The sequence below is a fragment of the Ambystoma mexicanum genome, chromosome 3q, assembly GCF_040938575.1.
Source record: "Ambystoma mexicanum isolate Mex_15411 chromosome 3q, UKY_AmexF1_1, whole genome shotgun sequence".
Lineage (NCBI taxonomy): Eukaryota > Metazoa > Chordata > Amphibia > Caudata > Ambystomatidae > Ambystoma > Ambystoma mexicanum.
In genome coordinates this window covers 1,171,621,410-1,171,909,767 of record NC_090926.1, presented here as the reverse complement: position 1 = coordinate 1,171,909,767, position 288,358 = coordinate 1,171,621,410, and the positions used below count along the sequence as shown (strand labels likewise).

General features: G+C 45.9%; 2 protein-coding genes across 3 annotated transcripts; one reads left to right on the top strand and one right to left on the bottom strand.

The window, feature by feature from the left end:
- Nucleotides 1-58,436: 58,436 nt before the first annotated feature.
- MVB12A (multivesicular body subunit 12A) lies at nt 58,437-280,549 on the bottom strand. The gene is made up of 10 exons (XM_069604019.1): nt 280,404-280,549; nt 249,817-249,905; nt 243,369-243,467; nt 242,740-242,824; nt 198,200-198,332; nt 174,824-174,955; nt 173,646-173,752; nt 160,250-160,311; nt 91,081-91,140; nt 58,437-61,851 (listed from the first exon to the last, which is right to left on the bottom strand). Exons 2-10 carry the CDS (start codon nt 249,892-249,894, stop codon nt 61,789-61,791), a joined length of 819 nt encoding a protein of 272 aa, XP_069460120.1. The 5' UTR covers nt 249,895-249,905; nt 280,404-280,549; the 3' UTR covers nt 58,437-61,788.
- A 469-nt stretch (nt 280,550-281,018) lies between these two features.
- Nucleotides 281,019-283,310, top strand: GTDC1 (glycosyltransferase like domain containing 1). Of its 2 annotated transcripts, XM_069604018.1 has the most exons (2): nt 281,019-282,190; nt 282,336-283,310. In XM_069604018.1, the coding sequence occupies exons 1-2, from the start codon at nt 281,230-281,232 to the stop codon at nt 282,476-282,478; spliced, it is 1,104 nt and encodes a 367-aa protein (XP_069460119.1). In that variant the 5' UTR covers nt 281,019-281,229; the 3' UTR covers nt 282,479-283,310. The 2 variants fall into 2 exon arrangements, with proteins under 2 accessions (XP_069460119.1, XP_069460118.1); XM_069604017.1 differs by having other exon boundaries at nt 281,019-283,310.
- Nucleotides 283,311-288,358: the final 5,048 nt, after the last annotated feature.

Genomic DNA, 288,358 nt, shown 5'->3' with positions numbered 1-288,358 from the left:
TCTCCTGATTAGAAGTAGTTCTGGCCTTAATAATATTTTGTCTCGCCTTTTCCGTTTTTGCTTGGAATGCGTTAAGCACCATATTACAGTCCTCCTCAGATGGCGTAAACGGGGGAGTTAGAGATGTAGGTTTTTCTATACTCTTCAAAATATTGAAGAGTTTGCTTGTATTGTTATCGGCATGCTCAATTTCCTTGTTGAAGAAATTGGCCTTGGCTGACTTAATTTTCTCTTTATATACCCTATCCTTCCTTTTCCAACTCTCTTTACTATCCGCCGATTTATCTATGATCCATTTTCTTTCCAGATTCCGTTTTTCCTTCTTCAATAGAAGAAGCTCTGATGTGAACCATTTTTGGTTGTTACTAATCCTTCTAGTTAGTTTGGTGGTGAGCGGCGCCACGGTTTCAACTAACTCGTGTAAGTGTCTGTTGTATTTGTCAAGCAATTCGGCACATGAATCCTGATCCTGAAAGGAGCACAGAATTTTTTCCAAGCAAGGCTTTAGATGGAGTTCATTTAGATTTTTAAAATTTCTAATTTCTGTCTTAATGTGAGGGTTTTGTTTGTGTGCATAGCATGGCAACTTTAGGTTGGCCGATATCAGATGATGATCACTCCAAATACAGGGAGTGGTACTACAGTTTTGTAAACAAATGTTGTGACCACACAGCCAGTCCAACTGGTTGCCCTGGGGGGTAGTGGGATCATTGTTAAGAACTTCAAAATCAAGATTATTTAGAGCTTTTTCCAAAGCTATGGCCCCTTTGTCCCTCTTATTACCTCGCCAGAGGTTCCAATCTCCCATAGCGACCGTAGACGCATTGATGGATCTCAAAGTGCTTAAGTGAGAGCAGAGTTCCAATGAGAAATCTGAGACCAATGATGGTGGTCTATAGATAGCTATCAAATTGAGACAATTATTGGGGGAGAAAATCAGTTTAAGATGTAGTGCTTCGCACCCACTCAATCTTACGGATACCTTGAAAAGTTTGAGGCTGTTCTTAGCAATAATTGCTACACCACCTCCCCTGCCCTGTACTCTATTGTCATAGTAGATCGTGTAGTCTGCTGGAATGGCCTGCTCACATGTGGGCCCTACTGGATCTTTGAGCCAGGTTTCTGTTATGCAGAGAATGTCAAAATTGTTGGAGGATATCATGTCTTTAATGTTAATAGCATGTTTGGTTAGGGAACGTGTATTGAGAAGACCAATGTTCAGGCACATCCACCTCAATACAGTGTGATTACCGCAAGGCCTAGATTGTGGACTAAATGATACCTATTTTAAAGGGTACCCAACAATGTATTTGTACTCTTAAATGCAATCCAAATCAGTTGAGTGACAGCTATATACTTTTATTTTATGATAGGTATCTATCGGACTCTGATCTGAGATCCGTGAGAGTAATTGACCAGCACAGACACCAGAACCACTCGCCAACATATTGAATTCAGTAGAGTCAACAAAGTGATTGAATAGGGAATCCTCTATTAAGAGTATGTCCCTATGCAATTATTGTTAAAAAGCTATCAAAGTAAACAATGAGTTACATTTGTCAATTTCCCACTTATTTTCTAGAGATTGAATTTATAACACAGAAATAGATTTCTCAAGAATAATTTGCTTCTGAGACAGTGCCCAGCCTGAAACGCGTCGAGATCACAATTTGATTCTTACTTTACTTGATTTCTATTTGATTAAATAATTTCTCATTGAATGGAACTTTTAGTGTCTTTATTATAACTGTTTGCTGATGTAATGGAACCAGTGAAAACTATATATTACTTGACTGATTTCAGTTATTAAGATGTGCTCGGGACAGGAGTGTCCATAATTATAAGACACTCGTTTTGTGTAAACATAGAACTGGTGCCATGCTATGAACAAGGCATGGGCCCTTATTTTCTGCCTCCAAATAAACATGTGGGCCTATGTCCCACCTGGATCTGAGGTTTTTGAATCTGTATCTGCGCAAGGACACGTTCATTATGGTCACCCTGGCCCAGATTCTCTAGTCCTAGAGCTGTAGAATTGGTTAGTTTCCCTGGATCTTCAAGATGCCTACTTCCAATTGCCAATCTATTACAATAATTACCTTGGTTTTGTAATTTGGTTTACCCACTACCAGTTCAGGGTCCTACCGTTCAGCCTTTCTTCAGCATCAAGGGTGTTCACCAACCTGCTGGCAGCGCACCTCAGGATGGAAAGCATGCAAGTCTACCTCTATCTGGATCTGAACTCGCTCTATATACCAGGTTTCATCATATCTGTATGGCCATGCAGCTCGTTACAGTTTGGGCTTCTTCCTGAACGTCAATAAATCCTATGTTTTGCCATCTCAGTCCTGCTCATCCATCAGTGCAGTGCTGGAAACTTGTATGTGCAGGGTCTTCCCTTCGTATGGAGTGGAGAACATCTTCTGAATGGTTAATGGTTTTCAGTCCCAGAAGCTGGTTCTTTCCTGTGTTACTGTCATGGCCGCCTGCATTTCGGGGGAAGGACGAAAGCCTAGTTCCACAGGTCAGTGGTCTGAGTTCCACAGGCAACATGTCTTACCTTTTAAAGGTCTCGGACAGTGTGCCTTGAGATGTTGTATGGCGGTCCATTCCCCAAATGATGATGATCAGAGGGCGCATCCCTGAAGGGCTGGGTCACTCCCCTGTTGGATCATAAGGTGAGCAGGTACTGGCCTCCAACAGAAGTCACTAAATGCATCATTTTGTTGGAGCTGCGGACTATCTGGTAGGCCTGTTTTGCCTTCCTTGCTTCTGTGACAGGCAAAATCAGTTACATGTCTTAAAATCGTGAAGAAAATGGCTCTAAATACAAAATATTGCGGCACAAATGCTGTGGTTTTGCTGCCACAATCGCGTAAAGGATGCGGGGGACACCCCCACAACCCTCGGACTCATTATACCATTTAAGGTGAGCGGGGGACACCCCTGTACCCCTTAAATGGTATAATGGGGTACACCTTTACCGGGTCAAACCACAGCATTTGTGCTGCAATTCTTTTTGCCGGTGACATTTTTGCTGCAATTTTATTACCTGATACTGCAAAATCTTACTGGCCTTGACGGACAATACATTAGCCATGCACTACCTCAACAAACTGGGTGGGGTGGAGTTGTTTGCTCTATGCAAAAAAGCAATGAGATTGGTTCTGGGCACTGGGGAACATGTCTGATGGTGGCCCATCTGGATGGAGTTGAGAACGTCATGGTGGATGCACTGATTAGACAGACTGTGGCAATCTGCCAGGAAGAACTTGAGAAGATGGACTCTTTTGGTGGGACTTCTCAAGTACACTGGTTAGCTTCCAGTGTGAACAATATGTGCGGGTTATGCTCGAGAGCGTCCTCAACAAGATGATCTGGGGTGCACATTGTTGGCCAGTCTCCTATAAGCGGGCCCTCACATTTCACTAGTTCTCAAAAGACTGCAACTGGTCAAGTCCACATTGATTTTGATCACTTTGGAGTGAGCCCAGAGAACGCCATACCCCGAGATTCTGAGCATGTTCATCTGCCCTCTTTGGTGCCTCCTTCTTAGAGTAGACCTGATCTACCAGTCGAGGTGGCAGATCTGCCATTCGTCCTCAGCAGTCTGAACCCTTATGCTTGGCTTCCTAGGTTGCGATATAAAAAGTGGGATTTGTCTGATGATATCCTGATTGTACTATTTTCTGCTCAGTGGTCAGCCAACCAGTGGCTGGGATGGATGTGCCTGTGGTACTTGGATTCATTCAACCTGAGGCCGCGCTACCACGTCTGCCCTAAGCAGTATGCTCGTGGGGTCTGATCCTGGCACATGCTGACTTGGCCGATCAGCAACGCTTGCCCTCTCTTTTTCCATCTGGATGGGGCCAGTCGTGCACAGCTTTCAGTTTTTACATCCAACTGATTTCTAATCATTCCTGCTTATCACTGTGACGAACCAGGAATGAGATGGGCACAGGGGACTTATAGTTCTGGCTATAAACCTTTATTCAAATAATAAAGGGGTTTGGGAAATGCCTGTTACTAATCTAGGAGGCATTTCCCTACCTCAACCAAAAACGAAGGACCTTCTCAATTGTGAATACGTCCAAACAAACTGCTCTGTGTCCATAATCCTAGGCCTCTCATTCTAAAAGTAGCCATAAGGTGCTAGGGGTAATGTCTTTGGCTTGAATAGTGCACAAATGTTCAAGGTCAACAAAAAAGGTACACATGTTTATGTTTGCCATTTATATAGCGCGCCAGGTACCCGAAGGCTTAAGGGCGCTTGAAACGTAAAACTCAGACAAGACAAAAACTCATACAAGCAGAAGAAGCAAGGATCTAGCTTAAAAGAACAGTCCTAAGGAAGGCAGGGTCAAATATGAAGTATGGAGTCGCTCTATGAAAAAAGAGCAGTTTTCAGCCCTTTCTTTAAAATTTCAGTGGATGAGGTGATCCTCAATATGGGTGGAAGGGAGTTCCACTTCTGATAAGCTGCAGATATAAAAGCGGCATTCCTTGATTTTTTTGGTTTTCAAGCGCAGAATGATTGGGGTGTTAGTTTCGTCCGACCATCCACCAAAGGTTTCAAAAGGATAGTCTTCACAGTTCGAGGGAATAGCTCCCATCCCCAGATTTCTCTCCACAAAAACAAAAGTTCCAAAATATTAATCAAATTCCTCGTAGCCCAAGAGGATAGTAATCCCTCATTGTTATTGCAATTCACTCCCGGCGAAATTACTCCATTCCCTGCGACAAGCTTTGGCATGGGTCCTTGTGAAAGATGCTCCAATTCTAGCAAGACATCTACCAGGCATGCCTACTGGATCACATGCATTGCTTCATTAAAAAGAGACGAATGTTGCGTCAGGGAGGTGTCTTCCAGGATCCTGTAGATGGTAGCAATAGTCAGAGAGGCGAAGGGAGAGATGACCAACTTGCAGACCAGGCTCTCAAAGGAATAGTAGAGCTGGGTGGGTATGATGGAAGGAGGAACCCACTTGGGGAAGATTAAGGCACCCCCACCACCAGCACATTGAGGTTGTGGCTTGAAAATTATCTTGAAGCCATTAGGAAGAAGTGAGTCAAAAGCAGTGACTGAGCTGGCATTGAACCGCATCCTGGTAAAAGCAAGAATGTCGAGATCAGTGTCTTCAAGAGGGAGGCAGATGTCGGCACAGTGTTTGTTGGCATAGCGGGCGTTAAAAGTAGCCAGGAGAAGGAGGTCTTCGCCTTTTGAAGGTTTTCTGAGCAGAAGTAAAGGGGTGTGGTATACCAGTCAGAGGGGGAGGGACAGGTGAAGGAAGGCAGTTTGAGGGATGGCAGGCACTGGTGAAGGAGGAGGAGTTTGGGTTGAGGACCCTTAACCAAGATGGTGCATGTGTTGTAAACATTAATGATGCAGGGTGATGAGACGCCAGCCAAGAGGACTTTCCACTTAGTGCCACAATTAATGGGAGAGGATGTGAAAGGGAGGGGAGTGGAGATGAGGCATCCATAGACCTGGAGAAGGGACAGAGAAAAGGATGTCGGTGAAGACCTCTCTGGTAGTTGGACTGACATAGGTGTCTGCGATGGGAATGATCAGGGTTGGCTCTTAGTATGTCTTTTTGGTGCTTTTATTTTCTTCCAGGCTTTGTAATAGAACTGTTGTGCCTATTATTGAACACTATATCTATTGTAAAACATGCTACTGAGGTTGCAGCCTATATTAAGTCCTCTGACACGGATGTTGTCGCCATTACGGAAACATGGTGCATAGCGCTGCAGGTCCTATGCTTAACATAGCCATACCGGAGGGGTATACCATGCTCAGAGCAGATAGACAGGAGGGCTAAGGGCGTGGTGTGGCCCTCGTCTTTAAATCCACATGATCAGTATGGGAAAAACCAGGAAACGTCATGGACGGCAATGAATCTTTACAGGTAAAGATCGGCCTGAATGCGGAATCTACCCTCAATCTACTGGTGATTTAGAGGCCCCCCTCCCTCGTAGAAGATTTTACTGCAGCCCTATCTAACCATCTCATATCCTGCCTTAAGCCCAATTCCTGCTTCTGTTTAACGGGCGATTTTAATTTCTGGCTAGGCCATGAGGATGACTTGAGGGGACTTGATCTAGAAACAGTCTTGGCAAACCTGGGCTTAACTCCAAGAAATCGACTACCTACTCACAACCTGGGGCGTAGCCTGGACTGGGTCGCAGCCACTAATGTGGTCACTACTGACCCTCTAGTATCACCCTGCCCATGGTCTGACCATTTCTTTGTACACGTTTCCATCTCGGCAGATTTCCCGTTCAAAATTAGAGGACAAACCACACCGGGATTGATGGGTAGAAATCCCAGGTTCTTCACGCTTACCCCATTGTCGAGCACTGATATACATTTTTCTTCCTCTTATTCCCTAACAGGGATGGCCAAAACCCTGATGTCCAATTTGGAAAATATCACTAATATCCCAGCTCGAGGGAATGTCAGGCTGACTATAAAAAATAAACCATGGTTTTCCCCCAATTTACAAAAGACAAAATCAAACATGATTAAATTGTTTCCTGCATGGAAAAGCAATCCAGGGCGGGGCCCCCTTGAGACTTAGAAAGTTTCCGCTAGAAGTTACAAAGTTGCTACCCAGGCTGTAAAAAAGAGCTTCTTTAATGCTAGGATCTCAAATTCTAAATCTGAGACCAAAGAACTCTTTAAAATCCTCAAAGACTAGGAGTCCACATGCTCTCCTGATATATGCCCAGAAGTTAAAGATACGGCATGGTGTCAGAGTATAAAGGAAGCCATGTCTAAGAAACACTGACATAAAGGCCAATATAACAATTGAATACAATCCAGCAGAGCGTTGAAAGCTTCAAAAGATGCGCCTCCATTCCCCAATTCAATTTCTCTCCCATCTCTCTGGAGGAACTCTCAGATTGTGGCTCATTTTTAAAATGACCAGCTGCAAAGGTGACCCATGTTCTGCTGTCATCAAGTCCTGCCCAACGACCCTTCTGGCAGCAATTGGCAAATTTGTCAATACCTCACTTATGCAGAGTTTTGTGCCTGAAGGCCTCAAACAGTCTTGCGTGACTCCGCTACTGAAGAAACTAGGTCTCCCTCATGGATACCCTTTAAATTACAGGCCCATTACCAATACAGCTTTTCTATTAAAGATTTTGGATCGTGTAGCTTAAACGCAAGTAGCCTGTCACCTTAACAATTATCCGGTTTTAAGTTGGAAGTCAGGAGATTTTTTGTTTAGGTTTAACCCTGGGGCAATAAGAAATGTTACTGTTGAAAAAGATGATTGACAGAGGGTATGGACGGTCCTGGAACAAGAAGTAGAACAAGCAAGGGATAATGGAGGGGAAGATCAAGGTGGTAGAAATAATGAAGAGGCAGGGCAAGAAGGAGATCAAGGAGAGTAGGTGGCGAGAAACCCGTTCCGGCCACAAGAGGCAGTGAGGAGGGACAGAGCAAGAAATAGACCAGATTTAATCATGGTAGTTCAAGATCAGAAGAATACTAAAGGGGTAGAAAACAAAATAGATATGCAGATGCCTCTAATACTTAAAGGAGTAGGGATAACGCAGTATATGCCATGGCCTCAAATGGACAAAAATAATTTGACTAAAGCTCTCCCCCAGCTTATAGACGGAGCTAGTAAATGGATCTATGAATTTGAAAAACTAACAGCAGGGGTAGCCTTAGCACTAGGACATTTTAAGAGTCTACTGGTCACCATAGTCGGGGACCAGGCTGGGGACATATGGGCAAGGGCTGGGGTAAGTCTTGCAGATAATGAACATGATGGAGCAGCCTTTGATGAGGTAAGGGTATGGGCTGCCCTAAGAAGGATGTATCCAGATACTCCTAACTTACATTCTGTAATGCAGTGCACAATGGGTGATGATGTAGACCCAGTTAGGTGTATTCTTAAGTTACAGGAAATGCGGAGAGCTGAGACAGTACCATTTTTCTATTTTATTGTAAAGAGGGGACTACCAAAAAGAGGTCCAGAAGGTACTTGATACAATTGTGGGAATTGAAGCCAAAGGGTGGGCAGAGATACAAAGTATAATAGTCCACAATTGTAAGAGAATCAATCAAGGAGCGGGACACGGAGACAGCCCAGAAGCGGCAAATTGACGAGACAAAACTAGTGGAAAAGAAACGAAATAAGCTTGTCGTTCAAGCACCAGTGAAGGCACCGGCTCAGGGGGGGAAGGACAGGAGATGCTCAACAAATTGGGAATGCCACAACTGTGGCACCATGGGATGAAGGACGACAGGGACAATGGGGTGGGTGGAACAGTACCCCAACCCACAGTGGCAGTATGAAGGAGCACCAAGTGGAAAAGGAGGATTTTGAGGAGCCAAGAGGCTTTGGGATGATAGGGCCTAGGGGAGGAGGATTGGGAACATCACAGTGCTGGTGTTGCGGGAAATGGGGGAATTTTGCAAGGGAATGCAGGAACAGGTTTGGGATGAGATTAAATTATGGGCCATCACTTTCAGGGCAGGGGTTCCAAGGGCCTCAAGGAAGGAGACCACAGCAATTTGGCAAGAGGGTCAAAATCAGTTCGCTTATGGGGCTGATAGGCAAGGGCAACATGGGCAACAACGACAGCAGGGTGAGGGAATACAGTTTAACAGAATGGCGGGGGGAACAGGCGCCCCATTCCAAGGAATTACAATGACCGGGGGTTGACCTTTTTAATTCCCCAGGACAAATGCATATTCTGATTAGGATAGCCCATTGAAAGCACTTGCATGTCCAATCCTATTGATAACCGCACACCCTGAAGAGGATCCCTTGGTGGAAGAGGAAATAGGAAACCGGCAATTCATATTTATGGTAGATTCAGGTACAACCAAATCATGCATCATGCATCATGGAGGGGATCTTTCCATTATCAGGTAAAAACTCTTTACATGCAGGGATTCTCCGGGGCCATTTCTACAGTTCCATAGACTGAGCCAAATTTACCCGATACACCCCTAACAGGGCTCTAAGATCCCAAACACAAGGCAAGTTACAGATACCCCAGGCATTCCGAACGACTGGTGCTGGGAAATCCTTTCCGATCCGTGCTGCTCAGCAGTGGAACAACCTCCCAGTCTCGCTGAGAGTAGAGCCAAATTTGCTCGCTTTCAGAAAAAACCTTGAGACCCATCGCTTTAAATAATGTTCCCTACTATCTTCTGTTCTGCGAATTACAGCTTAACATGACTCTGTCTCTCTGCGCCCTGATGCCTGCGGGCTTTCGACGCATTACAAACATATAAAATAAAATAAATAGGCTGAGGAGCTGGATATAAAAGTGGGAGGGGAGGTAGTACGAGCCCTTGTTATGGTCCGAGAGTTCCCTGGTGAACTTGTTGGGTAGGGATCTGCTCAGTAAACTAAATAGAAATGTATCAGTCACAGATCAAGGGGTAGTGTGTTCCACTCCAGGGAGGTGTGTAGCTCAAGCAATGGTAATAATCAATGCACTGGCAAGGGGGAGTCAGTAGTCCACGGGGCTCCTGTGGCCCCAGATATATTTTTTGTTATGGTATCAAGGTATTAGTAAATGCAGTGCCTCAAATTGTGACAAAGTGTTGGCAAGTACCTACAGATTTTATTTTCCGAGCCATGGTGCCACCCATGATGGTGACAGGGACAATATTGTCAGATGTATAAGGACTAGTAGTATCAGACAAAAGAGTAGTCGTGATTGGAACAGATCAGGACGGGTGCGAGTGGCGCACAATATAATTTATAGACTCGACAGTACAATTGAAGAAAATTACTGGTGAGGAGTTGTTTGAGGACTGATCCAAATGGGGAGATTATTTTGGAAATCTGCATCCCATGTGATATCATTGTGCAGTATAGGGAGGTACAGTGCCCCCTGAGGGCAGTGGTAACTCGGATGTTTTTATTTTTTGAGGAGGACATGCGATACCCCTGATGAAAGTTCTGTATTAATTGACATCGAACAGAAACATGTCGAGACTACACAATGGTTACATTTTTTTTACCATAGTAATAATAATAATAATAATAATAATTAGGCTTTTATATAGCGCTACAAACCCTCAGGTATCTGAGCGCTGCTTATTATTACCCACGGTGTGTGGTGCTCATTTATCGACCTCGGAAGGATGAAAGGCTGAGATTGGCCCCGCCGGGATTCGAACCTGCACGGATGTCAAAGCGAGCGCTCTACTCGCTGTGCCACTTGACCGGCTACGAGAAATGTCGAGACAAAGACAATACTAGAGAACTGTTAGATACTCTGCATTACTATTGATCAGATTAACATTGATGTCAATCTTACCTATGAAGGTACGATATTGTCACTGTTTTAGAGTGTTTTATCAAGTGATTTACAACGAACTTGTATAAATCCTTTTATGTCTTTATTAAAATATTAAATGTGTCGTAAATAGCAGTTGATGTTTAATTTAACTGTTGTGTTATCCAAAGCTATCTATCTCTTGTTTAATGAATCACACTTTAGTTGAGGGCAGAAATGTGTCCCTTGCATTTATATGGGCACTGATGAGGTAGGGCAGGTCCGATTAAGATTGCTTAGTAGCAAATTGTTCAACGGACACCCAAAAGGCCCTACCAGCATTGGCCTGCCACATCCACGTGTGAGATATGGGCTGCCATACCATAATTTTGAAGGATAGGAACACACACAACCCCGTTAATTGTGTTGAAATGCATGGCCTGCTTACTGACTCGTGGCCTGCGACCAGACCCAACAAACTTTAGAATGTTCCTGTGCAAAGCCGGCAGGGCATGGAATATGAACCAGGAGGGCTAGTGTACAATACACATTCCCATGGAGAACATTTATGTTTATGGCGGTTATACAGCCCAACCAAGAAATCTCCTGGTTCTCTTACCGCAAGTCATCACTCAAAGATTTGACGAGGGATGGGAAGTTTGACTGATATAAGTCAGCAAACAATGGAGTTAGTTTAACACTGAGATATTCGAGTGTGCCGTTGCCCCAGAGAAATGGAAATTCCAGCTGAATTCTAACCATGCTGTCTGAAGGCTCTGAGATATTTAGTCCCATAGATTGTTCAGAGTTTATAAGGTAGCCAGAGACCCGCTCAAACAGTTTGAGTTCAGTCACAAGGGCCGGGAGAGGTGACTGGGTGTGGGACATCATCATCAGCAGAAGGTTGTCAGTGTAGAAATCCGCTTTGTGTCGCTTCCCTCCCACAGGGATACCTCTAATTCCAGGGTTGGATGATTCGGCTGCAGGGCAAAAATTAGAGGTGGCAGCCCTCCTGTGTGCTCCTGGTGATGGGTATGTGGTGTGAACAATGTCCATTCATACAAATCTTAGTCTTAAGAGAATTGTAACAATCCATGATACGTGCTGTAAACTTGGGTCCGAAAACAAATGCCTGAAGGGTTAATCGGACAAAGGACCAGTCCACACGATCAAAAGCTTTGTTGGCATTAGCACCAATAGGGTCATCCGGATCCTGCCTCTGTTACCAATCTCAGACACATTGAAGGCCCTCCAGATGTTATCATGTGCGCTCCAACCCACTATAACCCTGGGTGGATTAAGGAAGGGAGGTACTCCATCAATTTAGCAGTTTTAGAATAAATCTTAGGGTCCGTATTTAAGGAGGAGATTGGATGGTAGGAGCAACAATGTGCGTCACCTTTGCCTGACTGAAGTATCTTTGACAATAATGACTCTTCAAAAGAGTCAGAGACCTTGCTTGATTCAGGAAAGGAGTTTAGCGTGGCAGTTAACAGGCTCAAGAGTTGGGCCTGAGATGTTTTATAAAAAATGAGGGTGAACCCGTCCGGAAGCAAAACAATTGCCTGGTCTGTTTCCTTCCTTGTGATAGGAAGTTCGAATTGGTCTCGGAGTTCTGCAGAAAGCTTAGGGGGAATGGACATGTCCAAGTAGGAGTTTCAAGGCCAGGTCTCTTATTGGCTAGTAGATCCCCTGTACTAATCTGAGAAGACCTAGAGTTTCTACTGTGCCCTAAAATGTAAGGTCCCATTTGCATTTCGTATCCCTGCGATCTAGTTTCTCGACTTTTGTACCTTAAGTTTATGGACTAATAACTATTTGCTTTATTACTGCGAGTGTAATAACATTTTGTTGTTTGCAGTAAAGAATTAGCTGTTTCCTAAGCCATTAATGCATCTAGGCCGTATCTGGATAATTGCAATTCCCTGAGGGCGGCCCGAAAAAGCACCTGAGCCATTTCGCAAGCTTGCTGCTGAGATTCAAGGTGTGCCCTGGCTTGATTCCTTGATTTGAAATAGGTAGCAGGTCTGCTTATAACTACTTCCCAAATGACCACTTTCATGGCGTCCCACAAGATCCCAGGAGAAAGCCCCCCTGTCATTAGCCGAGAAGTGTCACTGGATGACCGCTATGTGCCCACGAAAGGTGGCATCCTGAAGCAATGGATCATAAAGCCCCCACATACGTCTGCTGGGCGGCTGTAGTCTGCGAACAGTCAGCTGCATCGAGAACACAGAATGGTTCGCGTACACTCCGAAACCTATCTCGGAGACCGACACATAGGGAAACCAGCTAGATGAAAGCAAGAGGAAGGCAATCTGGGAGAAGCTTTTATGCACATGGAAATAGGAGGAGTACTCTCTGTCAGTTCCGCTGAGACATCCACCAGTCCACAAACGCACAGGACATTCAGCAAGGCCAAATTGTTCCTATAGTCTGTGGTGGATGGGGGAAGCGTCTTGTCCAGGGTGGGATCCGGAATCGGATTGAAATCAAAATTATCAGTTCACCCTCCATGAATGCCATGAGGATGGAGAGTAGAGACTTTAGGAACACGCGTTGATTGTCATTTGGGAGGTACAAGGAACCAGAGTCACAGAGTGACCATGCAAAGTGCTTTTTCGGAGGAGGTACCATCTATCATGGTCCTTCAGAACTTCCTTTTTTAACAAAGAGGTGTGTGTTTTCCTATCAAGAGGGCCATGCCTTTTCTTTACTGAAGCTGAGGCAAAGTATTGTTTTGGAAATCACCCGATTTTGTCCTGTCGAATCGGGTGGGTTTCTCGGATTATGATCACATTAACCCAGGATATCTGGAGTCTGTCCGGCAAAGACCTCCTCTTAACAGAGAAATTCAGGCCATGCATGTTGGGAGTTGCTATGTTAATTGTTTCACCTTTGTCATGTGGACCGAGTATTCTGAGAGTGGCAATAAAGAAGATCCATAGCTAGCTATGTAAACCTTCCTCCACATCCTATCTATACCAGCAAGAGTGAGAACTACTGCACAGAATCCCAAGGCATACAAATAAATCCCCAAAACAAACCCAAATACCCCAACCCATTTCCCAGACCCACTCCAAAAGGCCCAGAATCCACTTAACGACAACCGGCCACGGAGGCAGTGTGGGTAAGGCCTGCCCTGAACCAGGTCGGCTCCAGGGAAAGAAAAGCAGTCAGTCATCAAGACAAAACAAAGCAACTTGGGGATCAGGTAAGCAATGTCCAAAGGGGCGTGGGGGGAGAGTGAGGGAGAAAGGGTGACCCCCCCCCCTCCTGGAAAGTCACAGGTCCCTGTGGGTGGACACTCCTTACTGCCAGACACTGCCCCACAGATGTCTAATGGGCCGTCTCCCATCTCGCATCACGTACAAACAGGAACATGATTGGAAACTGAGCACACATGAACTGAAACAGATTTTTTGTAAATGGGGTATACCCAATATAGACTTATTTACAACAAGTATAACCCCAAAATGCCAGAGCTTGGCTTCCAGGTTCCAGAGTCCCTAGGCAATGGGTGTGGAGAGCATAGTCTGGATTGTGTTTTGCTTGCGCTTTTCCGTGGACACCTCTACTACACATGACAGTACAGAATCTGCTTCAGGAGAGCCTGACGGCTCCAGCATGGGAAATACCAGTGTGTTACTACTGTCAGCAACAGCAGACAACATAGCCAAATACTCAAACCATGTTACAAAGGGCAGAGTCACCGAAGGCTGTGAGGAGAAAAGGGGTGAACACTGAGCAGTGCAAAGCATAGAAGCATCGATAGCATAGAAGCAATGATAAGGTGTATAGTACAAACATATAATGTGTGGCCTAGGGAAAGGATTGTACAGCAATATGAGAAAGGAAAGGAGACCTCTGTACCATTCCACATGCAGTTTAGATTTTTCACTTTCACTGCAGCTCAACACTGAGATAAAACCTGTTATGCTCGCTGCCCTCCATAATCTCCCCGTTTCTATTCACAGTGGGAATGTAGTGTGTGAACGTGTACATGCGAATGGCTGGGCTGTGGAAATGGGCAGTGCCTCCACGTTTGCCCACAGAGATCTCCATCCGGGTGAAGTACCAATTCTGCTCTAGGTCTGTGTAAATCGTAATCCTGCATTTAACCTCAGCCATCAGGATAAACGAGGCATGGCTTGCGTGCGAAGCATGACGCTCTTGAAGCCCGTTTTAACTCTGGGTCTTAAGGACTGTTTGCTTGTAGCTTCACTGCAACCTACTGCATTATGCTAAACGTTTAATAATTTACTCTAGTTGGTTGCTTGTGCTTAATTAAATAAAACTTTGCATGAAAGCTCTGTTTATTTGAAAGACATAATACATTCGTCCGTTTGCCTTTACCACTCATGCCACTACAGCTGCCCTGCAAGCAGGAGTCAACTATGGCAGATTTTCGGTGTTCAAATGCAAAAAGAAGCACGAGCCTAAATGCAACTTTGAATTCCATGCTCACCCGCCAGGCTTCAGACACACGTAAGGAAAAGGGACTTTGAGAGCTGTTCAGGGATTATCAGTGGGTGGACTGGGAACCAAAAGAGGCCCCAGAAATAATGTTCAAAGTGGCCCCATATTACATATTTTCAGCGAGCCAACTCTTTCCCTATGGGAAGATTTGGAACTACCACACAAAAGAGGTCCAGGGTGCAGAGGCCTACCAGGCAATCTCCAGACCCCTGGGGATTATTCTGCATTTTCAGGCACCTGCTAGGCCTAGCAACATGTTTGGTGTGCCACCACCAATCCTTTCAGATCGTGTTCCTTTTTACCTGGGGAAGGTTATGGAACTGAATTGGGGTTCTTAAAACCTCAGCTCTATTTGTTTGATTTATAAAGCTTTAAAAAAAAAACACACTGGTGTATCCTGTGCTAAAACATAGCCCGGAAGTGAGAGATAACAGGAAGGATTTAAAAAGGAATGCTGGGTAATTTCCTAAAGGACAAATAGCCTTTCAGTTCAAATCTACTGAGAGAGGATGCCACAAAACCACAGAGTGTGAAAAGAGAGCGCCCATAGTAGCTGCTCCTCACAAGGGTGTAACTGCCGCTTATGCTGGTCCCCTTTAATTCTGTGAATCGGATAATCTGGAGAGGGCCCACATAAAACTTAGTGAACCAGTGATAGCACTTTGAACGCTAGTCTATCTTTTACCAGCAGCTAGTGCAGTCTTCTAATGACTGGCATGAATTGGGCGTGCTTGGGAGTCCGAGTGGTGATCCATGCAGCAGTGCACTAAAGGGAGGAACATTGCCAAACATGCCCTCATTTGTTTCCAGCAATAGTAGACTGCCTTAATCTAGTTTTGCTCAGATCATGGTCCGGGCAATGGTAGCACAGTTTTCCCCATACACGAAAGTGCCTTAACATTGTGATGATGGTTAGAGGAACTGTTACGATGGATCTCTAGAATCTGGCCTTTTGGACAGGTTTAGGAGGCCACCACCCTAGTTAGAGTGAACAGAGGATCTCTGAGAGGTTAGCCAAAACCCAAGGATGCCACCACCCTAGTCAGAGTGAACAGAGGAACTCTGAGAGGTTAGCCAAAACCCAAGGAGGCCGCCACCTTAGTCAGAGTGAACAAGGGAACTCTGAGAGGTTAGCCAAAACCCAATCGAGGTACACATGGAGAGCAGTCAATGGCATTCTCAGGTGAGTGTGAATGGGGTTAGGCGTTCTGTAAGTGATTTCAATCCGGCACACACCTAAGTCAACGCCTAGCATGTAGTGCACAACTGAAATCTTTATTTTTGTCTAAAAGTTCTTTATTCTGAACGATATTGTCAGGAATAAGGGCCTGTGGTGCAGGAGGAAGCAGGTACGGCATATCTAAAAACTACAATTCCCAGCAGGCATGGGGAAATGTGTAGTTCCTTGGGCCTGTCGGTGCTCAGCTGCCGGCACTTTGCAATTAGGGATTGGGCTCTTAACGGCCGCCCGCCGGTGCTCATGTGCTGTTGATTTATGTTGGAGAGCATGGGCGGCGACGGCGGCAGGAGCGAAGCAGGAACGCTGAAGGTGTAAGCGAGTGGCGGGAAGGAGTCACGCCGGCTATGTCGCAAGGCATCTTTATATCCCGGGGTGCGGCGGCACACGCTCCTTAATCTGCTCCAGAGCTACAGGTCCGGGTCAGCCGCAGTAGGCTCCCGGACCATCAGTTAAGTGTTTCTATGTTTGTTTGCTTGGCTGGTTTACGGCATTAACATGGAGTAAGTCAGAAGCTTCAAGTATTTATGTCCGGACGTCTGAGGAAAACGTCCAGACCAAAAGTTAAGTGAAGGCACATAAATCCTTGGTTTTGGGCAATATAAACGCCAGTCTGGTAGCCGGCACATTGTTTTCCTCACGTTCTAAGCACCAGGGAAAATTCAACTCTTCTAATCCGCATTTCCAGTTATTAAGTTTTTTCTATGTGCAGGGTATTATGTTTATCCATGTTTTGTGAGGCATGTGAACGTCTCAATGTTCTCTGTTCATTATCAGTGTATTATGGTGTTAAGTCATTTCCAGTTATTCGCTTTTCCAAATGGAGAAAAGCGACTTTCTATATGCATTATGTTGTGCTAATCCATGTTTGCTCACGATTTGTGTAGGAAGGCGTGTTATTTGTTAACTAATTACTGAAGATAAAGTCAGGTCAGGTTGCAGGAGTATTAAGCTATTTAGTCAGGAATTGTAGGGGTCTTTTGTCGTTTTATGTCTTGTTGTCTTCCCTTCCTTCCCTTTATTTGTCCATCCCCTTTCCCTAACTCCTTCTTCCCCCCATTGGCTGCCATGTGGCTACCTGTAATTCAAACATCCAGGCGCCCGTGCCAACCACAGTGGGAGGGGTCGATCCATTCGGCTTCTGTGGTTCGGGAGAGGGGATTGAAATCCTCCTCCCTTAATTTCAGTTGTGACAGAATCAACAGCCCCCGATTTCGGGATTACTGAACCACCCAGGCCAAATGGATAACCCTCCCTCGTTAGCGGAAGTGCTAAAGGCACTTCAGGAGATTCAGGTGGAATTGATACATGTCAGACAGGAATCTAGTACTCTGAAAAATCAAGTACAAGGATTGGTAGCACAAGGGACTCCTTTGGAGGAAGCAGGGTCTTCTACCAGTAGAGCAGGAACAAGAACGCCCACTGTGGTGGTTCAAGCTCCCAGTAGTGTGCCATTGGCTGCGCCTGAAAGATTTTCTGGGGATCCAAAAAAATACATGACGTTCTTGACCCAGTGTAGGTTACATTTCCTGTGTAAACCATCGGCCTTTGAGACTATTCAAGCAAGAACTGCCTTTGTAATTTCATATCTAACAGGAGATTCGGCCGCTTGGGCAATGCCATTGGTACAGAAAGATGATCCATTATTGTATAATTGGGATAATTTTCTGGCAGAATTTGGTCGATTATTTGACCGAAGGGAAGTGTCATTGGCACAAGACAAGGAGTTATTGGCACTAAAACAGGGTACCAGAGATTTGGTTTCTTTTTTTTTTTTTTTTAATATTTGTTTATTACATTTAGTTAAACATACAAACAGTAGGGCCTTGAATTGGCCGCATACAACACCTTTTGAACTCCCCGCCCCTACCCTGCACCTCCCTCCCAACTCGCAAGACCATTTCGCTCTGCACCGCAAGGTCCTTTCCGCTTTATTCCACAGTGATCGTACTGTCGCTCGCTGAGTCCACCATCTTGGGGCTGAACAGCGTCACCGTGAGCTCCACCCATTGGAGTAGGTCGGCCGAGGTGTCCAGCCTTTGCTGGCTTCGGGCGTTTTCCCAGGCCCCCGTTTCAGCCTGTGTCCATCTCCGGAGGTCTTCCCACCATGTCACTAAACACGGGGCCTGGGGGCGTTTCCAGCACATGGCGATGCGTCGCTTCGCAAGAATGTACATTAGGTCTTTTAGCTTATTCAGTGGCTTGTTCTTCCGGTTCCTGGGGTATCTTCCCAGGATGCATGCTGTGGGCGTATGCACCTCCAGGGTGACGTCAGCCTCAGCCACTTTGGTTTTGATTAGTGTCCAGAAGGTTTGTATTGCGGGGCACCCCCAGAACATGTGTGTCATATCTGCGTGGGGTTCGTTACACTTGGGGCATCCCCTGCTGTTGACTTCGTTGAATCTGGAAATGATTGCCGGGGTGAGATATGCTCTGTTTGTTATGTAGAACTGTATGAGCTGAAATCTGGCGTTTCTGGATACCTTTTTGTGGTATCTTGTAATGGATTCCCATTCAGCATCTTCAAATTGCTGTCCAAGTTCCATTTCCCACTTTGCCTTGCACTTGAGGCTGTGCTGGGTAGTACTGTCTAGCAACGTTTCGTAAACCCTGGAGGTCTCATGGCCCCCTTCCGCCGCCGCCAGCAGGCTCTCGATCCCTTCATGTCCTGTGTCCAAGTTTTCTACAGATGGCCAGCGGGCAGCCATCCTCTTCGCTACAGCATTGTGCAGCAGGAATTGACCCGTGTGTAGGCCAGAGATTTCCTGCAGTTCAGCAAATGTCAGGATGCCCTGGTCATCCACTAGGTCCCCCAGGGTGGCAACGCCGCACAGCTCCCATGTGTCTCTTATTATTTTCCGACTCCCCGGTCTGTTTGCCATGAGTGCAGCTATCGGGATCTGTGGGGAGTAGGGGTCCTTGAGGCTCATGGATTTGCTGGCTCTTTTCCAAATATGAGTTCCGAGTTGGACTAAGTATGGGTATCGTTGTTTTTGGCATGGCTCAACCCACAGCAGGTCTCTCAGTAGCGATGGGGCGATGCTTGGCCGCAGCAGGCGGGTGTCTGTGGAAGCGCCATCCGCCATCCACTGGATCACATGTTTTAGCTGACCGGCTAAATAGTACAGTTCGAGGTTGGGGACCCTCAGGCCTCCCTTGTCATAGGGTCTTTGCATCGTGTCTAGGGCCACTCTGTGCCTTCCTTCTTGCCACAGGAATTTCCTGCAGAGCTTATGTAGGTCGTTAAAGAATTGATGTGGGATGTTGTATGGCACGTTGGTAAAGTGGTAAAGAAGCCTGGGTAATGCTACCATCTTGAGCAGCCCCACCCTGCCAGCCACCGAAAGCGGCAGCCTGCTCCAAAAGTTCATTGATTTCACTAGGCCTTCCTTTGCCCTGACTGTGTTAAGGATGTGTTCCGTCTTAGGGTCTCTGTGGATCACGATGCCCAGGTATTTAAAGGAGGTGGGTTCCCATTTCAATTCTAGTGTAGGGAGCTTGTCGGCTGCAAGCTCGCTCAAGGCCACCAGGGGGAACAAGCAGGATTTGCTATGGTTGATGTGAATGCCAGTGACTCTGTGAAACCCCTCCAGGGTCTTTAGGATGTAGGGCAGTGTGTGTTCTGGGTTCCTCAGATAGAGGAGCATATCATCTGCGTACAAAGAGAGCAGGTGGGATACACCATCTATCTCAATGCCAACGTCCTCATATTCCTGTCTGAGGTATGCTGCCACGGGTTCGATGGCGAGGATGTATAGCATGGGGGACAGGGGGCAGCCCTGTCTAGTACCTCGGGATAACCTCCATTTGTCCGAATAAGTTTTATTGGTGCGCACTCTGGCCTCTGGGTTAGTGTAAATGAGTGTAACCCATTTAATAAAGCTGGGCCCCATCCCCATTTTGGACAAGGTAGCTAGGAGCCACCTCCAGCGAACCGAGTCAAACGCTTTTGAGGCGTCTAGGGACGCTACTGCGTATTTCTCTCGTCTACCCTCGGTACTGTAAATGACATGGTGCAGTTTGCGCAGGTTTTCCGTGATGGTTCTACCCGGCACGTACCCTGTCTGGTCTTGGTGGATCAGGATCGGGATGGCTCTGCGCAACCTCATGGCCAATATTGCCGTCAGAATCTTGCTGTCCACATTTAATAGGGACAAGGGCCTGTATGACCCACAGTCTGTGGCATCCCTGTTGGGCTTTAGCAGTGGGATGATGGTTGCTTCTCTCATGGTGTCCGGGAGGTAGCCTAACTCATACGCCTCATTGAACACCTGGGACAATAACGGGGCCAGTGTATCTTCGTAGGTCTTATAGAACTCTCCTGGGAGACCGTCTGGTCCAGGTGCTTTCCCGGAGGGCAGCGATCTGATGGCGGTCGCTACCTCCTCAGGGGTGACAGGTCCTTCCAGGGACTCTGCCATTTGTTCCTCTAGGTGTGGTAGCCTAATGATGTCTAACACATCCTCTATTGCCATGTCAGTGGGGGGTGAGGGGTCAGTGTATAGTTTCTGGTAGTATTCTGCAAAAGTGCGGTTGATATCTATTTGTGAGTATGTTTCTAGCCCTGCTGCATCCTGGATTTGGCAGATGGGTTGTCTAGGGGCCTCTCGTTTATATAGCCACGCTAGCAACTTCCCAGGTTTGTCGCCTAGGGCATGGCTTCTTTCTATGTGTTTGGCATAGCTGAGCCTCCCGAGCGCCTCCCAGTGCAGCAGGCAGGCCTGCTTTAGTTCGACTGCTCTGCATATTTGGGCAGGGTCCGATGAGGCTGCAGCCTCTAGGTGTTGTAGCTCGTCCTCTGCACGCGTTAGCTGGGAGGTGATGGATTTTTGGGCGCCCCCTGCGGCGGCTATCATGTCCCCCCTTATCACTACTTTGTATGCCTCCCAGGCAGTGTTGATATGCTGGACACTGTCTCTATTTATTTGCCAGTAGGTGGATGTGCATTGCCCTATCTGTTCACAGAATGCCTTGTCTAGTAACGCTTCACTCCGGAGCCTCCATGTGGGTATAGGGGGTCTGGGCGCAGTTAGGGACCATGTGGTCATCAGAGGGGAGTGGTCCGACAGCACTCTGGCCAGGTATTGGGTGTCTTCAAACGCGTCTAAGTGTTCGTCGCTAACCAGTATGCTATCTATTCTAGTGTGCACTGCATGCGGTGGTGAATAAAAGGAGTAGGCTCTACCCTCGGGGTGCTGTGCTCTCCAGAGGTCGCATAGGGCATATTGTTGTGTAAGGGCCTTTAATATTTTTGCAGGCGGGGAGGGCTGTGAGTGTTTACTGTCTGATCTATCCATGCGCGGCTCTAGAGTACAGTTGTGATCCCCCCCCCATATGACCGTGCCATTCCGGCTTGGGCTCAATCGGTTATACAATGATCTAAAGAAGACCGTGGCGTCATGGTTGGGGGCATAAGTGTTGACAAAGCATAGTTCCTTGCCTTCTATAGTGCAACGTATCTGGACCATTCTACCTTCGTCATCTATGTTAGTGTGCATCACCTTGATAGGCATGTTAGGGGCTATCCATATTAGCACCCCTCTGGCGTAGCTGGAGTACTTGGTGCCTATTAGGGTCCCCCTCCACACCCCGGCCAGCGCTGCTAATTTCCGTGCGTTCAGGTGGGTCTCTTGTAATAAGGCAATGCCTATCTTATGGCGTTTGAGGAAGGTGTTTAATGTAACTGTTCAATCCTCTAACGTTCCATGTCATTACTCTGATCGCATTAGCCATGAATGTGGTGTGGGTGAGAGTACCTGGGTGGGCCGTCCAGCAGCGTCTGGCTCTTAGTTCGGCGGCCTATCATATGGCGAGTGAATCTGATCAGTTCCATTGGCATCTTTGGGTGTATGATTGGTTTGCGGTGTGTTCGTTGGTCTTGATCTTCTTTGTCCCCATAAACATTAACTGTTAACTGAACTTGTAACATAACTCGTCTAGCGGGGTATCCCCCGTTCTGACATTCCCGTTTCTGCTCCATGGACCTAAGTCCCTAGGTGCCCTACGGGCGGGTAATTACCCGAAAAAACAGAGATAGTTCTGGGGCGGGTGTGGCTTCACCTCCTGATTGTAACAAGTGTGAAGTACTTCCGTGGTGAGTGTGGCTCCGGTCGCATCTGGGTTGCCGCTCTTCATCTGGTAGTTCTGAGTATGTGGCAGGTGTTGCTTGGGAATGGTATGAGCGATCTCATGGGATGGGCGGTTTAGGCTTGTGCTGTTTCGGTTCCCAGTCTGGGACCTGTGCTCTGTCCATCCAATCAGTCGCTTCAGCGGGAGTGTCGAATAAATGGGCCTTGTTGTTGTGAAGGACCTTCAATCTGGCCGGGTATAGGAGCATGTATCGCAATCCAGCATTTTTTAGTCTGGCTTTGGTGTGGTTGAACATAGCCCTGCTTCTCTGGACCTGTAGGGTGTAGTCGGGGTAAATGGTGACCTTGGCGGAGTCTCGCTGTATGGAACCGCCCAGCCTGGAGAATGCCAGGATTGCCTCCCTGTCTTTATAATTCAGTACTTTGGCTATTATAGGCCTGGGCGGATTTCCAGGTGGCGGCCGTCTGGCTAGGGATCGGTGGGCTCTCTCAATAGTAAAGCCTTGGGACAGCTTCCCCGCGCCAATCTCGTGTATAAGTAGGTTTTCGACGTAGTTCGTGGGGTCATTGCCTTCGATTCCCTCGGGTAGGCCGATGATCCTGATGTTACTCCTGCGGGCCCTTCCCTCTGCCTCCTCGGCTCTATCTTCGAGGTTCTTTACCTTCTGTACAAGGACGTCCACTTCCTTTGAGAGCTTAGCTTTGGACTCATAGTGTTCCTTTATTTGGGTTTCTAGGGTGTCTGTTCTATCGGCAATGGATCGCACATCCTGACGTAACAGATTCACGTCTATGGCCACAGCGTCTATCTTGTTTTCCATGGTTTTCTGGAGTGTCATGATGGCCTCCAGAAGTTGCGAATTCGATGGTTCAGGCGCTTCTGCGTCTGGTGCCTTATTGCTGGCGTGGGTGGCGTGGGTGGTGTCCGAGCCGGGTGCCCCGGAGGCGGCAAAGGATTCCATAGTGGTCTGTCTATGTTTGCCTCTGGCGTTTTTAACCGACATGGTTTAAGTGATGTGGCGGCCCGCCGAGTGCTCTGCTGGCCCCAGGTGGTGGTCGGGGTGGTCCGTCTCGTGGGAGCGCAGCGCTGCGCTATATGACCGAGTGCATTGCCCTCTATCCCTAAGGGGGTAGGGGTGATCCGAGGCAAAGTCAGGGCGTTAGGGCGCTTGTGGCGCGGAGGCCTCTGCAGGCTGGTTTAAGCAGACGTTCAGGGGTTGAGCTTGGGTATAAGTCCGGGGAAAAGGCCCTCTGCTACAGCCAGGGCGCCCCGGGGGTTCTCGTTTGTTTCCGTTCCCTTGACTCTCCGTTCCACTCCAGTCACTAGGGGAGCCCACACACTGTGTAGGCCGCTCTTCACTCTGGGCCCTGTTGGCGTCCCACACCAGCGCACCACTCCCCCCCCCGGCGCCGGGCCCTCGGCTTTGGGAGCTGGGGGGATAGAGATCTCCGCTCCCCCCACCGACTCCTTACCGCCCTTCTTCGATCGTTCCGCTGTCTCCTCCGGGGACCTTGTTGTGGGGGCCGCGGCGCCCAACAGGACGTCCAGTGGCGGGGCGCCCCAGCCGGCGTAAGCAGCACCTCTCGCCCCCGGGCCCCTTGGCCGCTCCGTAATGCCTCCCAGAGCCTCGTCCCGGGGTGCCGGGGGATCAGGGGAGCGCCGGCCGGCCCCACGCTCCTTCCTCCGCTCCGCCGACCGGGTGCACCGGAGCGCCGGCCCCCCACCTCAGCACGCCAGTGCCGATCGCTCGACACCCGCTCCCCCCCGGCAACGGCCGGGCTCCTCGGATCTGGTGGTGGCTCGATTCGGGCCGCTGATTTTCACAGCGCGGCGGACATCTATGCGGCCGCCATTTTCCGGCGTCGGCGTCTCTCCCCTCTCATGCGTCGCAGTGTCGGAATAAGGGAACGGATCTGCTCCAAGCCGCAGCTGCCATTTCCCCAGTCATTCACGGTCCGATGAGGCTATTCTCAAGTATTTTTGCAATTTTTATCTTCAGTTGGCGGCGGATCGTTGAGCGTATTACTCGGAGCTCTTCCAAGGTACGGCTTCCTCACATGGCGGTTGGCCACGCCCCCTTAAAGAGATTTGGTTTCTTATGTGACACACTTCAATAGACTGGTAATTGAAACAGATTGGCCAGAAAATAAACAGACAGTTTTATTCTATCAGGGATTGAAAGAAGACTTAAAAGACGCTATGGCACAGGTGGAGCCTCAGCCCAACACATGTACAGCTATGATTGATTTGGCATTAAGGTTGGACCATAGGATGAATGAACGAAAAGGAGATAGGAAAAAACCAGAGGTGGTACCTTTTGTACGATTGGATAGAGGAAGGGTGAACAGAAACGGTGAAGGGGAACCTATGCAGATTGGAGGGGTGAGGGGACCTTTATCGGCTACCGAAAAGGAGCAGAGGAAGGTTAATAATTTGTGTTTGTACTGTGGTCAACCTGGACATTATATTCGTACTTGTCCAAATACCCCCAAGAAGATAGGTGGTGGAGATAAGAGCAAAGGCGAGTCGGGAAAAGGATTGGGCCGGCCTTAGGGGGAACACAGGTGTCAGGCTCAGTGGTTGAAAAGTTCCCCACTTGGGTAGCAAATACTTCACGAAAAGGTAATTCTCATTTGTATATCTTGGTAACTTTATTTTTTGCTTGTACAAAACAGATGGTGTCAGCCATGATAGATTCAGGGGCGACTGGAAACTTTATTGACATCGATTTGGCCAAAAGACTGGGGTTGCCATTGCGAGAAAAGACTCAGGTGGAAGGGGTGCAGTCGGTGGATGGGTCGCCTTTAATTTCAGGACCCATTTGTCAACAAACTCAACCCATAGAAATGAGGTGTCAGTCTGGACATGTGGAGGACATTGTACTAGATCTAATTGCAGCTCCCCAATTTGGTCTTATTTTAGGAATTCCTTGGTTGACTCAGCATAATCCAAGAATTGATTGGGTAGCTAGAGAGATTTTCTTTGAGAATCCAGAATGCATTGGTCACATTGAGGAGGAGGTGAGTCCTGCATGGTTTTTGGCAGATCAGCCACGGTCAGTGCAAGTGGTGGGGGCTGTGGGGTTACAGGTTCCGGCTCAATATCAAGAGTTTGCAAATGTGTTTGACAAAGGAGGAGCGGAACAATTGCCTCCCCATAGACCATATGACTGTGTTATAGAGTTAGAACCCGGGGCTAAACTGCCATGTAGCAGAATCTATGCATTAATAGAAACCGAAAACCAACATCGGAGAGAGTATTTGGATGATATGTTAAAGAAAGGATTCATTCGACATTTCACATCACCAGTCTCATCTCCATTGTTTTTTGTGCCTAAAAAAGAAGGTACGTTGAGGACATGTATTGATTATCGTGCCTTGAACAAAGAGACAGTAAAAAACAGATATCCACTCCCTTTAATTTCTGGACTGCTGGATCAAGTGAAAACAGCAGTGGTATACACAAAACTTGATTTACGTGGAGCTTATCATTTGATTCGTGTCAAAGAAGGTGATGAGTGAAAAACTGCATTTAGAACTAAGTTTGGACTATTTGAATATTTGGTTATGCCTTTTGGTTTATGTAATGCTCCTGCGGTATTTCAATTTTTTATGCAGGAGGTTTTGAGTGAGTTTTTGGACATTTTTGTTATTGTATATATTGATGACATTCTAATTTATTCTAATTCACAAGAACAGCATGTGATTCATGTACAGGCAGTGTTAAAGAAATTGCAAGAACATCAGTTATATGTGAAATTGGAAAAATGTGCCTTTCATGTGAAAAGAGTGGAGTTTTTGGGTTTCATTTTGACCCCGGAAGGGATAATTATGGACAAAAGCAAGGTGCAAGCAGTCCTGGACTGGCCCAAACCCCAGTGTGTCAAAGATATTCAATCTTTTTTGGGGTTCGCCAATTTCTATAGACGGTTCATTACTAATTTTTCTCAGATTGTGGCACCGATAACAAGGTTATTAAGAAAAGCAACAAGTTTTTGTTGGGATGTGGGGGCGGAAAAGCCTTTTCAAGAATTAAAAATGGCATTTACCACAGCTCCAGTATTACGACATCCAGATTTGGATAGGATGTTTCAAGTAGAAACTGATGCGTCCAATGTGGCCATAGGAGCAGTATTATCTCAGAAGGATCCAGAAGGGAGTTGGCATCCAGTAGCCTATTATTCCCGAAAGCTCACTCAATGTGAACAAAATTATTCCATCACTGATCAAGAATTGTTAGCTATCAGGGCAGCTTTCTTGGAATGGAGACATTATTTACTGGGGGCTAAACATCAGGTGTTGGTAGTGAAAGACCATAAAAACCTACAGTACTTTAAGACGGCTCACACATTGAGTCCTAGACAACTACGGTGGTCTCAATTTTTCAACGAATTTGATTTTGTGGTGACCTTCCGCTCAGGAAAAAGAAATGGAAAAGCAGATGCCTTATCACGCCAACAAAACATGGACAACATGGTATCTGAAACTAAATCTATAATTCCGCAGAGAAGGTGGTAGGGGCCGTAGTCTCTAAGTTGATGAAGCAGGTGAAACAGGCAATGAGGAATCAAAAGAATCAGAGTTGGGGAGTGAATAACCCTTTGGAAACATTTAAAGAGAATCTCTCTTATTATGATGGCAGATTATATTTGCCTACTTTGGAACTCCAAACGAAGGCTATGCATTGGTGCCATAATTCCCCACTGGCTGGACATTCAGGGAGTAAAAAGACACAGACTTTAGTGGAAAGATACTTTTGGTGGCCCAATTTGAAACAAGAGGTAATCAAGTACGTGCAGGAATGTGAAACATGCGTACGAAGTAAAGCTGATCACACCAAGAAGTCAGGGTTACTTAAACCCTTGCCCACTCCCACCAAAATATGGACACACATATCAATGGACTTTATCACAGACTTACCACCGGATGATCAGTATGATACGATTTGGGTGGTAGTAGATTACTTATCTAAACAGGCTCACTTTGTGCCTTGTAGAGGCATTCCAGGAGCAGGGGAATTGGCAGAATTGTTTTTGCAGCATGTGGTTCGCCTGCACGGACTACCACGTACTATTGTGTCTGATAGGGGACCGCAGTTTACATCAAGGTTTTGGCGCGCTTTCTGTCAGATGTTAGGAATCAATTGTGCCCTGTCTACTAGTTACCATCCCCAGACGATGGACAAACTGAAAGAGTTAACCAGACGCTGGAGCAATATTTGCTCTGTTATTTACATGAAGGAATGGAGTCGTGGGTTCAAGCCTTATGGTTAGCGGAATTCACTTATAATAACGCGGAACATGCTTCCCTGGGAATGGCTCCCAATGAGTGCTTGTATGGGCAGGTACAGGAAATGTTACCAGAACAGCTACACAATGTTGAGAATTTTCCAACACTCCAAAACAGAAAACAATTGCTTCTAACCATCAGACAGAAGGCGCGAGATAATTTGGAATATGCAAAAACTCCACATAAGTTGTACGCAGACAGAAAGAGAAGGGAGGCTCCGCAGTACAAGGTGGGGGATAAGGTATGGCTATCCACACGCAATATGCCTCTAATTGGATCTCGAAAATTTGCTCCCAAATTTATTGGACCCTATGAAATAGTAAAAATTGTGTCAGAAGTTGCTGTGAAATTGTGTTTGCCTAAATCTCTGAGAATCCACCCGGTATTCCATGTGTGTCTGCTTAAACCCGCAGCGCCTGGAACACGCGTGCAGAGACCTCCAGCTATCCACAAAGAGGGTCATGTGGAATATGAAGTAAAGCAGATCTTGGACTCAAAAAGGGGGAGACAAGTGTTATGGTATTTGATCCGGTGGGCTGGTTATGGACTGGAAGATTGCTCCTGGGAACCTGCTAGTGCAGTGCATGCACCTCGTCTGGTAAGAATGTTTCATGCAAAGTATCCGGAAAAGGCAGGTCCTGGGAAGAGCCCTGGAAGGGGAGGTAATGTCAGGAATAAGGGCCTGTGGTGCACGAGGAAGCAGGTACGGCATATCTAAAAACTACAATTCCCAGCAGGCATGGGGAAATGTGTAGTTCCTTGGGCCTGTCGGTACTCAGCTGCCGGCACTTTGCAATTAGGGATTGGGCTCTTAACGGCCGCCCGCCCGTGCTCATGTGCTGTTGATTAATGTTGGAGAGCATGGGCGGCGGCGGCGACAGGAGCGAAGCAGGAACGCTGAAGGTGTAAGCGAGTGGCGGGAAGGAGTCACGCCGGCTATGTCGCAAGGCATCTTTATATCCCGGGGTGCGGCGGCACACGCTCCTTAATCTGCTCCAGAGCTACAGGTCCGGGTCAGCCGCAGTAGGCTCCCGGACCATCAGTCAAGTGTTTCTATGTTTGTTTGCTTGGCCGGTTTACGGCATTAACATGGAGTAATTCAGAAGCTTCAAGTATTTATGTCTGGACGTCTGAGGAAAACGTCTGGACCAAAAGTTAAATGAAGGCACATAAATCCTTGGTTTTGGGCAATATAAACGCCAGTCTGGTAGCCGGCACATTGTTTTCCTCACGTTCTAAGCACCAGGGAAAATTCAACTCTTCTAATCCGCATTTCCAGTTAAGTTTTTTCTATGTGCAGGGTATTATGTTTATCCATGTTTTGTGAGGCATGTGAACGTCTCAATGTACTCTGTTCATTATCAGTGTATTATGGTGTTAAGTCATTTCCAGTTATTCGCTTTTCCAAATGGAGAAAAGCGCCTTTCTATATGCATTATGTTGTGCTAATCCATGTTTGCTCACGATTTGTGTAGGAAGGCGTGTTATGTGTTAACTAATTACTGAAGATAAAGTCAGGTCAGGTTGCAGGAGTATTAAGCTATTTAGTCAGGAATTGTAGGGGTCTTTTGTCGTTTTATGTCTTGTCTTCCCTTCCTTCCCTTTATTTGTCCATCCCCTTTCCCTAACTCCTTCTTCCCCCCATTGGCTGCCACGTGGCTACCTGTAATTCGAACATCCAGGCGCCCGGTGGGAGGGGCCGATCCATTCGGCTTCTGTGGTTCGGGAGAGGGGATTGAAATCCTCCTCCCTTAATTTCAGTTGTGACAGATAACCACTCATATCACGGCCTTCTCCTGGACCCCCCCAGTCACACTGAACCAGGAATCAGGCTGGTTTGCAAAGGTAAATATATATTTATGTATGTAAAATTGTATCACAATATGTTTTAATAGGTACACAACAATCACCAATGGGGTGATGCAACACTGAATAATATCTTTAATACACAAGGAGTAAATAGTGAGCAAAAACAATTCAGCACAGAAAATAATATTTTTTTGTGTGGTTCAGTTCTGATAGCACTGTGGTTAGAGGTTCCCCCTGCACACCCCTCAACCCCCCAATAGGTAATGTAAAGAGATAGGAGGAGAGAGCAGGTATTCAGGAATGGCAGAATTCAAACATAATATCAATCCCACTTTCCCCCTTTCAAACACAAGAGAAAACAGAATTGACTGTCAAGCTGTCAGAATGTCTTTTAAAGTTATCTATAGGATGGACTGGGCAAAAACATCAAATATGGTCAACATTGCTGAAATTGTTATAAATTCTTATGGAAGCCCCTTTGGATAGTTGCACACAAAAACAAGCAATCGTTTAATCCTAAGAAAACATTTGAAAACTTAAAATTCAAGTCGGAAGCAATTAAAAGCTGTTTTACACGTTTACAATTTTCCCAAAACAAAAATTTGCGGCAAACTTCGCGTTAATGGGAAAATCGCGTTGATTTGGAATGTTTTAGGTGTGATTCATAGATATGGATGTTGGCTACAAGCAAGAGTTGACATTTTGTTTCTATAACAAAAACTGAGGGAGTTATAGACGTTTTAGTGGAGGTCATTTTTGAGATAGGCGCGAGAATGGAAAACAGGAATGCGCTTTTAAAATAACAAATGGGTTTTTAAGCTAGAGGATGACTATGAACAAAACGAATACCACACAGGAACACAGTCACTTGATCAGGGTAACTGCCTGCTAAGGAAACTCCCCTTCTTCAGATGAGAAAAGATCAGCACAGAGATAGTTTTAACAATACTGGTTATGGAGGAAAGATAGGATGGTTTGGAAAAGAGGGTTCAAACAATGCAGAAATACTCCTAACAATATTGGTTCTGAATACAAGATAAAATTGGTCTAAGATAGGGATACGATTATGCAAAGTACATATGCTAGTGACACAATTCTTCCTATTGATACTCACTGGATACAATTTTTAAATGGAACCGTCAGTTCTGGTCAGGGAATTGGATCTTGGTTTAAGACAGACGGCTGGGCACATCAGACTGGGGAGTGTCAGCAATGCGCTCTGGTCACGGCACAGGACTGGACTGGATCTGCAATGCACTCTGGTCACAGCACGGCACAGGACTGGACTGGATCTGCCCTTCTTGGTTCTGAGGATATTTATTTTCAGCAGGCAAGCAGTAACAGAACAGCCCGGCTGTATTATGATGCTTCCCCTTTTGCTTGTGGGGTTCTGTTCTGGAATTTGAGGCCTAGCTGAGAATGGTTCAGCTATGAAATAGGCCTTTTTGCTTTGCCAAGTTTCTGGAGTCTGGAGCAAGGAAGATGTAGAGTTCAGCAGCTCCGCCAGCATCAGGATAGTGAGTGAATCTGTCTGTCTTTATGTGTGGGGAGCTGTCTCTATTTATGCTATGAACTGACATCATAAAGGGGGTGTGTGGGCCGGTTTAGCCTAAGCTCGCCCCTTTGAAAGGTGATTGGATCAGAGTCTGCTCTCTGCCTTGATAGGAGGAGAGAAACAGAGAGTCATCTTTATGGTGTGGTTTTATGAGGCTGAGAATCCACCCCTAGCCCCTGGAATACAAAATATACCTTTGGCAAAATACATATTTCCACATGTGCAACCTCTCTAAAAATCCCATATACAGATTACATATTTTACCTAGCATCTATTCCTCAAAACCCAGTAGCTATGGGATCTTGTCTCTGCTTTTCACAGAATTTTGCCCTTTTCACTAGGAACACAATGTCCAATTTTTAAGCAAATTTCTGCAAGTGAGCGCGTTTAACATGGGAAGAAGTGTCTGAAGTTTCACACTTCTAGCGGAAATACATTTTGCGTAAAATCACATTTCTTGGCATATCGGTCCAGAACATGTCACGCAGTTCTGGCACCTCTTCACCCGTGCAGCCAGAACTTACATTAACCATTCTGTTATTTTTATATTTTTCACAATTTTCAATAGTAAGTTATCAGTCTTTTAAAAAATGTGTTCTTTGTCCTTCTTAAGCAGCAAATGGTTGTTTGGCTCCACCCCTTGGTCTCTCCCTGGAAGCCCAGGAGCCATTCCCCATGTTTGTTACTTGCAGAGGCCATTTACGACTGTCTTCACACTTCGGATTCCCTGCTCTGCAGCTTGTCATTGTTCCTTTTTCCTCTGTAGACCAGGTTCTTTCCTACCCTGTAATTAACACTTCTCCGTGATTCCCTACTGGGGGGAAAGACCTTCCTTCTGTGACAAACCTGTCATTCAAGTGCTGCAGTTTCAGCCAGGTTTAAATTAATTGTTAAATTCTGTAGCCTTTTTCCTTAGCACAAAACAAACTTGGTGGATCAAATAGCAGCTAGAATTCTCATTCAAGATTTTAAACCATGGGACCAAAACAATTACAATATGGGTTACTATCAGTAACAGGGCTCTTAGATTGCAAACATTTGATTTCAGTTAGTACATGTTAAAGTTTAATCAGGCAGGCCCCTGACAGCTGTCACCACAGCAGCGCTCTGCTGCGCAGAGATTTTTGACAGATCCACAGACAGGCCAAGTTTGCTGTGGAAATCTCCTTATGCTTTCAGCCTTTCAGGACCTTGTAAATTCATAATGATTTATTAAACTAAGTGAATTGTAGCACCCAGCAAGAATTTTGAATATTTGAAGGTGTTCTGTACTGGCATTCTGGAGTTTCAGCAGCACAGAAAAAGTGATTTAAAGCCATATTTGGAGTTTCATGTAGCAGAGCACTGCTTTTTCCTTCTGTACTCCATTTTCAATTGTTGTGGAGCCCAGTGACACCTTTCAGTAGTGAGAGCTCTGTCCCACCACTGACAACATGCGTGGCAAATTGGGCAGCCATATTTTTGTGCGTTGAGAAGTGCACATTTTCAGGGGTTTTGGCGTGCACAAGGGTTTTGCGGCCATTTTACTGTTTCTGGCACCATCATAACCGAGTGATGCAGCATAGCAGAGCAAAAGGGGGTCAATACATCCCACAGAGCATAATGAACTCCACACAAGGCAGCACACAATAATTCAATGTAAACAGGAATGTATAACAATACAAATATTTATTCCAACTTTGGTATTGGTCCGCAATGGCACCTTTCTCCAACAGGGAGAGAATCTCCTATAAGAGTGGATCTGGTTCCTGAAAAGATTGCTTACTTGAAGGACAATCCGGAGGCCTTTGCAGAAATGGGACACAGTAGGCTTGGGCTACCATATGAAGTGCCCATGCATCCAAAGTAATGCAACGCCATTCTTCAAGATTCTGAGTCAACCTGCCTCCCAATGGGGCTCTCTCAGCAAAAGTGCTCAGAGAGGTTTTGGGGCTGTGGCAAAGTGTAGTGAGGAGGTGACTGCGTGTGCAGTCATTCCTTCCCGGCTTCTCTGGGCCCATGGGAATCTTTTTCCTCTTTGGGTAGCCTGGCCTCTACCGTTCTGTCCAAAAGAAGAGTAAAAGCGAAAAGAATGCCCTCTCCAACTCTGTGTAGATCGATGTTGCTGCTGTTGTGGCTGACGGATGGCTGGCTCCAAAGGTTTCACAGGTGCCTTAGAAACCTGTAGCTTCAGGTATGTTCTCTGCTGCATGAAAAATAACATTCGAAAGAGTATGTGTATTTAGCCATCGTATAAGATGCATTAATGGCCTTGAGGGCCATGCTCCCAGCAAGGACACCATAGTAGTCCAGTGGGATACCTTTTTTCATCAAACGTTTAAAGTGACAGGTGGCCCTTGCCCTGAACCCTCTATAAATGTGATTGAAAAACTATAAATGTAATGACCCCTAAAGAAATATTGTATATTTTATATAAACATGATACATACCACACTGTAGTGTATATAACATATGAGATTTGTGCAAACCCCTACCAAAAAGTATATACCTTTTATATAAATTTGAGAAGACCCCCAAAAATGTTGATATAAATTCGATATACATTTCATAAGATCACCTATACATTTAATCGAATCCCAATACATATATTGACCCAATACATTTTATATAAATGTAATAACCCCAATGAATTTGATCATCCTCACATTTTTTATATAAATGATATAAATGTGTTTTACCCCGATACATTTGATTAACCCCACATTTTTTATATAGATTTGATATAATTTTAATTGTACCCCAATGCATTTGATGACCCCACACTTTTTATATAAATTTGATTAAACCCCAATAAATGTGATTACCCCAAACCCTTTATATTAATTTGATATACATTCGAGAAGAATCCAAATAAATGTGATGCCTCCTAAAAAATGTTTATATACATTTGAGAAGGACCCTAATAAATGTGATGCCCCAATACATTTTATATAATTCTGATAACACCACCAATAAATTTGATTTGAAAATACAACTTTGAGAGCAACCCTATCAGTTTGATTTTTAAACAATAGAACTGAAGGAGGCAGGGGCAATACAGGTCTGGTTTTGACCTGGGGTGTCAATTACAAGCCTGGACTAAGCCAGGGCTTTATCAGACCAGTAATGCCTTCCCCCACTGGGGTTTTATTGCTATTAGTATCCTGGAAAGTTGAAATCGAGGAAAAAAAATGGCTGCCATAGATCGGGAAGAAGGGACTACATGAAGTCCCCTTCTCCCTTTCCATATCAGCTATTCATGGAGCAGAGATGTGCTGAGAACAGTACTGTTGTACGTGCACAGACAAGACTTATGAGCTGACCATGTTACTGGACATAACTGTAAGACTCAAGCACTACAGTTCAACTAGGCAATCCTATTATAAACACGGTAAGAGGATGTTCCTTAAAATAGCCAGATGTCATGCCTTACATTATTAGTCTATAGTTACTATAAACTTTTAAAGACAGCTGTTTTATAGACATGTTCAGAGCGTGTTTTGAATCCAAACTCTCTTTAAAGTTACAACAGATTCCGTTTGTGGGGCTGCACGGCCATCAGTGGGGGATCCACGGGCAGGGACCAACAACATGAAACGGAGCCTACCCATCAACAGCAATCCTAGATCCAGTCAAAGAGTACCTCTGATGACTCTTGGTTATAGCTAAAGTGCGGAGAATGCTACACCCGATCACCATTTCTTCTTCATACACCAGGGGTCCATGGAGCTGTGGCCCCTTCAACAGATCCTATTGACTTTTCCATGGGGGTTGATCTGCAATATGGAGGTGCTGCAGGTCACAATCGTATTTCACTAAGGCTCTTGCAACATATCCGAGCACCTTTTGTATGAGGGGGACGGGGGTAATCTACATCATGGGGGTGCTGCAGGTTGCAGCCTTCTCTCATCAATCAGCCCTGGAACTGGGTCCCCTACAATGCCACAGGATGTCTTTATGTTGACCACTGATCAGTGTCCTTAGATGAAAATAGCCAATAGATGTAGATCAACAGTTCCTTTATGTGTGCAACTACTGGATGTGCAGGAATGGGGTTGGGACAGATTGCACGTCCTGTGCCATCATGCAGGATAGCAGATCATTTGGGTTTAAAACGACCCTTCAAGGGCTTTCAACAACCTCAGGTGAGAATGGAATTCAAGAAAGAGCTGGGGTGTGTAGATGCAAAAGCAGTTTTAACTGCCCACTTTCACATAAGCCTCAAGCCCTGGTACAGATGATGCTACAAATAAACATGTATGCTCAAAATGTGGAACATAGCATACTAGTGTTGGCGGCGCCCGGTCGGTTTGAAAACCATAACATATCTTCTGCGCCACCGATACCCACTGAAAATGATGGTATAGAGATACCTAGCGCTAGTACAATTGCTAATCCCCCAATAACCACTCAAGGGGCATCACAATCATGAGATGTAACAGGGTTAAATGACAGCAAATTCTTGTGGCTCGTAAATAGCTCACAACTGAAAACAAAATGGCCCATTACAAAACAAGTGCATCTTTTAAACAGCCAGCAAACCACTAGAGCACACTCACATTTACCCAGCCACCGATACATTATGGGTGATCCTTGCATGTGCAGTTGAAAACAGAAGCACTGTTACAGTTGATACACCTCTACAGAGTGTTAGGTGGATATCCAGTACAGAGGGACCATAAAGCCACTGAACAATCCTTAAAATGGTGTAGATCTAGAGCTCAGTGGCGTTGGTTATTTAAAATCTCCAAAAATAGGCCACATTGGTTATATCCACGAGTGATCGTCCTAATAACAACCCCCACAGCCTGATGCTCCTGTGTACTTAGAAAGGGTGTGGACATACCAACGGGCGTATAAAACATTCGCAGCCGTTGAGTATTACGAGGAATTCCAATTTGTACATTTTGATCAGTTACCAGTCCTTGGGACACGACCTAGCTGTGATAGTAGAAACACTGGTCAGGCATATATTAGAAACTGTTGGACACAGCCATTTCATACAGCTATGCATGGATGCTGATGGTTTATCCAGGCCCTTATTTTCAATGTAATCCACGCGCAATGTCGTCTACGTTTTACAATTTCTGGAAAATCTTTGAAATTGTGTTTTGCACCATTAAGAATCTGCAGTAGTTATCAGGTCCGGCTCCAGAGGTATTTACAACCTTTGAACAAACTCATTCAAAGTCCTATTATAAAATCTAAAAGTAGATGGCTATTAAATATCAATCATGGGCCATTAAATCCGTCTATGGTGTCTAGTTTCATCGAACTGTGGAGCTGTAAAGATGCAGAAATGCGTGACAAAGCATTGAAAGCCCAAAGAGAGTTTGGTATTCCGACTGAGACACCTGTACGTTTTGGACAGTTGGCTCTCTTTGAGCGGTATTTCGCTTGAGCCAATACTGCACTTCAACAGAGGTGAATGGCAATACTTCCCACTAACAGATAAAGCAGCAAAAAACATGTATGTTTTAAATCATGACAACCATTTCTACGGTATAACAAATCTACAAAAAATCCTAGTGGCTAAAAACCTCTATGCATTGTTGCCATATTTTCAACAATAAAAATAAACACAGTGTCTGTATCATTGTCACCAGTGTTTAAGAGACGAGTGAAAAGATCTTAAGGAGACACCTTCAGAATGTCCGCAATATCACACCTTTGCTAGGTCGTGTGTTTGTCTAAACATTCACATTGAGAAAGCGGCCACTCGGGCTGTCCTGTGAGAGTCATGTTTTGACTGTCCCACAGGAAATGTACCCCCAAGAGTCAAATGTAATGCGTTAATTTGTCAGGTATGCAAAGTGCCTGTTGACATGGCTGAACACCTGTTCTATATGACACCTGGTAGACCACAAAAAGAAAAGCGAGGGTTATATTGTGTAGGGCATGGAAGCAAGGCAGGAGAATATAACGCACCAGCCAAACTACATTTATGCCAGCATCTAACAGGTGACAGTTGTTGAGAGTTCGAGGTTGATTGGTGTGTGATTTAGTTTGCACCTTTGTAAAAAATGAAATTCACAGGCTACACGTTTTAGCTCCTAATGCCAAAGGGTAGGATGGCTACTTCATTCTCAAACAATTGATTGGTGATGGAGCGAAATAGATTGAAACTTATCACACAGGGTGCTAAACTCAGGTCAATGCTTGTGGCAATGTTGCAATTATGTATCGACTGTTTGAACTTCCTACCAATGAAATCCATTAAACTCCCAAAAGCTTTTAGTTTTCCCCTTTAAAGGGCATCTTTCCACATTCTTTCAACACGGCAGCTAATCAAATCTATGTAGGCACGATCAATATGGAGTTCAGCACATGATTCCTAGCGGGAAAAAAAAGCAATTCATGACATTGCATAAGGCAGCGTATTTGACTTTCCCCAGGAATTAAGGGCTTACTGTAAAGATGTCAACATTTTAAGAAATTTGTTCAGGGTCGGGATCATTCAAACGGCCCATCAGGAAACACCTATAGAGGGTGGCTTACATGACATACGTCGATCCTTTTAAAAGTGTCACGCTGGCTAGTAGTTGTATGCGGATCTATAGACAATTGTACCTAAAGCCTGAAACGATTGTGCTGTTGCTCCAGGCTTCATACCACTGGTGCCAAAAATGTTATTCCACATTGGCTATTGAATAGCACTGATATATAGCAAAGATCGAAAACATTGCAATGCAACATGCCCTAAATGGTACTGGTGAGAAACACTATGGCAAAAACTGGCTGGACGGATATACTTTGGTTCAGGGAGTGGAAGCAGCCTATGAATTAAACAGTTGTTTTTATCACAGGTGTCCTGAATGTTACCCTGCAGGTTGTTTCAATATTCTGACAGGTACTATTTACGAGCAGTTGTATAGATGCACCCTGTTGAAACAGACGTTTCTATCCAGTCAGGGAGTTTGCGGTGTTATTCAGGAACATGAGTGACACGCAATGGTACAAAGCAACCCAAAAGTGGGTAGTTTTCTTGATGAGAAGAGACTGCCTGACCCCATCCAACCCTGAGATGCATTGTACGGAGGTCGTACGAGTGCTTTAAAGTTACACCATTGCATCTCGCAGGGTGAGAAAATGCACTATTTAGATTTCACCAGTCTATACTCGGCTGTGAACAATGAAATATCATATCATCTAGGACACCCCGAGACCAAGTGTGACAATTTTGGAGGTATAGACCTGTATTTTGGTTTGATAGGTGCAATGTCTGTCCACCCAAGGCCTTTACTTACCTGTATTGCCCTAAAGATTTGGTGGCAAATGAATGTTCCAACTTTGTCGTGCATGAGTTGAGACAAAACAGGCCAGGTGTTAACACATGAAAAAGCAATGGGGAATTAGCGCAAGTACTCTACAGAAGACTCTCAGTGTCTTGTTTGATAAAAGAACGTTGGCAGCAGGAGGCTTGACACATCCCTACGGCTTTTGACTACCAGGTGTTTTAGGTACCAGACTCAACATCCATTTGCGTGTGTACTGGCTGGACCTTCCAACTGCTGCAAGTTATTTTGTCAGAAAACCTTTAGAAAATGCACACATAGTGAAGTCACACGTGCCAACAAACATTGTCTGGCTTTACAGCTGTTGGCAGCTTCTCCATATAACACCAGTTTAAACACCTCCAATTTGTAGAAGGTATGCCGGACAGTCTCAACAATAATCCCTTATGGTGAATATGGTCATCGTGGATGTTTTGATGACAGAGGATGGTCAGAGGTCAGAACTAGGAAAAGCATTTACCCAGTATTCACATCACCACAATTTAAGCATTTGCTAGATTGTGCAGAACCTGTTCAAAGAAGGGTAGGAGTAGCAGATCTATAACACTAAATGTTAGCTATATAGTGTTATTTAAAAACCCCAGAGATAACCAACAATTAGCTGTGATTGCATGACAGGTGTACCCGTCTAAAAAGCATTTCTTCATGGAGGCTTTTGAAGACGCTACCAGTAAACCCTACGTAAATCTGTTGGATGATTTTAAAACAACCACTCTAGCAGATAAAAAAATAAAATGTATTAAGCATTTAGTTAACTTACAAACGCTTGCTTTTCCTTTTGTTCTCTTCATTTGCCAAGAGATAAAATATACATTCAGACTTCGCAGTCTACTCCCTCTTCCCATTAAAATTAAACATCTGTCTCGATTAAACCTTTGCAGCTAGGTCCAAATTTCATATAGCGCTGTCACATCTCTTGGCTTGACACAATCTCTATCAGTCCGTATCCGCATAAGCTATTCCAGTGGTATGGCTTTCGATTTCTTACCAAATATCACCTCCAGGAAACCTCCCAAAGCCCTTGTTGCCCTTGTACTGGATCCCCCATACAAGCATTCCCACCATAGGTCAGCATTCAGGCCACATTCAATTTATTTTATATATCGTAGAGGAGCCTGGTTCTTTCTGCTGTTAAACCTTGGCGGAATAGAGTCAGATGCTTCAAGGACTCTTCTTGTAGGCCACAGAACCAACATTTGGTGTCTCTTGTTAATAAATATTTAAAGAGAATTTTCTTCGTTGTCAAGATATTCAACCTGAATCTCAGGTTCAGGTCTCTTTGTTTTGGATTTGCTGATTTTTTTCAGGTAATTTGTGGTGATGTTAGGAGCACCTGTCAGAAGGTCAGAGAGGGTATAGCTCTTGTACACCGCTCTACTTGTTTCCTTTTCTGACCAATCTGCGCACATAACTGCCGTCTTTGGGTTTGAACAAAAGGATTCAACACTGATGTTAAGATTCGAAAGAATATCTAGACATTTGGCTCTACAATGTCATTCCTTCCCCTTCAATTTTGATGATCCTATATTGCGGGTAGCAATTGATTTCCAACAATTTACTGGAAGTTGTCAGAGATTTCCAGATGATTCCCGAGTGCAGTGTGTATAGGGCCAGTTCATGACTAAAAACAGACATAGGGACAGCTTTCGGTAGTCTCAGCACTCGTTTCCATAATAATCCTTTGAGTTTTCCCCATATTTCCCAGGGTATTCCCAATCCTGCTTCGCCAGCAGAATTCATAGTAGGCACCACCTTTTGATTGTAAAAGTTCATGATTGGTTGGAGCAAGAATATTTCAAATTGTCTCCCTATAATCAGTACGTGCGCAGTCAGTTGGTTCCTTTCTGTCCGCAGGTTATCAATCCAGGGTTGTTCACTACTGTCTGAGCTGATTTTTATGCCCAGATACTTTGTAGATTTTGTTATTTTCATTTTCATGTTACCCAGGCTCCATCCAAAGGATTTTCCTACTTTTGTACGCAGATTTTTGATTACCAGAATCTCAGATTTGCTGTTAACCTTTTGTTTGCTCTGTACCCCGTATGACTGGAGAGCGTCCAATTTTCCTTGCAAACCCAATGGCGTTCTGTCCAGCAACACAATGTCATCTGCATATAGTAGGTGGCCTATTGAGTGAATATTAAATCTTGGGGAGCAAGATCTGCTAGGTTCAAGCATTCCTTTCATGTCCATGATATAGAAGTTGTACAGGATCGATGCCAAGGTGCAGTCTTGTTTTAGAGCCCTTCTGGTAGATATTTCTTTTGTTAGGTTACCTGCTCGGTCTAACCTGATCTGCAGCGATCTTCCTGTGTGTAATGCTTTAATGGTAGCCAAGAGATCTTTGTCACAGCCCTTTTTATTCCATTTTTGACCAGAGAATGTTTCTATTGACTTTGTCAAAAGCAGCCTCCTTATCTATGCAGGCTATGAAGAGTTTTTCATTTACCTTTAAGGTCTTCATTTTTATGAGGCTTATTATGAGAAGATTCATTCCACAATCTACTTTTTTGACAAACCCAGTTTGTCTGGGATCGAAGTTACCGGAGATTATTATCCACTCTTTCAAGCGTTTAAGTAGTATTCCTGCATGGATTTTCCCCAAGCACGTCAAGTAATGAAATTGGGCGGTAGTTTCCTGGTTTTGGTCTATCCCTTTTTTTAAATTGGAACTACTACCACCTTTTTCTGGGATTTTCTCTTAATTGGTTGATTCTGCTAAACAAAATGTAACCCGATGCCCTTGACGCGCAGGCTTTCGAGATGATGTGGTGTATTCTTCTCTGTTGAAATCTATAAACCATGGGTTAGACTCTGTTCTTACTTCAATTGTCATTTCTGATGAGATGTTTTGTACATAAATCAATTCAAAGTGCTCCATCCAACCATCTTCTTGGATTGGGTTTAGTTGTAGCGCTCCGGAATCATTTTCTTTGCCATTAAGCAGGCACCAGAACTATTTGGCGTTTTTGTTGTTTAAAGCCATCAGCATATGTTCCGAATCCCTTTGGTACAGTAAGGCTCTAAGAGATTTCACCCAGTTTCTATATTGCTCTTTACGGGCTCTCTTGTTCCTGCAGCTGGTGTCAACTAGGGCAAATAGTGATTTGAGGTCCTTTGCCGGTGGTTTATTTTTCTTCACAATCGCTTCATCATAGACATGCTTTCTCTTGAACGAGACCGTGCCCCCTTTCCATGATGTTTCTCTAAATAAAAGAAGGCACGATTCGTAACCCACACCTTGTTCCGGAGCTAATTGCCGTTTGCACAAGTTTGTTTCCTATTTAGGTAATGATTCGGAGTAAATCCTTAACCTATTGCACCCATTGTTTAGGTTTACCTTACATGGCCAGCATGTTCCAGGACTGTTAGTATACTCCTTGCCCGTTGACCTATGGTAATTTAGAATTAGAGGATTATGATCACTGTCCGGGCCTGGTAAAGCCTTCAAGGAGAGCACCCTAAGGAAGGTTGGGCCATTCAAAGAAGTAATCAATTGTGACACTTGCTCTCGTAGAGGCCCAGGAATTCACCCCCATCAGGTCACCCTTGACCTACCCATTGACCATTCTTATGTCTCTATTCTTGGTTTCTCCCAACCACTTTCTCGTGCGGGTGTTCTCCTCGGTGTTATAACAATATTTTTCATCCCTCTTTGCAACCCCCAGGCAATCAACATTTAGATCCCTGCAGATGATAATCCTCGGGTCTTCCAATTCAGTTCTTAGGTCATCTATCCATTTCATTATTGTCTGGATGAAAGATTTTCCCTCTCAATAGGTTGTACTCCATCTCTAAGATCAGGGTTTCCTTTTCTTTAATTAGAAACATTTGTATTAGGGATGAGGGGTTAATTACTCTCAGCACGGTCCTGCAGTTTTGTTATTAATGAATGTAAGCATGCCCGATGATGGTCTCCCTCTTGTTCCTTTCCCTGCCTTATTCAAGTATCCCGTTAAGCCATCTAATATTGGGGTCTCTCTGAGCCAGGATTCTTGGAGGCATAATATATCCAGACATGTTAACTTTGGATCCAAATGCTGGAATAAATGAGTGAAGCCTCTGGTGTTCCACGAGGCAATCTTATACCCTCTGGTGCGGCTCGTCCGTTGCATTATCTGTTTTTGACTTATCCTGCGGCTTGCCTTTGATAACAAACCGTAAAGCTTTAGGCCCATGTAATCTTATCGGAGAGTGTTTTTCCGTTTTTTCATTCACTTCCTCATCATACGAGTTAAGTTGTTTATGTTCTCTTCTCATAGGCATTAAGAGGTTCTTTTTTATCACACCTCGGAGCTCTGAGACTTGCATGCACAGCTTTAAATCATAGCCCAAAGCTCTTAGATCATCAGTTGCCGTTATCATTAGAGATGTTACTGCTTGGGTCTTGATATGAAGACAGACCCTGTAATTTTCCTTTTCGCTGGGGTAATCTATGATTTTAATGTCATAAGGTTCGATCACTCTGAGTTGACACACACTATGCAAGAGTGTCATTATGTTCGTACGGTTCATAATTAAGCTATCATTTGCTTTTAGTAGTTGCTCAATTAAGATTTTATATGTACTACGTTCCAGTTCCTGCGGCTTTGTCGGAGATCTTGAGTGCCGTTGTGACACAGGCTGGTCTGCCTGCCCACTCATTTTAGACTTTTCTTTGGACCTTATTTGGGCATGTATCGCTTGTCTTGATTGGTCCATCAAGGTCTCCATTATAGCTTGCTGTGGCACTTTCACGGTCAATTTATTTGTCAGTTTAGATCTTCTCGTTTCCAGGGTTTCAAGATGGTAATTTTTTTTCTATAGTTTCTATTTGACATTCCTCCTTGTCCGAGTCAGCTATGGTGATATTACATAGCACATCATCTTCTGTGAGAACAGAGTCGTTATCCTCATAGGTGGACACATTTAGAAGGGGGTTAAAAGCTCCTTCCGGGGTTAAGCTTCCAGCTTCGGTTTGAGCTAACATCGCCCCACTTTCTCTGTCAGTTGTCTCCTGGGACTGTGCCAACTTCTTAGGGGAATCCCTGTTCTCACTGATGGATGTGATTTTATTTTGACAGAATTCCTCTGTCGTTCGCAGTTTTCTCATGAAATTTCTCGCATCTTCCCCTTCCCCTGGTTTACATCTCGACTGCTTTTTTGTTTGTGGAGCAGTTGTTTTCGACCTTGCACCTGCCCCTACTGTCTTGAGCTCATGGGAGGCATCTGACTCAAAGATAGAAAATATTTCCTGGGTTCCATTTTTTGATATCTTTATAGGTAGTTGCCCTTCATTTACTTTCCCTATGTTTGGCATTGTGTGATTATTTCTTGGTTCTCCAGTAATCATCTGTGGACGAGTGCTAACCTTCTTTGGCAAAGCCAAGCACTGTACATTTATATCTTTCTCTTCATTGTGGCGTAAGATGCTGCTCTCCCTTGAATTCTGCACTTCCGGTTCCTGTTGTGACATCTGGTCATCCTCAAATGCCTCCATGTTGGTTTGAACTGAGCGGGTTGTCCTCCTGTTTCTAGTATCTTGTGTTCTTAGTAACTTGAGAGTGTCTCTGAAGCAAGCTAAGAAGGATTTCTTTTGTCTTCTCTTGCCTCCTCTATTAGGTCAATTAAGGTTTTAATGATGGCACTTTCAGACTCTTTCTCTCTTGCTGTTTTCTCCCTTGCTGCCTAAATGTGCGCTCAAAGATCAGCTTGGACTGCATCAATGCAATTAAGGTTGTCTGGTCCTTATAGTTTTCATGAAGGGATTAATATAGTTTAAGGAACAGTGACAAGGCTATCGAAACCATTGAACCCAGTGCTGCTTGCTATTTTGCGCACAGGTCCTCCAGGCTGAGCCGATTAGACGTGGAATTTATTTCTGAGTCTCGAGAATCACATTGCAGGCGCCTTCCACTCTTGTCCCGATTATTCCTTTGTTGAGGTTCCCCTCTATCCGAGTCTTCGGTATCAGTGTCCTCTGAATCATTCGTAGATGTATTTCAGGAGTATCTTCTCCTTCTTTGGGACACCCATTGCTTCTTGGGGATGGACTTGTCCTGGGCAGATGGTCCCACTGTTATAGTACTCAGGCTGTTTATTGTTCCGGCTCCTCCTTCTTTTACAAGTTTCACCCTTTTTTCAGGGGCCACAGTTGTTATAGATCCATCAAAATCCACTTCTCTAATTGGCCTTTTGTTGTCTGTGTGTTTTCCTGGTTGTGATGAAATGCAGAAATCTTCCTGTCACTAGACGGCTGATCCTAGGTCCTGATAACAAGTTCTTCCTCTTGTCCACCCTCCGTCACCTGCTTGTTTTCTCTAGAAGTTGTGTTGCCTGTGTAGCACATCATGGTCAGTCTATTTTCCGGTATGGGAAGAGTCATGGAGGGTGGATCAGTGGACTTTGTTTGATGGACACACTCTGTGGGCTCCAGGATTTGGTCCAGTACAGTACATCCCCTATCTAGTGAAAATTGGTTATACTTCAGTGTTTCACTGAGTGGTGGGTGATGTATTTCTTCTCTTGGCCCGTTACTTGGACTCAAGCCCACTAACAAATCAGCATCCGATATATCTTTCCAGGATTCTTCCTGGTTTTCTGGGTTGTCGTTTTGCCTTTTGCTTGTTTTAAGGTGGGTTGGCCACCCAATGAAGGGGAAGTTTCCTTTGGTCTAAAATGCTATCTCAGGGTCTTAGTATCCAAGAGGGACTTGCACCTCTGTTTAGGAGGCACACATCCCGGTTTCCTTGGTATGGGGCAACCTAGTTCCTTATTTAGCAAGGAGGATCACCTATTCGCAGGCTTGAGCTGGACGGGAGTATCAGCTCTTTTCACTTGTTTGAGTGCGGAAGAAGTTATTGAGGAGTAGAACAATGGATCCATGTTAGGTTCCGTATGAGACTCGCAGCAAAACCCAACACTTTCCCCACTCAAGTTTTCAAACCCTGGGAGCTGGAACCTTTACAGATTATTAGGGGTCGGTAAGTGTCTGGCGCTAGACTCACGATTGGAGCACATGAAGAGGTCCTGAGATGGGGCCCAATGAGTTTTCTAGCTATCGGGCTGGACGGAGGACCTGGCCACCATTCTAGCACCCTCCTCTTTCCTGTTCCCCCATGCTGCTACTTCTAGAGGTGGAGACGTGTTAATCACTTGCATAGCCTCCAGGTTTACTGGCTCTGTGTCCATCACTCGGGAGGGATGCAAGAACACGCTTGAAGAGTCAAGAAGGAACTGACAGGGGCGCGCAACAGTGTCTTCCATTATCGGAGGTAAGGAAAAAGTCGCTGTTAGGGGCTCAGGAGGGGAGGAAGCAAAACAGTACATTCACCCTTCGACAGGATGGCAGACATCACCTGTGATAGAGCAGCATGCTCCTCCTGATTCGCCCTGCAAGCCCTCATGATACGCTATCTTCATCTGGCTCTGTGTTTGCAGGGGCAGACTATAGTCTGGTAGGGTGAACTGCTCCATAGCCCCCACGGCACACTTGGCAAACGCTCTGCATTGAGAGTGTGGTATTAAGCAGAATAGCCCCGCCTCCAGGCAAAGGCAACAAAGAAAGACTGCACAGGCAATGCAGTCAGAAGTCCAAACAGGAACAAATTGCAGTGCTTTCCCTTTTGCAACTGCCACACTCCGCCAGAGGATTATAGATTGGGCACCAATATATGCCCACCTGGTCTACCTGCTGTCTACACCCCCTAAAAAGGCATCTAAACATCTATGAAAAACCCTTAGCTAGAGCGAGTATCTCATCAGTAGTTGTTAGCACTTTCAAAATGTTTGCACGCATAAAGAGAACCATTGCGCTGCTCAAAATGCTTGTATACACCACCATCCAGCGATGTCGGGCCATTCTAGCTAAGGCCTCCGACAATCGGGCAGCCGATATTTCTGAGAATGTCCCCGTAAAGCAATACCAAGTAAGTGTTTTAAAAAAAAGGGCGTCATCAAGAAACTGGTTAATAAGTGGATATTCACAAGGGCTAAAAGAAAACAAGTCTCTCAGGCCGGTGGATTCATAGGATCTTTCAGAGGCATAGACCTACCGCTAATCACCAGATAGCTCAGGGGTCAGTGATGGAATATGCTCACAAAGTGTATTTGGCGGACAAACGCCAGTTAGAAATCCTGGCACTAGCACCCCTACAGGACTGGGATATAAGAATACTACAACCATGTGGCTCGATTCATGATAAAGCAGCTTTCTGTACAAATATTCTGCATAAATACTTAAATCATACTAGGCACTGCAATACAGACAAGAAAAAAACTAACAGTATACGTGCCACCCAGTGAATCTAACAGTTTGAAGGTTCCACAGACAGTAGATACGGTTGTGGCGGACGTGGTGAACACACTTAGCCGGCGCTATAGACCTAATGCGCAACTACCGCTTTATAAAATGGAGATTGAAAAGGATGTGGTGTGGGCCCATGGGGGAGAATTTATCTACAGAGGTACAGTTGTAAGGGGCTGGAACCTGCACAATCTAGTAAAGGGTATTACAAGTCAACTGCCAACTTCTATACAAAATTCCCCTAGTGGCTGGAATGAGTTCACGCAGGCGGGCTACTGATTTAAATATCCCAACATCCATTGTAGCTAATGTTACCCAAGGTTAGAAGCTGTTGACCCTGACAGTCCTGTCAATAAATCCTGGCCAAACACCCCTATAAACAGATTCTGATTGCTCAGTGCTGAAGCAAGATAGCATAACTTGAGCTTTAAAGACTCCCTACCTACCAACTCACAACACTATGAGAACCGTGCCATCTATAGTGCCTAGACCTTGCAGAAGACATATGTCTGAGTTGGTTGTCTGATTAATGCGAACCACTTGTTTAGTTGTATTAGAAAATGACAGTGTCAAGTAGAACTGATGCCTTTTCTCCTTTCTGTATTAAATTACTTTTACAAATACACATTTTTACCAGTAATAAAATGGACTAGTTGTTTATTATGTTGCCACATCTATTACTTGATTTTTTTTTTAAAGGTATTTTATTCATACAAGATAAGACTAATTAGAGCACGCACATCTGCAATTCTGATATAGGGTAAAAAGTCTGTGAGATCTATCTATGCTGTCTAATGTCTTATTATTAATGAATGGCGACACCAATTGGTCATTTTGCTTTCGTGTTGCTTGAGTACATTTTCAAAACAGCCGATAGCGATCGCGATTCTGAAATTTGATTGATAAAGAAAATACAGTGTTGCCCGCATGAAGTAGCTTTAGAGTCTGGGACCGGCATAGTGGTGTAACGTAAATACTTGGCAATGCTTTTCACATAATCCATAAAATACTGGCATACATGGGGTGTTGCAGAAAGTGTGCCAACCTGTCAAACACAGCGTATACTCTCCAGCCACAGAGCTATCCAATGCATTCCATCCTGTGCATACGGACCAGTGTTCAACACCACGCTAACATGGCAACTGTAGGGTAATGACGTAGAGCATGTATCGCTGGCATACACACCGTAAAATGTTTTCCTAGCATGTCTATTGTTACTCAGGAATCCTTTTATCCATAGACTATGCATTATTTATTTATTACAATTTTTGAAAATGCGCCAGCTCTCCCGGAGGCCTCAGGGCGCACACAAGACAGACAGGACAGTAAACAAGGTGTTCAGCGACAGGTGCAAAGGAATCTAAGTACAGTATATATCAAAGATTATTTTTCACTGTGCACTGATTTCAAGAATATTATTGAAACGCTCCACACTAGAAGCAAGTGCATAGCTGCTAGATTTCCTTCCAACTTTATATCAGCTCGTAATTTCCCACTCCTCAATAGGTTGGAAAATCCTCATGATGCGGGTCTTAGGTCGAAGGCCAGTAGTGTGTACCTGTGCACATAGTGCTACATCACGCATGTGCTTCCTCGTAATAGACACCAGCCCTATGTACTCCCTGAATATGTTTGGAAGTCCAAAGTTAGGTAGGTATGCTTCATCTGGGAGCATGACACCATCCTTATGCAGTGCTGCATAATTCATTTGACAGTGTTTGAAGTCTAAGGTGTTTTGAGCGTATGTGCCTGTGAGCGATGCGGTTTCAACAATCCCCATGATTATTATTTTTGGTATTTTCCCCAAGAACAGGTTGTCTTGACTGGTACCCCGGCTACCAGTAGGAATGCTGAAGATGTGATGTGGACGTCCTTGTCTTAACACTCCCACAAGTTCCATAAATAAAGCCTGATCCGTCCTGCCCCTCCTTTTTCGGTTTGGCGAGACTACTGGCAATTGCTGTTGTCACACAGCCCCATGATGTTTTTTGCAATACTGGTAGCATCCGTTTTAACGTGTGGTTTAGATAAGACAAAGCCATGGTTTAGGAAGGGCATTGCATGTCTAAAGAGCTTTCTAAAGATACTGCTGAGCCCCGCTTCATACATTACAGGGCTCCCACTAAAGTATGGCTAATAGCCGTAGCCAGCTTGGGTCCTGTAATATTCCATATAAGCCCTGGGTTCTCCATAGTTCTTCACCAGGGCCTTGTAACACTGTTTTATTAATCTTTGAGACGCAGCGGTCGGAAGTACAACCATAACCATATTTTTCCATATTTAAATGATACAAACTGCCCTTGATTGTCTCATATCTGAATGATGTCAAATTGGTTTTTACCCATGCGGATGTAATCAGGTTTGCTGTATTGAATATTCACAATATCATTGTTACCTATGATCTCCACGGTTCTAAGTAATGGTTCATAGCTATCCCCCTACCCTTTGAAACTCCAAAATACTGCTGTAAATCAGTAAACTGTAAAAGCCCCTGTTGATATCAGCTTGGGTATTGTCCCATGGTTCTCTACGTCGAACATGTTGCACAGTTCCCAGAATGTTACGCAGTCTACCAGTTATGGAAAACCTAGCAGACACATTGGGCGCCTGGAGAAAAACATTCCTTTGGTGCGGGTCTAGATGTAACGGGGTGTACCCATACTCTTATGTGGTTGATATGCTTTTTTGATGGTTCTGACAAGATAACTTGTGCTCAAATGAATTAATGTACAACTTGTTAATGCATAACCCACTTGTACCTTCCATTTAACTAAGTTCGCCTCCAGTAACAGCGCCACAATGCCCAATGGCTGTTTGTGCGCTAAATAAATGTAAAAATAAATAAATGCTGTATATTTGGGTAGTACCCCTCGGTGAGGCATCCCGGTGAAAGCCTTTGAGGGTTTGTTCATTTTATGATAAACGTAGCATCCCCGCTGCCTAAAGTATCCCACGAAAGAACGTATTGAACTTCTGTGAGCACCACAGTCGACTGTCCTTCCACATGTATGGGTTTGGCCAGTTTCAAAGAGAAGTTAGATATTTAGTTCTTTGGTAATGTATCTGGGTAGGTGTTGCTGGGGAGCACAATGTAAAATTCTTTAGGCTCCATCACTTTCCTACTATACACTTGTGGCCCCTAGAGAGCTGCCGTCCACCCAACTGGTAATTTCACAGGCCAACCAGCAATTTCACTAGATATTGTTTCCAAGTGCCTCGTCCTTTACTATTTAGGACTTTTTCTATTCACTAAATTCTGTGTTGGTCTTTGCTGACTTTCTGGATCTCCTCCCTATAATAAACACATTGACCAGCTTCCACGAAGTAATCAATTAGTCTGTTTATATATAACGATCTTCCCGGAGAGCCACTCCATCTATGATAAATATCTCATTGCTGTAGTTCTGCTCATACCCCTTTGTAAAGACGTCCTTGAGTTTCGAGATCTGTGCATGATCACCATTTTTTCAGGGAGTTCTTGCCTCCTTTTCAAAAGGTCTTTTGGCACACAGGTTTTTCCAGACCTCCAAGGAATTCTGGGGTGTTACAACTACGGGGTAGTTTTAATAGATCTATGACGTGTGTTATACACATGTATTAATGCGGGTAACACGTCCTCATATCCATGGGTGTTTTTAGCAGTGAAGAAATGCCAGATGTGTTTTTAAAGTTTGTATAAAAAATTACACAATAGAGGTTTCAACTTCAGAGTGGGTTATGAAATAGTGCACCCTGCAATGTTTGGTTTATTTTGAAACTCTTTACTGGTGTGTGTCTGTAGTTTAGTTGGTACTCTCCCGCTATTAAATGTGTGTTTAAAAGCCACCACTACACCGGGTCCTATCTTGTCTTTTAAAAGCTTTGTAAAAGCAAAATCTGGTAACTGTACTGCAAATAAGATAAGACCAACAGACACGAAGAGAAGTATAACAGAGTTTATTCACTTTAAGTGGACCCAGGTTCAAAACAACAATAGCTGTGGATAAGAACAAGTTACTTACCCATGGTAACGTTCTTTTGACTGGATGTTCCTCATCTTATATTTCCATATCAAGCTGCTTCAGAATTTCTTTCCAGCAGAGGGCGCTGCGCATCAATGTCTGCCAATTCAATGTCCCTTGGAGGCCTCTGGCATAAAGTGCGCACGACGACTGTTGGCTTCAGTTCCATTTTTAAAGCATGTATAAGATATCCTACATCCAACAGTTACTCCTCCTGAAAGATCAAGGACTGCAATTACATGGAAAATTCTACTGCGGGGCAGGCTAGGAGAAGTGATGAGGAGGAACATTCAGTCGAAAGAACGGTATCATGGGTACGTAACTTGTTCTTCGAATGGATTGTGTCCTCTCACGTATTCCCAAAGCAGTGAATGTATTCCTGGAGGAGGGAGTCATAATAATTTAGTTCCTTCATAGGTCTGTGTGCACAGAATGCATCACTGCCTTTCCAAATAAAGCTTCCCGGCTTGAGGAAGAGCCCAGATTATAATGTTTGGTAAAAGGGTGTACGGACGACCATGTGGCTGCTGCACAAATATCTTTAATTGGGACACCCCTCTTTAATGCAGAGGAGGTAGCCATGCTCCTGGTCGAATGAGCTCTAAGACCCTCCGGGGGATCCTTTCCTGATAATCTGTAGCATTCAGAAATTCATAAAATTGATAGTTTGTTTTGTGATGGCCATACCCAACTTATGGCCCGTGTAACCAACGAAAAGTTGAGCTTCATGTCATAACTTAAACATCCTGGATAAGTATAAGCTTTGAGTTAAATGAAACTCAGACAAAATGTTTGGTAAGAAAGTAGGAAAAGATGGATTTGCAGCTGCGATATATTAGACAAAGGATCCTCTACAGAGTATATTGGACACCGTCCAAGATGGCTAGGTTGGGACTTTCGGACTTGTGTTGTGGATGTAGCGGGGGGACTTTGATGCATATGTTATGGATGTGCTCGAGAGTATCTGATTTTTGGTCCAGTGTATTGGACAGGTTGATCTTATGATGGAAGAGAAACTTCCTTGCACTTTTGTTTCGACCATAATATTGTCCAACAGGGGAAGAGGCGTCAGGGATAGGGATAGTGCAGATGGATTAATAGAGATTTGGTTTTGGCAATGACACAGATCTTGCGAGTTCGGAAATCTAGAATGAAACCTGGTGTGGAGGAGTGGCTTTTGGACATGCAAGTCTTGTCAAAATATGATAAAGTTATGCTATTTGGACAATGGAGGGAGGGGCGTTATTCTCGGCTTTGGGGACCTTTTCATGACCTATATGGTTAAATATACAGATTCCAATACTTGATGGCCTATCTCTTGAGTGGAGGGTAGTGGGAGACTGTTTAGTTGTGTGTATTTCTGTTGTTTTGTCTTTTTGGTTGTGTGTCGTGGATCTTTTTTAGTGTTGAAAAATGCTAATTTGTGTATGTTATAGATGTCCATTTTGTTATGAATTAATTTATCTTGGATCTACTGTTCTTATGAGTTTTGCAATTTGGACACATTATTGTTGTGATAGGAAGATTGTTGTATTCAAATTTGTTGTTCAAAATGTTAAATAAAGTTTATAAAAAAAAAAAGAAAGTAGGTTTAACCAAGACCGTGCAAGGAGGCTTGCAGGACAAGGCTTGGAGTTCACTCACCCTACGGGCTGATGTAAGAGCAGCCAAAAGGACGGTCTTCAGAGTTAGTAATCTTAGACAGCAGGAATGAAAAGCTCGAATGGAGCACACATGAGAAATTTCAAAACCAAATTGAGATCCCAAACTGGGACTTCAAATGGGATTGTAGGGAATACATTTGTCAATCTCTTCAGAAATTGAATCACTAATGGTATTTTGAAGAAAGATACCTCTTCAGAGGAATAGATAGCTCTGCCAAATACCCTTAAGTTGTGCCAACCTGGAGCCCCAGATTAGCCAGGTGTAACAAGAACGATAACACCATAGGTGCGCTGCATGTAAAAGGGCCCACATTCTTATCCCTGCACCAGCTGCAGAACTTGTTCCAACGACAGTCGTATGAGGATTTTGTTGCTGGCCTTCTGACCGAAAGCAAAATTTCCATTACATTGTCAGGGAGGTCCCAATCCTTATATCTCAGCCTCTCAGAAGCTGTTCATGACGGTTGAGTGTCTTGACCTCTGGGTGGAGAAACCGACCCTTCTCTCGCGAGTGCAGGTCCTCTCTTTATGGCAGACGTATTGGAGGGCAGTTGGACATGTCCAGAAGGTCTGGGTACCACAACCTCCTGGGCCAATCTGGAGCAATTAGGATCATGGATTTCTCAAACTTACTTAACCTCCTGATCACTTGAGGAATGACGGGGACTGGAGGAAATGCGTACAGAAGTGAACATTCCCAGTCCACCATGAACGCTTCTCCTAGAGCTCCTCTTGAGGGAAATTCCTGGGAGCAGTACAGCTCGCACTTCCGGTTGACACCGGTCATGAACAGATCCACTTGAGGGGTTCCCCAAAGGGCAAAGATCTCTTGAAGGACTTCCTGAGCTAGTTCCCACTCATTGGAGACTGTGCTCTGCCTACTCAGAGTATCCGCCACCGTGTTTTCCTTTCTGGCTGGGTGAACTTCTGATGGGGAGATTCCTTCTTGACTTTCCCAGAACCAGAGCTGAATTGCCTACACCTCCTCTCTTGTTGAAGTAGTACATAGCCCCTGTTTTGTCCATCATTATCAGGAAGTTATTTCGCCGTACAGAGGGCAGAAAGTCCTTCAGCGCTAGTCTGATTGCCGTCTGCTTCAAAATTTGTATGTGTAGTTGGGCTCTGATGGAGACCAACGCCCGCTGATTGTCAGATCGTTGGCAAGTGCTCCCCACCCCGTGAGTGAGGGCGTCCGTAACTACCGTTATCTCCGGCCATGGTTGCCAAGAGGGTTCTCCCTTCAGAATATTTTCCTCACAGGCCCACCACAGAAGGTCCTGTGCGCAACTCTGCTTGGAACCTGAAGAAGGTCTGACATCCTGCCTGAGAATTGGGACCATTGAGTCCTGAGAGCCCATTGGAGAGATCTCATTCTCAGGAAATCCTTTGGCACGTGGAAAATGCTGGATGCCATGAGTCCAAGAACCTCAAAAAACCAAAGGCCGGAAGACTCTGGGCACTCTGGAATTTGGTGACCATCTGCAGAATGTCTTAACCCCTCACCTCGGGTGGCTAGGCTTTTTCAAAGGATGCATCCAGGACTGGCCATATGAATTGGAGCTTTTGAGATGGTATCATGTGGAACTTTGAAGTTGAGGGAGAAGCCCAGTCTGTGGAGGGAGTGACAGACGGAGCTAAGATGTTCCAAGACTTGTTCGGGAGAACGTGCCCTTATCAGTCAATCATCCAGGTAGGGGTAGACATGAATTCCCCTCTCCTGAGACTCGCTGCCACCACCGCCATCAACTTGGTGAAAACCCTCCGGGCGGAGGTCAGCCCAAATGGCAAAACTCGAAACTGATATTAGGAACCGCTAACGGCGAACCTCAGGTACCTTCTGTGCTTGTGATGGATAGGCACATGAAAGTAAGTAGCCTGAAGGTCCAATGATGCCATCCAGTCCTGAAGTTGGAAGGCCTGTAGGATCTGAGAAAGGGAAACCATCTTTAACCTGTCCTTCCTGAGGAACTTGTTCAAGTCTCTTAAATCCCCTCTGTCCTTCTTGGGTATTAGAAAGTAAGGGAGTACCAACCCTTGTTCCTCGCCACTAGAGGTACTGATTCTATATAGTTGTATTTAATTATGGCTTTGTAGGCCCAGTCTGTCAAGGCGACAAATGTAGATTACAGACACAGGTATCTTGAAACCAAGTGAAGTGTGTGTCGCGTCTTATCTGAGTTGTAGTTAAAAAAAGCCAATTAAACCACTGATAAAAGTTAAATCGGCCAAAGAGCTCAGATAGAAGACAGCGCCAAATCCAGTTCTGCAAAGAAAATAATGTTTTTTTATTTAGTTCAATTAAGATTGCCCTTGTATGATGACACGTGTTTCAGCTATATCAACTAGCCTTTCTCAAATCATGGCCTTATACTGTATGTTCGCAAATGTTTAAATTTACTCAAGTTCATGGATAGATGGGTTCGATCCCCGCAGCATTTACTCGGAGCGCTCTCGCGCGTCGGTCTATTCAATGAGGCCTCAATAAAAAAAAACATTCTTTTCTTTGCAAAACTGGATTTGGCGCTGTCTTCTATCTGAGCTCTCTGATTCTATATAGCACCTTTCTCAAGCAGGGTCAACATTTCCTGAACAAGAAGCAGATCTGGAACTTTGAAAGAGTTGTTCCCTGGTGGATGATCCCGAGGCCTTTTTAGAAAGGGACTGCAGTAACCCTGGGCTATTGTTTCCAATGCCCATGCATCTGATGTAATACCCCGCCAATCTTGCAGATGCTGTGAGAGTCTTCCTCCCACTAGGGATTTGTGTATTAAGGCCTCAAAGAGGTTTTGAGGCGGCTGAAAAGGCGGCTGAGGGTAAAGTAGCCGTTGCCTGAGCAGTCTTAGCACCTCTCCCCAGTCCACCACTAGGGAATCTTCCGTGACCTCTTTGATTCGACAGTCCTCTCCCTCTTCCAAAAGAGGAGTAATAGCGAAAGAACCTGCCACTAAAACATGTTCCAGCGGGGCGAGTTTGTGGCTGATTGCAGCACCAAGGGATTTGGCTGCTGTTTTGGAGATCTGCAACTTCTCCAGGCTCTCGTCAGCCTTGCTGCCAAATAAATGTGTGCCGTCAAAGGGCACGTTAAGGAGTCTGGATTGCACATCCGGAGCAAAACCAGACTTTGTCAACCTGCGCATTACAGTGCTAGCTGCCATAGCTCTGCTGATACTGTCAGCAGAGTTGAGACCAGTCTGAAGGGATTCACGCATTGCATCCTTAACATTATTTAGGAAACCGTCTCTTTCTTCCCCTTTAGGGATATGATCAGCCGCCATTGATAAAGATTCCCATTTGGTGAAAGTGAATTTAGCCAGTGCACATGTGGCATTTGCCAACTTAAGGGCCATACTTCCTGCAGAGACCTTTTTTGTCATAGCATCATGGCGCTTGTCATCTTTGTTGGGGGGGGGAATACTTGGGTATGCATTCTGTTTAGATGTGGCGGCCTGATCCACCAAACTTTCTGCAGTTGGATGTTTAGTTAGGTAACAGGGGTCACTGCTTGAAGCTCTGTATTTGCTTGTTCATGTTTTATTAACTGCTAAAATCAATTCTGGTGTCTCACAGTTGGCATTGACTCGCCTTTGTAAGGCTACATGAAAGAGAAGAATAGGGTCTTCCTGGGGTCCCTTATCAAAAATATCTGTCGGGTCATCCTGCTAAAAAAGTGGCGCAGTTCTACTCCATCCAAGATATTCTATGACTCTAGACATTAGTTGCCTGCACGACCCATCAGCATGGATTGAGGGATCTGGCCTACCAAATTCAATTTCGGGGATGTTTCTATCCCACTTGCAGTTTGCAGAGTCTCATGTAGATTCTTTATCCTTGAGTCCTCTGATATTAGAGCCTCAGGAACACATTGTGTCCAATATTGTAATCTGAAAGGACGCGATTCATCAGATGATGGCTCGTTTTCCTCATAAATTGAAGAAAGTGACTTAAAGTCTTTCCTTGGCAGTGGGGTAAAATAGTCTTTAGTTTTCTCAAATTCCGAGGAATTTGTCATGTTTGTCGACAATGGCATCGAAGTCTTCGACACTGTGGGCTTCGAGAACTGGGATGTGGAAGATTTTTTGGGACAATGATGTTGAATCTTTTGGCGTCAATCACATCAAATATGTCCCTTTTAATGGCTTTGATCTCTACTCGATGGAACCTCCGAAGGCTCCCAAGGAGTTTTCTCCTGGACACCTGGGCCCGAGGGGGCACAGGTTTTGTCTTTTGACTTTTCTCTGTCGGGTTTGTCGACATGGCTCTTGCTTTTCTTCGAGGGGGTCGAGGATGCATTCGCAAATACTTAAAGCATTTTGAGTCTGAATCTCTCCCCATTCAGCCATTGAGGCCGAATATGGTCGGGCAGGCGACCTGTTCAGGGGAGGAACTCGACGACAAAGACGGCGAACTATGATGGCTTTTCTTCGAATGCTGTGAGGACGATGACAAGTGGTGGGACCCACTCCTGGACAGACATCTTTTAGCTTTCTTCCGACAAGGAGACTCGCCTCTCGACTTGTCGGAGGATCGCTTTTTCGACAGAGTCGTCGAATGGGATTTATGTGACCTACCTGCAGCTAACTTCCCTCTATGCTCTTTCACGGCTTTCGCTGTGATCGATAGGCAGGAGCCGCACTCCGATGTTATAGGAGTGGATTTCAAGCACCACAGATGCACCCAATGGCGGTCCGTAAGGGACATTTTCGCACTGCAGTCGTGGCATTTGTTAAACCCCGATGTTGGAGTTGATGCCGATGACCATGACATATTTTCACAAAATTCAATAGGTTTCTTGAAGGAACCGAAGCGTGCCGATCTTCCGAAGCTTTGGCTCTCGCAGAAAAACAGAAATGAAGCCAACGGTCGCTGTGCGCGCTATTTACCAGTGATGATGTCGACATCGAGACGGAGGTTCTCGAGGGACATCGGGTCAACAGGCATCGACGCGCAACACCCCGGGGTGGAAACGCTTTACCAAAGTAGCTAAAGCTGGATATAGAGATATCATAAAATGAGGAATACGTGGGAGGACACAATCCATTCAAAGTAATGCTTTGAAACGGGACAATTGTATATTGGTTATTTCTCAAAAGTTTAATACTTTGCTGTGTCTTCCTTGATCCCACTTGTGCAAAGATATTTTGTGTTTACAATTATAACAATACAATTTATGGGGAACTAGGATTACAAGGAAGTTACTTTCCCATCCCCAGCATCTCCACTCCATACACAAACCAGAGATACACCAACATCTAGGTCGCTCCAACCCTCACACCAACACTCATGCTGGACTCTGTTGCATTTATCTCACCTGGCCCACAGAGGGGGTTGCGAGGAAACCAATGCCAGAGTCAGGGTCGCACTGTACTAGTTATTGCACACTCAGCTCAAAGCCTACGTCATTGCAACCAAACTTCAGCAGCCAGTATGTAGCGCCAGTGCGGAGCATCCCTATGGCCATGCTATACACCTGTTTGTTACAATGTACGGGCAATGAGCATCCAAACACCTGTTCTGTTGGCACATTGTATATTCACACAAGGGTACAGTGCTGCAAAGACCCACAGTAACAGCTAGGCACAATACAAAAACACCTTTTGACTATGACATTTGATGCATAGATTATGGTGTCCCCTTTAATGCCACCCTCTTGGGATTGGCCCAGGGGTGACCACACTCCAGGCAACAGGAAGTCGCCAATGTGGTGCATGCTCATTATGTATTTTGCTCCACCCCACCATAGTATGCATTTCAGAAGGGTAGGGATAAGCCTCCTGAATAAATGGTATTTGGCTGTTTTGATCGCTTTGTTACTTCCTGGTACCAGCATTCTGCAGAGCAAGAGGACTCATTACTATCAGGTTGGCTCACAGTGTCTCATTCGTGTGTTTTGCAGGAACACAGATGATCAGATTGAGGTTCGACCCCAAACTCTTCCGACAAGCGACTAAAGAGTAATAGTGGGATCGCTTCCAGTGCCCCTCCTTTTCCTATGGGTGGGAGAGCTACCATCCAACTTTAGGTGGTCCCAGGGAATAGCAAGGTACATGCTCCCTTTTTGCCTCAATCTCTCGCCTTCAAAGGCCTTGTTTGTACCTCTGTTCACCAAAGTACATCACTCCACTACTAGTCCTGGTCCCCGCACAGGGTAGTCAGCTAGGCCATTTCCCATACTCCCAAAGTGGTTTCTCGGGTGAGAATATATTGGAAAGTTCAATATCCTCATAATTAGGATGAGCGATGGAGAGAGGATAGCAAAAGAGTAAGGACAGAGTGCTGCTCTCTATCACTTAGCCTATTCAGGATCAGGAGGCCATTGAACTTTGCAGTATGATTATATTGATGACATCTTCACCATAAACATACTCTCATGGATTTATGCTTTACTGATCCCTACTTTTTTCTATTAAAAAAGCATTTACTTAAGATACATCACACAAACCTCCAAATGCACACCGAGTATAGTCCCTTACACATTAGCAACACATTTTAACACACATGTTGCATGTGCAATAGTTATGTCATGGTTTTTATTACTGTAAGAGCATTTCATCTTTCTAAATTGCAGCTTCAAAAACATCTGTGCAAATTGTATTCAAAAGAGTTTGCCAAGTGTCTTTGTCCAGCTTTTGACACAAACATGACCAGAGTGTCACATTCATAATCTATAAATAACAATACTAAAGATCAATGTCTGACGCTCACTGGAGATTAAACTTAATGTGCTACCTTTTCTTATCAAGGAAATTCCACAATGAGTACACAACGGCCATTTTTCATGAAAGACTTAGTCTGAAAGAGAATTGATACAATGTAAAACAGGTAACAAGCAATGATGCTACAATTCCATGTTACAAAGATTTTAACTCTTTGAGAAGGGGGTTTCTCCCATTACCTGTGCTTACAAAATAACCTGTACCCATAACATACACTTATCAAACATCCAAAACAATCATCTTTAAAGGTGGTCTTTAGAAATTCAAGTGTACATTACAAATTGTTTAACTCATCGCAACTTTTTTCATGAACTCGAACAAGGTTTACATGCTTTGGCAAAGATAAAATATGCTAGCTAATTCCTTTTAAACCCATAAAACAGAGCCATCATCACCTCGATCGAATCGAGGAACGCAGAGAATTCTTTCCCTAACTGTACAGTATTAGACAATAGCTAAATGCTTAAAATGACTGGAGCATGCTTTCCATGGATTGATACGAAAATACATTTTCTTTAAAGAAAATAGGTTGATAAATACCAATTATAACTATTTTTCCATCTTATTCTTCAGAATATTAACCATTTGCATGAATTACAACAAAAAATTAACAGCATCCTGTTGCTTAAATGCAGCGAAGACAGTTGTGTAGCGTCATGACCTCTGCTCAGCAGTGCAGTATCAACCTTTTTGAGATGCTGTACATGGCTCTAATCGAAACACAACCACTTTGTAAGCTACTTTGTGGTAGCTTCCAGTGTGGCTTTTTTTCTCCCACCCCTCTAGAACCGCTACCCCGCATCATATAGCGATGGCAGCTATGTACTAGCCAAAAACCAATTACCATAGCATTAGATGAATCGTTACTAAACGGAAGGTAATCTGAATGTTATGCTGCAAGGGATTTACACGCTATTTCTTTCCTTAGGAGTATTTGTCTATGTTTAGGGAGTAAAAGTTACTGATAGGCTGCTATACGTAAGGTTAGTACATACAGTCCAATAATCAAGTTTTGTTCTTTGGTAATATCCTTTCCAGCAGCTCCAAAAACACACCTTTACATTTTGAAGCACCTAACGCGTTAAGCCCAGAGTTTCCTTCAGCAACTACTGAAGGAAAAATGAACATAATTTGCTTTAACAGTGCGATCTGCATATGTCCGATTGTTAGTAGGTGAAAAGTAATAATTGTGGAAAAGTAACATGGAAGCAAGCAAAGACACATGCAGATCTAGTGTACTTGCTTTTATAAGGTGGTTTCGAGCGACGATGCAGGCGAACTATCCATTTTGGGATGCTGGATCGATCTGCAGCATTTGATACCGTGGATCACAGCATCCTACTAACAGCCTCGGTAAAGGCCATTAATTGGTTTAATTCATTCTATCAAATCGTGTCAAAAAGTTAGATTTGGAGGGTTGCTATCTAATACTCTCCCAGAATTCTAGCATTCTGCAAGGTTGGCCACTTTTGTTCAATATTTGTATATCACTTATGGTGATTCTGAGAAAATATGATGTTGGTTTTCAATCATATGCTGACAATACACAAATGTACCTGAAATTGAATCTCTTCACAGTGTCTGGATGAAGTGGGACACTGGATGACTCTGAATCGGTTACAACTTAATCCAAGCAAGACAGAAGTGTCCCTCCACCCCACTCTTTATGGGGTCAAATCTGAACTATGCTTCCAAGATCAAGAATCTGGTCTGCACCTGGCAATCCAACCTGGGGTGTTATAAGTCGGAGCTAAATTAAGTCTGTATTTTACTCATTGCGACGGCATCTTCTGTGCATTTCACAGAAAGATCACGCTAATATTAGTGGGGATTATAATTCTTGACTAGATTACGTAAATAGCATGTTAGCAGGCATCTCAAGGCGACAGTTGGACAAACTCCAATGAGCCCAGAATTCAGGAGTCAGATCAATTTTTAGAGTACAGATAGAAACCCCTATTTCCCCTTGCGTCACTCTTTACACCGACTCACGGTTAAAGATAGAATTGATTTTAAGGTTCTGTGTATGGTTTTTAAGTGCCTACATGATCTTGCCCCTGTGTACTTTGCGTAGAAGCTGACTTGGTGCACACCTAACCGACCTTTGCATTCACCTGATAAGTTGTTACTGGTCATCCCTCCATCTTTTTGTACCTCCAGAGAAGATAGAGGTTTCAAAGTATATGGACAAAGATTGTGGAATACTCTTTCCTGGAATATCAGGCACTTAAAAGAGCTTACCCAGTTCTCTAAAGCACTAAAGACATGCCTGTTAAAATAATCTAGAGTTATTGTCTCTGCAGCACTATTTAGGTCTCTTGTTGGAATTGCTGAAGCTTCAATTACCATCTGCGCCTAGATGCAGTTAGGTCTGTCCATTCTTGCACAGTGTAAGTAACTCAATTCAATTTAATTGGGCATAAATAGGAGGCATTTTAGCACAATGAGGAACTGATGAGTGTTGACACATTATGAAAAAGGGTGACTGAGCACATCAAATTTCAAGATTCATAACCAACGGAATATGGAACAACAATATTCACACATCCTGCTTGTAAGGAACCAAAGTGTGCTGTGGATGAATTCAGACACACAACACATTTTGTAGGCTCTTTAACGGAGATCATGAAACACATACAACCAGCGGAATCACCATTTCCTGAGTAAAGTCCTCTCTTGGACACAAATAAGCAGCCAACTTGGTCTTACTCGACGTATATACAATGAGATAAATCAGCCATTTAACTAAAAAAGAAAGGCCTAATCCTAAAACTAAGTGTTACAAACAGGACAAGAGGAAGGATCTTTGCAAAGTGAGAGCATGAGGGCAATGTTGACTGCTCACAGGGGCAATCTGACATCTGCAGTTTGTGGCTTGTCACCTTTCCCATGGCAGAGTCCAAATCACAAAGCATTTAGTGGGCAAAAGATCTGCAATACATACAATCTTTTCCGAGAAAGAGTTAATCGACAGAGCATCAGTGACACATGTATCCTCTGTTTGCACATTGATAGGCCACTCTGAAAAGAAGAGCTGCTCTGTGCCCTGACAAATAGCAAGGCATAGTGTAGTGCTGCTATGAGGTTTCATTGATGGCATACAAAACTGTGCGAGGCAGTGACATCCTTAGACCAGTCTAGCTGACGTTGGGTGGCAGTCTGGCCGCTGCAGTTCGCTCAACAACAAATCCATAATTGTACTGAAATTAAAAAAACAGATTTTTATTAATACTGAATAACTCCACTGACTTCACCATTAAATTAAAATACATTTAACAAAAAGAAACGCCCAGAATACCAGTTTACTTTGCTCATAGGCAAACCAACTGATCTGGACAAACACAGCCTCACCCGTTACAAACCCGAATTACACCTTTGACTGTTCTTCATTAGGTTTTCACATATTAGCTGCCCTTAGCTCTGCAACTCCTTAACCCATTGTATCTAAACAATGTATTCAGGAAGCTACTCAGGATTGCACAGCTGACCGATTGCTTATGTACGTGTTTCTTACCAACTTCAATAAACAAATCCATATAGAGGAGAAACTCAGTCGGATATTTTAGGATTTTCCGGTCGCTGTCTACATTTCAGCAGTTGTTGGCAAAGGTTTGTTTTGGTGGCAATGAGGATCCACACATCTCCATCAATGCAGCAAACACACACGGTGTGCATGTACCCAGGACCTTTAGTACAATAACCAACAGTTTCTGCGACCACTGTTGTACCAGGCTTCCCACTTCCACAGGGGTTCCCGGTTACAGCAATTCTCTAGCTACTGTTTGTTTGAAACAAAATCATACTGCTGACCCTAAAAGCCCCTTCTCGCCATACCTGCCTCCTCACGTACATTTTGGTCCTGCTCAACATCAAAGAAAAGCCAAATCACTATTTAGTGGACCCAGATTTAAGAGGGGTTGTGAGTCAAGGAACAATCGAAACAAAAATAAAAACATTCAGGGCCAAAGCTTTTCAGCAATAATTTTCAGGACAACATCCTCTTTAGACCTCCAGCCCAGTTGAAACTGGGAGATGATCCGCTCATACTCCTGTTCCACTTCTTCCAAGACAAACTTCATGTCTAATTCTCTACACTTTTATCTTGTTAATCCCCTAAACGGTCCTGTTTCTCATCATCTGACATCTGCCTAGTTAGTCCTTCCCACTCACAGGGTCGAATCCCAGCAAGGCCAACTCAGCCTTTCATCCTTCCGAGGTCGAGAAATGAGTACCAATTTCGGTTGGGTGATATTGTATGTAAATATGTGCACTGTAAAGCGCTTTGGATTAAGGCGGTATTTAAATAACACATTATCATTATTATCCTAACCCCAGACTCCACCTTTATTAATGAAACTGTGTGGCGGGGCAATTAGAAATCAGGGAGAGAAAGCCCTTTCCAGTGAGAAAGATAACTGCCAAATGTAATTTGTGATCTTGGGAGGATAGGTCAGGGGCAACGTGCTCGCCTTAGAAGCAAGACGAGACGGAGCACCACAGGTTAGTTCCTCAGGTCCGCACTTAGAAACCTCTAGGTATTAAGCGCATAATAAATAACCTATCATATCATATCTTTCAATGGCTACCTTGAAGTAAAATCAGATGGCCTGGGCGTGTACCTCTGGTGAGAGGCCCCTGTACTTTTTGTTTATCATTCTAAACAGCTTACTGACTTTTTCCCGATGTGTCCTTATCAGAAGCCTCATCATGGCCATGTCTACAGTGCAGGTTCATAACTTCTGTGTAGCAAAGCCTGCTATGCCTCAGTGATAGGGTGGGCCTGCACACATTTGAAAGAATGCTCCCTTCTCTTTCGGAAGCACAGTGTTATCTCTACTTTCAAGTTACCCACTTAACCGGAGAGTCTGAATACTTACTTGGTATGAGGTTGAGCTTGGGGTGGAGTAGGAACTAGAAGAGGACTGGGCATACGAGCTTTGCGTGCCTGCATCTTACCGAGGCTGATCGGACTTCTGCTCTCTGCTCCTTGGCCTCTCTGGTCCAGACTGCATCCCCAGCTCGCTCATTTGTTTTGTAGTTGTGAAAATAGTCAAGTGGAGTCAGATGTGAGTGACAATTAGCAAATGCCTGACTCTGCCCGACTATCAGTGGGACAGTTTGAGTTCTTTCTATAGCCGGTTTTCCGTACACTACCCATGTTGTTCCTATGGGAAATATTCACTATTCCCAGTTTCCTCTTCCTCATCCCAGTATTGGTTGGAAATGGGGAGTGGGGGGCAGATACCCGATGAAAGCTGTTCTCCTCCCAATCCCCTGTGACCCGCCACTCAGGTTATCCTCTCGCTTGTCCACCCACAAAAGCAATGGCCCTTCCCAAGCCACCTGAACAGAGGATCCCAGGGATATAGGTGGGATAACACAGTCACAGTTGCTTTACTTCATCACTTTTACTGCATTTTAGTGGAAAGTGTAGGTACTCTCAGTTTGAGATTACCAAACGTGTGTATATATGACACTTTCCATAATCGCATTTCTGATGCTTGCATCTGCTTAGATTGCCATGCTACGCAAAGGCCGGCATCTAGTGGTAGGTGCAGAGTATTGCATCTTGTTTTCGATGTTCGAAAAGGGACGTCGACTGGGCATGTTAGTAATACTATTCCTAGAGTTATAGGCACTGTACCCATGATCCTTCAGGTGTTGAGGTCCCTCCAATTGTTTTGTTTCTGACATGAGGGAGCATGGATTGTATGCATGAGTACAGGAAGTAAAGAAAGGTGAAGATGTCTATGTACCTTCAACTCCAAGAGGGGAGGAAGGGCGGGCGCATGTAAATCTAAGCGGATACAAGCAGTAGAAATAAGATTACAGTAAACAATTTATGCCTTCTGAGGCTTGTGGACCTGCTTAGAATCACATGCTATACATAGACTAGTGAACAGTCCTAGGAGAAGGTGGTGGGTTATTTGAAGGTACAGCAGCAAAAAGAACTGCCTGACCCACCTATGGATCACCATTAGAATGTGTATCTAAACAATAACGTTGTGTAAAGGGGTGAATGGAACTCCAAGCAACTGCCTTGCAAATGGCATCTAAAAGGTACATTTGCGATGAAAGCAATGGGCCTCGAGTAGAGTGAGCTCTGGGCATGCAAGGTAAAGTTCTCTTTGAGAATAACACATTTGGATGCATTTTACAATCAATTTTGAAATAGCCGACTGTGAGATAGGAGCCCCTTCTCTTCTAGTGGTTATGGAAACAAAGAATTGGTCTGTTGTTGTAATGGATTTGTTTAATTGAGGTAACATCACAGCTCTCATCACATCTAATGGATGGCTCTTCTCTGGTGCATTTGTAGGATTTTGGAAGAAAGCTTGAAGTTCTATAGACTGATTGACATGGAACTTTAAGATAAATTTGGGACAGAAAGGTGGATGTGTTGTGTGGGAGTGTGTGGGGTCATTTAGGCCCCCACTCATACATTCAGCACGATGTGGATCACTTGCTCGACCAATGGTGGGGGAACGCCTCCATTGCCCCCATGCTAACGTCAGCCCTTATGCTGGCATTGGCATAGGTGGGGCTGTTGCTAGAGACACTTGGCATCCATTTTGTGCACCCTCGACTCCATCTTTGGACTAGGCCTTACTGCGATAATACGAAAAGGCTTCTCTCCCCTCTGCAGTGCCGCGCGCACCACGCTCATGGCCCCCACCTTGTCTCACTGTGTCTGAAAGCCTTGCAGCTCCATTCTCACGGATGAGCCGGAGATAATGATATCACTGTCCTTTGTGTGAACTGGCCTGAAACATGGCTTATAGCTCATCCATCTCCACAAAACTGCCCATGCCCTCTTACCCCCGTTGTTAGAAAATCACCGCCACTTCAACCCTGCGTCCCTGCAAGGTATTCTCTTGATGTTAGAGACGTGTGACCCTGCTGTGAAGCCCACCCCAGTGTGCCCCCAACTAACACCCAACCTCTGTCACAGTATATTGCACCCTAGAACTAAAAAATGTCAGAATGTCTTATAGCCTCTTTTGAGGCACCCATACCCACCGCACAGCCAATGTTATCTCACTGACCACGACCCTAAGCCCGGTGCTCCATATGAGTCCCAATGAATAATGCTGTAATTATATGTGTTCGATTTATAGATGCATGATGATATACTCAAAGGAACTGTAGTGACCATTATTTAGTACATGTCTAATGGTGGTATCTCACGTTAGCTTAGTTAGGGCCCGACCTACCTCACCCAGACCTGACACTCACCCCGCCTGGACACAGACAGATGGACCTCGTGACGCTCACCCTCCCGCCAATGCACCTATACAACGCAAGCTTGTGTTCAATCATAATGAACTTTGCAACATTCATGTCTGACATCATTAATGACGATTTCTGCCCTTATAATCAATTGTAAGTGTATTGTTTGCCAGATCGCTCTCGGGCAGCAGAGTTCTCTGGATGTCAATTTTACATAAAAGAAAACTAACGCTCGCAGCCTGTTCTTAGTCTCATTCCCCATTGGGGTGTCATATTTCCTTGTATTGCACGTATAAGATGGGGAGTGGGCCTTTACAGTGTGTAAGCAACCACTTTGTCCTTATCAATGATTCATATGGGTCTTGAACTGAGAGAGCCTCCTGATCAATGTAATTGCCACGAGAAAAGCAGTCTTGTAAGCGAGACCCTTAAGACTGGTTTTATGCATTGGCTCAAAAGTAGGGCCCATAGGTTTATTAACGACAACATTTAAGTTGCATTTGGGACTAGGAATAGAAGTTGGGATGTGTAATCTCTTGACCACTTCCATGAAGGCTTTAATGACCGGAACTTTCAATTATGAAACTTTACTTTGTGAGGTGGTGCATGCAGAAAGAGCAGCTAGATGGACTCAATGAAATAAAGGCTAGTCCCGAGTCTATGTAGGTATAGGACAATGTGAGAATGTGTGCAATCAACTGGGTTACGCTTCGTGAATTACACCAAATGATAATTTGTTGAAATAGCTGTGCCTGGTATGACATGCATCACTCACCGCAATAGCATTTCTGATGATTGTATCTGCTTAGATTCACATGCTGTGCATATAGTCCGACATACAGTGATAACCATGGAGTATTTCATCTCGTCTTTCGAGGATCAAAAGGGGACGTCGGCATAGGCGTGTCTGTAACACTATCCCTAAGGTGACGTGTAGTGTACCCAACATCCCTCACGCGCCGAGGTCCCTCAGATTGTTGTGGCAGGTTTAGAGATCCAAACTCTATGAACACAGGAGCCAAGCTGCTAAATTCAGTGTTTAAGGACATGGTTGTATTGTTGACCCGGATCTCGGGACAGCATGTTGTAAATGTTCTGGGCTAGCTTGGACAGCCCTGGTGAGCGTGTCCTGCCCCGTTTGTTTATATAGATCATGGCTGTTGTGCTGTCTGTCAGGACTAGGAGTGTCTTCCCTTGTAGTTGTTGTTTGAAGGCTTTTAGGGCTTTGAACACTGCTAGTAGTTCCAAAAGGTTGATGCGTTTGTCTGCTAGTGACTGAGTCCACAGGCCATGTGCCGTATGGTGTAGACAATGCACCCTCCACCATTAGAGAGCTTCGCCTGTGGTTAGAGAGGCTGCCACTGTCGGGGTGGTGAAAGATTTTCCATTCAAAAGGTTTTCCCTTGTCCATCACTGCAGAGATTGTACGAGGGACTGCAAGACAACCACTAGATCGTTCCACTGACTGCTTGATACCATTGTCTTGCAAACCACTCTTGCATTGGACCTCTGCGCAGGCCAGCGTGCATGTGGCACTAGATAAAGTCAGGAGGTCATCATTCCAAGTAGGCACATGGCCTTTCGTATGGTTATCTGATGACCGGCTACATATTTGGGGAATTTGGAAAAGCATGTTTTGGACTCTCGTCGGAGGGAAAGTCCAGACGTCCTTTGTCTGAATTAGTGCGCCAAGAAGAACAAATTACTTACCCCCTGGTAATGTTCTTTCGATTGGATGTTCCTCCCATGTATTCCTTATCTTTAATATACTTTGATATCCTACTTGCAGCTCGGAAACTTTTTTCCCTCGAGGGTGCCATAGAAAGTCTTCTCTGCAGGGACTATGGTGCTTAAGGCAGGCAATACAACCTGTGCATTGGCAAAGTTTACCTTCACTCTGTGGGAGGTAACTGCCATGGTTACATGTGATTTTAAATAATGCATTTTTAACAAACCTAAAATAACGAAAAAGTATCGAAACATTTTTAAAAAAATTTAATGGGGCAGCCCCCGTTTTCCTATGTTTAAAACCCCACCCAAACATCTCCTCACCCATTTGAACCACTTACCCCAACCCCACATGTGGTTTAATTTTAAATTCAATATTTATTTCGTTGTTCTAGGTTCGTTAGAAATTGCTAATTATTTTGTATATGTTTAAATCAATGCATACCAATTGGCCATGACATCTGAACACTACCCAGATGGTGACGAAAGGGATGGTTTCATGAGACTGGTTCAAGACGGGAAGGATGCTATGTGTCAATCTTTGAAATCAAGTTTTATTCTCCTGTTGTAAAAGCAAGGCTGTTAGATGTGCCTTTTGAAGGATCATATTGTTTGGTTCTAAGGCAGATGAACACCTTGAGAAATTGCAAACATAAGGCTGCAGCGAAATCTCTGAGTCTGGCAATTAAACAGACTAAGCAAGGTCGGATAGCACCGTCTTCTAACCAGGGATGGAAGGAACAAGTTACTTACCTGTAACTTGTTCTCCAGCATGGGTCTGGCATGGATTCACATGCTCATGAATATTCCCCGTCGTCAGGCTGGGAATCCTCGGTAAAGAAAAAAATCAGTTTCGTTTCTGATCTGACTTTCGTAGTAGTAACCAATCACTGATTTCTGCGTCATACTGACCACAGCCAATGACTGCCCTCTCCCCAAGCCCCGCCTCTGGCAGCCATCCTCAGATTTGGTAGCACGTGAAGTGGCAGTATGACCAAGTGAAGAGCCGCAGAGGGATAGGAGGGAGGGTTCGCATGTGAATCCATGCTGGAGAACAACAGTTACAGGTAAGTAACTTGTTCCTTCTCCAGCATGGGGTCTAGCAAGGATTCACATGCTCATGAATAAAAGAATACATAGCAGTACACACATGCACAACCACGGGAGGTGGCAACAGGCTCAACATTAAGCAACACTACAACTCAACATTAAGCGTCTCTTACCTCCTCACCAGGCTCACCTTAGGCGAACAGGTTGCGCAGCACTGCTTGGCCGACGCTGGACTCCTCCCTGGAGTCCCGGTCGACGCAGTAGAATTTCGTGAAGGTGTGCGTCGACCTCCACATAGCAGCCCTGCAGATGTCCAGCAGGGGCACACCAGATAGGAACGCCGTAGTAGCTGCGATCGCTCTGGTGGAATAGGCTCTCGGACGGCCGGGCAGCGGTCGGTTCGCCAACCGATGAATGTACATGATACAGCCGGAGAGCCATCTGGAAATGGAAGCCTTTGAGAGAGCCTTCCCCTGATTGACAGGTCCAAAAGTTCACAAAAAGTTGTGACGTCTTCCGAAAGCTCTTTGTGCGGTCCACGTAGAACTTCAGCGCTCTAGCCACATCCAGCAAGTGCAAAGTCCTTTCAGCCGGCGACGAAGGCGACGGGAAGAAAACAGGCAACACCAAGGGTTCGTTGAGGTGGAAGTCCGACGGCACCTTGGGCATGAAAGAGGGGTGCGTCCTGAGCACTACCTTCGTGTCGTGAAAAGACAAGTACGGGGGCTTGCAGGAAAGGGCCTGGATCTCTCCCACTCGTCGTGCGGAGGTGATGGCCACAAGGAACGCTGTTTTCCACGACAAGAACTTCAAAGAAGCTGAGTGCAGAGGCTCGAACGGAGGTCCCATGAGCTTGGTCAGCACCACGTTGAGCTCCCACGCCGGGGCTGGCGCCTTCACCGGCGGGAACGATCTGAACAGTCCCTTCATGAACTCCTTCACCAGACGATGAGACCACAAGGACGTCCGTCCCGTGGTTCTGGTGTATCGGGAGATCGCAGCAAGATGAATCTTGATGGAAGCGTGCGCTAGTCCAGCCTTGGCCAGCGTCAGTAGGTACGGCAGTACTTGCGGAGCCGTAATCCGTAGAGGGTTAATCTTCTGTGCGTTGCACCAGACAGAGAACCTCTTCCATTTGTGTCCGTAGCATTTAAGAGTTGAGGACGCCCTGGCCTTTGCAAGAACCTCTCTGCAGTCGGCCGGTATGTCGTAACCTCCAAACTCTAGCGCTGCAGGAGCCAGGCCTGCAAGTTCAGCAACTTCGGGTCGTGATGGAGGATGGCGCCTCCTTCCCTGGAGAGAAGATCTGCGTCCACTGGCAGCTTGATTGACGGGGACGCTGACAAGTCCAGAAGGTCCGGGAACCATATCTGCCTCGGTCACGCGGGTGCGACGAGTATCATCCTGCACCGTGACCTCTTGAGCTGGTTGATGAGCCGGATCAGCAACGGTAAAAGAGGGATCGCGTACAGAAATAGGCCCTCCCAGGGGAACAAGAAAGCATCGCCCATGCTCCTCGGCTGGAGAAACCTGCTGGCGAACCTCCGGCACTTGGAGTTCGTCGCCGTCGCGAACAGATCGATCTGGGGTGTGCCCCAGCGTCGGAAGAGGTGGTCCACTAGATCCTGTCGTAGTTCCCACTCGTGGCACGAGCGCAGCTCTCTGCTGAGCGAGTCGGCGATGGTGTTTTTTTATTCCTGCCAGATCAAACGGCACCAGGAACATCCCTTGGGCGACGGCCCAATGCCACAGATCCTGCGCCTCCTTGGAAAGGGCTGGGGATCTGGTACCGCCCTGCTTCCTGATGTAGAACATGGTGGTGGTGTTGTCCCTTGAGGGACGGAAGGAAGGACCTGAGGGCCCAAAACACTGCACGGAGCTTCAGGACGTTGATATGGAGGGATTTCTCCGTCGGAAGCCAAAGGCCTCTCGCCTGCAGATTTTCGGTGTGCGCTCCCCACCCTTCCAGGGAGGCATCCGTGGTCACCGTCTTCTGGTGGCCCGGGGTCTGGAAGTCCATGCCCGCCGTCAGATGCGCGCGGGTGCCCCACCACCGGATCGCTCGTCGGAAACTCTTGTCGAGTGTGATCCTGTCCTCGAAGCTGCCAGTCGTCTGGACCCAGCGAGCGTCCAGGAACTCCTGCAACGGGTGCATCCGAAGCCTGCACAGGCGGATGAGAAATGCAAGAAGACATCATTCCGAGGAGGGATTTGATGGACCACACCTTGGCCGCGTCCGCTGCACCTTGCCCAAGATGGCCCCCGTTCTTTCCTCCGACGGCGAGGCCAGAAGCGACACTGTCGAGTTTCGCTCCCAGAAACAGTGCGTCTTGCGCGGGCACCAGGTGGGACTTGGCGTAGTTTATGGAGAATCCCAGGTCCGTGAGTAGTTGGACGGTCCTCGCCGTGTGTTCCGCGACGAGCTCCCTTGTCTTTGCTCGGATGAGCCAGTCGTCCAGGTAGAGGTAGACGTGGATCCCCTCCAGGCGCAGCCGCGCCGCCACCGGTGTGAGGCACTTGGTGAACACCCTGGGTGCCGACCTCAATCCGAAGGGAAGGGCTCTGAACTGGTAGTGCCGCCCTTGGACCACGAATCTGAGAAACTTTTGGTGTCCCTTTAGGATGGGGATATGGAAGTAGGCATCCTCCAAATCCAACGACGACAGGAAATCGCCCTCCTCCAGCTGACCCAGGACGTGCTGGAGGGTGACCATCCGGAACTTCTGTGCCTTGATGAATTTGTTCAGTCGTCGTAGGTCCAGGATGGGACGCCATCCTCCTGTCTTCTTCTTCACGAGGAAGTATCTTGAGTAAACTCCGGAGCCCCGAAGCCTCTTTGGGACCAGCTCGATGGAGCCTTTCTTGAGCATCGCCTTTACCTCCAAGAGAAGTTGAGGGACGTGATGTTCCTTCCTGGCCACGGGGGAGACGCGTAGGCACTTCTTTAGAAACTCTAGCGCGTGACCCTGGGCCAGGGCGTCCAGCACCCAACGGTCGGTGGAGATGGACTCCCACACGCCGACGAAGTTCGCCAGCCAGCCTCCCACCGGGGTGCTTCGGTGGGGGCCCGACCCCACGGCCGTTTCAGTCCTGCTTCGACGAGGCCGCTTGTCGCTAGGTGGAATATCCGCCGCCGGAACCTTTGGAGGCACCCTGCTTGCCCGGGCCGTCTATGTGTCCGCCTTAATGGCTTGCAGGGAATCGTCCACTGTTTTCCCAAACAGGTTGTTCCCTTCGAACGGCATGTCCAAAACTCTGGTCTGCACGTCCTGCCGGAAGTCTGTTGCCTTGAGCCATCCACGCCGTCTAAGGCACACGCCTTTGCCCAACTGGCGAAAACCAGTATCAGCGGTGTCCGTCGCTACCGTAATGGCGTGGTCCGACGCCACTTCCCCTTCCTGCAAGATCTCCAGGGCCTCAGCCCTCTTGTCGTCCGGTAGGAAGTCCAGCAGGGGGGCGATCTTGTACCACAACTCCCTGTCGTAGCGTGCTACGATAGCCAAGGCGTTGGCAGCCTTAATCGTCGTCGCTGCCGATGAGATGACTCTGCGTCCCATCGTGTCCAATTTCTTTCCCTCGCCGTCCGGGGGGGGGGGAATTGGACGTGGAGGCCGATGCCCCTCCCCCCCGCTTTCTTCCTGGCTGCCACAGAGACGACCGAGTCTGGGGTCGGCTGTGCCCGAAGGCACAAGGTGGCCCCGTCCGGGACCCGGTACTACTTCTCGCACCGATCCCTTCTCGCAGGAGTTGTGGATGGGTTCTTGAGGAGGGAGAGACCCTCATCCCAGATATGGTCCAGTAGGGGTACAGCGAGGACAGTCTTCCTCTTGGTCTCGCGCCGTTGATAAAAGGAAGCCTTCCTTCTTCTCTTCCGGGCAGAGCTGGAAAAGCTCGGATGCCCTGGCGATCATGGCATGAAACGATCCAATCGCGTCGGGCGGGGAAGCCCGGGGAGGAGGTGACGACGGAGGATCCTCGCAGTAAACTTCGTCGTCTGTACCCGTCGCGGCCGTGTCCGTCCCCGTGTCATCCCCCCGGGTCGTGGATGGGGAGGAGGGCTGAGACGGGCGTTATGGTTGAAAAGGAGGTGGAGGATGAATCCTCCTTCTCTTAGGAGGGCGGCTCCCAGAAGGGCCCGGCTCCGGGTCCCCTGTCGGGAGCGGTTCCTCCGTCGGTGGTAACGGGCGGAGAGGAACCTCATCGTTCTCGTCGTCCCCCTCGTCGGGGTCCCTCCCGACGGGCTGGTCTTCCTCCACGCCAATGCCGTGGCTTAAGACTTCGATCAGCTCCTCTTCAGAGGTTGAGGCCGAATCCACGATGGCCTCCTGCCCCCCCTTTTTCTTCTCCGTCGGCGGTTTCACGGGGGTCCTGTCGATGGGCTTGAAAGAGGACTTCCTCCGCGGTGGCAGGGAGACACTGGGCCCCGAGGTCGCCTCCACTGGTGTAGCCTCCTCAGGCTGAGCCAGGGCCGCCGCGACTGTCTCGATAGAGGCCTTGGCCGGGTGGATCAAGACTTTCGTCACCTTAGGTGCGCTCACCGCCTTCTCCTTAGGGGGTTGGGGGTTACCGCCTCGCTCCCCCTCCGAATTGGTCTTTGAGCTCGACCGGGGCCTCTCCAGAAACTTCGCCGGGTGCTCTGACTTCCTCTTACCCGAGCCAGAGCGTTGGCTCGTGGTTGATGGCGCCGGGGAGGCTGAAGAGCCCGACCGTTCGGCGCTCCCGGTGCCCACGGACTCGTGGTGCTTGGCCTTCTGTTGGGCCCCCGTCGCCGGGCCGCCCTCAAAGGTCTTAGAAGACCGCTCAGACTTCTTCTTTTTCTCGCCTGACGGGCTCTTCCCTTCCAGCCAGTTGCCGAGACGCAGATGGCGGTCCTTTACGGTCCGCTCCGACATGTTCCCGCAAAACGCACAGTCCTTCTCCACGTGCGTCTTGTCCTCATGCAGGCAGTAGAGGCAAAGGGAGCGTTCGTCCTCCTTGAAGACATTCTGAAGCTGGCATGCAGGGCAGACCCTGAACAGCTTCCCAGGCGTCGAGCTTCCCTTCTCCTGGGCCATGTCCGAGATGGGCCTGAGAAAGTTCTGGAGTCCTCCAAAAGCATGGCTCGACAAAATATTCACCCTTGAGGGGCGTAGAAGAATCCGACACGGGTCCCCGTTGATCGGATATAGAAACGGTGGAGTTTGAGGCTCTTTGTCCAAAAAGAGAAAATGTTCCTATGAAAAAAGCGCGAAAACGCACTAAAGCTCGAGAGCAATAGCACGAGGATCCCAACACTTGAACGTGCAGTAAAAATCTGAGGATGGCTGCTAGAGGCGGGGCTTAGGAAGAGGGCAGTCATTGGCTGTGGTCAGTATGACGCAGAAATCAGTGATTGGTTACTACTACGAAAGTCAGATCAGAAACGAAACTGATTTTTTTCTTTACCGAGGATTCCCGGCCTGACAACAGGGAATATTCATGAGCATGTGAATCCATGCCAGACCCCATGCTGGAGAAAAAAACGTTCCTTTCGCTACTATTCCTCTGTGGGAAGAACAAGAGGGTCGTTTTCACAGCGTGGCCAGAGAAGGCAGGGGCAGTCAAGGACGTAACGGAAGAGGTGCTGCCACTGCAGCAGCTTCCTTGCCTTCCGCTCTTACTGGTGCCTCACAACAGATTTAAAGACCTAAAGCATCCGACTACAGTAGGAGGCAGATTAGCCCTGCATCTGAAGGAATGGCAAAGTATTACGACAGATGCTTGGGCTTTCCAAACTATCGCCCATGGTTATTGCCTTCTTTTTCTAAAGAAACCTCCACGTGAAGCCAGTCCTTGAAATGATCAGATCCATTCCTTCTACAGGAAGTTCAGACACTGTTGGAGAAAGGTGCAATCGAACAGGTACCTGTAGCAGAAAGGAATCAAGGCTGGTACTCTCCTTATTTTCTGATTCCAAAAAAGGACGGAGGGGTGCGACCCATCTTGGACCGACAAATGGGGGCGATTTACATCTACCCCTGTCTGGATGATTGACTGAACAGAGTTTGTTCACCCGAACAAGCACCTGTCACACTCTCAATAGACTGGGTTTTGCGATCAATTTCAATAGACTGGGTTTTGCGATCAATTTCAAGAAGTCCGAAATGACACCTTACCAGAAGATGCAATTCATTGGAGCAATCCTGGACTCTTCAGGAAAGCTTTGCCACCTGAAGTAAGGGTGATCCACATTTCGCAGATGGTAAACAAATTTCAAAGTGTCCCAAGTCTTCCATCCTTTGATTTTCTGTGGTTGCTTGGCCTGATAGCATCCTGTGTTTTTCTGGTGCCCGAGGCTCCACTGAGAATGAGGTCTCTTCAGTGGGCTCTCAGGACTCAGTGGTCACAGTTCTCCAACAGAATGACGGATCTGTTACAGATCCCAAACAGGGTAGCGCATTCGCTCCTGTGGTGGGCCTTCAAGGAGAATGTTTTGAAGGGGGAACCCTTTTGGCAGAGATTAAAGACGGCTCCCCCACAGGTTAGGGAGGTCACACAAACTATTTGACAATCAGCGGACACTGGTCTCTATCAGAGTCCAAACTACATATCAACCTTTTGGCGCTGAGGGCAATCACACTTGCGCTGACAGAGTTTCTGCCTTCTGTATGGGGAAAAAAATATCCTGATAATGACAGACAAAACAGTGGCCATGCATTACCTCAACAAGAGAGGAGGTGTAGAGTCGCTGCCGCTGTGCAGAGAGCCAATGCAGCTTTGGGTACGGGCACTGCAGGAAGGAATCTCTCTATCGGCAGTTCATCTGGCTGGAGAGGAAAACACAGCCGTAGACACTCTGAGCAGGCAGAGCACAGTCTCCCACGAGTGGGAACTAGCTCAGGAAGTCCTTCAATATATCTTAGCCCTTTTGGGGAATCTCCCAAGTGGTTCCGTTTGTGTCCAGTGTCAACAGGAAGTGCGACTGGTTACGCTCAAGGGAATTTCCTCATAGATGAGCTCTAGGGGACGTGCTCGTAGAGGACTGGAATTTTCCACTTCTGGATGATTGGCTGAACAGAGTTGGGCCGGAAATCGACATTTGGAAAAGCATAAATTAAAATTAAAACTTTTTGCCCACCTCCTACAAAGCACTGGTATGGGAGAATATCAAAGATGAGGAATACGCGGGAGGACACAATCCATTCAAAGAACAAATTGCTTACCCCCAGTAATGTTCTTTCAATTGGATGTTCCTCCCATGTAGTCCTCTTCGCCCTTCCCATCCATCCCCTCTGCCAAGAAGGAGTTTTCTTGATTTAAACTTTCCTCTCCATTAACGCTCAATTACCTCTCCATCTTTGAGCCTGCTGTGCTGGTGAGAGGAAAAACACAGGCAACGGGCGGGGTGCGTGCCTTTTATACCAGCAAACAACGTCACACTTGAGGAGGAGGGAGGCCATCGAAGGGCATATGGTCGATATCAACGACGCACAGTGCCTTCTGCTGGGAAAAAAGATTCCGATCTGCAAGCAGGATATGAGGAATATGTGGGAGGACACAACCCATTTGAAACTGTTTTACTTGGCTGGGAAACAGGCTTGATTTGTTCTCGTTGATTGAGAACCCTAGTTGGAACAGTAGGTTGGCTGCATCTTGTGTGTTTTTTTTAGATATGCTTGCAATGCGTCTCCTGTAATTAGCCAGATGGATTGCCTGTGCAGGTGGGCTGCCACAACTTTGGTGAACACTCTTGGTGCTGAGGTTATGCCGAAGGGAAGAACCTTGAATTGATAGCGAGTGTCTCCTACTTTGAAGCTTGGGAATTTTCTGTGCACTAGCAACGTTGAAATATGAAAGTGTGCATCTTTCATATCTAAAGTTGCCATATAATCCCCCTGCTTTAGAAGAGGGATTACCTCATGTAGAGTTGTCATCCTGAATCTTTGAGGCTTCACATACATGTTTGCAGGATGCAGATCTAATACAGGGAACATGGCTAAATCCTGTTTGGGTACAAAGAAGTACATTGAATAGACACTGTCGTTTTACCTCTAGAACAGGGACGAGTTATATCGCTCCTTTCTGTAGTAGGGTTTCGACCTCCACCTTTAGGATAGGTTGGCGTTCTTGTGACATTCTGCTGGCTCTTGGCGGAGAGTTCCGGGGTCTTTGAAGGAGCTCGACAGAATCTCTGTTGGCTGCAGGCGTCAAAACCCACTGATCTGTAGTTCTCCTCCCATGCGTGGGAGAATGATGTAATTCGTCCTCCTACTGGAGATTCATGGGAGGGGACCCTGACAGGTAAGTCATTTATTGGTGTGGCTAGGGGAGCCTCTAGTGGTTGCACTCCTTCCTCTTCCCCTGCCTTGCCTGAAACTTCATTGTTGGGAGGTTTTGAAATTAGAGGATGTACCCTGTGACAAGTCCCAGGGAGAAGAACCTGAGGAAGAACCAGGATTGTGTGCGTCTTGAGAAGGATTTGGAGCGAAAGGAACGGCGGGTGTTGAATACACTGCGTTGAACATATGGCTTACTGGAGATTTGACGTAAAATCTTTAATGTGCCATACTACTTTTTTGCTGCCTCTAGCGCCCCGTCAACAGCTTTCCGAAAGACTGATTCTTCAATAGGTTTATTAGTAAGAGCAGTTTGAGTTTCTGGTTTCAACACAGAATTGCGAAGCCACAAGTGTCTTTTTAATAAAGTACCTTCTGCAAGGATCCTGCCTGCTGTTTCCGCAGAGTCAAGGGTATTCTTTAAAATGTTATCAGTAACCTGCCTTCCCTCTCTGACAATTGTTTGTAATTGAGACTTTAAAGGCTCCAGGACATTATCTAAATTGGCTTTAATTAAGCCCCATTGAACATCATTGTAACTTGCCAAAAGAATGCTGTTAGCAATGCGTCTTGAGTTGGCGACAGAAGTAGTCTCTCCCTTTCCAAAAGCCCAAACAGTTTTGCATTCCTTATCTGGAGGTGCCTCTGCATTGAACAAGGGAACCCCAGCACGTTTTCTAGTAGTTGTAACTATTAGAGAGTCGGGAGATACATGGCCCGAATGGTAAGGGGGTCGGAAGGTGCAGGCTCAAACATCTTCGCTACCTGTGGGTTAACCGCCCGAGTAAAGGATGGTGTAAGTAGGGAAGGTGCAATTCACTTCTTGACCGAATTTAATAAGGGAATAGATTGGCTAACAGCATTCTTTTCTTTCAAGATGTTTTCCACAAAATCAGTGTCTTTGACTGAATCTTGGGTCTGAATTTAGAAGTGTTCAGCAGCTCTTATAGGAGATGAGTCGCCATGCTGATCTGTGGGGTCAGGGTCTGCAAATATTATGTCTGGCTCATCTGCCTCATCAAGAGTGAGAAGTTGACCATGTAGCCTGATTGGTATTCCCCTGCCATGTACCCTGATCCTCCTCACACCCTGCTGTTGGTGACAAAGATCATTGTGATCATCCTGAAATATATTCATGTTTGTTCAGTAACATCAATTAATGATAGTGTCGGAGAGAATTCAAGCCAAGGGGATTTAGAAAGTGATACCCCCTCGTCTAAAAGAAGTGCCTTTTGTTTAATGGGATATCTTTCCATGAAAGTGGCAATCTCTGACACTTTGTCCATGGTCATTACAAACTTACCTTTTATCCATGTACCTATTCCAGGTGTATCTGTGAAGGGAAACACAATATTCTCTGGGTCTATATATTTGCACTTACTTTGGAGGGACTGGGACAATGTCTCAGTTGCCTTCATGTAATTTGAGGCAGTTACTGGTGTCTGTATGTTTTCCCCTGTTTTTGGAGTGGGAATGGTGATTCGGCAGCCACGGCTGAGATTTTAGGTGCAGCAACAGGAGATTCTTTAGTTTTGGAGCTTGCGCTGGACACAAGTGTAGAAGCGCAGTGGGCTTCAAACGCAATGGTTTGACAGATTTTGACAAATGTTTTGATGAAACTTATGTTGCCGTATGTGCCTTCTTCGACGATCCCGTCGAGGGTTGGCTTGGGGTTATGAGATTATGTGTATGCACTTGTGTGTCCCTGTCGCCAGAGGACCTCCATGTAGCAGAGATTTCGGCTTGCCTAGTGAGGCTGGGGAAGGACACACAGGAGTCCATCGGCTCCCCCTGGATGCCTTCAGCTATTTATTTTTAAATTTGTTTATTGGCATTTTCAGTAATATCACTTACAAGTTTTGCAAATGCGTCTTGTGCATACTCTTTTACAATGCTTTTCGATTTAGCCTTAATATTGTAACAAACAACAAATAACGAATAACAATAACTGTCTCCTTGCCATGTCCATATGTTTCAGCGTCTCTTGTTTCGGAGGGGCGGGGGTGCAGGGAAGTTGGTGTAGCATGCTCAGGGAGGGTGCAGAGGGGATACCTTCCCAGGGCCAGCGTTGTCTCCAGACATTTATCTGGGGTTGCCCTTTCCCGTCTTGCGGGTCATGGGCTCATGGGGGCTTGTCGTCCGAAGGGAGAAACATGTGTCTAGTAAGTTCTTTCCATGCCTCAAGAGCTCTGCTGGACTCATCCGTAGATCTAGTGACACTTTTCCCAGGCCTTGGTCTCAGCCGACACCCATCGCTCTGTTTCACTGTGCCATGCTTGTGTTGTGGTCCTGCGGGTCATTTCCAGGACATGGCTATGGTTCTTTTGGCCAGTATGCACGTTATGTCCATAAGCCTATGTGTTTCAGTTTGGCTAACCTAGGATAGGTTCCGAATAGGCATTCCTCAGGTGTCCATTTGTAGTTGGTCATTTATTTTAAAATTTGTTTATTGGCGTTTTCAATAACATCGGTTACATATTTCCATGTTGTGCCTTATTCGTGTTCAAGTAAAATACATTTTAATTTTAACAAACAGTAACAACTGTCTCCTTACTATCTTCACGTAGTTCAGCTTCTCTCATCCCCGGGGGGTAGGGGTGTTCGGAAGAGGGCAATCGGGTTGCTCGCAGGGTGTGGGGGGATGCTTCCCAGAGGCCCGTAGCGTCTCTCATTAGCTCTCATTGGGTCTCCCTGTCTGGCTTGCGGGTATGTTCGTTCCAGGCCGTTGGCTCAGGGGGGCTTGTCGTCGGAGGGGAGAAACATATGTCTAGTGGGTTCTTTCCATGCTTCCAGGGCTCTGCTGGACTCATCGGTTGATCTGGCCACGCTTTCTTCCCACGCCTTGGTCTCAGCCAGGTGCCATCGTTCAGTTTCTCCATGCCATGCTTTATATTGTGGTCCGGCTGTTTTTTTCCAGGACATGGCTATGGTTCTTTTGGTTAATATGCACGTTATGTCCATAAATCTGACTGTGTGCTTTATCTGGGATAATCTGGGGTAGGTTCCTAGCAAGCACTCCTCCGGTGTCCATTTGTATTTGGTCATACCTGCCTTCTCACATATCCGTTTCACCTTTTCCCAAAGTGTCTTCGTTTTGGGGCATTCCCACATCATGTGGATTAGGTCTGCTTCCTCCTTCTTGCACCAGGTGCAGTTTGACTGCATTTGCTTGCTAAATTTGGCTATCCGTTTCGGGGTTAGGTAGGTTCGATGCAGTACATTCATCTGTATTTGCCGGAACCAGTGGTTTCTCGACACCTCCTTGGGGAATGTAAGCGCTCTGTTCCACTCCCCTGCTGTCATTTCCCTGCCTATATCTATTTGCCATTTTCTTTTCATGTCCATGCTTCTGGGGTTAGGTGCATCGCTCAGTTGCCTATATATTTGGGATATTGGTCTGCATCCCTCTCCCATGTTGTATAGCAGCGTTAATAGTGGTTCAGTGTCCGGTTCCTCGGGCCATGTTTCCCATTTGCTTCGTGCCATGGCGCGGACCTTCTGGTGCCAGAGGAATTGCCCCAGGTGTAAGCCTTCTCTGTCCTGCAGCGTGGCAAATTCCCTGAAGGTACCTTCCTCGTAGAAATCTCCCCAAGTGTAGACCCCTTCCCTTTCCCATGATCTGATTTGTTTCAGGTCAGTGGCCGCTGTGTATAGGTCTGCAATCAGTGGGACCTCTGGTGAGTAGGCCCTCTGCGTATGAGTGAGTGTCCTCGCTCTGCGCCAGACGTCCCTCCCCAGGGTGACTACGTGAGGTGTTTCTCCCAGCAACTTCGATGGTACCCAGACCAGTTCTTTCAGGTGGTGAGGGAGGCTCATAGTCTGTAGTAGGGGGTTTTCATCGGTAGGTTTGCCTGAAAGCCATTTAGTTATAAAGCTGAGTTGGGCTGCTAGGTAATATTTTTCTAGATTAAGAAGCTGAATGCCGCCCCTAGCGTATGGCAGGGTTAGTGTCGACAGTGCTATTTTGTGCCTATTTTCTACCCATATGAACTCTTTTATTAGCGACTCCATTAGTCGAAAAAAGGGTTTTTTGATATAATAGTGTACGTTTTGGAACCCATACAAGAATTGCAGTAAAACAATCATCTTAACTATTGAGGCCCTTCCCATCATCGACAGGGGGAGTCGCGACCAGAAGTTCATGGACCTGCGTAGAGTCGGAAGTGCTGCCTTTGTGTTGTGTTCATGCATCAGTGTGGCGGTGTGCATTATCTGGATTCCTAGGTATCTGAATTTGGTGGTTTGCCATTTTATCCCTACCTTCGGAAGTGCCTCAGTTTCTACGTGTTTCAGGGCCGCCAGGGGGAACATGCAGGATTTCGACTTATTGAATTGGATCCCAGATACTCTGGAGTAGTTGTCCAGGACTTCCAGCATGATGGGTACGTTGAGGTGTGGGTCTCTAACATATATAAGGACATCATCCGCGAAAAGCGAAATGATGTGGTCTACCCCTCCTAGTCTTATGCCAGCATCAAAAAACTGCTTCCTAAAATAGATTGCTATGGGTTCCAGCCCCAGTATGTACAGCACAGCCCTGTCTGGTCCCTCTTTGTATGTCCCAGGCTTCTGATACGTGTTTCCCGGACTTCACTCTAGCTCTTGGTCCGGTGTACAATATCTGAACCCATCTAATGAACCCGGGTCCGAAGCCGAATTCTTTGAGTACTGCCACCAGCCACTCCCAATAGATAGAGTCGAACGTCTTTATGGCATCTAGGGACATTAATGCATATGAGCTCCTGTCTTCATTAGTTTGGGCTATGATGTGTTGTAGCCTGCGCAGATTTATTGATGTGTTTCGGCCCGGTATAAAGCCGCACTGGTCGCTGTGTATTATGTCCCCTATTATTCTGGACAGTCGCTTGGCTAGTATTGTTGTTAAAATTTTTGCATCATAATTTAGCATTGCCAGCGGGCGGTAGGAATTGCACAGATCTGCCGGTTTGCCTGGTTTAAGGATCGGGACCACCAATGTTTCCCTCATGCTTTCAGGCAGCACTCCCCTCTCATATGCCTCTTGGTACACCTCATGTAGCAGAAGTGTGAGGAGGGTTCATATGCTTTGTAGAACTCCGAGGGCAGGCCGTCCGTGCCAGGCGCCTTGCACGTGGCCAGGGACCGGATGGCTTCTGTTATATCGTCAAGCGTGATTTCAGCGTCTAGTATCAAAGCTTGTTCGGGTGGTATTTTATGGAGTCCTATCTCATCAAGGGTGTCTGTAATCTGTTCTGGAGGGACCCGTTCCCCATGTGAGTAGAGTTGTGTGTAGAAGCGTTTAAAAGTGTCGTTTATGTTCTGCTGCGTGTGATGTGTGTTCCCTTCTTCATCTTCTTCTTCTGCATAGCCAGGCCAACAGCCTGCCCGGTCTGTCCGCCTCTGTGTGTGCCCTGTTCGTTTTGGCCGTGTGGTCGAGCTTTTCTAGCCTATTCCACGCTGTATCATTTTCTCCCCCGAGTTTCCGAAGTTCCGTTTCCCTGTTCTGGTCACCTATGGGAGCTGCCTCTAACCTTTCTATCTTCTTTTCCAGCTGGTCTAATTCTTTCCTGAGCTGTCTCCTGATTCTCCCGGCCTTTGCAATGATTTCCCCCCTTATTACCGTTTTCAGGGCGTCCCAGGCCGTGCTGCTGTGTTCCACACTTCCCACATTGTTTTCTATGTAGCTATCTATGGAGTCTTGCAACTCCTCTCTAAAGTCTGGGTCTTTGAGTGCTTCCGCTGGCATTTTCCACATGGGGATCGGGGGTCTGGGGCCATTGTGGTTCCATGTTACTAAGAGTGGGGAGTGGTCAGATATGGTTCTTCCCAAATACTGCGCTCCTTCCACTTGGGGTAAGTGTTCTCTGCCTATGAGGATGTGGTCCAATCTCGTGTATAGTTTGTGCGGGGATGAGTAGTATGAGTATCCTCTTTGTGCTGGGTGTGTTTCACGCCACACATCTGCCAGGTCCAGCCTGTCTATCATTGCAGTCAGGGCCATTGACCCTGCTGATGGACCCTTCGTGTGGGGGATGGATCTGTCTAGTGCCGGATCACATACACAGTTAAGGTCACCCCCCCAGAGGAGCAGGCTATCTCTGTATTGCACGATTTTGGGGTATAGTGAGTCCAGGTGGGCCGGTATATTGCTGTTGGGAAAGTAGGAGTTCATTATGCCTATTTCTGTCTGCTCTATGTGCCCCCATAGTATCACAAATCTGCCCTCCGGGCCAACCTCTGATTTGCTCAGGCGGAAAGGGAGCTGTGGGTGTATCCAGGTATACACTCCTCTGGCATATTTGGAGTATGCAGTGCCGAATCCCTGCCCCCCCCCCCCCGTGTGTTTGGAGTTTGACCAGTGAGTCAGTCGTGCAGTGGGTCTCCTGTAGTAACGCTATCATCACCCCTTTTGTATGCAGGTAGGTCTTAATTCTGTTTCTGCGGATGTATGTCCCCAAATGTCAATATTTTAATTGCTGTTGTGGTCATGGTCGTTCAAAGTGGGCATAGTGTCCATTCTGTTGCTCTCCTTTTGGTGTCCGTGTGCATGGTACTGGCGTTAATAGCCCCTTCCCTGTGTGGGACCAGATGCAAGTTTCCTCCTCCCTCAGTTCAGTCCCTCTCCCCCTTCTTTTCATTTTTGGAGACTTACCAACAGTAGTAACTTCCATTCTTTTGAATGGGAACATCAAACCGTGTAACTTTGAACTGCCCCCAGCAGTTGCTTCCAACTTGCAATGCTCGGGGGTCCCGAGCCTTCCAGGCCACTCCTGGCCTTCCGGATCAGGATGTCTGCAGGTAGATTGCCTGCACAGTTTCCTTGGGGGTGGGTCATTTTTTTTCCGTGCTCGTGTAATCCTTTCAGCTCCCGTCCGATCCGGAAATCAACATAGTAGTATTCCGCTGAGATCTCAGTGTCTGCTTTGGTGGCCTTGCATGGGGCGGTCTCACCATTCTTCTTATAACGGTGGGTGGGTTGTCATCCCATGTCCGATCTTGGTGGGTCATCCTTGCCGTCGGCCAGGTTGTTATGTTCCAGCCATAGATTTGCTGCAGCTGGAGTCTCTAGGAATGTCGCTCTTCCTTTGTAGAGGACCTTGAGGCGTGACGGGTAGAGCAACTTATACTTTAGGTTGTGTTTCCGTAATTGTGCTTTTATTGGGATGAAGGAGTTCCTTGCTCGTTGCACAGTGGGTGTATAGTCCGGATATATGACTATCGTTGAGTCTTTCCTTTTGATTTCTCCTCTTCTCTTTAATATCGTAGTATGGTTTCACGGTCGCGGAAATTCAGAATTTTAGCTATAATTGGTTGTGGGTGTGAGCCTGGCAGTGGGCGTTTTTGGAGGGATCTGTGGGCTCTTTCTCATCTCCTGTAGCAGCAGTGTCTCGACGAAGTCGGTCGGGTCTGGGCCCTCTATGTCCTCGGGAACCCCTAGTATGCAAATATTATTTCGGCGGGCTCGGCCCTCGGAGCGCGCCTCCAACCTTGCCACCTTCTGCTCAAGCTCCTGGACTTTAGTTTTCAATTCTTGGGTGTCCTCTGCAGTGTCTTGTAATGTATTTTCCGCCGCCGTGACCCTCTCAGTGAGGTTGCGGGCGTCCTGACGCATGAGCTGCATGTCCGATTTCACCTCGTCTATCTTCCCCTCCACCGATGTGCGGAGGGCAGATATTGCCTGTAGGACCTGTGCATGTTTGAGGTCTTCTTCCTTCTGGGGAGTTCCCCCAAGGTTTCCTGGTCCTGTTGTGGTTGTCTCTGGGGTTTAGCCGTCGTGAAAGAGTCCATTGTGACCAGTTGCAGTTTGCTTTTGGGGGGTGACATCTCCCTCCCAAGGTCCCTCCTATGTCCTGTTCCAGGTCTTGATCCGCAAGTTGTGTGGCCCTGACTTACTGCCTTCAGGTAGTGCTGTAGTTCCGGTGTTACTCGATGGAACCCCTGGGCGGGACTCCGTGTCCCGCCAGTGTCCAGCAGCCCAAATAGTTATATGGGCCTTCCCGCCTCACTGTCCTGCTTGCCGATTTGTGGCTCAGGCTGGTCCTCCTATTTGTTTTGGCCTGGTCCTGCCTTCCTCAGTGCCCTGCCCACTTGTGTCTTATGTTTGCGTTGGGGCTTGTTTCGGTGGGGAGTGTCCCTGTGGCCGTTTCGTCAAGCAGTAGTGATTGCCCCTTGTCTGTCTTGCTGCTGCCTTCGTCCCGGGGTGGTATTAACCTGCCAGTTGGGCCCAATGTGTGGTTGGGGGTGCCTCTGGCTCCCGATAGCTGGCGGGCCTCAGCCGCTTTCAGTGCCGTCTCCCTGGGGGTACGCTGATCACTCTTGTGCCCTCCAGCGGCCTGGGTGTTGCGGGTGTTTTTATTGATGTGGGCCCCCCACGTTATCCAGCCGTCCGGGGGCCCAGATGAGGTTGGCCTTCCTCTCGCTCCCGGGTGTTGGGAGATCGTACAGGGCGAGGTCGGGTGCCCCCGCAAGGGGTGTCTTTAAGGGGTCTTCGCCCTGTGCGCTGCATCCTGTGGGGGCCCGTCGCCTCCCGCTATGCTCCCTGCGGCTCCCCTCAGTTGTGGTCCTGCCCGGCCTCACCTGTGTGCGAGCGGGTCAGCGTCGCAGGCACAGCTCCGTGTTCCCTGCTTCACCGTCCCGACGGGCGAGTCTTCGTCAGGCCGCGCCCACGCTCCAGTTCTTCCTCGATGTGCCGCGGCTGCAGCAGTTCTCAGCCCCGGTTCTCCCCTCCCGGTCTTCCGCTCGCATGGGCCAGGATGCGGTCGACGGAGCAGTCGGCAGGCTAGTCAGTAGCAACGTCCTCAGCTGCTGCGGTCTGCGGAATGGCCCGATGTCGAGGCCGTTTCAGTCCTGCTTCGTGGCGGGCGCTGCCATCTTGCGAATCGGAGGGGCTCGACTTCTGGCTTCCCGTTTTCGGGCTTCTGGTCTCCGATTCAGCCCAGGGTCGCTGTAGAGTGTCGGCAGTCGGTTCCCCTGCGCTGTTACTCCTTTGTCTCGAGTTGCAGACTGAATCTCAGCGACATTTATTCATTTAAGGATGGATCACGGACAGAGCTCTATGGAAGCCTGTCCTCACGGCATGCGTGCTGGCCACGCCCCCCCCATGCCTTCGGCTATAGCGCCGTAGCTGCCAAGTTCTTCCTCTTTCGAGACAGCAGCGCCGGTGAGTGAATGGGATTCAGACTGCATGGCGTAAGCCGCTCACTGCTTGGTGCACCTCTCTTTTAGCTTCATAGACCGAAAGAATTTGCAGGATGCGCAACACTGTTCTAAGTGTTCTTAGGCAAGAGAATTATTACACACTCAAGTGTCTTTATGGGGAAATGTCTTATTACAGGAAGGACAGAATTTAAAGGGAGTCCTTTCCATTTTAAAAGGATATTTAGCAGCGGCCAGACTAATGTAAGAAGAAAAGAAAGTGAGAAGAGGCCTTCTCTAGGTGAAATATAGAATGTGGAAACCCCCATTCTCCCTACGCCAAGCGCTGAAGCAGTTGAAGGCCGCAGCCAGCGGTAGATAGTAAAAACTGTGCAGAGGTCTTCAGATGGTAGCGATGAATAGTTTGTCGGAAAGAGCGAAGAAGCACCTACTGAAAGACGCGAGAAGATAATAATTGGCAAATATTAATGTAGCAAAGCTATGAATTACGCATGAAGTGACTGACCACTATGGAGGAAAAAAACAATATGAGGGACCTTGACACGTGTAGAATCATGGGTACAGTGCACGTCATTCTAGGGATAGTATTACTAAGACGCCCAGTTGATGTCCCTTTTCGAGCATCGAAAACAGATGCAATACTCCGCACCTACCACTAGATGTCGGCCTATGCATAGCATGTGATTCCAAGCAGATAGACAAGCCTCAGAAATATATATTATAGATATGATTTGGTATGGTATTTATAACGCACCTGTACACAAGTGTTTCTAGGCGCCACAAGACAAGGGAGGGGAGACGGGGTAGGGGAGAGTCAAGACAAACAATCCTACTAGGCTTGGGGACATTGGAATTGTGCAAGTGCGACAACGAGAAGTGCAGGGGAAAGGGAGAGTAGGGAAAGTGCAGGGGGGAAGGGAGAGAGGGGAAGTGCAGGGGGAAGGGAGAGAGGGGGGAAGTGCAGACAGGGCAGCGCAGCTCTGGGTAAGTAGGGGTTACAATTACAGCCTCTAAGTGCGAGGTAGGCCAGGAGGCAGTGCAAGGAAGACTGGTCATTGAGGAGCCTGGTACCCAGTGACACTCTAGGGTACCAGGCAGCCAGACAGGTAAGTAAGCAAAAAAGCGAGAGAGAGAGAAGGCAGAGGATAAAAGGAAGGTTGTGAGCTGCTTCCGGAACTTCAGATGGTCCGGCTCAAGTTTGAGATGGGCAGTGAGCAGTTCCAGAGGGAGACACCTGCAGACCTCCACTCAATGCTTGGAGAAGCATCTGACCCTCGGAGAGTTAGAGGTAGCTTAGCGAAGGGCACTAGAAGGAAGGTATTTAGGCAAAGAGTTGTATATAGACAGGGCCCCGGCACCAGAAAGCCTTGTGAAGGAAGCAGAAGGTCATGATGTTGATCCTTGCTGCCACCGGGAGCCAGTGGAGAGATTTCAGGGCAGGAGAGATTCAGTCCCTGGGCTTGAGGCCAAGGATAAGTCTTGGAGTCCTTTTCTGGATTAGTTGCAGGGCGCAAAGGGTAGAGTTAGGAAGATTGAGAAAGAGGCTGTTGCAGTAGTCCAGCCTGGATTGAACCAGGGCTCTGGAGACTATGAGCTTCCGGGGGAAGGTGACAAAAGGTAGAAAACCTATGAGGAGGTGTAGCTGGAAGTGGGCCTTCTTGGCAAGGACCGTGATGTGAGGAGAGAGTGGAGTTGAAGATGACACCAAGGTTTTTTGAGTCACAAAGTACGTCGAGGGAAGCGGGCCCCAAGAGGGTGGCCAGAGTTAGAGAGGGAACGCAGGAGCATGGGTCCTTAATGAGAAAGATCTTCTAAGTCTTACTGGCATTAAGGCAGAGATCGTTGGGGGCGCACCAATCCTGAATCGCGGATAGACAGTCAGGAATGAAGGAGAGGAAACTGAGGGAAGCCTGAAAGAGAGCTCAGTGTCATCCGCATAACACTGAAAGTTAGAAGACAAGGAGGAGATCAGGTGGGCAAAGGGGCCAGATAGACAATCAAGAGCGAGGGTGAGAGGATAGAGTCATGCGAGACACCAAATGTGGAGAGAGAGGTGGCGGAGAGAAAGGACCCAGGTTGGACCTGGGAGGAATGATCCAGGAGGAAGGAGGTCAGCCACGCCAGGGCCTGATCCGTGATGACCAAGTTCTCTCAGAATTGATCAGGGTGGCCGGATTAACCGTATCAAAAGCAGAGGAAAAGTCAAGGAGGATGAGGAAAGAGGGAAAGCTGGAATCAAGATTAGAGAGCAGATCTTCACGGGTGTTCAGGAGAGCAGTTTCCGTGCCTCTGGCTGCTCTGAAGCCAGACTGATGGTCATGGAGACTACCAACAGATTCAGTGTATAGAGTAAGCTGGAAGATGGCCAGATTTTCCAGGAGTTTGCCAGGAAAGGAGTGATAGAAATCAGGCGATAGTTTGTCAGGAGTGGGAGGGGGTGCACAAGGGAGTGCTTGAGGAGGGGAAAGTTCCAGTGGTGAAAGAATGATTACAGAAATTGGTCAAGGCAGGCATGAGGGTGGAAACATGGCCCTTAATAGTTCTGGAGGAGCAGGGGAGCACCTGATTGGACAACACTTTCATAGATCGGACTTGTCTGGAAATATCGCCATGTGCTGTCGGAGAGAAGGAGGCGAAAGGAAGAGGAGAGGCAGAGGCGGCCAAGGAGGGCCTAGGAAAGGTAGAGGGTGGGAAAGTGAGGAGTAGATGTACTGAGTTTTAGTGGTGAAGTGAGACGACAAGGCCATACAGAGGACCTGGGAGGCAACAGGAGAGGTGCCGACTGTAGTAGGATTGACACCTCCTTGCAGATTTTAAAGATTTCAGCTGTGTTGTTTGAGGCCGCAGAGACGCAGGCTTGGATATGGACCCTCTTCTTGGAGATGTCAGAGTCTATATTGCCTTTGGAGCAGGTGGAAGGCCAGTTTATCAAAGGCTGCGTTTGAAGCCCTCCACTTCCTCTCAGCCACCAAGCCCCCGGTCTCCACCCAATAGCTAAGATGAAAGCCTTGAATCATAGGAAATCTGAAAATTCTATTGCAAATAACTTTTGACTTGCATGACAGATTTGCCATGGGCCACCCCGCAGACTGGACATTTTTAATAATTATTTGTTAAAAAATGAAAACATTATTAAGAAAGCTTTGTTAAAGGCCATGGCAAGTGGGCCCCAAAGAAACCTATTGGTGCAACATGTGCAGTGGCCACGGTCGCAGGCTGTGGCAACTGGTCCTGGCCAAAGGTCATGGATTGTGTGCCCTAAAGAAACGTATTGGTACAGAATGTACAGTGGCCACGGCTGAAGGCTATCGCTAGTGGGTCCCAAAGAAACTAGACTATAACAAAGCCCTTGAAATTCCTTGATAAAAACGTTAGTTAACAGTTAATCTGATCAGATTTAACGCAACAAAACCCTTGAAATTCAGCATTCGCATTTGAAGCAAGTCCACCTTAACTTTGCGCCCCCTTTTATGACCACAATGACATGTTTTGCATACTATAGTTTCTTCAGGGCCCACTAGCCATGGCCTTCGGCTGTGGCCACACCAATAGGTTTCTTTGGGGCACACTAGCCATAATTCACTGTAGCTGTAACATTTCCTGTTTTTAAAAGAAATGTACACATGCTTGCGGTTATCCCCCAATAATAGCAATGTACTACACATACAGCCCAATGAACTACTCATGCACACAGTTAACCCCAAGTATCCCTGCGGTTATCGGAAAACGCTTGAAAAATCCCAAACTGTTACCTGCCCACACCAAGTCCCCCCTTCCTTTTGTAATGCTAATCCCCCCCATCCATATCCACAAGTGCTTTTTTACTCCCTAGCCCTCTCCCGATTCATTTGGCACACTTTCATTCGCGATAGAGTCTTCCATTGTAGGCACGGTTATCCCGCAACATGCCTGTTGCGATGATGAAAAAAATGTTACTCTTAACTCTGCCTCAGGATCTTCACCTTTTATTGGGATTTCACACTCATCCTCTGCAAACTCTGCCTACAGTTTACAGAAAGGAGCGTGTGGCTGTCCAATCAGGACAGCCAGCCTCCAAGTGCGAACTGGTTCCTTTCAGGCACACCAGAAGACAAAGCACAGCAGAGTTTCTGGATCCTCCATGCTTCCTGTCCTCGCAGACAAATGGGAGCCTCGGAGGGCTACACAAAGGGTTCCCACCGAAGACATAACTCCAAGCAGGACCTCCCCCACCCGGCAGAAGAAGGACAAAGAAAGGACAACCTATGGTGACTCTTGTGTGCATAGCCGCACCAGTAAAGACAGCGTGCGAGCAACAACTACACAAAAGTTGGTAGAACATGTCCACTGCCACCAGCCATAACTGTATGCCAGTCACCGTAAAATATATATTACAGGAGCAGAGAGAAAGGAGATACTAGGTAACCCATCATGACTCCAGATAGGGTGGTGTATGCTGATCCCTCAGAGGAAAATCTAAGAAGAATGAAATGTATCCCCCTAACCTTGAGAACAGTAGTTCTTAGGGAAAATAAAAGAATACAAAAAGGAGAGCCCAAAGGGCTCCCAGCAACACTGCACAAAGGGTACTGTGTGCTGCAAACGTGAAACACAGATGCTTTTAAAAATTGACTACAGATAAACACTAGGTAAGGCAAGTCAATTGCCACGAACCAAAGTGAGTCTTTGCTAACTGTTACTTGAACAGGGAGTAGGTTGTCTCTGGGAACCCCTTACCCAGAGAGGTTTACCGCCGATCAGAGGATAACATCAGAATCACATCACCCATTGGGGAAAAGGGTCAGTGTAACAGTCAGGGAAAAAGTAAATTCAGAGAACCTTCATCCTCACAAATGTGCACAACCATTAATCACCAGGATCATCTCTCTTTGCACTGTCTAGCCAGGAAAAGGCTGCAGAGGTGATATGCAGTATTTATTAACTACACCCTGGACGTGCAGGACTTTGTAGACAACTACACATGAACCCAACATTGCAGTAGTTCTTACATACCTCATTTTCAATGTCCGAGAGAGACTTGATTTGAAGGTCTGAAAATACAGACGACCACACCTACATAAAAAAGAAAATATTTTGGAAAAGCAAATGGTTACACTTTTATAGCATCAACATTGAGGAGCTATCCTTTTTTTAAATGTACTGAAATTCAGACATGCTGCTTATTTCTTGATTCAAAAAGCTTATCAATAGAAGCACTCCACAAAGCAAGACGGAGGACCCAGACCATAGATGCCGATTGGTGCTGGGCTGTAAAGCAAAATTCACTATAATCCTGCCCAAAATCATAATTCCCATGATTCCAGTTAAGGCAATTTTTACACAAACCTTTGTTAAGGGCTGTACAACCATTAACCTTAAGGTGGGACCAGTATACCCAAAAGAAAATTGAAGCCACAACATGCTTACAGAATGTAACATGACAAAACAGTCAGGATTACCTCAAGGGATTTAAGCTTGAGACAAAGGTACAATTAGTCTGCATACCTATCCGTAGAAAATATACTACACTGGTACTGGTGTACTGAATTAAACCTCCATAAAACGTATGTACAAACATACAAAATTACATTTTAAAATTACATTGCCTGCATAGACTTTTACATACACAGCAACATCATACCCTGTACCAAAGGAAAAACAATTCATAGTTATAAACCTAACATATCAATAGAATCTGCATACATTACTGCCCAATGCATGTTTTCCTCACTTTTAAGTTATGACGGATATAGCATAACAATGCTGGGTATTCACCCATTTATAAAAAAACAAAGCACAACGGCATTGTTTGAATCCTGCCTGCCTTAGAAAAGGCCATAAAATATTCCTTCTTATACGGGCATATACGGCACACAAGAGAAAGTGCATTAAATCATATGGGGGTAAAACATGCATTACTTACCGTAATGCCATTTCTGATGATTGTATCTGCTTAGATTCACATACTGTGCATATAGTCCGACATCTAGTGGTAACCGCAGAGTATTGCATCTCGTCTTTCAACAATCGAAAGGGGACGTCGACATGGGCGTGCCTGTAACACTATCTTTAATGTGACGTGTAGTGACCCAAAATCCCTCATGCGTCGAGGTCCCTCCGGTTGTATTTTTTCTGCCCTGAGTGAGCCTTATGACTACCGTGAGTACAGTAAAGAGAGAAGAAGTAGTAAGATGTCTATGTTCCTTCCATATGAACGGGGAGGAAGGGTAGGCATATGTGAATCTAAGCAGATACAATCATCAGAAATGCTATTACGGGAAGTAATGCATGTCTTCTGATGCTTGTTAATCTGCTTAGAATCACATGCTGTGCATAGACTAGCGAGCCCTACCCGGAGTTGGAGGTGGGATATGAGAAGGAACAGTAGTGAAAAGATGCCTTAGTACTGCTTGTCCCACCTGAGAATCAGACCTAGAGTGAGTGTCTAGGCAATAGTGTTTTGTAAAGGTATGTACAGGACTCCAGGTTGCCGCTTTGCAAATAGACTCGAGAGGAACATTTGCAATGAATGCTATGGAAGCTCCAGTGCCCCGAGTAGAGTGTGCGCTAGGCTTGAAGAGCAGATCTCTCTTGGCAAGAGTGTAGGTAAAGGTTTTATTTTAATTATAATGGGTTTTAAGGGGTAAAAAAACAGGGGTTGGGTGGGCACCCCATTAAAAAGAAATGAAATAAAAATGCATTCAATGCTTCGTTTCCCGTTGCTTTTTTTTTAGATGCTAAGTCATTCGATGCTTTGGCATTCGATGCAATCACTATAAACCCTATTGACTGGTTCACTTGGAAAGTAGAAATAAATGTGGGCGCAAACCGAGGGTGAGTGCGTATAACCACCTTATCTCTGTGAATTGCAACAAAAGGGTCTAGAATTGAAAGGGCCTGTAGTTCGCTGACTCTCCTTATCGAAGTGACTGCCACTAGGAAGGCGGTCGTGCAAGTAAGAGGTTTGAGACTTGCTTTATGCATAGGTTAAAAGGGAGACCCCATAAGTCTGGTTAATACCACATTTAGGACCCATTCGGGAGCCGGGTTAGAAATGGGAGGATGAATTCTCTTAACCCCTTCCACGAAAACTTTAATAACTGGGATCTTAACACCACAGCACTTTTTGTTGGGCCGTGGTATAGGGTGAGGGTGCAGCTAAGTAAACCTTCAGGGAATTAAAAACCAGACCCGAGTCTAGTGAGTGGGTCAGGTATAACACAATATGAGGACAGCAGTCAACGGGATTGATGCGCTTGGCATTGCACCAGATGACGAAGTGTTTCCATTGATGGGAGTAGCAATGTCTGGTGTTAGGCATTCTTGCTTCCCTAAGTATATACATGCATCTCTGAGGAAGTTAGAGATGCCCGAACTCTGACCTCAGGAGCCAGTCCACTAAGTTGAGAGTCTGCGGGCATGGATGAAGTGCTTCTCCCTTGTCCTGAGATAGCATGTTGTATGGGCAAGGCAGTTTCATTGGAGGAGAGAGAAACATCTCCATCAGATGGAGAAGCAGGGTTGGCGTGCCCACATCGGGGCCAGCAATATCATGATGACTGGTTCCTGGTGCATCTTGTGCACAAGCTTGTTGAGTAGGGAGGGGAAAAGCGTAAAATTTCACTGACCATGTTATCCAGAGACCGTTCCCCTTGCACCGGTTCAGAGGGTACCTGGAGGTGTAATCTGGGCATTGTGAGTTCTCCAGAGTTGCGAACAAGTCGATCTCTGGGAAGCCCCATTCTGCGAAAATGTTGGAGACAATGTCTTCGTGTAGTCACCATTCATACTATAAGGGCAACAGGAAGTCTCTGCTGAGCACGTCTGCCAGAAGACTGAGTTCCCCTGGAACGTGTTGAGACAATACAAACATCTTGTGTTTGAGAGCCCATTTCCAAATGTTCTGTGACAGTTTGGACAGCCCTGGAGAGTGAGTGCCCCCTTGCTTGTTCAGGTATTACATGGCCGTGGTGCTGTCTGTGAGGATCAGTACTGTCTTTCCCTGCAACTGTCTCTGAAAGGCCTTCAGTGCTTTGAATACCGCTAACAGCTCAACAGGTTTATGTGGTTGGATGCTACTGCTGGGGACCAAACGCTGTGCACCGCCTGTTGAAGGAGGTGAGAACCCATCCCGTGAGAGATGAGTCTGTTGTGAGAGTAGCTTCTACTGCGGGGGTGGTGAAGGTTTTCCCTCGGCCACCACTGCAGAGAGAGAGAGAGAACGAGGGCTGCCGAGACAACCACTAGATCGTCACATTGTCCGCTGGCCTGACACCACTGGCTGTTGAGCCACTCTTGAATGGGGCGCATGCGCAAACGTGCGCGAGGAACAAGTAAATGCAGGATGCCATCATCCCTAACAGTCGCATGGCCTTGCGTACCATCACCTCTCGACTGGCTACATATTAAGGGATCTGAAACAGCATGTTTTGAACCCTCTAGTTGGAGGGGAAGATGAGGCTGTCTTCTGTCCGAATTAGAGCCTGCAGAAACTGCTTGGCTTGGCTGGGGTCTAGGCTGCATTTCTCCTCGTTTATGGAGAATCCCAGACTGAGTAAAAAGTCTATCGTCTTTTGAGTGTAGGCATGTTCCGTAGGCGTCCCCGTTATGAGCCAGTCGTTGAGGTAGGGATAAACTGGGATGGATTGCCTGCACAGGTGTGCTGCTGCAACTGCCAGTACCTTTGTAAATACCCTTGGGGCTGAGGCAATACCGAAGGGAAGGACCTTGAACTGATAGTGTTTGTCCTTTATCATGTACCTTGAGTATTTCCGGTGTGCCGGAAACATTGAAATATGAAAGTATGTATCTTTCATGTCCAATATTGGCATGTAACCCGCCTTCATTAGTAGAGGAGTTACCTCCTGCAATGTTAGCAATCAAACCTTTTGTGGTTTGACAAATGTGTTCGCTGGGTGCATGTCTAGCACAGGGCGCATGCTGAGATCCTTTTTGGGTACAAGGAAGGGCACTAAATAAATACCCTTGTTTTCCTGTAGAACAGGAACGACTTCGATTGCGCCCTTTTCCTGCAGGATCTCGACCTCTTGCAGCAGGATCTTCAGTTGTTCCCGTGTTAGGCACCTGGATCTTGGAGATCTGTATCGAGGTGGCCAGTTGAACTCTATGCAATAACCGTGGGTGACGGTCTTGAGCATCCACTGGTCTGTGGTAATCCCCTCCCATGCGTGCAGGAATGATGTTATACGTGGAGGCATGGGGGGGACTCGGTTTTGAGAGTCATTTCTGACTGGAGGCCGGGGAGCCTCTGAGGGTGGCGTTGCAACCCCTTCTTTTCCCACAGCATTGTCCTCTGGGTGGATTTGGGTTTGTGGACGCAGATCTCTGTCCTGAGGACCAATTGTTGCCTAAGCCGTATTGGTTGTGTGGGAAATGAGAGTCGGATTGCCCATGAAAGGAGCGGCGAGAACTTCCCCCCCTCCCTCTGTTGAAAGGGTCTTTGAGTGATCTGATTCAAAGTCTTTTAAGTTTTGTGTTCCTTCTTGGCTGTTTCCAACGGCCTTGCCAAATAGGTTCGAGTTTTCCACCGGTTTGTTGATTAACAACGCCTGTGTCTCTGGTTTGAAACCCGAGTTTTTCAACCAGCCTTGGCGTTTTAAAAGGGTCACCTGGGCCAAGGTTCTCCTTGCCATCGCAGCAGCATCCAATGTTTTCTTGAGGATGTTGTGGTTCACCTGCTTACCCTCTGAAACAATCGCAAGCGGACGAGAATGCACTGGTTCAGGGACCTCTTGTAGACCTTCCTGCAGCAGGTTCCATTGGACGTCAGAATACTGTCCAACAGTGTGGTGTTGTTGGCTATGTGGGTAGAATATGCTGCTGCAGAAGTGATTCTTTTCTCAAGAGCATACAACTTTTGACATTCTTTGTCCCGCAGTGCCTCACCCGTGGACAGGCAGACCCCTGCCCTTTTTCTTGTAGTCGTAACCACAAAAGAATCCCGGGTGGCGTGACTCCTAATATATATGATGTCAGAAGGTGAGGGGCGAAAACAATTTTTCCACCCAAGGATTCACAGCTCTGGTCTGAGAGGGTGTTAACAAGGAAGGGGTGATGCGCCTCTTATTGGAATTTAGTAAAGGGATAGCCTGGTTGGCAGGAGGCTTCTCCTTTAATATGTCTTCCCAAAATCTGAATCTAACACTGCCTCTTGCGTGTTTATTTGGAAGTGTTCTGATAACTTTTTCAGAAAGTCGTTTAACGCCATCTGGTCATCTACATGTGAACCCTGACGCAGACGAAGGGAGAAGAGAGTGTCCATACATATGGTATCAGGGTCCGGGAGGTATGGGTAGGGGAAAGCCAAGGTAGGTCATCCCCCTGCTGGTCATCTCCCCCAATCCTGGGTCTGATCAGTGGCATCCACAAAGGGATCATCCTCCTGCAAAAAAGGGTCAAGGGGCTCTTCTTGATCCGTAAGGTCAAAGACCTCCTCATGAAGAGGGCAGGATGTCTTCTGAAATTTGGTCACTGCATGATAAAAGTAGTCTTCACTAGGCCTCTTAGGGGTGAACCTCTCGGAGAAGTCCACAAATGTAGCCAACATATCCATGCACCCTTTTCACTGGTCCATGGGGATGAACCAGCGGGGTCCAGAGGGGGAAAAGGCTCCTCCTGTGGATTTTCCAGCCTAAGACGCTGAGATTTGTCAAGAAGGGTCCTAGATAAGAGTTGGGGAATTTCAGAATAACCCTCCTGCTCTTCCAGGCGTTTAGATGTGTCTTTAGACCTGTCCCTTTGTTTACTGTCCGCCGAAACGATCTTCGCGGGTCTCTTAGTTTAGGCTGTTTAGATGGTTGCGCTATAGACTTCAACGTAACCAGATCTTTAAGTGTCAGCGCACTTTTAGGAGGCGTCTTGATGGCCTTGTGGGTTTTGGTACTAGCGCTCTTACTCGTAGACTGCCCAGACGCACGCCGCTGATGCGGTTGCGAGGAGGGCTGCCGATCACGCAAATCGGCTGGTGTGTCCAGGAACTCGACGTATCTGTTGGCGCCTTGGTCCACTTCGACTGGTCTCCCGAGGCGGTACCGGGGGTTGTGTGTTTGGTCCTATGGGTATCGTGTGCGTTCCTGTCACCGGGGTGTACCTTTCCCATAGCAGGGCTTTCGTTGTGCCTGGTGAGGCTGGGGGCGGACGTCGTGGAGCGCGAGTGCTCCAATGGGAGGTCAATGGCAGCCGGATCGGAGCCATGGCCATCGCTTAGCTCATCACTTTCGGCAGCTGTTGCGCTGGGTAGCAACCCTCGACCTGCGACATGGTGTAGGCCGCCCACCGCTTCATTCAACGCTCCTTCATCATCTTAGGATGCAGGAGTCGGAAGTATTCACAGGACGCCTCGTCATGATTGAGGGGAAGACACTTATTGCATCGCCGCTGCTCGTCTTTCCAGGGTTATTTTCCCTTACAGGAAGGGCAACATTTAAATGGTATCCTGTCCATAGCTCAGGTGTGTGAAAGCGATGGCAAGACCGAAAGGGCAAAGAGGGGAGAAGGAAAGACATTCTTGAAAAGAATAGAACCCTCCAGACCCCACTCTCCCTACTGTATAGGCCAGCCAGAAGGCCCGGCCACCCGAACGGCAGCGCCGACCGGAGCTCCAGCCATCGAAGTCTGTTCTTTGCCGTCTTCGGCGGCGGTTAGGAAGTAGTCTAAGAGGGAATGAATAATAAATAAATGACTGGAGGTTGGGAAATATAAAAATTTTGCAATAGGTACAAACTCTGCATAAGGCGACCAGCTAGCAAGGTGGAAAAAAAACAATCTGAGGTGGCCAACCTACCTGAGGCTTTGCTACAATGCCTTCAGACTTCAGAATGCAGCTGCCAGTCTTGCTTTGGGAGATCCTAAACTGTTGTACACTAAGGACTTACTTTGTCAACAGCACTGGCTTCCTACTAGGACCAGGGTCAAGTTCAAGATCTGGTGCCTTGTCCACCGAGCCACTCACAAAGTTGGCGCAGAACCTTTACGGTCTAGGCTCACTCCCTATAACCTGAGTAGTCGGGTTGCAGAGTCTCTTGTATCATTGTGCCTGTTGCCTGAGAGGAGCTGCAGTCTGCTTTCTACTGTTACTATTTTGCCTGGAATCAGCTGACTCTTTAAAACCCAGTCCTATCAGCGGAGCGGGCCGCAGAGTCGGGTTGCAGAGTCTTATCTCTGGTCTTCTGGGCTGACGGTAAGACGCTGCTTCAAAACTTTGATGAGTGTGTGACTCTGTGATCCAGAGAACTACAACTTTGCCGTCTGCCGTCTCCCCTGCAACAACTGTACTCTTTCACTCGTTTCTATCGGCGGTGTGCTTTTTTTTTGGCCTGGCCTAATACGCCACGAAATCCGCTTAGCTGCTTGAGCTGCGGTGGACCCGCGAAATACTCAATCTTTGTCAACTTCATTCGCTGCTGACGAAATCCGCACTGCTGTATTTTGCATTGGGCAAAACGGATACAACACGCTCCGCAGCCGTACGTTGTTGGAAAGGAAACGCAGCATGCTCTTCTACCCTTTTCCACCCTTCCCGCCCGGTTCCCTGTACCCCCCACTGCCCTCTCCCTCTCCTACCTTTACCCGTGTCAGCTGTGTGCTTTGAGTGAGCCCCGAGCAGGCTCGAAGAGCGGGTGCCGCCGAGGAGCCAACTGACTCATCGGACAGGGGAGGCTGCTCCCGCTGCTGCCCACTTGAGTCCCGCCCACTACAACGCTCTAGGCAATTCGCGAGTGACTTCCACCGAGAGACAGTGAAAGCATAGAGCTTCCGAGGCGATTTAGTATATGCCACCGAGTTGACATCCATTCAGCCGATTCTTTCCTGGAGTTTTTTTTTCTTTTCTTCTTCGTGAAGAATATTAGAACGGGAAAGTGGTGACTACTCAGTCAGGAGACTGTGGGATTGGATCCTTTGATCCGGACTGAGCACCAATTTTATCCATAGTGGTGTACTTTGGAAGTAAAACTAGGCTAATGCGAGCAGGAGACTGTGGGACTCCGATCCTTAGATCCTGCCGGTGTATTTTGGAAATAAAACTGGGCTTATTCGAGCAGGAGACTGTGGGACTTTGGTCCTTTGATCCTGCCGGGGCGCTGCTTAAGACCACCATTGGTGAGAGTTCAATTTTCGCCCAGGATTTGTTAGAGGGTGCTGTGTTGCTGAGTCACATACAGCACTACAATGAGTGACCTAGCTGGTTTGAATCTTTTACACCATCTGAAAGCCCGTCAACAACTCTCACTACCCAACTTGCTTCTGATGGCTGCTGCAATTGGACCAGCGACCAGATCCAAAAACAAGTCTGTTACCACTTCTGATCCGGTGTGCCGGGGTTCCAGTCACGTAGATGAAAATACACCACTACGACCGACACTAGGAGATTTAGCCACACTTGACTCCTCACATCAGGGGGGGAAAAAAGGCAAACATACAACCACCCCCGGCTATGAATGACTTGGACCAACAAGACAGAACCTGCAGCGACAGGGCTGCTCCCAAAGTATCCTCATAAGATTCAGACAGAAATATGCAAGCTTCCTGTCTCACAAAAGGAAAAAGCAATCGCAGCAAAAAAACATTGGGAACATGCATTTTCCAAGGCCAACATGAAGAAAGATGCTAGAGACCAGAGCTCTAACAAAAAGGACCAGCGGCAGGTGCGATTATCGATGGACATTACAGAAATTGAAGATTTAATGAACAATCAAGGAAGAGCAGTCTTGGCGAGCTTCAACGCCGCGAAGTACAAACCATCACACTATGACAATGGTGTATCAAAGTTCGGTTGCACCAAAGAGTACCAATCTACCTGATGATACCGCTTTACAAGCAGATCGCATCGTGGGTAATAATCGCTTCTGTCAATGCCAACAGAACCTACCATCTCCAAAAGCAATTGAAGTAATACCCACGACTATGTTGGACCTACAAAATCTGCTCCTAGCAGTAACTTCACAGGCAATGAATCCATTCATGAAGTTACTAGAAAGCAACCACGATGCACAAAAAGATCAAGCTACACTACTTGCCTTAATCCATACGAAATAAATCTATCTGGAGGCTTTTATAAATACCATACACATGCGACTCAATCAAGAGGCCGAAACGAGTGCCCACTGGCAGTCAAGGCTATTCGAAATAGCCAGAAGAGAATATGAAGAGAAGGCAACATTGACAGCAGGGATGATGGAGATCTTGGCAAATGGGCAGAAGACAAATAGTGTAAAATGCTTAAATAAAAACGGGACTAAAGTAGTAATTCCACAGACTACAGCTTCTTTGCAATCTGGCAATGAGCAAGTTACAACCAACATTCCGACCACAGTCATAACTCAACCAGAAGGCCCAAACACTCAATCCAGTGAGGACATGGTTTTAGTACATGAAAAACAGCCGGAAATGTTTGCCATTTTTGACAAATCTAAGAATAGCTCGAACATTCCACCTCAAATTCAATCCAAAAAAAAAATCTTTAAGAAAACATAAATCAAATGGCTGAAGAGCCTTCCTACGAAACTTGACAACCCGTAAAGTGAATAAAGTTATCCAACAAGGGGTGAAGAAAGCAGTACAGTCCAATGTAGCACCAGAGGTAAATAAAGTGGATAAAGAGGAAAGAAAACTATTAGATATCCCTACGAATGGAAATGTGACATCGCACCCAAGCGAAGCACAACAGCAAGAAGACTCCTCCAGGCAAGACGCACTCTTAAATCCATCTACTTACTCTAAAGAAGACCAAGAAAGCAACTGGGATTCTAGAATGCTCAATAACGTTCAATCTTTAATAATCATTGATGCCTATGAAGAAGGATACACAATAGAATCTACGCACACAGAGCTTACCTGTGAAGATATATCTGACATTGAGTTAGAGATTTCAATACTCAGCGTGGAATCTCTCTCAGACAGTGAATGTTCCCTCTCGCAACTACGAGAGAGAACACAAAGCATTTACAGATCTTTTCGAGCAAATGGTACAGACCCAGATGCAAGTTTAAGATTGAGAAAACCTACTTTTATTAATCCTTTGGAGCTATTACAAGACACAGAATTAAAAATTGAAAGAAGATAAATATCAACATGATTTGATATTGAATCGAATAAATACTCTACGGCTGTTCCATGCGATTCCGGCACTTCAATGGATTAACACAGGTCATATTAAATTGGTGGAATTCACGGATGAGAAGAAATTGGATGTGATACATGTTCATTTTCACAACATAGAGAACATAGAGAACATACAAAAAATAATTAAGGAGGCACATCATTTTTTGAAATGAGGGTTCTCATGTACACAACAAACAAGAGAAATAGATTGTGCTCCTGACAGAGTTATGAAAAGAGATTAATCAAGCAGGAGAAACAGGGAGCAGAGGCTGCTCATGCTTCAGAGATGACTGCAAAATGCAGAAAGCCCAGTTCCGCAGAAAGAGTGATCAACAAATACACTCGAGCAAACCTTCCTAATATACCATTTTGGAGAGAAGCAGACTCTCCAAACATGACAATGTCCTCAACGAGAACGAATCTTACTAATACACCTTTTTGGAGAGAGGCAGAATCTTCTAATACGACGATGTCCTCATTGAGAACTGACTACTCGTAACCATCAACGAAGAAGAATAATGCCACATTGACCCTCTGTACTTGGGACACTAGAGGATTTTCTCACCTCTTTTGCGTAAATGCGGATGACCTTTGGAAACACAATATCATCCGTCTTCAGGAGACATGGATCGATACTCTGCCTGGATGCAATGGATACATTGTCTCAATGAACCCAGCAATATCCCGTAAAATAGGACGTCCGTCAGCTGGTCTCCTAACCCTGATAAAAATCGAAGAAAATATACACATGGTGGACACCATCAATATATCGCCGTGGATCCAACAAACCGTAATAGAAATTCTAATCACTAGGACGACAAATGGATTCGTACATCGAGGAACCACACAGAGGCTAGCGATATTCAATCTATATTGGAACCAGGCGGTAATCGAAACAGATGAATTTATTGACACCTTGTTCTCTGCGATAGTTAAGCTTATTTTGGACATGAAGGAGATTGAAATAATATTATGTGGAGATCTCAATATTCATCTACTCGATAAGCAGGGTCGACTTAAGGACAAAACACAACTATCAGTGAGGGCAAGGATTTGGACCAAAGAAATCACCTTGAGGCAGCTCAACTGTACTTACAAGTTGAAATCCAGCCCTACTTCCATGACTTGGACGAATGGAAAACTAGCAGAAATTTTAGATTACATATACATCTCGTCAAATCTAGTCACTAAAATACAAGCACAAGAGAATACAAGCTCTGTTAATAGTGACCACCACATTATCAGTATCACCTGGAAAGTACCGTACAGTGCAGGAGAGAAAATTAATTTACCTCAGATGGAAACCAACATGGCAGTTACTCGACTGCGCATCAATGACAATGAAATGAAAAAACTAATAACATATTTGTCCAATACTCAGAGTGGCGTAAAACTAATAAACTACAAGTGGATACTCATTCCCTTCTTACGGAAGACACAAACAAAAGCATAACAGGAACACACATACTCTCACGCAGAGAAAAGAAAAAAGAAATGCGGAGAAAGATCTCAGAACTAAAAAAAATGAACTGTAGGAGTATAGAGAGTGACATTCGCAAAGTAAAACAAAGCTACAGAAATTGGAAAAAGAATGCAAAAGCTTTGCTCGCTAAACATGATGCAGAATCTATGCTAGCACAGTTGAAAACGAATAATACGAGAGGTTTGTGGAATCTACTAAATCCGCAAACGGATATTCACCATAATATCATTCAAGGGATCTCTGAAGGTGAATGGAAGAGTCACTATGAATCAATTTACAAACTGACTGCGAGTAAACAACCAATTGGTATGATCAGAGAGAAATGTCCCCATGGACAAATGCTTGGACATTCGAATCCATCATCTCAATAATAAAAAAGCTAAATACATCAAGAGCGCCTGGCCCATATGGCCTGAGCAATGTCATTATAAAGAAATATCCTGAGGATTGGGCCAGATTCTGTCTGCAACTATTCACTGCCATCGAAAACTGGAAGCAAATTCCACTTACTTGGACGAAAGCCATCTTGATCCCAATATACAAAGCAGGTGACAGAAAATCTCCATCGAATTATAGACCGATCGCCCTACTGGATCCGATTGGGAAAATCTTTGCAACACTTCTGCTCAATAAACTAAATATATGGATCAAAGAAAGCATAAAATTTGACATCAGACAAACTGGATTTACAAAAAGCATGGGAACACATGTAAACCTTATGATTTTGAATCTACTGAAACATGAAGCGATGGCTAACAAGTACAATACATATGCAGCATTTATAGATTTGCATATGGCTTTCGATATGGTGAATAGAACAACACTATGGGAAAAACTTAAAAAGTGGAATTGCCCGTCGATGGTTCTGGAGCCAATCATAACTATATAACAACACAACACTCAGAATTAGACTATCTCAACAAGGACAACTATCGGCCCCTATTAACGCTGACAATGGCCTTAAACAAGGCTGCCCCCTTGCTGCAACACTACTTAAGCTCTATACCACCGATTTGCCCGATTCACCTCGCTTTCTGAGAGCTAATCCACCTAAACTGAACAACCATCTGACTCAGCATCTAATGTATGCAGACGATATTGTCATCTTGGATAAAACTGAGATGAGGCTACAAAGAAGTTTAGGGGAGCTTGAAAAATACATGATGGAAAACAAACTAGAGATAAACGTCGACAAAACAAAAATTCTGGAACTGACGATAAGTAAATAAAAAACATTTTCAATTCCACATGAATGACAAAAAATTGAGTACAGAGTCATCAATAAAATATCTGGGACTCATAGTGAACCAGTCGAAAACAGAAATACCCTAGACAAACCATTTAAGAGCCAAAACTTTGTCATTGGCAAGACAAGGCTTATTTTTAGATTGAAAATTTTGACAATGTTCATTAAAACCGATTGTCATCTTCTATCGACAAAAAATGACTCCCATTTTAACCTATGGTAGCGAGTCATTGATAAACCTTGATCAATCAGTTTGGGACCGACTGAGGGATTGTTCTGGTGGAAAATCTTGGCTCTACCAAAATCTTTTCTCATCATAAGAATTAGACACGAGGTTGCTCTTCAATCCTTACGATCAATAGTCGAGTGGAAAAAAAAATGTTATACAGAAAGATGATTAATGAGGAAGACTTTTTAAAAAAATGTTATTGGTTTTTACAAACCTTTAAAATATGTTCAACATAAACACCCACGTATTAGCATATATCATATCACAAACTCCAACAATCAAACAAATTCCAATAGGCCATTCATATCAATATCTCACACGTCTAACAACATATGTTATTTCAGTCAACATTACTGTTTGGAAGGGGAATTTCTTCTGTTGATGTCAAACGTGTTTCAATTATTTTCAACAGCCGTGTTAACGGGAATATTAGTTTCACATCAGTTCCTTGAAACATCAGCTTCCACCATTCGTCTGCACACAAGGATGGATGGTTTAGGCTCCAGGGACCCAGATGAATTGTCCTCTCAGATCTTAATTTAGTACAAAATAGCACTAAATGTCTACATTCAGGTGTCAAATGATCATAACCTTTCCACAGCCGAAGCCGATCAGCGGTTTTAAACATGTTCAGTCTGAACAATATAAAAAGTCGACGTGTCTGCGGATCGGGAAATAGTGCGACATAGTTTTGGAGAGTATTAAACGCACGTGCCTTTAGTGGTGCGTCGCTCATTCGACTGGCGGCCGATCTCTCCACACAGGTTTCATCCCAGTCTAAACGCCATATTTTAAGCTTGGCTGCTTCCGGGTTCTCCTGGAGCATGTCGGCTTTGATGTCATTTTTTTAGAATTGCCTCACATCTGTTTAACCACATATTAACAATTTTGGAGTTAGCGGGTAAGACGTCATGAAAGATCTCGAATTGTGGAATCTGCGCACGAGTACAGGTATTTCTATTAAGATTCAACAGACTCCAACATATTCTTGCCTGTATCGATATTAATGCAAGCTCATACCTTATACATGACGTCTTCACACCCCTAGGAAGGGATAGTACCTTGGTCCAGAAACAATTTTCTAAGGTGGCCCAGGTCTCATGTGGACAACCAAGGGCGTTTTCTGCCCCGTAAGTCACGACCGGGATGACCTTATGATGATAAAAGGACAAGACGGGGCGTAAAGAAAATGTACCAAACTTCTTATGAATTATTAATGCCTGGCTTGCTAGTTGGTTACATTTCTGTATTAACCTATGGTAGCGAGTCATTGATAAACCTTGATCAATCAATTTGGGACCGACTGGAGGGATTGTTCTGGCGGAAAATCTTGGCTCTACCAAAATCTTTTCCCATCATAAGAATTAGACACGAGGTCGCTCTTCAATCCTTACGATCAATAGTCAAGTGGAAAAAAATTGTTATACAGAAAGATGATTAATGAGGAAGACATTCCAGCATATAGAGTCTTTGAACAAAGGAACATCACAGTGGCTAACACAGTCCTAGGAACATGGAAAAACTCGCTGAGTGCCAGAATGATTACAAACAACATATCTTACGATATGTTATTGAAGCGACCACAATGTGCAAAAAAAAGCATACAGCGAAATGATTGGATACGCACTATGGCAGTAAAATCCCAATATCAGATGAATTTGACCTGCAAGATAGACATTCGTGCAATGAATGATCTGCCGCCATACCTCAAACAATTCCCAGATAGGAAAATCAGGGACCAATTTTTAAGACTACGATTGAACCAATTACCCACACGAGAACTCATGGCAAAAAATAGACAAATCTCGAAAGAAGCTGCCTTCTGCAGATTTTATGAGGACAAATGGACGCTGGAGAATCTACATCATATTATTATGATCTGCCCTGCGCTAGTTGAAAAGAGAAATTGGTTTTGAGAAATGATATCTATGACGGGGTCTGAGCTAGATAGCTATGACAGATGGAACCTCATCGTCAGGGAACAATAGGAGTCTTACAACTATCATCGTGCAATTTTGGAATCACATCAGCTCCACACAAATTTCAGGGGTAGATGGCATGACGGTCTCATAGCAGGAAGGTATATTATACTAATGAAGTATAAAGATTAACAGATAAAGGGAAGAAAAACTTTAAATAGAATGTGTTTTGTAAATGAAGGAAATAATAGTGTTTTTTTATATGTATAAATGAAGTATTTTTGTAAAAAAACTAAACCATTTTAAATAAAATAAAAAAAATAAAAGAAAAAAAATAAAAGAAAATAACCCGAGTAGATCTGGTCATTCATCCAGTTAGTCCCTGCTGTGTATTCCTAGATTTTGCTGCGCCTGGGCGGGTGGACGAACTTTCACAGTACTTGCTCCTACGCTTTGGAACTCTTTGGCAATGGATCCCCGTATCACTACTATCTTCAGTTTCGGCAGAACCTGAAGTCTCATCTGTTCTAATTCCGTCTTGTATCTGTCCGCACCCGTCTCTCACAAGCGCCTTAATGCCTCATTTGGTCTTTGTTTGCGCTCTATAAATCACTATACAATACAATACCCCTACACCCTCCAACAAAATCAACCACAGATTTCGATAAAAGGTTTCTGACGAAGACACCATTTCTTTCCAACAACCTGCGTGCAGAATCTTTTCCAGCTACTGAATCCTCTATACAAACACACTAAAACAAGTTATATGGCGCCCACCGAAAATAGAATTGTATCTTGGTGTTATTAACCAATTAAATACCACTCAATTTATCACCCTCCAAGGGATAAAGGGCTGAGTTTCACACATGCCATAGGCTTGCGCTTAACTCAAGTGCTCCGTTACTGACTTACAACAGGATTACTGGCGTAGCCATACAGAGCAGTGTAGCCAGACATCTATCTGATCCGATTGTCAGCCATCCCTTTAGTGCACTGTTCAGTTGATATCTACACTTTCATGTAATACAAATACATTCGGATACATTTTTAATTATAATTCTGTTTGTATTAAACCATTTCATAGAACACTTAGGAATTTCTTTTGGATTGTACATACATTTGATGGTGTTGTGCATATATATATATATGATACATTACCCACCACAATTGTATTTCTGATGCTTGTATCTGCTTAGATCCACATGCTGTGCATAGGCCGACATCTAGTGGAAGCTGCAGAGTATTACAGTTTGTTTTTCGAAACTTGAAAAAGGGGCGTCAAACTAGGGTGTGCCAGTAATACTATCCCCAGTGTGACGTCCACTGTACCCATGATACCTCACGCGTGTAGGACCCTCAGATTGTATTTTTTCTGACATGAGGTAGCATGAGGAGTAGCGTGAGTACAGAGTATCCAAGCAGATACATAGATCGATAAGACTACAAGCATCCATGCGCCTTCTCTCAGAGGGGAGGAAGGGCGGGCGCATGTGAATCTAAGCAGATACAAGCAACAGATATAAGATTACGGTGAGTAACGTATCCCTTCTGAGGATTGTGGAATCTGCTTAGATCACATGCTGTGCATGGATTAGCGAGCAGTGTTAGAAGAAAGAGGTGGGATATGAGAAGGGTCATGAGCGAACAAATGTCTTAGAACCGCTTGTCCCACTTGAGTATCTGTCTTGGAATGAGTGTCAATGCAGTAGTGCTGAGTAAATGTGTGAATAGAGCTCCATGTAGTTGCTTTGAAAATGCTGTCAAGGGGTACATTTGCAATGAAAGCCAGAGTGGCTGCAGTACCTCTTCTAGAGTGGGCCCTTGGCGTAAAAGGCAGAGCTTTATCTGAAAGGGAATAGCACAGTTGGATACATCCGACTATCCATTTTGAGATGGCATTCTTAGAGACGCGATCTCCCTCTCTGCCTGCAGCTATGGAGACTAACAGCTGATCTGTTTTTCTTAGCGGTCTGGTCTTGTCTACATAGTAGAGGACCGCCCTCCTCACATCTAGTGTGTAGAGTTGCACCTCAGCAGAGCTCTTGGGTTCTTGGAAGAAGGCTGGTAGCTCAATAGACTGGTTAACATGGAATTTGGAAATGAACTTAGGTGAGAACTTAGGGTGAGTGCGTAACTCAGTTTATCCTTATGAATAGTAAAGAAAGGATCCTGCACTGACAGAGCTTGAATTTCACTGACACTTCTTATGGAGGTGATGGCTACTAAGAAGGCCGTTTTATAAATTAGATGTTTGAGACTAGATTTGTGCATGAGTTCAAAGGGAGGTCCCATGAGCTTAGCAAGTACCACATTAAGGTCCCAACCTGGTGGTGGGTTAGAAATTGGAGGGTGAAGTCTCTTTACCCCTTCCATAAATGCTTTGACAACTGGCACTTTCCACCAGGACACCTTGTTCTAGGAAGTGGTCTAGGCTGATATAGCTGCAAGGTGCACTTTAAGTGAGTTAAACACTAACCCTGCATCCATTAGGAGGAGCATTTGGTGACAACATTAGAAGGAGTACAATTAACTGGGTTGATTTGCTTATTCTGGCACCAAATTATGAATCGTTTCCATTTGTCATAGTAACAGTGCTTCGTGTTAGGTTTTCTTGACTCTCAAGATATCCATACATCTCTGGGGTAAATTGAGATGTCCGAACTCAATGACTTCAGGAGCCATGCTGCCAAGTTCATCGAGATGGGGTGAGTATGGCCTGTTAGTCCCTCGTGCTGGGAGAGTAGGTTGTACTGGCACGGGAGCTTGATGGGTTCGCACACCACCAGTTTGCGTCGGTGTGGATTCCATGGTTGTCTCGCCCACATAAGAGCAACCAGGATGAGCGTCATCGGATCCCCGTGGATCTTGTTTACAACCTTCCTCATTAGAGGTGTTGGTGGAAAAGCATAGGCAAACATCCCTGACCAATTCATCCATAGGGTGTTCCCCTTGTAGCCTGGCTGGGGGAACCTGGATGCAAAGTCTGGGCATTGTCTGTTTTCGCCTGTGGCGAATAGGTCTCTAGTGGGGAAACCCCACTGAGAGAGGAGGTCTCATACGACTTCTTCGTGTAGTCGCCACTCGTGTTCCTCTGGGAGGGGATCTCTGCTCAGAGCATCTACTAGCGAGTTGAGATCCCCTGGAACATGTTGGCATGACAAGTAAATGTTCCGTCTGAGTGCCCATTTCCAAATTTTCTGGGCAACCTTGGACAGATTGGGAGATCGAGTGCCCCCTTTGTTTAGGTAAAACATTGCAGTCGTGCTGTCTGTTAGGATCTGCATTGACTGGTTGGATAGGAGGGGTTTGAATGCCCGAAGCGCTCTGAAGACTGCCAGACGTTCTAGCAGATTGATGTGGTTCTGAGCCACTGTGTGAGACCAGAGACCATGAGCTGTATGGTGCGGCTAGTGGGCTCCCCACCCTGCTAGGGAGGCGTCTGTTGTGACAACGGCCTGTATCTCTGGATCATAGAAGGGTTTCCCCTTCGTAAGATTCTCTCTTGTCCACCAGCGAAGACTCTGTACTAGTGTTGGTGAAACTACCACTAGATCGTCCCACTGACCACTTGCTTGAGACCACTGTTTCGCCAACCATTCCTGCATAGGTCGCATGCGCAGGCACACTTGGGCAACCAGGTAAATGCAAGATGCCATCATGCCTAGCAAATGCATTGCTTTACGCACCCTTATTTGGCGACCGGACTGACAGAGGAATTTGCAGCAACAGGTTCCAAATTCTTTCCTCTGATGGAAAGGCCAACCTCTGGGTGTTTAGGACAGCTCCTAGGAACTATTTTGCGGTGCTTGGCAGCAAGCTTCATTTTTTTCTCGTTGATTGAGAAGCCCAATTGGAAGAGGAGGTCGATAGTTTTTGGAATATTCAGTCTGCAAATTAAGGGGGTTTCCCTTGTGATGAGCCGAGTCCAGGTAAGGGTACACTGGGATTGCTTTCCTGCGTAGGTGCGCCGACACCACCGCCAGTACCTTGGTGAATACCCTTGGAGCCGAGGCTATACCGAAGGGCAGCACCTTGAACTGGTAGTGCTGGTTGTTTATTTTGAAACGCAAGAATCTTCTGTGCGCTGGGAACATTGAAATATGAAAATAGGCATCTTTCATATCCAATGTTGCCATGTAATCCCCCTTTTTTAGTAGGGGGATTACCTCTTGGAGTGTAGTCATGCAGTCTTTTTGTGGCTTGACATACTTGTTTGCAGGGCGCAAATCTAATACTGGGCGCATTGTTAGATTTTTTTTTGGCACAAGGAAGTAGGTTGAATAAATACCCCGGTTTACCTGGTTCCCCCGGGACGGGTTCTATGGCGTCCTTTGCAAGGAGAGTGGCGATCTCCTCGAGAAGGATTTTCTGGTGCTCCAACGAGTGTACCTTCTGTCTTGGAGGATGGTCGTGGGGGCGCGCTAATAGTTCTATACAGTATCCTGCAGACACTGTGGACAGCACCCATCTGTCCGAAGTGATCCCCTCCCATGCGTGGGTGAAGGTGGAAATGCGCCCCCTACTGGTAATGCATGGGAGGGGACCCGAAGCGGAACGTCACTGTTTACTCGGTGGCGTACCACCTCTGGCGGGCCTGGCTCTACCCCTAGTGCGGCCCCTGCGCTGGCATCTGGTGAATCCCTGAGATGTTTGGGACTGGTTGTCGCCCCATGAGGTTCCTTGATTTTGGTTGTAGTTGGAACCCCTCTGGGAGCTTTGGCCGCGAAAGCGACGAAACTTTATTTCCCCCTCTGACCTGGGGGTTTATTTTTGAGTTGGCAGAGAGATTTTAGTGTCTCGTACTCATCTTTAGCTGTCTTTAGTGCCTCTTCCACTGACCTGCCGAATAGAACGTTCGGCTCTACCGGCATGTCTATAAGCGTGGCTTGGGTCTCGGGTTTGAACCCCGACTGCCTTAGCCAAGAGTGGCGTTTTATTACTGTGCCTTCGGCTATCAATCTTCCAGCATTATCTGCTGCATCAAAATTTGTTTTAAGGATGCATCCAGATACGGCCCTTCCGTCTGCTGCAATTTGGGCCAACTGGCCTTTTAGTGGTTCAGTTGCAGAGGCTACTAGAGCAGCTACTTGTTCCCACTGATGGCAGTTATAGCTTGCTAAAAGAGTGGTACGGTTATCAATACGTGCCCGATAGGCTGACGTGGATGCAACTTTCCTACCCAGAGCATATATCCTTTTGCTCTCTTTATCGGGAGGTGCTTCTGAAGAAGCTAGTGGTGTACCTGCCCTCTTTCTGGTGGTTGTTACTACCAGGGAGTCGGGTTTTAATTGACCCCTTATATACATGGGATCAGAGGCTGCGGGCCGGAATAATTTTTCCACTCGTGGATTCACTGCACGAGTAAGATTTGGGGTTACCAGCGAGGGATCAATTCTACGCTGGATTGATTTTAATATTGGGATAGCCTGGGTAATTAATGGCTCTCTTGTCCCCTAGGATTTCTTCCACGGAATCCCAATCTTCTTGGACACTCTGTGTGTCTAACAAAAAATGAGCTGCTGCTTTAGCCAGTACCTCATTGAGGAGTGGCTGAATATCAATCGGTGAGTCATGCACCAGGGGGTCCTTAGGAATTGGGGAGTCAAGATTGTAGGCTTCCGCCTCATCCTTTTCCTCCCTTACCTGGTCCTTGCCATCCCCATAATAAGCAACCCCCGTCTGGTCTTCCAGCATCTGTGTCTCTGTCTCCTCACCATATGCCTCTGGGTGGTAAGGTTCAATTAGCAAAGGGTCTGACACCAATCCCTGTGCCGGAACCTCAGAGTGGAGCCTTTTAGTAGGGGGTTGAGAGTCCTTGGACCCCGAAGGGGCAGAGGTAGCTGGTGTGTTGGTATAGCTATGGAAATAATTAGGGTCTTTTTCGTAGATTCACATCCTGTGCATAGGCCGACATCTAGTGGAAGCTGCAGAGCATTACAGTTTGTTTTTCGAAACTCGAAAATGGACGTCGACACAGGGCGTGCCAGTAATACTATCCCTAGTGTGACGTCCACTGTACCCATGATCCCTCACCCGTCTAGGACCCTCAGATTGTATTTTTTCTGACATGAGGTAGCATGAGGAGTAGCGCGAGTACAGATAATCCAAGCAGATAGATAGATAAGACTACAAGCATCCATGCGCCTTCTCTCAGAGGGGAGAAAGGGTGGGTCACATGTGAATCTAAGCAGATACAAGCATCAGAAATACGATTACAGTGAGTAATGTATCTCTTCTGAGGCTTGTTGAATCTGCTTAGATCACATGCTGTGCATAGATTAGCGAGCAGTGTTAGAAGAAGGAGGTGGGATGTGAGAGGGGTCATGAGCAAATAAATGTCTTAAAACCGCTTGTCCCACTTGAGTATCTGTCTTTGAATGGGTGTCAATGTAGTAGTGCTGAGTAAAGGTGTGAATAGAGCTCCAAGTAGCTGCTTTGCAAATGGTGTCAAGGGGTACATTTGCAATGAAAGCCAGAATGGCCCCAATGCCTCTAGTAGAGTGGGCTCTTGGCGTGAAAGGCAGAGTTTTTTCAGAAAGAGAAACACAGCTGGATACAGTTAACAATCCACTTAGAGATGGCACCTTTAGAGACGCGATCTCCCTCTCTGCCTGTAGCTACGGAGACAAACAGCTGATCTGTTTTCATTAACGGTCTGGTCTTGTTTACATACTAGAGGACCGCCCTACGCACATCTAGGGTGTGTAGTTTCAACTCAGCCGAGCTTTGTGGGTCTTGGAAGAAAGCCGGAAGCTCGATGGACTGGTTCACATGGAATATAGAAATAAACTTAGGTGAGAACCTAGGGTGTGTACGTAAAACCAGTTTATCTTTATGAACTGTAAAGAATGGACCCTGCACTGACCGAGCCTGAATTTCACTGACCCTTCTTATAGATGTAATTGCTACTAAGCAGGCCGTCTTATAAGTCAGGTGTTTGAGACTGCTTTTATGCATGGGTTCGAATGGGGGGCCCATGAGTTTAGATAGCACCACGTTAAGGTCCCATCCTGGTGGTGGGTTTCAAATAGGAGGGTGAAGTCTCTTTACTCCTTCCATGAAAGCTTTAACCACTGTTATCTTCCACCACAACACCTTGTTATGGGATGTGGTGTATGTTGACAGCGCTGCCAGGTGTACCTTTAGTGAGTTAAATACCAGTCCTGCATCCAGCAGGTGGAGCATGTATGTGACAATTGTGGAAGGAGTGCAATCAACTGGTTGACTTGCTTATTCTGGCACCAGATAACGAATCATTTCCATTTGTCAAAGTAGCAGTGCCTCGTGTTTGGCTTCCTAGATTCCTTTAGGATGTCCATACACCTCTGATATAATCTGAGATGTCCGAACTCTATGACCTCAGGAGCCATGCTGCTAGGTTCATTGAGTTGGGTTGACGATGCACTGTTTGACCTTGGTGCTGGGACAGTAGGTTGTACCAGCCCGGGAGTCTGATGGATTCGCACACCGCTAGTCTGCGTAGGTGTGGAAACCACGGTTGTCTCGCCCACACGGGAGCAACTAGGACGAGCGTCATTGACTCTCTGTTCATCTTGTTGACCACCTTCCTGATGAGAGGTGTTGGTGGAAAAGCGTACGCAAACATCCCTGACCAGTTCATCCACAGGGCGTTCCCCTGGGAGTCTGGCTGGGGGAACCTGGATGCAAATCCTGGGCACTGTCTGTTTTCGCTTGTGGCAAATAGGTCTATAGTGGGGAAACCCCACTGAGAGAAGATATCTTCTACGATTTCTCTGTGTAGACACCATTCGTGTTCCTCTGGGAGGGGATCTCTGCTCAAAGCATCCGCCAGAGAATTGAGATCCCCGGAACATGTTGAGATGACAGGAAGATCTTCCGTCTGAGTGCCCATATCCAGATTTTCTGCAGCAGAAGCTCCCTGCTTGTTTATGTAAAACATGGCTGTAGTGCTGTCCGTCCGGATCTGCACTGACAGATTCAGCAGGTAGGGCTTGAACGCTTGAAGCGCTCTGAATACTGCCAGAAGCTCTAGCAGGTTGATGTGATTCTTGGCCACTGAGTGAAAACAGAGACCCTGAGCTGTGTGGTGGAGGAGGCGAGCTCCCCACCCTGTCAGGTATGCATCGGTTGTGACTACCACCTGTATCTCGGGATCATAAAAGGGTTTCCCCTTGAACAGATTTTCTCTTGTCCACCAGTGAAGGCTTTGTACCAGTGTTGGCGAAAACGACCACTAGATCGTCCCACTGACCACTTGCCTGAGACCACTGTTTCGCCAACCATTCCTGCATGGGACGCATGTGCAGGTGCGCGTGGGGGACCAGGTAAATGCATGACGCCATCATGCCTAGCAAACGCATTGCTTTGCGTACCGTTATCTGGCGACCGGCCTGATATTGCGGAATTTGCAGCAGTATATTCTGAATTCTTTCCTCTGATGAAAAGGTCAACCCCTCTTGCGTGTCTAGGATAGCTCCTATGAACTGTTTGGAGGTGCTTGGCACCAGACTTGACCTCTTTTCGTTTATTGAGAAGCCTAATTCGAAGAGGAGGTTGATCGTCCTTTGAATGTTTGTTATGCAAATTACTCGGGTCTCCCCCGTGATGAGCCAGTCGTCCAGGTAAGGGTACACCGGGATTGCCTACCTGCGTATGTGTTCTGCCGCCACTGCCAGTAGCTTGGTGAATACCCTTGGAGCCGAGGCTATCCCGAAGGGCAGTACCTTGAACTGGTAGTGCCGACTGTCCACCTTGAAGCGCAAGTACTTTCTGTGCGCTGGGAACATGGAAATATGAAAATAGGCATCTTTCATGTCCAATGTTGCCATGTAATCCCCCTTTTTTAGGAGGGGGATTACCTCCTGGAGAGTAGTCATGCGAAATTTTTGTGGCTTGACATACTTGTTTGCAGGCCGTAAGTCCAATATTGGGCGCATTGTCAAATCTTTTTTTGGCACAAGGAAGTAAGTTGAATAAATACCCTTGTTTACCTGGTGTCCTGGGACGAGTTCTATTGCATCCTTTGCTAGAAGATTGACGATCTCCTCGAGGAGGATCTTCTGGTGGTCCAAAGAATGTATTCTTTGTCGTGGAGGGTGGTTTTGGGGACGCTCTAACAGTTCTATGCAGTATCCTGCGGACACTGTGGACAGCACCCATCTGTCTGAAGTGATCCCTTCCCAAGCTTGGGTGAAGTTGGAAATGCTTCCCCTTACTGGGGATGTATGAGAAGGGACCCTGAGCGGAACATCACTGTTTTGGTGGAGGCGTGCCGCCGCCTTTACTGGGGCTGCCTCTACCCTTACCACGCCCTCTCTTATTACCCCTGCCATAACCCTGGGTAGACTGATAGCTGCTGTTCCATTGTGTACCCTGCCCCTGGGAATAGTTAGACCCTCTCTGGGAATTTTGTCCGCATGGGTGACGAAAATTGCCATTCCCTCTCTGGTTAGGGGGTTTATTGGTTAGTTGGCTTAGGGATTGGAGTGTCTCATACTCGTCCTTGGCAGTTTTCAGCGCGTCCTCGACCGCCTTTCCAAACAATAGATCCGGCTCCACCCGTTTGTCTATGAATGAAGCCTGGGTTTCGGCTTTGAACCCAGACTGTCGCAACCAAGCATGCCTTTTGATAACAGTAGCTTCTGCTATCAATCTGCCGGCGTTATCCGTGGCTTCAAAGGCTGCTTTTAATATGCAACCGGACACGGCTCTTCCTTCCGCCGAAACCCGTTCCAATTGGCTTTTTAAGGGTTCTGGGGCGGAATCTATGAGTGCCGCGACTTCTTCCCACTGGTGGCAGTTGTAACTCGCCAGCAGGGTGGTGGAGATGGCAATCCTTGCCTGGTAGGCGCAAGTGGAGGCTACTTTCCTGCCCAAGCCATAAATCTTCTTGCTCTCCTTGTCGGGAGGAGCTTCCGACGATGACAAAGGTGTTCCCGCCCTCTTACGGATGTTAGTAACTACCAGGGAGTCCGATTTCAGATGCCCTCTTATGTACAGTGGGTCTGTTTGGGCTGCCCTGAAAAGATTCTCAACTCTGGGGTTGACCGCCCTAGTGAGATAGGGATTAACAAGGGAAGGGTCTATCCTCCTTTGTATAGACTTAAGGATAGGGATGGCCTGGGCAACAGGTCTCCTTTCTCCCACTAACTCCTCGGCAAAATCCCTCTCTTCCTGAGCACCCTGGGTGTCAATGTGGAAGTGTTCTGCCGCTCTGGACAGCACTTCATTCAAAAGAGGCAGGTTATCGACAGGGGAGTCGGTAACTAGGGGTTCTTTATCTACCGGGGAATCTAGCCTGTAGGTTTCTGGGTTGTCCTCCTACTCATCCTCTTGGTCCTCGTCATCCCCATAGTAGCCTGTCCCAGTTTGTTCTTCCAACATGCCCAAATCTGGATCCTCATAAAGGGATGGATCTCCCTGATACCAGGAATAGGGCTGTATACTGAAGGGGTCTGATGTAGGAGCTTCAACCCGGGACTTACTTGGGGGTATAGGATCCTTAGAGCCTGAGGGAGTTGACCCGTCGGGGGTAAAAGAGAGAAAGTGTTCAGGATTTTTGGCGTACAAATCTGCCAATGATGACATCCTTGACAGGACTCTGTCTATGTCATCAGTAGACCACTCTCTTGAACTGGGAATGATTCTTTCTTGAAGGCCTTTCCCTGTCTTATCTAGAATAGACCAACTGGTTTCAACAGGGGTCTTTGGGATAACAGAAGATTGAGACTTGTCCATCTGTTTAAGTGGGGTAAGAAAGTTTTTGAGGTGTGAAAGTAGGCTGAGACTACTTCCTCTGTTTTTCACCTTCCCTGTGTGTGGAATAGTGTTTACCCTGTTTTTTCGCCCCTCCGGAGTCTTTCGACACCTAGCGCCGAGGTTCGGGGGTAGTGTCCCTATCTCTGTATAGTGGAGGTTGGGACTCGGAGCAGCCGTTGCGCGGCCTGTAGACGGCAACTCCTGGTGTGTGACTGGGGATAGAGGTCGGTTTTGTCTGACGATTGAACCTCCGTTACTTTGGGGAGCGAGGCACTTCTGGCAACAGTGGATGGTTGCCTGGAGTCATGCGGCGATCTAGATCGAGAACACCGAATCGGACCGTTCTGTATGTGCCTCTTTCCGAGTACTCGGCGTGCGCGTCGTGTCTCGGTTGGACTTCATGTGTTTTGTGGAAGTGCTGTGGGTAGTGCTTGTGTCGCTGGGGGTCTTCCCCATAGCCGCCCTGCCGGACGACCTTCCGAGGTCGGGGACTTGCGCTTGGCTGTCAATTGACGCCACGTTGCCATCGCCTTTCGAAAGCACGGCGTTGCTGCCATCGCTGAAGGCGCCCTCCGCTGCCATGGCCTCTTGACGCCTGGCGCGGTGGGCCCAACGTTTGAGCGAACGGTCTTTGAGTGTCTTCGGTTTGAACCTACTACACGCTCTGCAGTTAACCTCGGGGTGGGCCCTCGGTAAGCAGAGATTGCACATGGCGTGCCTGTCAATCCAAGGGTACTTGGGGCAAAATTGGAAAGGGGTACCCTCCATACGCACCTTGTGGCAGCGGGCTAATAAGTGTAGGAATATATAAGAATGTACCTATATACCAAAAGAGTGTAGAGTATGTCCACCCCCCACTCTCCCTACTTGCAGGGCCGAGGCCAGAGGCCTTCCTAGGTCCGGGCCGAGGCCAGAAGCCTTCCGAGGCTCAAATCCGTCGTGCAGCTCTCGACGGTCGATTCTTTCTCCGTGCCGGCGTCGAGTGTGGATGTTCGATGACTCGACGCTGGGATGGAGAAATGGGGAATTATGACAATATTTTAGCAAAAGTATGGCTAAGGCCAGGGAACTCCGCGGAATGGTTCCGACCAGTATGGCAGAAAAAAACAATCTGAGGGTCCAAGACGCGTGAGGGCTCATGGGTACAGTGGACGTCACACTAGGGATGGTATTACTGGCACGCCCTGTGTCGACGCCCATTTTCGAGTTTCGGAAAACAAACTGTAATACTCCGCAGCTTCCACTGGATGTCAGCCTATGCACAGCATGTGATCTAAGCAGATTCAACAAGCCTCAGAAATATATATATATATATATATATATATACACACATATATATATATATATATATCTTTTTTCTTCACACTGATAAGATCAGGCAGGATGAGTAGCACTCTTCACTTCTCCAGTATAAATAAAGTCCGGACATCCAAGTCGAAGTAAAATCCAGTCTTTATTGATGCCTTGCAAACGGCACAAACAAGTTAAAAAGCCATTAACATTAGGCTCTCCCAAAGTGCAAAGAATATTGTGCGCGTTGGGAACGTTAACGCGTTTTGCGGCTTTCCCCGCCGCTTGGTCACAACAATGCGTCCCCATCAAACCACAGAGTTTTAAAACAGTGGTGCAGAGCAAACGGCGACCATTTCTGCCGAAACAGATGTTGGCCTCCATTGGAGAGTACACCCGCCTGGAGCAAGTTAAAGGTGGACATGTTTGACTGTTAAAGCCACTGTATTAGCAAGGTAACAACTGCATGGAAATACCTACTAGCTCGCGAGCAACGTGTTGCTCGCAGCCCCCTTTCATGTTGCTCGCCAGCTCTTCAATAAGGGCCTGGATTGCGCATGTGTCTAACAGATTTACTGCGCTGGCGTGAACCACAGGTCAAAAGTGCTTCCCCACTTGAAGTTTCACCACCATTTTCACTTGAAAGAACAGTGGAGCTGCTCATAACTTAACGTGCCGCTGTCATTCCTGTGCGCTGCAATAACCAGCCCTGTATCTCAGCATATCATCTGCATTGGGACTGTCAGCCTCCGAGGCTGAAATTCGCATTTGTCTTGCTATGTGGCTTCTATACAGCAAGGTCAGGTAGGTCGACTCTAATGATTTCATTTATTTTAACATGAGTTTGTTTACTTTATTCCGAGTGAAAGGGTGTGTGAGCAAGTGGCCGCCAGTGTCCGTGTTAACAAGGCTGTGTGAGCGACGAGATGTGATTGAACAAGTGTTCGAGTGCAATTTGAAAGTGTGAGAAGTGTGTGCTTAAGGTTCAAGAGAAAGCACTGTTGTGTGCGTACAAGCTGGCAAGAGAAATAAACAGTGTGAACGAAAGAGTGCAAGAATTTCATGGCTGCTTTTATAGATCCCTGTGTTCCCCCTTCAGTTTTCATTGCTAACACAAATTGATCGTAAATGCCATTCCCCAGACATATAACAGAAAATGTGACAAACCATTGTTACTACAGGTGAAAAGTATGCTAAAAGGAAATAATACACATTGTAAGGCTACATGTACATCTGTACATGGCACTTCAATGTGCATGATACAGCTGGCAGGTTTCCTTTCTTTTGTCGCTCTCTTGCCACCAAAAATCTTTTTTATCAGCTCATACGAACAGAACATTTTCAGGAGTTTTTAATTATTCCGCACTTCATGGCATAACGTGCATGGCCTGGCGTCCAAAATGTATAAGGGCACATAATGCTACACAAACTGCGCTGAGGCAATAATTCTCATGATCATTGTGCAGTGGGTAGAACTATTATGCACTCATTTTATCGAAATTAGATTATTGCAACGCCCTCTACATAGGGACTACCAAACAAATCATCCACAGAATCCAAGTGCTCCAAAACAATGCACTTAGAGCGGCCCTAAGTATCCCCAGAAGTGCACACATTTCAGAAATAAGACGAAAACACAAATGGCTTTCCACCCAAGAAAAAATCAACCTTAAATCTGCGTCCCTTATCCACAAATGCCTAAACAACAAAGCTCCCCGATACCTCTCAGAACGCTTCAACAGGAAAAATCCAACGAGACTCACAAGGACAGCCAGCCCCAACTGCCTCCTAGTGCCCAGATTCAAACTAGCCACCATTGGAGGTTCCAGCTTCCCAGTTAAGGCAGCACAGTTATGGAACTCCCTACCCCTTGCACTCAGATCTGACCAAACCTTCAATAACTTCAGAAAGAACACCATAAAATGGCTTATTGAGAATGCGACATAGCGTATGTCACTTTATACGTAACGTCTTCTTATAATGTTTGTACTAACCTGCTTTTACTGTTTGATCGCCATAGATTTGACTGTTTTAGCTACGCCTTATCTGCACTTGCACTTGCCCTACCCTGCAGATTCGAAATGTCCACTATGCCTGTAACCTGTAACGTTAACTAATCTGTAACCTGTAAACGTTAACTAAGCTGTAAACCTCCTTGTTCTCTTGCGCCCTGCTACCCTAGGGTCTGGTGCGCACAATAAATAAATAAACAAACAAACAAACAAGCACTAATACAGATGCAAGTAACCAGTGACAGAAGCTGTAGTGTGCTAGGATTTTACCTCTCATTCCACTATTGTCCTATCCTCTTTCATGGGATGAATGTTTAAAATATCAGCGTGAGTTGCTTTGCCGAGAGGGCACAGGGTTGTGTAAGGTGATTGAGATAGAACTGGATTCATGGATCTAAATAGAACGGATACTGAATGATTTTACCATGTTCCTTGAGATTGGGAAATAAGTTGCAGGCAGCAGGGATTTCGCTATGCAGTAGGCATGCTGGGTGTAGAAGAGAGGGATGCAAGGGGACGTAGGGTAGTCAAGGATTCAGTAGAGTTTACAATGGAGAAAAAGGGGTGCAACAGATACACAAGGATTTTGCATAAGAGAAGGTTGCAGAGGAGAGCACTGGAACACAGGTGAGGGTTAGGACATGATGCAGAAGATAGGGTTACAGAAGGAAAGAGTTTATAGTGGAGAAAGGGATAATGCAAAGAGACAGTACTGTGCACAGAAGAGTGGTGCAGGAGAGAATACTTTCTGAGGGGTGTAGTGGGGGAAGCAGGAGTGTACAGAAGTAAAAACAGGCACAGGACAGCTAGGTGCACAGGGAGATTGGTGGAGGGAGAAAAGGGAGATGAGAAACAAGGGTGAATGATGGATATTACACAAGAGTGTCAAAGGCAAGCATACTGCTAAACAGGGACTGTTGTAGGATTAACATGGCTTTGTGAGGCAAAAGATGTGCAGGCCCCTTAATTTGAGTAACTATTGACATCACAAAAATTGACTTCAGAGAGAGTGACACGAGTTATACTTGGAATGGTCAGGGTAAGTTACATTATAAGAAATTGCTCCGAGTAAACCAAAAACTAAATACGATGATGTGCAATGTAGGAATGGCCACTATTATTACTAATAATGGAAAAAGATATCATGACTGATGCTTACTTTGAGTAGCAGACAGTGTGTGTTTAATCACTTCTAATGTTGGCAACTAATGCACAGAGAGATAAAAAGATTTGTCCAGGATCACACATTTTAGTTAAGTGGTGAAGCCGGGATTTAAAAGTTCCTTTTTTTTAAAAAATTTTCAGCATTAAGATACACACAGATACACACACACACACACATACACACACATACACACACACACACCCCCCCGCCCCCACCTCCACCCCTTAAAAATGGAAACGCTACAAATACCAGAATGCAAAGAAAAAAAAAAGACTGGGTGGATTACACCCTGTTCACATGATACAAGGTAAGGGCTGTGTCCAGGACTGAAAAAGTATCCATATCACAGGCCAACATTCCCCATACCACATTCTGACAGAACCCTACAGATCACACAAAACCTATTAGTTCTCACACATACACACACCAATATTGTACTGGACCCCAACTATGGAGTGTTTCTGAAGAATGTGTATACTTGTTAACGTGAATGTGTAGCCTCTATGTATGGAGAGATTTTCTTAATGGGTCATGCCTACATTGGTGCAGCCAGCATCGGTATGCTTTCTTACAGTGGCATGGCTTTTATTTTGGCATTATGTCAAACTCAACATGAGTGTTCTTACATGAATACAGGCATAAATTGGTCCAGCCCGCACAGACATGTTCGGGCACAAGCATGAATGTTTCTTTACACTGACATGATACTGGTATATATTGTGGGGAACGGCATCATAAAAAATGTTTTGGAACATGCTCTTGTGCACGTTTAGTGGCTTGGTATCTAATGTACATTTTTCATGTGTTAGACTACAAAACGAGAAGTAAACTGTCATTTTGCCCAATTTTTCAAAGACAGTGTGCTGTAAAATGTACCATTTTAACACATTCTTTTTAAAATGTTCTCTTGGGGAGAACCCCACAAACCCCTCTAGAGTGGTTCAGGCTCCCTCGCTACACTCTGTCGCTTAGGAGTATTTATTTGAAGTGGTTTTTCGCTTGCGGTTATAAATTCTGCCAAATACGTCTATGCTTGTGTGTTTAAAACCACACAAAAAAATGGTTGTTTTAACTGTTTGGGGGGACATCTTACAAAAAACCAGTAAAGAAGTATTTAAATCTTACTAGATTTTGACAAAAATGTTACTCAATCATCTGAATACAAATGCACCATCATTCTATCTCAAAACATCCAAAAAGATAAAGATCTTGAGGGGAGCAGGAAGAGACAGGAGAGAGGAAAGCACACTAGCCTCCACGTAAAGAGGTGTTTAAAGCAAGTGTTAGTTGTAGCTTCAGGTCTATAGAAATGTACAATCTGTCACTAAATAAACAGAGCTCTTTTAGGGGAGAACGCCCAACACCAATGCGAACATTGTTTATTGTTGCACATTAACGTGCCTTTTTTTGCGATATTAACTTCAGTTGGATTGTAATTTCATTAACAATCGATTTGCTAACACCTGAACGCCGATATTTGACATTGAGGTTCAGCTGTTGCTCACCATTTCATTTCATACAGATAACTTGCTCATTGGCCACAGAAGGTTGGGGACCCCTGTTCTATATGAATTAATGTAGAATTATCGTCTGTTAAGCTCCCGCTGTTTATCCGCCGCGACTTGCCCCTAGTGGTGAGCGTCTGTCCATGGAGCCCCTCCATGCCGTATGTGTGCTTAATTGCCTCGCAGCTGTTGGTCGTGCGTCCTGTGTGACATTTAGAACCGGCAGTGGACATTCACATTGTTCACAGGTCATCAGCATTGCAGTTAGTTTGATTGCTCAAGCGGTGTCCCGTGTGATCACATAAATGCCAAAACATCTCCAAAACAGATTATATAAATTGTTTGATGGGACGCAGATCACATTGTCAATTGCTCTTAATACATACTATATGCCGCCCCCAGCGGTGAAACTCCCTGTCTATGGCTAAAGTGCCAATACGTTCACCACTATTGGATATACAAGCAATCATCAGAGTGCACTGGTCACTTCCAAGTGTGTAGTGCACAAAAGCCTGTTAGAGTATATCAAACGCTTTCAAATGCCTTGTGCAACTAGCATGGTGAAGTGCATCAATCTTAATAAGGTACATCAAACATTATAAAGTGCATAGTGCAGAGAAATGATGATGTGATGTAAATGTTCCTGTAAAGTGCATAGTGCATAGATCTAAAATCGGGGACTTTTCTCATTTGATAAAATACATCAATCATGATCAGGTGCATCAGTCATTATAAAGTGCAAGATGCAGCGAAGTAATGATAAAATGAAATAATTCCTGTACAGTGCATGGTACATGAAACTGCAATCTGGGACTTAACTGATTTGATTAGGCCCCTATCCTGTCATCTCCTCGACCTTCTAACACGGCAACTGTTTCCACAAGCTCTGCACCACATGTTAAAAATCAAACTCTGGTGTAAAAATAACAATCAATGATCACACGTATGTGAACATATTAGTGCACAATCACCTAGTGAGTTGAAAATATATGTATATATATGCTAACAGATTAAAACCATGTTAAAATACATAATAACAAAGAAAAGAAGGGGAGTGGAATACTTGCATAACTTCCTCTTAATCATGTTACCATATTTTGAAAATGAGCATCTCTAGGTATTTGCAGACTGGATAGTTCCAACAAATTGTTGTCTTGTCTTGTTTCCAATATTGTCTGGAACTATATGAATAGGAAGGAAGCAAAGAAAACAAAGGAGAAAGAACCATCGGGGGAACAAAAGGAAGGAAAACACAGCAATACAAGGAAATAGGAGCAAAAGAAATTAGTATCTAACAACTGTCGACCACTGTCCTAAAAATGTATAGAGTTCCTCATCTATGTTGTGTCCATTTGGAAATTTACTTTCAAAATCCAATATGCAGCTAGTCTTTTTGTCTCAGAATCTTTTCTTTATCACCTCCTCTTGGTCCCGTCTCGATTTTGTGTATGCCAAAAAACCCAAAACTTCCCATATCTTTTTCATGATATTCATACTATAAGGGCAACAGGAAGTCTCTGCTGAGCACATCTGCCAGAAGACTGAGTTCCCCTGGAACGTGTTGAGACAATACAAACATCTTGTGTTTGAGCGCCCATTTCCAAATGTTCTGTGACAGTTTGGACAGCCCTGGAGAGTGAGTGCCCCCTTGCTTGTTCAGGTATTACATGGCCGTGGTGCTGTCTGTGAGGATCAGTACCGTGTTTCCCTGCAACTGTCTCTGAAAGGCCTTCAGTGCTTTGAATACCGCTAACAGCTCAACAGGTTTATGTGGTTGGATGCTACTGCTGGGGACCAAACGCTGTGCACCGCCTGTTGAAGGAGGTGAGCCCCCATCCCGTGAGAGATGAGTCCGTTGTGAGAGTAGCTTCTACTGCGGGGGTGGTGAAGGTTTTCCCTCGGCCACCACTGCAGGGAGAGAGAACGAGGGCTGCTGAGACAACCACTAGATCGTCACATTGTCCGCTGGCCTGACACCACTGGCTGTTGAGCCACTCTTGAATGGGGCGCATGCGCAAACGTGCGCGAGGAACAAGTAAATGCAGGATGCCATCATCCCTAACAGTCGCATGGCCTTGCGTACCATCACCTCTCGACTGGCTACATATTAAGGGATCTGAAACAGCATGTTTTGAACCCTCTAGTTGGAGGGGAAGATGAGGCTGTCTTCTGTCCGAATTAGAGCCTGCAGAAACTGCTTGGCTTGGCTGGGGTCTAGGCTGCATTTCTCCTCGTTTATGGAGAATCCCAGACTGAGTAAAAAGTCTATCGTCTTTTGAGTGTTCAACAGGCATGTTCCGTAGGAGTCCCCGTTATGAGCCAGTCGTTGAGGTAGGGATAAACTGGGATGGATTGCCTGCACAGGTGTGCTGCTGCAACTGCCAGTACCTTTGTAAATACCCTTGGGGCTGAGGCAATACCGAAGGGAAGGACCTTGAACTGATAGTGTTTGTCCTTTATCATGTACCTTGAGTATTTCCTGTGTGCCGGAAACAGTGAAATATGAAAGTATGCATCTTTCATGTCCAATATTGGCATGTAACCCGCCTTCATTAGTAGAGGAGTTACCTCCTGCAATGTTAGCAATCAAACCTTTTGTGGTTTGACAAATGTGTTCGCTGGGTGCATGTCTAGCACAGGGCGCATGTTGAGATCCTTTTTGGGTACAAGGAAGGGCACTAAATAAATACCCTTGTTTACCTGTAGAACAGGAACGACTTCGATTGCGCCCTTTTCCTGCAGGATCTCGACCTCTTGCAGCAGGATCTTCAGTTGTTCCGTGTTAGGCACCTGGATCTTGGAGATCTGTATCGAGGTGGCCAGTTGAACTCTATGCAATAACCGTGGGTGACGGTCTTGAGCATCCACTGGTCTGTGGTAATCCCCTCCCATGCGTGCAGGAATGATGTTATACGTGGAGGCATGGGGGGGACTCGGTTTTGAGAGTTATTTCTGACTGGAGCCCGGGGAGCCTCTGAGGGTGGCGTTGCAACCCCTTCTTTTCCCACAGCATTGTCCTCTGGGTGGATTTGGGTTTGTGGATGCAGAACTCTGTCCTGAGGACCAATTGTTGCCTAAGCCGTATTGGTTGTGTGGGAAATGAGAGTCGGATTGCCCACGAAAGGAGCGGCGAGAACTCCCCCCCCCCCCCTCTGTTGAAAGGGTCTTTGAGTGATCTGATTCAATGTCTTTTAAGTTTTGTGTTCCTTCTTGGCCGTTTCCAACGGCCTTGCCAAATAGGTTCGAGTTTTCCACCGGTTTGTTGATTAACAACGCCTGTGTCTCTGGTTTGAAACCCGAGTTTTTCAACCAGCTGTGGCGTTTTAAAAGGGTAACCTGGGCCAAGGTTCTCCCTGCCATCGCAGCAGCATCCAATGTTTTCTTGAGGATGTTGTGGTTCACCTGCTTACCCTCTGAAACAATCGCAAGTTGACGAGAATGCACTGGTTCAGGGACCTCTTGTAGACCCTCCTGCAGCAGGTTCCATTGGACATCAGAATACTGTCCAACAGTGTGGTGTTGTTGGCTATGTGGGTAGAATATGCTGCTGCAGAAGTGATTCTTTTCCCAAGAGCATACAACTTTTGACATTCTTTGTCCCGCAGTGCCTCGCCCGTGGACAGGCAGACCCCTGCCCTTTTTCTTGTAGTCGTAACCACAAAAGAATCCCGGGTGGCGTGACTCCTAATATATATGATGTCAGAAGGTGAGGGGCGAAAACAATTTTTCCACCCAAGGATTCACAGCTCTGGTCTGAGAGGGTGTTAACAAGGAAGGGGTGATGCGCCTCTTATTGGAATTTAGTAAAGGGATAGCCTGGCTGGCAGGAGGCTTCTCCTTTAATATGTCTTCCACAAAATCTGAATCTAACACTGCCTCTTGCGTGGTAATTTGGAAGTGTTTTGATAACTTTTTCAGAAAGTCGTTTAACGCCATCTGGTCATCTACATGTGAACCCTGACGCAGACGAAGGGAGAAGAGAGTGTCCATATATTATGGTATCAGGGTCCGGGGGGTATGGGTAGGGGAAAGCCAAGGTAGGTCATCCCCCTGCTGGTCATCTCCCCCAATCCTGGGTCTGATCAGTGGCATCCACAAAGGGATCATCCTCCTGCAAAAAAGGGTCAAGGGGCTCTTCTTGATCCGTAAGGTCAAAGACCTCCTCATGAAGAGGGCAGGATGTCTTCTGAAATTTGGTCACTGCATGATAAAAGTAGCCTTCACTAGGCCTCTTAGGGGTGAACCTCTCGGAGAAGTCCACAAATGTAGCCAACATATCCATGCACCCTTCTCACTGGTCCATGGGGATGAACCAGCGGGGTCCAGAGGGGGAAAAGGCTCCTCCTGTGGATTTTCCAGCCTAAGACGCTGAGATTTGTCAAGAAGGGTCCTAGATAAGAGTTGGGGAATTTCAGAATAACCCTCCTGCTCTTCCGGGCGTTTAGATGTGTCTTTAGACCTGTCCCTTTGTTTACTGTCCGCCGAAACGATCTTCGCGGGTCTCTTAGTTTAGGCTGTTTAGATGGTTGCGCTATAGACTTCAACGTAACCAGATCTTTAAGTGTCAGCGCACTTTTAGGAGGCGTCTCGATGGCCTTGTGGGTTTTGGTACTAGCGCCCTTACTCGTAGACTGCCCAGACGCACGCCGCTGACGCGGTTGCGAGGAGGGCTGCCGATCACGCAAATCGGCGGGTGTGTCCAGGAACTCGACGTATCCGTTGGCGCCTTGGTCCACTTCGACTGGTCTCCCGAGGCGGTACCGGGGGTTGTGTGTTTGGTCCTATGGGTATCGTGTGCGTTTCTGTCACCGGGGTGTACCTTTCCCATAGCAGGGCTTTCGTTGTGCCTGGTGGGGCTGGGGACGGACGTCGTGGAGCGCGTGTGCTCCAATGGGAGGTCAACGGCAGCCGGATCGGAGCCATGGCCATCGCTTAGCTCATCACTTTCGGCAGCTGTTGCGCTGGGTAGCAACCCTCGACCTGCGACATGGTGTAGGCCGCCCACCGCTTCATTCAACGCTCCTTGATCATCTTAGGATGCAGGAGTCGGAAGTATTCACAGGACGCCTCGTCATGATTGAGGGGAAGACACTTATTGCATCGCTGCTGCTCGTCTTTCCAGGGTTATTTTCCCTTACAGGAAGGGCAACATTTAAATGGTATCCTGTCCATAGCTCAGGTGTGTGAAAGCGATGGCAAGACCGAAAGGGCAAAGAGGGGAGAAGGAAAGACATTCTTGAAAAGAATAGAACCCTCCAGACCCCACTCTCCCTACTGTATAGGCCAGCCAGAAGGCCCGGCCACCCGAACGGCAGCGCCGACCGGAGCTCCAGCCGTCGAAGTCTGTTCTTTGCCGTCTTCGGCGGCGGTTAGGAAGTAGTCTAAGAGGGGATGAATAATAAATAAATGACTGGAGGTTGGGAAATATAACAATTTTGCAATAGGTAGGAACTCTGCATAAGGCGACCAGCTAGCAAGGTGGAAAAAAAACAATCTGAGGTGGCCAACCTACCTGAGGCTTTGCTACAATGCCTTCAGACTCTTCAGAATGCAGCTGCCAGTCTTGCTTTGGGAGATCCTAAACTGTCGTACACTAAGGACTTACTTTGTCAACAGCACTGGCTTCCTACTAGGACCAGGGTCAAGTTCAAGATCTGGTGCCTTGTCCACCGAGCCACTCACAAAGTTGGCGCAGAACCTTTACGGTCTAGGCTCACTCCCTATAACCTGAGTAGTCGGGTTGCAGAGTCTCTTGTATCATTGTGCCTGTTGCCTGAGAGGAGCTGCAGTCTGCTTTCTACTGTTACTATTTTGCCTGGAATCAGCTGACTCTTTAAAACCCAGTCCTATCAGCGGAGAGGGCCGCGGAGTCGGGTTGCAGAGTCTCTTATCTCTGGTCTTCTGGGCTGACGATAACACGCTGCTTCAAAACTTTGATGAGTGTGTGACTCTGTGATCCAGAGAACTACAACTTTGCCGTCTGCCGTCTCCCCTGCAACAACTGTACTCTTTCACTCGTTTGTATCAGCGGTGTGCTTTTTTTTGGCCTGGCCTAGTATGCCACGAAATCCGCTTAGCTGCTTGAGCTGCGGTGGACTCGCGAAATACTCAATCTTTGTCAACTTCATTCGCTGCTGACGAAATCCACACTGCTGTATTTTGCATTGGGCACAACGGATACAACACGCTCCGTAGCCGTACGTTGTTGGAAAGGACACGCAGCATGCTCTTCTACCCTTTTCCACCCTTCCCGCCCGGTTCCCTGTACCCCCCACTGCCCTCTCCCTCTCCTACCTTTACCTGTGTCAGCTGTGTGCTTTGAGTGAGCCCCGAGCAGGCTCGAAGAGCGGGTGCCGCCGAGGAGCCAACTGACTCATCGGACACGGGAGGCTGCTCCCGCTGCTGCCCACTTGAGTCCCGCCCACTACAACGCTCTAGGCAATTCGCGAGTGACTTCCACCGAGAGACAGTGAAAGCGTAGAGCTTCCGAGGCGATTTAGTATATGCCACCGAGTTGACATCCATTCAGCCGATTCTTTCCTGGAGTTTTTTTTTCTTTTCTTCTTCGTGATTAATATTAGAACGGGAAAGTGGTGACTACTCAGTCAGGAGACTGTGGGATTGGATCCTTTGATCCGGACTGAGCACCAATTTTATCCATAGTGGTGTACTTTGGAAGTAAAACTAGGCTAATGCGAGCAGGAGACTGTGGGACTCAGATCCTTAGATCCTGCCGGTGTATTTTGGAAATAAAACTGGGCTAATTCGAGCAGGAGACTGTGGGACTTTGGTCCTTTGATGCTGCCGGGGCGCTGCTTAAGACCACCATTGGTGAGAGTTCAATTTTCGCCCAGGATTTGTTAGAGGGTGCTGTGTTGCTGAGTCACATACAGCACTACAATGAGTGACCTAGCTGGTGTGAATCTTTTACACCATCTGAAAGCCCGTCAACAACTCTTGCAACACTAATTATCACTACCCAACTTGCTTCTGATGGCTGCTGCAATTGGACCAGCGACCAGATCCAAAAACAAGTCTGTTACCACTTCTGATCCGGTGTGCCGGGGTTCCAGTCACGTAGATGAAAATACACCACTACACCGACACTAGGAGATATAGCCACACTTGACTCCTCACATCAGGGGGGAAAAAAGGCAAACATACAACCACCCCCGGCTATGAATGACTTGGACCAACAAGACAGAACCTGCAGCGACAGGGCTGCTCCCAAAGTATCCTCATAAGATTCAGACAGAAATATGCAAGCTTCCTGTCTCACAAAAGGAAAAAGCAATCGCAGCAAAAAAACATTGGGAACATGCATTTTCCAAGGCCAACATGAAGAAAGATGCTAGAGACCAGAGCTCTAACAAAAAGGACCAGCGGCAGGTGCGATTATCGATGGACATTACAGAAATTGAAGATTTAATGAACAATCAAGGAAGAGCAGTCTTGGCGAGCTTCAACGCCGCGAAGTACAAACCTTCACACTATGACAATGGTGTATCAAAGTTCGGTTGCACCAAAGAGTAACAATCTACCTGATGATACCGCTTTACAAGCAGATCGCATTGTGGGTAATAATCGCTTCTGTCAATGCCAACAGAACCTACCATCTCCAAAAGCAATTGAAGTAATACCCACGACTATGTTGGACCTACAAAATCTGCTCCTAGAAGTAACTTCACAGGCAATGAATCCATTCATGAAGTTACTAGAAAGCAACCACGATGCACAAAAAGATCAAGCTACACTACTTGCCTTAATCCATACGAAATAAATCTATCTGGAGGCTTTTATAAATACCATACACATGCGACTCAATCAAGAGGCCGAAACGAGTGCCCACTGGCAGTCAAGGCTATTCGAAATAGCCAGAAGAGAATATGAAGAGAAGGCAACATTGACAGCAGGGATGATGGAGATCTTGGCAAATGGGCAGAAGACAAATAGTGTAAAATGCTTAAATGAAAACGGGACTAAAGTAGTAATTCCACAGACTACAGCTTCTTTGCAATCTGGCAATGAGCAGGTTACAACCAACATTCCGACCACAGTCATAACTCAACCAGAAGGCCCAAACACTCAATCCAGTGAGGACATTGTTTTAGTAAATGAAAAACAGGCGGAAATGTTTGCCATTTTTGACAAATCTAAGAATAGCTCGAACATTCCACCTCAAATTCAATCCAAAAAAAAAATCTTTAAGAAAACATAAATCAAATGGCTGAAGAGCCTTCCTACGAAACTTGACAACCCGTAAAGTGAATAAAGTTATACAACAAGGGGTGAAGAAAGCAGTACAGTCCAATGTAGCACCAGAGGTAAATAAAGTGGATAAAGAGGAAAGAAACCTATTAGATATCCCTACGAATGGAAATGTGACATCGCACCCAAGCGAAGCACAACAGCAAGACGACTCCTCCAGGCAAGACGCACTCTTAAATCCATCTACTTACTCTAAAGAAGACCAAGAAAGCAACTGGGATTCTAGAATGCTCAATAACGTTCAATCTTTAATAATCATTGATGCCTATGAAGAAGGATACACAATAGAATCTACGCACACAGAGCTTACCTGTGAAGATATATCTGACATTGAGTTAGAGCTTTCAATACTCAGCGTGGAATCTCTCTCAGACAGTGAATGTTCCCTCTCGCAACTACGAGAGAGAACACAAAGCATTTACAGATCTTTGAGCAAATGGTACAGACCGAGATGCAAGTTTAAGATTGAGACAACCTACTTTTATTAATCCTTTGGAGCTATTACAAGACACAGAATTAAAAATTGAAAGAAGATAAATAACAACATGATTTGATATTGAATCGAATAAATACTCTACGGCTGTTCCATGCGATTCCGGCACTTCAATGGATTAACACAGGTCATATTAAATTGGTGGAATTCACGGATGAGAAGAAATTGGATGTGATACATGTTCATTTTCACAACATAGAGAACATACAAAAAATAATTAAGGAGGCACATCATTTTTTGAAATTAGGGTTCTCATGTACACAACAAAGAGAATTAGATTGTGCTCCTGACAGAGTTATGAAAAGAGATTAATCAAGCAGGAGAAACAGGGAGCAGAGGCTGCTCATGCTTCAGAGATGACTGCAAAATGCAGAAAGCCCAGTTCCGCAGAAAGAGTGATCAACAAATACACTCGAGCAAACCTTCCTAATATACCATTTTGGAGAGAAGCAGACTCTCCAAACATGACAATGTCCTCAACGAGAACGAATCTTACTAATACACCTTTTTGGAGAGAGGCAGAATCTTCTAATACGACGATGTCCTCATTGAGAACTGACTACTCGTAACCATCAACGAAGAAGAATAATGCCACATTGACCCTCTGTACTTGGGACACCAAAGGATTTTCTCACCTCTTTTGCGTAAATACGGATGACCTTTGGAAACACAATATCATCTGTCTTCAGGAGACATGGATCGATACTCTGCCTGGATGCGATGGATACATTGTGTCAATGAACCCAGCAATATCCCGTAAAATAGGACGTCCGTCAGCTGGTCTCCTAACCCTGATAAAAATCGAAGAAAATATACACATGGTGGACACCATCAATATATCGCCGTGGATCCAACAAACCGTAATAGAAATTCTAATCACTAGGACGACAAATGGATTCGTACATCGAGGAACCACACAGAGGCTAGCGATATTCAATCTATATTGGAACCAGGCGGTGATCGAAACAGATGAATTTATTGACACCTTGTTCTCTGCGATAGTTAAGCTTATTTTGGAAATGAAGGAGATTGAAATAATATTATGTGGAGATCTCAATATTCATCTACTCGATAAGCAGGGTCGATTTAAGGACAAAACACAACTATAGTGAGTGCAAGGATTTGGACCAAAGAAATCACCTTGAGGCAGCTCAACTGTACTTACAAGTTGAAATCCAGCCCTACTTCCATGACTTGGACGAATGGAAAACTAGCAGAAATTTTAGATTACATATACATCTCATCAAATCTAGTCACTAAAATACAAGCACAAGAGAATACAAGCTCTGTTAATAGTGACCACCACATTATCAGTATCACCTGGAAAGTACCGTACAGTGCAGGAGAGAAAATTAATTTACCTCAGATGGAAACCAACATGGCAGTTACTCGACTGCGCATCAATGACAATGAAATGAAAAAACTAATAACATATTTGTCCAATACTCAGAGTGGCGTAAAACTAATAAACTACAAGTGGATACTCTTTCCCTTCTTACGGAAGACACAAACAAAAGCATAACAGGAACACACATACTCACGCAGAGAAAAGAAAAAAGAAATGCGGAGAAAGATCTCAGAACTAAAAAAAAATAACTGTAGGAGTATAGAGAGTGACATTCGCAAAGTAAAACAAAGCTACAGAAATTGGAAAAAGAATGCAAAAGCTTTGCTCGCTCAACATGATGCAGAATCTATGCTAGCACAGTTGAAAACGAATAATACGAGAGGTTTGTGGAATCTACTAAATCCGCAAACGGATATTCACCATAATATCATTCAAAGGATCTCTGAAGGTGAATGGAAGAGTCGCTATGAATCAATTTACAAACTGACTGCGAGTAAACAACCAATTGGTATGATCAGAGAGAAATGTCCCCATGGACAAATGCTTGGACATTCGAATCCATCATCTCAATAATAAAAAAGCTAAATACATCAAGAGCGCCTGGCCCAGATGGCCTGAGCAATGTCATTATAAAGAAATATCCTGAGGATTGGGCCAGATTCTGTCTGCAACTATTCACTGCCATCGAAAACTGGAAGCAAATTCCACTTACTTGGACGAAAGCCATCTTGATCCCAATATACAAAGCAGGTGACAGAATATCTCCATCGAATTATAGACCGATCGCCCTACTGGATCCGATTGGGAAAATCTGCAACACTTCTGCTCAATAAACTAAATATATGGATCAAAGAAAGCATAACATTTGACATCAGACAAACTGGATTTACAAAAAGCATGGGAACACATGTAAACCTTATGATTTTGAATCTACTGAAACATGAAGCGATGGCTAACAAGTACAATACATATGCAGCATTTATAGATTTGCATATGGCTTTCGATATGGTGAATAGAACAACACTATGGGAAAAACTTAAAAAGTGTAATTGCCCATCGACGGTTCTGGAGCCAATCATAACTATATAACAACACAACACTCAGAATTAGACTATCTCAACAAGGACAACTATCGGCCCCTATTAACGCTGACAATGGCCTTAAACAAGGCTGCCCCCTTGCTGCAACACTACTTAAGCTCTATACCACCGATTTGCCCGATTCACCTCGCTTTCTGAGAGCTAATCCACCTAAACTGAACCACCATCTGATTCAGCATCTAATGTATGCAGACGATATTGTCATCTTGGATAAAACTGAGATGAGGCTACAAAGAAGTTTAGGGGAGCTTGAAAAATACATGATGGAAAACAAACTAGAGATAAACGCCGACAAAACAAAAATTCTGGAACTGACAATAAGTAAATAAACATTTTCAATTCCACATGAATGACAAAAAATTGAGTACAGAGTCATCAATAAAATATCTGGGACTCATAGTGAACCAGTCGAAAACAGAAATACCCTAGACAAACCATTTAAGAGCCAAAACTTTGTCATTGGCAAGACAAGGCTTATTTTTACATAGAAAATTTTGACAATGTTCATTAAAACCGATTGTCATAGTCTATCGACAAAAAATGACTCCCATTTTAACCTATGGTAGCGAGTCATTGATAAACCTTGATCAATCAGTTTGGGACCGACTGAGGGATTGTTCTGGTGGAAAATCTTGGCTCTACCAAAATCTTTTCCCATCATAAGAATTAGACACGAGGTCGCTCTTCAATCCTTACGATCAATAGTCGAGTGGAAAAAAAATTGTTATACAGAAAGATGATTAATGAGGAAGACTTTTTAAAAAAATGTTATTGGTTTTTACAAACCTTTAAAATATGTACAACATAAACACCCACGTATTAGCATATGTCATATCACAAACTCCAACAAACAAACAAATTCCAATAGGCCATTCATATCAATATCTCACACGTCTAACATCAACATATGTTATTTCAGTCAACATTACTGTTTGGAAGGGGAATTTCTTCTGTTGATGTCAAACGTGTTTCAATTATTTTCAACAGCCGTGTTAACGGGAATATTAGTTTCACATCAGTTCCTTGAAACATCAGCTTCCACCATTCGTCTGCACACAAGGATGGATGGTTTAGGCTCCAGGGACCCAGATGAATTGTCCTCTCAGATCTTAATTTAGTACAAAATAGCACTAAATGTCTACATTCAGGTGTCAAATGATCATAACCTTTCCACAGCCGAAGCCGATCAGCGGTTTTAAACATGTTCAGTCTGAACAACATAAAAAGTCGACGTGTCTGCGGATCGGGAAATAGTGCGACATAGTTTTGGAGAGTATTAAACGCACGTGCCTTTAGTGGTGCGTCGCTCATTCGACTGGCGGCCGATCTCTCCACACAGGTTTCATCCCAGTCTAAACGCCATATTTTAAGCTTGGCTGCTTCCGGGTTCTCCTGGAGCATGTCGGCCTTGATGTCATTTTTTTAGAATTGCCTCACATCTGTTTAACCACATATTAACAATTTTGGAGTTAGCGGGTAAGACGTCATGAAAGATCTCGAATTGTGGAATCTGCGCACGAGTACAGGTATTTCTATTAAGATTCAACAGACTCCAACATATTCTTGCCTGTATCGATATTAATGCAAGCTCATACCTTATACATGACGTCTTCACACCCCTAGGAAGGGATAGTACCTTGGTCCAGAAACAATTTTCTAAGGTGGCCCAGGTCTCATGTGGACAACCAAGGGCGTTTTCTGCCCCGTAAGTCACGACCGGGATGACCTTATGATGATAAAAGGACAAGACGGGCGTAAAGAAAATGTACCAAACTTCTTATGAATTATTAATGCCTGGCTTGCTAGTTGGTTACATTTCTGTATTAACCTATGGTAGCGAGTCATTGATAAACCTTGATCAATCAATTTGGGACCGACTGGAGGGATTGTTCTGGCGGAAAATCTTGGCTCCACCAAAATCTTTTCCCATCATAAGAATTAGACACGAGGTCGCTCTTCAATCCTTACGATCAATAGTCAAGTGGAAAAAAATTGTTATACAGAAAGATGATTAATGAGGAAGACATTCCAGCATATAGAGTCTTTGAACAAAGGAACATCACAGTGGCTAACACAGTCCTAGCAACATGGAAAAACTCGCTGAGTGCCAGAATGATTACAAACAACATATCTTACGATATGTTATTGAAGCGACCACAATGTGCAAAAAAAAGCATACAGCGAAATGATTGGATACGCACTATGGCAGTAAAATCCCAATATCAGATGAATTTGACCTGCAAGATAGACATTCGTGCAATGAATGATCTGCCGTCATACCTCAAACAATTCCCAGATAGGAAAATCAGGGACCAATTTTTAAGACTACGATTGAACCAATTACCCACACGAGAACTCATGGCAAAAAATAGACAAATCTCGAAAGAAGCTGCCTTCTGCAGATTTTATGAGGACAAACGGACGCTGGAGAATCTACATCATATTATTATGATCTGCCCTGCGCTAGTTGAAAAGAGAAATTATTTTCGAGAAATGATATCTATGACGGGGTCTGAGCTAGATAGCTATGACAGATGGAACCTCATCCTGTCAGGGAACAATAGGAGTCTTACAACTATCATCGTGCAATTTTGGAATCACATCAGCTCCACACAAATTTCAGGGGCAGATGGCATGACGGTCTCATAGCAGGAAGGTATATTATACTAATGAAGTATAAAGATTAACAGATAAAGGGAAGAAAAACTTTAAATAGAATGTGTTTTGTAAATGAAGGAAATAATAGTGTTTTTTTATATGTATAAATGAAGTTTTTTTGTAAAAAAACTAAACCATTTTAAATAAAAAAAAAAAAAAGAAATAAAAAAAAAAAAAGAAAATAACCCGAGTAGATCTGGTCATTCATCCAGTTAGTCCCTGCTGTGTATTCCTAGATTTTGCTGCGCCTGGGCGGGTGGACGAACTTTCACAGTACTTGCTCCTACGCTTTGGAACTCTTTGGCAATGGATCCCCGTATCACTACTATCTTCAGTTTCGGCAGAACCTGAAGTCTCATCTGTTCTAATTCCGTCTTGTATCTGTCCGCACCAGTCTCTCACAAGCGCCTTAATGCCTCATTTGGTCTTTGTTTGCGCTCTATAAATCACTATACAATACAATACCCCTACACCCTCCAACAAAATCAACCACAGATTTCGATAAAAGGTTTCTGACGAAGACACCATTTCTTTCCAACAACCTGCGTGCAGAATCTTTTCAGCTACTGAATCCTCTATACAAACACACTAAAACAAGTTATATGGCGCCCACCGAAAATAGAATTGTATCTTGGTGTTATTAACCAATTAAATACCACTCAATTTATCACCCTCCAAGGGATAAAGGGCTGAGTTTCACACATGCCATAGGCTTGCGCTTAACTCAAGTGGTCCGTTACTGACTTACAACAGGATTACTGACGTTGCCATACAGAGCAGTGTAGCCAGACATCTCTCTGATCCGATTGTCAGCCATCCCTTTAGTGCACTGTTCAGTTGATATCTACACTTTCATGTAATACAAATACATTCGGATACATTTTTAATTATAATTCTGTTTGTATTAAACCATTTCATAGAACACTTAGGAATTTCTTTTGGATTGTATATACATTTGATGGTGTTGTGCATATATATATATGATACATTACTCACCACAATTGTATTTCTGATGCTTGTATCTGCTTAGATCCACATGCTGTGCATAGGCCGACATCTAGTGGAAGCTACGGAGTATTACAGTTTGTTTTTCGAAACTTGAAAAAGGGGCGTCAAACTAGGGTGTGCCAGTAATACTATCCCCAGTGTGACGTCCACTGTACCCATGATACCTCACGCGTGTAGGACCCTCAGATTGTATTTTTTCTGACATGAGGTAGCATGAGGAGTAGCGTGAGTACAGAGTTTTCAAGCAGATACATAGATCAATAAGACTACAAGCATCCATGCGCCTTCTCTCAGAGGGGAGGAAGGGCGGGCGCATGTGAATCTAAGCAGATACAAGCAACAGATATACGATTACGGTGAGTAACGTATCCCTTCTGAGGCTTGTGGAATCTGCTTAGATCACATGCTGTGCATAGATTAGCGAGCAGTGTTAGAAGAAAGAGGTGGGATATGAGAAGGGTCATGAGCGAACAAATGTCTTAGAACCGCTTGTCCCACTTGAGTATCTGTCTTGGAATGAGTGTCAATGCAGTAGTGCTCAGTAAATGTGTGAATAGAGCTCCATGTAGTTGCTTTGAAAATGCTGTCAAGGGGTACATTTGCAATGAAAGCCAGAGTGGCTGCAGTACCTCTTGTAGAGTGGGCCCTTGGCGTAAAAGGCAGAGCTTTATCTGAAAGGGAATAGCACAGTTGGATACATCCGACTATCCATTTTGAGATGGCATTCTTAGAGGCGCGATCTCCCTCTCTGCCTGCAGCTATGGAGACTAACAGCTGATCTGTTTTTCTTAGCGGTCTGGTCTTGTCTACATAGTAGAGGACCGCCCTCCTCACATCTAGTGTGTGGAGTTGCACCTCAGCAGAGCTCTTGGGTTCTTGGAAGAAGGCTGGTAGCTCAATAGACTGGTTAATATGGAATTTGGAAATGAACTTAGGTGAGAACTTAGGGTGAGTGCGTAACTCAGTTTATCCTTATGAATAGTAAAGAAAGGATCCTGCACTGACAGAGCTTGAATTTCACTGACACTTCTTATGGAGGTGATGGCTACTAAGAAGGCCGTTTTATAAATTAGATGTTTGAGACTAGATTTGTGCATGGGTTCAAAGGGAGGTCCCATGAGCTTAGCAAGTACCACATTAAGGTCCCAACATGGTGGTGGGTTAGAAATTGGAGGGTGAAGTCTCTTTACCCCTTCCATAAATGCTTTGACAACTGGCACTTTCCACCAGGACACCTTGTTCTGGGAAGTGGTCTAGGCTGATATAGCTGCCAGGTGCACTTTAAGTGAGTTAAACACTAACCCTGCATCCATTAGGTGGAGCATTTGGTGACAACATTAGAAGGAGTACAATTAACTGGGTTGATTTGCTTATTCTGGCACCAAATTATGAATCGTTTCCATTTGTCATAGTAACAGTGCTTCGTGTTAGGTTTTCTTGACTCTCAAGATATCCATACATCTCTGGGGTAAATTGAGATGTCCGAACTCAATGACTTCAGGAGCCATGCTGCCAAGTTCATCGAGATGGGCTGAGTATGCACTGTTAGTCCATCGTGCTGGGAGAGTAGGTTGTACTGGCACGGGAGCTTGATGGGTTCGCACACCACCAGTTTGCGTCGGTGTGGATTCCATGGTTGTCTCGCCCACATAGGAGCAACCAGGATGAGCGTCATCGGATCCCCGTGGATCTTGTTTACAACCTTCCTCATTAGAGGGGTTGGTGGAAAAGCATAGGCAAACATCCCTGACCAATTCATCCATAGGGCGTTCCCCTTGTAGCCTAGCTGGGGGAACCTGGATGCAAAGTCTGGGCATTGTCTGTTTTCGCCTGTGGCGAATAGGTCTATAGTGGGGAAACCCCACTGAGAGAAGAGGTCTCATACGACTTCTTTGTGTAGTCGCCACTCGTGTTCCTCTGGGAGGGGATCTCTGCTCAGAGCATCTGCTAGCGAGTTGAGATCCCCTGGAACATGTTGGGATGACAAGTAAATGTTCCGTCTGAGTGCCCATTTCCAAATTTTCTGGGCAACCTTGGATAGATTGGGAGATCGAGTGCCCCCTTGTTTGTTTAGGTAAAACATTGCAGTCGTGCTGTCTGTTAGGATCTGCATGGACTGGTTGGATAGGAGGGGTTTGAATGCCCGAAGCGCTCTGAAGACTGCCAGAAGTTCTAGCAGATTGATGTGGTTCTGAGCCACTGTGTGAGACCAGAGACCCTGAGCTGTATGGTGCGGCTAGTGGGCTCCCCACCCCGCTAGGGAGGCGTCTGTTGTGACAACGGCCTGTATCTCTGGATCATAGAAGGGTTTCCCCTTCGTAAGATTCTCTCTTGTCCACCAGCGAAGACTCTGTACTAGTGTTGGTGAAACTACCACTAGATCGTCCCACTGACCACTTGCTTGAGACCACTGTTTCGCCAACCATTCCTGCATAGGTCGCATGCGCAGGCACACGTGGGCAACCAGGTAAATGCAAGATGCCATCATGCCTAGCAAATGCATTGCTTTACGCACCCTTATTTGGCGACCGGACTGACAGAGGAATTTGCAGCAACAGGTTCCAAATTCTTTCCTCTGATGGAAAGGCCAACCTCTGGGTGTTTAGGACAGCTCCTAGGAACTATTTTGCGGTGCTTGGCAGCAGGCTTCATTTTTTTCTCGTTGATTGAGAAGCCCAATTGGAAGAGGAGGTCGATTGTTTTTGGAATATTCAGTCTGCAAATTAAGGGGGTTTCCCTTGTGATGAGCCGAGTCCAGGTAAGGGTACACTGGGATTGCTTTCCTGCGTTGGTGCGCCGCCACCACCGCCAGTACCTTGGTGAATACCCTTGGAGCCGAGGCTATACCGAAGGGCAGCACCTTGAACTGGTAGTGCTGGTTGTTTATTTTGAAACGCAAGAATCTTCTGTGCGCTGGGAACATTGAAATATGAAAATAGGCATCTTTCATATCCAATGTTGCCATGTAATCCCCCTTTTTTAGTAGGGGGATTACCTCTTGGAGTGTAGTCATGCAGTCTTTTTGTGGCTTGACATACTTGTTTGCAGGGCGCAAATCTAATACTGGGCGCATTGTTAGATCTTTTTTTTGGCACAAGGAAGTAGGTTGAATAAATACCCCGGTTTACCTGGTTCCCCCGGGACGGGTTCTACGGCGTCCTTTGCAAGTAGAGTGGCGATCTCCTCGAGAAGGATTTTCTGGTGCTCCAACGAGTGTACCTTCTGTCTTGGAGGATGGTCGTGGGGGCGCGCTAATAGTTCTATACAGTATCCTGCAGACACTGTGGACAGCACCCATCTGTCCGAAGTGATCCCCTCCCATGCGTGGGTGAAGGTGGAAATGCGCCCCCTACTGGTAATGCATGGGAGGGGACCCGAAGCGGAACGTCACTGTTTACTCGGTGGCGTACCACCTCTGGTGGGGCTGGCTCTACCCCTAGTGCGGCCCCTGCGCTGGCATCTGGTGAATCCCTGAGATGTTTGGGACTGGTTGTTGCCCCATGAGGTTCCTTGATTTTGGTAGTAGTTGGAACCCCTCTGGGAGCTTTGGCCGCGAAAGCGACGAAACTTTATTTCCCCCTCTGACCTGGGGGTTTATTTTTGAGTTGGCCGAGAGATTTTAGTGTCTCGTACTCATCTTTAGCTGTCTTTAGTGCCTCTTCCACTGACCTGCCGAATAGAACGTTCGGCTCTACCGGCATGTCTATAAGCGTGGCTTGGGTCTCGGGTTTGAACCCCGACTGCCTTAGCCAAGAGTGGCGTTTTATTACTGTGCCTTCGGCTATCAATCTTCCAGCATTATCTGCTGCATCAAAATTTGTTTTAAGGATGCATCCAGATACGGCCCTTCGTCTGCTGCAATTTGGGCCAACTGGCCTTTTAGTGGTTCAGGTGCAGAGGCTACTAGAGCAGCTACTTGTTCCCACTGATGGCAGTTATAGCTTGCTAAAAGAGTGGTACGGTTATCAATACGTGCCTGATAGGCTGACGTGGATGCAACTTTCCTACCCAGAGCATATATCCTTTTGCTCTCTTTATCGGGAGGTGCTTCTGAAGAAGCTAGTGGTGTACCTGCCCTCTTTCTGGTGGTTGTTACTACCAGGGAGTCGGGTTTTAATTGACCCCTTATATACATGGGATCAGAGGGTGCGGGCCGGAATAATTTTTCCACTCGTGGATTCACTGCACGAGTAAGATTTGGGGTTACCAGCGAGGGATCAATTCTACGCTGGATTGATTTTAATATTGGGATAGCCTGGGTAATTAATGGCTCTCTTGTCCCCTAGGATTTCTTCCACGGCATCCCAATCTTCTTGGACACTCTGTGTGTCTAACGGAAAATTAGCTGCTGCTTTAGCCAGTACCTCATTGAGGAGTGGCTGAATATCAATCGGTGAGTCATGCACCAGGGGGTCCTTAGGAATTGGGGAGTCAAGATTGTAGGCTTCCGCCTCATCCTTTTCCTCCCTTACCTGGTCCTTGCCATCCCCATAATAAGCAACCCCCGTCTGGTCTTCCAGCATCTGTGTTTCTGTCTCCTCACCATATGCCTCTGGGTGGTAAGGTTCAATTAGCAAAGGGTCTGACACCAATCCCTGCGCCGGAACCTCAGAGTGGAGCCTTTTAGTAGGGGGTTGAGAGTCCTTGGACCCCGAAGGGGCAGAGGTAGCTGGTGTGTTGGTATAGCTATGGAAATAATTAGGGTCTTTTTCGTAGATTCACATGCTGTGCATAGGCCGACATCTAGTGGAAGCTGCAGAGCATTACAGTTTGTTTTTCGAAACTCGAAAATGGACGTCGACACAGGGCGTGCCAGTAATACTATCCCTAGTGTGACGTCCACTGTACCCATGATCCCTCACCCGTCTAGGACCCTCAGATTGTATTTTTTCTGACATGAGGTAGCATGAGGAGTAGCGCGAGTACAGATAATCCAAGCAGATAGATAGATAAGACTACAAGCATCCATGCGCCTTCTCTCAGAGGGGAGAAAGGGTGGGTCACATGTGAATCTAAGCAGATACAAGCATCAGAAATACGATTACGGTGAGTAATGTATCTCTTCTGAGGCTTGTTGAATCTGCTTAGATCACATGCTGTGCATAGATTAGCGAGCAGTGTTAGAAGAAGGAGGTGGGATGTGAGAAGGGTCATGAGCAAATAAATGTCTTAAAACCGCTTGTCCCACTTGAGTATCTGTCTTGGAATGGGTGTCAATGTAGTAGTGCTGAGTAAAGGTGTGAATAGAGCTCCAAGTAGCTGCTTTGCAAATGGTGTCAAGGGGTACATTTGCAATGAAAGCCAGAGTGGCCCCAATGCCTCTAGTAGAGTGGGCTCTTGGCGTGAAAGGCAGAGTTTTTTCAGAAAGAGAAACACAGCTGGATACAGTTAACAATCCACTTAGAGATGGCACCTTTAGAGACGCAATCTCCCTCTCTGCCTGTAGCTACGGAGACAAACAGCTGATCTGTTTTCCTTAGCGGTCTGGTCTTGTTTACATACTAGAGGACCGCCCTACGCACATCTAGGGTGTGTAGTTTCAACTCAGCCGAGCTTTGTGGGTCTTGGAAGAAAGCCGGAAGCTCGATGGACTGGTTCACATGGAATATAGAAATAAACTTAGGTGAGAACCTAGGGTGTGTACGTAAAACCAGTTTATCTTTATGAACTGTAAAGAATGGACCCTGCACTGACCGAGCCTGAATTTCACTGACCCTTCTTATAGATGTAATTGCTACTAAGCAGGCCGTCTTATAAGTCAGGTGTTTGAGACTGCTTTTATGCATGGGTTCGAATGGGGGGCCCATGAGTTTAGATAGCACCACGTTAAGGTCCCATCCTGGTGGTGGGTTTCAAATAGGAGGGTGAAGTCTCTTTACTCCTTCCATGAAAGCTTTAACCACTGTTATCTTCCACCACAACACCTTGTTATGGGATGTGGTGTATGTTGACAGCGCTGCCAGGTGTACCTTTAGTGAGTTAAATACCAGTCCTGCATCCAGCAGGTGGAGCATGTATGTGACAATTGTGGAAGGAGTGCAATCAACTGGTTGACTTGCTTATTCTGGCACCAGATAACGAATCATTTCCATTTGTCAAAGTAGCAGTGCCTCGTGTTTGGCTTCCTAGATTCCTTTAGGATGTCCATACACCTCTGAGATAATCTGAGATGTCCGAACTCTATGACCTCAGGAGCCATGCTGCTAGGCTCATTGAGTTGGGTTGACGATGCACTGTTTGACCTTGGTGCTGGCACAGTAGGTTGTACCAGCCCGGGAGTCTGATGGATTCGCACACCGCTAGTCTGCGTAGGTGTGGAAACCACGGTTGTCTCGCCCACACGGGAGCAACTAGGACGAGCGTCATTGACTCTCTGTTCATCTTGTTGACCACCTTCCTGATGAGAGGTGTTGGTGGAAAAGCGTACGCAAACATCCCTGACCAGTTCATCCACAGGGCGTTCCCCTGGGAGTCTGGCTGGGGGAACCTAGATGCAAATCCTGGGCACTGTCTGTTTTCACTTGTGGCAAATAGGTCTATAGTGGGGAAACCCCACTGAGAGAAGATATCTTCTACGATTTCTCTGTGTAGACACCATTCGTGTTCCTCTGGGAGGGGATCTCTGCTCAAAGCATCCGCCAGAGAATTGAGATCCCCTGGAACATGTTGAGATGACAGGAAGATCTTCCGTCTGAGTGCCCATATCCAGATTTTCTGCAGCAGAAGCTCCCTGCTTGTTTATGTAAAACATGGCTGTAGTGCTGTCCGTCCGGATCTGCACTGACAGATTCAGCAGGTAGGGCTTGAACGCTTGAAGCGCTCTGAATACTGCCAGAAGCTCTAGCAGGTTGATGTGATTCTTGGCCACTGAGTGAAAACAGAGACCCTGAGCTGTGTGGTGGAGGAGGCGAGCTCCCCACCCTGTCAGGCATGCATCGGTTGTGACTACCACCTGTATCTCGGGATCATAAAAGGGTTTCCCCTTGGACAGATTTTCTCTTGTGTACCAGTGTTGGCGAAAACGACCACTAGATCGTCCCACTGACCACTTGCCTGAGACCACTGTTTCGCCAACCATTCCTGCATGGGACGCATGTGCAGGTGCGCGTAGGGGACCAGGTAAATGCATGACGCCATCATGCCTAGCAAACGCATTGCTTTGCGTACCGTTATCTGGCGACCGGCCTGATATTGCGGAATTTGCAGCAGTATATTCCGAATTCTTTCCTCTGATGGAAAGGTCAACCCCTCTTGCGTGTCTAGGATAGCTCCTAGGAACTGTTTGGAGGTGCTTGGCACCAGACTTGACTTCTTTTCGTTTATTGAGAAGCCTAATTCGAAGAGGAGGTTGATCGTCCTTTGAATGTTTGTTATGCAAATTACTCGGGTCTCCCCCGTGATGAGCCAGTCGTCCAGGTAAGGGTACACCGGGATTGCCTACCTGTGTATGTGGTCTGCCGCCACCGCCAGTAGCTTGGTGAATACCCTTGGAGCCGAGGCTATCCCGAAGGGCAGTACCTTGAACTGGTAGTGCCGACTGTCCACCTTGAAGCGCAAGTACTTTCTGTGCGCTGGGAACATGGAAATATGAAAATAGGCATCTTTCATGTCCAATGTTGCCATGTAATCCCCCTTTTTTAGGAGGGGGATTACCTCCTGGAGAGTAGTCATGCAAAATGTTTGTGGCTTGACATACTTGTTTGCAGGCCGTAAGTCCAATATTGGGCGCATTGTCAAATCTTTTTTTGGCACAAGGAAGTAAGTTGAATAAATACCCTTGTTTACCTGGTGTCCCGGGACGAGTTCTATCGCATCCTTTGCTAGAAGATTGACGATCTCCTCGAGGAGGATCTTCTGGTGGTCCAAAGAATGTATTCTTTGTCGTGGAGGGTGGTTTTGGGGACGCTCTAACAGTTCTATGCAGTATCCTGCGGACACTGTGGACAGCACCCATCTGTCTGAAGTGATCCCTTCCCAAGCTTGGGTGAAGTTGGAAATGCGTCCCCTTACTGGGATGTATGAGAAGGGACCCTGAGCGGAACGTCACTGTTTTGGTGGAGGCGTGCCGCCGCCGCCTTTACTGGGGCTGCCTCTACCCTTACCACGCCCTCTCTTATTACCCCTGCCATAACCCTGGGTAGACTGATAGCTGCTGTTCCATTGTGTACCCTGCCCCTGGGAATAGTTAGACCCTCTCTGGGAATTTTGTCCGCATGGGCGACGAAAATTGCCATTCCCTCTCTGGTTAGGGGGTTTATTGGTTAGTTGGCTTAGGGATTCGAGTGTCTCATACTCGTCCTTGGCAGTTTTCAGCGCGTCCTCGACCGCCTTTCCAAACAATAGATCCGGCTCCACCGGTTTGTCTATGAATGAAGCCCGGGTTTCGGCTTTGAACCCAGACTGTCGCAACCAAGCATGCCTTTTGATAACAGTACCTTCTGCTATCAATCTGCCGGCGTTATCCGTGGCATCAAAGGCTGCTTTTAACATGCAACCGGACACGGCTCTTCCTTCCGCCGAAACCCGTTCCAATTGGCTTTTTAAGGGTTCTGGGGCGGAATCTATGAGTGCCGCAACTTCTTCCCACTGGTGGCAGTTGTAACTCGCCAGCAGGGTGGTGGAGTTGACAATCCTTGCCTGGTAGGCGGAAGTGGAGGCTACTTTCCTGCCCAAGCCATAAATCTTCTTGCTCTCCTTGTCGGGAGGAGCTTCCGACGATGACAAAGGTGTTCCCGCCCTCTTACGGATGTTAGTAACTACCAGGGAGTCCGATTTCAGATGCCCTCTTATGTACAGTGGGTCTGTTTGGGCTGCCCTGAAAAGATTCTCAACTCTGTGGTTGACCGCCCTAGTGAGATAGGGATTAACAAGGGAAGGGTCTATCCTCCTTTGTATAGACTTAAGGATAGGGATGGCCTGGGCAACAGGTCTCCTTTCTCCCACTAACTCCTCGGCAAAATCCCTCTCTTCCTGAGCACCCTGGGTGTCAATGTGGAAGTGTTCTGCCGCTCTGGACAGCACTTCATTCAAAAGAGGCAGGTTATCGACAGGGGAGTCAGTAACTAGGGGTTCTTTATCTACCGGGGAATCTAGCCTGTAGGTTTCTGGGTTGTCCTCCTCCTCCTCTTGGTCCTCGTCATCCCCATAGTAGCCTGTCCCAGTTTGTTCTTCCAACATGCCCAAATCTGGATCCTCATAAAGGGATGGATCTCCCTGATACCGGGAATAGGGCTGTGTACTGAAGGGGTCTGATGTAGGAGCTTCAACCCGGGACTTACTTGGGGGTATAGGATCCTTAGAGCCTGAGGGAGTTGACCCGTCGGGGGTAAAAGAGAGAAAGTGTTCAGGGTTTTTGGCGTACAAATCTGCCAATGATGACATCCTTGACATGACTGTCTATGTCATCAGTAGACCATTCTCTTGAACTGGGAATGATTCTTTCTTGAAGGCCTTTCCCTGTCTTATCTAGAATAGACCTACTGGTTTCAACAGGGGTCTTTGGGATAACAGAAGATTGAGACTTGTCCATCTGTTTAAGTGGGGTAAGAAAGTTTTTGAGGTGTGAAAGTAGGCTGAGACTACTTCCTCTGTTTTTCACCTTCCCTGTGTGTGGAATAGTATTTACCCTGTTTTTTCGCCCCTCCGGAGTCTTTCGACACCTAGCGCCGAGGTTCGGGGGTAGTGTCCCTATCTCTGTATAGTGGAGGTTGGGACTCGGAGCAGCCGTTGCGCGTCCTGTAGACGCCAACTCCTGGTGTGCGGACTGGGGATAGAGGTCGGTTTTGTCTGACGATCGAACCTCTGTTACTTTGGGGAGCGAGGCACTTCTGGCAACAGTGGATGGTTGCCTGGAGTCATGCGGCGATCTAGATCGAGAACACCCAGAGGACACCGAATCGGACCGTTCTGTATGTGCCTCTTTCCGAGTACTCGGCGTGCGCGTCGTGTCTCGGTTGGACTTCATGTGTTTTGTGGAAGTGCTGTGGGTAGTGCTTGTGTCGCTGGGGGTCTTCCCCATAGCCGCCCTGCCGGACGACCTTCCGAGGTCGGGGACTTGCGCTTGGATGTCAATTGACGCCACGTTGCCATCGCCTTCCGAAAGCACGGCGTCGCTGCCATCGCTGAAGGCGCCCTCCGCTGCCATGGCCTCTTGACGCCTGGTGCGGTGGGCCCAACGTTTGATCGAACTGTCTTTGAGTGTCTTCGGTTTGAACCTAATACACGCTCTGCAGTTAACCTCGGGGTGGTCCCTCGGTAAGCAGAGATTGCACGTGGCTTGCCTGTCAATCCAAGTGTACTTGGGGCAAAATTGGAAAGGGGTACCCTCCATACGCACCTTGTGGCAGCGGGCTAATAAGTGTAGGAATATATAAGAATGTACCTATATACCAAAAGAGTGTAGAGTATGTCCACCCCCCACTCTCCCTACTTGCAGGGCCGAGGCCAGAGGCCTTCCTAGGTCCGGGCCGAGGCCAGAGGCCTTCCGAGGCTCAAATCCGTCGTGCAGCTCTCGACGGTCGATTCTTTCTCCGTGCCGGCGTCAAGTGTGGATGTTCGATGACTCGACGCTGGGGTGGAGAAATGGGGAATTATGACAATATTTTAGCAAAAGTATGGCTAAGGCCAGGGAACTCCGCGGAATGCTTCCGACCAGTATGGCAGAAAAAAACAATCTGAGGGTCCAAGACGCGTGAGGGCTCATGGGTACAGTGGACGTCACACTAGGGATAGTATTACTGGCACGCCCTGTGTCGACGCCCATTTTCGAGTTTCGGAAAACAAACTAATACTCCGCAGCTTCCACTAGATGTCAGCCTATGCACAGCATGTGATCTAGCAGATTCAACAAGCCTCAGAAATATATATATATATATATATATATATATATATATATCTTTTTTCTTCACACTGATAAGATCAGGCAGGATGAGTAGCACTCTTCACTTCTCCAGTATAAATAAAGTCCGGACATCCAAGTCGAAGTAAAATCCAGTCTTTATTGATGCCTTGCAAACGGCACAAACAAGTTAAAAAGCCATTAACATTAGGCTCTCCCAAAGTGCAAAGAATATTGTGCGCGTTGGGAACGTTAACGCGTTTCGCGGCTTTCCCCGCCGCTTGGTCACAACAATGCGTCCCCATCAAACCACAGAGTTTTAAAACAGTGGTGCAGAGCAAACGGCGACCATTTCCGCCGAAACAGATGAGGGCCTCCATTGGAGAGTACACCCGCCTGGAGCAAGTTAAAGGTGGACATGTTTGACTGTTAAAGCCACTGTATTAGCAAGGTAACAACTGCATGGAAATACCTACTAGCTCGCGAGCAACATGTTGCTCGCAGCCCCCTTTCATGTTGCTCGCCAGCTCTTCAATAAGGGCCTGGATTGCGCATGTGTCTAACAGATTTACTGCGCTGGCGTGAACCACAGGTCAAAAGTGCTTCCCCACTTGAAGTTTCACCACCATTTTCACTTGAAAGAACAGTGGAGCTGCTCATAACTTAACGTGCCGCTGTCATTCCTGTGCGCTGCAATAACAAGCCCTGTATCTCAGCATATCATCTGCATTGGGACTGTCAGCCTCCGAGGCTGAAATTCGCATTTGTCTTGCTATGTGGCTTCTATACAGCAAGGTCAGGTAGGTCGACTCTTTAATGATTTCATTTATTTTAACATGAGTTTGTTTACTTTATTCCGAGTGAAAGGGTGTGCGAGCAAGTGGCCGCCAGTGTCCGTGTTAACAAGGCTGTGTGAGCGACGAGATGTGATTGAACAAGTGTTCGAGTGCAATTTGAAAGTGTGAGAAGTGTGTGCTTAAGGTTCAAGAGAAAGCACTGTTGTGTGCGTACAAGCTGGCAAGAGAAATAAACAGTGTGAACGAAAGAGTGCAAGAATTTCATGGCTGCTTTTATAGATCCCTGTGTTCCCCCTTCAGTTTTCATTGCTAACACAAATTGATCGTAAATGCCATTCACCAGACATAACAGAAAATGTGAAACCATTGTTACTACAGGTGAAAAGTATGCTAAAAGGAAATAATACACATTGTAAGGCTACATGTACATCTGTACATGGCACTTCAATGTGCATGATACAGCTGGCAGGTTTCCTTTCTTTTGTCGCTCTCTTGCCACCAAAAATCTTTTTTATCAGCTCATACGAACAGAACATTTTCAGGAGTTTTTAATTATTCCGCACTTCATGGCATAACATGCATGGCCTGGCGTCCAAAATGTATAAGGGCACATAATGCTACACAAACTGCGCTGAGGCAATAATTCTCATGATCATTGTGCAGTGGGTAGAACTATTATGCACTAATACAGATGCAAGTAACCAGTGACAGAAGCTGTAGTGTGCTAGGATTTTACCTCTCATTCCACCATTGTCCTATCCTCTTTCATGGGATGAATGTTTAAAATATCAGCGTGAGTTGCTTTGCCGAGAGGGCACAGGGTTGTGTAAGGTGATTGAGATAGAACTGGATTCATGGATCTAAATAGAACGGATACTGAATGATTTTACCATGTTCCTTGAGATTGGGAAATAAGTTGCAGGCAGCAGGGATTTCGCTATGCAGTAGGCATGCTGGGTGTAGAAGAGAGGGACGCAAGGGGACGTAGGGTAGTCAAGGATTCAGTAGAGTTTACAATGGAGAAAAAGGGGTGCAACAGATACACAAGGATTTTGCATAAGAGAAGGTTGCAGAGGAGAGCACTGGAACACAGGTGAAGGGTAGGACATGATGCAGAAGATAGGGTTACAGAAGGAAAGATAGTTTATAGTGGAGAAAGGGATAATGCAAAGAGACAGTACTGTGCACAGAAGAGTGGTGCAGGAGAGAATACTTTCTGAGGGGTGTAGTGGGGGAAGCAGGAGTGTACAGAAGTAAAAACAGGCACAGGACAGCTAGGTGCACAGGGAGATTGGTGGAGGGAGAAAAGGGAGATGAGAAACAAGGGTGAATGATGGATATTACACAAGAGTGTCAAAGGCAAGCATACTGCTACGGGGACTGTTGTATGATTAACATGGCTTTGTGAGGCAAAAGATGTGCAGGCCCCTTAATTTGAGTAACTATTGACATCACAAAAATTGACTTCAGAGAGAGTGACATAAGTGATACTTGGAATGGTCAGGGTAAGTTACATTATAAGAAATTGATCTGAGTAAGCCAAAAACTAAATACGATGATGTGCAATGTAGGAATGGCCACTATTATTACTAATAATGGAAAAAAATATCATGACTGATGCTTCCTTTGAGTAGCAGACAGTGTGTGTTTAATCACTTCTAATGTTGGCAACTAATGCACAGAGAGATAAAAAGATTTGTCCAGGATCACACATTTTAGTTAAGTGGTGAAGCCGGGATTTGAAAGTTCCTTTTTTTTTTTATTTTCAGCATTAAGATAAAAAAAAAAAACACACACACACACACACCCTTAAAAATGGAAACGCTACAAATACAAGAATGCAAAGAAAAAAAAAAAAGACTGGGTGGATTACACCCTGTTCACATGATACAAGGTAAGCGCTGTGTCCAGGACTAATAAAGTATCCATATCACAGGCCAACATTCCCCATACCACATTCTGACAGAACCCTACAGATCACACAAAACCTCTTAGTTCTCACACATACACACACCAATATTGTACTGGACCCCAACTATGGAGTGTTTCTGAAGAATGTGTATACTTGTTAACGTGAATGTGTAGCCTCTACGTATGGAGAGATTTTCTTAATGGGTCATGCCTACATTGGTGCAGCCAGCATCGGTATGCTTTCTTACAGTGGCATGGCTTTTATTTTGGCATCATGTCAAACTCAACATGAGTGTTCTTACATGAATACAGGCATAAATTGGTCCAGCCCGCACAGACATGTTCGGGCACAAGCATGAATGTTTCTTTACACTGACATGATACTGGTATATATTGTAGGGAACGGCATCATAAAAAATGTTTTGGAACATGCTCTTGTGCACGGTTAGTGGCTTGGTATCTAATGTACATTTTTCATGTGTTACACTACAAAACGAGAAGTAAACTGTCATTTTGCCCAATTTTTCAAAGACAGTGTGCTGTAAAATGTACCATTTTAACACATTCTTTTTAAAATGTTCTCTTGGGGAGAACCCCACAAACCCCTCTAGAGTGGTTCAGGCTCCCTCGCTACACTCTGTCGCTTAGGAGTATTTATTTGAAGTGGTTTTTCGCGTGCGGTTATAAATTCTGCCAAATACGTCTATGCTTGTGTGTTTAAAACCACACAAAAAAATTGTTGTTTTAACTGTTTGGGGGGACAACTTACAAAAAACCAGTAAAGAAGTATTTAAATCTTACTAGATTTTGACAAAAATGTTACTCAATCATCTGAATACAAATGCACCATCATTCTATCTCAAAACATCCAAAAAGATAAAGATCTTGAGGGGAGCAGGAAGAGACAGGAGAGAGGAAAGCACACTAGCCTCCACGTAAAGAGGTGTTTAAAGCAAGTGTTAGTTGTAGCTTCAGGTCTATAGAAATGTACAATCTGTCACTAAATAAACAGAGCTCTTTTAGGGGAGAACGCCAAACACCAATGCGAACATTGTTTATTGTTGCACATTAACGTGCCTTTTTTTGCGATATTAACTTCAGTTGGATTGTAATTTCATTAACAATCGATTTGCTAACACCTGAACGCCGATATTCGACATTGAGGTTCAGCTGTTGCTCACCATTTCATTTCATACAGATAACTTGCTCATTGGCCACAGAAGGTTGGGGACCCCTGTTCTATATGAATTAATGTAGAATTATCGTCTGTTAAGCTCCCGCTGTTTATCCGCCGCGACTTGCCCCTAGTGGTGAGCATCTGTCCATGGAGCCCCTCAATGCCGTATGTGTGCTTAATTGCCTCACAGCTGTTAGTCGTGCGTCCTGTGTGACATTTAGAACCGGCAGTGAACATTCACATTGTTCACAGGTCATCAGCATTGCAGTTAGTTTGATTGCTCAAGCGGTGCCCCGTGTGATCACATAAATGCCAAAACATCTCCGAAACAGATTATATAAATTGTTTGATGGGACGCAGATCACATTGTCAACTGCCTCGGACGGCTCGTAATACATACTATATGCCGCCCCCAGCGGTGAAACTCCCTGTCTATGGCTAAAGTGCCAATACGTTCACCACTATTGGATATACAAGCAATCATCAGAGTGCACTGGTCACTTCCAAGTGTGTAGTGCACAAAAGCCTGTTAGAGTATATCAAACGCTTTCAAATGCCTTGTGCAACTAGCATGGTGAAGTGCATCAATCTTAATAAGGTACATCAAACATTATAAAGTGCATAGTGCAGAGAAATGATGATGTGATGTAAATGTTCCTGTAAAGTGCATAGATCTAAAATCGGGGACTTTTCTCATTTGATGAAATACATCAATCATGATCAGGTGCATCAGTCATTATAAAGTGCAAGATGCAGCGAAGTAATGATAAAATGAAATAATTCCTGTACAGTGCATGGTACATGAAACTGCAATCTGGGACTTAACTCATTTGATTAGGTCCCTATCCTGTCATCTCCTCGACCTTCTAACACGGCAACTGTTTCCACAAGCTCTGCACCACATGTTAAAATCAAACTCTGGTGTAAAAATAACAATCAATGATCACACGTATGTGAACATATTAGTGCACAATCACCTAGTGAGTTAAAAATATATGTATATATATGCTAACAGATTAAAACCATGTTAAAATACATAATAACAAAGAAAAGAGGGGGAGTGGAATACTTGCATAACTTCCTCTTAATCATGTTACCATATTTTGAAAATGAGCCTCTCCAGGTATTTGCAGACTGGATAGTTCCAACAAATTGTTGTCTTGTCTTGTTTCCAATATTGTCTGGAACTATATGAATAGGAAGGAAGCAAAGAAAACAAAGGAGAAAGAACCATCGGGGGAACAAAAGGAAGGAAAACACAGCAATACAAGGAAATAGGAGCAAAAGAAATTAGTATCGAACAACTGTCGATCACTGTCCTAAAAATGTATAGAGTTCCTCATCTATGTTGTGTCCATTTGGAAATTTACTTTCAAAATCCAATATGCAGCGAGTCTTTTTGTCTCAGAATCTTTTCTTTATCACCTCCTCTTGGTCCCGTCTCGATTTTGTGAATGCCAAAAAACCCAAAACTTCCCATATCTTTTTCATGATATTCTGCAAAGTGTTTAGCCATTGGATAGTTGGCATCATTGTTCACAATTGCTCTTACATGTTGTTGGATACGTGTTTTCAATTTACATTTAGTGCTTCCTATATACCACTTGTTGCACAGGTCAGCACATAAACAACGTATTCCGTTTCACAGGTAATTTTTCCTGATATGGGAACCAGTTGACCAGTAATTGGATGTTTAAAAGATCCTCGAGCTTTGGCATATTTACAGATGTTACACCGGGTACATTTAAAGAAACCCTCTTTTTTGTTGTTGGCTAACCAGCTCGTCTTGCTGCTGTCCTCTTCTTGAGTCATGTAACTTTGAACCATGACATCCCTTATGGATACGTTTCACACACACACACTACAATCTCCACTGGCTTTATCCCTCTACCCTGCGCTCAAATGGACTCCAGGGGAGGAAACAGGCCTTTTCCTGCTATATACTGTGACGAATAGGGGCATTCAGTCACTTCTCCCCAAGGGAGGAGCCTTTCCCTGTGAGGCTAGGGAGGTGATCCCGCTATGCGATACCCTCCATAGCAGGAAGCTGGACTTCACCGAGAGAAACTCCCCATTTGGGGACAAGGACTCCTGTTCCGAAGAGGAACTCCCAAAGTTATTCACCTACAAGTGATCAACAGCTTCCACCGAAAGAAGATACAAAGAACACGCTAATGTTGGTTATTGTGGTGTAGAAACATATCAACCGGAGAAGGAATACGTGTACAATACTGAGAAGAAGATTGTGCAAGTAATACAGAGTACTCACGCAACAGAGAACAAGCATTGACAATGCCAATAGTTTGGACGTTTACTGTTATTCTTTGCATTTTGCATTTATAGGCAGCTGGGTGCTGGGAGGAGAGTGCAAAGTTTTAAAGGAGGATGGGATAAGAGGTGCGGGTGTGCCAGAGAATGAGAAGGAAGGAGAATAGATCAATAGCCCTATATGGAAAGCCAGGCGCCTGAGTTGCTTTTTTACAAAGCTGCTGATTGGAGCAAATATTGTTATGGAGTTTTTCAAGTGGTGCACATAGCACCTATTCACACACCGTAGCCAGTACTCATTTATCGACTTAAGGAAATTGAAAAGCTCTGTTGTTTTTGCCAGAATCTGAACCTGAGACTTGCCGACCCCACACACATAGCTGCAGCAAGCGTGGAACCGACTGAGCTATCTCACCTCTGTAACAAAACCCTGCTGTTCCCAAAGCCCAGCACATAGCCTGCGGGCACCACCGCTGGTGAGGGCTTTCACACACATCGCTACAGCAAGCATGTTTTCAATCGCTCACACGCGGTGATAACCCGTCACCTCAAACTAACGGTTCTTATGAATTTACGCTGAATGCAACAGTAGGCTTATGTCTGAGAGGAGAGGTTGCAATTATCTTGTAAAGCGACTAAAGGCTTCCTTTGAGCTGCACACTTGAGGAGGCGAGTTTATTCTGCTTCCTAATTCCAAGCAGTAAATTACCCCCGCACTGCCCTCTCTCACCTTTTTACATATCTAACGTCGTCACATAATAAAGAGACACATATCTGACTTCACACAGGCGTTTTAAGAGGTGCAGCTGGGATCGCGTCGATCCCTCTTAGAAGTAAAAGAAAATCACATTTAAAACGTGAGTTCGACACCCCCTCCCCCACCCACACATAATTTAAACTGTATTGACCCCTTAAACACATTTATTTTAGTGGAGCTTTCAACCTCTCCATATCCCAAATGCACCCCCAAAGCCCTTGCAACATGGGCTCGATCCTTTCTTCATGTACCGCAGCCCGCTCCAGCGAACCAGGTGTCAAACTCCGGAAGCATGTGAATGAGTGGCGTCTTCTTATATGGCCCCGCCCCGCACTCAATCCCTTCCCGCCCAGCGCTGTGCTCCTCACTCGTGGGCTGCCACTTCGCTGTGTAGGTGTATAGTGCCTCTCCTAGTCGCCACCTCCCGTATTGCTCATGTTTCTCGTTACACGAATGCAGATATCTTCATGTTGTGTCGCAGGCATTTAGGGGTGGGACTGTAAACGTGCTACTAGCGGCTATGGGGCAGGCGTTCACCCATACCTGCTTACATTTGAAAATCAAAAATCCTGAGATGTAGGCCCCGCCCACAGTAACACAAAACTCCGCCCATTTTCACATAGCCCCGCCCACATGTCAAAAAGGTAAACTCTGTTGTAATGAGATGTGACGTCAGAAATTTACAGTTCAAATTGAAATATGCATATTTCATTAAATTGCCTTTTCACAACCACCCAAATTGCATAGGACAAAAAGGCATTCGCCTTCCATAAAAGCAACACGTTAAAATGTGCACATGTAAACTCCAAGAACCAATACAAAGTTTTCCTCTGAATTTTGCAGTACCGAAGTGAACATTTCACCTTAGTTGCTGTTCATCAGGTTATTTAGTGCAGTGGTGAGTTGTCCAGCCTGCAAACCTGATGGCTGTGGTTCAATGCTGACTCCACCCAGAGTCCACCCACGTACACTCGACTTCAGCCCTGGTAATCTGGGCAAAAAAGAATGAAAGCAAAATAAACGCGCGTTATTTTGCTTCACCTGCGACTTCTTTTTGCCAATATGCTGGAAAGAACACCACAATTCCTGAGATTCCAGGGTCTTCCCCGGTGACCAGGAGAAATGGTTAAAATTCCTGAGTCTCCGGGAAAAATCCAGAGTTTAAGCAGGTATGCGTTCACCATCTATGCTTTCTTAGTAGTTCCCTAAAGCTAACATTAGCTGCCTCTACTACAATGCCCAGCGCGCCCTTTTCTGACTTGTGATCGTGGTTGGACGTCGTTTGTGTGGTGCTTACTGCACGTGTAGTTTATTGAATGCCGGCATCCCTTTTCTGAGCGACTGGACCGGACCCAACTGCAGTGGGCGCTGAAACACCCTTGACGCACAGCAATGCTAGCTGTTGGGTCTGCTGCCACAGACTGCTGTTAATGCGGTTTGAAGAGTTGACTGCTCCCTTGAATCACGAAGCTGTTTGCATTTGCACTCCATGTATTCAACCAATACACTTTCAAGCATTGTTACAGAAGCTAAGTAAATGTATTTATTTTCAGTAAAGTACCCATGGTTTCCGTAAAACACGTGGCACGGAGTTAGCCGCAGGCGGCTAAGGATGATTAATGTCTGCATAAACTGCCAAGCTTCCCTTTGGAAGCGAACAGATCAAAGTACTTCTGCTGGGGCGTATTCGGTATGGGTACTCATACTCATCCCAGTCAGAGCAAAGGTGGAGAGAAGTGAGAATCATTATTGGAACCCTCATACTAGTCCCAATAACTATCAAGTGGAAAAGGAAAGCGAGAACCCTTCTGTGAGCGTCTCCAGCGGATCCAGTCAGCAAAAAGAGTGGACATTGTGTAAAGAACAAGTAACGAGAGAGAGAGAGAGAGAGAGAGAGAGAGAGAGAGAGAGAGAGAGTCTCAGAAGGGAAAACCAAGGTGTCAAAGATCCAATTGAGATATTGAAGAGCCCTATTACTGAGCTGTATGAACTGATCATAGTGGTTGTCAAGAACTACCTATAAACAAGCTACTAACGCCACTGTGCTGAGAGGCAGACCACCAGCGAATGTGGTTTTGATAGTGGTAGTAACAGGATAGATTAGGTTTGGGCAGAGGATAGTACTTCCTTTTGGACTCAATGACGACTGACAAGCACCCTAGTTAGTTTGTGTTTGGTGGAAAAACCCACAGTTTAGGGATAGTCAGGAGTTTGAACCATTTAATTTGTTCAATAAAGTCCTTAAAATGAAAGATGCACGTATCTGTCCTTCTGACCCACCACAATACCCTGTCTCTAGAATAAGTTACCAATGCAGAGAAGACTGCCACCTCATCCTACACTTCAGGAGGGCCATACTCTTCAAGTGACGGATTGCCAATCACTCCACTGAACTCCAGCCCCCAAACCTCAAAGTGTTCTTTCCCCTGCCATCCCAGCTCCTCAGTAATGTAAGGATCTCATGGTGGCAACAGTAAAGACAGACACAAGTGATCACAGTTCAAGGGTGTTTATTAAACTGTAAATGCAGGGTGGAAAAACACCTAAACTAAACTGAAATCTAAGATGGGAGCAAGCTTCGACCATCAAATGAAAAATAAGACAGTCCTTGTGGCTTTGTGTAAAAATAAAAAGGCCTATACCAAAAACAAAAAAAAAGGATTGCCAAATCCTTACAACTAATTATAGAAAAAGTGTGGGATAGGGTTTTCAATAAAGAAAGAAGTGTTCACAAATAATAAGTTAGGATGTGATTTCCAGGGGTCTCCCTTCCCCACGTTCAGTACCGGCGATCAGGTTCTTCGATGGTTAAGTCTCTTGCCTTCGAGGGTCTGATGTATTGAACAAACAAAAAGTTCTGTTCCACATATACGTTGGGTGATGGCTTCACCCTTGGGTCCCCCTCTTCTGTGAGTAGACCCCTCACGAATCATATTCGACAAATCAACTAAACAGTTCCCTTCTTTTGATGAACTTTGGGTGAAACTTTCCACCCCCTAGATCTCCCACTGCCGGGCTCTGACCCAAATGACAAGGGGGACAGTTCACGTCCCCTGGTCTTCCAATACTTCTTGCATTCACAAATCTTAATGTCTTTTTAAACAGTTCTTCAGGCTTTGCCCCTTTTCATCGGCATCCCTCTTTCAGGTTCACTCTTGCCAACCTTTGGTGCACACTGTACATTGTCTCATTTCACCAAGCGGGATTAATTTCCCTTAGCTTCGCCATCATCTGTAGGTCAAAGATTTTCGACGGTACAGAGGATTTTACAAGACCCCTGTATGACCACTTTGACCATTCTAACATTGGGTAATCGCCCAGAGTTTCCTGGATGAGCACCCACGTAGTGCGGTTCTCCGCTGTTGCTGGTTTCCCCCTCTTTCCTCAATAGTTCTTTTAAACCTTTCAAAGTTCAAACTAGCTGTTGGCTACTTTTTGTTCAACACAGTTCAGTTTCTATCGGCTCCTCTCTCGACTCACCGCCTGTGATGAACCGCTTGGCTTTCTTCTCCTTCGAGTCAAGGTTGGTACCTGCGTCTCTCCCCAGCTTGGTTATCATCGGAGGAGGGTCTCGTGTACCGCAAACATCTGCTGAAACACACACCGGTTATTGAAGTCCTTCTGCTGAGGTTTCACAGGCATTGGTCGGAACGGGCAAGGTCGCTTCTCTCCTGGTCACCCTCTCTGTATGCGCCGTCTTTCTCCTGATCTGCCGTGCTGGGTTAGCTCCCACATTGTGCGGTCTGCCTTCCTCGTCTTGTGCTGCACCTTTTATCCCTGTGGGGAAGGGAAAGGGCCGTCAGGTGTCTATGATTCTGATCAATTGCCTGACTTTGCCTGACCCTTATATTGGGACATGTCAGGTAAACAGCTATGGTGTTAGTCCATTGTCTTTTGTGTTGTGCGAAAATGTTTCTTTCAGAAAAGGGGGTACCATGTTTTGGAATATCCTACGTGGTAGGATGGGGAAAAAGTGTTGAAAGAAGGGGGATACCGCATCTCACCCGTCGGTGTCCCACTCCCGACGGACCATCCCCATCCAGGTGATCCTTCCTCACTGGTCCACCCCCAGGAACTGGATCCAATAGCGATGGCCGTGTCCTGGGCCACCTGGATGACAGATCCCCGGGGACTAGCCAGGGAAACATCTTCAGGTTTCTCACAGTACCTTGACCCCATTTGTAACTCCTGTGTGCATCCCTACGTGCAGCGCTCTGTTGCTGCACAGCTAGGGTCACATTTTATAAATCCTATACGTACCGGCCACTGTGCTGGTGAAGTCAAAAGGTCAGAGCGCACCATTATAAAAAGTCTCAGATCTACATCCTCCTTTGAAGAGAGCAATCTCTTTGCTAACTCATAGAAGCAATGCTGGGAAATTATTTGCCTGGTAAATATGCAGGTGACGTACTGGGTTCAGAAAGAGTAATGCTTCCTAAAGAACACACCTCAAAGCTTGAAAGTAAGTGGGACGTGTCCCCATCTCAAGTTACAGCTGTTTTATTAGTAGGTACAGAATTAAATGCTTTCTGCGTGGAGGGGAGATCAATCTGTAGAAATCAAAAATATGCATCGATCAAAGAAATATTATCGCATCAAGGCATTTTTGCTAAAAATAAATTAGATTTCAAAATGATATGGCACTTGAGTCAAAATTGTACTGGATGAACTCCTGTATAAGAGGACGTGAAATATGTAAACATTTAAAAAAAAAAACTCCACAGCAGTCTCTGAACCAGGCTCTAGACAAAACAGTATAATTTATTTTTCTCAAATAATTATCATTGAGGTGAGCTAAAGACCAACAGATTGCCATATCAATTGTTAAGAATCCCGTTTAATAATACTCACATTCGTGCCAACGCTTTTGTTTTCAAATTTGGGATGCAGAGCAAACGGCACTCCGTCCATAGCTAAATAAAATCAAAAAGATTAGTGATACAGTGAGCAGAATTTGTGGTGGGTCTACAAATAGTATGCTAGAACCAAAATAAAGACTGGCCACTAGAAAGGGCACTCTTTTTCAAACTGCTAACAAGCTCCTGTACCTTCTTACCGACTGACTGCCACATTTCCCAAATAAGAAATATGCTGCCTCAAGGTTCTACTTGGGATCAAGAAGGATGCCATGACCATGTATTTAGAGATTTGGTGATTGTTAAAAGATTGGACAATTCAAAATAAAACGAGATCTTCCAAGACAAAACAAAAAAGTAAGGATGGTTCTCTTCAGTGAGAGACTTGCCTAAAACATCAGCCCACCTTCTGCCCAATGCCTATTCTGCCAGGGCAGTCACACTGGCCTTCCTGACTTCAAAAGCAAATGTCACAGTTTGTTCACTTACATGACCTCTCTGGTGTTGCAGGGCAGGGGTCTGCAACCTGCGGCTCTCCAGATGTTTTTGATGACTCAATCCCTCACCATTTGCTGTGATAGTTAGGGCTGATGGGAGTTGGAGGGCTGATGGGATTTGTAGTGCAAAACATCTGGTGAGCCAAAGGTTGCAGAACCCTGTGCTAGGGTATCAGAACCTTCCTTAGTATGCACTAGTTGTGGTCTGTCCAGGGTGCGGTTCAGCTCAACTCACTTGAGGCTAAGTCCTTTGGGCAAGTGGCACCAGGTTCATGGATTTAGCTTGTATACTGGGTAAGAGGAGCATAGCCATGTCCTGGAAATCGAAGAAGGGCCCACGGTATGCGGTATGGCTAAAAGAAATGCGGCGCTGGAGCGCAGTTGAGACAACGGCCTGGGAACATGCCATAGATATTCACGGAGGGGAGGTGGGGCTCCTTTTTGAGGCATGGAAGTCACTGGTTAACACTGCTCTCTACCCTTCCGATGACAGACCACTGTGAACTCCTACAAGAGAGAATTAGTCTTATATTGTGTAGGATTATATACTCAGCTATCCCCCCGTATAGATTGGGACTTCAATGGCTGCTCTCCTACCTGTGATGCCAGGCGGCATGAATAAGTGGACTGTGTAACTATACACAGTATTAATGTACTTGGTTGGTTTTGTTTCTATTTCTTTGTTCCTTCTTAATCCTCTATACCGTTTAGAACTATTGACTTGAGGCAATGTACCACACAACATGATCTGTTTACTTTGTATTCTGTAAATGTCAATAAACGAATAAAAAAAATAAAAACAATTTTGGCAAGTGGGTCAAAGGACGTAGGCCGCAGGGAGAGTTGCAGGAGAGTCTTGGAAATCTGTCTAGGCTTTCCCCAGATTTCTCTTTTCCAACCTCTCCAAACACACACTAATCTTTCCGACTTCATCTGGTCCTGCCCAGAGTCTCCAAGAATTTGATTAATGAATATCTAAAAACAATTTTATGAGAGTTACCTGTGCCATAAATATGAGTACCCGTGTGAACTACAGATATTGCCTACCCAGAGTCAACCATATCTTCAGCAATCTGCCTATTTTTTCCATAGAGGTGTGGTTTCTCTCTCCTCTGATGGTCTCATTCCTCGCCACCTATTGTTCCTGGTTCTGCTTTTTCTCCTCATGGTAATATTCCCTCAATCTCCTCTGTGCCACATTTAGTATAACCATCAATATCTCCTTGGGATGTTGTGTTCTCCTTCTTCCACCATCCTGATGTTACCACTCTATCCCCTACTCTGTTGGTATTTGGTGAAAATGTGGAGTTTGAGCTATTGGACAGGCATAAAGTCACTTGCTCACTCAGTAGTCCCATAAGCACAACATTATTCCCTTCCAAGAGTCAATTATTATTAGCCAATGGCTACTGACAAGTGCAAATTCTAAGGTCTACCTCAATGCTCACCTTCCCACTTTCTCCCACCATTGTTAACCACTCTTGCTACCACCACTTTCTGTTCATTCTCACCCTCTGATGTTTCTATCTACTCCTCCTAAGCTCCTATCCCCTCCTGCTCTTCACTCACACACTCCGTTACCACCTCCTCCTTGAACCAGTTTGCTATTGTATTCCTGTTCTGCAAAGCTGCCACCTTAACTATCCTCCATTTCCCCATGTTCTGCTTCTTCCACCACTCTCCAGCCTCCTGCTCCTAAAACCCACCCTGCTCAGTGAAGCTGGGTGCTTTTATAGAGAGTTCCCTCCGCCTTACGGGTGGGTCTTCTAGTGAAGTTATAAACTATAATTGGTATTTGGAGAGGGCTGTGATTGGGTGTCCAGTGTACATCCGAAGTTGCTTTGGGCTCTAGATGCTAGCTGTTCTGATCACTTCAGAATTCTACGTGTGTGATCTCCAAGCTGGAAATACACTGGGTAAGCTTTTGGAATATTTTTTTTCACTTCGAGCAGGGGGAAGTAGCAACATTGGATCACCAGGGTTACCAGTCATTTGGTCGAAAACCAAATGGTCGAATGACCATTTGATCGAAGTAAAATGGTCGAAAAAAAAGGTCGAATTTTTTATTTTTTTATTTTATGGGGGGGTTACCCTCCCAACCCCCCTTTTTCTTTATTAAAAATATTTTTAAGCAACCAAAACTTTAAAAAAATATATAAATCAAAATTTAAAAAAAAAAAAAAAAAAAAAAAAAAACGACCCTTTTTTTCGACCATTTTGATTCGATCATTTGACCGGACACCGATCACCAGCAGGAGCCTTTCCTGTTGCGGAACAATGATGCAGAAGCATCTCTTCCTACTCAGAGTTCAGAGCATTTGAGAAGTCACAAACTTGCACCTTTGTATCCACTGTTTACAGTAGCTCCTGGTGAAGCCCAGAGAACAGTTCCTTGATAAACCGAGAAATATGAGTATGTAAAACCTCCCTAAACAAAAGCAAAAAACCTTCTTCCTTAAATGAAAAGCTTCCTTTTCCCAAAGTTATAAGTAGGTGTCTGCTGTGGTGGGAGCTTCAGGACACAACAGATGGGTAGGGGAAATTGTTAGGGAAGAATCTAACTCTTGAGGGTTCTGCTGTCCCATTTCATAGAACCCCTAAAACGTTTTGTTTATTTCCTCTTGGTTTCCTAGGATGTTTGACTTAGGTTTTGTAGTCAGAGGGATTTGTACTCCAGTCAAACTGTTACTGCACCCCTTTTATTATGCAGTCCTATGGTAGCCCACAAGGCTCCTCAGAGAGGGGTGTTTAAGCACCACATTTTGGCCCTAGGATGATTACATCGCCATAAATTAATCTTGTGGAGTAGATTTTGGCGGCTGCATTTTAATTTTGGCTTTCCCAGGGGTGCAGCCAGTTGTACTGATCAACGCACTGTGAGGGTGTATAAGAAGGAGATTGGCAAGGAGTGGTCATTTTGTGGGCTATAGAACTCTATCCCTACTTCTAAGGGGCTTGTCCTGCCTTAATCTAGGAAAATATTAGTGAGCTGTAAGAATATCTGTCAAAACAAAATGTTCTCCATCCTCTGTCAGAAACCAACTATTTTAACCCCCAGCACTATGAAGAGAAGTCTTTAACTAAAATGAAGTTTGTGTTTCCTTCACCAGGGGAATGACTCACTTCTCCTGGCCCTTCTATAATGGTTCTCCACAGTGGTTTTAAAGCACTCTTGCAGAAACTTTGGATTAGTCTCTAACCCCTTCCAGGGTGTAGAACTCCTCCTATCCTTATTCGGCTTCCATTGAACACTGTGATGATGGATTTCATTTCCAGGGTTCTCTATATATTTCTTGCATGTCTCTCTACTGGTTTCTATATTGTAATGAGGCGATTGTTTCCCAAAGCTCTCTAACTTACCAATGACATTTGTTGGGCCACAGCGACGAGGGAGACAACTCCTGATGCCCTCTGTTTTAATAGCGGTATTTGGTGAATCACTGTGATGAAGGAGATGGCTCCCATTCCACTCTCCTTGAGCAGTGGCAATGGATGAACCACTGTAACGAGGAAGAGGTCTTCCGATGCACTCTGCTTGAGCAGTGGTATTGGGTTGATCACTGCAACGAGGGAGAGGACTCACCTGCACTCTGCTTGAGCACTGTCATTGGATTGGCCACTGTGACTATGGAGATGGCTTCCGATTCACTTTGCTTGGGCAGTGGGATTGGGACGACCGCTGCGACGAGGGAGATGACTCCCGAGGCACTCTGAGTTGAGCCTCTTCCCGGACCTCACCCAGTGTTTTCGTTACCTGCGGTCTCTAGGGGACACGGCTCTAGTTCTTCACAGGGTCACAAGGGCCTTTCCGCCTTGCTTCCTGCGTGGAAGACCGGTAGTCTCGGCATCCGTTTCTGGACCAGACAGTCCACCTTCCTTTGGTCACGCCACCACCTAGTGAGTCGATTCCAGGCTGGCTACCAGGACACTCCAGAAACGTCCTGTTCTTCTTTTCCCCCCTCCTTGGGAGATGGGTCTGCTTCGGTGGCTGCAGCGTTCCAAGTTTGAACTCCCTGCGTCCTGTTTGCATGCTCCTGGCTTCTGTCCTGAGATCTCCTTAGTCCGTTACTTCTTTATACTGTTGACTCCGCCCTGGCGTAACATCCACACCATCTTGGGAAGTCTCTTTGGCACTCCTCATGCCTCCAGTGAGCCACCTCGTTACAGTACTTGGCTGGATTTTCATATGGTTATTCTCATGTTCTTCGTCCCAGTATGTTTTACATGTGTCACAGTCATGGCTTTACAGTAACACCTGGTTGCCCTATCAACATTGGGGAGGAAGGGTGACACTGAGGGTAAGGTGTTATGCGACAGAGTTTAAGGGAGGCTTTTCTCCCCAAGTCGACGTCCTGATCCCCAGGAGGGGAGTCCTTCCCTGTGAGGTCCTCCCGCATATTAGCACCCCAGGGGGACTAGCCGGTAATTTTAGTATGAGCTACGGAGGTTGCAGGGCTATGCCATGACTGTAAAGACTGGAGGGGGTTATCTGTACCTCCGCCCACTATATAGTTGGTGTAGAAGCACAGAGAAGCCCAGCCAAGGTTCTCTAATGGTAGCTATGGACATGCAACAGTGTATCCCCACAGCTCCCCACAATGGAATGTCCACACACTATGTTAGATGATAACACAGTGCTTTTATTAAAGGATAAAGGTCAGGTAGATATACAAATAAATACGACGCACTTGGTACTATAAAAAGGTAACTTAAGATATATATGCAGTTTTCTGTGGTACCACTGTTACCTTTAAATTCAATTGTAACGCACTAACTGCTGACTTTTATTAAAAAGCATTAACATTTTCAGGCAAGAGTTAATTCATTAAACATTACTGTAGGAAGGCAGGTAATCATTAGAACATAAGCAGGATTCTTTATTTAGGATACAAATGCAATGCTGTGTAAGGACCACTACCCATCTGGGCAACCTGTTAAGAAAAGTTAAGGTGTACTTTAAGTTGTTTATTACAGCCCAGTCCAAATATGGTCATTAATAGTCTGCTTCTCTTTCTACAGAACCCACTAAACCCCCCCCACCACCCCTCCAAAGTACCTAAGAAGCCACAGGAGGATCCTAGATGAATCCGGGACTTCCTGGATGAATCCTGAGGATGAAGAGGCTCTTCCTCGTCACAGCACCTTTGGGACCTTGCCAGGCAAAGTGGTGGAGTTTCTTGGCTTTACTCGGGAGACCGATGATGGACCCCTTTGGAAGGAGTCGTGGGAGGTAGGTGTTGAGAAGAAGAAGGGAAATAAGCACTGTTGGAAAGGCAGCAATGCAGGTCTGTCGCGATGGTCTCTTATGTTGGGTTGCTACGCCGGCTGTGGATGTCCCAAGAAGCTGAAACTTGCTGTGGACCTTGACAAGGCTTGGCTGAAGAAGATATGACCTTTGGTTTACCTAGATTTTTGTCTTTGGGACCGCAGACGCAACACGGACCTCAGGAGGACTTCTGATTACCTGGACATGACCTCTGGACTAGACTGCAGACCCTCACCAAGTGTGGATTCTCAGGATGTCCTCTTCAGATACTGGTGGCGGGAAACCCACCGGCAGACACTCCTATTCAGGCAGCAACCCTGGACCTTCTCTGGCATGGAAAAGTGGACAGATGTCGAGACAGGGATGCCCCTTGAAGAATTATTCAGTGATTTGGAACTGTCGCAGCTCCGGATGGCAAGCAGCACTATGCCAGGGTACCCCCTCTTCTGGGTGATACTCAGCAACTTGGCTGCCAGCGGTCATGAGCACTACTCCGGACCCTGAGCGAAACAGATGGACTTCTTGGCTTTAAGATGTACAGGCACTCGTCTTCTGGACCCACAAAGATCCCTTCTATGGATGGCAGGCACACAGGCCTGGCTACCCGAAGTGTCCTGGAAAACAGCAACAGTTGCACGATGCCCCCTTGTAGCTACGGGTAGAGATGGTCTATCCAGGTCCTCTCTGGTTCAGTCCTAAAAACAGCTTTTGGATAGGTGGAAAATAGGCAGCCGCTGACGTCTTCCTCCAGCAGGACTCCAGAATTCAAGCTTAAGATGACTTCATCTTCTGCTTCAAGTTTCTTGTTTCAACTTCGGACAAGGAGGTGAGTGTGAGGCCCCCTGTTATACAAAACAATCCCCATTCGCTCAGGCTGAGCCAGGCTCAGCCAGTCAATCAGTCCCAAGTGTATTCATGCAGGCAGCACCCAATCAGGCTCTCGGGCATTCAGGCCGTTCACTAAAAACCAGGCACCCACAACACCGGATGTGGCCTGGCGGCTACTCCCCCAGCCTTTTAGTGCACTACACAGCATTCATTCCAGTTTTAGGCAGGGCTGGCTCAGATATTGTGTCACACAACCACAATTAGACACCCACAACACAGAATGCATATGGACTGCTCAATCCATACAGACAGGCTCCACCCCAAGGGTGTACCCACAACAACCAGTCCCTGTGAAGGTTCCAGCCAGTCTGGCAGGAGGCAGCCCCAGAGTCATCCATGGCCCTTCCAGCCAACAACTATTCGGGGGAAGGGAACAGAGCCAGGGCTTCTCAAGACTTTGATAAACCAAGAGCCCACCAGTGGCCATCTTGCCTTTGTGTAGGAACCCACTGATTCCTATGGCAGGCCCTGGTTATCCCATAAATGGAGGATACCCAATGCCACAATCAGCATGCAGCTGCAACCAGCCCATACCCTGCTTTGTGGGTAACAGACATGTGCACAAAAACATACACTAAGGGTAAAAGGTTGTACCCCTACCCATGGGTGCCCTAAGGATATCCCATGGGTACTGTTCACCAAAAAGGTAGGAATTAAGAGCTGCACTGCCAGGGGTACAAACTGGACTCCTGTGCTGGGAAACACACAAACACTGACAGAGAAGTGGCAGGATAAGGACGAGGAGGCCCTGTCCCTCCAAAAGCATTTCCAGCAACACAATGTAATTCATGTTTGGCATTTTGGGTCATGATCATGGCTATACAAATCTGTTTCACTGTTGCCCAGAGTTCACTTTCTCCCCCGCCCCTCCTTATACTTATATGTATTGTGCCCACCACCAGGAAATGGGCATACATGTATCTTAGGAGTGTTATGTTTAATGCAAAGTATTTGTTTTGTTATCAAACCTTTATTATTTTAAAAATAACCAAACAGAATAACATATACCATTGCTTGAGTAGATATTAGAGGATTACCATACAAATATACAACATAGCTGCAAAGAAAAGACACAAGTGGATATATATCGGCCATAATAATGAGTACGGGGTACAAGCAAAGGATTCTCCTCAACCCTCCCACTTGCCCCATACCGTCTGGAATTTTGAGGGGCAACCCTGTGCGTTGCATACTTCTACCTCTATCTTAATCTGCCTGCCTCCACTCTCCGCCCTCTGCAACTCATCCAGAACAGAACTGCGAGACTTGTCCTTGGCCTCAAGCCCAGGGATCGTATCTCTCCAGGACTGAAATCTCTACACTGGCTCCCAGTGGCTGCGAGGATAAAGTTCAAAACCCTCTGCATTGTCCACAAGGCCTTCTGGGGCCTGGGTCCTAAATACCTTCAACTCTCTCTTCCCAAATATCTTCCTTCCCGAGCCCTTCGCTCATCCGCCTCCAACTCCCTCAGGGTCAGCCGCTTCTCGAAGCAACGAGCTGGGGGTAGATCTCTCTCCGCGGCAGGGGCCTCCCTCTGGAACAGCCTTCCTGCCTCCCTGATACTCGAGGAGAACCATGTCCGGTTCCGGAAGCACCTCAAAACCTTCCTCTTTGCTTCTGCTTTCTCTCTCCCTCTCCCCTGCTGAACAGCTAATATTCTTCACTGAAACTGCACTGATCCTGTAACTGGACCTCTCTAAACGGCCTCGGTCCTGGGCCCAGCCACTCTCCACTTGCACTGATGCCCTGGAACCCCTCTGCACTGCGGGACTGTCTCTGTATCCCTACAGCCCCCCCCCCCTTCCCCAGCACTTGTTCTGCACTTACCTTGCACTTGCCACCAGGTGGCCATATTTATTTATTACTTTACGCCACTTACCTTGTACTGCACTTCCCCCCCCTCCCCTTCCCCTTGCACTTTTCCCCCTCCCCTGCACTTGCGCGGTCTGATTGACACCTGGCCTAGTAGGATCGTTGTCTGTCTCCCCTTGTTCCTCCCCTCCCTGCCTCGTCGCGTCTTGAAACACCTGTGTATAGGCGCGTTACAAATACCATATCATATCATATCATCTCTCCAGGGACATTAACATGTCTATTTAGACAGACCAATGATGAGCCGTGGACGGTCTGCCAAGCCTCAAAGTGCTGCAATGGTCCTCTTAGCCAGCCAGATTGTTACGTCCCAAAATACTTTCATATTTAGCAAACTCTGCCTCACACCATATTCCCAACAACTCTAGTTTCGGGTCTTTAGGCACCCGAGAACCCAGTAGCGTGGAGAGCCTGTCCATGCATTTCCCCCAGAAAACTTGAATCTGCCCACATTCCCATAACATGTGGAAGAAGGTGCACCCTGATCTCCCGCATCGTAGACAATTATCATTATCCACTTTGCCCCATGTTACCAGTGCCATTTGGGAGTAATAGAAACTGTGTAGTATCTTGTATTGAATTAAGTCAGAGTCTGGCCGATCAGTGGAGAAGAAATTGTACCAAAATGTCGCCCTGACAATTACGATGGCCGAAAATGCTGACTTTTTGGAACCCCCCCTTACACCACCTATATATGTGGGGGGTATAGAATATAATATTAATATGGGAAGGCTGCAGGGGGTGGGGGGTCTCCCCCCACATATATATGTGGTGTAAATGGATTTTAAAAAGTAAGTCAGCATTTTCGGCAGTCGCAATTATCACATAGATCTGCTGAGAACATAAGCGATGCTACCCATTCCTTGGCTCTAATGAACCAATGCCCTTTTCCAAACTTTCCTTTAGCCAAGTCAGTTCCTTAGTCCCAAACGCTGTTAGTACTTGATATAGGGTGGAGGTTACCTTGGTAACAATGCATTCAGGAAGGATATTAGCTTCAAGGGGTGTGCTTTTGGGAATCTCATCCAAGGACTGAAACTGGAATCCCATTGTGTGGGCTAGCTGCATGTGCCTATATCGCTCACTACCTGGCAGTCCATGTGTGCCTTGTAGTGTCTCAAATGGAATGAGCCGTCCCTCCTGTACCACATCGGCTAGATTAAGTATCCCGCAATCCTCCTGACCGCTAAAGTGTTCCATTTTAAGTATCTCCGGCAGGTGTGCGTTATTCCAGAGGGGCCGATCCAAGGTTGACCTACCCCCACCCAATGTGTTTGTGTGCTTCCCACCATACCTTGCAGGGTGTGTTGTATTATTTTTGCGATGGCTGTATTCCCTTTCCTGCCTCCATAGAGCACTTGCGTAGGTGACTTTCCTTTCATTCATCCCTTATTTATTGTAATGGCTGGTAGTCTGCGGTCCCATGCAGCCAATCATTTACCACTCCCAGTTGTGGAACCCAGTAATATCGTTGGAGATTAGGCAGATCTATTCCTCCCTTCCACAGAGCTCTGCAGCGTCTACCCTCCCGCACCATAATAGTTCTCAAAGGATACCATCAATCCTAGCAAAACCGCATTAGGAACAGGAACTGTAGCATTTTGCAGCACATAACGAAATGTAGGGAGTGTTAACATTTTGAAGAGAGCTGTCTTGCACAGTAAAGTTTAGTAGGAGTGTGTTAGGAACGTTTTTTCTAAAGTCGAAGGACTACATAAAACCATATCTGAGGCAATACAAAAACTCCACTCTTAGTATAAGACTGTACCACACGAGAATGTTGGTAGCATGGACATTACAGCTAGGCTTATGTTAGGAGGGAGAGAGGGCTTGTAGGAAGGTACAAATAAATTGTACCATACATATTGTTCAAAGAAACACTGAAACACTATGTATTGTAAAAAATTATGATTTATTATAAATACATGTAGGCTATGACAAATCTTGGGAAAGGTCAGTACTATTACATACTATATAAACACAATCATTAAAAACCAACTTAATACTTATGGTATACAAAACAAAGTATAACCTTTTTAAGAAAAGCAATCAGCAGTTCAAGGTGAGTCAAACCTAATGTAACACATTTCAGAATGCCATAAGGCAGCAGACCCTATTGGTCCTAACATACAGTGTTATTCCCTTTCAGAACCACTTAGACCAACACTGTTACAAGTAGATCTCCTGCAACATATGTGACTTTCTTCTATCATGAATGGTAGTTCCTTTTAAGAACACAGTTCAGAAATAGAAATATAACTCCTATACTTCCTAGAGAGGCCTAAAGCTACCTAAGGATAAGTATGAACACAGTAAACTATTTTAGAAGTTCACTAAAGCATTACAGGGAACGCATAACCCAATATTACAGTTTAAGAAGAACAACAGATATTCAAAGTAGTTAGAACCTATTGATATATAAACTTATTACACTATTTCTACCACAGGAATAGACAGTTTAACCAATGATACTTTTGAGAAGTGTAAAATACAGTTCTAGGGTATCCATATACGTTTCAAAGGGGCAATAAGCAACTCATGCGTACGTAGATCAGGGAAAGCAAAACCAAGTGGTACACTTTAAGAATGACACAGTTATTCAAGGTAGGTACACCCCATTGGTAAGCGTTTACACTCATTCAGTTAAGAATAATAAAACATTACCAACACTATTACTTTTAAGAAGAATGAACCACTATTTCAAAAGTAAGTAAAGCAACTTATATACTTTTAAAGGAGCAACCAGCAACTTAAAGTTAAGTATAAACTTCAGGATACTTTGTAACTTACTCTATTACAGAGATAGTTGTAGCTACCAAACGGCAGATCAGAGACACCATGTGGTTCCCAAGGATCGATGCCATGGTGGAAAAGAATATCGGGGAATGTCATCTATGTCAGAGCACTACACAGACAGAAAGAGCAGAGACCCTCTGAATGCTAGAGCTACCCTAGGCAGTATGGAGTCAAGTGGCGATTGATTTCTTTGGGCCTTTTGCAGAGGGTAAATAATGCCTTCTGATCATGGATGAGTATTTCTGATTCCCAGTGGAGCAGATGGTGGCACCCACCAGCACAATAATACCCAAATTGGACAATATCTTTTCAGCGTGGGGGATCCCAGAAGTACTCAATTTACACTACGGTCCCCCATTCAGCAGTGGGGAGTTTGCTCGGTTTATGCAACACATGGGGAAATCAGCACAGGTAGATAACTCCTGTGACAAATTCATGGTATGTGTCCCTTCTGCTCAAAGCCTCCCCCTTTGACGCTAGGGAGGTGAGCCTGCTGCGCAAGACCTTCCTTTCGGATCTGGGCAAGTGGGACATCACTGGGAAAGACTCCCCCTTTGGGCACAAAGACTCCCGTTCCTTTCAGCAAATTCCCTAGACTCTCCAACCTAGTAGCATATATGGGACTATCAAATCTGAAGAACATTGTAGTACTCAGAGCCTGGTCTGAAGGCCACACTAAAATATACCTTGGCTGCACAAGGAAAAGGATCGGTCTCTTTTTGATAAGACATACAAAGAACCGAGACAAGGAGACTGAGGAGAGAGAGCACACCGAGGAGAGGCGAAGCGCAGAGCGAGAGCGAGATAAGCATAAGCAGGGGAAGCCCCCTGGCAATGGGACGTCTTGAGAAGGCGTAGTCTAGGGGAGGCCACAGAGCCTGCTACTGTGAGAATGCCCCTGAACACCAGAGGGAAACATATACACAGGTGGAACAATGCTCTTTTGATCACAAAAGAACGTACAATAGATAAGAAATCAGATTTGACAGAAAGCAGTGTAGTCTTCTTACAATGGGGTGAGTTTGAGGGACATTCTGACCAGGTTGTGGAGGGGGAAAAAATTGAACAGTCACCGTGGACAATACATAAGTGGCCATACATAGATTAAGGGCAATCACAATTAGACATTTCTAAGTGCAGGTAGTAGGTACAGTCAGTTGTGATCTGGATGTGACCATGATGGGTAAAGTGCTAGAGTGGAGGCAGAGGATGTGAGGGACAGAGGCAGGTTAGAGGCGAGGGACAAATGTTAGCTAGCAGGCAGATGAGAGGTAGGTTAAGAGGGTAACTCTGAGGCGAGGAGGTAGGCTTCTAATTTGGTTTTGAACAAATCTGTGTGGACTGTTTCTCGTGTGTCCGTGGGAAGTAGATTTCTAAACTACAAAATGAACAAGAGCAGTATTTATTTAAAAACTATACTGGTGCCCCAAAGCCTACCAAAAAGGCACATTAGGCTACCAATGCAGTAAAATAACTTGGTGAAGTCAGAGCCAAAGTACAGCTACCAACCTACTCCCTGAAACCTATGTAGAGTGATGCAATCATTCTAGGGTAAAAATCAAGTGCCTTAGAATCAGCACTGTGACTGCGTCTTAGGTGGTAGTGAATACTATACACCTTAAATAAGAAAAAAACCCTTTGGCCACCAAAAGTCTGTTATCCACAAAACATAGCCCTCCCCAAAAACAATGGGGGAAAAAGCATAAAGTTGAGGGGCCCTTAAAAGTGGCCCTGGAATCCCTAAAATTGGAATTCTGTCATAACAGGCAACTACACAAGTGCTCATACATATTGCCTTAATTCTGAGAGTACTAACAGGCTGGATTATCACTAGAAACTGCTCATGCTCAGAAGCATTCAAAATCGATTGCCTGCCACAAAACACCCAACATTTAGCTGTTCTTCAGTAGCTTTTTGGGTTTATTTTTTGGAATGCTGCCCAGGTGTGCCAATTTAGCCAGTATCAGATATGCTAGTAAACCGATGGCATGTAGCGATTCGATTTTCGAGATAACACCCCAAAGTGCATTAATACTTGACTCGAGGGAAAGATTAAAATTAACAGAACATACCTGTTATCCCATAAATACTGGCTGCATCATAGATCGAATCAGCACGCTGCAACGGGGCCGGCTTTTGGTTAGGCCTTGGAGGCACAGTATTTGAAGCACGCCTTGGTCTGCAAAGAAAAGATGTTTTGTGCTACAATAAGGATCACTATATTAAAAATGGTTTGAGCAATCCCATAAAGACATAAGCCATGGGATACAGACTGTTCATAATAGGGTTCTCATAATAAGGTTATCAACGAGCCGGTCCATAGTTCCCAGTCCCTGTGCATGAATGTATTATGGGGTTAGATCACCAATTAATAAATTGCAATGGAAATACATGAGTTAATGCTTAACTACAGCATCTATCACTTGTATATGTCTGCAGGAGGATGCAATCATGTTTGTATCTTCTCTGTGAGATTACAACCATATTGAAAGCAGCCCAACCCCAAAAGGAGCAGTCTGCATATACTGCTAAGGCCGCAGTGCCTCCACATTAAAGAACCACCCTTGTGTGTCCCTTCTTTGCTACGCATCCATTTTCTCAGAATATTTCACATTTGCGAGATTGATGGTGTAATGCCATAAAACATTCTTAGCTTATGTCGGCTCTTAAAAATCTAAATTGAATGGAGAGCCTAGAATGAACATCTACAGGCAGGTAAAACATGCATATTCTTCCAAAGCATTATTCATCGGTAATAGAATTGAGAAAGGACTACCCATGATAGAGCAGTTAGTTTCATTTGGATAATTGAGGTCATCCTGCTGCCCTATGATTCTGCATAAAGCTTTGTTTCTTTAAGCAAATAACTAGCTAGAAAAATTAACTTGCTTTTCAACAATGTGCAAGTATCGTGGCAATAGGATATTCGCCTATAGAAAATGCACTGCATCGTTATGTAAAACAGGTTATATGTCAGAATGTTTAACGATATAATATGCCAGCATTTTACCGCAGTATGTTTTTAGTGTGATGCGACTATTACAATTCTAATACCAGGCCCATCCTGACCCAATGGATAATAAGCAAATCTTTGTCTGTGCCGAAGTCCACTTAACTGCTACATTTATTCTGAAACAAAGTCTAACCACCAGAACAATACATTACAGAAGGCGGATGATTTGTAGGGTGATGAACACGATACTAAAGAAAAAGAGAACAGGAAAGCCTAGATCCAGCGTGTAAAACTTACTGTGCCTGGCTGGAGTCTGAGCTTTCCAATGAGAGGCCTCTCATATCCAAACTGACACTCCTTGGCTTGGGGAGTGGCTTTGGCAAAGCAACCTTGTCCTTCTTGCACCAGATAACAAAGCCATTGAGGTCCCTGTGGCAAAACAGAAAATTAGATAGCACTGCATGTCAGACTGTTGTGTACATCTGAATTCCCAATCAGAATAGGTAATTATTTGACCTTGCATTACTTTTCTGCAGCTTTGCTCTTGCGACTTCTCTGTATCCATTCAGCATTTTTAATGTAGAGGCTAAATCTAGGCGACTGCAGCAGGAACGTGTTCCTACCAACTTAAGGAAAGACTTAAGGACCTGGTTTCGCATATATACACCCAGCCATCTTCGTGCTCACAATCAATTGCGATTTTGCTTTTTCCGTGTACTCTGATGCCATTTATTTGCGGTCCTTGAAGTTGCATTTAACAACATTATTCGACAAACACAGTTTTTACCAGTCCGTAAGCGTCATGTCTCATGGCATACTATTCAACACACTATTCACTGTTTTATGTGACTGATTAACCCAGGAATGGACGGGAGTAATATCAAAAACTAAAAAGTGAAAAATTTTACAAAATTTAGCAATTACGATAACTGTGAAACTAAAAGATACTACAATGTGCCTGTGAGCTCTGCTTACCATATGAGATTAATCCTACTTGGTCCATAAACCATAGGTAGATTTTACAGCCCCTATTTGCCATTTTAATATTTGTGACCAATGGCAAGAATTGTTTTTATGGGAGAGATGAATGTGCTGAAGCTCTCTGTGCCCCCATATACCTGGAGAACAGAAACAGGGGGAGGTGGATTTAAAAGACTAACTATAGAGTTTTAGGGGCGTGGCTTGGACGGCCATGTAAGGGGTCGCACTCTGGAGGAGCTCCGCTGATCCTGTTTTGATCCTGATGGAGGGGTACGTCCAGGGGGGCCGGCTGACGCTGAAAACCGATGCCCAGGTGTGGGAATGCCACCACTACACCCGGTGAAAGTTTGTGATGTCTGGGAGGCCCAGAAACCGAAATAAATGCGATTGACTGGGACGAGCCCTGAGCAGGCGGACAAGACAAAATGGCGGCGACACGCTGCGAACACCGAGGATCGTGAAGTCAGTGTCGCGATCACGAGTGCAGGACCCATGGGTCCCTTTGCTTGGAGACTAATACACGTGAGCACCGCCTAGGACGCACGGTGGCCCAGCGAGCTGGAGAGCCGAACGGATGTAGCTGTGACGACGGGACCGTGGGCCCGCTGGTTGGGGTGCTCCGGGCGTGTTGGATGCCCCATGGTGTGGTGGGCCAGGCTTTGAGCATTGAGTGGCGTGACTCCCCTTCGGTGCCTGGCGGGACGGGCCCCCGCCCGACTCATACAACAACATGACCACGAGAGGTGTGAAACCCAAGGCCAAACAGCCCATGATGGAGGCTTACGCCAAGTCCCCCTCAGGGGCGGAAGGAGGCAAGAACAAAGAGACCCCCGTGACGGCCGCGGAGTCACCGGGCACGATACAGGAGGTGCTGGCGGCGATTGCGGACTTAAAAGTGTCTTGGGAGACCAAGTTGGGCCTCGCCATGAAAGAGCTACAGGAAGGCTTAAACCTTAAGATCGGTGCCGTCCAGGAGGAGGTGAATCTGCTTAGACTGGATGTGAGGGCGATCTCGGAGCGCACGGGGACTATCGAGAAGGAGGCGGCCACGAACACGGCAGACTGCGCTGCTCATAAAAAGGAACTACACGCCCTTGTGCAACGGGTGGGCAACCTGGAGGACAGAGCGGAGCAGGCGGAGGGACGTGCCAGGCGCAACAATATTCGCATCGTGGGCCTACCTGAAGGAACGGAAGGGCCAGACCCCACGGAATTTGTGGAATCCATGTTTTTGCAGGAGATTACCGGCGGGGTACTGACCCAGGGGTTTGCAGTCGAGAGGGCGCATAGGGCCCTAACCAGGAGGCCGCCTCCTGGGGCCCCCCCGCGGCCGGTGATCGCGAAAATTCTGAACTACCGAGATCGCGAAAAGATTCTTGAATTCTTTCGAAAAGGGGGAACGATTGACAGAGGATCGGCCAAGATCACGGCCTACCCTGACTACACGCTACAAGTACAGCGGAGTCGGATGCACTTCGGGGCGGTGAAAAGGAGACTTTGTGAAGCTGGCCATCGCTACATGCTACTCTACCCGGCCAAATTGAAAGTTTTCTACAGAAGCAGATCCCTGTTCTTTGAAACACCGACTGAAGCGATGGACTGGCTAGACGCGCTGGCCAGTCCTCAAGAATCAGGCATCCAGGCAGAGACTACGGAAGATAAGTAGCTTACGGCTGGGTCGCCTAGGGCAATGGGGCCGAGACATTGGGACTTGAAAATAGTCATTTATACGGTATATGATGCGTATGATGTGGTGCTGACTGGCTGGCCCATTTGGCGCGCCTACCCGTGGTTACTTGGTTGGGAGCTCCAAGAGGCTTCCTTTATCCCCAGTAGTAACATATCTAGTTAGTTAGGTCGCTGTTAGATCGGCGACGCCCCGCAGGGTCTTACTCCTTGAATACGGGATAAGACCAGACGCGGGTGGGCCTGAGATCCAGGGATGGAGCTGGGCTTTTGTTGGGATGGGAGGGGTTGTTTGCTGTGGTGTGTAGTTGGGAAACAGGGAGGGGGGACGGGGATCAAGGGCGGAAGATCCGGCGGAGTGTTAGACCAAAGGGGTATTGTGGGGAGGGCGGGGCTGAATACAGACCAAACCGATGGCATCGGATAGTCTTCGCATAGCTACCTGGAATGTCCGAGGCCTCAATAGTTACCTCAAGCGGAACAAGGTAATGCTATACCTGAAGAGGATGCGGATAGACATAGCCCTGCTACAAGAGACCCACCTCACCAGGGAGAAATTGGAGGTGGTCAAGAGGAAGTGGAAGGGCAAGGTAGTGGGTGCCACGTACTCGGCGTATGCTAGAGGGGTCATCACCTGGGTGGCGCTGCACGTGCCGTTCCGGGTGCTTGACTCGATAGTGGACCCGGAGGGTAGAATGGTGGCGATAACAGGACTCCTGGAGAACAGGGAAGTACACATCCTCAACCTGTATGTCCCCAATCATGATACTGCAGCCTACTTTAGATCCCTCTACGGCAAACTTGGCCCCTTGGTAGGGGGTGCGATGGTGTGGGGTGGGGACTTCAATTGCGTCTTAGATCCCAAAATCGACCGGTCCGCTGATACCAAAGGGAAAATGTCGCCGGCGGCCAAGGCGCTCGGGACATTGCTGGGAGACCTGGGACTGGTAGATGTGTGGAGGAAACTCCACCCCACAGAGAGGCAGTATTCGCACTATGCGGCGCCATACGATTCATATACGAGATTGGATTATGTGTTTGGAACTGCTGAGATAGCGGGCGAAATAGTGGGGGCGGAATACAAGGCTCGAGTATTGTCGGACCATTCGCCCCTGGTGGTAGAGTGGCGACACCAACCCCCTAGGCCTCGGGTCCCCACATGGAGGCTCCGGTCGGAGGCACTGCAGGATGAGGGATTCCGGGAAGACCTGAGGGTTGCCATCGGGGAATATTTTGAGATAAACACGGGTAGCGTGCGCTCTGGGGGAACTCTGTGGGAGGCCTTTAAGGTAGTGGTGCGCGGAGTGGCCATCTCTAAATCCAAGGGACTTCAAGGGGGTATCGGGAAGAAGCTTCAGGACACCGAAAGGGAACTGGAGAGCCTGGCTCGTCTCGAGAACGCCACTCAGGAAGACAAGACTAGGATGAGGGACCTTCAGGTGGCGTGCAGCGCTCTTTGGGATCGACTATGTAGATTGAACCATAGGAAATACACCGAGCGGCTGCACGCGGGAGGCGACAAGCCAGGCAGACGGCTGGCCTGGCTGTACAAGAGCGAGTCCCCCCCCCCGAGTGGTTATTCATGAGATCCGTGGTGAAGACGGTTGTCTTCGCAGCACTCAGGATGGGGTGAACGAGGAATTCCTCAGGTTCTACAAACGTTTGTATGAGGACACTGGGGAGGACAGGAGCCAGGACATCCTGAACACACTGGAAGACATTGGCCTGCCCACCCTAGACGACCAGGAGCAGGAGGAACTGGACGCCCCTATCACTTCAGATGAGCTGGAGGTGGTGATCCGGGGCCTCCCCACGTGTAAGGCACCTGGAGCGGATGGACTGCCTAGTGAGTTTTACAAGGTGTACGTGCAGGAGCTGCTCCAGCCACTGCTGGCCTTGTTTAATGAGGCATACGAACAGGGAGAACTCCCGCTGTCCCTCCGTGAGGCCATGATTGTCCCATTACTGAAACCAGGCAAGCCGGCTGTTGAGTGTGGATCTTATAGACCTCTGTCCATGCTAAACCAGGACAGCAAAATACTCACGGCGGTGCTGGCCAACAGGTTGAAGGTAATTGGCAAGCTAATCCACCCGGATCAAACGGGATATGTCCCAGGCAGGAATATCAGCGATAACCATAGGAGGCTGCACCATGTTATCGACCATACTAAGGATGACACGGGCGAGATGGCGGTAGTGTCGCTGGATGCGGTCAAGGCCTTTGATTCAGTGAGATGGCCTTGGCTGAAAGCGGCCCTACAGGGATACGGCGTGGGCCCTGGGTATATCAGATGGGTCCAGTTGTTATATAGCAGCCCGGTGGCAAGGGTCAAGACTGGGGCCACAGTCTCGGATGCCTGGCAACTCAGCAGGGGGACCAGGCAGGGATGCCCTTGGTCACCCATGTTATATATACTCGCGCTGGAGCCGCTGGCGATATGCTTGCGGCAACAATACGGAGAGGTGGGCATTAATACCGCCAGCGGCAGCCACTTAATATCTCTCTATGCGGACGATATGCTGCTTTACTTACACTAAGGAGGAGAACCAGCAGTACGTACTGGAAGTACTGGATCATTATGCTGTCCTCTCGGGCATATCAGTGAACCCCAGGAAATCTAGCCTGTTCCCTCTGGGCGGGTACAGGGACGTCCCGCTGGAGAGGCTGCCTGTGTTGCCAATACCATGGCGGACCGACACGTTTAGGTACCTGGGGGTAAATATTTACCACCGGATTGAAGCGGTACACAAGCATAACACAGAGAGAGCCATAGAGGGGGTCAGGAGTAGCATGACATTCTGGTCCAGATTGCCCCTGCCCATGATGGGGAGGGCGGCTTTGCTGAAAATGGTGGTCCTTCCCAGACTCCTGCATTTCTTCGTGAACGTCCCGCATTTGATCCCCAAGAGCCTATTTGTACGACTTCATAGTATGTGTAGGGGCTTCGTGTGGGGTAACTCCAGAAATAGGGTGGCCCTGTGGAAGCTCCAGAACTCGTACGAGAAGGGGGGTATAGGCTTGCCCAACTTCGAATTATATTATCTGGCGGGGCAGCTGTTGTATGTGGCCAGGTGGTTGTCTGATGAAGATTCGGCGGAATCTAGGTTGCTGCGGGAGGATGCGGCCCCATACTTCCTGAGAGAGGTGGTGTGGCTACAAAGGAATAAACTGAAGGGAAGAGGGCGGCTATTGAGGTTGGGATGGGAGGTCTGGCACAGAACGTGGAAACTGATGGGGGAGCCAGAACCGCTATCTTGGCAGGTCCCGCTGGTGGCCCTGTGCGAAAACGACTCCCAACTGTTTCAGTCTGTCCGTAGGCACTGGGAGCCGGTGGGCCTGGCCACGCTCGGGGACATATGGCGGGAGGGGGAGGCGTTGGACTTCCAAAAGTTGCAGGATGAGACGGGGTGCACAGAGGCCAGTACATCACCTATGCCAGGCTAGTGCAACGAGTAAGAGAGATGGCCGGTGACGGCACTGGCAGATGATCCCGATGCCACCCTTGAAACTATGTATGATGTCTCAGAGGGCGGGCATGAAATATCACGGATATACAAACTCCTCAGAACGAAGGCTGGGAAAGAGTTGCCCCAACTGAGGCATGAATGGGAGGAGGAGATGGGTGGACTCATGACGGAGGGTCAGTGGAAGAGGGTCCTGGGGTATCATAAAAAGGTGTCCCGAAATGCACGGCTCCAACAACTCCAGTTCTACATTACTCACAGGGCCTACCTGACTCCCCAGAAGATCGCACGGTTCGGAGGCTTGATCACTCAAAAATGCCCCAGGTGTGGGGAGGTGGACGCTGGGTTGCTACACATGTTTTGGGCCTGCCCGGAAGTGTATAGATTTTGGGAGGAGGTTAAGATGAAGCTTGCAGGTGGGGGAGTGGTGTTGGACGTGGGATCTGCCTGGTCGTGTATGCTTGGGATCTTCCCCAGGCCCAGACACTTTAGGCACCTGGGCAAGCTGAGGGACCTGGCATATGTTCTGGCCAAACGCCATGAACTGGAAATCGGCTAGCAGGCCGAGAGTGGAACTATGGTGGGCGGACCTTATGAGGTGGGCGGAGGCTGAATCCGTGGTATGGTTTGAAGCGGTCACTAGAGGGGGCGAGGAGGAGATAGGGCCCTTGGTGGCCTGGCGACAATTGGTGGCCTCTATGACCAACCCACAACAGGGTTTGGACGAATCTGAGAATTCGGAAGATGAGCCTACGGACAATGTTCCACCTGACAGTGCCCCGACTGAGGATACAAGGGAGCCGGCTCTGGCTTGATGGGGGGTGGGGGGAGTTTTTTCGTATTTTCTTTTGTGTTTCTGTAAATAATTAACAGTTGTATTGTATTGTGTGTTATTTGTTTTTCTAAAATATAAAATCAATAAAATATTTTTTTAAAAAACTATAGAGTTTTAACAGTTTAAAAAGACAGGCTTGCTCTGCATTAACAAATCACTGAAGAAGTGGCTGGCAGGAAACTCCTACATTGGGCTCCAGACCAATGGAATGAGCTTAGGAGGACATTAAATACCAGAAAAGGCATCTGCGGTTCATAGGGAACTCAAAACTTGTTATTGACCCAATCATCCCGACTCACACTTAATAAGGCGCCTCTTACAGACCAACAGTAATCGGTTATACAACAGGCCCACTACCAATCGGTCAATGTTAATTGATTCTTAGTGACTTCATTTAAGTTTTTTGTACAGTTCTTGCCAAAATAATCATTAAATTTGTTAGATTGTAGAAACAACATAACGCACACAACATAGTTGCGTTACGTGAACATAGTTCAAGTAACGCAACCTTTGTAGAATGCTTGGATACATTTATTTTCGGCCTCTGCCATTGTATGGTCAGTTTTTATAAAGGCCTGTTTCGAGGGATATACAACCACCTGATCTAATGGCAGAACACAACTGATGAAACCTCTCTATATCAATAAACATGACGCAGCAGTCAGGCTTCACATTAGGAGGGAAGAGGGCAGGTAAGCATAGTTAACCAAAAAATAAAAACACCCACCACTGAAAAAATACACTTTATTAAAGTAAGACACATGAAATCTATCTTGTGAAAAATAAGTATTTTGGGCACCCATACCACAAGGTCGAATCAGTACATGTATAAAAACAGCATTGATCAATGCTGAGCTACCTCACCCCCAACCAGTAACAATTAAAGCCACTACCTAGTCCAGTGTATGGGTGTAGAGACTACGGAATCGTAGACCCTATGGAGACCCTTGCATTCACAAAGACATTAACAGGACCCCAGTTGTCACACCAAGAATGTATTTCTAACTTTCTAGAGCAAAGAAACATGAATGATCCAAATGCACACTATACATTACAAAAAGAGATAGAAGGGACAGAAAAGGGCCATACTTCAAGACAAAGTCAAGGAGAGACAATACATTTAGGTTCAGAGTCCAGGTCACCAGCACTCATTACACCCTAGTGAAAGTAGAAATAGAAAATTAGCAATAAATGACACATAATAGCAAAGCAATTCAATGGAAGGAGTTTAAGGCAGGACTTCCTCAATGCAGATAAAATCAGGTGCATAACACAAGAGCATAATACATCAAACACGTAGTAATAGTCGCTAACACGGATTACATTCGAAGGGCAGGCAATGATACATTAGTAACCATGGGTGAAACACATGTGACAGTGAGAAATCTGAGCCTGTCAGGAGGGGAACCCCTCTCAACCTGGGACAGGAGGCCTACCAGGGTACGTTCGAGAGGTAAGGCCCAAGTCTCTGCAAGTTCTAAATGTGCCTGGCTGTCTGTACACAGTCAATCACCCCTACCGTCTGTGCAAAATACTTTCCCATCTTTCTCTTCTGGACTGCAGCTACTCAAAGTCCTTGTTGCAGAGACCCGGCTACAGAGCTGACTAGAAAGAGGCAGTGGCGAGCAGTCATATCTGCAATCTAGACGCTCCATATAACATGGACACAAACTCTAAAATGGACTTGTATTGTCTGTTACTTGGTCGTAGCGGGGCGGCATTACAAAGAGGCAGCGGACCCACATACAAAAGGGGGCAAGGATTAAGGCCCAATGTATGTGGTCTGGTGTATGTAACCTGGCCCATGGGAGAAAAGAAGACTGAGGATAAAAGAGGGAACAAAGGACAGTTCCTTGTGGGTTCAGGTGAGTTAAAGAGAGGAGAAGGCAGGCCAAGAGACTAGGTGAGGAAGCACAGCGTAGCATGGAGGAGGATAGTAGAAAGCATGTGTAAGGTGAGGTATTAGTTGGTGAGAGAAAGTGCCATTTTGGTGCGAGAATGCATGCAAGGCGAGTTAGACTAAGGGAGAGTGCAGGGATGTGACTGGGAGAGTGATCAGGAAAGGGGACTGGGAGAGTGAAAAGAGGGAGCCTGTGGGAGAAGGTATGTCAGGAGATCAGAGAGTATTGACAGCACTAGAGTGTAGTGCGAGAAAGTAGAAATGAATAGACAGGAGGGTAGAAGAAGAGACAGAGAAAGACCAAGATGGAGATCGAGAGCGACACACAGTGGAAGGAAGAGAGGGAGGAGACCTGGAGTAAAGGAGAGGGGGGTGTGTGTGGAGCTAGAGGGGAGAGAGTGGGAGGGAGGCGAAGAGCAGGAGAGGGAGGAGGAGATGGGCAGGGATGGAGGAGGGGGGGGATTAGGGCACAGGTTAGAAGGCTGTGAGAGGGAAAGACAACTGGAACCTGGACAATTCAAAGGCACAATTCGAAATTTTATTCTTGTCGGACCTCTGGATAAGATCCACCTACAAATCTCTAGATGTAGACACAGATAAGAAGTTTGCCTTTAGGCTATCATGACCAGTCAGTGATGAGGTAGTAGGGGTTACTGATCTCTAGTGACCGCCTCATGATTTAGGGAAGCATGGGTTAGGAACGAAAAATCCCACAGGAGACAAGAGAATGAGAGCCCTTAGTGAAGCCCTAATCCAAGATTTCAATAAAAAACCCTGAACCGTCTTCGAGAGTTGGTGTGTTTTTGCAGCCATCTGTGACGCAAAGTAACAAGGCATTTCCTGATAACAGAATAAAAAGCAGGACTCAAAATACAGAGAAAATCAGGAGCACAAGCGAACATTCTAGTGTTTGCACCTAAACTCCAGGGACCATGAGGAAACAGGAAAATGTATCTGGCAGGTAAATACTGTAAGGGAGGCATGGTATCAAAAGTATGACACTGATAAGAGATACAAATTCAAAAGCTTTGTTCAATTTTCAGGGTTTGAAATAAAACTCCTGCCTTGCCCTATAGCTATGATGGAAGTAGTTTCTACCATCAAATAATAAAGAAACAGTCCTAGTCAGTCTCTGTCAAATCAAAGATGGCCTAAACTAACAAATCTTAATGCTTGCCCTATCTCGTATACAAAAAGTGTGTATACGGGAATATCCATGCAAAGGAAAGCAAATGTCAGAACATAAAGAATCCATGTGGCCGAGTCAGGTCTCCTTCCCACGTTGGACAGCACGGAGTAAGGCAGTCCCCGTAAACAGGATGGCACACTCTGGCTCAGGTTATCAAAACAAAGGCAGTTCAAATGTGGATCTAAGCCCGCTTGGCCTTCCACGTCAAAGTCACTCATTCCAGCTTTCAAAAGTTCTTTCACAGTTCAACAAAAGTTCACATAGGTCTCCCTCTGTTAGGCTTGGACCGTTCAACCAAAAAGTTTCTGATTCAATGTAGATCTCAGTCGGTTGGGCTTTGCACTCACAATGATAGCACTTGCAGGGGATCCCTTCCCCAAGCTTAACTCACACTCCTTAGGGGTTCCCTTCCGCTAATTTATCAACTTTCGGGCTTCCTCAGTCGGGCTCTGACCTTTTCCTGATGTCGAAGACTTTCGAATGTGCACGGTTTTTACACAGTTTTTACTATAGAACTCTGCAGGAACACTTGGACTTTCCCTTCAGCTCAGACTCTTGTGTTATTTGCCCCAGTGCCTGTTGGTCTGGGTAGTTCAGTATCACAATCATCAAAGGTGAACATTCACCTTTTCACTTCATCTTTTGGCAGGGGTAAGCTTGATCATTAAGCATTTTAGAGTTAATTTAATTCCCTTAGTCGGTTTATAACAAAAATGTCACCTTTCACAGAGACTTTCGAGTGGGCTACTTCCTTTCGCCGGACCTCTCCACTACTCTTTATCACTGGCCTCACAGTCCTTCGTAATGATCCTGATGAATGGTGGAAAAAGCTCATGGGTGGAGAAAGCATAAGGCTGATCATCTCACCGATTACATTTCTGGACGATCTTTTCCGAGGACTGGCCAATGAGACTGTTTGAACTCCCATTTGGTGTGCAAGAAGTGACGTTCAATTAAACAATGGTTAATTGTGTGATTTTGCTTTTCTTTGTTGAATGTTTTATTCTGATGTTTTAATTTGATGATTTATTTGAATGTTGGATGTTTTTAAATAGTGAAAGGTTTCATGTAAGCCAAACACTATCATAAAACAAAAAATGTTAAGGTAATCTTTAATTTAAAGTTCACTACAAGTCTGCCTTCCTTCGGGTCTCATCCATCCGTGTGCAGTCTTCAATTGTGAGATATATTGATGCAACTTACATCTTTCCTTAACACACATCGGCCTTTCATGTCGCTCGCCAACTCACCGGCTGTGTGCATTCCTTTCTTGGGGCTGGCGCCCTTGATACACAATGCAGTCTTTTCTTGTCTGGGAATTGGCCTTCTCCACGTATCTTTCACAGCTCTTTGAAGGCAACAACCTCCTGCAGGAAACCTCAGGTTTTCTTTACCCTTTGCTCTCGTCCCTCTGTTGGTCGCTCTGCTCCAGTAGGTTCGTCTTCGCCCCGTAGGTTCTGCTGCTTCTCGTGTTTCACTTTGCTCAGAGTTTGTCTCGATGTTCCGCCTTTTATCCGTGTGGGAGAGCTAATTGGTATCAGATATATGTAATTAAAGTCAAGTGCCTGACAAGTGTCACGATTAGCGGGACATGTCCAATGAGATATGTAAGGGTTAGCCTCTTTTCTCTCAGTCGCCCTCATCCCAGTGTTTGTGTAGAAAACGGGAGAGGAGGTGAGTTGGGACGTTAGAGGATCCTATAAAATAGGATGGGTCATGGGTACGGAAAAGATACTGCATTTCACCATCGGTTGTCTCACCCCCACTATCCAAAGACCCATCACCCAAGTGATCCTCCTGCACTAGTCCATCCCAAGGGGCTGGAGCTAAAGGCGATGGCCGTGCCCTGGCCCCCTGAGAGATCCCCGGGGACAAGTAGGTGAGACATCCTTTGATTTCTCACAATACCTGCAGGTCACTTATAGAAAAACTGATGGTTAGTGCTTTAAAGATCACAGGAATACAGGACAAAGTCAGTAAGTAGTTCTGCTAGGGTAGATAAAAGCCAGGTAAGCCCAGTTCTCTCCACATGTGCAGGCATAGTGAAAAACAACCTGAGGGAATCCTAGAGAAATCCCTCACCCAATTGAAGAGATCCAGCAGGATTTACCCAAAATGCAAATAAATAAAGGGGAGAATGTGGTTTGAAGAGGACTGCAAAGCTCATCTGCTGACCACCGGGAACTGTAGCGACTTTGAACTCTATTTAATTAAATTATGTGTTAAGGCCCAACTTAAAGGGATCTCCCTTCCTATCTAAAGAAACTAAGATTGCTTGTCTATCGTCAGGAAGACCGAAAGTAAAATGTTCTTGGTCCAAACCTAACTCTACCGGACCCTACCACTAGTTCACCCAACCTAAATTCAGCCAAGAGAAGGTATTTCTTCTCCTGGGCTTCTCGTAGTTTCCCATAGTCTCTGTATGGAAATGTCTCTCTCTTACACTGGAGTTTCTTATACAATCTTCTTTGGCAAGCTCTGGATATCTCCTCCATGAGCTTGTGTAGCTCTTATAAAACTCTTCTGGGCTTGGTGCTCTCTTTAAGGTTATGCTGCTTACAGCTTGTCACACTCTTATCTTTACTTTCCTCCTTGGATAAATTGCAGTGGATTTTATCCCCTTTTACATTCCCCCACTCCTGGGTTCTCTCTTGTATACTCCTATCATCGGTTCTTTTGATAGTATTATAATCGGATTCCTCAGAAGCCGTGCTTGGTTTTATCCACCCTTTGGCTCTTTGTTCATAAGAACTTTTCCCTTCTTCCCAGGGTAATTGTCTCCAGATTCTCTTTATTCTCCTTACAGGGTTGTTATTGTTACTTACTTTATGAGCCTTTCACATTGGCAATAAAATAACTTTATTCCTCCCATCTCGTCTTTATGACTGGGACGAGTTGCATGTACTCTTGCCCCGGCGGCCTCATGCTTTTCCTGTTCTCCCAGTAAACTTCATCTTTGTAGGGGAACTTTGCAGGGCTCGGGTATTCTTCTCAGTGGTCGATTTTCCTCTTTCTGGATGTTCGTCGCCATCTTCCCCTCAGGCTGTAGCCATCTACGGAAGCGGCGACAGGGAGCTCCTTGCTCTCCTAACTGTGATGGCCTCTGCTTCATTCAGCAGGCGTCTTACCCACAACAAGGCTTTCGGGGTCACGCCACCAGCAGCTCCTGAATACTGCCCCCTTGTCGGGTAGTGGTTTACCCGTTTCCATTCTCGTCGACCTCGGGGCTCCTCACTGTGGTGTTCCTCTCTGATTTAAAAGTTGCGCGCTCTGTGGCTTGTCTCTGCTCTGCAAGGCGCGATCACGTTAGGGGGAACTCCCCTGCGTACCATACTCGCTCTTCCCATTCCTCCACTCGGCTCAGTTAAATTCACATCTATGGGACATCCTCTTCTCCTTTTTCTAATAAATACAGGTTAGCATTGCCTGCAGCCAAATATAAAGAGGTTATATTCTTTTTCCCAGCAGGCAGTCCCATATTTGCCGATATGTTGGGCAATCTAGTCAGTTCCTCATGAGAACGGGAGTCCTTGTCCCCTAAGGGGTAGTCACTCCCAGCGAGGTCCCACTTGCCCATACCCCTAGGTGGGCCTTGCGGAACGGGCTCGCACCCCTAGACTAAAAGGGGGTAGCTCCCCCTGGGGGAGAAGGGACGAATACCCTCCATTTGTCGCAGAACAGAGGGTAAACATCAGGAATAACCCACTGTTAAGATCAAACAAGATCAAACATAGGTTACTCCGGAAGACTGCAGGTACAATGTAATATTCTTTAATGAGGTTCAGGATCAGGTGAAATCAGGTACCTCAGGCGATAGGAGTACAGAGAGGAGCCCACTGGCTCCCACCAACCAGGCTACATCTTCCAACTGCCCTGGGTGGAATCACATTCAACCCTAAACATTCCAGTCACTCTCATAGCATTCCATTCATGACATCACACCATGCATTCATGGAACAGGGACCAAGCAAGAAATACCAAATCATAACACCCACCAACCAAGGACCCTGAGGCAAGTACTCACTGTGTACTCACTGTGTCAGTTACCAGTTGGAAGGAACAACCCAGTAAATACAGGTCTTTTACTGGGTAAGATGATGGATCCGGTTAACAAGGGGCCAAAGGTTTCTGAAAGCAGCAATGGAGTTGGCTAGAGAATTACAGAAGTACCTGACCAAGGTAGTTTCCGGCAGTTTGGCGGACAAAGGAGGCCAGCACCCCAGCAGAAACGGTCCTAGCACAGAAATAGCAGTGGAGGTGATCTGTGACTGCTCAGCAGAGCAAATGAAGTGGGGTGTTGGGGTCCCAACACTGTTCGAGGTAGTGGGAGCTTCCAGCATCAAGGCGACTGGAATAAGCAGTAAAACTTCCCAGACTGTAGTCCCAAGATGAAAGACCTTGTGCAACCAGACGAGACGGTTGTAACGAATCCCTGAATGCCATCACTTCTTCCCTAGAGGCCAGGAATGTGAGGCAGCTACCCGATATTCCCCCTGGGGGTAGTACTCAGTGGGGGTGGGGGGAATCTCATGGGGAGGGAAGGCCCCTATTGGATTAGTGACCACCTGAGGAGAAAGCGGTACCCCATGGCCCACCTTACCTTAACTCACCTTCCTCACCAACCCCCTACAACACCATCCCTAGTGTTCCTATCAATTTCCTTAAAATCAGTAAGGTAGGAAGGATTGGGATGAGGAAGAGTATGGGCTCCTCAATGGACCTATATCAGTTATGTACTGAGACGAGGAAGAGATCAACTGACTCATTTGGAGTTCTTAAGATCAGTACTGAGATGAGGAAGAAATGCAAAAGCACAAAGAACACCTCTATTAACCATATGGAGTTGTCTAGTCTTTATAGACTTCCTTTTGGCCAAGGCACAGTTGAAATAAAAGAGGGAAATCCAAACAAGGAAAGAGATCCTCACTAGAGGAACCGGGAGTTGCAGAGCCCATGGTCAGGAGCCGAACAAAGCAGTCAAGGATGGGATGCTTACCAAATGGCAGAGATGTTTCAGAGAACTCTGCTGTGGTTGTGCCATGTCTGGAAGCAGCTGGACAAAGCGCCAGGGACGGAGTTGTTCTCTTAGCATTGTGAAGAATCTGATAAAGACCAGGAGAAGAAAGACACTTGTCCTGACATTGGGAAAACCACTGAGAAAGTTGAGGGGGAGGGAGCCATCCCCATAACACTGTTAAGATACAAGGCTTTTTGTTCAATGTGTCTTACTGGAACCTCAATACAAGCAACCTTTCTGAGACTTTTTAATTGGTATCCTTTCAGAAGAACATTTCATTTGCATCACCAGAAGTGAACCTTCGCTATTATCCAGGAGAAGGAAGCCATGCTTCTGGTTTAAGAAGACCACCCCATTTCCTCAGGTACAAAAAGGTTTTTGGACACAGGACGGTGGACTCTTTGCTTTAGACTGACATGCTGACAGTCATGCCGTAGAACTACGGTCGGGTAGGAATTTCTCCTTTTTTTCTCATCAATAGAGGTATATAGCCAAAAGCATACCACCTGTGTGTCGGTCTCCTATTTTATTTTATTTTAAAATGCTGTTATTGGTATTTATGATTAATGGTACATTTTGCATCTCAATTTACCAGTATTGTCTTGCATACACGTAACAAGTCAACATAAACAAATGACATTATATCACCAACAACCAGTCCTCACATCTTGATTCACTCTTAGGGTTATCCAAATGTTCCTTAGTGGGGTACTAGTTTTTAGGGCATTTCCGCCCTTGCTGGGGGGGGGGGCGCAAGTGGGCGCTTATCCAACCCTCCGCATTGTAATGACTCCGCTCCTAGCAGGTTTTAAATATCCCAGACCTGGGCCCCATTTGTTAATGGGGGTTTATCATCCGATGGGTGGAATATCGCACAACCAACTTTTTCCAGGCCTCGTATGCGGGGCTCGCATCACCCCCAGCTTTGGACACCCCTTCACCCCACACCCTCGTCTCAGCGCCCCTCCAGTGCTCCAATTCCCTGCGATGTGTTGAGGTCCTCCTGCTGTCTTCCACGCCATTGCAATGGACCTTTTAGCCAGTATGCAAGCTATATCCATATATATTACTATATGTCTATACTTGCTAATTCTCGGGTAGGCCCCCAGGAGGCATTCCTTCGGTGATCATTCATATCTTACAACCCCCGCCTTTCTGCAGGCCTGTTCTATCTTGTTCCAAAAGCATTGCATCTTTGGGCACCCCCAAAACATGTGTAAAATCCCTGCTTCATCAACCCTTCACCATGGGCATAGTGGGTGTGGTCTGTTGCAAAATTTGCCGATTGTTCGCTGTCATATAGGTCCTATACAGAACATTTAACTGGATCAACCTGCATCTGGCATTTCTCAAGACCTTCCGGGGGTACCCCAGGATCCTTTCCCATTCCTTTTCCGTTATACTGATACCCAGGACAGCCTCCCACCACTGTTTCAACACTGTGCTTTTGGGGTTGGGTCTGTGCACTAGTTGGTTTTAGAGTCTGGACACGGGCCTCCACCCACCCATCCATCTGTGGTAGCGTTAGTGCTGGGTCTGCCTCTGGTTCCTCTGGCCATTCTTTCCATTTCTCCTTTGCTCTCTTTCTGACCCTTTGATACCATAGAAACTAGCTGTGTGGAAGCCCTTCCTTCTATCCCATGGACTCAAATTCTTTGAAGACCCCATCTTCATATACGCCCCCCCCCCTCAAGTGTAGACACAAAATCTTTCCCATAGTCTAATGTTTACTAGGTCCTCTTTAACAACACAAACATCAGCTGCAATCAGGGTCTCGATGAGTATGGGCGATTCCGTTTCAGCAGTTTCAGGGCCCTGTCCCAAAACTTCCTCCCCAGTGTTGCAATCATTGGGGCTTCGCCCAGGCGCCTCATCGGGACCCAGAGTATTTCTTTTTGGTGTGCAGGTGTTATTAGTTGTTTGATCAGCCTCGTTTCCGAGGTATTCTCATCTGCAAGCCATTTAGCCATGTGACTGAGCTGTGCCGCCAGATAATATTTCTCAAGACCTGGTAGTTGGACCCCACCCGCTCTGTACGGCAACATCAGAGTAGTCAGGGACAGCCTGTGCTTGGCAGAACCCCAAAGGAGCTCCCTTAGCAACTTTCCAGCATGCGAAAGAATGAGGCCGGGACGTAGTTACGGACATTGTGAATGAAATACAAAAACCTTGGTAGGACTATCATTTTAGTTATAGCGACCCTGCCCATCACAAACAGCGGCAGTTTTGACCAGATCCTCATGGGCATTCCGAGTCCCCCTCACCGCTAGATTAGCGTTATCTTCATGCATTAGTTCAGGCGTGTGCCATACATTCACTCCCAGATATCAGAACGATTTTAGCTGCCATCTAAGCCCAACTTCCGGGAGTTCCACCTCTGTCTTTCCTACCAGTCCCGCTAATGGGAATATGCAGGATTTCCTCCTGCTAAAAGATATCCCAGATACTCGTGCAAAGTTTTCCAACACCTCCAAGACCACTGGTGTGGATCCCTTAAGTATAACAGCACATCATCAGCGTAAAAGGACACCTGATGATACACTTTGCCCACTCTGATTCCTGCATCAAAAAATAGTTTCCTTAGGTATATCGCCATCTGCTCCAGGCCCAGTACATAGGGCATGGGCGACAGTGGGCAGCCCTGTCTGGTCCCTCTTTTGATATCCCAGGGGGCTGACAATATCCTTCCAGTTTTCACTCTGGCCACCGGCGCTTCATAGAGTAGTCTGTCCCATCTAATAAAGTACTCACCCAGTCCAAATTCCCCCAGTACAGCAACTAGCCATTCCCAATATATGGAGTCAAATGCCTTTATGGAGTCTATTGAGACGATCGCGTAGTGTTCCGTGAGCCTGTTGTTTGTGCCATGATGTGTTGTAGTCGTCTCAAGGTTTATGGCTATGTTTTAGTGTGGAATGAACCCATTTTGGTCCCCGTGCACTATACTCCCCATTACCCTAGACAGGCGTTTGGCCAGTACAGTCGTCAGAATTTTGACGTCATAGTTCAGCATTGTTAGAGGCCTATAGGAGTCACACTCATCTGTGGGTTTACCCGGCTTGGGACCACTATTCCCAGTAGGTGCACGTTGATACGTCTAGACCGCCCTTTCTTCTCTCCATTTCTTGCACCCTGTCTTGCATATCTTTCAACGCTACTGTCGTTTCCCGTTGCCCAGCTTCCTTGGTTGTTACGCGTTCTGTGCGATTGCGCATGTCTCAGCGCATCAGTTGCATATCTGTTTTGGCTTCTTCTATTTTGGTGTATATAAAGGAGCACAGGCCGGCAATGGCTTCCAGCACCTGTTTGTGTCAAGGAGCTGAAAAGTTGAATCCTGCAGGAGTGAAGCTGGCCCACCTAGCCCCCAAAGCCTGCCTGCTCAACAATCCTATAACGTAAAACTATTGGCCAGGCAAACCCAAGGGGAAAGGGGAGTGGATAAACAAACAAACACAGGAAATCTTGCTTCTGGCACTTCTGTTTGTCTTCATAGGAATGTCTCTGGTATTAAGCAATAGAGAACATAAAAATAAAAAGCAATCTCTATAAATATTATGCTAATCTCAATTTCTATTCTAAACAATTTATAACTCTGTTCTCATACCTGAAGCCTATGCCTATATAGCGAATAGGCTATTTTCTTCTGTCTTTTTCTCATAAACAGGAAACTTCTGCAATTGCCTTTTCTTGACCAAACTTTAAACGTATATTTTCAAGGAAGAACTTCTTATTAACTTCGTTTCTTCACTGAATTCTTATTCCTTGCTTAGTATAGTGTTCTGGAAATAATTCCCATAATTATTACTAGCTTATCTTTTTCGATTAACAATTTCCTCATATAGAAAATGTTTAATATTAAATACCTGGTGTGGGTTTTGAAGAAGATTAATTTCACCATGAAGTCTTCAGGAATATAATTAGTGGCAAATTCTATCATAGAAATTCTGTAAAGTTCTCAATTCACATGTGTAAAGCGTAACAAAGAGTCACAAGGTTCAGCAATCCAAATGATAGCCGCAACGCAAGCACGAAGAAAATCCCAAAATGGCAGCGACGTGCTACGCACTTCCAAAATGCCACGACGCACTTCCAAAATGCCACGACGCACTTCCAAAATGGCCACGACGCTCGATGCACTTCCAAAATGGCCGCGACACTCGACGCACTTCCAAAATGGCCGCGACGCTCGAACGACGCAATAGGGTCCTTTTCAAGAGTGCGGTTAAAAAACAAACAATACGCGCGCAATAATTACAGTCTCGCGCTCGTAAGAAATTGGTTAGTATTGTTACAATATATATGTTAACTAAAAAACAAGCGAAAACGAAAACGCTCACATTAATTGAACAATCCACATTTTCACGAGAAAGAGTTAAGCTAGAATTTAAAAAATAAAAAAAAATATATACAATAAACTGAACCAAATGTCCAAATGTAGTTCTCATGACAAAATTAAGAGTTTTTTGAATTTTTAAGAAACAACACTGAAAACTTAGCTTCGTCTTCACTTGAAAAATCTGCCACTCAGCCAACCAAAGCTTCTTGGAATCTTCTTTCTTCTGTAGATCTTCCCTCACAATAACTGGAACTACTACTTAAATCCTAATATATATATATATATATATATATATATATATATATAAATATTTATACTAAAAGATAGTACTCTACTATAGATTAGTGGGAACTATAACTTTAATCACTGGAGAGAACAAAAACATGACCTATCCTGGTGAAAACTTTAATGAAAGGCAGTTGATAGTTATTGGAAACATTCTAAATGACATCACAATGCTGCCCGTTATTAACTACACCAATCACTGCTGGGAAAGTGTTCCACCATCTTGGCTTGGGGCATTTTCATCTTTCTAAATGAAAGTTAGTTAAGGGGAAAAAAAATAACAATGAAATAGAACAACTAATTACAGGAATTGTTCTACTCTCTAAATAGAATCTATTTACTATTAAAACCATCTTCCCCTTCCAACTTTCCTGAAATAGTATTTGCAACACTCTATTCTTCTAGACAGTTTGTCTTTGTTGAGTTCTTCTGGGGCAGTTTGGTCGGAGCAGACCGCATTGGTGTTTTGCTTCTGCTCCTTTTGCTTGGCTGCAGCAAACAACTCCATTATTGTTGACTTGCTCTTGTTTTAAGATGTCCGAGAGCTCTTAGTGTTTGCAGGGCGCTGCTGCGACTTATTGGGTCCTACCCTGGCATATGATTGCTTGCTGGGTCTGTGTCAGGATCTTAGTATTTGCACTAGGGCTTCTGTGAGCAGGGCCTTTGCTTTGTGTTCACCCGTGTGGGCCGGTAGGGGCGTGTAGGTGTGATTTCACACTCAGTTGTGGTTTCCTGGGCCCTTTGTGTCTCCCTCGTTAATTCCGTATCCACCAGAGCGTTCAGCAAGCCAGCAGGACCCCCAGACGCCCCAGACTGAGACGGGGACCCCCCCAATGCCAGGTGTTACTGGGCGCAGTAGTTACATATATATATATATAGTTAATTAAATGGAGAGCAGCAGTCTAAAAATAAAATTCAAAATTCAAATGCAAGTACGAAAAATAGTTACTTTAGCAGAGTTCCAAGGTGATTTCAATGTTCTGTCGAGTTAAACTGACAAAGTCAGTAGGCCAGCCGCGTGTATTGGCAAAATGAACGCAAGTCTCTGTTTTACCCAGCAGTTGCAGATTTGGCAGCAAACTACTCCAGGAAGGACAGAGGAGATCCCAGTCAAGATATCCAGAGGCAGGGTTGAGAACCAAGAAGATGCTGCAAAGCTGGAAAACTCCCAATGTTATCAAATGGAAATTGCAGCAAAGGCCCACCTCCAGAGAGCCCAGAACTCTGACCGTCGGGACCCCTCAGGGCGAGTATCACAAATATTAGACCAAAAGATAGTATTCCCAGTGTCCGGTCCCTGAAATTTGGTTCCAAAGAGGCTAAAGAACCTGATAAGTGCAAGGTGTCTTTTCTAGGTGTGGTATACAGGATCCAACACCCATAGGCCTTTAACACTGGGCCAACGACGACCCCCACAACAGAAAAGGAGAACAAAGAGCATTCCCTGACCCGTGAAAATAAACGACAGTGGCTCAGTGGACAAAGGAGGGTAACAGCCCCACGTGAAATGACCCCAGCACAGAGATAACTGATGGGGAGAATCCAGGACAGCCCAAGAAGCAGATGAGGCAGGGTAGTTGTGTCCCACTAAACGTCCAGGCGAAGGAAGCTACCAGGAGCAAGGTGGGATCTCAAACCAGAAAACAACAGCCTGGAAACCATCCCAGCATATACAACCTAATAAGTCAGCAAGAGTACACAGGAAGCCCTTCCTAGACTTCTAGAAGCAGAAAACCCCATCCGTGGCCAAAGCCAGATCACCAATCACAAAAGGGGGCTAAGTGACGAAGGGATCAGGTGATCAAGCATCCTGGTTGTTCAGTTCATCTGCCATTCAGCCCAGACAACCCCCACAGCCCAGGACTACAAGTGATCTAAACCAGTCAAAACCAATATGGAGGGTGCCATGTGGGCTTACGAAGAGCCCACCGGGGCCCGAACAGCCATTTTAAGCCATCATGGATCCCTAGAAGTAATTAAACATAAAATGTCTGAGAACAAAAAAATACCTTGGTACCTGAATGGCTACCAAAAAGGATACTTGGGCAACCTATGAGATAGAAAGGCTTGCACCCTTGGTGAAGACAAAATTGAAGTACAGCTTCAACCAGCAAATAACTTAAAACAAGCGAAGGGTTATAGAACAAACCCCAGGACCTAGGGCTTTAAGTGAGTCAAAAGGGTTGAAATCGCAGTAGGATTTCAGTAGAAGAACCTCTGATCACCAAAAATAGTTCAGATCCAAAACTGAAAGGGGAAAAAAGCAAAATGTTTTTGGGACACCAAAAAGTGACCATAGAATTCACCAAATAAGAACTCTGTCTTATCAGCTGCAAAAATCAACCCTTGGAACGCAAAGCTCTGCCCTCTATTGACCAGCTGAGGCCTGTACGGGGTTCCTCCTTCCCCAGAGCTGGTCTGAACAACTGGCTCACCGGCCTGCACCTCATTGGAAATCTCCCGGATGCTCCTCAAAGTAGTGGGTAGCTGGGCTGCAAACACTGGAGTGAGGACTCTGACTGGGCATTGTGTAACACTGGAGCTGCACCACTTGCTGGGCAAACATGCAAAATAACCCAGACTTCGGCTGTGGCAGAAGTCCTTCATCTTATGTAGCTTAACATCCAGCCCGGTGGTCAAAATCAGTGAGATCGCAATTGAGACCAGAACCACCCAATCGCAGTAGCCAGCATTCAAAAGAAGCAAACTGTGTACTTGCAACTCCTTTTCTAAGTGTTGGAGTGCCTCATTTCATAAGGCTGGTGTGAAAATAAAAAGTACAGTTGGTTGGAATTAGGAGTCAAAAGAAAGTATACTGGGATGTATTCTTTAATTCAGAACAGAAGGAAAGGAAATGTACGGATTTGAGAAGATTAGACTTTATATTGCCTGTACCAGCATGGTAAAGGAATGTCTCCATTTTGAATGGCATACGCTTGCTTATAAAACTGAATTCCACTTTGGCACACAAAAGCAAACTTTTTAACCAAAAACCTGTTTAAAAGCCGCCTCAGCACACAAATTAATTTAACTTTGCATAGGCTACAAAATCCTGTCTTGCTGCAGGTTGACCCAACTTTAATAATTGGAAAGTGGACGCACATCTGCCCTGATATCTTTTAGGAGGTGTAGCCTATACAGTTTCCACATGTGTTATTTGGTAGGTGTGATGCCCCCACACTTAATGAAGTCCTTAATTATGTTGCTGAACACAGTGATTTATATGTATTTAGAATCTATACAAGATGATGTACAGGGGACAGGTAAAGTGTTGTGTTCGTTCCTCCAAATTGTTATTATATTCATTCCAACCTATTTTTCTCCTGCTTTAGCCTTGTAACAGTGTATTCTGTACTATCAGTCTTTAAATCCAAAGTGTGCTGGTGCCCTAATAGGACATCAATGTTGTGTGTTTACATATTTTAATTAACCTTGTAATAGTCTTAGCTTAATTTATCTGCGGTTTGATAAGTATATTATGTTTGCTTACGTGCTGGGACAATCTATGGCTTGACAACCAACCATTATGTATGTTAGCTTTTTTACATCAGTCCCTAATAGCCTTAGTCTACAGCCTTAGTGTTCAGCCATAAATGGGAGTTTAGTTAAGAGTTTGCGCAAATCTTGCAGGTCCATTAGGATTGGCTTCCCAGAAACATACACCAGTTGTGGTTCTGAAAAACCTTCCCAACAAGAATCCTGAGCCGGCAGGAGTAATTGAAAAATAAACATAACCTAAAAGGTGCATATCATGGGGTAATTTTTAAGTGTCTACATGTTTTTCTATGGATGCTAAAGCATACATTTTACTCAGTTAGGCAATCCTCAACTTTGCCCTCTGGGCCAATTAGTATACATCAACTAAACATCTATAGTTACCGAAGTTCTTGTTCTGAGCTGAGTTTACACAGTAAGTAATTGTCTTAAAATGACAAACTCATACAAGTATACAGCAGCAAAACATAAATCGTATACGTACCCAACCCGCATGAATTGAGACACAATTTGTTTACTTTTTGAAGACGTCAACTTGATGTCAAACACGGCCATGTCTGATGCACCCAATGGTAAATGTTTCAAGCAGATTCTCTTTTTCTTCGATACAGACGTTTCTGGAATAAAATGAAACTGCAATTATTTGCAGGCTTGCATTTTCTATACATCATCCACAATCCACACAACCATAGGTCCGTTTTTCATATCCTGCTCAGGCAATGAGAACCGACTTCTCATTGGAGGAGTGGGATATGGTCCTGATACTGCGGTTACCACAAACCCAAATGCTAAATATGGGCACAATTATAAGTAGAGATCTCAAATCAGCACTGTTTGTAGTCAGCACCTTTCCAGAAGAGACCGTCTCTGCCCAGCGTAGACAGTTCAGGTAAGAATTGGGGTCGTCATAGTTCCAACGATACTTATGTTATTGGTTTTCTGTCAGTCCTGTAACAATAGGGATTAGGCTCTATGAATTTTTATAGGGTTCTGATGATCTTACCTTTCGGTATCTAATCCACAGAGCGTGGCATCAAAGCTTCATCTGGGAACAGGAGACCCTTGTGGCTTTTATCCCAGATGTGCCGTCTGGCTTAGGGGACGACAGCACCAATCTAACACTTCTGTTAGGGCTCAGGTGTCCACAGACAGTGCTAGAGATGTAACTGTCATACACATTAGGCTTGCCAAAGATGTTTCCTCTTAGAGCCTGAAAGGACCAGGCACAACAATTCATAGTCAGGTCAAACCTAGACCTAGGTAGAGAACAAGCGAGTCTTTGAGCACCTCATGAAAAGGACAATCTTCCAGATAGTGGAATTGTGTGTTCCACAATTTGGGTGCTTGATGGGGAATTTTTCTTAAATCTGAAAATATCCAATTGCATGTTGTGCACAGAGTTAAGTGTTTGCTACGGGATGCAGTGTGTTAACTACTTTATGAAAAAGCAAAGGCCCTCATCGTATTAGGTGCTGTCAGCCATACACATGGTCCTGAAATGTATTCTCCATTCCACAGGCAACCAGTGTAATTGGTGCAGTGAAAGAAACGTGATCAACTCTACCAAACCAAACCAGATGTACCACTGCATGAGCCCTCTGTAGCTTTCAAATAAAAATCTGGCAAAACCAGGAAAGTGCTGTAACATATTCAAGGTGTGACAACACTAAGAAGACTACTGCTTGCAATCCTCATTCGAAGATAAGGAAAATCATTTTTAGTCTCACTTTTAAAAAGCTTGTTGGGTCATGATCAGAGGCCATAGAGTGCCTCATTGAGAAACTATATTGACTAGACTTGGACATCTGTCTGATTGGATAGGTAGTTTAAGGAGCCTCCACCAAAATAATCACAGTCTTAGTGGGGTTAATTTTCAGACTGTTCTGTTCCATCCACTGATTAACAGGCAGAAATCATCAAATTTCTTATTTGCAGCTCTATGATCAGCTGCTATCAGTAGAATGGTATCCAGTGATAAATCGCTGGAAATAATATTGAGGATGACTCGATAATATCCAACACTTTCCCCAAATATTCTAGGACTAGAATTTTTTAATATAATTGCACCAGTCCTACAATATGTTTGGTGGATGTTTAGAGCCTTTAATATAAATGTCGAGTCACCCTAGATGCGATTTCCAGCAATTATTTCACATACAACCAGTAGAATCAGTAACATGTGTCTTATAAGTATGGAGCAGATTAAGAGGGATAGGCATATCTTTAACAACAGGGAAACGATTAGGATCCCTGTAGTGCCCTGCCACAGAGCTTCCATGTTTGAGACTGAGCTAAAAATGATTTGTTCCAACTTAAGGCTATTATGGAGGCACACCAGTCCCATGGAATGGTGAACCATTTTGAAGGTCACCAATAGATCCAGAAGGCTTAAGTGTTAGACTATTAGCTCACCTGTGGTCATTCTGGGAGCGTTGGAGACGATACCCCCTACAGATGCCAACCAAGATACGAGCATTAGCTGTATCTAATAACTGCCAATCACAAGATGGCTTCACATAGCACAGCATGTCTGAAGGAGGAGCTCTGTATCAGCAATAACGAATGCCTCCTAGAACGGTAAGCCTTGGGTCACAACTTCTCATGTTGCACCGGCACTACTTACCAGTTTCATTTCAGTTTCCATTCTCCCTCTGCCTTCTGACATCTAAACCCTCGTTCCTTGACTTTTTTTGCTAATCCTTCAGCTACAACCTTTGCCACATGTTTTTGTCTGTTCGGACCAGCAGCTATTCCACCCTGCACTCCAAGCATGGACTCCAAACCGGTCTAAGGTGTTTCTCCTCCTTGCGTGGTTTTCTTTGGGATCGACCTTCCTGGAAGCCTTGCCACTCTGTTCCCAATTGGATTGCCCTGCCTCTAAGGGAAGATAGACATTTTCTCTATGATACGAAGACACTGATTAAGCCGTAGGTAAGGTAGCTCACTAAAAATAAGGCCACTAATGCAATCTGTATCTAACGCCATGCACAGACAGTACAATTTGCTATTTACCACCACCGCTGTGCCATGTAGAGAGCGAAATCCCACCTGTACCTGCTGTTAGGAAAAAACGATATTTTTTTAAGTTGCCTTCCATTGACATTGATGGAAATCCCAACTATTTGCTATGCCTTGAACCTTGTACTGAATTTTGGAGGCAAAGTATTTTTGCTTTACTTCCTTTGCTAAATTACACTTATTTTGGGGGCACAGGTCATTCCATAAAATCACCAGTGCAGGGGACCACGTGCTATATTCCGATATTTTTTCAGTCAAGCACACATCACTTTACGGTGAACTGCTGTAGGGGTACTTTGCGTCCCTAATCATAACATGTGTTACCTTTTAGATTGGCTGGTGGCAGCAAACATGGTCTACTCTTTTTCAGTGTACCCCAGTGCATGCTAATGTGTCACCACCTAATGCCTTTGGAGTACCATATACTCAAAACTGCCTTGCCACATGGTTTTCCCTCCTGTCCTTTGCCCATCTTGTTCTGTTGCCTTCCTGTCCTCTCTGAAAACTCCACATATGGAATACTTTTTCAGAGGATCCGGGCAATGTGAGCATTTACCGGGGCCGGAAATTGGGGTTGGGGTTGTCTCGTCCCAATTCACACTCCAGCCAGAATGTATGTTGCTAGGAATATGTGGGGTTTGTTGCTGTCCCAGATTGAACAGACTCAAACCGGTTTCAAATGGTGCAGGTCTTTGCCATTGGCAGGCTGAGGCTGCCCCAAGCATGAATTTGGGAGATGAGTCCTGAAGCAGTTCCCCAGATCAACAAACGGAGCAAAGAACCCAAATAAGAGGAGCTCACACTGAAGAGCCGGCACGTCAGTGTGGGTACGGACCCCTAATTACCTCACCCCAAAGCGGGTTCAAAACCCAAAGGAACGAGTGAACGATTTGTATGTAAGGCAAGTTTATTATTAAATCAGGGGAGCAGTTACATGGTGCAGAGGAACCCAATTCTCAACAAACCACATAAGTTGGCACCTTATATACATTTCTGCAACAGTCAAAACCCTCCCAGATACTATATTTTAATCCACCGCCACATGTGATTGGGCAAAACCTCTTCAAAGAAATCCCATCTTTGTCCAGTTCCTGCATTCTCATTGGTAGCTGTTATCTTAAATACCATCTTTAGCTCATATGTAGAACAAACCTCCTTTTAGGATTTGTCCATCATCAACCAGTTAATGATGCAAGCATAATATTGCTACTAAATTGGCCTAAGCCCTTTTAACCTTAACTCTCATTTGCACATGGTTCGCATCAATACTTCAAGTGATATGAAGAAGCGTGAGTAAACAGGTTCTCTTTGAATTAGCGATAACTATTGTGAAGGAATCATGAAGCAAGACACAGACAACAGATTCAGGGTTCAAACAAGGCACTTCTATTTTCTTAAATGTCAGGATAGTTTAAGGCCTAACTTGCCCTGTGCTAAGGTGGGATTTCCCTACCTAACGAAAGTAAGGATAGTCCAATTAGAAGTCGGTCTGTGTCCAAAACCTATACTTGCCCTCACAACTAAAGCTAAACAATGTGTAGTGAGGTCAGCAACAAAAGAAATAGTGTTCCAAATGAAGTTCTGATCTCTTACCAGCTCTTAGCATACTTTCTAGCTCTCCTTCCCCAAGTTCAAAGCAGTTCCAAAAAGCCTTGGTGTTCCCTTCCCGAAGAAGACAACACAATTCACAAAATCGAGGGTTTCTCTTCCCCAAGACGTCAGCTCTTCCAGCTTGCAAACTCACAATTAGTTCAAGTCTCTTAATTCTGAAAACCAGTTCCATGTCGACTTTATAATCCTTCAGGCTCTTCAATAGTTTATACAGAATGCTACCTTTTGCATTCACTTCAGCAATCTTAGTCACAAGTGGAGATTCTTTATCTTTACTTTCGTTGGCTTTTCCAAGCATGGTATCCTTGGTCTAGGCACAGTTGTCGGACCACACGTTCCACCCATTACAGGTCACGCAACCGAGAATCCTAGCTTTTCTTGCCCACACAGTTTTCTCTCTCACTGTACCTGTGTCTTGGTTTACATTCTTTGGATTCTCCTTGACAATCTCTTGGCTTTGGCACAGTGTGTTCTTCCACACAACTCATTCTGTGGTGCTCAATCTCTTTCACAATCTTCATAAGTGCTTATCACTTTTAGTCATAAAGATTCATCATTTGTCTTTCAGTGTTCATCACATGTTTTTTCACGAGGGTCAAAAACGTTTACTTTATAAATGTTAATTACTTGTGTTTCGCACTTGCTTCCATTTCTTTCGTAGGCTCATCAAATCTTTCTTTTAATTCGGTATTCAATAATGCTTGCTTTATGTTAATGTTCCTTTACTTATAGTTCACAGCTTGCTCGATATTCAAAACCACTCATGTTGAGTTCAGCATCAATTGCAAACACAATTCAGTTCATCCAGTATTACCATATATCCTGTTATAGCCCCAGGAGCGCCCAGTATGCATGCTCCCTTCAATTCACTCACCAGTCCCCAGCTGCTCCTCCAGGAGTCCGCTCTTCTTTCTCCTGCCGCCCTTAGATTACACCGCTCGCCTTCTAGGAACCTTGCTGTGGGTTGCCGGTAGCTCTGTTCTTTACTTGTGAATGCTATCGGTAGCCTGCAGTGATCTGGAGTCTTCTGTGCCCCACAACTGCAGCTGTGGGCACAAGGCAAAGGAGACTTCAGCGGTCTCAACCTTCTCACGGCCTGCTCCGGCCACATCATCATAATCTCTCCTCTGCCGTAGCCAGTGTTCTGGCCTCCAGGCAGTACTCTCCTCGGCAGCCCCCTCTTGGGCAGGACTCCTGCCCTCTCAGGCCCATCTCTTCTAGCCCGGTTTCTCTCCAGCTGGATCCCCTCGCTTGCTGGCGGCTCCATCTTTTATGCACCTGTGACCTGTTAACAGATTGTAGGTGCGAGCCCTTGCGTTCAATTGCCTGACCACAATTATTTCAGTTCTCTGGACATGCCTGACCCTTGCATTCGTTTTCAGACATCATCCTCGACTCAGTACCAGAGTGGTATAAGTGAATGTTAGTGTGTATAACTCTTAGCCTCTTCCTCATCCCAGTACTAAAGTGGTGTTACTGAGGGAAAATAAGAGAAAATGATTGGCAATAACCTATGAAGGTAGGGGGAGGGTAGGGTTTATTACCACAAGGGAAAGGGGGATACCATGCCTCACCCAAAGACATCCCCTCTCTACTCTCCAAGGACCCTCCACCCAGGTGATTCTCCCTTGCATCTCGACCCCCAGAGTCAGGATCCAAAAGCTATAGCCTGAGAAGACGATCCAAGGGGAGTAGGTGTGAGGATGCCCTCAGGTTCCTCACACTATCTTTTCCTCCGGTTCACTGGCCTCCATTGAAACATTCTAATTTAAACTGCCATTTCATCGCGCACAGCACATCTGAAAATACAATTGAGACTCCTGGGTTTCAATCACCTTGAGCATTATTTACCCCATGGTTTATTGCTGGTCATAGCAAATAGTGAAAACTCTCTGTCAAGCTCCTATGCATTCAAGACAATAAATCTGCCTTCTGCGATATTTATCAGACAGTAAAACCCATGGCCAGCTCCTTTAGCTGAGCTTACCATCACAAAGGTCGAAGTTACTTATTTACCCATCCTCTGGCCTCTGAAACTGCACTGAACCAGTTTCTCAAAAGTAAACCCCTGGGGACGTGGCTTAGAGCGCCGATGGAAAGGTCACCTCCATGAGAGCCTCTGCAGGATCCCAAGCCCTAATATTTAATTCAAATGGTTAAAATGAGCCGCTGACTCCCCTGTGCGGTGGCACAGACGGCGAAACCCCAGGAGAACAATCGAAGCTGCCTCTCCTGCAAAATTGGAGCCATCAAGCTGGCCGAAACCTCCGAGATGCTCTGGAGGGGAAACTTCAGCCCTAGACAAGATGGCAGCACCCATTGGGGGAGGGGAGGCGAGTCGTCCCAGGCGTAGCTGAGGGACTATCCAGCCCCGAGGACCAATGTGGCCCTACCCCAGAGGCGGCAATGTCGAGAGTGCTAGAAAGGCAGACAAGCTGGGAGCGGATAGCGGGGTAGACAGCAACTGACCTTCCCCAGCGGCCCCGGAGCAGAACACACAGACACTGAGAGGAGCTTGGACGCGAGGGAGGAGAACCTGCAAACAACCGTGAGTGCCGCCCCCTCACCCAGACTCACTGCACAAGCACCACCCCCCAACCCCCGCGCATGCAGTCTCCAGGAGGATTCACCGTGGGGGGCAACAGCAGCATGGAGGCAGCAGAGGGAGTCGGACTGCAACAGGTTGCGGCCCTGGTGGGACCAGCTCTGTATTGCAGCCTGCAGCCCCTCTTCCACCATAGAGAGCAAAGCGAGGTGCAACGAGGCGCAGCGGCCCAGGGGGACCGCCTCCCCGAACTAAGCAACAGCTCCCCTGCTCCTACATAACACCTGCAGCACCAAAGCCAACGGGCCCGGCAACTACTGCCTCTCCAATCCATAAGTGAGGGGCTGACCAGACTCCAGCCCCATCTCCAGCGTATTGAGGGGAACCGGCATCTGCATCAGCCAGCAATAGCTTCCTCCGTTCCCAATCACGACGCCTGTGGCACCCAGGAACCATCGGCCCTTGCACCCTCCAACTTCCGAGTGGGCTCCGGCCCTATTTCAAGCTCGCTGGGAGGGAACGGCACTCCGTAAGGCCCAGCAGCACTCCTCAACCCCTCCACTCATACGCAGGATTTCAGTAGCACCCAGAAGCCAACAGGCCTGGGGCCCACCACCCTCCTGGCCACAGGTGATGGGCGGCCGGCTGCAAGCCATACACTAGCCTCAATCCATAGCATGCTCGGAGGTAAGAGGTGGGCACCCATACGAACCCAACACCCCGCAGACAGGGTGGGAAGCACCAGATGGCTAGCAAGGACTCAGAGGCAACTACCTTAACAAAAGACCCCGGTTGCCGTGTAGCAAGAAAGGCAACCCCCAGGCCAACCCACCATAGGGCCGAAAAGGCCACGGTACACCACAAGGCGATGAAAGGAAACAGGTGAGGGACGGGACCCCCTGAGAACTGCAGCGGCACAAGCAGGAGAACTACTCTCACCCCCACCACACCAGGAGAAAATGTCAAAACACCACAAGCCCCAAAAAACGACGGACATTGCCACCATGTTACTTTCGCAAGAAAAGGGTAAAAAAAAAAAAAAAAAACAGGACGCGGGAGGCTCTAGATCGCACTCCCCCGAAAGGCCCCCAAGCTCATGGGCCACTAAGGAAGACATCCAATCCCTCTTAACAGACATCAAATCTGAATTCCGGAACTGCATGGTGGAAACCAACAATAAGGTGGAGGGCCTGGATGGGCGGTTGGGGGGAAGTAAAACTCAGAGTCAGTGAAACGGAAGACCATACCCTAGACCACGCAGCCCAGCTAGCTGATCTGCAAAAAAACTCCAGACCCTAGAAGGAAAGCACGAGAAGGTGGCACGCAAGCAGGAGGAACTAGAAAACAGGGCCCGCAGAAACAATGTGCGGATTAGAGGTGCCTCTACCACAATCTCAGACCAAGGCCTACATCCCTTCGTAACCAGCTTTTTCCATGCCCTTCTCCCGGACTGTGACAAAGCAATGCTACTACTGTACCGGACCCACAGGCTTTGAAGCCACAGGGGGAACGCCACAACAGACGTCATTACCCAAGTTCCCTTTTACTCAACTAAACAAGAAATCATGGAGGCCAGCTGCACGCAAGGCAAGCTCACGTTTCAAGGGACAGCACTACAGGTGTACCAGAACCTAGCACCAGCAACAATCCAAAGATGCAGGGCTCTCGGGCCGCTCACCACCTTCCTCCAAGATCAGAAGATCAAATACCGCTGGATTTTCCCGCCGGCCCTACAGTTCACATTCAAAGGCCACTCACGGGTGATCGGTACCCTCGAGGAGGCGGGAGGCATCCTGGGGGGGGGGGGGGTAACCATCTAGCCCTGACGAAGATCTGAGAAGCCCCTCCCCCACCGAAGAGGGAGGAGAAGCCCCAAAACCCAGGCAAAACGCATGGACACGCCTTACGAAGAAGGGGAAAACCACATACTCCCTGAAAAAATCTTGAAGGGCCCATCCCAACCTGCCCTCCCACAGGAGATACGCTGCAGTCCATCACGCGAGCAATCAATCCGAAGTCCCATAAGAATGTCACAATGAAGCTCGGGATTGACACGGTTCACCCCAGCCATGAGAAGGAAGACTCATGAGCTCAGGGGCCCCTAGGCCCAGTTCAAACACTGTTCAGGTTTGCTGTTTAGTTGTTAGTTCAACGGCGAGATGCATTACCAGTTCACAAGAGTGAAAACCCTGGTTACAGCGGCCAAACGCCATAATTAAAGTTTCAAATGACGGATGACAGTGATCGATCCCCGAACTCCCCTCACGCGGACACTAAGTGGCCCCTGCAGGAAGACCTTTCACCACACGCTCCGATTCGTGACCCTGAACGTCAAAGTCTTAACTCCCCAAGCAAACGAAAAGCTACCCTCCGACGCCTAAGCGACTTAAATAGCTCAGTGGTCTTCCTCCAGGAAACCCACCTGACCAAAGCTGTTTTCCCACGCCTTCGAGACAGATCCTCCCCGAAGTAAAACATGGCAACGAGCGGAACCAAAAAAGGGGGCACAGCAATCTTGATAGCAAGAGGATCCCATTCACGGATTCACGGAACTAGAAACACTACAAAGCTTGGATGGCCGCTATATAGCAGTGAAGGGGAATCTATTCGGCCAACTATACACATTAGTCACAGTATATGCCCCCAACGTAAACCAAGAAAGAATTTTTGCTGAGCTGTAAGCGGAGCTGCTACCCTTTTTAGAGAGCTAAACAGTAATAGGGGGAGACTTCAATGGTGTCCCAGACCCCCCTGATGGACAAATCAAGACCCTACACGGTCAAAGACTATAAGACAGCAATCGGCCTTTGACAGCTCTTCAAGGCCCTGGAAATAGTAGATACATGGAGGGTCTCATCACCAACGTCTAAAGACTACACCTTTTTCTCCCATGTGCACCGCACCTCTTCCCGTATAGACCTGCTGTTGGCAAGTCCGCAACTCCTCTCCTTCACGGATGAAGTACACATAGACACAAGAGTGCTATCGGATCATGCCCCAGAGAGCCGGACAGTCTGCATCCATAACCCAGAACCTCCACCGAAACCACAAAGGTCCTTGTACGACAGGATCTTCCACAACATGGCCCTCCGGGACGCCCTAGCTACAGCCATCCAGACTTGCATACCGCCACCCGTGAGCAAACTCGTAATGTGGCGGCCCGGAATGAACGGTGCCGGTCCGTTACTGGCACCGTTCATTCCGCGGCCGCAAGCCTCGTAATGAGGTCCATTGACTTGACACCATCGACGCAAGGCGCCCTCTGCCGGAAAGTTTCCGAAGCAGCCGAAAGTGGACAAACACATGTCAAAGATGAGGACTACGTTGGAGGACACAATCCATTCATAGTAGTATTATAGATATTTTCTTTGCTAAATCTCCATCATTTATTATCAACATGTGTGTTGACCAACGAGGACAGTGACCATTATCCCCTTGTAGCCGCTTTCAATCTGCATCATCGCCCCACTAGTTCTGTTCAATCTGGGCAATTGAGAATCAATCCAGCACAGGACGGCATCTCCTGGAGTGATAGTAACATGCGGATGGGAACCTTGTGGAACAAGATCAATTAAGTAACTACATGAGGATGAGACGGTCCATCGAAGCCACCTCCACTACAGTTTCTGCCAAACTGGCCATTGCAGATTATGAAAGCTGTGTAGAGAAAATCAAAAGTAGTGCCCTTGTTAGGGTTGGCTCTTGCTCTCGTATTGGCACTTGGCCTAAAACATTAAATCGGCATGTATTTGAAGTGTTAGGACAGTTTTTCTGAAGTCCAACTAAGGGCTTAGTAAAACAATTCAACTGGAAAAAAAAAAAAAGATGAGGCAGTACAAGACTCTACTCTTAGTAGAAGGCTGTACCACTTAGATTCTGGGTAGCATAGACAGAGCAGCCAGGCTTATTTTAGGATGGAGAGAGGGCTGTAGAATCAGTACAATGAAATTGTAGTACACCTATGGTCCAAAGAAACACTGACACACTATGTATTGTAAAAATAAAGGGTTTATTCTTGGTAAATCTTGGATAAATAAGTACTATCACATAATATATACATTATAAAAACACAACACTATTCTTTACAGTACAAACACCAAAGCATAGACCCTATTTGGAAAATCAACAGTATTTCTAGGTAAGTCAGACGTTTAGTTACTTTGAGATTACTTTCAGTAATTCAAGGGTAGTAGACCCTACCAGTTGTAACGTGACACTCAGCAAGAAATCACATAGTAATTCAACTGGACAATATACTTTTCTGATCTAGTGAAACACAGATTCTAGGAACATTATCAACCTTTAACAAATTTTTGGATAACACACTTCTACCAGATTAATTAAACCCTTTTGGTGTAATGTTCAATTACAGTTGCTTTTCAGTTCACAGACTAAGGCAAGCAAAAACGATGGCAGCTATGCAAGGTAAAACCTATATACTTTTGTAAGGAGCAACCAGCAACCTAAAAGTTAAGTATGACCTAGGCAGACACATTCTGGACAAGCTAACAGTAAGTCAGGGGAAGCAAGACCCAATTGATGACACTCGTACAATTATCCTAACAGGAATAATAAAGTGAAAGCAACAGCATTACTTTTGGGAAGAGGGGAACCCAATTCACAAGTGAATTTGTTAACCTTCCATCTACTTTCTGTTAGAATGGTGAGACAGTTTCTAAGGAAAGTAAGACTTTAAGAATACTTATTTAAGAAGGCACACCGCCTATTCAAGCGAAGTAAATCCTATATATACTTTTCAGAATGGTAGAACATATCTAAGGTAAGAAATAACTTTTTGTAACTATTCACTCCGAGTTTAAAGTTACCAACTAACTCTTTTATAAGCAAGTACACTTTTTAACACTTGTTCTATTTTCCATGACAGACCCTTACAATTATCTAGCCCTTCCCAACTCTAGTACATGAGTTCTCTCAGAGACCGAAGAGGTACTGGTGGTCTAGGACCCAGCTGTAGGCAGGGTTAGATAGGACTCAGTTGCGGGCAAAGTCAGAGTTCCAAAGTTAGTTGAGGAACCAGGGACTTCAGAGAAAACACCCTAGGAGGATTCCAGCAGTGGGCCTGGGTGAACTGTACGAGAGGCCTCCAAGTCACAGAAAACACCCCAAAACTACACAGGAATCACAAAGAGACTTAAGGTAAGTAAATACCCAAGCCAGCACAGTGCCTCAGCATGGAAGAAGATTTTGGGAGGACTTTAGCATCTGTAGCCAAAAACCCAGAATTTGCATTCTTTGTCAGGAATACAGAAGACAGGACCCTGGATGGGCTTTTTCAGCAAGGATCAACACAGAAGGCTTCAGGCAAGAGTTTCTTCGGGGTTGTAAGTGGCACTGTGGATTTGGTGTCTTTTCAGCAGCACAGAAGAAAACAGAATATCGCTGGTCGGATTCTCATCGTTTGCAAGGTCCAGCACTCTGGTAAGGGGCCTCTTCGGAGTTGAGTCACGTCTCAGGAGGTCCAGCAGGATGCCCACAAAGTTTCAGCAAGATTCAGAAGACTGTGTGCCGCACAATGGCTAGAGGTCCCTGGGTATTGGGGTATTTCAGCCCCGCAAGGGCGCAGCACGATGTGAGATGGCTCAAAATGCAGGTCTTCGAGTCTAGTGGGTCTCACCAAGCTCTGGGTCATCATTTTCGGAGTCTACAGGTCGATTGGAAGGAAGGGTAACAGTAGGCTCTGGTTACAAAACAGTCTCTCGACGCTGGAAAACATCTCAGCCGTGTTTTCTTCATCATCCTCTTTGGTTTCAGTTCCAGTGGGCAACTACCTTTCGAGCTCCCAGGATCGAACATTCATGCAGGACCCCAGCTAATGAAACAGCTATGCAACATTCAAAACTGGGGAGTTGGCAGTCCTTTCAGGACAGCCAGCCTCCCAGTTGGAACTGGATTCTCGCAGTCAGGCTGGAAGACAAAGGGCTGCAGAGTTTTGGACTCCTCCCTCGCTTCCTGCCTTCACAGACACTCTGGAGCCTGGGCGGAGACTCCACAGGATTCCCGCCAAAGATAAAGTTAACACAAAGGATTTTCCCACCCTGGATGTCAGAGGAAGGAACAAGAAAGCACAAGGAATACTGAAATGGCAGGAAAAGAAGGCAGGGGCCATTTTGGTCAAATGAGCACCCATGGGTGCCCTGTGAAAACAGCCTGCGGTAAAGGTGCACCGAATTAAAAAAAAAAAAGTTAAAAGGTAAGCTTGTCCCTGTAACATAAATGTTACAGTTAAAAGAAGAAATGGGATACATTTCATCTCCCTAGCACTCCACATAAGGTGGGGAGGGGGAGCGTGCTGGTTTCACCCAATAAAATGTAAAAAGGGATCCAAAGATCCTTTCTACACTTGGGAACTGTAGTTCTCACAAGGTTAGCCAGAGAAAGTTACACGGGAGCTCCAAGGGCAACCCTGCAACAATAAAAAGATATATACCAAAAGTTGTTAAAAAAGGATAAAATTAAACCACCACTATGGAATGTCTTAATAATTACAGCTATAAAAAAAAAAAGAGTAAAAGATGTGAGTGTGGAAAACGGTTCCCACTCACTGAAGTATAAGGAAAAATAATCCACCAAAAAAGCAAAAAAGTTCTGGGGTTGACACGGGTCAGGAAGATTTATCATTGCTATGAAAATCTTACCTAACAAAGAAATAAAGGGGAAGCTATGCAGAGAATGACGTGTTAAGGCTATAAGGCATACTAACTTGGTTGAGCATATATCACAAGGAGGAGCCTGAGAAACTCAGAAAGAAAAACCGCAGCGTTTTCAAACACAACCGCGTTGTGTTTCTGCCTGCCGTGGCTATCACTTTGGGTCTCCGGTGCTCCCCCAGGAGAGCACCGGAGACACAAAGTGAAAGCCAAGGTAGGCAGAAACACAACACAGTTGTGTTTACATGCCGCAGTGTTTCTGCCTACAGCCGATTTCCCATTTGGGGCTGTAGGGCTCCCCATGGGAAAGCAGATTTGGGCAGAAACACTATGCGGTTGATTTCTGCAATGCTAAATGCTGCAGTGTTTCTGCCTAAATCTGCTTTCCCATTTGGGGCTCTAGGGCTCCCCGTGCGGAGCCCTAGAGCCCCAAATGGGAAAGCAGATTTAGGCAGAAACACAACGCAGTTGTATTTGAAAACGCTGCGGTTTTTCTTTCCAAGTTTCTCAGGCTCGGAGGAAAAACTGCAGCGTTTTCAAACACAATAACGTTGTATTTATAATTTAAAGCTGCGGTTTTATTTCTAAGTTTTCTGGGCTCCTCCAGCCCGGAAAACGTAGAAAAAAAAAAAACGCAGCTAGTGCTCATTTTAAAAAAAATGAATAAATAGCACTTACCGAGATGCAGCTGCAGCTTTTCTGCCTGTAGTCTCCGGTCCGCGTCCTCCGAGTCCCGGCACCAATGAAGGAAAAGCCACCCAGTGGTAGTTTTTGTTTACTACAGCTGGCTGGCTTTTCCTTCATTAGTGCCGCAAAAGCAAAAGCCAGCACAGGCGGGCATCCATTTCACAAAATGGATGCGCCCATGTGCTTGCTTTTGCAAATTGTGAGCTTGAATTGCTCCAAATTTTACATAAGGACTTGGAAAAAAAAATGGCAACCGTTTTTTTTTTAAATATTGCCGATCTATTTTTGAAATAAAAAATTTTGAGCGAACCATCCCTTTAAATACTTAAAAACCACCTATCATAAGTGGTCAAAACAGCCAAAACACCAAATTGAATGCTTACGCTGGAGGGCTCTGGTACATACTTCCTTCACCAACAATTACGTTTTTTTAAGACAATCAATTCCAATAAATACCTGGCAAGTGTTATAAATGGTGTCACAGAACAGGCATTGGTTGCACATGTGGAGAGGACCTTTGGACAAGATGGGCGGGGTGGGGGGGGGGGAGAGGGCTGCCTTAATTATTGACCCCACTGCAAGTTGGACTTCATGAACCATCCGTTTGATATTCGTAGTTTAATAAAGTGCTAGCAAGTCCATCCAGGGCCCCTGGACCCGATGGGCTCTGCAACGCATTAATAAAGGTAGACCTGGATTTATGGGCCCACTCACAGCATTGGCTTTTTCACTGGATTGGACTGACTCGAGTCCTCCCACTTTCATGGAGGGACTGTATAAACCTCCGTGTGTCTAAAAAGGAAAGCCACACCGACCCTTGTAACTATCCCCTATTGGCAATGTTAGATCCTCAGACTAAGGTCTTTGCTCGCGTTCTACTGAATGAGCTTGAGGCATGGGCCGAGTCTCGCAATGTTATTCCCATCAATCAGACGGTGTTTCGGAAAGGCCTAAAAACCAGTTAACTGTCTTGCCCTAGTCAACACTATCCAACAAACATGGACCATATGAAAGAATTCGGTATACGCGGCCTTTATCGATCTTAGTGCAGCATTTGATACCGTAGATAGGGATAGGCTATGGAGCATCTCTCCTGCTCTATTAAAGATTATCATACAACTCCATGAGCATACTAGGGTCGAGGTCCGTTTGGATCAACATGGCAGGACGACAGGCTGGTTTTCTACTCATTTAGGCCTTAAACAAGGCTGTATCCTGGCTCCGATCTGATTTAATCTTTACATGTCAGACTTAGGTGAGACGATTAACAATCAGCAGTCCATTCCACTAAAATTGGGACACACCCCTCTGCAATGGATGGGTTACGCAAAGAATCTAGTCTTACTTGACCTTACTCATGGAGGCTTACAGTTGTCATTGGACTGCTTTAAAGACAATACAGAATTAACTCGTTGATAGTGAACATTACCAAAACCAACGTTATGGTTTCCTCCACAAAACTGAAAAAGGTGAAAGGGGTGAGTTGGCATAAGGGCGGGGCGGCACTCAAAGTCGTATAGGAGTATAATTGTCTTGACATTGATTTAGAGCCTAAAGTGAGGGGTATGCAGCACCGTCGGATTAGCAGGAGCATTAGGTCCTTTGCAAATAAGGGTGGGGGCTATTATGTGGGAGCCCTGATTCATGTATATCAAGCTAAAATCCTCACCACAATACTATGTGGTGCCGAGATCTGGACTTTTGAAAACTTGCTAGAGATGATTAACCTAGAGTGTCATATACTAAAGAGACTTCCGCAATTTCCTCCCCGCACAGTCTCTGAACTGGCATTTCTAGAATATGCCATTGATACAATTTATGTTAAATTTTGCCTCTCTTACCTTAACACATATTGGAAGTTAAAAAATGACTTTGGTATTAACTTGTTTGGGTTGATCTATGAGGTATTGCACACAATAACTCAAGCTTGGTTGAACATACCCAGAGAAAAAAAAAAAAGATTGTCGCCTTTGTGGTGATGCCTCATTGGAAACTGCTGACCGAATGCCCTTCACTTGTGAATCTCCGGCGGAAGTATCCTGAGGGAAGAACTCGGGTCTACATTCATGAACGGAAGTCAAGAGGCATATATTATATATGTTACTATATTTTGGAAAAAGATTGACAATTCTGGCTCTTTTGGCTTGATATCTTAGTTTTATTAATCCAGCTTCATGTGGTCATTATTTTTATATTATGCGGTTTTATTGTGTCCTCTTTTTCTAGTGACCAATGACAGTTACATATTAAAGGTTGATTTGGATTAACTGTATAATACGATAATACAGATAAGCATTAGCAGAACCAACAGTTTTGCCATAAATGGTGCTCACTGGCAACAGGTGGAAAATGGTACGCTTACATATGCGTACGGTAACAATGCTTGGCAAATTCCTTCCTAATACTACCATACCAAAACAATTGGCTTTGTCAATGCTAGTTATTAACACGACTCAAGGAGCACCCCATTAGCACATGTATAGCTTCAGTTCCAACAGCTAAAGCAGTGTGTTAGGACAATTTTTCTAAAGTCCACGTAAGGGCTTCATAAAACCATATATGAGTCGGTAGACAACTCCACTCTTAGTATAAGGCTGTACAGTAGGCAAAATAAATCTTGGTGATGTGAGTACTATTCACCTAAGTTATAAACACATTTATAAAACCAATACAATACCTTCAGTATACAAACCTAGGTATAACCCTATTAAGAATAGCATTCAGCAGTTCAAGGTACATCAAATCTAAAGTTATGCATTCAGGAAGGCAATATGCTATTCTTGGGGAATAAGACCAGGTTAATTACTTTTAAGTTACAGTAAGTAATTCAAGGGCAGTAGACCCTATTGGTCATAACATACAATGTTATTCAGTTTAACAATCACCCAGTTATACCAAAACGTGTTACAATGATCTCTTGCAACATATGCAACTTTCTTCTATTATGGTTGAATATAGTTCCAACACCAACACCAATGTTACTTTTAAGAACACAGTTCAGAGGGAGTAACTTAACTTGTATACTTTCTGGAGGGGCATTAAGCTATTCAAGGATAAGTATAAACACAGTAAAACTATTTTAGAAGTGCACTAAGCAATTCAGGGAAAGAAACCCCCAATTGCAGTTTAAAAGGAGCAACAACTATTCAAGGTAAGCATAACCTATTGGTATACAAACCAATTACACTTTTTCTATTACAGGAATAGACTGTTTAACCAATGTTACTTTTCAGAAGTTTAATCTACAGTTCTAAGGTAAGTAGGAGCTTTATGACCATTTTAGAAATGCTCTAAAGCAGTTCAGGGAAATTATACACTTTTAGAAAGACAATTTATTTCAAGGTGAGTACGCAGCCTATCATAATTTTAAGAATGGCATCCAGAAATTCATGGTTGTGTAAGAACTCAATACTTTAAGAGGGGCTACCGCAACTCAAAGACAAGTATTAACTACAAGACTAATTTAGAAATGCACTAAAGCAGATCAGAGAAAGCAAAACAGAATGGCACACATTTAAAAGAGCACATAGCTAATCAAGGTGCGCAAATCCTAGTGGAAGGCTTTTACGCTCATTCACTTTAGAAATGATAAAACATTGCCAACTCTATTACTTTTTAGACGAGTGAAACAATTCAAAGCTAGTAACATGGCTTCAATACTTTCTAAAGGAGAAACAAGCAACTTCAAGGTCAGTATCAACTTTTAGACACTTTGTAATTTATTCTATTACATAACCAAAGTTACTCAACAACTTATCTACAAGTTGTACGCTCAATTTACTGCTGAGAAGGGTTGAAGTTACTGACCAAGAGGTTGTGTGTCCAAAATCTTAGATCCCAGCAAGGTACTTTAAGTGTTCTCCAAAACTGAAAGGTTGGAGGATGGTTCTATCCAGTTACACCTTATGGACGTTGTACTTTTTAAAGCTTCAGTTAGTTTATGGATTATTCCAGACCACAGCATCAGTTTTACGGGTTTCACAGTCACCTGGCATCCATATTGCCTGGCGATTTATTCTAACTTTGTTTTTTTGTGATGACTTAAGTCTCTCCCTCTACACTGAAGCGTTCAGGGGTGTGGCAGCTCCAGTCACCAGGATCAATTGCTGCCAGCCTTTAACTGTCATGGACACTGCACACATATTTCTCGGGCGTTCTACTCCGCTCAGAAGTCTGAGCCAACAACAAATGCTTTGGTGGTCGCTTGTGGTGTCCAATTTGTGTGGTAGGTCTCCTTGTGGCAACATTATGTAGTAACTGCAAATGTACCACACCAGTGGCAGCAACAACCAGTAACTTAAGTTTCCGTAATACAGACCCTTCACTTGCAAGCTACTAACTAGCCAAACCTTCACTCGAACTCGAGCACAAATTTGGGGTCTTATGGAACGCAGCAGTGATGGTACAAACGTAGGGCTTCATTACAAGTTTGGTGGTAAATCCACTGAATTACTGACAAATTAGTTACAGTTACAGCCACTTGGTCCTGTGGGTTTAACACTGGATTACAAGTGGTGGTAGGGTGAGGTTAATACCCATTTATCAAGTCACTTGGACTCCATGGGCATGTTGGTGGAATTACTGCAAGCAGTAATTCTGCCAAACTTCTTAAATGCCAAGGACGAGGTATCTCATGCTTGACATTAAGATAGCTCGTCCTTTTTGGCATTCTGTTTTGTGCAATCCCTGCAAAGCAGTGATCGCACAAAACTGTAATCCAACCCCCGGGCTATGTGAGGAGGAGGTTCCTCCTCACGGCCCAGGGGTTGGATTTCTGTCAGTTTCACGTCAGCACGCGTAATGTGCGCCGACGTGAAACAAAGTAAATTTCACTGAGGCAGCTATTTCGGCTGCCATGGTGAAAACAGAAGGCAAGTATCCTTTTTCTCCCTCGATCTGAGGCACTATTGTGCCGTTCAGATCGAGGGAGGTGTTGTTGGAAAGGGGAGACTCTCCCCTTTCCAACAACATCTTTTTTTGAAGCATTGCTGGGCGCTCGATCTGCGCCCTGCAGTGCCACTAGGGATCTGTTTGTGACGTGGGGGGGGGGGTGTGGGGGGGAAGAGGGGGCTGCTTACAGTAAGCAGCCATCTCCTCCCCCGGCCCCCAAGGCATCGGGCCACACATATTGGGCAGCCTTAGTGCAGATGGGTCGCCATATGCCCCTAGGGGGGAAAAAAAGAAAAGAAAGAAAAAACGTTTTGGGTGGGGGTCGGTGGGCCCACTAGACCACCAGGAATTTCGTGCCTTGAAAGGGGTGGTGGCCCTCTCCCCCCCACCCTAAGTGGATGGAGGGCCCAAGTCTGGGGCAGTACATTTTGCCTCCCCTGGGGCCAGATGGGCACACGTGCCCATCATCCCCTAGGAAAGGGGCAAAACAAAAATATATATGTATACATAACTTGTTTTGGGTGGAGGTGAGGGGTCCCGGGGGGGGCACTAGGCCACCAGGATTTTCGTGCCTTGAAAGCGGTGATGGCCCACTTCCCAGCATCCTAAGTGGATGGGGGGCACCTCATGTAGCCCTCCCTGGGGGCCGATTTCTGCCCCTAGGAAGGGGTACATGAGATGCTCCCCATCCATTTGAGGTGGGGGGCCACCAGAAATATTGGCACTGGCACCCCCATCACCCCAACGTGGGGCATTACGTTTTGCCCCCATTGGGGCAAATGGGCACAAACATGGGGGGAAAACAAAAAAATATATATATATATATATATAACTTGTTTTGGGTGGGTGCGGGGGGGGAGGGGGAACTAAACGACCATGGACGTTTTTAGTGGAAAGGGGGGTGGCCCTCTCCCACCCACCCCAAATGGATGGGGGGCATCTCATGTAGCCCTCCCTGTGGGCAGATTGCATGAGTGCATGAGATGCCCCCCATCCATTTGGCGTGGGGGGAGAGGGCCACCAGAAAACATTGGAATGGCCCCCCAGTGCATGGGGCAGTGTGTTTCGCCCACCCTGGGGGCAGATGGGCACATCAATGTGCCCATATGACGCTACGATGGGGCAAAACAAAAAGAAAAAAATTATTATTACGTTTTGGGTGGGTGTGGAGGGGCCACCAAACCATCATGATGTTTTTAGTGGAAAGGTGCCCACGGTTGTACTCTTTTCGGAAATGCATGGTGTTCCCCTTTTGCCTTGGTGGCTTCAACACCCTAGGCCCAAATCTGTAGGTTGTCCACATGAGCAAGATCTGCTCTGCCGAAAGGCTTGGGGTTACCAGTGGGTTAGCCTTTTCCCTTTGTGCCCGGTAGGTGCACCCACACATGTAAGGTACTGTTTTCATGGGGACACCTGTGGGAACGCAGGATGGTAGGACAAGTGTTGTTGGCAGCGTGTTTCGGTGGGTGGGCAGAGGGAAATGTCTGAAAATTCGCATAGGTCAGACTTCTGTGGATTCCCACGGGTGTCTTCTATTTGGAAATGCATAGTTTCCCTGTTTTCCTTGGTGGCTGCGACACCCAATCTATATGTTTTCCAAAGAGCAAAATCCCGCAAAATCTGCTCTCCCGAAAGACTTGGGGTTACCATTGGTTTAGCCTTTTCCCTTTGCGTCCAGGTAGGTGCACCCACACATGAGGTACCATTTTCGTCGGGACACCTGTGGGAACACGGGAAGGTAGATTTGTTGCGTTTGTGTGGTTTTTCATAACTTAGACACATTAGCTGCTGCCCTTTGTCATACAACCCTTTAATTTCCCAAATGTGACCAACATTTAGTCGCTGCTTTAGGCACTACACACTTTTTTAACCTGCACAAGTCACCTACCTTTCAAAAGGTCTGCCTGTGCTCTTTCAAAAAAGGTATGGCAAGGAATGGCTCTGCTTCCTCACCACATGTGTTTTCCTTATTTACACATCCTAAGTACGTCTGTTTAGGCCGTAAGCATAAAACTCCTGTGTACGATCGCTCCGTTTTTGGCTTGTGGTATTGCTTGTTTTGTGAAACATTACAGAAAGTGTGTGATTTCCTAACTGGAAGGGACTGGGAATTGTTTTTCTCAAAATTCACAGAAGCCATTGCCTAACCGGGCCAACCATGTCCACCACATAACTCCACATTACATTTTTTCCCTGTCATTTTCCTGATTTTCCCCAAATTATGGAATTTTTCCCTACACAGGTGTTGCCTGACCTGCGCAAAACACCCCTTGCTAAACTTGGAATTTTGTCTACTTTTCCAGAAATGTATGCCTTTCTGTCTTCCCATTCAGCTTTCCTACCCTTCTCTTCCATTCCGTCCACGCATTTCCTATTGGAAAAAAAGGCCAAAATAGCCTACCTTTTTTACATTTTTACATGTTTTTCCTTTTTGGTTATTTTCTCTCACCCCCTTACATGAGAGATCTCGGCCTAGTTTGCTGTAACAAAAAAGTTACAAGGGATTGAATGGTGACATGCCGAAATCACCAAAAAAGACCTTGGCACTGGGTTGGGGGGGGGGCACCATGGCAGTTAAGGGGTTAATTTGGCATTACAGTGGAGGATTTAGACCTCCACGAAGATCCTGGAGGAACATCGTCAACTTTAAGGTCAAACTTGTAGTTCAGTGGTGCAGGAAAAACGATAGACATTTCGTTTGCGCCACAGCAGTAATGAAACTACCACAAGATTTTTCCCGCACTGCATCGTGCAATGATGCCCTTAGACTTTTTTTAAACGTAAAAATGAGGAGAACATTGGTTGGACCAGGCAAGGGCAGAAGGTCAGGACCAGCATTTGAAAACAAGATTAATATAAGTGTTTCCTGCTTTACGTGTAGCATCTGCACCTGGAACATCTAGATTCTCAATTAAATTAGATGCTAATTTGCAGTCTTGATCACCGATTCTGGTGCTGAGTTAGTCATTTGTATGTTGTTAATAAATTGAGGCCAAATCAGCTAAATGTATGTGGAGTTGGCTTATAGCCTAGAGGATGGTATAAAAAGTACAACAAATCAAATTTTTTCTATTGCAACATGCAGGAAACCAGCATGGACTTAGATTTCTAAATTGTTGTGCTCCATCAAAGTTCAGGATGATGAATGAATGACTGACTGACTGCCAGTGCCCATCCATGCCCTAAAATACAATTCTTCATGTCGCTCTATCCCATAGGTGACACAGCTTGCCAAATGGGACGGCAGTGTCTATAAGTTATGAATAGCAGTGGCTGTAATTCATTAATAAATCAAGGCATAAATTAGTTTTCAAAAATTGAAATATTCTTGATTAGCAAACAAACAACGTATTTGATTCGCAAGTTTATACAAGCATTGTTAATGTCACCAGAAGTTATATGTAGCCAAGACATAAAATGAGCAACAATGAAACATTTTTGTGCACTAACCGATTAGTGACATGAGCGTCAGGAAAATAAATAGACATGCTAAAAAGCCTCTGAAACAGTTTTCCGTGCAAGGCACTGCACTGCTGGGTGCAGTTGGTGTTGCACATGGCAATGTCCCCAATACCGCATGCTTACCCCGTCCTTTGCTGTATAAGAAGTTTAGACGTTTCATTAATCAAAAAGGCATACAATGTTAAAGGAAAGTAATAGCTGGAGACCAAGTAGGTTGTATGGGGTTTTTCGTCATCAGGGTAATTTCCATTTCAGGTGGATAAGATGGCCCTTATCTGTCATGGATATCAACTGTTTTTAATACAGCATTAAATACCACTTTCGGTGGAGGGCAGGGCCGATAACAGCCCTCAAGCCTAAGCCAGTGAGGCCAAGTGCAGCACTGCGAGTTGCCATATGGGGTGCTGAGGCAGTGTTTGCTCGTTAATGGAACCGGGATGTGCACAATTAATGCTTCCCATATAAAGAAATGACACATATGTCTGCAATTGGAAAGGAGTGTAAGGGAGAATTCTCATAAATGTGGCAATTTATCCCACCTTGGAGCCCTCCAGCTCTTTTGCTAAACTTTGGGACTTTGAACTTTTTATTTCTATTCGTTTTTCTGCGTTTGTTTCTTTTGATTATGGGGTTTTAGACAACTCCATAGGCATCAACTTTTCATTTGTGTCACACAGCACCCTCGGTGCAGTGGCACAGGGAAGCCTTTCAGGATTTCCCAAGGTTTAAATACCTTCTCTGGGATAAACTACTGTTTCCTAGAGAAAGTAAAGTGAAATTGACTTTACTAGTCTTTTTAAATTCATAGACCCAGCACACCCTATCTTACAATAGAGTGCTGGAGGGGTTACTTAGTATCTCCTGTGTCTACATACAGTCAAATGCTACCCTTTCCTCTCGGAATTGCTGGTGTCAGTGGTTTTACAACAAACTACCATGATTTTTCCCGACCGCAAACACTGGTAGCGTTAAATCGCAGGAGCCAAGTTTTTCAAGATGACGTCTCAGCCCCCTTTGTTTAAACATGTCCCGGTCTTCTTTTTTCACCATTTCTTTTTGGAAAGGTCATTGTAGCGTTTGTCTCTGCGCGCCAAACCAGGTTTGGTCCCTTTGTTCCATCACCTTTGGCGTGCTTTAAGACTGAAGACCGCCTCTGGAGCCTGAGTGTCTGGGGTGGGCAGGAAGTGAGGGAGGTGCCCAAAACTCCCTGTGCTTAGTCTCCTTAGAGACCCAAATGAACTCTGGCGTGATTGGTTGGCTCACTGTCGACAGCCACCCTGTTGGGTCAGTGTCAGCTAGGCTGGAATGAACGGGAGGAAACTGGATAAAAGGCAAGTCTCTTGGCTTGGAAGGCAGAGTCGACCACTGGAACGAAAGAACCAAAGACAGGCTTGAAGAGGACAGCCGCTGCAACTCCTGGACTGTTGGTTTGCCCGGTGAAGCCCTGCTGCCGGTCCGAATCGCTAAGTTCATTCGACAGAGAAGCCCTATAAGGACGACTTCTCCCTTTGAGTTGGTGGGACCAATCAACTCGACACTAAGCCACCTGGATACCATTCTCAGAGTGGTTGTATTTTCCTCAGAGGGCTGCAGGAAACCGAATAACCAGGGAGAGGGACACCAGTTTGTGTGCACGACTACAGCTACCGGAATTGAAGATTTTCCAGTTTCCAGCTTTTTGACCAGTCCCAGCGCAGTGCAGGAGTCCCCTACGTCCTCCCTCTTTTCCCCACGACTGAGGCTCAGGAACAGCGAGATCTGCAGGAACTACCAGGAACGGAAGTCTTCAGCTGCATCTTTTTGTTCATTTGAAAGGTACTGTGAAACGAGACAGTACTTGCCTCTCGCGGTGAAAGTGCTTGAAACTTCCCAAACTAGCAGGCCTAACAAGCTTGTGACCCAACATATAATTTTTCTTCTTAAAAACTACTTCTGAGACCTGCTACAGAGACTTTACCGTTTACTTACCAGAACCGTTTTTACCTATCCAAGACTTTAGCCCATTGACTTTGGCCTAACCTATTGAATTGCCTTGACTCCTTTGGTGAACTCATAGTATCTGCACTGTCTAAGAATATTGTAATTCTTTTATGTTCTGAACCTATTCCTTTTTGCTCCTCCTTCAAAGTTTTCTGAATGCCATTTTGCTCCTCCTTCAAAGTAGTTTGAATACCTCAGAAACTTAACGAGTATAGTACTGAAGTGTATTTTTGTGTGATATTGAACTGCCTCCTTCTAGTGATTGTTTTATAACTGGATGTTGAATAAATTAAGTGTTCAACCAAGAAACCTTGAGCGTAAGAGTTTATTTGAATACCTGTGATTGTAGACCTCTGTGTAACATCCTCACAGCTCACATTCCCTCTTGAGATAAGCCTGGCTGCTCGGCTCTGCTACCAAAAACTGTGTAGTACAGAATTATACCAAAGGTTGGTTTTGCTTACACCTGTAGTCATAGTTGTATGTAGTGGTCCCAAAGGGTACTGCATACAAACTCTGCCTAACAATGACTATTTCCAGGACCTGGGAGCGGGCCATGAGGTGGGCAGGTGGGTTTGCTGTGGGGTGCTGGTGGGACAGCAGGGTTGAGGTGAGGCACTCAGGAGAAACTCAGCTTGTGGCACCGCCAAGACAAGCTGAAGGCTGGGTAGAGGTCCAGCATTAAATGCAGATGGCTACTTGCAAATTCTGGAAGGTCACAGAACTAAGTTTTCCATCAAAGCATTTGGATGTGTGTTCATGTACGTTTTCAAAAGTGTTTATTCATGATGGCTAATATGTTGTACCTTCCTCCTACAAAATAAAATATAGTGGAAACTTACCCTAACCTAAACATCACTGAAAATCAAGGAGACAATACAGTGTTTCATAGTGGAAATATTGTAATTCTGCATTAATTAGCTTACATTTTTAGGAATTGAATTGCAGTACTGTCTTTAATTAACGAAAGTTAACACATGCTGATCGTTGCCAAACAGAATGGAGTTCGCTTCAAACAAATATCCTGTTTACTTCTGGTTTGCAATTATTTGAAAAAGAACTAACTTTTCTTGGTTCGCACTGCCGCACAGTCCTTTGAGACTTCAAAGAGTCGAGGAGATGATCACTGATGCACTCTCTCTACATTACCCCCTTCAAACTTGCAGCAACCAGAAAGTAGAATGAGGAGAGCGCGAGAGCAAGAGGAATGCTGGTTGAACTGTGTTTTTGTTACGCTCACCTGGTATCCACAGGGACGCCACCCAGCCGGGTTACTCGCTGGTATGCTTCTCAGCTTTGCCCTGATGTGGTCTGCAGGGAAGGTTCTGCCTTGTGTTAGAATTAAGCATGCTCTCCGTCCTGCCTTCTTTGCAGGGGCGCGTTGTCTTTCATGGGCGAGTGTGGTCCAGTTACTTCACCGACGTCGGCCCGTTTGATATTTTTCAGGTAGGTCTTATTGTTCTTTAGTTTTGTTGCTATCCTGCATGCCTTTCTTTGTTTAAAATGTCTCTTGTTTTTCCCTTAGGTATGCAGAGCTTCAGCACGGCGAACTGGCTTGGTTGAGTCCCGCTGGTAAATGATGGCGCATTAAGAGTGCTATGATGCGGTAAGTAAGAGCTATGTGCAGCGCTGCAAAGTCTTGCCTTTGTTAACCTGTGTTTTCCTTCTTTGTAGGTCGCGGTGTTCTTCAGCGCGAGTGGAATGTCCGAGTGGTGCCAGCCGAGAGGCGACCAGCCAGGTAAGCCTTTTGAGCAGTTCGTAATTTGTAAATGTCTCTACTGCTTTCTTTAATGTTGCTTCTATCTTCCTCTTTCAGGTCGTTCTGGAGGTGGGAGGCCTCTTTCAGGTCCATCTTCCTCTTTCAGGTCGTTCGGGAGGCGTGCAGATTTGAGGAAGCTGTTCTCAGTAGCTGCGAGTGTTTAAAGATGAAGACTGCATGTAAGATGCTGCTGCTAATGATGTTCCTTTTGTCTCCTTGCAGGTTCTGCTTCTCCGAGGTTCGAGGGAATAGCTGGACATGATGAGCGTCATGTTGCAAGCTGCAAAGCAACGCGAAGCGAGTAGTCTTGCTCGGGTGTGGTTTAAATAGCCCCAACAAAATAGTCCAGGTAAAGTAGTACCTAGCTACCACACCCAAAACACTAGACCGCATAGCTTGGTTCTTAGGAACCAAGCTATGTGGATGCCTCCATGTTGGCTGACAATACAATAAAGTAGTTCACAAGCACATTGTTTTTCATGGTGTATGAGCCTGGAATTTTGAAGAGGATGCCAGGCTCTAGAGGCCCGAGTCCTGACTCCACCTGGCCAATGGGTTTGCCAGAGGGGGTTTTGGGCGAGGGTCATGTCAGTTTTCATTGAACAGGGTAACTTAAAATCGCCAGTTGTGCTACACAAGTGTCACTTTATCTAGCAAACCTACAAAATGACATAGCAAATTGCAATGTCCCTTGTGAATGCCAAGATCCCGTTTGATAATAAGGTCAGGGACTTTCAATATGTGTTTCATGGCTGTTTTGGTGGTCATCAGAGCCAGCTTCAAGTGTAAGTGTGCATTATCAGTAGCATATCGGCATACAGCTCTTGGGAAGTACAGGAGGCTTATGGTTTTCAAATGTGCCCAGTTTGCGTACATTGATGACAGTGTTAGACTGCAACTACAGCAAAGCCAAACACAATATTGCCAAAGATTTAAAGGTTGATGAGAGGTGGAATCATTGAGCTCTCTGGTTTGGGCATATGTTTGTGCCCCTACCCCAGACAGGGCACAAATAGGCTTACCTTTGGCATGCCCAGCTCTGGGACATCAGCTAGGGCTGCCAAAGGGGTGATCTGATATAGCATTTATAACGCGCCTACACACAAGTGTTTCAAGTGTTTCAAGGCGTGACGAGGCAAAGGAGGGGGAGCAGAGACAACGGTCTTACTAGGCCAGGTGACATTGAGATCGCGCAAGTGCAGGGGAAGAGGAAAAAAGCAGAGCAGTGGGGGCAGTGCAGTACATGGGATGGACAATAAAAAATAAATAAATAGAATAAATAAAAGCAATAAGTAAAAGGTGCGGCCCGCTGGTGGCATATGCAAGGGGGCAAGTGCAGACATCGGGTATCAAGTCCAGGTAGGGGACTGTAGGGACACAGAAAACAGTCCCGGAGTGCGGGGGTTGCCAGGGAGGCAGTGCAGGTGTGCAACTGGATGGAACCTGATCCCGCGATCGGAGGGCAGCCAGATGACCGGTGCAGTTTCAGCCAGGAGTTCAGCAGAGGAGAGAAGGCAAAAAAGCAGAAGCAAAGAGGAAGGTTAGTGGTGCTTCCTGAGCCGGAGATGGTTCTCCTCAAGTTTCAGGGAGGCCCCAGCCGAAGAAAGAGATCTACCACCAACTCGTTGCTTGGAAAGTAAAGATGGACTAGAAAATTATCTTGGGGTTTCATTCCGTTTAGGCAGACAATAAAATTAGATCAAGGGTGTATGTGAATTGTGGAGCGGGAAGTGGAGCAGATGTGGTCTGCTGTGTGCTCCCAAGGATTTCTTCAGTGGCTTCGAGCGAGGCGTGGCTACAGAGCGATTCACTTGCCAAGACTTTAAAATTACCCAGATCCGCGGAACGAAAAGTGGAGCAGAAAGTGGTCTGCTGGATCTTTTCTTTTTAAAACACTTTTTATTTGCCTTTTCAATAAACACATAGGCCTTAAACAGATCCAACCCCCTTAACATCCCTTCTTTCAAACATTTTTAATTGACAGTTCAATACAACAGTCCTTCGGCGCACCCCCCACACCCTCAAAAATCAGGCCCAACTCTAGATCGCCCCAACACCCCCACCACATAAACCCTACCCCCTGTCAAACTCCCCCCCCCGCCCCCCCACTTGCCCCTCGCCGCTCCCGAAACTAAACTCCGGTTTTCTTTAGCCACAGCAGCCTAGCACAAATACTGATAGTTCATTGAGGGTAGAGTCAGCCCATCCACAAACCGCTCCCCCAAACTCCTGGTCTGAGGATCTTAGTTACTTGTGTTTCGTTGGTTGGAAGCAAGCAAGTTTACGAGATCCTCACTAAAAAGGGTCATTGTTGGGCCGCGTACAAAACGCCAGCTGAAATTGCAAGAGCCGGTCATGACCAGGTGGATATCGGAGTCTGAGGCGGAGCCAGAAAATGAGGGGAGACTGATTTCTCTTTCTCTGGTGGTTTTTGTTGAACCCAACACTCTTGAAACGGCATTGAATCGCTCTCTTCCGCTTCTAGACGTGACTAACAGTGGAATGTTGCAAGCAGATGAGTATGTTTTCCATCCTCCACACAGTGATGCTGGCTCCCGGGTGGCGTGCGCAGAGTCTTGTGTTGGCTGCGGTTACACCTATGAGTGATGTGACCGCAGAGGAGAATAGAGCACTGCACCACCCCCTTAATCAAAAACGGGGGATGTCACCAGAGTAGAAAATATCCAGCCTTGAAAATGAGGCAGAGAGCCTGCCATGCCCTTTAACCCCAGGAGGTGGGTGGGGAATGGGCTCCTTGTGGCAATGGGGTATCTAGTGGCTATAATACCGAAGCCAGGAGATTGGAGTGTGTTGAGAGTCTCTTCGACGTGTTGTCTGGCGCTGTAGCTATCGAAGGATATAGCAGCGATCAAGGCCACTTAAAATGGGCACACTAACATCATGTGCTTTGGAGCAAGTGGAACCGGATGCTCTATGTCGAAATTCCAAGAAGAAAGCTCTCCGTTGGTCCCAGACGAGTAGAAAGAGAAGTGGGGAGAAAAAGAGGGTATGCAGCTCAGCCAGCTGGTGTCTCCAAGATTTACCCAGTTGGAAACACCTCAGAGTTCAAGGGGTGTCTCCCAGACCCCTCGTCATCCTCTATGGAGTCTTCTTTGAATGGGTCTGCTTTCTCTCCAAATATAACACCCTTGGATGAGCAAGGAATGAAAAATTCAGTATCCATCGAAGATGCAAGGTGTTATACTGTCAGCCCTCTCGATTTCTCTAGCGCTGTTCATAAAACTGTACGCATCAATAAATGAATACTATAAGTACCAGGCCACATTATTAGCAATGATGCATTCAAAAATGATATTTTTTTTTAGTCTTTCACAGCATCTATCCAAGCAAGACTAGGTCGTGAAAGCTGAACAATCAATGCAATGGCAGGCCCGCTTGTGTGATCTAGCAAGGGAAGAGGTGACTAATAAACTAATAAGTTGACTACGTGTAATATATAATAACGAAGAAAAAAACACATCTATAATGGAGTCAGAAAGTGAGTTAGACTATGATCCTATGGGAAATGAGGACGTCACCACTTGTAAGAATCTAGACCTGAATGGAGATACCAGAAAACAGCAGAAAGTAAAAAAAGAATATTGACACTGGTAAGAAGATTGACAAATCAGAAACGGATTACAGACCAACCTAAAACATCGTAATCAATAAGAGATAAGCTCCCCAACCAGGTAGTGGCGGTTCGGAACCCGATCAATGCTCAAGTGGATTCAACACCTGATGATGAATTAACACAGAGACAAAACGGGAAGGGTACAAAGAAGCACTTTGGGATTTTTGGGAAAACTACGAAACAACTTGACTCTAAAGTACCTTTGCAAAGGAAAAAGGAAAAAAAATAAGTCCTCCTTTTGTAATTTGAGAACCCCGCCCCCTGACAGCTACACCGAATCGAGATAATGGAAAATTGAAGAGCAATTCATCTATAGATAAAGAAGATGCTGTTAATTTGGAGCTGGGGGGGGGGGGGGGGGAAGAGAGAGATCAAACCTAGGGCCGAAGATTCCAAAGTATGTGATAACCAAGGAGAATAGATTCTGGAGTATTCAACATAATCCATGGAATCAAACAACGAGGACCTAGAATGGGAACACAGGTTTACTCCCCAGGAATCACCGAAGGTGATTGCAGTTCAGGGGGATGGATCTCCGTGGTAAAGGATAAAATGTCAGGAAGACAACACTCTAAGGTGTTCCAAACCCTTGCCTAAAAAAGACAAGTGACAGAGCAAAAGTATAGAGAGTTCGAAGAGGAGTCCAAATGTATGCCTATGCCAAAATCGTGCAATCGTCCTAATAAAGAGGGAAAACATCAGCACAGGGGTAACCCTTTCCCTGGAATGAACGATAGCTTAGCCTCAATGATGGCTTAATCTTAAATAGAAGAAACCTCGTGATATTCCTTCATCACATATCAAATCTCCGGTTTATAACTTCGGTTGACATCTTAATGGTAGAGTTTGCCACAGAGTCAAGAATGGACTGGGTAATATTGCATCTGAAATCCAACCTGGTATAAAAAAGACGCTAAGGGAGGCTTCTGCAGTGCTCCTACCCTTTGTTTTGAGTTGAAAGAGGAAGTGGGAAAGATTAGAGGACTTGAAGGTGTTAATAGTAGTGTTAAAAAGCTAGCCTTTAAAGAGAACAGGAACGCAAGGAAACCGTACAATACCCAGTCGTCGAAACTAAATATATGTCAAAAGAAAAATATAAGATCCCAAGAGGATACAAGACGTGTAGAAAGACGAGCCGGACCGCTGAAAGTTACTTTTTCGTGTTTCAGATCAGATGTAAGGACTGACAAAGAAGCACAAGACAGCCCACTGCAGGAGGAAAATACGGATGGCTGGGCATGGCTCCAAAGGGTACTCACGCACTCTAATCATAAATAGAGCAAGAGTGACCTCTATGTGGAGGAGGTCCAGATAGGATGTTGGAACACAAGGGGATTTATGCACCAATTTACGGAGGAGAAGCTGGACCTGAAAAGTTATGATGTTCTGTGTTTTCAAGAATGTGGGTTAAGAGAAGTTCCATTATGTGATGGATATACATGCTTTTTAAATCTGGCTCGAAAGGACTTGAAGGGTAGAACCTATTCTGGTCTCGACTCTAATTAAATCTGGGTGAGGAATTCTTATGGTGGAGAACCACATGCCTAACCCGTAGGACCAGATGTCAATTCTGGAAATGAAGCAAAGGGCTGTGACCCCTAAGAGCTATGCCCAGCTATTTAACTTGTATTGGAATATACAGGGTGATTGCTTTATTAATTGTATAACAAATATGATTGATGTGGTGCGTAGTGAAATTGAGAACCTCTATACCATACTATGTGGAGACATGAACATAAAATGCCTATATAGTAATGGGACTATCTACAAACCAGGGATAATCTAATGGTCTTTAATGGAGGAAGATCTAGCAAGTGGCTATTGGAAATGGAAGCCAGGGAATTGCATATGCTCAATGGGCAGACAAGGGGTGACATGCCAGTGACGCCAACCTGGCATTGTGGCATATCTAAGAACTCCTTGGACAATTTCTTCGTCTCTTCCAACATTTTACGAGAGGTGATATCTTTGGAGAGCACTAAAATGGTCTCTAGTGACCACTCCCACTTGACTAAGATGGAGGGGGAAGGCTAAACTGTTGAACCTGGGAAAGGTATACATCTCACAAGGTAGAAATAGATTGTCTATCAAGACAGAGAATGTTATGGAATTGACAAAAAATGTGTAGGCTATAATGTCCCTGGATAACAAAACCCTAGATTATATTCCCTTATTGCCTCAATTTGAGGTGGAGGATAGGAGAAAGAAGAACCTAGAGTTTACTCAGAAATATAGGTATAAAAACGAACTTTTTCAGGCACGGAAAAAATGTAGATTGGATATGAAAGAGTTCAGTGGGCTCCTGGTAAACAAACTGAGACAGCAGAATAAAAACTAGAGACTGTCATTTAAAGAAAGTAGAGATCGGCAGAAGGCAGAACATATGTTGAGCATATTATGTAAAATAAAATGTGTGGCTTACCTGGGAGCTTATAAACAACATTGGTACTCCTCAGAAAGCTCTTCAGATTGCATATTGTAGCTGTATCAGAAGAGCAGTGGGTAGAGCATTTTCGTACACTTTTTGACTCAAAGTCCCTAAACAGGAAGGAAATAGGGGTCCAGGATCTGAGTCCCTGGTCATGGTATTTCGACAAAGAAGACATACTGGGGACGATTACAAAATTTAGTACCTCAAGGGGCCAGATGGACTAACAGTACACTTAAACAGATCCTTAAGCAGTGGACGGAATTTGCCTATGTGTTGTTACAACAAACAATGAGGGAGAAAAGTTTCCCCATATCGTGGAAAAGTGCCTTGATAGTTTTTAGGATTCTTGAAAATCGGAACTATCGTCCTATCGCCCTACTTGATATTTTGGGAAAACTCTTTGATGCCCTACTGCCGAGTTACCTTACAAAATGGGCAAAGGAGTCAGGGGTTTCAGACCCACGTCAGACAGGGTTTATTAAAGGAATAGGAACCTCCCTCAATCTCTTCTTGCTGAACCTGCTTAACTTCCAGGCGATCAAGGGGAAAACGAAAATCTATATAGCATTTGTGGACCTGCTGCAGGTTTTTGATGGTATCAGTAGGGAAAGACTGTGGGAGAATGTGGAGAGTTGGCAATGTCCGGGCCATTTACTTCAATCTATAAAAGTAGTTTGGGCCATCCATGCAGGTTTGATTGAACATGCAAGGAAATGTATCCAAAGATATCATGACATACAGGGATCTTAAGCAGGGCTGTCCCTTGGCGCTGGCCTTGTATAATCTGGCAGATCTGGTGGTTCATCAGGCCCAAGCCATAGCATACCCGCCAAAAACGTATGGAATCCCAATACCATGGGTTCTATACGCGGATGACCTGATCCTGATTGACAAAACGCCCCTAGGTCTCCAACGGAGACAGTTTTCTTCAGGAGTACATGAGGATAAATGATCTCCAAATTAATGTAAAAAAATAAAATCTAACGTGACGATTCCAAATTTGGATAAAGAAAATCAGAAAATGGAAATGAAATGGGTGATTGGACAGGAAACCCTGCAGCGAATAGAAAATATCACCCATTTAGGGGTGTGCATAAATCAGAATATTATTGAGACCCCGTGGGTCGTAGGCCTGAGAGCCAAAGTGAAAGACTTGGCTGCCCAGGGTAAGGTCCTTCAGGCGAGGTATGGTAGATTTTCTATGGTTCCCATATTGACTTTCTATCACATGTAAGTGGTGCCTATTCTTACAGGATCCCTTATGGGGTCGGGAGTTAAAGGGATGGTGTCCTGGACTCATGTCCTAATCCCCAGCAGTGGAGTTCCTCCCACATTTTACCACTCCTTGGGGGGACTATTGGCTAGCGGCCTCACCCCCCCTAGCATCATGGAAAGGTTCTCCCCTTTGGGGAGAAGTGACGCCATCTGGAAGATCGTCTATGATAAATTGTGGATGGGTTTGAATGGTAAGTCACTGCAACTTGCGAAAATTGTGGATGGGTTTGAATGGTAAGTCACTGCAACTTGCTCATAAAAAAGCCATGCCAGTATTGCACTAGTATGTACAGTCGCACTCTGACCTCACCTCGGCCGGAGGAAGATGTGGAAAGGAAGTGGTGAAGAGGCATTTGCTTCCCTGCAAGGGCTCGATTTCCAGCACCTATGAGGGAAATTAATGCTGCGATGTCAGGTGGCTGCTCCCTAATCTGGTTCATATGGCTGTAGGATGTTTTAATTAGGCAACAACTAGTTCAGGGGGATTTTCCACCCACTCCAAATCAGGCATGCACAATATTTATTGAATAAAGTCAATTTAATCTACAGCCTCCCTTCCCTTTTGGGACAAGAAATACAAACTCAAAACAACCTTAATTCGCTCTACTTCCCCTTTATTGAAAATTGACACACTTGCCCCCTTCCTCAATGGGCATGTCAGAATATCAAACTGCGTTTAGAAAACTTAATTGAAATAATGGCTACTTGACATTCCTGCATGTAAATCGCTTGTAAAGAGAAAAACGTTTGTTTAGCATGTCTGTTCGCTAGTACCCCTTCAATGGGGATTCTATTTGATTATTGTGTAAAAGTGTACATTTCTCATTTTCAATGGATAACTTAAAGGCGGGAAAATGGATAGCAGCTAATTGCCCTTTCCCCTATGTCGTGAATGGTTCAGTGCCAGTAACAGAATCTGCTTTGTGATGTAACCAGGAAATTACTTAAATTACCTTATTGTTCTTGGCATTGTGACAAATTCAGGGAATGTGTACTCTCACCAAACCCTTGATGAGGAGCCACCCAGTTTGGGAGTAGGGAGGTGATCCTGCTACACAATACCCTCCCTAGGGGAGGGAGCAAACCGGGTCCCATGGGGGTTGACTGCCTCCCCCCTCCCCCTTTACTCTTTGTGAACAATGAATGCCCAAGTAAGGGTTTTATTCCACCTCCCTTTTCTCCCCAGTTCTACAGGACAGTAATTTACAGAGCCCTTTAAAAGTGGAAGGCTTGGTTTCTGATCTGAACTTCTTGCCACACGTTTGTGGAGAGCAGAAACAATGTACTCTCACCTTCAGTTTGTAAGAAGAACATACAGCACAGTGGACTTCAATAGTGAGAGAGAGAAAACAGCCTGAGAGCGAGAAAGCCGGACTGCACGACGGGGCAGAGGAGGGAGACCCTCCACAATAGGGAGGAGGAGTTGTGTCGTTAACATTTTGAGTGGAGAGTCTAGGAAGCCCCAGGGAACACTACCACTTGGTGCAAGGCAGAGAACCTGGAGAGTCCAGTACTGTGGAAGTTGAAGAAGCTAAGCCAAGCTAGGATCAGCGGGTCGACGTCTCGCCAAAGTGATGTCCAGTAGCCGTCAGTCCTGAAAGGGAGAAATTGACAAAAGAAACCCGACCACGCAGACAGATGCCAGGTATTAGGTGCAAAACTTTGCTGGCTAGAGATTACGAAGCCCCCGGTGAGCACCGCTGCTTGAAGAAAGGTACACAGCATTGTACCAAGAGCAGGTGGAGGGCAGTGAGGCCACAGCAGAGCACCATCTGGGCCAAGAATCTGTAAACCTCATAAGGGGGTGAATGGGCTGAGAAAGCCACAAGCCCTGCAGGGCTGAGAAACCAAATACCCCACCAAGGGGTGGATAAACTGAAATGCTCAGGTAGGCTAAACAGGCCTATATTCCAGAATGGACTGAAAAAAAACAAGACGACCCCACGAGGGGGTATGGAAAGCGCTTACCCAGCGAAGTCCAAAACGGGTTAAGAAATTCCACAACTCGAGTAAGAGGGAGCAAGGAAGGTACGCCAAACATTGTCAAATGAGGCGAGCACATTATCGAGTATTGTGAATAGCAACCGACAGGGGGAAAGAAGGGGTCTGGAGGAACTATCATTTACATAGGTGAGAATACATACTGAGAGACAGGATAGGTGTCAAACTGTTTGAACTTACTAAAGAGACCTCTTTGCCACAAAGAAAACCAAGAGACATTTCTTTCTTTTGAACTAGAAAAACTGGTCAAGGACCAGAACAGAGTTCCTGTGTTGTTTTAATGGAGCACACATCTTAGAATGGGGTGCTGCAGGGGTACTTTGTATCACATTTTCCTTTGTTTTCTGCAACATCAATTTTACACAATTTATTTTTACCACCTAATGCCATTCCGAATGCTATACATGTGTCATCTCCGGAAAAGGTCAGGAGCCTTAACACCTCTACAGTGGTGATGGGGGCAGTATAAATACTTAACATATTCAAAAACGATTGTGACATGTGATTTAAGTCCTTTCCTTCGGCAATCTTGCTGTCTCGCTGTCTTTATACCCACTCAGATCAGGAAACACCATTTAAGCTAATGCACTGCATGGGATCCACCATGGTTTCGCAGTATAGTATCTTTCTAATAGACTGCCCATAAAGATAAAAAGGCCACTCTTTTTGAAAATTATTTGTGTTTATGGTTCATACAAACCTTAACACAAGTTACTGAACTGTATTTGTAGTTTTAAGACATATTACACTCTAGAAATACGGAGATTAAAACAATTTTTAAAAAAGCAAGATCCTATTATATCAAGAAACAGAAAAAGACAATATCATCAAATAAAATCTTCACATAAGATAATCACATAAAATGAGGGTAAATATTTTCCCATTAAGGTAAAATGTTCAATCAATGTTCACATCAAAGTGAAAATGAAAAAGAGGGGAGATCAAAATGATTCAGTCACTGGGGAATTATGTGAGAATTAGCCTTGTTCCAAGTGTGGAAGGCAGCACCAGATATGACAATTGATTCCGCCGAAATAATTGCAGCCCATAACTGGTTCTCTTCAATGTGCATAGTGTTAAATCCAAAATTGCCGTAGCCTTGTATGTACTCCCTTTCTAGTTGTTTGCATTGAGTGAGAATATGTCGCAAGGGTTCAATTTTGGTCCTACATAATCCACAAAGCCTTCTTCTCTTGGGATCCGTGCCAAACGCCCAGTATGCTCAATTTCAGTAAAATATTGTATCGAAGATAAATAATAAATCTTCAAATTTCGTAAGAGCAGATTTTAGTGAGATACGAACAAGGAGCCCCCAATATAAACGTTTTCGTGCTGTATTCCTTATACATTATCCGACCGGATTGATAATTATCATGCAACACACTCTTTGGCTTTTCTCTTTACGATATTCATTCTAAAAGGCCACTCTGCTGAAACATTCACTGTCCAGTGCTGCAGCTCAAGATTCTGCATGCTGCGACTAGTGGCCCAGTCTATACTGCTGTTGCTGTTCTTCTGGATGAGGAGGGGGCTGTCTGGTGCCTGCTATTTACTGCTGCCACCAATATTGTCTGCTGTAAATGGGGTCTATTTGCTGCTGCCCTGCTTCTGCTGTTTCCTGGAGGTCTCTGCACCTCTTTGGACATGCAGCGGCTGCTATCCTGTGGTGTCTGGACTGTCCAGCTGAAACCCTGTCAGAGCCATCCCTAAACAGATTGGAGCTGCCTCATAGCCAGACGCAATCCCGATAGTTTTCCGCCACTGCACCTGGGAACCCTGAACCTCCATCACTGGGACCTACCAAAAGAAGCAAGTGTCTCCAGCAATTCAGAGTACCCCAGGGATGGTCACTTGGAAAATCAGAGTGCCAATGATCTTACCTGCATTTGTGCCCCATCCAGCCATGGATTGTATAGGCGCAAAGTCCACTACCTAATATTCTTGACTGGCTGTGATCGGTGGAGATCTAGACAAGGAGCATCCCCCTGAGGGTAGCCCCTATGGTGGTGTTATAGAGTGCGTCACGAGGACGTTGCGTACCTGTTCGTCTGGTTGAAGACCTTGATGATGATGCCAGGCTGTCAGGAGTCCTGCGTGGATGTGGATGACGCGAGAAGCCAGCCCAGCTCCCGCCCGAATGGAACCGGGTTGGAGATGAACCAGCTCCCAACGCCACGAGTCTGCTCACCCCTGATTAACGTGGCGTCAGGACAGTGCAAGCACTGACAGGGGGAGCCTTTCCAGATGACGATACTGAGTCCCAAGGAAGACTGGATCCGAAAGATGGAAGTTCCAAGGAAGACTGGATCCGGAAGATGGAAGTCCCAAGGGAGAGGACACAGTGAAGATTGGTAGGAGGCAGGATCCGGGAAGGAAGGTAGAAGAATGGCTCACAAGGTAGAGGGAGGCTGAAAGTGCAGGCAGACAAGGTACAAGGCAAGGACCAACTAATAAGCACAGGGGAACCACCCAACTCAGAAGAGGGGAAAGGGAACCACCCTACCACAGGACAAGAGAAGGAAGGACAAGGCAAGGCAACTGCAGAATGTACCCGAGGGTACCAGGAACAAGGAGGACAGGAGTCAGGTAACAGGTAAGGTAGGCACAAGGAACCGGCGAGGAAACACGATCCTAATCAAACCGCGTTGAGACGCAGTTTGAATGAACGCCCGGGCTCCTTAAATAGGACTGCCAACCCCTAGGAGGCTTGGAACGCAAGCCGAGCCGACTCCCAAGCGTTGATTGGCTCAGAGAGAGGCGTGGACCGCAAGGTCCTCCAAAGCGAGTACTCCGTGCAGCGCGCATGCGCGAAGAGCGCGGAATGGCCGCCCGCGCATGCGCTGACCAACCTGCCCAGGAAACCCGGAAGCGCGCGATGACCAGAACAACCCAGGAACCCCTAAGCGAAAGCGCGGGTACAGCCTCCAGGACGGGGCGCGCCGCTTCAAGTAAGTGGACCCCAATGCGGGCGGCGTGACACTATGCCCCCTCCCAGAAAGACCCGGAGCCCCCGGCTTCCAGGGACAACGAAGGAAAAAGTCACGAACCAGACGGGGCGCATGCACATGACAGCGGGGCTCCCAAGTGCGATCACAAGCAGGGTAACCTTTCCAATCAACAAGGTATTGGAGCACGCCCCGACGGATCCGTGAGTCACATATTTCCTGTACCTCAAATTCAGGGACCCCCCGTACTTGAATGGAGGAAGGCCGAGGACTGGAACGCCCAAAGACATCCTTCACAAAGGGTTTCAAAAGGGAGACATGAAACACTGGATGCACTCGCCAAGATTGGGGTAACACCAGTCGAAAAGCAACTGAGGACAAACGTTTGGAAATCCTGAAAGGCCCATAGAATCGGGGTGCCAATTTGGTGGGCAGATTGCGTACTGGCAGGTTCTTAGAGGACAACCAAACCAGATCGCCCACCTGGAGATCCGGTTCCGTAGTCCGACACTTGTCTGCCTGCTTCTTCATGCGCTTCCGTGTCTCAACCAGGGTACCCCGGGCCAGGTCGTGCTGCTTTTGGATGTCAGAAACCATTTGATCCGCCGAAGGAACAGCACTAGGTAGTACTGGAGTAAAAGGAACCAACTTAGGATGTAGTCCAGTAGAGCAAAAGAAAGGACTGATACCCGTAGCAGTATGCGTTGCGTTGTTATAGGATACCTCAGCCAAATCAAGATTCTTCACCCAGTTGGATTGAGTAGCATTGGCATAACAGCGTAGGTACTGCTCTAGGGTTTGGTTAGTTCTCTCCGTCTGTCCGTTTGTGTGCGGATGATAACCAGAACTCAAGGCTCTGCGGATACCAAGATGATTGCACAATTGATGCCAAAACGAAGAGAGAAACTGCGAGCCACGATCAGAGATGATCTTCTCCGGTAACCCATGTAGCCGGTAAATGTTGTGTAGAAATGCCAGAGCCATCTGAGAGGAGGTAGGTATCTTAGAAAAAGGGATAAAGTGAGCATACTTCGTGAAACAGTCCACTACTACCATAATGCAAGTATTGCCCTCAGAAGGCGGAAGCTCGACAATAAAGTCAGTGGCGATGGTGTGCCATGGGTAAGGCGGTGTTTCAGTAGGCTGAAGCAATCCCATAGGTTTTCTTCTTGGCGTCTTAGTTTGAGCGCAAACTGGACAACTCTCCACATACCGCTTGACCTCCTTGGCCCAACCCGGCCACCAGAATTGTCTGGAAATCAGCTCTTGAGTGGCCTTGACGCCACGATGACCACCAACATGTGAATCGTGTAAACCTTGAAGGATGTCTAACCGGAGTGAACACGTCGGTAAGTACAGACGTTTCAAAAAGAACAAAAGACCGTTGTGTTCAGTGATCTGTGGTCGCTTCAGAATGTCGGCTCGATCAGGGTCCACCGATGTTTCTTGTACTATTCTCTGCAGATGAGGAGAAATCGTCAAAAGAAAATGCTTAGGAGAAATCAATGGAGTGTTCTGACTGCAATCCTTCTCTTCCTTCTTCAGAGAGCGCGATAAGGCGTCAGCCTTCAGGTTCTGAGAGCTGGGGATGTAAGTAATGTTGAAGTCGTAGTGAGAAAAGAAAAAAGCCCACCTGGCCTGGCGAGCGGTGCGACACTGCAAGGATCGCAAATATTGCAGGTTACGATGATCAGTGCGGACTTCTACAGAAAAACGTCCTCCCAGCAAGTGGTGCCTCCACTCCTCGAACGCAGTCTTTATGGCCAAGAGTTCCTTCTCTATGACAGCGTAGTTCTGTTCGCTCGGAGCGAGCTTTCGTGAGAAATAGGCCACCGGGTGTTCTTCGTTAGATACAGGATGCTTCTGTAGGAGAACAGCGCCAACAGCGAAGTTGGAAGCATCAGCCTCAACGATGTAAGGCATCTCGTCGTTGGGATGACGTAAAACAGGAGCTGTACTGAACGCCGTCTTCAAACGGTTGAAGGCTGCTAATGCCTCTGAATCCCAAAGGAACGGAGTCTTAACGCTGGTCAAACGTGTCAACGAAGCCGTGATACGGGAAAACTGAGGAATGAAGCGCCGATAAAAATTGGCGAATCCCAGGAATCTTTGGAGGGACTTCAGGTCATGAGGTTGTTTCCAGTCTCGGATTGCTCGTACTTTATCAGAATCCATGTGGATTCCAGCCTCACTGATTACATACCCCAGAAACTCCATCTTGTTCCGATGAAATGAACATTTTCCAGCTTTGGCGAACAATTGATACTGTGATAAACGTAGAAGGACCTCTCGTACATGTGAAACGTGTTCTTCCGGATTTTCTGAGAAGATCAGGATATCATCCAGATAAACCCAAACCGAGATGCCAATCAAGTCGCTGAAGATGTGATCCATGAACCGCTGGAAGACGGCCGGGGCATTACACAACCCGAAGGGCATTACCCTGTATTCGTAATGCCCAAATGGAGTCTTAAAGGCCGTCTTCCACTCGTCGCCCTCCTTGATTCTGACCAAATGGTAGGCTCCGCGAAGGTCTAGTTTGGTGAACTCCCTGGCTGACCGTAAAGACTCCATGATGTTTCGAATCAACGGTAACGGGTACCTGTCTTTAAGGGTGATGTCATTCAATTGACGATAATCAATACATGGCCGTAGAGTGCCCTCCTTCTTCACAAAAAACAGCGGGAATCCCGCGGGGGATTTAGAAGGTACGATGTATCCTTTCTTGACACACTCATCCAAGTAGTTCCGAAGTACCAGTCTTTCGGTCTGGGTCAAGGAATAAACCTTCCCATGTGGGATCACCGCACCCGGAATCAGGTCAATGGAGCAATCAAAGGTTCTGTGAGGTGGAAGGGGTATGTCTCCAGGTTCAGAAAATACTGTCCTCAGGTCAGCATACGCATGTGGAATCTGGGACAAGGAGCACAAACCAAGCGGGTTCTTACCGGTGGTAAGAGAGGTTGAGGTTGGTGGCTTCAATGACGTGCCGGAACCACAACATTCCTGAATACAAAGAGCAGAGGTAAACACTAGAATACGAGACTCCCAATTGATCGAGGGATTGTGTCGCTGAAGCCAAGGTAGTCCCAACACCACTTGATATGAAGGCGATTTGATGACATCGAGAGCGATCTCCTCCTCATGAGCCTCGATTCGCAATAGCATGCCAACAGTATGCAATCGAATAGGTCCGGAAGACAAAGGTGTGCCATCAATGACCTCCACAGGTATCGCATTTCTTCTGGTGAGCAATGGTATGCCGTTGTTGATGGCGAATTCCTTGTCAATATAATTACCGGAAGCCCCACAGTCCAATAATCCATGGACATCAATTGTCTTCTCCTGCCACTTCAGACTGATTTGCAAAATCATCAAGACGGCTGGCTGCATAGGCGGAAACGCCGTACTGGCACAAGAAAGGACTTGTAGCAAAGAAGAACCTGTCGTGGCCTTTCCAATAGACGACAGGCCTCCTAGTTTCCCCCTTTCTTGATAGGGCGCAAAGGACAGGTACTCAGATAGTGACCGGCAGCTCCACAGTATAGACACAATCGCAGTCTTCTTCTGCGCTTCTTCTCTTCTTCTGATAAGGGACCCCTTACTGCGCCTAATTGCATTGGTTCGGTAGAGGAATCCGAAGGAACTGGCAGTCCAGTCGGTAGGGTTGATGGCCTGGGGAACACCTTCTCAAACCGACGTCTCTCACCCTTTCTCTCGGCCAATCTCTGGTCTATCCTCAAAACCTGTTCAATAAGTTTCTGTAGATCTTCGGGTTCAGGAATATGCAACAACTCGTCCTTGTATTCCTCTCTTAATCCCCGGCGAAACAAGGTCTTCTGTGTTATCTCTGGCCATAGGGAATCGGTCGCTAGTTGACGAAAACGGCTGATATAAGTTATTATATCGGAATTTGCCTGTTGAATGTCCATCAATAGATTCTGTGCTGTGGAAGCCAGATTAGGAGACTGAAAAACATCCAAGAACGCTTTTTCAAAGGCCAAGAAATCGCCAAGTATGGGGCTATTAGTAACAACCAGGGGTGTAGCCCAAGCAAGAGCATTCCCAGATAAATTGCCCAAAATGTAGCCGATCTTGGCTTTGTCATTGTTGAAATGAGTCGAACGGTAGAGGAAATGTATCCGACAATGGTTGCAGAATTCACCCACACGTCTGGGGTCTCCATCGAACTTGATGGGTGCGGTGTGGGCCATGGTGTTTTCAGACTGTGGAGATGCCCCTATTTTCTGTGTCACCATTTGACGTAAAGCCACGTTCTCCTGACGGAGTGCTGTCATCTCAGCACGAAGAGCTTGTACTTCAATACGAAGACCTGGGTCCTCTTCCATCTCAGTGTCCGAAGTATCCGAAGGCAGGCGTCTCAATCTGTTATAGAGTGCGTCACGAGGACGTTGCGTACCTGTTCGTCTGGTTGAAGACCTTGATGATGATGCCAGGCTGTCAGGAGTCCTGCGTGGATGTGGATGACGCGAGAAGCCAGCCCAGCTCCCGTCCGAATGGAACCGGGTTGGAGATGAACCAGCTCCCAACGCCACGAGTCTGCTCACCCCTGATTAACGTGGCGTCAGGACAGTGCAAGCACTGACAGGGGGAGCCTTTCCAGATGACGATACTGAGTCCCAAGGAAGACTGGATCCGAAAGATGGAAGTTCCAAGGAAGACTGGATCCGGAAGATGGAAGTCCCAAGGGAGAGGACACAGTGAAGATTGGTAGGAGGCAGGATCCGGGAAGGAAGGTAGAAGAATGGCTCACAAGGTAGAGGGAGGCTGAAAGTGCAGGCAGACAAGGTACAAGGCAAGGACCAACTAATAACCACAGGGGAACCACCCAACTCAGAAGAGGGGAAAGGGAACCACCCTACCACAGGACAAGAGAAGGAAGGACAAGGCAAGGCAACTGCAGAATGTACCCGAGGGTACCAGGAACAAGGAGGACAGGAGTCAGGTAACAGGTAAGGTAGGCACAAGGAACCGGCGAGGAAACACGATCCTAATCAAACCGCGTTGAGACGCAGTTTGAATGAACGACCGGGCTCCTTAAATAGGACTGCCAACCCCTAGGAGGCTTGGAACGCAAGCCGAGCCGACTCCCAAGCGTTGATTGGCTCAGAGAGAGGCGTGGACCGCAAGGTCCTCCAAAGCGAGTACTCCGTGCAGCGCGCATGCGCGAAGAGCGCGGAATGGCCGCCCGCGCATGCGCTGACCAACCTGCCCAGGAAACCCGGAAGCGCGCGATGACCAGAACAACCCAGGAACCCCTAAGCGAAAGCGCGGGTACAGCCTCCAGGACGGGGCGCGCCGCTTCAAGTAAGTGGACCCCAATGCGGGCGGCGTGACAGGTGGTGGGATCAAGATTGTGTACTCATAAAATTCGTACTTACCTGTTAAATTCAAAAGGTGCTTTAAAGCAACATCTGTTACACGCTCGTTGGCTGTGAGAGCTTTTCAAGGGGACATTTTTATACTAAGAGTGAAGTTAGTTGTCAGCTTTGTATTTATATGGTCGGGTAGGTGGTTTATTTTTGAATGAATTGTTCTTTTCACTTAACTTGGTAGTACAGTTTCATTCCTTTACTTTACTATTTGTACAGTGTTTTTGGGTAAAGTGTAAGTAATCTCACTACTGGACTACATATAAATTACTTACCGAGTAATCATCTTTCTGTGGTTTGTATCTGCTTCGAACAGGTTTGCAACATCTGGCTCTCCAGATGTTGCAGGCTACAATTCCCATGATATCCGACTATTGACTATGCTGGTTAGGGCTGATGGGAGCTGTAGCCCAAAACATCTGGAGAGTCAAAGGTTGCAAAGCCCTGGCTTCGAATGACATGCTTTGCATAGGCTGCAGTTTAGGGATTGGCTTGGAATAGTACAAATTCTATTTTGGTACTTGAAAAAGGGGTGCTGACAGGGGCATTCCCGTCACACTATCCCTACCCTACATGTACCAGGATCCATGATCCTTCACATGTATGTATAGATGGAACATATGCATAAGCTTGTTGTGAGATCCATGCTTATACACACACACACACACACACACACACAATAGTAAACATTGTTTGAATAAAATAGATGGAAAACTTGTACTCACTATTTTCCAGGAACTCTGTGATGTAAGCATACCCAGCGGGCAGTGGGGATCGGTCACTCACGATCTGTATGTCAGTCACAACGTTCTTGGAAAGAAAGAATTTAGAGAGACACAAAACCAGGTTTATCAAACAGAAGACTATTTTTGCAACTTGCAATCACTGCTTCAAGTTACTAACAATTGCAAACAGAATCATTGCAAACTCGAATGGATGGGAATCCAATAATGAGGTCACCAGAAAAGCAGAGTGAGGTTTGGGTGTCTAACACTTGCAGAATGTTCAAAGAGACCAAGCTTTGTAACATTCACCCATTTATTTCTGTGGGTACAGCAATGATGCAGACCCTAAAAGGTATTTAACGAGGGAAAACATTATTTAAATTTAATTTATAGCATGGCACTTGGGTTGATTAACTTACCACTATTTCAATGTATCTCCTCTCCTGTAGCCATGTTCACTCCCGATGTTCCAAATGGACCCACACATTTGCAAGCAGCCAGTTCCCTCTTCAAACAATATTTGGCTATTCTTTCATGTTCATATGTAATACGTTTACTGACATCAGACCACAAAGTGTCACTCCAACTCTAAAGGTCTTTAAATTGGTGTGTGGCCTTGATACACTTACCTCGCTACTTGGAGCTGAACTCACGCATAGAAAATAGCCCGATTTCTGTGCAAAACCTTTTCCAAAATTTGCAGGTGTTCCTTCCACTGTGCTTGAAATCTGTAATACAGAATTTGGATCCTGACCATTAAAGGCATGGAAGCGAAGGGTACTTAACTAGGCTTAAGGATAGCTTGGTTGGACAAAAAAAAGATGGCTTCTACCAGACAGCGTTATACTTTGTAAAGGAAACTGTGGAGATGGGCAATTAAATGTGACTCATAAGTCATGTTTGGCCCTTTATGAAACCAAGTTAGACCTACACATGTTTATGCCGGTGTGCCACTTGTAGCCCTCACTTTCTCCACTTGACTGCATCTTCTCATCTAAATCACACCCCCTACTGCACATGGTGATCTCCTTTGCTGTAGCTCAACACCTCCATTGGATCACACTACTCCCAGTCGACTATTACATCACCACTACCATCAGAACTGGACACCTCCTATACATCCAAGACCAACCTCTTTGGTTGATTCACGAATACCGGCAATATACTAACATGTAACCACTGAAATGTAATTAAGTTCTTTCTAGGGTGGCTTTGCTGTAACCCTTAAGTAAGCCTCCTTAAGCTCTGATTCAGCGCATCGATGTCTGCGGGCTGTTTGTGCGCTTTACAAATATAAATAAATAAATATCACACATTCTGCCTAGCCAACATCATCTTCTTAGATTACACCTCATCCACTAGAGCATAACACACCAACTTCTGGACATCATTTCAGGCAATAATGCCATACCTCCAACATTGGATCTCCTACTGCATAAAATATGATAAGCTCGACCGTACAGAATGCTCTGAATATCACTGGTCACCTACTAGCCCAGACTTTGTATCAGTTTGTTTAAACCTATCGATGTGATAGATCTTTTTTTAAACGACTGATTCTGCTATGTCCAGGAAAACCATATAGACCTCTTTACTGTAATTATAGCAAAATCCTTGTTGCCTTTGCAGAAAACAACTTGTAGATATTCCAATCACATTCTTCAACTAGGTTTCTCCAAGTGCATTGGAAGATATATACATTTGGCCGTCCATTTAGAATTAAGTGATAGAATAAACGTATTGGGTCAGTGGTTATAGGAGGGTATTTAGCATGTATAAGCCTGAGAATATAAAAGGTTCAAGAGGAACTTTAAAGAGCTGCAGTGTCAGAGATGAGGGAATACTGGGAGGGAACAATCATTGGTTAGGAGTAAAGTCATGAGACGGTATAGAAGTGGAATGGTTGTAAGACAAAATGATGCATGGAAAGAAGCAAAGAGGCAAGAGGTTGGGTTCAGAAGTCTACAGTGTTAACTATAGTGACATCTATACCGAAGAAAAGTATGCAAAGAAAGACAAGCGCCACTTGAAACATGCTAGCGACAGCCTGCTCAGAACATCTGAAAAACACATGTGCAAAGAAATGTACAATGCTGGCAGCTCATCGAAAATACAGCTGTTGTTCAGCATTATTTGACAAGGCACAAGGAAATCTTGTGTTACATGGTAGAATCCAGTAAACCTTTATTAAAAATTGATAAATAGTACAATCTGGGATGAAAAGCACAGCCTTCAATAGAAGAGCCAAAAGCAAATTGGGCCTGCATTTGTCTATGGTGTCTGTGTGCATTTCCTTCAAGGATTAAGAATCAGCATTGTAAAACCTACAGATACATAAAAATAGTATTTGATAGGATTTTGATAAGCGAATACAATGTTATAATGTTGTTCCGTTGAAATGGCAACGGCAACATGGATAATAAAAGGACATTTCAAAGCAGCATTGGGGCTAATTGGGGCTAATAGCAGCTTTTAGGAAAAGAATAGAAAGCAAAGTTACATTTTCCTGACCTCCACAACCAACCACAGCACAAGGGGCTTGCTTTCCCATTACCGAAACAAGGCTTTGGAAGCTGAACCATAAAACCTTATGAATGTGCCTGGGGTTGCTTCACTTGATTCTGGCCCTTCAATAAAGGTACCCATTTACAACTTACATCTGTCTCAGAGCTTGGGCTTAAATACACATCGAATTTATTCTGAGCAGCGGTCAGTAGTGGTACCCTCTCACCTAATCTGATATTTCAATCAGCCAGGCTTCAACTGAAGGAAACTATTCAGATCTGGGAAACCAGGATGTGTCATTTAAGGGGCTGCAAAATCCTAGAAACATTAAAAGGGGGTGGAATTAAAGTCAGGGGTGGTAGGAAAGCTCAGGGCAACACGTTTGTCTTGGAAGCATGACAACACATAGCAAAACACAGGTTTGTACACTGGTCTTGTGCTTAGAAACTGGTCTCGGGTATTATGCGGGTTATAAAAGAACAATTATAATTATAAATGACCCTGTCAGCTTAACTACAAAAAATCCACAACTCCAAGTTACAAGGAACTCATACCAGGTGTGTTGTATCTGGGCAGAGAAATTGGAGTGGCTGTGTAATATTTTGCAAATAAGGAAAAAAATACACAATAGAAGTTACATTGGGAATCACATTTTCACTTGAAACTTTTATATAAAATGCACTAGAGACTTAATTTTTTTAAACTGTTAAGCTGGAAAAGCCCTATCAGCTAGACACAAAACAAACATGTTTCCATATTATGTGAATTAGGCAAATGTGGATAGTTTTGTGTAGAAACGGCGCCCATTTGTGATTAGTAAACGAGCTGGTAAGCATGCTACCCTGAGATGGAAAAATTATTGTGGAAAGGTTTTGGTGTGAAAAAAAGCCAAAATGTGTAACTCGGCCATCATAAGTTGTGTCAAGATGAAAATTGCATTATTTGATTTGCCCAAGTAAGAGCATTCAGATGAACCGAATAGTAACATGATTACATGTTTGGAATATGCCATTTTAGAAAGTTACAAATGTTTAATGCAGAAATCTCTAAGATGCCATATCAAATGGGATCTATAACAGTTCAACCCCATAGATTTTAGACACCCACTTATTGATGGAGGGGATGGAAGAGAGGACGAAGATTGATAACCGAAAGGAGAATGGACTAGATTGCTTTCTTTTCGGACCCATTTTATGGATCACCAGCAGAGCACTGTAATAGAGGCCTACCTGAAGTTAAAGACCCAGGCCTTCTTCAGTAGAAAAAACAGGAGACAAGTCCCAATACAGAAAGAGGGAGACCAGGCTGTGGAGGTAATTGGATACCTTCTTGCTTTCTGATGCCCACCTGTTCCAGAGGGGGAAGGGTTAAACCAGTCCTTAAGAGGGTGCCAACCTGTCTCAGACAGACAAAATAAACCAAGTATAATGACAAGAGAAAGTGAAAAAATGCTCTAAAGAGGAATAGAATAAACTCTGGCCCCTATCCTTTGTAAGTACTGAGGGGTAGGTATATAAATTGACTATAAATTCTTAGAAGGTATGACATATTTTTAAAGTGTATGGGCTTCTGGAGCAGGTGCAAGCGGATCTAGGTCACCTAGGTTACCTGCTCTACGCCCCGCCTACCAGGTGCCTTCCAGGTTGCTGCTCTTTTCCCCACTTAGCAAGCCCCGTCCACCTAGTGCTGTCCCGTTTGCCGCTCTTTTTTCCCTAGTTAACGAGCCCTCAAGCCTTTTTCCCTTTGCAGATGGGGAGCAGGTGCAAGTGGTTCTAGGTCACCTGGCCTAAGCACTGCCCACCTGGTGCCTTCAAGGTTGCCGCTCTTTTTCTCCACTTAGCAAGCCCTGCCCACCTAGTGCCTTCCAGGTTGCTGCTCTTTTTCCCCACTTAAGGAGTCCTGACTCCAGCCTCTTTTCCTTTGCAGATGGGGCTGTGCTGTCACATAGGGGCCACTGAATTGGAAGGAGATGGTTAGAGTAAGGAGTTGAGTTGCCAGAAGTACATCGTCTGGGTCCAGTTCCCATCAAGCTTGAGGGAATTGGATGGGACTCTAGCATGGCTGCTGGGGCCAGGTTTTCAAGGTGATGCCAGAAGAGGCAACCTGGCTGTTTTTTCTGCTGGGTGGGAGATGAGCGGCATTGGTCTGGGATCCGGCCTGGGGGTGTCCAGGCTAGAGTTCTGACCCAGAACCAGCATTGTGAGCTGGGGGTCTAGGTTGAGCAGAGAGGTGAAAGGGACCAGGCGCGCATGGTGCAGGGAGCTGTGATTTGCTCTAAACTGGCAGGGCTGCGGTCTTGTTCTGCTGATGCTAAATCAGCTGAGAACAGTTGTACTTCCAGGGGCCTCATTCCTTACAATAGGCGCACTGGGCCGGATTCACACGGTGACCTAACTGGATGGCATCGGCCTGGGGGTGGATACTGTCCTCCGACAGGCTGAGGCATGTACTGAGGGTTCCGATATCCCTAGTACTGGGGGTTCAGATGGGGCATCTGGGAGTGGTAAATGATTAATCTTCCTCCCCTGCTAAATTCGTGCTGTCATCTAGATGCCCCATACTGGCCCCCATAGGGTGACAGTACAGGGGTTGGATGCAGCAGGAGTGTATCCGAAGAGGCAGCAACTGGGAAAAGAGCTGAATAGCTGGGTTGGGGAGCAAGTGCAGAAAAATCTAGGACATCCTCCTGGGCAGAAGAGGCCACTGGGTGCAACACTGGGAACAGGCAGGGGTTACACCCATAACTGGGGTAATTTCTCATTTTCTCTAGATTAGGCTGTTCTATCTTCCCCTTTAGGGTCCCTTGTTGTTCCAGCCACTTCTTCCTTGCCACACTAAACACTCTGCAGGCACCACAGTGTGCAGGTCTCAGACTGCCTAACTGCTGAGTTGCATTTCTCCCTTTTAAGAACCTCACACACCACAGCTAGGTGAGTCTCATCAAAGTAGCCTTCTAGGGGCCAGACCGGTAGGTTCTGACGCTTGGTCTGTTTATGCCATACGGGCATCCACCTGACAATGTCTGGGCCATGCATTGTATCCATGAGTGCCACAGGGGATTCACCAGAAAGGCTCACTCCCTGGCTTGCAGAATTATTTTCCATTCTGACAGGCAAAAAGATGTACACAAATTAAGAGGTCTTGACAGATACTAAATCACTACAGACAGTATGTCAGCACCACTAAGTCCCTACTATCCAACTATGTCATCCAGCGGACTCACAATCACTCACAGGCACTAACAGATGCACATTTGGAGGCGCTCAACTAGGGAAGGGGTTGGATAATAAACCGTTTCAGGACAGGGGACACGGTAATGCCAAGCTACTGGTCCACTTGCAGAAGGAGTGTAAAGTACATTCCCAGGCATCTCTGGAAAATTAGTCGGATTCAGTCAGGCAGGTCTGGCACTCCGCACAAAAGAGTTCCAGGCAAAGACAATCTCTAGAGGCCCACTCTTGTGGTCCTAAAGAAATACTCTGCTCTCAGGACCAGGATATGGACACACATAAAAATAGTTAAGTGGGTGAGGCTGGTCCCTCTACTAGCCTTGTTCACGCCTAGTGAGAGTGTCTAAGAGATGGGTTTGGTACAAACTAGGTGGCTCTGGTACTAGTAAACTGAATTAAGTGCTTTGGTGTGATGAGGGCTCCATACAAGCAAAAGGAAGGTTGCCAAGTGTATACTCCAGAGAGGTATCTATGGGCGGACTTACCATAAAGATGCCACCTCACCCCTGGGTGAGGGCTCCAGACAACCAATATCAGGGCACACTCCACAAAGGGTATCTACAGAAGGACTTCCTTTTAAGATACCACCTTACTATTCTTTATACCCAGATTCGGGCACACTAGTAAACTGAATTAAGCGACATGTAGTGCGCTCTAAATCGAGGTTCTTGGTGGACCGGTCCCTAAGGTGAGCAATGAGCATAGCTACCCTTGCTCACACTCCATTATATGCCTAGAGTTGAGTTTGTTATGGGGCAAGTAATGCCCCTCTCCTTAGGAACTCTCTGTTCAAACCGAACACCGGATAAAATGAGGGGTTGAGATCTGGATGCTATGACTAGCTATGATTTTATTATTATTAGTAGTTGGGTAGATTATCCAGAAAGCTGCAATTTGCCAGTACAATTGTGTGATGTTGTGTAGGTGTGCATGACCTCCTCCGACAGTGGTAACGAGCCAGCGCCTTGCCACTGTGGGAGTGGGACCCGAGTACACTGGATGGGTACACTGATCTACCTCCAGTGTTACCACCCATCCCAGTACTGGTAGTGGTGGCTAGTCTTCTACCCTACAGGAGTATATGGATGTATGGGGGACTATAGGGTTTGTGTAGGGTATGAGAGTGAGGAAGCAGTGGATGCATTTTGAGTGTACCGCATTCTCCCAGAACAGGCGTCGTCAATCCCACAGGGGGGGGGCCTTCCCATGAGATCTACCTAACCAGTACTACTCCCAGGGGGACTATTGGGTAGTGGCCTCATCTCCCTGGCCTCATAAAAAGGGGCTCACCCTTGGGAAGCAGGGACGGCATCCTGGGATTCGTCACAGAAGACAATCTTACCACTCTGTAGTCTTTTGTGCAGGTGATAGAATTGGAGGTCCAAGCCACTGCGGTCAGCGGACCATCTGCTTCTGCCATGGCGTTCCCACCTGCCGACAACATAAGTTGAAGAAATTTACATTTTTCAATTAATGAATGCAGCAGATTGCTGGACTAATATACAGAGAATTACTTTTTACAATCAAAAATGAAATTCGCAAGTTAGGACAAAATACAGCAAATTTAACTTGCATAACCAGCAAATGCTGGCAAAACAATCTGCACCATTTTGTGGATTTTGAAGAGTGGAGTCTTTTAAAAATAGTATGTCTTTTTTCCAAAGAGCCTACAGTTGGGGACTACATCACCAGCCGTGCCTAAATATTTATAATTTGCATCTGAAGATACATGGCACAGAAAGATGAAATGATTATGGTACCTCGGCAAGGCGGTGAACGCATAAAACCAGGACTTAAACACAGATCCTCCAGAGTCAACAGCAGTATGTGCAGAGGTGCATTCCCTTGGACAATGCTGCATCTGGGCTACCTTACTAGTACCAGTGTCCTAGATTCCTGCCCACTCAAATCCCACCAGCATTCAACGGTTGGCTCAGTACATCGTTAACAGTAACTTGCTATCAGAAACTTTTGCCATATACAGATGACGTCTGCGGGTTCAGTTATCGGAAGAGGTTATTCAAGTGCATTGATGGTGTATGACAAGTTTCAATACCAAATAATCAAGTCTGATTTTTAGATAAGTGATTGATTCTGTGCAGGGAATTATCGATTGATCCCCATCACATGCGATTACTAGTCAGTATTAGACATACGCCCTAACACACGATGCTTTGTGATCAGTGGGAAAATCAGTGTAGAGGTGATGTGGCCAAACATTTGTCTGCGTTGCTCGATTTTAGGCAAGGGGAGGCAGCGGGTCAAGTCTGATTTGCATGAGCTTGGCTGCAATGGTTAAAACATGTTAAATACTACTTTGAGAAATTCATATTCTCTATTGTTTTCCATTTCCTGTTCAGATGTTTCCTAATCTATATTAGATCCCTAGTTTGTGTCGCAGGTTTTCTTGGTCTCTACTGATCCCTGCAATAAGTGGTTTTCTCTGACCCATCTGCCTAGGCAAATATGAAGTAGCCCTTTTATAGAAGCCTACAATAAGCACCATCAGAATAAATCACAGACAAGCTTTTTTCAGGTGTGCTTTTATTGATTGATTGATTTATAAAGCGCTTTGCACCAAGGCTTTTATGAAAAGTAGGTAAGAAATATTGTCCCAATTAAGGTCTTTTTCGTAACCACAGCTAACTATTGACAACACTGCTTTGCCTCTGGGTGTTTGATTTAGTTAAATGTTATATTGGGATATACAGGACTATGGTCTATAAATGACACATTAATGGTCTATAAATAACACACAATGTGACCCGGATCAAAGAATGCTTGTTCCGGGTCAGAAATTGGAATGGCTTTTACTCTTCCACACAACTCAAGATAACATGCTCGAGTTACACAAGTATTGTGACGGGTCCGAAATTAGAGGCGGACACAAAGTTGTAACGTTTTCAACATCAGACATCTCCATTAAAAGAAAAGGGTTGGATAAAGGTCTTTCTGTCCCCACCCTAAAGAGTTTCCCTACCTAGGAAACTAAAACTAAAGATCAGTCTGTGTCTCAGCACCAAAATTATACTAATTGCCCTTGTGTCCAATAGGTATCTGAGCCTCACACAATAAATGAACAATTAAAAATATGTGGTAATTGTTTCTGTTTTTGATCGAGTAAAAGTGTACACAAATCAAATATGAAAATCCAACAAATAGTCTCTGGATCCAAAGTCTGGTTTCCCTTGCCCATGATTATTTCAGATAGGATCGCAAGAGTCTCTCTCAAAAAAATGAGCCTTTAAGAGTAGATGAAATGTCTCATTCTCAGAATACTTTGTACAGGATGGCCAAACGTGTCTTTTAGATCTCCTGGTGCACTCTCCTGCCAGGTATATTTTCGATAAAGTATTTTGCTTTCATAGGGTCTATATGGTTTACCTGGTATGCTCACCTGCCAGGAACCCCGCAATGGGTCTTGCAGATCCCCTGGTGTACACTCCTGCCAGATTATCTTTTCCCAAAAGGACCAACCGCTGGATGGTTTCTTTCACCATGACTTCCCACAATGTTCTCTTTCCTTCTTAGTAGAACATAGTTGCACCTCTTCACTATTTATACTCCTTTAGCTTCAAGTACTACCTGAAAGGCTTCCCTGTCTTTGCTGACCCTCATATCGTTCCAGCGTCGGCTCCGCGTTTGTGTGTCGGTGAAATTGAAGGGTTTTCTCTGGAACGCGTTCCCAACAGCCTCGCCGTAGATGCTGACCTTCCAGCGTTCCCTCTGAAGCAGCAGCGGCAACTTTCCCGGTCTCGCTTCTCTCTCAGGTAGGTGTGCTTGCAAGCAGGTGCTTGTAAACGTCTGCTTCGCCCAGCACTGTTCACCTCCTCACATCTGCTTCTGTCATCTGTGCCGTTTCCCGCTTCGCTTGCTCTGCAGCTTTCTTCCGTTCTCGTGAATGGAAGATTTCCACCAGGTTTAAGTGTCCCGCGCCGCTGATTTCTATTATGGTAACTAGGCCGCACATTCAGCTTGATGTTTCCTTCATTCCTTATTAACTCCTCCTTCATCGTCTCAGTACCTGAGGCTTTATGGGACTTGAAGTCCATAGGAGATTTAGACATTCGGCTGTATGGTTTAAATCCTTGTTTAAATCAAAACCACCAGAAACATGAGATGTTAAATGTGTGTGTGTGATGGTATTTTGATCAGATTGGCAACATGCCCTCAGTATTTTAGAGGCTGTAGTTTCATAAGAATGGAAAAATATTGTGTCTTTTCTTCAGTTCCTCCCGACAGTCATCCCCTCCCACATGATCCTCCCTCATAATACAACCTCCAGGGTCAAGATCAGGTAGCGGCTGCCATCCACTGGCCATATGGGAGTAGATCACCACCAGAGAATCAGTGATGACTCAGCAGGATTCATTACAGTGTATATACAACAGCAAAGCGAGTTTTGCACTTGCCTCAGATAGCTGTGTGACTTGCAGCCACAGGTTTGAAAGACAGCAGGGCTAACTATGCCATTCCTCATTCTGAGGTTGATTAGTTTAGCACTGCTGGGGACATTTTGAATATACGAAAGGGAAAGCCCAAAACAAAGCACAGGACTAAGGGCTATCAAAAACGAGAAAACACAAGGGACCCTGTGCTAGTCCTGGCTGACGTAGTCAAAGCTAATTGCAGATGATTGGACTGCAAATAAAATTTGCTATATCTACTCCTTTGTTAAAATACTCATTGATATGAATACAAAGGAACAGTGGGAAAGTACCAAGGAGTAAGGATATATACCACAAACACTTAGTTAGTATAAGACTGGGAGTGTTTTTTATTTACTCTCCTCCGTCAAGGATTCATTTATAAACCAAACATAGGATGCAGTACAATTTTAAAGCAAACCAAAGGTTACCTGGACCTATGAATGGTACAAGCATTGCATTGTATAATGTTTTCATTACATATTGTTTCTTCACATATTTAGACATGTACAAAGCAAAAACATATTGATACCAAGCTCAACAAAACATTTTTGTTGCTCTAACACAGAACCTTGGATGGGTCTGACAAAAGCCAGGCTAGAGGGTGACCAAAATAGATCCATCATGCTGTGTTGGAAGATGCAAAAATATTTAACCTAAAAGGCAAGACAGCCCTACAACCAAAAGAAAGACCAATGTATCTAAAGTGGTAGCTGTAGTAGAGTAGCCAGGCTTATCTCAAGGGATGAGGTAGGCTGGAAGTGTAGTATTCCTAATAGTTAACTCTAGAGAATACTCAAATATACGGTACTAAGTGTAAATGTCATTTTCGTTTTTTAAAACAACATTTTCAAAGCCTGACTTAGAAAGACTGCTCTATGACTGCACAGAGCGGTATTTCTAAATCCCACTGTCACGCATGCCCCGGTCGCACCCAGAGGCTGACAGGAATGGCCGAGACGAGCACAGGAAAATAAAAGTGGGATGGATGAGAGGTAAGTGTGTAACTATTTGGTGTCTGTGTGTATTTTGTGGGGTGGCGTTTGGAGAGGGATCCGGTAATACTATCCCCATAAATAATGATGTCATACATATAGTCGCCGCGAAAGGCCTAGGAAACATAATTTATGGGGAAATTGGGAACGGGAGGTTGCAGGGGTGTCCCCCAACCCCTTTAAAAGATTTTGAGGGTTACAGGGGTGTCCCCCGCAGGTTCCAGGGGTTATATCAACGCAAAAAAACAGCGCCATTCTTGTATGGCGACATTTTTGCGGGATGTTTTCCCGTGGGGAGGGGGCTAGGGAGAAGGGGTGTGTATTTATGTTTGTGTTATTGGTGGGGGTTTAGGGACGGTTATTGGGAGAGGGTGCAGGATTAATGGGTGTTTGCGGGGTGAAAGCTCCGATTTGAGAGGTGAGGGGGGTGCAGTGAGGGGAGGTTGAAAAGTGATATTTGACAAATATTAAAGGCCACAACAAACCGGCCATAAGAAATACTTGTGTGTGTGTGCAGCCTTTAATATTGGACAAAAGTGCATAGAACGGAATATACATTTGATTGTAAAATAACACAAATAATACCCATCAGGTCGAAATAATACTTAGGGTTTAACATACCATATAGGAAAGCACAGCAGATTTATAAAAACAAGTAGAGGCCAGTGAAAACCCTGCCCACTCTTAAACTAAATGTATGCCCACTACTAGGTGGTAGGCACAATACATATAGCACGCTAAGGGGATAGGAAGAAAAGGGGGGAACCTAGACAACAGTAAGTTACATTTACAGAGCATAATCAGGTCACAAAATGCTTTATAGTCACAGTAATTGTTACACCTCTAATACACAGTATGAATGACACAAAATGTACACTTTAGAAAACAGGTTTGCCATTTAGCCAAGGATACCAAGAGGGCCACCAAAAGTTAGGATAAAATTAGTCTTACAATACCAGCCCCATAAGGCCTGATTATTTTATTTATTTCATTTATATAGCACGCAAAACCATCCCAGAGGCATTGTGGCGTTGTTGCAGGTACATGTCATTTACGGGTCGTACAGGCAAATTGTTTTCAATTAGGGAACAAGTACAGTTTATCAGGGTGCGCAGCCAGCACAGGCCCTTCTGGAAGTAGGCGCTGGTTTGAATTAGGAGAACAGCTGCGTTTTGAGTGTTTTCCTGAACACCCAATAAGATCTTTCTGCTCGGAGTGCGGGGGGCAGTGCGTTCCATTGTTTGGCTGCTAGGTAGGGGAAACTAGCTCGGCCTGCTTTGGTTCATATAATCTTGGGTTTGACTAGACGGTCAGTGTATGGTGTTCTAGTAGGTCTGGTTGAGTGTGCTTTGATTTGTTTCTGGGAGAAAAACAGGTGGGCTGTGGCGGAAAGGCATTTATGGGTGATTGAGAGGGATTTGAAGGTGATACGTGCTTGGATGGGAAGCCAGTGGGCCCCTTTCTTGCTACAGAGATGTGTTCTCCTCTGGGGATGTTCACGGCTGCTCGTAGAGCGTTGTTTCTAATGTTTGGAGTTTCTTAATGTTCCTAGAGGAGGTGCAAGCAAAGAGTATGTTGCAGTAGTCCAGCTTTGAACCTATGATGTCTTGGGCCACTGTCAAGCAGCTGTTTCTGGATAGGAAGGGTCTGGCGGCATTTAGGATTTTGGTTGAGTAGGCTGCTGAAGAGGCAATGGCATTCACATGTCAGGACATGGTTAGGGCGGCATTGGGGTACACACCTAGGGTTTTAACAGAGGATGAGACTAGAATGGAGATATTGTCAATCAGGAATGCAGAGTAGAATGAGGAGAGGTTATTTATGGTTTTTGGGGATCTGATGGGTAGGATTTTCGTTTTGTCGATGTTTGGACAGAGGTGTTTCTCTGCCATCTAAGACTTATTCAGCGAGGAAATATTGTTGAGGGTGTTTGATGACATTACCAAAATTCAGTAATACAAAATAACCAACTTTTAGATAAAGAATAAACACATTTCCACATCCAGGACATTAATGCCAAGATTTAAAAATGTACAACATCATCAGTAGTATTAGAAATACACTTCTTTGTCGAAATCAACAGGGACTGAAGGGGGCTGTGGGAAGAAAAAGCAAGTCCCCTTAAAAGTCACTCTTGAGGAATTTTCAGTCTTCCCCCTTACAAGGCACGCACGAGATAAGGCACAACCACGATTAATGGGAAAAATCAGGTAAATGGGTTCTACCCTACAAGTGTGGAGAAAGGTGTTACCAGCCCTGGCGGCAAGAGAGGAGACCACCTTGAAGAGTTCCATTGCTAGGTTTCAGAGACAGAAGCCACAGGAAGAGGGAAGTCAATCCACAGAAGTAGAAGGGTGCCTGCAGAAATCCACGCCCACACACCCAGGAGAGACCTCAAGGAAATGTACTCACTGTGCCGGTTCCCTGAGAATCAAACCCAGAGTGGGTTGTCAGCAATAAGGTGTCGGGCCGAGTGAGGTGGCGGAGTGGAGCAGAAAGGACCGTCCGTCTGATTCCAACAGCAAGCTGCTGCCCGACCCGAGCATGGTCCACCGTGCCCACTGCCACTGCCCAACCATGTGTGTCGGATACCGAGGCGACCGCCAGGCTGATTCAAGCACTGTCAATCGCAGGCAGTTGGTTCAAATTAGCAACCCGTTCCACAACAGCAGCCCCCTGATGATAGGCTTGGAGATGTGCGAGTGCAGGGATGGTCCCTTGGCTTGGCCTGGCTATGAGAGCTTCCTGCCCTGCTCTTTGCAATTCTGTGGCTCCCTAGCACCAGCTGACAGCCTCCAGGCCTCCAGGGTCACAGCCAAGAAGCAGAACAGGCGATGAAGAAAGAGGCATGGGCGTAGATCTGCCTCTCACCTCTTCATCTGTGGGATTCCTAGGGAGAAGGGGGTGCACGGGAGGAACTTTGGAGTGTTTTTTCACTGTGTAGAATGTGGCCAGCAGCATCAACGTCCAGGGTCTCTGGCCTGTTGGGGAAGGTTCCTACAAATTTAAAGAACTTTTCTGTGTCTGATGTGCAGTTTACATCTGGTAGCCGGCAAAGCATGACTTTCATGCTATCTAAAGTGAGTTGAACTGCAAGTGCCAGTGCCACATTCTATGAATGGCTGCGATTGAGCAATTATGCTCGAGGTGTTGGCAATTTAGCACAGACATTTGCACCGATCTATTGGTGCAAAAGCCTACTTTGCTTTGATGAGTTGCTGCCAATATCTTTTTTAGAGTTGATCTCTCGGCGCAAAATTTACCAAGTTGCCTTCACTAGTGCAACATTGCCTGCCACTGGTGAAAAACTTTCCAGCATCAGTGCAATTTATATGAAGTAGCTCAAGGTCCCATAATTTAAATACTACAACTATTCAAGCCAATTAAGAGGTGCAAGGCCAATGGCAGTAAAAGGGTGATTTCAATAGGGTACAACAGATTAATGTTAATACTTGTAAGTGCTATGATTTTGAAGAACGAGCGTAAGGTGCAGAATTGAAAGCTAACAGAAATGAATGAGGTCTGCTAAGGCCCAACCACCATTGTGCTGAGCCTCTTTTCCATAGGGCCCACCCTGGGCAGAGGGCTGACCTTTGTGAGAGCGATAACAAGTAGTAGTTAGCAATGAGCATGCATTTCACAGTCACGAGCTGAGAAGGCCCCGGATGTCGAGAATCCATAAATATATATATCATTTACAAGTGTTCAGAAAAGGGGTTTGGAACGAGCCGGCAAATTACTGAATGATGGCCGTGCTTGAAATTCCTACAAAAATGTTCACCAGAGTGCGACTGGCCGAACTAAACTCCTGGATTTCTGTAAATAATATATTAGCACCAAATCATACTGGATTCAGGGCAACATCAGGAACGGTACATAACATACTGATTTTAGTATCTTGTGTTGAATATGCGGGGCAAAGAAGAGAGTCAAGAGTGTGTTGCGCCTATATAGATTTCTCTGCTGCCTTGGACTCGGTTATGGGAGAAGCTGTTAGGTTGGAATAGACCGTTGGGTCCATTAAAAATGTTGATGCTGCTACACACTGAAAAGTCAGTGAGGGTACGTTTGGAAGGCAGGGGGAAGTTATCTGTAATAATGCCAACCACACGTGGGGAGAAGCAGGGATACTTTATCTTGCAACACTATTTAACCTTTATTTAGCAGATTTGAATGGTGTCTTTGAAAATTTACATACCTGTCCTGTAAAGATTGGATCTGGAAAATTAAGTTGACTGGCCTACGCAGATGATCTGTTGTTTTTGGATAATGCACCAAGAGGTCTGCAAGCTGTGATAGATGCACTCGGCGTATATGCCAATAAAAACGGTCAAACAGTAAATATTGCCAAGAGTAAAATAATGGTTTTCTCTGGAAAGCAAAGAGTGCTGACCAAGACAAGTTGGACACTTGGGTTAACCCTGTTTGAATGTGTAAAATACTATATATATCTTGGGGTTAATGTGGATGAGTCAACATTGGCTGGAAACGTGAATGAAGGCTATAAATACGATAAGTGTGTTAATTGGAAAAAATGATGGATTTTCTGCGCATATTATATTACTTCTCTACAAGGCTAAAATCTAATCAATTTTGTATTATGGGATTGAAGCGTGTAGACATAATTATCTGTCTCAGTTGCGCATGTTTGAGGCCAAAGTGGGGATATGTTATAACGTCGACACATTGTGTCATTCACAAGCAGAAGCCTATCCAGAACCGAACAAGCCTACTCCCAAGCAGAAAAGGAACGTTTGGCTGTGGTGTGGGCCTGTTAACACTTCACTTTATTTCTCTATGAAAAGCCGTTTACAATCATTACAGATCATCAGGCATATACTAATTTACGGAAATCCCCAAGCAAAAATGCCTCCACGCGTAGCACGGTGGGTCCTGCGGTTACAAGACTACTGTTAGGGAAGTTTTCCTAAAGTCTACCTGTGGTAAGACTTTATAAAACTACCCATTGGTATAGCAGATGCCGAACTTCTAGTAGAAGTATATACTACTCATGGTTTTGGCAGTATGACAGAGCACCCAGGCTTATTTTAGGAGGGAGATGTGAGCTGTAGATAAGTGCAATGAACTCAGTAAATACATAGGCCCAAAGGAACACACACTTGGAGTTATAGTAAAATAGTTATTTATTTGATATACACAAGGTAAGTTATATTCAGGTAAGTACTATTTCCAACTAATACACACAATAGAAAATCAATGCAATTCTTAAGGTGAGTAAGCCATAAATTGAGAATTATACAGTTAATTGAAAATAGTTCAAAGGCAAGTAAAATCATTTGTTAAAGCAACTCAGAAAATGCTCTGTTGTAGGAATAAAAAGGTTAAGCACCACCAACAATAGCAGGGCAGTATATTAAAAGACTTGTACATTTCAGAGGCCTGGCGGCTATAGCAGTCCATTCCTATCTAGGTATGAGTTCTTCAAAGTCAGATTGAAGGTAAAGCAGATAAGGCACAGATGCAGAAAAGTCAAAAGTTCCAGAGGATTCTTCAAATATTTATTTTACTTATTTATTGGGTATTTATAATGTGCCTACACAGAAAAGCGGGTTTCAAGGTGCCACAAGACAAAAGAGGGTGGGGCGGGTGGCAACAGGGCGGAAGTATAACAAAAAACGGTTCTACTAGGGCTCGTGTCAATCGGATCGTGCAAGTGCAGTAAAAGAAGTGCACGGGAGTGGGGCGGGGGAGAAGAGTGCCGGTCAGAGGAGAAAGTTAATGGTAAAATGGGACGGTGATAGTGGAGAGCATGCAATGCGGGAGGGGTAGCGGGAGAGGGAAAAGCGTCTGATCTGTAAAGAGTTGGAGCACGAAGCCTGAAGGGCTCTAGCAGGGAGGTACTTAGGGTGAGAGAGTTGGATGTAGTGGGTTCCCAGGCCCCACAAAGCCTTCTGGATGCAGCAGAAGGTCTTGAACTTGATCCTTGCATCAATCGGGAGCCAGTGGAGAGATTTTAGGGCTGGAGAGATGTGGTACCTGGGCTTGGGGCCAAGGATAAGTCTTGCAATCCTATTCTGGATTAGATGAAGGGGGCAAAGGGAAGATTTAAGCAGAGGCTGTTGCAGTAGTCCAGCCTATAGAGGGCAAGAGCTCTGGCGACAATGAGTTCCTGGGGGAAGGTGAGGAAAGGGAGAATGCCTCTGAGGAGGTGCATCTGGAAGTGGGCCTTCTTGGCATGTGAAGAGAGATGGAGAGAGAGGAGTTGAAGAGAATACCAATGTTTTTTGCTTCACAAGAGGTTGAGGGGAGGGGGCCCAAGGAAGGCGGCCAGAGAGAAATTTGCATATATTAGTTCTGCAAAATTATCGCCCAATTGCTGGTATTCGTTGGCTGGGCAAACTTTTAGAGAAGGTTGTTGTTTATCAATTGCAGCTCTTCATGGAAAAGGAGTCTCTGCTGGATCCTTTGCAGTCGGGCTTTAGACCTAGATGTGGGACTGAGACAGCACACCTGGCAGTGCAGGATAACTTGTTGGAAGCCGCGGATAATGGAAATCTTTCATTACTTCTTATGCTGGACACCGTCAACCATTCTATACTGCTCGGCCGCCTTAAGGAAAGTGCCCATGTGTCTGACTGTGCCCTGAAATTGTTTGCCTCCTATCTGTCTGATCGTTACCAGCAGGTGAAAAAGGGGGGTTTCCTTTCTGATCCCACTTACATTGGATGTGGGGTTCCTCAGGGCTCTTCCTTCTCGTCCTTACTTTTTAATCTCTACCTGCGGCCTATGCTGAATATTCTGAGAAGGCATTGGATTTTCATTCATACGCCGATGATACTCTGGTCTTCATCAAAACGAGGGATGTCGAACAGACATTTATTAGGATCAATGTTTGGCGGATAATGCCAATGGATGTCAGCTAACGAGTTACAACTAAATCCAGGAAACACTGAGGTTGCCCTGTTTGGACCAGTCCATCTCCTTAGCGCAGGTAGGAGTTTCACTGTCTGGGGGCTGATCTTAAATTTGCCCCCAAAATAACAAATCTGGTTGTATATGGAAATACAACCTTGGAAGTGAAAGCCAGGTTAGTGCCAAAGTTCAGGCAGTTGTTTTACTCCCACTGTAAGATATGACAGTCCTGCCATATGTTCCAAGCAGTGACCATCCTATGGTGATGGGATCACTGATAAATTTGTATTTGGACTATTGTACAGTCTCCTTACTGGAATTCCCGCAAAACAACTCCAGAGATTGCAAAGGGTCCAGAAAGCAGCAGTTCGATTAACCTGTGGCCTTAAAAAATGTGATCATGTTTCTGGTGCACGTCGCTCTGTGCACAGGTTGGCGGTGGAAGACAGGATTAAGTTTAAGATCACATGCCTTATATACAAGGGTCTTGATGGGCTTACTCCAACCTATTTGGTAAATAAGCTTAACTGACATCACCCACCTAGACCTCTGCACTTAGCGGCCCAATTGATGCTGACTATTCCCCGCTCTCAATGTGTGACGAGGGGTGAAAAGAGATTTGCGGTCTATGGCCCTCGGCTCTCGATTAGCAGCCCCTGAGAAATCAAGACCTTGGAAACGATCTATACGTTTCGTAAAGCTCTGAAAACCTCTCTTTTCAGATAATGTGACCTTAGATGATCTAATCTCTGTCCCCCCCTTTTCTGCTTGGATTCCCCTGGTTTTGTGTGCTCATTTGCTTGACCGATATCATCTGTGCCACTATACGATTTGGTTCGTCTTTGTGAACGTTTATAAATAAATCAAATCAAGTCAAGTCAACACCCCTACCCACGTAAAGGGCAGAACACTAGACTGGGTCGCCGACTCCAACTGCACAGTTGCCATCTCTTCCATCTCTCCATTACCTTGGACTGACCACTCAATGGTGTCCTTTAACCTACTAACCTCCCGATCATCTACTTCAGCCTTACTTATGGCACCATCAAGCCTTAACAGAAATAAAAAAAAATATGACAATGGACAACATCATTCCTGCTATCCTCCCAACTCTAAATGCACTACCGAACAACCTACACCCTAGTGTACTAGTTCATGAATATAATAAAATCATGCTCGATACCATGGATAAAATTGCCCCGCTAAAAATGCAAACAAGTAAGCCTAAGGCCCATCGAACAAATGGTTCACGCCCGAACGTAAGGCCCTACCCTACGCCTTACAAAAAGAAAAAGTGAATCCACCTGGAAACTGTGCCCAACTTATGAGAATAAGGCCAACCTAACCACTATTTCCTGTCACTATAAACAAGAAGTCTGCCTGGCAAAGCGAAATTCCTACAATGATCGTATTTCCAACTCTAATTCAAGCATAAAGGAACTTTTCTCTATATTGAAAGAACTGGAGTCACCCATTGCCATACCAGACACCTGTATCAAGGATCAGGCTTGGTGTGCAGAGATTCAACATGCATTAGCAAAAATAAATACCCTCCAAAATAAAATCCCCCAAAGAAAAAAAAAAAAAAAAAGACTTGCTTAACCTCCCTAACCAGACTCAGCCACTGCCTTCTGCTACCCCTAATGAACAAACACACATTCTCTTTTAGCAAAACGACCACAATAGAGATAGAGAAAATTATCCTATCCCTCAAAACCTCTAACTGCAAAGGCGCTATTTGCCCAGCACAGTTAATAAAAGATGCTGCCAGAGATTTATCTCCTTTCATCTCTAAACTCATTAATGCCTCCTTCTCCACAGGTAATATCCCTGCCAATTTAAAACAATCTTGGGTGCTCCCGCTTCTCAAAAATCAAACACTAGACCCTCTTATCCCCACAACTACCATCCTACTACCACGGTACCATTTCTACTGAAGATACTGGATAAAGTGGCATACACACAAATTCAAAAACACCTTGAACTTCATAAGCTTCTGGGAGCCAGACAATCTGGCTTCCGTCCATTACATGGAACTGAAACAGCCCTTATCGACCTAAAGATGCAAATAGATGAGCTGAGAGATCAAGGAAAAACAGCACTCCTACTCCTACTTGATCTCTCAGCTGCATTTGACCTTGTGGACCACAAGGTCCTCTGTAGACATTTGGATTCTGCTGCTCATTTCTCCACTCAGGCCATCAGATGGATAGAATCCTTTCTGAGCAAGAGAACTATGCGAGTCTTCTCCCTCACGGCTGCAGCAGACCCCATACCGATCACATGCGGAGTCCCCCAGGGCTCCTGTGTCTCACCAACTCTTTACAACATATTCACCAAACCCCTCTTCGATGATTTGGACCATCTAGATATCACCTACACCAACTATGCAGATGATACACAGATTCTCCTCCCGCTTTCTGGGGATCATGACAAGGACAAGGAGTGGGTTAATAGAGTCTATCTCTTCATTCAGGCATGGATGGCATCTCATGGCCTATGCCTGAATGACGACACGACAGAGCTGGTCATTCTAGGCACACATTCCAATATCAACAAACTAGGCCCTGACTACTCCGAGTTTAATATAGATGTTATTAAGGTCTCGAGGGAAGTAAAAACGCTTGGTTTTTACCTTGATTCTACTACGGCATTCACCAAACAGGACAATTCTTTAGCATCTTCCACGGCCTATACCTGCAAATTAATAGGAGCAGGCAAACGGTTCCCATCTAATGATAGTTGTATGATCCTAGCGAGAGCCTTAATACTCTCTCGACTCCTGCAGCACCCTCTACTGTGGCGCCAATAAAACCATCACCCAAAGGCTCCAAATCCTACAAAATAATGCCATCAGAGTGGCACTGGGCATAAATAAAAGGGAACATATCTCCACTACCAGACAACACAAATGGCTCTCAACTGCTGACAAAATTCAATTAAAAACGATCTCCCTGTCACACAAATCTCTCAACAACGCGTCCCCCAACTATCTGACGGCGAAAATAAAAAGAAAGACATCTAGCAGACCAATAAGAACTGTCAACTCCAACCGACTGCAAGTACCAAGATATAAATTTGCCAAAATTGGCAGCACCAGTTTCCCTGTTACAGCTGCCAAATTGTGGAATGCGCTACCACACAACCTGAGAGTAGACCAACCATTCTCACAACTTAGAAAAATCTTGATCAAACACTTTAACACTGAAAACCTGTAGTCACCCCTGATCCCTCTGTACCTTGACCATTTGTATATATATGGTTACTTCTATATAATCTCTGCTTCTTGTATATTAATTGCTCTCAACTCTTGACTATACTGTTTCACTGTATTTATGTAATTTGGATACTATGTATTATTGTACATTCTGTAACACTGTAATGCCTAGATTGTTGTAACAATGTAAGTTTTGCATATTTTTGTTATGTTGCGCCCGGTTACCTCAGGGTCTGGCGCGCATTATAAATAAAACAAACAAACAAGTCTTACTGGCATTAAGGCAGAGATCGTTAGCAGCACACCATGCCTGGATAGCAGTCAGCAATGAGAGAGGAAGAAGAGAAGAAAGTGGACGGAAGTTTGAAGGAGAGCTGTGTGTCGTCTGCATAACACTGGAAGTGAGAAGTGAAGGCAGAGATCAAATAGGCTTGATAAATATTGAAGAGCCACGGCAAGAGGATAGAGCCCCGAGGGACGCTGCAGGTGGAGTGTGTGATGGGGGAGAGAAATGGTCCCAGTTGAACCTAGGAAGATCGGTCAGAATGGAAAGAGGTCAACCAGTCCAGTGCCAGGTCTCTGATGCCGAGGGTATCACAGAGCCGATTTATATGGGTGGCATGATTGACTATCAAAGGCAGAGGAAAGGTCAAGAAGGATGAGAACAGAAAGAGTTGGAATCGAGATTTGAGAGCAAGTCTTCAAAAGGTGTTAAGGAGTGTAGTTTCCGTTCCTCTGGCTGCTCTGAAGCCGGACTGGTGGTCATGGAGACAGCCAACAGTTTCCCAGGAAGGCAGTAATGGAGATAGGGTGGTAGTAAGCTGGGCAGGAGGAGTCGCAGAAGGCTTTTTGAGGAGAGGGTGCCCAAGAGAGTGCATGAGGGGTGGCAAGAAGGAGCCAGTGGCAATGGAGTGATTGCAGAAATCAGCCATGGCTGGAACAAGGGATGCAATGTTGTCCTTGATAGTTCTGGAGGAGCAAGGGAGCACCAGTTTGGAGGAGACATTCATAGAGAGGACTTGTCTAGATAGTTCATCTGGTGGTATGGGCAAGAAAGATGAGAGTAGGAGGGAAGGGTTAGAGGGGGCCAGGGGAAGTCTAAGAGTGGGTGAGGGAAAAGGGAGACTGACAGGAGGAAATTAAATTTGGTTATGAAGTGAGTCAGTGTGAGAGTCAGTGGCCGGAGGGGGAATGAAAGTGAAGGCAAAATAAGCAACTGACACTAGCTTCATTGGTCGAATGACTGAGAAGGAGACTGGCTGTGCGGGCAGAGGCTTTGCCGGGGGACCCAAGAGAACCAAGTGAAAGAACAGGAGGGCATGGCCAGACCAGGAAAGGGGTCTAGTGAGAGGGATGGAGATGGGGATGTCTGCTGAGGGATGGAGATGGGGATGTCTGCTGAGATGAGAGCATCCAAGGTGTGGCCGGCTGAGTGCGTCGGACCGGAGAAAAGAATGGTGAGGGAAAGAGTGTCACAGAAGTCTCTGAGGAAGAGAAGCTTGGAGGAGGGGCCTGGAGAGAAGAGGCGAGGTCAGACTCTGAAAGGAAGAGGGGAACTGGACCAGGGTGCTGTAGATGGTGGTAAGTGTCAGCGAGAGGACTGGAGAGACAAAGCCTGCAGACGCAGCATTTGAAGGAAGAGTGGGTATGATAGTAGCAGGCACCCAATCGGGGAGGATCAGGGCCACTCCGCGCCCTAGCCGGTTAGGCCTGGGCTTAGAGGGGATCTTGTAGCCCTCCGGGAGGAGTGTGTCAAGAATAGTGACAGAGCTGGCAGCGAACCAAGTCTCGTTGAGAGCGAGGACATCAAGGTTGAAGTCTTCAAGGAGGTGGCAGATATCGGAGGAGTGTTTAACAGCAGAGCGAGAGTTGAGGGTACTTTAGTGGAGCTGTTTACCGCCTTTGAAGGTCTTCCAGGGAGGGGTACAGGAATGTTGCACGCCCGTCGGTGGTGGAGAAGGGGGGGCGTGGAGGAGGTTGATGAGAGATGGAAGACACCCATCAAGAAGGAGGAGGACATTGGGCTGAGAGCCCTGGGCCATGACACTGCCATTCTGGTAGACATTAATGATGCAACTAGGAGAAGGGAATATGCCAAGAGTACTTCCCATTGGGTTCCACCATTAATGGGCAAAGAAGAGAAAGGAGAGAGGACCGAGACCATATGGGGATTCCAAAGGTCCGGAGAGGGAACGACAAAGAGGATGTCAGTGACAGTCTGCCTGGAAGAAGCACTGACGTAGGTGTCAGCGATGGGTAGGCCTGGATTGGAGACCAGGAGATCTTTCTTGAACTTTTTTCTTCCAGACTTTGAAAGAGAGATAGGATATATGATATTTTATTTATATCACACTCATACACAGGTGTTTCAGAGCGCGACAAGGCAAGGGAGGGGCACAGGGGGAGAACAAAACAACGATCTTACTAGGCCCAGTGACATTGAAAATGTGCAAGTGCATAGTAGAGGGGGAGGGAAAAGTGCATGGAAGGGGGGGGAGAAAGTGGAAAGTGCAGAGCAAAGGAGAGACAAGATAACTAATAATAAAATAAATAAATAATACAGTCAGCAAAAGTGGTAGTGCAGCCAAGCGCTGGGTTTAAGGCAGCAGACAAGGTGGGTCTGATAAGTGCAGGAGGGGGGAAAAAAGGGGGGGCTGTATGGGTACAGATACAGACCCCAGTGCAAGGGGTGGCCCGGAGGCAGTGCAGTAGGGTGGCAGGGTGAGCAGGAACCTGGGACCAGAGGACAGAGGGTGTCCAGATGCACGGTGCCAAGAGATAACAGACAAGCAGGGGGTGAGAGGGGGCAAAAGCAGAAGCAAAGAGGAAGGTCTTGAGGTGCTTCCAGAACCTGAAATGGTTTTCCTCAAGTTTTAGAGTGGCAGGGATGCTGTTCCTTAGGGAGACCCCAGCCGAAGACAGATCTACCCACAGCTCGTTTCTTAGTAACGAGACTGACTCTGAAGGAGTTAGAGGAAGAGGAGCGAAGAGCTGGGGAGGTATTTATGGAGGGATAGCTGAAGGTGATAGGTGATAAGGTTAGCAGTTAGAGTAGATGGGGTAAAACGGAGAGCACTGTGGAGGGAGAGAGCAGAAAGATGGAAACGGGGAGAAAGAGAGGTACTCAAAGACTGCTCAATGTACAATGAAATCACCAGGCGGCCTAGGAGCAAGACAGGCGCAGACGAATCAGGTGCTCGAGAAAGGAAGTCCAGACCAGTGAAGAGGGTACTGAGGAAGGCAGTTGCTCATTTGGTTGATCGCATTTGATGATTCTGATGTTGCCCTCAGTTTCTATATCATGGGGTCCCTCATAAGGGTTTGTAACATCCCTATAAACCCCTTAACATTAAGTCTGCCATGTTGCTTACTATCCACTCTGTTTGTGAATAGGCCCTTCGCTCCTTACACTTTAGTTATATTCTGAGTTTGAAAAAGTACTGGCCTCTGCTGTGGTCATCGCATGACTCGATGGTGCAACCGCCTTGTCCTCCTCGCTGAGCGGGGCTCTTTATGCTGGTACAGGGAGCGCAGTCACCATGAGGCGGTATTTGGCCTGCAGCAACGCTAACCAAAGAGTCCACAGCATGGTCACAGCACACAAACCGGTTCCCGTCCCAGTATCTCAGCAGGCAGAGCAGGATAATTACCTCTGGGTTACAGCACAGCTCCAGACCTTACAACATGAAGTTGACATCCACAGCTGTGGCACAGTCCCCCTCCAGCCTCCACATGAGGCTGCAATGGGTCACGGCAACACAGTCTGTCCAGCCAAGCCCCACACTTCTGGGTCCTAGGCTAGGCCGAAATATAGCAACCTCATCTGCACCTTTAAGGGACCTTATGAAAGGCTCTCTATGAGTGCACAAGCGTTAGGCCTGGGCGAATGGTATTGGAGAACACTCAAACACCGGAATCGGCACTCCAGCAACAAGGAGTGACAGAATGACTCAAGGTATGTAATACCATGAGTCCCACAGTACCCAAGGAAGAAGATGCAGCTGGATTTGTTCACAGGGCAGCAGCGGTGGACCCAGTCTCCTATTCCATGGACGTGGTGTCGAAATGAAGGGCTCTGGAAGGGACGTTGCAGCAGCAGTTGAGAGAAAGGACTCCCAGCAAAGGATTCTTCTTTGAGGAGGGCGGGTTCTTGCCTCTGGAGGTCTTGAAGGAGTCCAAAGTTTTGGGAGAGTTTGTTCACGGAAAGACAATGTACTGCAATCATGCTCGCGGTCCCTGGGTATTGGCTGTTGGAAGGACAGGAAGGCCGCGGCATGCCGTGGGATGGCTTGAATTGAAGGTCACCTTAGGACTGGTTATGCCCACCAGTCCAAGGGAGGAAGGCGTCCTCTTCGGAGATTGCCTGTTGATTTGAAAATTGGGTCAGGACAGCAGCAGGCTCCTCCAGTTGCTGTAAGGGGCTACAGGTGTCTCTGTCTGTCTTCTGATCCAGTGGTGTACCTGTCTTTTGCCTCAGGGTCTTCGTCTTTTATCTAGGAACCCAGACAATCAACAGTCATGCAACATTCAAACTTTGGGGGTTGGCTGTCCTTTCAGGATAGCCAGCCTCCCAGTTGGAACTGGTTCCAGGCAGGCTTCCCCACAGACAAAAACAGTGGAGTTTTGAACTCCTCTTCTGCTTTCAGTCCTCGCAGACGCACTGGAGCCTCGGCGAGCTTCACAAAGGATACCTGCTGAATACAAAACTCCAACCAGGACCTCCCCAACCCAGGATGGCAGAAGGACCGAGAAAGGACAAGCACACAAGAAATGGCAGGAAAAGAAGGGGCCACCATTTTGGGTCAATGGTGACCCTTCTGTGCATTACCGTGACTGGAAACACAGCCAGGATGGGAATAATACACAATATTCGGTACAACACATCCACTGCCACCAACCATTCATGTATGCTTGTTACTGTAACAGAAAGGTTACAGGAGCAGTGAGAAAGGGGATACAAGGTAACCCCTCAGCACTCCAGATAGGGTGGTGTGTGCTGATCTCACAAAAGGAGCTAAGAAGGATAAAAAGTATCCCTCCAACCTTGAGAACAGTAAGAGAAAAGCTAAGAAGGATAATACCTTGACAACAGTAAGTAGTTCTTAAGAAAAATAAAACAATATAAAAAGGAGAGCTGTGCTGTGTTACGTTATGTATGTACTTGTAACGTGACGATAGCCCACAGGCATCAGGGCGCGGATGAACCAGAAATACAAATTCACGGCCTGATCCCTAACTAGAGGCTCGTAACCAAAAAAGGCATCGAGAAATGCCTTCGTTTTTTGAGTTTAATTAAATATAAAGGTTTTCAATGCTTTCCTGAAACTCAGATAGTTTCCATCTTGTCGCAGGGCGGCAGGCAGCTTATTCCAATATTTTGCTGCCTCAACCGGGAAAGATCTGCCACGCCGTAAGGAACGATTTACGCAGGGTATATTCAATAGCCCTGCGTCTGCTGATCTTAGCCATCTCTGAGAAATGTAAAAGGAGAATTGCTTTTTAAAGTAGCTTGGTGCCTCTCCAAAAAGGCATCTGTGGACTATCGTCATAGCTTTGAATTTGACTCTGTCTTCCACTCTGAGCCAATGTAGATCTTTTCTCCCGGTCGATATGTGTTCTCTGTTTTTAATTCCCTTGATGATGCGAACACCGTCATTTTCCATTACTTGGCACCTTTCTAGCTCCCTCTTGGTGGCTCCGAGTAATAAGGCGTTACCATAGTCTAAGCGTGACAATATGATTGCTCTTGCGATGGTGGCTGTGTTTTCTTTGTTAATAAAAGGTCTTATGGCTCTTAATAAACGCAATTAATACACATTATTTTTGTACAGGTAATTAACCTGTACTTCTGAGTCCACTGATGCTTCAACTATCATCCCCAATGTTTTTACTTGGAGCATTAACGGGATATTGGCTTCTTTGATGAAAAAGATCTATACTCTGCTCTGAGATTGAATCTCGCCTGACGTGTCCCGAAGATTATTATTTCGGTCTTGGTATTGTTCAGACACATCCAATGTTTTTGCATTCAGAGGTCTACGATATTGTAGACCTCTGCTATTTTAGCGCTGTCGATGTCGTGGTCTCCTCTTAATTCAAAAATTAACTGTGTATCATCGGCGTAGTTTGTAACAAATACACAGATGTTTTCTAGTAAGTCACAAAGACTTCTCATGTAGAGATTGAATAATAATGTAGATAGACTTGCTCCCTGGGGGACTCCAAACATAATCGGGGCCACCTGTGTGCTGCAAAGGTAAACGAAAGATGCCTTAAAAATTATGGAGGAAAGCAAGACTCCATAAAACAAAGTAAAAACAGAACGAACAAGGATTCCCATGTAAGGGCAAACAGAATGAATGAGGGGAAAAAGGCTCACCTCATCCAGGAGAGCAAGAAAAATGTCCAAAGGTCCAGAAATACGTGCTGGGGTCTCACAGGCAGGGGGGGGGGGGGAGATGAGCTCAGGGGCAACGTGCTCGCCTTGGAAGCAAGACGACACGGAGCAACACAGATTCAATACCTCGGTCCGCACTTAGAAACCTCTGGGTATTAAGCGCGTTATAAATAACCATTTATAATTATGAAATATAAAATCTCCGTAACAACTACACATTCAACATTGTACATAGGCCAGGGAATGAAGACAACCCCGCCGATTTCCTTTCCGGACATCCGCTGAAGGTGGAGGTGCCGGGACCGTCAGTGGCCGTCAGATATATTCACTACGTGGTGCAACAGGTGGCTCCAAAAAGGCAAGACAGTCTGCAAATACTGAGAGAAGCAGAGCAGGACAGAGCCTTCTGCATCATGAGGGTATGTCTCAAGTCAGGGAGGTCGAAGCAAGCTAGGAAATCGGGAGACACAGAGTCAATGGCAGTCCAAAATGACATCAGGTTCTACAGTTGGTCAAAGAAGAAATTTCCCTGTCAGAGAAGGTCTCCTCCCCAAAGGAAACAAGCCAGTCCTACCTGCAACACTACAGCACCAGACCATGGCACTTGCACATGAAGGACATTGGGGCATTGTATCAACTAAGCGACTCCTCAGACAAAAGGTTTGGTTCCCAAGACTCCACACTTAAATTGAAGAACTGTCAAAAGGGTTCCCACCTGTGTCATATGCCCAACTAAGCATCCAGAACCTCTGCAGTAAACGTCATTAACACCACGTGTGGGAGGAAATAGATTTCGATTTGTTCCGACGGTTGACAGCAGCCCATATGTATTAGTGGCAGTGTATGAATACTCAAGACTACCAGAAGTGGGGGATGTTGTGGTGGTACATCAACCTCATATGCACAAGAACTCAGCTGCTTTTCAGTGTCACATTAGCGAGAACCCTCATCATGGCTAAAATCGATTACTGTAGTGCTCTTTACCTAGGCAGCAGCCAAGAGAACCTGAATAAACTCCAAACTACCCAAAACAATGCCATTCGTGCCGCCCTAAACATTCCCCGCAACCATCATATCACAGAAACTAGAACCAAGTTAAAGTGGCTACCTGTCAAGCAGAGAATTTCACTCAAAACACTCGCCCTTACGCACAAATGCCTGGCTAATAAGGCCCCCATATACCTCGGCAGTCGACTGTTGCGCCACTCGACCTCCCGACCACTAAGAACTGCCCAGTCCCACTGTCTAGCGATCCCTAGATTTAAACTGCAAAAAGCAGGGGGTTTAAGCTTCCCTGTCCTAGCCTCCAAGCTATGGAACTCCCTCCCTGCTACCATCAGAGCTGAAGACTCATTTAACACTTTCAGAGCCAATACTAGATCTTGGCTTTTTGACAAGCTTTAAGCCCTGCTCAGCTCCTCTGTTTTACACACTCTGACCTGCTGTCCTCTGTTATTACCTAGCAGCACCGGCATCACTGTAGTATATGTAGATAGATTCCTTTAGTCACCTACTGTCTTTGTGTAAATTTGTAATATTATGTCTGTACATATGTATATCTGTAACCTGTACAAATTGCGCCCTGATGCCTCCGGGCCTGTTGGTCTGTGTGTTACAAATAAAATAAATACAAATACAAATACCTATTAGTGATCACTCAAAAGAAAGGATCCATAATAATGGCAGGACACCATCTGACGAGCAGCTCCTCTCACTTTAAAAGGCTCCAGGGTGAAGAGTGGGGGAGTCGGAGACATGACCATGAGGATGTGGACAGTCATTGGTCGGATAGTTCATATCAAGGAGATGCTGAAGACAGAGTGATGGGAGAGAAAGAAATATCCATGGGAAGACGATTGACGGCGCAAGAAGGTGAGTGTGCACAGAGACCCCAAAGAGCGAGAATGCCGCCGCACAGACTCATTTAAGAAATGGGATAAGTAGATGCTCAGTTTAAAGGGGGGAGGAGGTTGTAGTGTCCTGTGACATGGTCTAATGGTTCAAAGGGAGCGATGGCCAGTAAAGGGATAAGGAAAAGGAATAGACATGGAAGGACACTGTGATGAGACAGCGTAGAATAAAGAAGAGCCGTCGCTCCGTCTCTGTGTCGTCCTTGAGGGGTGCACTGTGCGGGTGAAACAGAGTCTGGGAACTGAAGAGTGAATCTTGGGGAACACGCCAACACTTCTGATAGTTCAAAGTGTTTTTTTTTATTCCTTTATGTTTCCCCATCTTTTCCCATGATTTAAGAAAAAAGAAGCTGGATGGGATTACAGACCCCTGCCACGGAACACTCCACCACTGCAATGCATTTGCCCCTGTGATAGCTATTCTGCTGAAGATGCTGCAACCCGGTAACCATGACAACAAACCATGTGCCATGGAGGCTCCATACAGCGCCAATCAACAAAGCCATAGCCATCATTTTTCCGGGTACAGAAAAGACCTCTTAGTACGCTGAGAATCGCCAATGCCAGAAGAGACACCCCAGGAGGTGACACCCGTGCGAACATTTGGACACTCAAGACTCATGGCTGACAAGGTCAGAATTTTGTCATGGAACGTCAGGGGAATGAACAGCTTTGTTAAACAACGCCACACCCACGCCCTAGTCAAAAGGAGCAGGTCGGAATCGCTTTGCTACAAGAGACATCTGGACGCACGCAAGCTGGAATCACTAGCCAGGACCTGGAGAGGGACTCTGATAGGCTCCACTTATTCCACTTACGCCAGAAGGGTCCTGATCTGGGTTGCTCCTACCATCCCCTTTAAACTAACAAACACAAAAACAGACGAAGGCAGGATGGCCCTGGTTCACGGTACCATAGAAGGAAGGGAGATATGCTTAAGCACTTACGCTCCTAACCATGACGCCACGACCTTCTTCCACTCACTATACAGACGGCTCAGCCCTTACAGATATAGCACCCTTATCTGGGGAGGGGATCACAATTGCACCCTGGATCCCCGCAGAGATAGATCGGACAATAAACACACCTGCCCATCCCGCCTGCAAAAATATTACATACTCTGATGCTACAACTAGGGCTTACAATGGAGCAAACAACACCCTGAAAAACGGGAGTACTCCTTTTACTCCTCCCCGCACGCTCTCTATACTAGGTTGGACTACCTATTAGTCAGCGAAGAGCGGCTAGCGCTGTTCGAGAACACACATTACCTAGCCAGAGTATTATCCGACCACTCCCCGTTAGTAACCACCTGGGCGGTGTTTCCCCCCAGACCTTCTGTACCTACGTAGAGGCAAAGCATTGCTAGATGCAGCCTTTCGCGAACAGATCAGGAACAGCACACTCGATTTCTGGCAGGTAAATGAAAATACCGTGCAGCATATAGGCACGGTATGGGAGGCGTACAAAGTTGTCATGAGGGGTGAGATGCTGGCAGCCATAGGGGGAACGCAGAGATCCATAGTATCCTCACTCGCACGCACTGAAAAGGAGTTGGCTGAATTGGAAGCGAGGGCTGCCTTAGACTCAGAACACATACAAAAGAAGGTCGAGCTTAGACAAGCTTGCTTAACTATACTAAACACATCGAGCGAACCCATGCCCTGGGAGACAAACCAGGAAAACTATTAGCTTGGCTTTACAAACAGGAAATCCCCAGGAATCCAATTTGCCATATCCGCGGGCTGGACAGTACTTCAGTGCACACACAGTTAGGAATAAAAGTGTTTGCCGGGTTTTACCGGGAACTTTACACCTGCACCCCGTCTCCTACAGCCACTGAAATTGACGATGTCTTAGACATCGTCAAACTACCCAAATTGGACGCACAACTGGCTAAAGCCCTGGACGAACCTATTACCCCAGAGGAGGTGATGGTTACCATCAGATCCTTACCATCCGGGAAAGCCCCAGGAACTGACTGGCTCCCTGGGGAGTTTTATAAAGCGTACGAGGACGTTCTGGCACCTCTTCTTGCCCGAGTGTTCAATTAAGCGTGCAAAGTGGGCACCCTCCCAGACACCATGAGAGAGGCCATAATCATCCCCCTACTGAAACCTGGAAAGGCTGGCGAAGAGTGTGGATCATACAGGCCCCTGTCCATGTTGAACTCAGACAACAAGATCCTAACAGTATTATTGGCAAAAAATCTGCATAGGGTGGTCCCTCTTTTGATCCGTCAAGATCAGACGGGCTATGTACCAGGGCGATCCATCACTGAGAACCTACGTAGACTACACCATGTTATTTATAATACTAATAGCAGACCCGAGAAATATGCAGTGGCGTCTTTAGATGCTACTAAGACTTTCAACTTGGTCAGGTGGGAATGGCTACATGCTACCATGACAAAAATGGGGATAGGCCGGCCTTCTTAAAGTGGACTCATATACACAGACCCCACACCAGAGTGCGCATGAACAATATATTCTCTGATAAGTGGCAGCTCCATAGGGGCACACGGCAGGGCTGCCCACTCTCCCCCATGCTGTACATCTTAGCAATCGAACCTGTAGCAGCATATCTGCGCCAGGAGTATGGTGATGGGGGCATAGTGATAGATGGGGTGACACACGTGGTGGCGATGTACGCCGTCGACACACTCCTGTACCTAAACAACCTAGAACACAAACTACCATATATCCTGGAGACACTGGAGGAGTTTCATAGATACATGAGGATCCAAATTAACAACGAAAAATCATGCCTCTACCCCCTGGCCGCCCTGAGTAGGGTTGACGCTGATTGACTCCCTCCAATGGCCTTCCAGTGGATGACCACATCATTCAAATATTTGGGGATCACTCTTCACCGGGACCCCAATATCAAACACACTCTAAACACAGTAAGAGCCAAGGAAAACCTAGAAAAATCAAATGGCCTTTTGGGGAGAATTGCCGCTTTCTGTGGCGGGAAGAGTCGAACTTCTAAAAAACGGTGGCACTGCTCCGATTTTTTTTTAACCAATGTTCCATTCAACATCCCCCCACGCTTCTTCGCAGACCTAAACAAACTCTGCAGGCGATTCCTTTGGCAGGGAGGCAGACACAGTCGCTCTGGAGGTGCTACAAAAGCCCTACGATAGGGAAGGTCTGAAAATCCCCACTTTCGAACTGTACTACTTAGCAGGCCAATTAAAACATGTCATACAATGGATGGCAGATGAGACCACATTTGACACCCGACTTCTGCAACCTGCTGTCTCCCAGACGCTACTCAGAGACCTATTCTGGGTCCCAGCAAATGTGATCCGGAACAGCCCTTACCTGGTGAAACTAGGGTTACTGATCTGGAAACGGGCCTGCAAGGTAGCGAAGATGGAAGACCCATACTCCCCGGAGACCCCTATAGCAGCTATCATGGCGGGCAGACCCTGGGGACAGAAAGAAGTAAGGCAAAGATGGGAGCCCTGTGGAGTAGCCACCCTAGGGGACTTGGTGGATGACCAAGGGATCCTAACATTCGATGAGCTGCAGGCAACCTCGGGCTGCCAACGGGACAGTTCCTACTCCATAGAGCTGTGGTGCGTAGGTTCACGGACCGGTGGCCGTAAGTAGAGAACTTAGAAACCGGGCTCGAGACCATCGAAAATATGCTGGCTACAGCCGAAGGAGGACATGAAACCTCAAGGCTTTATGACACATTAATGAACAGCACAACCAATCTTGGTCTCAAGAACAGAGCGAAATGGGAACACGGAATGGCCTTGGAATTCGAGGAAAAGGAATTGGAACACATCTCCCACTACCACAAAAAGGTCTCCAGGAACGCCTGGCTGCAACTCATTCAATTCTATATTCTCAACAGAGCGTACTGAAGTATCCTGCCTCCTGCAGGATCTGCCCTGGGCTAGTAACAACAAGGAGCAAGAACCAGGCTGACCCAGGTAAGTACAAATGGAAACAGGCTTTATTCACTTCTTAAGTTCCATAGAATAGGTGGTAAGTAGGAGAGATGGTAATAGGCCTCCACCCTGGTTCCCTGCCCAGCTCCAAGTCCCTAACTCTAACTTGTAGAACCCCCAAGTGTCCCAACACTCCATGCTCCACAGGAACATTCCACAAGCATCATCACACACACACACACACACATGCACTCATAACATCCAAGATACCACACATCTCCCCCTTTAAAACAACCACAAGAAAACGTATCATTGCACAATCATGCTAGGAATAACAAACAAAATGATACTACTACTCCTTCCACCCTGGCCTGCCATACTAGGGTCTTGGTGCCGCCACCACCAAGCACAAACCTTACCACAAAAAGACAAACAACAATACAACAAGCCAAAACCCTCCTAAACAGAAACACCTTCCGCCAGGCCTGCCACTCCTGGCCTCAAGTCTGCCACACTTGAGCACAAACCAAACACCCCCACAGAGGCTAACTCACCTGCCAAAATAGTGCAGCCACGAATCTAGAAAACTTGCACAAAAGGCCATAACAATTGTCCTGAACATTCCAACAAAGATCCCATACACTCAAACAATTTCCCCAACAACCATGTCTCTCCTTTTCCCCTTAAGCAAACATGGAAAAGGAATGAAAAAGTCTAGAAAAGTGATATACAACACAAAGATCACAAAATCACAACACGCAACCACAAAAGAAAGAAAGAAATGTGGCGCGAAAACATGCATAGCAAAAAGGCTATGTCTAAATGTCAAAGGAAACAAAACACTACCGGATGAAAAACAGTAGTATAATGCACATTCCAAATTTTCCACAAGGAAAAAACAATTTGGATACACCGCAGATGGAAAAATAAGTGGTGTGACCTGAAGACTCCGAATAAAATATTAATAACTACCACTGAACAAAAGTCCAGTAACCCATGCCAGTGTATGGACCCTACCTGATCCAAATATGTACTAAGACTCCACAAAATAACCACTGGCCTACCAGCTGTGTACCCTCCACAACAATTTAAAACAACATTGAAACTGGCGTGCAAACAACCAAAAATCTCCTCCCGCATGCACCACCTGGCATCACAGAAAAACTTAGGAAATAACCTCGTTCCTAAAAATCAACCTTAATCTCAACAAAAGGAAAAACTGCTGTGCGGTTACCTTCAATGCAGACAATATTGAGTAGCCCCGATATAGAAAACCTACACAACTTTGAGAAAAAAAAAAATCTCTTTTCCCTTCCTTTTTCAAAACGCACAACTGCGTTGAAAATCCACAACAACCTCGAAACGGGCCCCATACCCTAAGGTCAACTTCATTGGAACACCCTACTGTGTCCAACCTCCTCAAAACAAAACTTGAGGTTCCTCCTGAAGGTTTTTATACTACTGCTAATACACCTGGCCAGGGTGCATAAGCCTAACCCCATTGCATGCATACAAATCACATTTTGCGCAATTACTCCACTCCAAAACATACACTTCCACACAACTTCACGCACATGTAACTCCAAACATGCGCACATCAGCTACACGTGCACCACTACTAACACGCAATATCACTCCAATTGCTGAACCTGCTGCTTCTCGTATGCACACTTGCGTCACATACTCCCACACAATCACACTACATTTTGTGCTAACATGTGCAACTCCCAATACGCTGTCCACAACACACAAACATTACACTAAAACATGCAATAAAACCTCCATCTTCTGAATTAAATCATGCTGCGCTACCAACCATGGTGGTGATCAGTCACCATGCTGGGGCGGTATGAAATTACATTTCCTTTAAACTATATATTTTTTTTAACTCTCTGCACATGTCAACATCCCTACAAGAATGCATATTATATGGACAACTCACTCAGTTTAAAATGTTTTCCCAAAATTGTGCTCACTAAAGCAACCACTTCATTAATGAATCAAAAGTTCATTCTGAACACTTCGTCTCCTATAATTCGTATATAAAATGCCTTCATTGCTAGCCTCCATTTATCAGTAACACTCACGCCGCACTACGCTCCTATACACCCTTATTTATCTGCCAAAAGATCCAAAGATAAAACATGTTAAAGGCATGGTCTAGTAAAAAAATGTATTTAAAAAATAGATGGGCAACATAAAAAAAATAATACTAGCATTCTCTTTTTTAAAACTTCCTATGTAAAATTTTGAGCTATTCAAGCTCAAAATTCGCAAAAGCAAGCACATGGGTGCATCCATTTTGTGAAATGGATGCCCTCCTGCGCTGGCTTTTGCGGCACTAATGAAGGAAAAGCCAGCCAGCTGTAGTAAACAAAAGCTACCGCTGGGTGGCTTTCCCTTCATTAGTGCTGTACGTGGAGGACGGGGACCGGAGACCAGAGCAGGAAAGCTGCAGCTGAATCTCGTTAAGTGCTATTTATTTTTTTTTTAAAATAAGTACTAGCTGCGTTTTTTTTTCTAAGTTTTCCGGGCTGGAGGAGCCCGGAAAACTTAGAAATAAAACCGCAGCTTTAAAAACTTATTTATGTTTGCGGTCGCTTTTGAAGCGACCGCAAACATAAATACGTTATTGTGTTGGAAAACGCTGCGGTTTTTCTTTCCAAGTTTCTCAGGCTCCTCCGGCTTGGACACAGATTGCTGCAAAAGTGGCCGAAGCAGACATTGAACTGGAAGTGCAAACACCTGCAGCATGCATCCTGGGCAGATACAAAAAAAAAAAAAAAAGAAAAAGAACAAACCCATAAATAAACTTAAAGACTTGATGTATATCCTGGCAAAGAGACGCATTGCTATGGGTTGGATGGGTGCCAGAGGTCCAAGCGTCCTGCTGTGGTGGGAGGACCTTCACAAATGAGTGACGGCGGAAACTGGGGCATGGGGGAATGCACTGCACGAACAGAAACTGGACACCAGTGAAGACTTACACCAGTGGGTGGCGCTCACGGTGCCGTTACTATGCCCCAGAATGAATGAAGCTATCTCTGACGATGCGGGCAGCGCATGATGGCCGCCTGGTATTGGCAGAACTGATGAACAAACAGTGGTCTTGGGGGGAGGGACGATATAAGTGCAATCGCATAAAATGCAGTGATATTGTTGCTCTTATGTAGTTCGTGTTGTTTAAAACTTAATACATTTTGTTTAAAAACAAAGACGTAGCCATCCAACAGCACCTAAAAACACTGCCCCGTGAAGGCCACCTGTTGCCATTTTCCTGCCAGCACCAACCACCGCTTCTAACTCCACCATGGGGGTCATGAGTAAGGACTTTGACGCACACTCAATTGCAGGGGACCAACAATGCTGTTGTAACCATGATCAAGTCGCTCAAATGGACTCTCTTGCCCTACAGGAGGTCCAACGGCTTTGCCTGCACTGCTGAACTCCACACCACAACATTTTAAGGATTATAGGCAAGTAGGAGGTATTATACCTGTAAAGTAAATAAAGGTTACTCTGAGGGAGGCGGAGCATCAAAAGGTAAGTACTGGTACGAGGGAGATGTAGGTAATGGCAGCTAGTGCGAGAAAGGTCAAGAATCACCATACTGAGGAAGCTTTCCACAAAAGCAGGGAAAACATAAAATCACTCATGGTAACAACACCTATGCTTCTAGCACCTAAAAATATTTCTGCCGTTATTTTGTTTGCTTGATATTTTCTTTTGGTTGTTTTACAGTTAACACACCTGTCACATGTGGATACCCAACAATGGTTACATTATGTCTCATAGCTTTGGTCTTTATCATGCAGAAAGTAGGTTTTCTGCTCTGTCATGGTAACTATCTGTTATACAGTTGCTTCTATATGTGCATAGATCCCTTTCCCGGATAGTTCCCCCAAAGAATGAGTAATAATTCAAGTGGGTCACTAGTGTTTCCGTGTATGTAGTGATCCCTGCAGCCTTAAAAAAGTATTTCCTGGCCTAAATAAGTCTCCATCACCCACCACAACTCATTCCTTGTGCATACGTTTGTTTCTGGACTTCTACTTGGGTTTCCTGGTATCTAAATATTCCCAAAGGCGTTTCCAGTCTATTTCATCTATCCCAGGTACTTCCTGGTCTACACTGATTTTTTAATAGCTACAGGTGTGTTCTGGTCTGTATTGGTTCTATTTCCTAATAGGGGCGCAGCCTGCTCACCTTGACTCAAAGACCACTTAGATGTACTTGCGCTGCTTCCGGTCTGAACTCCGCTCTGCGCGGATCCCTCCGGAGCAGCGCAAACTTCTACGCCTCCTTCGAAACTTCAGTGCGAGCTGCGGTCCTTCTGGCGCCTGCGCACAGGTAGTCCTTCAACCCCGTCAAACTACAACTCCCGACTACCTATGCGCACGCAGGTTGCGTCTTCAAATCACGTTAGCGTCGGACACGTTTCAAGGGCAGCGCCGCAAGGTGTTCGTTTTAGTGGGTTTCCACGACTGCCATCTTTGAATTTGCAGATCGGCATTTCTTTCATGTCACCAAAAAAAGTATACTCGAAAGTTGAAATTAGTCATAACTGAATGAAGTCGTTTCTGATTTGTACTGTTAGGGTTCTGCTAGCAAGGATTATTTTACAAATAATTATACTTTTTATTTATTTTTATCTTAAATCATAAACCATTTACAAGACATGTTAATTTACTTTCTAAAGTCCAAAGTAATCATGTAGTTCAACAAAAATCTTTCAAGGAGCATACAATCCTATCGTACAAGGAAGATATTCACGTTCAACTTAAGTAGCTCATTTGTATTAAAGGAGGAGCTAGCTATCCCTTCTCAAAATGGTCTCTTGAGCACTCGCACTGCTGACCTTTAGGAGCCACCCCAACGAGAAGAAGAAGAGCGTATGTTGTTTTAATACAATAGTACCCAATTGTTAGAGATCACGTTAAGTTTTAAGCTAGAAAAGCAAGTGTACAAGACTAGGAGTCATCATTGAGATCAGGCATCAGTTGTGACAACACCTTGAACTTAAATTTCTAAAATGGATATCCTCATCATAGAAGCCTTCTATGGAGGCTCTCACAAGCAGCTGGTGGATCTCCTACATGAAGAATTTAAAAACTGTGTTGTATTCAGCCTCCCTGCTAAGAAGTGGCACTGGAGGGCTCGCACCGCCGCCCTCCACTTCATGCAAAGCATAGAAGCCAGTGACCAGTATGGTACCCTTTTCACCAGCTCTGTGCTGAACCTGGCTGAGCTGGTCGCCCTCCGGCCTGATCTGGGAAAGCTCAGAAAGGTACTCTACTTCCATGAAAACCAATTGGTATACCCTGTACGCAAGAGCCAGGAAAGGGACTTCCAGTACGGTTACAACCAGGTTCTGTCTTGCCTAGTGGCCGACGTGGTGGTCTTCAACTCACGTTACAACATGGAGTCCTTCCTGACATCTATCAATGGGTTCATGAGGCTCATCCCCGACCACAGACCCACCAAATTGGAAGGTCTCATCAGGCCAAAGTGCCAGGTCCTCCACTTCCCAATCAGGTTTCCTGATGTTAATAAGTTTATCATGCCACGGTGCAAGCATGTCCAATTTCAGAACAGGACTGCTGTTGACGGGCATACTGGTCTATTTGGACTTTCAACATCGGATACAGGTATTACAGATTTGACAGCCAACTCTTACTTGGATAAAGAGCCAACATTTTGTCCCTCACAAGAGGAAATGCCAGAAAGCCTTTTGCAAAACTCAGTGGAAGTGGACACGTCTGATGCTTCAGAGAGAACCATTCTAGACCATGAGCATGACCACAAATGCATAACTCCCTATAGTATTCTGAGTGCAACTGAGGAAGAGCAAAGACCCTTGCATATCGTTTGGCCTCATCGGTGGGAGCATGACAAGGACCCAGAGACTTTGTTCCAAGTTCTATTGAAGCTAAAAAGCATTCACCTATCTTTCCATGTGTCTGTACTTGGGGAGACTTTTACTGATGTGCCAGGCGTTTTTTCAGAGGCCAGGAAAGAGCTGGGGACTTCTGTGTTGCATTGGGGCTACCTGCCCAGCAAAGATGATTATTTCCAAGTCCTCTGCAAGGCCGATGTTGTCGTCTCCACAGCTAAGCACGAGTTCTTTGGTGTGGCAATGTTGGAGGCCGTGCACTGTGGTTGCTACCCACTATGTCCCAAAGCTTTGGTGTATCCAGAAATCTTCCCAGCTGAGTACCTCTATTCAACAACAGAGCAGCTTTCAAAGAAACTTCAGAATTTTTGCAAGAGACCAGATATAGTAAGGAAACATCTCTATAAGGGTGACACCACTCAGTATTCTTGGAAAGCTCTACGTGGCAAATTCAGGGCCCTGCTTGAACTGCAATATTGAGTTGATTTGTTTACACTTAGTTTGCTGTCACAAGCGCATAGCAATGGTTCATACTTTTCCAGTGCATGCCATGTTTACTAGAAGGATATGTGACCCTTGTAATAGCTGCTTCAAAATCAACTGCAAACAACTTCTGAAAAAAGAATCTAATACCTGATCTATATCCCTAAAGTTTCGTTTAAATTCGTATTCCACCAGATTTTACACTTTTATGCCTTTTCGCAGTATTAAGTGTGCTGATGTTACCATCAGGAAGTATACATACATGTCCTAATTTCAGTGGGAGGGAAAGCTTCTAAATTTTCTATTGCAAGCCTGTCCCGGAAATCAGGAAGCTCACAGTTAGTTAAATCCCTGGTACTGCATTCCCTGGCAACCTAGCCGGTAAAGGGCAAATGATAGTTATGCATATCCTTCGCTGAACATGCCAGAGACTTCAAAAAATCCTGTGCCCTACTGTATAATAGCCATCCTTAATCATATATGTGGTGCCACTGAATTTCCTGTGGAATCTTTTTTATCTTTTATACAACCTATATTTAGAGGCATTTCTTTTGTTTGCAAAACTGTGTCCATGCCCCAATAGTTTGTGTACTTAAAGGGAGTCCCAGGGCTGATACCATCTCAAAGTAAAACTTGCATGAGCTAATCATGTCATACATATCTATGAATTTCAACAGAAGTATTGTATGTGTACTATGTTACACATTTTATTCATTATGAGATTAATCTACGATAAATAAAATTTGTAGGACACATTACAGAGTTGTATTATGTTATGGTAGAATTCTTCATCAAAAAGAACTATTTTCCGTACAAATATGTACCCTGTGGTTTAAAGCAAGTATGATGCAAATATAAATGTAAGTTCAGTCAAGCAAAAAGTTTCAGGGTATTCAAAATTAAAGTGAACTGTCAGATTGTACTAGTGGCAACTAGGCCAGAATCAGCACAGGATGAAACCATGTTATAGTTTTTTGGACAGCCTTCTGGCATAGTCCTCGGGTTGGGTTGCAAAGATGCCTTTGTCAGGACAGTATGGTGCAAGCCAGAAAACGCCACCTTTGGTGCTGGGTGGACACATGGCAGAGAGATTGGCGGCCACCGGGTGGCAAGACGGCAAACCTTTCTGGGATAGGGCACTGAACATTACCAGTAGCCCTGCCCGATGGTTGGAGTGGACCAAAGTCTGGCTTACATTCCCACAAAGGCGTTTTGCCAGACGATTAGCTGGGGGTGGACAACCCAGCACAAATGCCAGACAAACAGCAACGTAGCGAAGCAAACTAACATGGAGGCGTTTGTCAATAAAGACGCAGAGAAGGGCGCAGGGTCAGCCAGAGACAATGAAGGAGAGGTGGCGTCATCGCGATACACAGGGCGAGAACCAAGTTCTGGCAGCCATTGTTGGCGTGTCTGGAGGAGAAGGTGGATGCAGTCCTTGTAGACGTTGGATTACTGAGACAAGATGTACGCTCCCAGGCTGACCGGAAAGGAAGAGGGGAGGCGCAGGTGCGGGAATACACGATCAACGTGACTGGCACCCGCGCACAGGCATCCACACTGGAAGACAGGATGTGCATACTGGAACACCGGGTAGAAGACGCAAAAGGCAAGGCCCGGAGGAACAACATCAGGATCCTGGGACTGCCGGAGGGCGAGGAGGGCAGCGACCTGACTATGTACGTTGAAAATGTACTCTTACAGGAAGTGGCCCTGGGGCACTGACCCAGAGTTTCACGGTCGAGAGGGCCCACAGATCCCTACCCTGGAGGCCCCCACCAGGAGCTCCGCCAAGGCCGATAACAGCAAGGATCATGAACTTCAAAGATCATGGGCGGATCCTGGCTTTTTCCAGAGCAGGAGGGAGCATAGTTCGAGTGGCGCAGAAACTCGCCATTTATCTGTACTACATGATGCCAGTACAAAGGAAGAGGGCTGTGTTTGGCCCTACTAAGGAACGATTGCGGAGAGCTAAGATATGATACATGCTAATATATCTGGCAAAACACGATGGGAAGTCACTCTTTTTTGAGGATACCAAAGCCGCACACGCCTGGATGGACTCTCAGGGAATTGCACAGCTCCCGGGGAGGATAAACAGGGCTCTGTGAGGGTGAGAGCTGAAGAGACATGACTGAGCTGGCCTTATGACTGTTTAAGCAACAATTGAGATGCTATATTCGGGAGCCGACACGCGAAGAACAATGGTGGGTAGGTGGTTAGCACCACAAGCTGGCTGTTGTAATGCCCCGATTGACAATTTATTCTTGATGCATGTTTTATGGCATCGCCCTGCTGTGCAACTCACAAGTGGGGTAGGAGGGGAGTCTGGGAAGAAGTAGAGCTGGGGCACACGTTCTGATGCAGGGCAGTTGGTTTTTTGGTTATATGTTCAGTTTGGGGAAGGGATGGGATGGGCATGATTGGTCGCACCGCTATGGAAGGGTCAAGGACAATTCTGTGGGGGATGGACACAAGTTCGGGCTTTACTTTATTGCCATCTAAGGAGACTTGGTTGGAGAGGGAGAGGGCAGGAAGGGGGGGTGGCGGGAAGACATAGACTGAGTAGTGTGGGCTCCCTTTGCTCCCCCTCCCAACTCCCTGAGTGAGCAATGATAGCACAGACTAATTGTATTTGTGGAAATATCATAGGCCGTAGGCATTTTTATTTTCTTACAGAAAATAACTTCCATAAGAAAACAATACATTCTTATCAGCTTTTGGGCACACTGTGTCCAGTTCCGGATTTGCCCAAGGCTTGTTCCGAGTTCTTGTCCTCCTTGGGCCTCCGTCCCTGGGTACATGCCGCCTACGACTTGCTTTGGACCGTGTACGAAGAAAGTACTTGGCGTTCCGTCTTCTTTTTTTTTTCCTTCTTTTCTGTAATTTGTTTGTTTTATTTTTTATTTTTTTGCATGGTGGGATGGGTGGCAAAACGCTTTCCTCCGTCCAGGTCCTGTAGGAGCTTACCCACAGAGGTAGGCTCCTTACCTGGTTTGTGCCTGGGATATATTTCCTACCCCCTCTTATACCCCATAGCCCCTTTGTCTTTCTCCTGGGGGCCGGGCTTTCCCTGGCCCCCTGCTGCTAACTTTCGCACCTTTTCCAGGTGCCGTTTCCTCCCTTCCTGGTGCCTTTTGTTTTGGTGGCGCCTACACGCCGCCCCTCCCTATGGCTTTCGCGCCATCTAGTCCCCACCCCGCGCCTAAACTCCCAGGCCCTCCAACGGCCCGCATTTCATGCGTCCCGGGGCCTGGGTCATAGTGTGGGCTCCCTTTGCTCCCCCTCCCAACTCCCTGAGTGAGCAATGATAGCACAGACTAGTTGTATTTGTGGAAATATCATAGGCCATAGGCATTTTTATTTTCTTACAGAAAATAACTTACATAAGAAAATAATACATTGTTATCAGCTTTTTGGCACACTGTGTCCAGTTCCGGATTTGCCCAAGGCTTGTTCCGAGTTCTTGTCCTCCTTGGGCCTCCGTCCCTGGGCACATGCCGCCACACCTGTGGGGGTTTTTCCACCACCCCCTCAAGTCCCCCCCAAAAGCCCTCTACCTACAGCCCCGATCCTTGAGGGCCCTAAAAATGTTCTCTGTAAATACCCCTATTCCTTCTGCTGACAGGTGCACCCCATCCTGATGAAACATGTCAGGATTGTTCTGGTATAACCCGTGCCTCAAAAATGGAGCCCTGTGCTCTTGCAGTATTTTTCTATGGATTTGTTCAGTTTTTTTTCTGGCTATTTCAATGGCGTGTCTTCTCTGTGCCCCATGCCAGACCCTCCTTGGTATTACTTCCGACATAAAGATTTCAGTTTTCCACCAACAGTGGGCTATGCTGTCAGGGACCCGCAGATTTTCCTCTGCAATTCTCCCCTGTTTGTGCTCACCAAGTCATTCCCTCCGAGGTGTATAATCAGGTACTCGGGGCGGGGGGTCCCTGAAACCTATTAGGTCCAACAGCCTGTCGTGGATGTCATCCCAATGCATCCCCGGGGTGCCCCACCATGCTGTGATTGTGTTTTTGAAATGCAGTCCTTGTTCTACTTCCTCCAGCCACCTGCCTGCCCGGGTCACGAAAGAGTACCGCACTATCCACGCCGATTTGTATGGGCCCGCCTCTGTGGAAATGGGGAGAGAAATGCTCATATCAGTTCCTCCCTTATGTATCTTTTAAAACATTGTGATTTCCACCCCCCGATCTTCTTCATCCCTTCCGCTCCCAGGCCCCCTGCCCATGCTGACGTGGCTGCCCCTATCCTGAATGAGTGTGTTCCGAAATTGGCTGGGTCCCAACCTGCTTTGGCCACTGCCTGTTTTAATACTGCCTGGAATTGGTACCTGCTGAGTGCCCTGCCGTCTCTGTGTATCAGCAGCTGCCCTTCCACTTTTGGTCTGATGGTTAGGAATTCTTGGGTTATGCATCTGGGACAGTGGCCTTTTTCTTTGATGCAGTTTAGGTCTATTCGTCTCCCCTTACCCGCCTGGTCCGGCTTTGATTTTCTTAACAATATTGACATGCCCTTTCTTCCAATGCTAATATCCCTTAACGCCAGGCCATTTCCTACCCCCGTGTTACTGGCCACCAGTTCCCCTACCCTAAACGCCCCATAATATGCAAGCACAAATGCTGTCCTGAACAAAGCTGTTTCATATGCGCTAGAGCATGTTTTTTCCAATACTTTCAGCAATATTACCAACTTCCCAAAATTTACTGGCCTTCTGCTGTCTGTTTTTTTTCCCTCTAATTTTGCCCAACCTTTCAATGCATATTTTATTCTAGGGCTGTTTGTCGGATCCCCCATGCCTGCTGCTTTCGTGGTGTATGCCACTGCGGCCATATGCGCCGCCGCCCAGCTTTTCTTTTTACCTTTGGCAAATGCCTTCTCCAAAAATTCACACATTTTTTCAGTTGATATATCCCCCACATTTCTTGCTCCTGTTTCCATTAATACCTCTTTCACATGCTTTTCATTTTGCTTACCCGTCTTGTATGTTAGTGCGTTCCTGGTCAATTTGTCGATGACCCGTTCCTTTTCCTGCAGTGTTTTGTTTTTTCCTGAGTCGACCTTTGGCCAACCGTGCTTTCTTTACCATTTCTTTCAGCGGGACCCATGCCTTTGCTGGTGTGGGCGTTTTCTCCTTGTCGGCGTCGGGTCTCAGCTCCCTGAATTTTTTCCACTGAAAACGAGATAAGGCATCAGCCACCATGTTTACCTCTCCCGCTATGTGTCTTGCCCTTATATTTGTATTTCTTTGCAGACATTCCCCTGTGATGGCCCGCATTAGCTGTAACACTAACGGACAAGCTGCGCTTCCTTTGTTCAGGACGTGCACCACTGCCATAATGTCAGACCAGGCTGTTACTTCTTTGTCTCTGAGCTCCTCTCCCCATGCACATAATGCTACCCATATTGGAAAAAGCTCTAACAGCGTTATGTTTTTCGTCCACCCTGCCTCATGCCATGCTTCTGGCCATTCCTCTGCACACCAACCCTTGCCCAAGATTGCGCCAAAACCCAATCCTCCTGCCGCATCTGTGAATAATACCCTTCTGTCTTCATTGTTTATCGGTGTGCGCCAGATGATTGAACTGTTAAACTTGCTTAGGAAATCTACCCAAACATCTAGGTCCTTTTTGATGCCCCCCCTAATCTCACTGTGTGGTGTCCCTCCGTGGCCCCCCTTGTCCTGAGCTCAATGCTTCTCTGGAAGATCCTCCCTTGTGATATGACTTTCCCAGCAAAATGTAACTTTCCCGCGAGTGCTTGTAATTCTCTC

Coding starts and splice junctions, on each gene's coding strand:
- MVB12A (XM_069604019.1), bottom strand. CDS start 249,894: ATGGCAGAAGCAGATGGTCCGCTGACCGCAGTGGCTTGGACCTCCAAT. Junction 160,312..173,645: donor CAGTATTTATGGGATAACAG/GTATGTTCTGTT, acceptor GATTTTATTTAG/CTATGGACGGAGTGCCGTTT. Junction 61,852..91,080: donor TCTCGGACATTGAAAATGAG/GTATGTAAGAAC, acceptor TTTTAATTTCAG/TACAATTATGGATTTGTTGT.
- GTDC1 (XM_069604017.1), top strand. CDS start 281,230: ATGGATATCCTCATCATAGAAGCCTTCTATGGAGGCTCTCACAAGCAG.